This window comes from Chiloscyllium plagiosum, unplaced genomic scaffold (assembly GCF_037043375.1).
Source record: "Chiloscyllium plagiosum isolate Xiang-an unplaced genomic scaffold, Cpla_swu_hap1 HiC_scaffold_10, whole genome shotgun sequence".
Lineage (NCBI taxonomy): Eukaryota > Metazoa > Chordata > Chondrichthyes > Orectolobiformes > Hemiscylliidae > Chiloscyllium > Chiloscyllium plagiosum.
The window spans coordinates 66,558,745-66,847,102 of NW_028270148.1; the positions used below are offsets into that span (position 1 = coordinate 66,558,745).

The following is a 288,358-nucleotide window of genomic DNA, read 5'->3' on the forward strand; positions in this document are numbered from 1 at the left end:
CTTGCACCAGCAAGGCTATGGACCAGACCTGGACCTGCACCAGCAAGGCTATGGACCAGACCTGGACCTGCACCAGCAAGGCTATGGACCAGACCTGGACCTGCACCAGCAAGGCTATGGACCTGGACCTGCACCAGCAAGGCTATGGACCAGACACTGAAAAGTGGATTCAAATGGGCATCTAGACTTTCTCATCTAGCACAGACATAATAAGCTTAATGATGTCTTTCATTGCCATAATTTGTCTATGTTTCCTGTGTTTCTTGTTATGCCCACTTCTGACATAATGCAGTCCAAATGATTAATCCAACTTTTTGCACGGATATGTTTGCTTTCAATATTACCAATGGATTGTTATTGATCTATTCTACCTTACTATCCTAATATGTTATCATTCACTAAGGTATTAACAAGTAGCCAATATGGTGTGTTCAAGATAGTTTCCTATGACTTTCTTCATCTCTGTAAGGGTTCTTACAAACCTAGTTGTAATTAACATAATGCTGTTTTTGGACTCAATGCCAAAATAAGCTTGTAATTTTAAGGGAAAAAGAGACTTTGCATTATATAGATAATATAGCTACCTGTGATTGACCTTAACCACACAACTTGTTGTTCGTTTTTGCTGTTAAAGAAACCTAGAATTCTTGGAAGTGCTGTTTCACAGATCTTTCAAGAAAATAAAAGATGCAAGTTTGAAGTATTTAAATGTAAAGAGAAAATAACATAGTGCCAGGGATCATTGAACTACTAAACATTTGTAAGTCTTCCCTGGTCTAACGATTAGGAATCAAAGTAAGGTGAGAGGTTCTCAGATCCATGCTATTTCACAGAAAAAAATATGCTAAAGAAATTCTTTTAAAGTTCCAAATTTTGGATTAATACCTACTTCTTTGAAGTGTGGCAGCTGATGGATTCCATCACAATAAACCAACACTTAATGTTTTCATTCTATGCTCTTCATAGTTGAATATCACACCATTGATACTTGACTTTGAATGCTTTATTAACTCTTGCCCTTCAGAAATTTCAAACCTGACTATAATGTTTAATAGGAATTGAATGATTCTATCTACAATACTACTTAAGGTGAATATAATGCATACAATCTGAACAGAGTTAAATGTATGATTTCTCCACATCTCTGAAAAATTCATTCTTATATTCTTTCCTATCTTAATTTTAGTGTCAGAGCCCAGTCAGCATCTATGTAAAGTAACAATTTTGACAAAGGAGAAATCCATCTTTCTTTGTGCCCATATCACATTAAGCTGCCTTGATGTAGTTCTAGGTACACCCTTTGAGAATATCCTGGAAGTTTATAATCCACATTGACACAGGTATTGGTTTACAGGTGATTTCACTAGTGAGCAATTGGTTTTGATTTATAATAGTAAGCTGCAAATCTTGACTCATTGTAGAATGTGAGCATTGCTGACAGAGCGAGCATTTATTTTTCATTCTTAATGGCCCTTGGAAAGATAATAATGTGTTACCTTATTGAATGTGTACAGTGCATGTGGTGTAGATACACCCACGGTGCAGTTTTTTTAGATTAGATTACTTACAGTGTGGAAACAGGCCCTTCGGCCCAACAAGTCCACACCAACCTGCCAAAGCGTAACCCACCCAGACCCATTCCCCTCTTCACCTAACACTACGGGCAATTTTAGCATGGCCAATTCACCTAACCTGCACATTTTTGGATTGTGGGAGGAAACCGGAGCACCCAGAGGAAACCCACGCAGACACGGGGAGAATGTGCAAACTCCACACAGAGAGTCACCTGAGATGGGAATTGAACCCGGGTCTCTGGCGCTGTGAGGCAGCAGTGCTAACCACTGTGCCACCGTGCCGCCAACTTTTAAAATGAATATTCCAGGAATTTGACCCAATCATGAAGGAGCAACAATATAATGTGGATACTGAGCAGCTTGGAAGGAAAAGTACAAATGGTAGTTTTCCTGTTTGTCTGCTCCCTTTGTTTTTGAGGAGATAGAGCCAGAGGCTTTGGAAGGTGCTGTTGAAGTAACTTTGGTGAGTCGCAGCATTGAATCTTCAAATACTATACACTATTGTCATGGGTATATCAATAATACAGAGAATGAATGTTGAAGATCTGGATGGTCAGCTTTGTCTTAGATAGTGTTCAACTTCTTGCTTGTTTTTAGAGCTGTACTCATCCATGAAAGTGAAGAGCATTCTATCACACTCCTAACTTGAGCCTTGTAGATGGTGGACAGTCTTCAAAAAGTCATGGGATGAGAAACAACAAAATTCATAGCTTTTGACCTGCTCTGGTAGTCACAATAATTATGATTGGTCCTTGGTTACATTTTCTGTCATTGTGAATACCAGAGGATTGATGTTCATGGAACTCAGACTATTAACTGTTCCTATGAAGTGCAACAAATGGGAAAGATGACACCTCTTTAACTATTTAACCAATGGTAAGCCAATGCTGAAAGTTCATTAAAATGCTTGATTGTGTTTTGTTAAATTCTTTGCTATGTAGAAACTGAAACTTAGTAAAGTGGGTCCAACCAGCACATGTTGCCAGGCTTCAGCTGGGCGAGCTTATCAGCAAAGCCCTACTAATATAGTTTTTACATTTACATTAGTTGACTCTTGATACACAGAAGCAAACTTCTGTTTTCTTTTTAATTAAGAAGGCAGTTCATTGTTATCACAGATGAAAAGGAAACATCAATTCATTCAGCTCAGTCATGTTCTACTATACAAATCTTTTGATAATTATTATTTAATTGAATCCTTTGAACAGAAAGGCCCAGTGCATGTGCCTGCATTCCTTCAATCCCATGTCACTAAAAACACCAGAGGAAATAGGTACTCTTTAATGTACAGTCAGTTCACGCAGTTTAAAAAAAAATAAAAACTAAAGATGAGATTCTTCATTTGAAATACTTAATGAAATTGTGCTACATGATAATAATAACAATCATATGGAATTCCATGGCCCACTGTTTTAATGAAATCAATCGCCCATTTAAAATAAATGGATTAGTAGCTTTGACAAACTAATGGGCAAAGAAATTTCATGCCAGTACATTAATGTGCTTGTTATTCATGTCACACAGTGTAATTTCAGCCCCTATCCTTTAATATACATTGGATGAGTACCAAGAATAAAGTGGTAGTATTCTGTTTACAAGAATATATTGCCCTGTTTCTCTCATCGTACTAACATATTGTTGGGTATAGCTCTAGGAATGGTTAAGCCCTCTGATACCTCATTTTATTTACCTGACCTTGAATAGTGACTTTTGCTAGACTAATCTCTAATGGAATTTGATACAATTCCCCATAGAGACGGATCACTTTTTAAAAGGTTGTTTGAATTTCCAAAGTTAAAAATCACACAACACCAGGTTATAGTCCAACAAGTTTAATTGGAAGCACACTAGCTTTCGAAGTGTCATCAGGTGGTACCACCTGATGAAGGAGCGACGCTCCAAAAGCTAGTGCTTCCAAATAAACCTGTTGGACTATAACCTGGTGTTGTGTGATTTTTAACTTTGTACACCCCAGTCCAACACCGGCATCTCCAAATTTTGAATTTCCAGTAACTGATTGAAAATATCACAGGAAAAAAAACTCAATTTTGAATATTTTACAACAGCAAGCAAACTAAATTCATTTTTGTCTCAATATTGTTCAACAGGCAACTTTTACTCTAAGCTACATAAATGAAAAACTCCATTTAGTTTTCAATGCAACCAAAGCTCTCCTGCTACTTTTAAACTTTCTGTAAGCAGACAGTTTGGTGTAGATTATCATCTTAGAAGCGAATAACTTGAGTCAGAAAATTTCTCAGCTTCACATATCCACCATAGAAAAAAATGCCCCAAATACACAATTCTTATTGTGGGGGGTATAGGATGAAATTGGATGTACTGATCCAGAAACAGGTCAGAGAGAGATACCAGCCTGAATGAGGAGGCAGGTATTTCACTTCTTAGCTGAAAAGGTGTTGCTGGAAAAGCGCAGCAGGTCAGGCAGCATTCAAGGAGCAGGACAATCGATGTTTCGGGCATGAGCCCTTCTTCAGGAATCCTGAAGAAGGTCTCATACCCGAAACGTCGATTCTCCTGCTCCTTGGATGCTGCCTGACCTGCTGCGCTTTTCCAGCAACACATTTTCAGCTCTGATCTCCAGCATCTGCAGTCCTCACTTTCTCCTCGAAGATTTCACTTCTTAGGCCCAATATAAAGGATCACATTAGCCAGCATTTCTCTTGACTCTCTAGAAGATGTAGCATGTAAGACTGTATGGGTGGAGATGCCAGAATGAGTACAAGCTGTGAATGTTAGCCAGCTTGTGGCCAACTGCACACCTGGTCCAAATATCTTGCAGTCTGGACAATTTTTTCTGAGTCGGACATGCCAAAATGAGAAATGTCATGACTTCAGTTCTCCGTTTCTCAATTGATAGTCCAGATCAATTTTCCTTCATGTGAATCCAAGGAAAGCAATGGGACCAGACGGAATACCAGGCCGTGCACTCAGAGCATGTGCAGATCAACTGGCAGAGGTCTTCCCGGACATCTTCAACCTCTCCCTGCAGCAGGCCGCTATCCCTGCCTTTTTTAAGAGGGCCAACACCATCCCTGTGCTTAAGAAGGCTCATGCAGCATGTCTCAATGACTACTGCCCAGTGGCCCTAACTTTGGTGGTCTTGAAGTGCTTTGAAAGGCTGGTCATGGTATTAATCAACTCCAGCCTTCGCACTACTCTTGACCCACTCCAACCTGCCTATCGAACCAACAGATCCACATCAGGTGTCATATCACTTGCCCTTCACTCCTCCCTGGAACATATCAACACCAAGAACAGCTACGTTAAAATCCTACTCATTGACTACAGTTCAGCCTTCAACACTATTGTCCCCTTGAGACTTATTACTAAACTTAGTGATCTCGGACTAAGTCCCACTCTCTGCAACTGAATCTTCAGTTTCCTGACCCACAGACCACAATCAGTGAAGATTGGGGACAATATTTCATCCTCACGAACGCTCAACACTGGAGACCCCAGGGGTGCGTGCTCAGCCCCCTACTGTACTCACTGTATTCCCATGACTGCATTGCCAAATACCAGACTAATGCCATTTACAAGTTCGTTGATGACACCACCATAGTCAATCGAATCTCAGATGGCGACAAAACAGACTACAGATGGGAGGTGGAAGACCTGGAAAAATGGTGCATTGAGAACAACCTAGCTCTCAATGCCGGCAAAACCAAGGAACTTATTATTGACTTTCGGCAGGATGTTACTCATGCCCCCCTACACATTAACAACACAGAGGTGATATGAGTGGAGAGTGTCAAGCTCCTGGGAGTGGTCATCCACAATAAGCTTTCTTGGACTCTTCCTGTGGACGCACTGGTTACAAAGGCCCAACAATATCTCTTCTTCCTCAAGCAGCTGAGGAAATTAAGAATGACAGCAAATACCTTTGCCAACTTTTATAGGTGCGCCATCGAGAGCATTCTGTCTGGATGTATCACTACCTGGTATGGCAACTATACCATTCAAGATCGGAGACGGTTACAGAAAGTGATGAACTCAGCCCAGACAATCACAAAGGCCAACCTCCCATCTATAGAATCCATCTACCAGGCCCACTGTCAAGGAAAAGCCGCCAGCATTTTGAAAGATCCATCCACTCTGACAATGTTTTTCTACAAACTCTACCATCGGGAAGAAGGTACAGAAGCCTGAACACATGCACCAGCCGGTTTCGAAACAGTTTCTACCCTACTGTTGTTAGAACACTGAATGGACTCGCAAACTCTGAACATTCGCCTGTACCTGTGTTTTTGTTTTTGCCGCTGTTTACCTATTATTTACTTATCTGTCTGTATTGCTCACAAGACAAAACTTTTCACTGTGCCTCGGTATACGTGACAATCAATTCAATTCAAGACTATGGTGTCCAGTTAAGGGAAGTAAAGTGTAAACATAGTGTGCAATCTTTGGTGTGTTCAAAGCTAAATGGGGAATGTATTTCCAACAGCTTGTTGTCGAACAGTGCTTAGACAAAATTGTTTTTAGTTTGTTTTCTATTGAAGTTATGGCCTATCATGGACTTTCTATAGAGAAGTATAATTTGTAAAGTATAACTATTGCACATGTGTAAGGAGTGACAAACAGCAATCAGTCAGTGTTGGTAAATGTAAGTCATACTCAGCCACAAGGATGGCTGCATCTTAGCAGTTTCAGCAAGTAATGAATCTCTGCAGCAACTCGTATATGTATTATGCTTTACGGGCTATTCTCAGGACCCTGCTTACAAATCTTTTGTTTTGACAAATAATCTTTCACCTCTCACATTTTCAACTGTGGGTACACAGACGTGATGTGCTTGTAACCCTTTTGACAACTCACTCATTGAAGGCACTTGTTACGATAAGATCGTAAGATGATAAGACATAGGATCAGAATCTGCTATTTGGCTCAGCGAACCTGGATCACCATTGGCTGAGACCATGTCTGATCTGATAATCCTCAACTCTAGTTTCCTGCCTTATCACTATAACCCTTGATTCTATTACTGATTAAAAATCTATCCGCTTCAGTCTTGAGAACAATTAATGAGCCAGCCTCGGTAGCCATGTGAGATCATAGAGTCATAGAGATGTGCAGCATGGAAACAGACCCTTCGGTCCAACCCGTCCATGCCGACCAGATATCCCAACCCAATCTAGTCCTACCTGCCAGCACCCTGCCCATATCCCTCCAAACCCTTCCTATTCATATACACATCCAAATGCCTCTTAAATGTTGCAATTGTACCAGACTCCACCACTTCCTCTGGCAGCTCATTCCATACACATACCACCCTCTGCATGAAAAAGTTGCCCCTTAGGTCTCTTTTATATCTTTCCCCTCTCACCCTAAACCTATGCCCTCTAGTTCTGGACTCCCCCACCCCAGGGAAAAGACTTTGCCTATTTACCCTATCCATCCCCCTCATAATTTTGTAAACATCTAAAAGGTCACCCCTCAGCCTACGACGCTCCAGGGAAAACAGTCCCAGCCTGTTCTGCCTCTCCCGATAGCTCAAATCCTCCAACCCTGGCAACATCCTTGTAAATCTTTTCTGAACCCTTTCAAGTTTCACAACATCTTTCCGATAGGAAGGAGACCAGAATTGCACATAATATTCCAACAGTAGCCGAACCAATGTCCTGTACAGCTGCAACATGTCCTCCCAACTCCTGTACTCAATACTCTGACCAATAAAGGAAAGCATACCAAATGTCTTCTTCACTATCCTATCTACCTGTGACTCCACTTTCAAGGTGCTATGAACCTGCACTCCAAGGTCTCTTTGTTCAGCAACACTCCCTAGGACCTTACCATTAAGTGTTAAGTCCTGCAAAGATTTGCTTTCCCAAAATGCAGCACCTCACATTTATCTGAATTAAACTCCATCTGCCACTTCTCAGCCCATTGGCCCATAAGGTCCAGATCCTGTTGTAATCTGAGGTAATCCTCTTCGCTGTCCAGTACACCTCCAATTTTGGTGTCATCTGCAAACTTACTAACTGTACCTCTTATGCTCGCATCCAAATCATTTATGTAAATGACAAAAAGTAGAGGACCCAGCACCGATCCTTGTGGCACTCCACTGGTCACAGGCCTCCAGTCTGAAAAACCACCCTCCACAACCACTCTCTGTCTTCTACCTTTGAGCCAGTTCTGTACCAAATGGCTAGTTCTCCCTTTATTCCATGAGATTTAACCTTGCTAATCAGTCTCCCATGGGGAACTTTGTCAAACGCGTTACTGAAGTCCATATAGATCACATCTACCACTCTGCCCTCATCAATCCTCTTTGCTACTTCTTCAAAAAACTCAATCAAGTTTGTGACACATAATTTCCCATGCACAAAGACATGTTGACTATCCCTAATCAGTCCTTGCCTTTCCAAATACATGTCCATCCTGTCCCTCAGGACTCCCTCCAACAACTTGCCCACCACCGAGGTCAGGCTCACCGGTCTATAGTTCCCTGGCTTGCCTTTACCACCCTTCTTAAACAGTGGCAACACGTTTGCCAACCTCCAGTCTTCCGGCACCTCACCTGTGACTATCGATGATACAAATATCTCAGCAAAAAGCCCAGCAATCACTTCTCTAGTTTCCCACAGAGTTCTTGGGCACACCTGATCAGGTCCTGGGGATTTATCCACCTTCCTGAAGAAGGGCTTATGCCCGAAATGTCGATTCTCCTGCTCGTCGGATGCTGCCTGGCCTGCTGTGTTTTTCCAGCACCACATTTTTCAACTCTGGTCTCCAGGATCTGCAGTCCTCACTTTCTCCCGATTTATCCACCTTTACCCGTTTCAAGACATCCAGTACTTCCTCCTCTGTAATATGGACATTTGAAGACTTCCATCAATTCACTACCCTCTGGGAGAAGAAATTCCTCTTCATCCCTGTTTTAATTGTGAGACCCGGTATTCTGAGATTGAGCCCTTTGATTCTAGACTCTTCCACAAGTGGAAATGTCCTTCACCATGGTTACCCTGACAAATCTTCTAAAAATCTTGTATGTTTCCAAACTGTCACCTCTTATTCTTCTGTATTCTAATGAGTATGGACCTCATCTACTCAATCTCTCCTCATAAGGCAATCCCTCCATGCCTGGTATCAACCAAGTGAACATTTTCTGTGCTGTCTCTGATGCCAGTTCCTCCAGTTCCTCAGATCAGGCAAACAGGCAAACTTTTAAGCTTGGGAACATTCTTTTGGGGTGCTCACACCTAAGTACCCAACCTACTTCTTGCCCCTCCCCATAACAACATCAGACTGTGCACAACGTGATGTATAGATTCCATCACATGTGATAATGCAGGTTGGTTTAACGCTACACAAAGTGAGGAACCTTCTTTACCCATGTGCTTTATTCATTCTTGTTTTAAAATGTCAAAGCAACAAAGCAATAAGATAGGTAAAGATAGTGCAGGTTAGGCATGTCCCGTTGAAAGCAAAGGATAGGAAAGGCAAGATTCGTGAACCCGTGGATGACAGTCAAGAGGAAAAGGGAAACATACATAAGGTCCAGGCAGCTAAGAACAGAATGGGCCCTGAAGGAATATCAGGAGAGTAGGACCAGTCTTAAACGAGGAAGCAAGCGGGCTAAAACGGGTCAGGAAGTAGCTTTAGCGAGCAGAATTAAGGAGAATCCCAAAGCCTTTTATTCTTATATAAGAAGCAAGCAGGTAACTAGAGTAAGGATTAGTTCACTAAAGGATAAGGAAGGAAGGCTATGTGTCGGACCTGAGAAAATGGGTGAGATTCTGAATGATTACTTTGCATCAGTGTTCACTGAGGAATGGGAGGTGATGAATGTTGAGATTAGACGTAGAAGTTTGATTACTCTGGATCACGTTGACATAAGTAGGGAAGATGTGTTGGGTAGGCTAGAGGTTATTAAGGTAGACAAATCCCCAGGACCAGATGGGATCTATCCAAGGTTGCTGAGGGAGGCAAGAGAGGAAATAACTCCGGCTCTGACAGATATCTTTGTGGCATCCTTACATACAGGTGAGGTGCCGGAGGACTGGAGAGTTGCTCATGTTGCCCCCTGTACAAAAAGGTTAGTAGGGATATTCTGAGTAACTGCAGGCCAGTGAGCCTGATGTCAGTGGTGGGAAAGTTTCTGGAGAAGGTAGTGAGGGATAAAATCTATTTATATTTGGAAAGAGTGGGCTTATCAGTGATAGGCAACATGGTTTTGTGTGGGGGAGACCGTGCCATACCAACTTAACAGAGTTCTTTGAGGAAGTGACCAAGTTGTTAGATGAAGGAAGAGCTGTAGCGGTCATATACATGGACTTTAGTAAGACGTTTGATAAGGTCCCCCATGGTAAACTAATGGAAAAAGTGAAGTCACATGGTATGCAGGGTGTTCTAGCTAGGTGGATAAAGAACTGGTTGAGCAACAGGAGATAGAGAGTAGTAGTTGAAGGGAGTTTCTCGAAATGGAGAAAGATGACCAGTGATGTTCCACAGGGATCAGTGCTGGGACCACTGTTGTTTGTGATATACATAAATAATCTGGAAGAAGGCACTATTGGTATGATGACACGAAGATTTGTGGAGTAGCAGAAAGCATAGGGGACTGTCAAAGAATACAGGAGAATATAGATAGACTGGAGAGTTGGGGGGAGAAGTGGCAGATGGAGGTCAATCCAGGCAAATGTGAGGAGGTGCATCTTGGGAAGTCTAATTCTCAAGTAAATTATACAGTAAATGGAAGAGCCTTGGGAAAAGTTGATGAGCAGAGAGATCTGGGAGTTCAGGTCCATTGTACCCTGAAGGTTACTGCACAGGTGGATAGAGTGATCAAGAAGGCATATGGTATGCTTGCCTTCATCAGATGAAGTATTGAGTATAAGAGCTGGCAGGTCATATTAAAATTATACAAGACATTTGTTCGGCCACATTTAGAATACCGTGTACAGTTTTGGTCACTACATTACCAAAAGGATGTGGACACTTTGGAGAGGGTGCAGAGAGGGTTTATGGGGATGTTGCCTGGTATGGAAGATGTTAGCTATGAATAGAGGTTGAGTAGGTTAGGTTTGTTTTCATTAGAAAAAAGGAGATTGAGGGGGGACCTGGTTGAGGTCTACAAAATCATGAAGAATATAGACAGGGTAGATAGAAATAAGCTTTTTCCCAAGGTGAAGGATCCAATACGAGAGGTCATGCTTTCAAGGTGAGAGATGAAAAGTTTAAGGGAGATACACACGGCAAGTACTTCACACAGAGGGTGGTAGGTGCTTGGAACGCAACAGTAGTGGAGGCAGGCACGGCAGATTCATTTAAGATGCATCTGGACAGATGAATGAGTAGGTGGGGAGCAGAGGGATACAGATGCTTAAGAATTGGGTGACAGGTTTAGACAGTGGATTTGGATCAGCACAGGCTTGGAGGGCGAAGGGCCTGTTCCTGGGCTGTAAATTTTCTCTGTTCTTTGTTCCTTGTGAAAACCTAGGAAGGCACGGTACCCATGGTCTCCTACCAGGACCTGAAGCTCCTATTCAATGGGTTTGAAGACTTAGGCTGCTTCATCCTGTGGATAAAAGGGTCATGGAGATTGCCAGGATGCTCTCCAAGGTTAGTATTGGAGATGGCAAATCATCTATAGCAGGATGCCTCAGGCAGTACTACAGTCGTCCTGGAGTGTGGCTTCATTGGTGGGAGGGAGGACAGTCATGATGCTGTTACTCTAGTTAGGGCCTCAGGTGCTACCTCTGGAACAAAGAATGTGAAGCAGCAAATGAGCAGATAACTGGCAACGATCCCTCAGAGAACCTGAGCTCATGGGCTGTGAGTGGAGGAGCCTGTCATGTTGATGAGCTTGAGCTTGACTTGATGGCACAAAGGCATGAGCTTCATTCATGAGAGAATGGCCAAACTCATGGAGATTATCATGCAGCATCATTCGGAGTGCATGCTCAAACAGTGCAATGGCCTGCTATAGTGCATGCCTCACTCCGCAGCCTGGCTTCTGTAGAAGACATCAGGAGCTACAGAGCATGTAGGTGGCACTAAGATGCGAGAAATAATGTCAGCTGTGTCCCAGCAGTTTATCCAATCCAATCAAGAGTCAACCAGTCCAGGTCTGTGGAGATTAGAGAGAAGCATGAACATTCACATCCACATCTACCACTGCTTCCTCTTCTCCTCCACTGAAGCCTTCATCTGCAGCACCTGTTTCAGTGACTATGGCAGTGACTATACTCTTGCCAGGCCTTGCAGTCCGAGGTTGATGACCAATTAGGCCCTGCATAATGAGGTTATGCACCATGCTCCTCAGTGCCTTAAACAAATGTACACCTCCATCCCCCATCACGAAGGACTCAAAGCACTCCGCTTCTTCCTTTCCCGCCGTACCACCCAGTACCCTTCCACCGACACCCTCCTTCGACTGACCGAAATGGTCCTCACCCTGAACAACTTTTCTTTCCAATCCTCCCACTTTCTCCAAACAAAAGGAGTAGCCATGGGCACCCGCATGGGCCCCAGCTATGCCTGCCTCTTCGTAGGATATGTGGAACAATCCATCTTCCGCAACTACACTGGCCCCACCCCCCATCTTTTCCTTCGCTACATTGATGACTGTATCGGCGCTACCTCGTGCTCCCACGAGGAGGTTAAACAGTTCATCCACTACACTAACACCTTCCACCCCGACCTCAAATTCACCTGGACAGTCTCGGACTCCTCCCTCCCCTTCCTAGACCTTTCTGTTTCTATCTCAGGCGACCGAATCAACACGGACATCTACTACAAACCAACCGACTCCCACAGCTACCTGGACTACACCTCCTCCCATCCTGCCCCCTGTAAAAACGCCATCCCATTCTCCCAATTCCTTCGTCTCCGCCGCATCTGCTCCCAGGAGGACCAGTTCAAAATACGTACAACACAGATGGCCTCCTTCTTCAAGGACCGCAATTTCCCCCCCGACGTGGTCGACGGTGCCCTCCACCGCATCTCCTCCACTTCCTGCTCCTCCGCCCTTGAGCCCCGCCCCTCCAACCGCCACCAGGACAGAACCCCAATGGTCCTCACCTACCACCCCACCAATCTCCATGTACAGCGCATCATCCGCCGTCACTTCCGCCACCTCCAAACAGACCCCAGCACCAAGGATATATTTCCCTCCCCTCCCCTATCAGCTTTCCGTAGAGACCACTCCCTCCGCGACTCCCTTGTCAGATCCACACCCCCCACCGACCCAACCTCCACTCCCGGCACCTTCCCTTGCAACCGCAGGAGGTGCAACACTTGCGCCCACACCTCCCCCCTCACTTCTCTCCAAGGCCCCAAAGGAAACTTCCATATCCGCCACAGATTCACCTGCACCTCCACCCACATCATCTACTGCATCCGCTGCAGCCGGTGTGGCCTCCTCTATATTGGGGAGACAGGCCGCCTACTTGCGGAGCGATTCAGAGAGCACCTCTGGGCCACCCGGACGAACCAACCCAACCACCCTGTAGCACAGCATTTCAACTCCCCCTCCCACTCCACCGAGGATATGCAGGTCATTGGACTCATCCACCGCCAAACCACAACAACGCGACGGTCAGAGGAGGAGCGTCTTATCTTCCGACTGGGAACCCTCCAACCACAGGGGATGAACTTGGACTTCACCAGTTTCTTCATCCCCCCTCCCCCCACCTTGTCTCAGCCGAATCCCTCCAGCCCGGCACCGCCTTCCTGACATGCTTTATTCTTCTTGACCTCTCCTACTCCATCCTACTCCGACCTATCGCCCTCACCTTGACCTCTTTCCACCTATCACATTTCCAACGCCCCTCCTCCAAGTCCCTCCTCCCTACCTTTTATCTTCTCCTGCTGAACACTCTCTGCTCATTCCTGAAGAAGGGCCTGTGCCCGAAACGTCGAATCTCCTGTTCCCTGGATGCTGCCTGACCTGCTGTGCTGTTCCAGCAATAAAGTTTCAACTTTGATCTCCAGCATCTACAGACCTCACTTTCTCCTTAAACAAAGAGGCAAGCAGCCTGCCTCCTCCTCTGAGGCAACATGGGACCGCTCTGAGGACCGGGTGCCATGTCACCTCAATCACTAATGGTTTACCTTGGTATATGTCTCATGTTGTTAGTAAGTACATTTTCATGTCATACTTTAAACAATGCATGCCTTGGTCTATAATTGCTGTGTGGTGCATGCAATTATCATGTACACATATAACTGCATATTATTTCCAGTAGCAATGAAGATGTCACAGACTTCACCAGCAGACCCCTAGAGGCAGTTGTCTGTATAGCATTCACTGCCATGGTGACTTTGAATGTAACTGACAGTGCATGGGCATTAGTTGCCTGAGGTGCAAGGTCTGCCTCCAGCATAGTATAGCTGTTTCTGACCATGTCTCTTGACATTCAGAGCCAACACTTGCATTGCCTTTCCATTATGCCAAAGAAATTTGCCATGTTATAGTACATCCTTGATTCAGCAAAGTATATCACTATCATCTTTCTTCCTGATTTCTCTGGGGCTCAGTCACCTCATGCCCCAATACCCTGACTCTCCAGTCAGGCAGCCGATACTGCCTTCCCTCTGTATGCCACATATGGGAAGGTCCACACTCAGTTCCTTCCTGAACAACACATTCCTCACTCTGTGTTACTGGCAGTCTGTCTCATGACTGACTTGTTTAACCATGCAAGGAAGGATAATGAAATCCCACATAATGTATCCTTCCTCTTTCTCAGCTACTTTTCTCTCCCATCCTTTGAGGAGTCATGGAGACGTGTGTGCTGAAAATGGGGGACTTTCAAATCAGGATCCCAACTTCAATTTCTTAACATCCAAGGAGTTTCTCCAGCTGCGAAAATCTGGTCCTTCCAGCTCCAGGTATCAGTTCCCAAGTTACTCCCCATTCGCAAAGGCTTGCCTTTCACAGAGGAACAACATCTAATCTCAGAACTGACTTTCACTGTGATGGTTACACTGGAGATTCTTTCCCTCTAGCCCAAACTAGGATAATCCTGCAGCCACCATTAAATTCACATGAACTTGGTCTTTTCAATCTGATGGTGAGTTTCCAGCTGTAATCTGCCTGGTAAACAATAGAGAAATAGAGTTTTCTCTGCTTCAAGTGCAAGATTGCTTCAAGGTCAGGTTCTATCTCCTACTCATTGTCTCATATATAACTACAGGCTGACTAACTTACAGTTGTGAGGTTCAGTGATATCTTGGAAACCTTGTAACTCAATACTACAACCGTTTTCTCTGGACTTATCCATTTCCAAAGCCAATTTTCATGACAACATGAATTACATGGGTCATATGTCGAAGTAGAAAGGCTAATTTTCTGTCTTCTGAACTCTAACTCTACCTTAAAATTAAACAGCCAGTTTGAAATAAAATTGATTATGAAACAGGACATGAAGCAATCCAAGTGATGGCAGTGGGAGCAGCAGCATAAACTGCCCATGCAAATGATCTAATTCAATTTTCAGGTCACTACTGCTAATTTGCAAATGGTGGAGTGTGTTCAAATTTACCCCTTTGTCAGATCTTATGAAAGATGTTTTCAAAGTGCACAGTAGTGATCTTTCAGAACAACAAAAATAAAAATGTGATTAAATATATGCAAAAATATAATTCATAACCTTCAACATTTGTTACAGTCTCTACATACTGTGTTCCATTGTTAAACGAGCTGTAAATCTCTGAAAATCTGAACCTATCTGTAAGCTCCATGATCTGCTTCTGACTTCAACAAAGGAAATAACATTTCAAAAAAATATATATTTTCACGCACGTGACGCGGTGTTCATTTTAAAGAGCAGATCAACACGGGAAATGCATTGAATATTCAACATGAGAAAATGCACACCGGTGACAAAAATGGTTTCTCTAAGTAAATTTCTCATCTTAAGTGAAATGTATGAATTGGAGAGGGGCGGTGAATCAAGGAACATATATCAGCAATTTTTAGAAGACCCTAAATTAAATAATCATGGTGTTGATTTGTGCGATATGACTCTGAAATCTTTAAAAGGTTAATTTCATTCCTTGAGTTCTCTTTCTTGTACTTTTAACAGGCTTGTAATCATTGTTTCTCTCCAATATACTAATTTTTCTGTCTTTTGCGCTGTTCCCTTACTATGCTGAAGGTATGTCTGCAGGTAAAAGTGTATCGACTCATTAGTTGTAAGGGTAATAATTACTGGCATTACGGTTGTTATCAAGACGTACTTTCAGAGTTAGAATCTGGACATAATTGAGGAGTTCATTACAAAGATCAGTGGCTGCCAGATCACAATGGCAAGGTGAAAAATATCTCTACACAAAGCAAATGCTAAACCTTGTGAGAACTCTTATACTTCCTTCTTTTTTCATTAGAGGCCCGACAAGCTTGTCAGCAAAATTAAAGGTATGTCATTCGCATCCCGCATACATTGCAAAAGACTATAAACCTGCCAGAACCTTTGATGAAATAAAAGGGTTTTATTCATGATTCATGTACAGATACAAGGTTATTTTTATTCAGTCAGTACAATAATAATCAGATGAGGGCTCGGAAAATGAGAAGCCAGGCTGACAGGAAAGGTTCTGACGAAGGGGACCCCTCTGGGGTATATTGCCCCTTTGTAATCTCCTCTTTTTAGTGAGTAGACAAGATATGTGAGTGCTGTGCATGTTAAGATCCTACATAGCCCTGGTTTTGGTTCATAGCAAAATACAGAGGAATCAATATAGCAGTCAGAGTATTATGCAGGCTCTTGGCTTCCAGATATCAATCACAGCACAAAGAAACATCCATCTCTGTTACTGTAAAAAATGTTAATGATTCACTACTTAAACATTAAGAAAAATGTTACATTAACTATGTTTTTCATGTGGGTTTTGATTAAATGTTCTATTGTTAATCTATATTCTGTATATGAATAAAAAGAGGGGAATTGAGGATTACAGCAAAAAAGGAGCAGGCGAATGCTCTGATTAAATGTATTGCTCACATCACCCATATAGACAATTCTTGTATTAAAAATTAAAGGATATTTCAATTTCAATCTATTGAAGGATCCACCAGCTTCCAGATTTGGTCATCAGTGCTAAAGGGCAGCCAGACCTGTCAGAGATTATGATGATATGTTCCATCATTAAAATGGGCATTAGGTTTTAATTAGCCAAATGCCTAGCTTTCTCCACTCACTCTGAACTGCCAACCTGTGCCCACTAGGGACACCTGCTTTCATTCTACTACCAGTGCAGAAAGAAATACAATCCTTTTCCACATCACCTCAGTCATAACGCTGGCCTCAGATTCTTTTCTTTTTGCTGTTTTTTTCACTTCCCAGTCCTTAGAAAATGTGGCACAAATACTTTTTGAACAATTTTAAAATCCTACCTTCACCCCTGAACACCTAAAGCAACTATATCATTGAGTTTCTATTTTACAGTGAAGTAGGATACATACATTCTCAACAGTCACGGTGACTTCTTGATACAAGTCAAGTGCTCTTCCTTTTAAAGAAACCATTATCTACTGTTCTTTTTTAATTCTCCTGGGTAATAACTTTAATATCCAGCAGTGAATTTTATCCTCCGTGCTTTTTGTTTCATGATCTTTTTTTCTTTTTACTTCCCACAATTCCTGTCATTTTTTAACATATCTTACAGCTCATCACTGCAGTCCTTGCAATGTATGTCCAGATATAAAAGAGTCTGTTTCCTCAAGGGCAAGTACACTTTTTAATATTCATAGCACTGAAGGTTGACAGGATTGGAAGAAATTATTTTTTTCTCTTTTATTCCTCTGACTACACTGTCATGACATTACATCCTGACTTGAGGTGCATCGCTTTTTTCCTCACTGACCCCACTGCCCAGAGTGAATCTACATTATACTATAGTCTATATGTTTGGCCTGCTGAAAGTCACAGGTGCAGTATTTTTATGTTTTTGACTCATTCAGCCTGAGACTTATTTGCACTGTGAACCATTGACTGGACCTTCAGCTCTTTGTTCCAGTTTCTTTAAAATCTGTAATCAAGCTTGGGTGATTTTGTATCAGATTCTGTTCATTAATGCTCTTCAGAAGAATCTGGAATGTTTTACTGCTTTAAACGTCCTTTGTAAATGCAAGTTATAGTTAGTGTGAGTGTAAAACTCATTTTCAGACAAACTTAAGATCACAGTATTTTTTATTACATTACAATGCCTAATGCAATTGGCAATTATCCCAGTGTTAAGTGTGACATTGTTTGTGACAATTTCTGTCAGGTATTTTTAATAGAAAGATTTAAAAGAAATCAAAAAATCCTTTTACAATATGAAATAAAACTAACTTTAAATAACACATAGGACAAAAAAAAATGTTCAATCAATTGACTCAACTCTTTCTAGTGAGCCAATACAAAATGACATGACTCCCTTCAATTATTTAATTTTCTAATGGAAGCAAATAACTAAAGGAAATTCTCTAAGGAGAAAACAATCTGACATTTTTCCCTGACCACAATGACAGTTGATAGAAATGGCAGGATATGAGTGAAATATTATAATAACCTTCACCAGTTACATTTCATAAATGATATTCTGTGCTCTTATTAGGAATTATGTCATAATGCACTACTGAGAATATAGCCTCATAGCCTTCAATTGCGTTCCTGACTAAATATTGATAATGCCATTAACCTGATGATATTTAATCACACACATATTGTGTATGGTAGCCCTAAAAAAAACCTTACAATTTGTAATTTCAAAGTCTTATTTAGTTGTTAATCATATTTAAGATATCATTGTCATCTATCCTTTTTGTTATTTTTAAGGAATTAGATCATATGCTTTCTCATTTTTGTTTTCTACATTGAGAAAAAACCTAATTCCACTGGCCTATTTTGATTGACCTTGTACCTTAGTACCAGAATTTGGTCAAGAAGAAAATTAAAGGGTGTTGGGCTAAGTTCATATGCCTTTTGAGATAGTGTGCCATTTACGAAATTCAACTGATCAGATTTATTGTAGTTCTTCATTGATATGTTGCAGTTTCCATTCAATTATCATTTGCTTTGAGATAGAGGATAAGGTAGTCAAAAATGTAAAAAAAAGAAGAAAATGTCCTGGTACACAAATTATATGAGAATAGATTGTAAATTGCATGGGAGAATTCCATTTTCTGCTTCTCCACTTTATTAATGAAGTGTGTGATCTTCCATCAGTCTTTAAGTTGGGCTGAAGTGATTTTCTAGAAAACTTACTGGACCTTTATTTAAATGCATGCAAATAAGACATAGAATTATCTTCTGCCCTCTAAAGCTGTGTTCTGGGCTACTGACAATGTTGGCAGTTATCCTTTCAAACTTACAATGACAAGAAAAGAACAAACCTTCAAGCAGAGTTGGTAATGAAGGATATAAACCAGGAATGTCCTCGAAGCCTCTTTAGCTCTGTCACAGTAACTTCAGCAGAACGCCCTTTTTCTTTGAATGTAAAATATTTTTGTTCAACAATCCTGAAAGTGGTATGTAGGGAGAAACTTTGAGAAATGTTATTTATATTCCGTAGATATGCATGCGTTTGTGCTGACCTATGGCAAAATGATTGCTGAGGGTTCAAAGCACAAGAACAAGGTGGAGCTAAGCTTGAACCAGAGGAAAGCCTGTCATTTTACTCTCTCATATTCCTTCCTTATCAAGAATGACCTAAATAAGGTGGTCAACATTTATAACTTCTGCACCCATTTCTAATTTCATGGTATTATCCACTCACCTATGTGCAGGGAGAAATATGTTATATTTCTGATTTGGTGTAAGGTGCAAAGGCAAAATTGCTCATCCGTAATTGCCCTGAGAAAGTGGCGAGCCACCTTAGACTCTGAAGTCCAAGACTTGGGGAGCAGAAGTAGGCCATTTAATCCATCTTCTGGATTAGTGGTGCTGGAAGAGCACAGCAGTTCAGGCAGCACGCTGTTCCTTGGATGCTGCCTGAACTGCTGTGGTCTTCCAGCACCACTAATCCCGAATCTGGTTTCCAGCATCTGCAGTCATTGTTTTTACCTCATTTAATCCAGCAAGCCTGCTCTAACATTCAATGAGACCATGGCTGATTAGATAATCCTCAACGCCAGTTTGCTGTCTTTTCCCCAAGACTAATGATTCCCATACAGTCTGTCTATCTCAGCCCTAAATATACTTAGCAACAGCTTGTACAGCCCCTTGTGCTAAAAAAATTCCACAGATCCACTACGCTTTAAGAGAAGAAATTCTTCCTTATTCCCATTTTAAATGTGAATCCTTACTCTGAGATTATACTCTCTGGTCTGGACTTTGCCACAAGGGGAAGCAACCTTTCCATATTTACCCTGTCAAGTCCCTTAAGCATCTTGTATGTTTCAATAAGGTCACTTCACATCCTTCTGAACTCCAATTAATACAAACCAACCTGTTCAACCTCTCAGTAGACAGTCCCTCCATATCTGGATCAATCTAGTCAACATTCTCTGGACTGCCTCCAATGCCAATACATCTTTTCTTAAATAAGGGAAGAAAACTGTTCAGAATATTTCATGACTGGTCAAACTCATTGTGTAGTTTCAGCAAGACTTCCCTTTTTTGTATTCTTTTCTCTTTGAAATAAAAGCTTAACATTAAATTGCTTTCCCTATTACCCACTGAACTTGCATACTAGCTTTTGCGATTAATGCAAGAGGACTCCTGAAGTCAGCTGTTCTGTAGATCTTTACAATCTTCCTTAATTTAAATAATATTTAACTCCTCTATTCTTCCTGCCAAAATGCATAACCATGTATCTTCCCGGATGATATTCTATCCCATACGTTTCTATCCATTTTTTAAACTGTCCATATCCATCTGCAGGCTTTGTATCATTCTCAACACTTGCCTTTGCACCTTATTTTGTGTCATCTGCAAACTTGGTAAAAGTACTTTCACATTCCTCATTCAAGTCATTAATATATAGGAAATAATTGTCACCCCAGTATTGATCCTGTGGCTCTCCATTAGTTACAGGTTGTCATTTTGAAAATGCCCCCTTGAATAGGCTTCTTGGCATTTCTATCTATCTGATGTAGGTACCACCTACAGTGCTGTTAGGGCGACAGTTCTGGGTTATTGCACCTCCACAAGCGAGCATAAGTATGGTTTCAAGTAGTTAAATCAGTTAAGATTATACTCACTGAAACTCAGAAGAGTGATATGTGATCTCACAGAAACGTATAAAATTTGAGCAGGATTAGACAGGGTAGATGTACAAAGGATATTTCTGATGGTGTGGGAGCCCAAGGGTCACAAACTGAGGATATGGAGTAAATCTTTTAGGGCTGAGATGAGGAGAGTTCTTTCACCCAGACAATGGTGAGACTGTGGACTTCACTATCACAGAAAGCAGTCTGCGCCAAAACATTATATGAATTCAAGGAGTTGGATATAGCACTTGGGGCTAATGGGATCAAAGGATATGGAGGAAAAGCAGGAATAGCTATTGAGTTGGATGATCAGCCATGATTGCATAGAATGGCCTACTCCTGCTCCTAATTTCAATAATTCTGTGTATGTCAGGATGGTGAGTGCCTTGTGGGGGAGTTTGCAGGTGATATCCCCATGGTACTTACTGGTCTTGTGCTTTCAGATAATAGAGATCATGAATTTGGAATGTTCTGTCAAAGAAGGCGTGGTGAATTACTGCAGTCCATCTTGTAGACTCTACAGTCACTATGCACTGAGGGTGGAACCAGTTAATGGGGAGATCAAGTGGTTTCCTTTGTTCTCTTCCTCAATATAATATTATGAGATCTTTTATATACACCTGGGAAGTTATCTGGAGCCTTGGTTCAGCATTTCATCCAAAAGGCAGTTCCACCTTAATTCTGCACTGGAATCTCTGCCTTGATTTTTGTACTCGAGCTTTGAGAGGGACTGAACCTGTAACCTTTTGACTTAGTCGGGATGGAGGGTTGGGTGGGGAGGTGGGAATGCTATCCCAATGAACTATGACTGAAAAGGCTGGATCATTAATAAATGCTTATACATCATAACGTATGGAGGTAGAAGGAACAGGAATGTTATCCTCAGCATCTGCTTATTTGATTCCAGTTTCTTATTTGCCAACCACGTGTCTCTTTCTCCCTGATCATCTGCCATAATCTTCATATCCCCTCATCCTTTCAGGTCATAAATGTCTCCCTCCAACACACCCTGAGCACCGTCTTCCCTTCTCCCTGCCTGTTCTCTAGATCCCAGCTTTGGCATGGTTTTGCAGGAACTTCTGCTCATCAAGCAGGCAATCTATCAATTTCACTGGTTATACATGCAGAAAGAAAGGTTTTTAAAAATGAACTCTTGATGTTAACGTCTGAAAAATGTCTACCTCTATCTAGAACTCCTCCTCGCACCACTGCTCCCTTATCACCTCCCCATAAATACCAGTGCCAATATCTCAATAATAGCCAACATCTCAAGAAAAAGGAAGGAGTAAAAATTATAATATAAATTATATAAATATTTTTTCCATTCCCTTTGTCAGTGAACACCTATCCATCGTATCATAAATCACGCACCAATGTGCATTACAGTACATTTGTATGCATTAAGTGCCATCTGCTATTTCTTCACCTCAATTACATTGTTCCAGATCTTTTTGTGCATTACCTGTCACCTCTACCCTGGTCACCATCCCTTGGTGCCTTCTTTAACTACGATAATCGAGCTAATTCCATACTCCTGCACTCCTGGCCGGATAACTTAGCAGCTACAATTCTAATCCCACAGTCCCTTAGAGCCTACAGCTCCCTACTGGGAATGTGGAATTGAAGAATTAGCCTCAGTATTACTAGATAATGTCCATGACTCAGATTTGATGAAAATGGCACTAATTTGTGAACTATCGCTTGTATATTTATCATCAACTAATATTTTCAACACGAGCTGCTGCTTTCTGAAAGTGTGCAATATGTCCCCAGTTCCTTACAAACTGCACTATTAATCTCCCTGCACTTTTTCTGTTTGCAAATAAATCACATTTCCTTCATGGTGTTTCAAAGGAAAGCTTCATATTGACATAATGAAAGTCATACATGAAGTGCCGGTCCAGCAATCACTCGAAAAGATAAGAAAATGCCTTCAAATTGTACCCATTTGCTCTGCACTATCACCCACTCCACAGCACCCACCTTCCACTGCCCACCCAGTCCCAGCTATAATAACCAGAAGACGCAATACAAATCCCCAGGGAAAATGCAGGAATAAATCAAGGACAGATGATGGCTCTTGCAGAGAAGAACAATAATACAACTAAAATAGTTTGAAAGGGAAACCTTATTTATTTTCTCTGAAATTTTCCTTTATGTTATCAATATAGCAAACCAAAAACAAAATTATTAGAACCAAATCATGGCATTAACGAAACGAGTTAAAAAATAGCAGTGCTGATGGACATCACTGTTCAACACTTGAAAACAGGAGGAGAATTGGGACATATTCCACTTACAGCAAGACAACAGATAGAAGGTTGCTGAAGCAAAGAATCTTCACTTTCACACACACACTTTCTTTGGCTGCAGTAAGTCAGGGAAATCTCTGTGTGTGGAGCAGATTTGAATATCTTATATGTCATTCTTTTATTTCTTTCAGCACTCAGCTAGAATATTTTAAACAAAGTTAAGGAGATGACAGGAGTGCTGCAGAAATCAATTGCCATTTTTATTTACGGGCTCACAAAAGGCACTTTGTACCATTCTAATGGAATTTTCTGAGAAAATATGTGGAAATTCTTTGACGAAAGGTGCATTAATTTAAAGAAAATGTATGTGCTAAATCTTTTGGCTTTAAATTGCAGGCTCATTGGCTCTTAAAAGGACTGTCAAATGTGAAGGGAAGTGGGTTGTAAGTGCACTTTAATTTAAGGCATCTATGCAGCTCTCATATATATAAGACAAGTGTTTTTTTTTGCACAGTAAATGGATTAAAGCAAACCTAGTTTGCAACCTGGGAGACAAGTGAGCATTCACTGATCAAACAATATGAAGGAAAATGTGATACTGGGTCAACCTGCCCTTCTTGTACAAGGGAAAGCCCAGCATTGTTGTGGCTGTACATGTGCTTGTTTGTATGGTGGGAGTTAACATTACAGCATGCAAATGACATGATCTAGTTTAGTAGCTTTTTTTGGCATTCCTAATTTAATTTGCTTTATGCAATCTATCAAATGCCTGATTTCTGGTAGCAGGAATTATTTTCATTAGTAGCCACTGTCTTGTGCGTGTGTGAAATTCAACCAACTGCACAAAAAGTCATTAGTGCTGAAGAATGCTTCCCTGGAAGATGAAAGCAATAAAGTACTGTGCTGGGCAACAGGGGCCAGCAGCTAGCATGTCATAAATGTCTTGCTGTTTGATAATTGCCAAGTATTGAGTAAAGATTCAAACGATACTCATAAATGATTGCTGTTAAATTTATTATCGATAATTCATTAAAAAAAACTTACATTTGAAGTATTTGTTGACTATTGATTGCAATGTTGCACAGTTTATAATGTGTCCAGTACTGTATACAGCACAATCTGTACACGTGCTATTGCATGAGTTCAGGCTTTGCACCAATGCAAATTCCACAAAATGGTTGAAATAGGGAGTCGTTTTGAGCTTGCTCCTGATACAAAGAGAATAAATCAAGAGATCTTCCAAGACTCCCCGTGGATGGTGTAAGAACTTTTCAAGTGAAGATTCCAAATTTTTCACGCTAGAAAAAGCTAACAGGGAAATGACATCATTGTAAAAATGGATTTGAACTAACTTTAAGGTGCTTTGTAATGCAGATCCAAACTCGAATTGAGCTTCTGTCTTCTTAAACATGGCAGAACAGATGTGCTGGTATTCAGAATGAACACAAAATATTGCACTACCACCTGATGAAGGAGCGACGCTCCGAAAGCTAGTGTACTTCCAACTAAACCTGTTGGATTATAACCTAGTGTTGTGTGATTTTTAACTTTGTAAACCCCAGTCCAACACCGGCATCTCCAAATCATGACAAAATCATGAGTATCACAAATCAAGCAAGTATGGTATGGGTATCTGCTGAGGGAAAAGGAAAAGGAGTCCGACAAAATTTAGCTTGTTTTCGAGCTATGTCACATATGAAGGTATCATGCTTTCAAATCTGTCAATTTATAAACAGAGTTACAAATGCCATTTTAGTGGAAAGACACAAATAGGCAAACAGTTGTAGTTTCAGGACCTGCTCTTAACCAAGCTTAAAATCATAAGGTCATGAGGAAACACCCTTCGACTTGATATGGCAACTAACTCTTGTTGCGCAACAGATACCACCTGACCTGCTGAGACTTCCAGCATTTTCTATGTTTTTGCTTTCAGGTTTTCAGTATTTTGTGCTATCTATTCAATTGATCTTTGATTGGTTAAATCCATCCCATGTAAATATCTTTTAACCCTTGGACTACTGAAATAACCTTATCTTCCAAAATCCTCAACTTTCAAGCCTGTGACAATGCAAGTTGTCCAATACGTACAGGAATTATTTTCTCTATCTTGCGATCATTCTAATGAACCAGAACTACTGATATGGAGAAGGCAGAATTTTAAAAATACATTGCTTTTGATTTTAGCACTGCTGTGAAACATAGGGGTAAGTTGGACAAGTTGGTGCTTCTGTCTTCACTTCAGGAATGTTAAATGGCAAAGATAACAAGGATTATTGCTCCTATGAACTTTTATTTCATTTCTTCTAAGCTCAAATCTCTGTGCCTTTCAAATACTTCTCACTCTGCAATGATAAAATGCTTTCATGGATTCCCAATTGATTGCCAAATCTCAAAACTATAGAACCTTGACCTTTTTTGGTTTCTCAATACTTCCAATGGATAGAGTGAGTATTTGGGATCATTTCTTATTCCAGTGCTCTTTTATGTTTGAGTTTAATGCTGCATAGGAAAGAAACAGATGGATCACAAATTTGTTGTTGTGCTACCATAGTCTTGCCAGACCATAGGGGCTGCTCTCGTATTAGAGAGAAGCAACTGGTGGTAATTTAACCTGAGGATCACCAGACCTCAGGCGAGAGAAGAGATTAAGAAGGAGAGTCCTTCATGGTAACCTCAAACCGGTGATGGGAATTGAACCCACACTGTTCGTATCACACTGCTCTGTAAACCAGCAATTCAGCTAACTGAGATAAACCAATTCCCCAGATTGCAAATAACCACTTTAGTGCAAAGCAACTTACTTCTCTTGTTGGTTCAGTAAACATAACCAGTGAATAGCCATACACACTAGAACTTCGCAGGTTTAATCCAGTTCAGTGCTGAGTTACTTATCTCAGATGAACTTTGGGTGAAATGTTACAGTTGACTTCAGCATCCCTGCTTAGAAAGGGAAACATAAGTGAACGTTTGCAGTAGATTATTGATGAAACCTCAGTAGTGAAAGTGTCCGAGGTCCAACACCTCCAGCTGTTTCATCAACGACCTTTTCTCAATTATAAAGTCAGAAATGATGATGACATTCACTGATGCTTTAAGATCAGCAACATTATCATCATTGAATTTCTTGCTATTGACATGTTGAGTGGTACCATTGACCAGAAACTTAGCTGGAATAGTCACATAAATGCGAATGTGACAAGGCAGGAGTGAGGCTGAGGATTCTGACTTTGTAAAGCCTATCCACTATTTACAAGCTTCAAATCTGGACGGTGATGAAATACTCACTATTTGCTTGGATGAGTGTTGCTCATCCGACGTCATTGTGGCACTTCCATCATCTACATGTACCATCAACAAAATGCAACTCACCAAGGAACCTTTGATACCAGCTTCCAAAACTGTGACCTCTATTACCTAGAAGGCCAAAGGTACAGATGCATGGGAAAACCACCACCAACAAGTTCTCCTGTAAGCCAGATACAACCCTGACTTAAAACTATTTACTGTTTCTTCAATATCACTGGGTCAAAATATTAAAACTCCCTTCTTAACAGCACTGCAGTGCCAATATCAGATGAGAAGCAACAATTAAAAACTGGTTGTCTATTATTTTCTGAAAGGCAATTAGGGTGAATAATAAATGCTGGTCTTATCAGTGCCAACCACAGCCTATAGAAGTATAAAAGAGCAGTTACAACTTGCTGATCTTTGCCATGTGAGCCTGGCTGGTCTTAATTGTGAGGCCTCCATTGAGAAGTAGCATCTCATATTCATTCTAAGGTTTAGACTCGTCACTTGGATCACGTACTGGAGAGAGTCCATAGCTGTGTTCAACTGCATTTCAGAGAGGCACTAGAGCTATAGAGTTATGTTTTCCCTTTTTGGGGCTCAAAGAGGATGCTATGCATTGGCAACAAGCAATCCTCATGCCCAATTTTTTCAGAGGAAGAATGATACCAGAGCCATTTAAAAATAGTGTTTTACATTTGTTCTGGGACTCATGCCTCAATTCTTTTTGCCTCAGTTTTACCAGTACAGAATAAAGATGTGAATAGTGAGCCTGCACATGTTATTCCTACTCCATTTCACTTCTATCCATATGTGGGTAGCATTAGATGAGCAAGCATCTCCTCACTCCTTCAACTGAGATGGTGTTCAAGCAGCTCCTGGACATTTTTGATAGTTCTTCAGAGATTGGCCAATTCTAAGGGATTTGGACACAATCTTCTCAATTGTTTACAGTCCCAAAGGAAGCATTACTACCCGCCAATGAAAGCAGATCTGGCATCCACCCTCAATGTATATTGGGACTTGGAGGGAAATTGCAGATTGCATTGTTCCCTTTACGTTCTATCCATGCTCTTTGAAATGGAAGTGTTCATGAGTTTGATAGGTAATGTCTAAAGAACCCTGGTGAATTTTTGCATGCATTTCGTGGATGGTACACACAGTTGCTACTGAGCATCAATGGTGAAGGAAAGGAATGTTTATGGATGTTGGTGTCAATCAAGCGGCTGCTTTGTCCTGGATGGTGTCAAGCTTCTTGAGTGTTGCTGGAACTGCACTCACCCAGGCAAGAGAGGAGTATCCCACCACGCTCCTAATTTGTACTTTGTAGCTGGTGGACAGGCTTTGGGGAGTCATAAGGGGAATTAGCCGCTGCAGGATTCCTAGCCTCTTACCTAGCCTCTTGTTTTTTATGGCAAGTCCAATTCAATTTCCAGTCAATACTAAGCCCATGATATTGATAGTGGGGGACTACAGTGGTTAGATTGGCTCTAATTGATAATGATCATAGCCTGGTATTTGTGTGGCATGAATGTTACTTGCCACTTGACAGCTAAAGTTTGGATATTGTCCAGTTCCTATTATATTTGTACATGGACTGCTTCAGTACCTGAGCAGACATGAGTGGGGCTGAACATTGCGCAATCATCTACAAACATCTTCACTTCTGACCTTATGATGGAGGCAAGGTCATTGATGAAGCAGCTAAAGGTGGTTAAGCCGAGGACACTACCCTGAGGAACTCCTGCGGAGTTGGCTTGGAATGGATCTGACTGGTTTTCAATGACCACAAATCATCTTCCTTTGTGCCAAATATGACACCAACTAGTGGACAGTTTTCCTCTTGATTCCCATTGACTCTAGGTTAGTGAGAGTTCCTTGATGCCTACTTGGTTAAATATGTCCTTGATGGCAAAGTCAGTCACTCTCAACTCACCTCTCGAATTCAGCTCTCTTGTCCATGATTGACCAATGTCGTAATGAGGTTAGAGCTGTGTGATCCTGGAGGAACACAAACTGGATGTCAATGAGCTGGTGCCCATTGATTGTACTGTTGATTACGTCTTCATTTACTTTAGATTGATGGATGGAAATCCGGCAGGTTGGATTTGTCCTTTTGTTGTGTACAGGGAATATCTGGACAATTTTCTACATTGTTTGGTGGATACCAGTGTTGTAGCTATACTGGAACAGCTTGGCTTGGGGGCGGCAAGTTCTGTAGCACGAGTCTTCAGAACAATTGTCAGAATTTAGTCAAGTCCCATAGTCTTTGCAACATCCAGTGCCTCCAGCTATTCTTGATATTCTGAGGAGTGAATCAAATTGTCTGAAGACTGGTATTGTGGATCTGGGGACCTCTTAAGGAGACTGAGGTGAATCATCCACAAGGTGCTTCTGGATGAAGATTGGTGCGAAGGCTGTGGCCTTATAGAGTCATAGAAATGTACAGCGCAGAAAGAGACCCTTCGGGTCAATTCGTCTATGTTACCCAGATATCCCAACCTAATCTAGTCCCATTTGCCTGTACTTGGCCCATATCCCTCCAAACCCTTCCTATTCATATACCCATCCAAATGCCTTTCAAATTTTGCAATTGTACCAGCCACCACCACATCCTCTGGCAGCTCATTCCAATACACGTACCACCCATGGCATGAAAACATTGCCCCTAAGGTCCCTTTTATATCTTTCCCCTCTCACCCTAAACTTATGCCCTCTAGTTCTGGACTCTCCCACCCTAAGGAAAAGACTTTGTCTATTTATCCTATCTATACCCCTCATGATTTTATAAACCTCTATGAGGTCACCCCTCAGCCTCCGATTCTCCAGGGAAAACAGCCCCAGCCTATTCAGCCTTTCCCTGTAGCTCAAATCCTCCAGCCCTGGCAACATCCTTGCAAATCTTTACTGAACCCTTTCAAGTTTCACAACATCCTTCCGATAGGAAGGAGGCCAGGATTGCACATAATATTCCAAAAGTGGTCTAATCAATATCCTGTACAGCCACAATGTGACCTCGTAATTCCTGTACTCAATATTCTGACTCAAAAAAGGAAAGCATACCAAACGCCTTCTTCACTATCCTATCTACCTGTGACTCTACTTTCAAGGAGCTACGAGCCTGCACTCCAAGGTCTCTTTGTTTAGCAACACTCCCTAGGACACTACCATTAAGTGTATAAGTCCTGTTTGATTTGCTTTCCCAAAATGCAATACATCACATTTATCTAAATTAAACTCCATCTGCCACTCTTCAGTCCATTGGCCCAACTGATCAAGAACCCGTTGTACCCTGAGGTAACCTTCTTCGCTGTCCACTACAGCTCCAATTTTGGTGTCATCTGCAAACTTACTAACTTGTACCACTTATGTTCACATCCAAATCATTTATATAAATAACAAAAGTGGTGGACCCAGCACAGATCCTCTTTTTTTAAAAGCAATTTTCTGTGAATAATTTTTATAGAGGTAATAAATGCATGCTTATTTCTCTATTGTTGGCTCCAAAATCTTCTTCCAGACAAGTGAGAAACCTTATTCAGCAAATAGCTGAGAAGAGGAGAGGATGCCTCCCAATAACTATTTTGTTGCAGTTTTGTGTTTGCCACTTCATTTAAAGCCGTGACGTGGAGGAGCCGAGGTTGGACTGGGTTAATGTAAAGTTTTATTTAAAAAGACGTGGCATCTCAGCTCAGACAATGCATTAAATGTACAGGGTTAGAGTCTGTACGTATTCCAATTTTGAGTCAGGCTGTTAGTTACATAGTAATGAATAGAAACCTGCAACTCATTCCAAAACATGAAAAACCTAACGCTAATCTCAGTTTTTTCAATATCTCACATCAGTGTATGAAGCTGTGATCTTTTGCTATAAATTCTGCGTCCTATAATCCTACTCCACTAGTTACCTGACGAAGGAGCAGCGCTCCAAAAGCTTGTACTTCCAAATAAACCTGTTGGACTGTTGTGTGATTTTTAATTTAAAGCCATCATTTTCATGTCTTTTAGACAATGTACTTGTTCATTTTAGGTCAAGTCAATCAATTCAAAATACATTATATTGGCCAATGACTTAAGTCTGTCTCATTCTTGATTATAAGGTTGCTTGAGTTAAATATAAAGTTCAAAAAAGATGACTTATTGAAACAAAATTTTGCACATGGAAAAAAATTGAAAGGGGAAGGAGAGGGTTAACATTTGTAAAGCCCTTATTTCTCTGTTGGTTTGTTATGTATATATTTTTTAATGTATCTGGGTTTTAATGATTCAAATGCATATCTTGTGATCTTCCAGTTGCCATAAGTGAAGTTTGAATCAAAAATGTGAATCCATATGAAATCGCATTATGCATTATGAATTCTTAAAGATTTTGAGAATTTCAGTCCAGAGACTAACAAGCATGCTCTCAATTTAAATCATTTCACAAAGCTAGGATGCAGCACGATTTCAAGGAATTTCTGAATCTCTGCTTTAATATGCATTCTGATTTTTGCAACAAAAGCAATCCTTTAACTTCACTGAAAACAGAACAAATTTCAAAAGAACAACTATAAACTATTAATGCTCAAGGACCAAATAGTAACATTAAATCTTTTTCTCTTCACAAAAGCTGACATTTGCATTCTCAAAGACCTATTGCATTTCTTAGTTATGCCTGTCAAAGGTTGAAAGGGCAGGTAATTACAATTTATGAATACATTTTTGACACATTGAGCTCTGTAAATGGGAATTTTATGCACTGAGGCTGTCTATTGTCAGGAAACACAATTAACTCAAGTTTTTGCATGTTTCAATTCTTGTACAGTTTTGTTCTGTTCATAATAGGTCACAGATGTGCTGAAAGTATTTTACTGATGGAACCTCTCATCCTCCCTTACATCTAAGAAAATAAAATCATAACTTTGTATTTTTAACTCCGTAGCTACTAAATAAAATTTGAAGCTGGTAGCAGTTAAATGTTTCCCATTGCATGACATATCTAACAGATGTAGCTGAATAATGTAGTGGTAGAATAAAAATAATGTCAAAGACAGTGATAATTTCTTTATTACAACAGAATCTTATTATCATACTCAGCCTGACAGTCAGAATTAGATTATTAAAAAACTGGTAAAGTTTCATTTAAAATCTATCTTTGTGTCTAGAAGTCATCATTTGAAAAATGGCATTAAAAAATAGCTTTTATCTTTTTTAAGGAATTTTATAGAGCAACATACAGGTGTTCTGTTACGTATAGAGTCTGCTACATTATTGGCCCAGGTTACTTCAAGGTACATTATGGCAAGTCTGCCATTTTTGCCACTGAACTACTTATAGCAACAGACCAAATCTGCCTAGCTACCACATACTGAGGACCCAGGTAACATTTTGGAGACCAGGGTTTGAATCCTGTAATGGCGGATGGTGGAATTTACATTCAGTATAAATCAGGCTTTAAGGGTCTAATGTTGACCATGAAACCGTTGTTGATTGTTCCTACTCCACCCCTTCAGAAATGGAAATTACTGTGATCAGTGACAGGATTTACAATTTTTAGTCACATCTGCCATTTTAAATACAACAGACAGGCTCATTGCTGTGTTGACAATCCAGGTCATAATGTGCTGTTTTGTTTGGGCACTACTCAAGGTACAGTGTGAGCATTTGTGACAAAGAATGAAAGAAAGATTTATTATATTCTGGAACTAGGAATATTTGTTTGAACAAAGATGTTTTTGGTAACATTCTCCCACCCATTTAGGTCCCAACTATTTTTACGCACTGCCTTCCTTTTGACTTCAGTTTGTTTTACTATCGTGAAGGGTGATGTGTATTGGGATCCCTATATACTTACTAACCACTTACCAATCATACTGATGAGTGGAGATACAAACTTTGAGTTTTTCTTATCAAAGCTCATAATACAACACACAAGTTACAGGAGAGTCCTACATGTACAAGAATCAACACAATTCCTACATACTGAATGACATTGCTTTCTGTATTGATGATACAAACTCATTCTTGGCATCTTCAAGTTAAAACAATATCACTAAAATGGTTCATATTGTACGTTGAATTAGAACATGTAATAATTATTATCTTGGATGTTTAGTTAGCAATACATTGGGCTGACGTGGAAATTTGAGGTGTCCATACTAAATTTTGACGATGTTGTGCAGAGGCTGCAATCTGCCAGGACTTGATACTTCCTTATGTGGATGGAGAAAAGGTCCTGAGATAGAACAACTTGAACAGAATTTGCTGAGAAATGGCAGGACTCAGCACTATTTGATTAATATTTTTAAATAAGGCAAATAAAAGGCAACATCTTCAAAATGATCCAAGTTTAATGAAGTATTGGAAAAACAGAAAGAAATGCATTCATCGAGCTCCTCTACTGACCTCAGGATTGCCTGAGGTGTTCTATAACAAATTAAGGAAGTCTGAAGTGCAGGCACTTTGAAACATAAGCAATGCATCAGCCAATTTGCACACAGGAATCCATAGAAACAGTAAAGTGATAATGACCAGATCATCAGTTTGTGATAATGATTGAGGAATAAGTATTGGCTTGGAACTTGCAAATAGCTTAGGTGAATGGGTAGTCAGGTTGAAAGATGGAGTTGTTGATTTAGGATGTAAAGGTTACTTAGGATGAGGATTTTGTATATCCAGGACAAAGGGTAGGGATAGTCAAGGTTGAGGAGGGGATAGTTGGGTCCTGCTGTATTACAGGAGTGCATTGGCTAGTTAGGTCAGAGAGAGGTTGTGAGATTGGTAATCATGTTGAAGTATGAGGATGTGATCTAGAGACTGATTACAAGTGTCAAACACTGAGTTGCACCATGGATTAACCAATGTAATAATTCGAGGGGAAATATCCAGGTAAATTACTGCATGTAAATACCAGTTGTGAAATTGACATCAATGAAAGAGAAACTCAGAGAGGGATCTAAAGAAGCACAAAAAGGCATGGTTTTAACCTCCGTGACAATTTTAATTCATTTGTGTGTCCTGGACATCCACAAAGTCCCAAAATGCCTCAACTTTCAGTGTCCCATCACTGCTCCCAATGCCAGACAAACTAACTCACTATTTCATTGCTGTTGCCTTGTCCTCATTAGTAATGTGCACACCTCCCAAGTAACTGAACATTTGTTAGAACAGTATTATTTTTGGTCAAACCTTTTACAAGTGATCTTTAAACCACACAGATCTCATCCAAATCAAACAGCATTTTTAGTCTGTCATAAAATTGAGAGCAATTCTGTGGGATTTATTTAGTGTGAATTTTGCCAATTAGGTAATCGATTTTAAATGAAAATGTTCAAAATGCCAATGCAAAGTTTTTGAGTTTGCATATGAGATGGTCTTTAATGTCTCATTGGGCAAATGGAGTGTTATAGAGTCAGCGGATGAGATTGTGAGCTCACTTGTCCAACTAGCATTGGCAATGGTTCTTTAACAGTGATGAAGGGAATGGCTTATTGTCATTATGCCTATCATCATGATGGCTGCAGGATATTTTCTAAAGGCTTATCACTGGATAATCTCGGCCAAGCAAAACACAGATTTAAATTCTACTGCAGCTTGATGAGGTGACATAGGAACCATTTGTCATTTTATGACAACATTCGGGCAGAGTAAGCAGAGTATCTCTTATTCAAATCCAATGTCTGCTTGGATTTGAATAAAAGATGGACTTGAGCTTGAAGGGAAATTTTATTGCATTTTTGTGAGGTCACTAAGAGTGCAAATTTTCCTCCAGGGTTCATAAAAGCTGCCTGAATTACTGGCGACTGTCACTGTGATATCCCCTTCATTCCTCCTCGAATACTCATCAAGATTGAGTACCACCACCTTGCACCAAAGTTCTTTACTCAGCTCTAAATGTCAGTTAGATTACTCAATATTGGAATGGTTTGGAGACAGAGTGCAGTCTTGGAGCAGTGTTGGACACATACAGTTCTCCGGTAAATGCTATTTAGGCATGACCTTCAAAATGCACCTGGTTCCCCTCTGGAACTATTGGAGGATCAATAGCTATATGCTGCCCGATTGACTGCCTAAGGGCTGCACCAGAAATAAACATCCCATCCTCAGTCTAAGAAGGGCTTGGTTCTATCTGTGGTGCCTCGTGGTTTAGCTGATCTCAATATGGCCAAATCTGGGTGACCTTGAGGCAAATGAAATGAATTGAGTAATGAACCAACTGCTAAAGTGTGATTTCCTCTATCTGATGAAGTGAGTGATGCTCCCATTACAATTAACACATTAGAGAAATCTTGCATCTTGAAACAGACATGAATAACTATCTGAAGGAGTAAAAGCCTTATGGAACTTTCTGGGCAAGTTTTAGGTTCCATTGGAAGTTGATGCCTAGCAGCCAATATTGACATTGGTAGCTAATGATTCACAGTTCTTTACTATAGTGAGATGCCCAGCTTTATGTTCATTAATAAAAGTCCAAATTAAAAAATAACAAATAACGGCAAGGAGGTATCTACTTTGTGTTGGTATCAATGGTACTAGTCAAAATGAATGAGTTGAAATTAAATTGAATTTCATGTGGGCATGTTGCTATGTAGGGAATGTGACAAGCAAACTCTGGTGTATTTGCTTCCAGGCTCCCACCGTTATGGGGTTGGAGGAGATAGGAGATAGTGGTCACTCTTTCAAACTCACTCAGTGTCTGATTGAATGGTTGAATTTAGAAAGAGGGCAGGAGCCCACAGCGACCTACCCTGTGTCCTTGCTGTCACCATCATTCCCACCTCCACATTCCCCTATCTAAGGTCCCCTTCCCACCATGTGACTAAGCCCACCATCGATCTCAAGCCTTGGTATGAGGTAGTACTGGCAACAGCAAACCCCTCTCCAATGGCACTGTTGGGTATGAAAGAACTACCAGTCTCTGATTGATCAGCAGCTCTAGGTGGGCAAGACTTCCACCCCCCAGGCCCTTGATTCCAGGGAAGGCCTGCTGCTGGCCTGTCAAGTGCCTGAGTGGCAAAGAGGTCATGGATTTTCTTGAAAAGAGCCAACATTGGACTCTCAGGGAGACCTCTGCACAAGATTCTGCCTATTGTGTATATAGGATGATTTTATGGTTGAACCTTGTAAACTGTTTGCCCTGGAAAGCGCAGTTGGTTCTTTAGGAACTGGTGGATCTCAATATTGGGGCCATCAAACTCTATCCTTCATCTGGAAGAATGACTAGAAAAAGTGAAAGAAGTAGTAATAGATAAGGGAGGATGGAAATCTGGGCAGGATCTTACTGTTGTTTGCTCCAGCAATTGAGTTTGTAATTGGTTGGCACCTATTAATATTCTTGAATAGTCAACTTTGCAGAATGAATGGGAGTGTGTTTCTTGAGTAAGAGTGGCCAGATGTCATTGATGCAAAGGCTGCTGTTTGAAGGGAAATCTCCAGTATTAAGTCTAACACAGGAGTGTGCGAAGAATTCTTTAATCATGGTATTGATCATTCATCAACAGTCTTTCATGAGTGTACAGTGGACATTCAGCAAATCAAATCTTTTGAGCATGCGGTAGCTTCATAGAGAATATTGTACTGATATCGCATGGCATTGTCACAGGTGCGAATTGCTGGTATTCGTCATGTTGCTTGTCACGTGCTGTTGTCAAGTGATTTTCAGTATTGGCACCTGTTGCCAAGCTGCAGTGATCATTGATTGTTATGGTAGCCCATGCTCGCCCAGAGGTGATGGTACAATTACCCACAGTCACAAGGTAGTGTCTCTTGAGTGTTGACATTGATGTTTAGTGCCATCATGTCACACTTGCAAGCATCATTGAAATGGAGGTTTGGGGGTCCTATGGGTTCTGTGGCTCAAAAGACCTCTCTATGTAGAGAATCTTCAGGAAAACATCTGCATTCCATCCAGTGAACATGCCAAAGTAATGAGCGCACCTCTACTCGATGCATATCCACGTCGCTGGGAGGCTTGTCTTTGAAAGTTCTTCCAAATTCAAGATTAGTGCTCCCATGAGATACCAAGAATTAACAGCAAATGGAGAAGATAGAAAATTAAATGCATGGGTGATAGGAGTAAGTCACTTGGCCCTACAGGCCTGCACTGCAGTTCAATATGATCATGGCTGTTCAGGTGCTCAGTATGATCATGGCTGCTCAGGTGCTCAGTATGATCATGGTTGCTCAGGTGTTCAGTATGATCACGACTGCTCAGGTGTTCAATATGATCATGGCTGCTCAGGTGTTCAGTATGATCATGGCTGCTCAGGTGCTCAGTATGATCATGGTTGCTCAGGTGTTCAGTATGATCACGACTGCTCAGGTGTTCAATATGATCATGGCTGCTCAGGTGTTCGGTTGTCATGGTTGCTCAGGTGCTCAGTATGATCATGGCTGCTCAGGTGCTCAGTATGATCATGGCTGCTCAGGTGCTCAGTGTAATCATGGTTGCTCAGGTGTTCAGTGTGATCACGACTGCTCAGGTGTTCAGTATGATCATGGTTGCTCAGGTGTTCAGTGTGATCATGGCTGCTCAGGTGCTCAGTATGATCATGGCTGCTCAGGTGTTCAGTTGTCATGGCTGCTCAGGTGTTCAGTATGATCATGGCTGCTCAGGTGTTAAGTTGTCATGGTTGCTCAGGTGTTCAGTGTGATCATGGCTGCTCAGGTGTTCAGTTGTCATGGCTGCTCAGGTATTCAGTATGATCATGGCTGTTCAGGTGTTCAGTATGATCATGGTTGCTCAGGTGTTCAGTTGTCATGGTTGCTCAGGTATTCAGTGTGATCATGGCTGCTCAGGTGTTCAGTTGTCATGGCTGCTCAGATGTTCAATATGATCATGGCTGCTCAGGTTTTCGGTTGTCATGGTTGCTCAGGTGCTCAGTATGATCATGGCTGCTCAGGTGCTCAGTGTAATCATGGTTGCTCAGGTGTTCAGTGTGATCACGACTGCTCAGCTGTTCAGTTGTCATGGCTGCTCAGGTGTTCAGTGTGATCATGGTTGCTCAGGTGTTCAGTGTGATCATGGTTGCTCAGGTGTTCAGTGTGATCACGACTGCTCAGGTGTTCAGTGTGATCATGGTTGCTCAGGTGTTCAGTGTAATCACGGCTGCTCAGGTGCTCAGTATGATCATGGCTGCTCAGGTGTTCAGTTGTCATGGCTGCTCAGGTGTTCAGTATGATCATGGCTGCTCAGGTGTTCAGTTGTCATGGTTGCTCAGGTGTTCAGTGTGATCATGGCTGCTCAGGTGTTCAGTATGATCATGGTTGCTCAGGTGTTCAGTTGTCATGGTTGCTCAGGTGTTCAGTTGTCATGGTTGCTCAGGTGTTCAGGATGATCATGGCTGCTCAGGTGTTCAGTTGTCATGGTTGCTCAGGTATTCAGTGTGATCATGGCTGCTCAGGTGTTCAGTTGTCATGGCTGCTCAGATGTTCAGTATGATCATGGCTGCTCAGGTGTTCAGTTGTCATGGTTGCTCAAGTGTTCAGTATGATCACGACTGCTCAGGTGCTCAGTGTAATCATGGTTGCTCAGGTGTTCAGTATGATCATGACTGCTCAGGTGTTCAGCATGATTATGGCTGCTCAGGTGCTCAGTTGTCATGGTTGCTCAGGTGTTCAGTATGATCATGGCTGCTCAGGTGTTCAGTATGATCATGGCTGCTCAGGTGTTCAGCTGTCATGGTTGCTCAGGTGTTCAGTGTGATCATGGCTGCTCAGGTGTTCAGTTGTCATGGCTGCTCAGGTATTCAGTTGTCATGGCTGAAAATTGGTTTAGCTTTCTTTATCGATAGCTGTACACAAAAAAAATCAATTGTTGGAGGGGCTATCCTCCAGAGAAATGAGATTAGAATGGATAATAGCGGAGTTATCACCAGCATATGTTTGATGGGATGAATGGCCAGAATCCTTCTGAATTGAAATTTCTATGATTCTATGATAATGTTTGGGGATTCTGGAAAAATAAAATTCAGTTGCTAATCATGAGGGCAAGTGATGTGGTACAGTGTGAGTCAAGATCCAGCAACAATTCCTGCAAATTACTATACTTACCACAAGTAGTGCAATTTGATGCCGGAGTACCATAATTTTGCATAAAAATTCTAAGACTAAGTGACAGTGCATGGTTCTGAGTGAGCATGGCTGATAAACAATTCACTTGTTACAATCAATCGCTCACTTGAATCATAATTCCTTTTTTAGATATAACCTAGAATTCAAAAGAAAATACAAAATAGAAATGGTAAAAGAGTTTACTGTCAATCAGATTTAGCATATGGAACTAAACTGGCCCAAAGCTCCCACCGAAAATATGTTAAAGTACAAAAGTTTGAAATACATGCTGTCACAGTGTTGACATCCCAAAATTTGAGGAGGACATTTTCTAAACAGTGTAGTTCATTCAAAGCTAAAGCACAATATATTATTTAATGCTGCATTTGTATAGTGCTTTACATGACTTCACGACATCTCAAAATGTTTTACAACCAATGAAGTACTTTTGAAGTCAGCATTTTAATGTGCAAACAGCCACATGATAGTGACCAGACAAGCTGTCCTTTGTGATTTTGATTGACGAATAAATATCAATCAAGACACCAGAAATAAAAAAACCGCCTCAGCTGACAAAAGATCATTGACTTAAAATATTAACATTTTCTTTTTCCACAGATGTGGGCGGCACGGTGGCCCAGTGGTTAGCACTGCTGCCTCACAGCGCCAGAGACCCGGGTTCAATTCCCGACTCAGGCGACTGACTGTGTGGAGTTTGCACGTTCTCCCCGTGTCTGCGTGGGTTTCCTCCGGGTGCTCCGGTTTCCTCCCACAGTCCAAAGATGTGCAGGTCAGGTGAATTGGCCAGGCTAAATTGCCCGTTGTGTTAGGTAAGGGGTAGATGTAGGGGTATGGGTGGGTTGCGCTTCGGCGGGGCGGTGTGGACTTGTTGGGCCGAAGGGCCTGTTTCCACACTGTATGTAATCTAATCTAATCTAATCTAATCTAATCTAAAGATGCTGCCAGACGTGCTGAATATTTCCAGCCTTTTCTGTTTTTGTTTCAGATTTCCAGCATATGCTATGCTTTATTTTTTGTTTAACTTCCTCCTCTTTTTCTTAATTGTGCTGTGGATTATTTTGCATCCACCCAAGTAGGCAGTTGGGTTGAAAGATTAACTTTAAAGATGGGCAAATTGTTTTCCACTGAGTGGACTAAATCTAAAACATAAGAATGATTATACTCTCCTTCAGTTTTATGGAAGAATGAACATTTGGCTTCATTTCAAGTTTTGCTTTTTATGAGTTGAAAATAGGATATAGTTACAGATCTAGGAAAGCTAAGCATTGGTCTTGAAAAGGTCTGGATTTCAGGGCCAGATTTATGCACATCATTCATGTACAGGTAAACAGCTATAAAATTAAGCTTGTTGCTTGAATGTTCTATTAAAAGTATTTTCCCCAGAAAGCCATCGGGAGAAAGAACAAAATTACCCAATAAGCAGATGCAGCTAATACAGCCTAATATAGAGCTACACAGTCTCACACTCTCGCTTCTTATTTACATCCTTTTAATGCCTAAAGAAGCCCATCTGCAGGCTAGTCAATGCACTCAGCCAGCCATTATGCAGCATAACATAGCAGGTAAATAATACAGAAGCTCGATACTAGAATTGCTCTGTTATAAAAGAGAAGTTCATTATAGTTACTTTATCAGCAGTGGGTTTATTGGTGAATCCATGGGAGATATTCTGGTGAAACAGGAGCAGAAAGAAGCAGTGCATCTTTCCATTAATAAGCTCTCTTCTGGGATCAGGCATTAGAGAGATTCAGCAGATCATAGAGCACCAGGGTATCATTTTTACATGATTACTCTAAATTCTTAGACCAGAGACTTAAGAGAAGGGTTCTTGCAAAGGCAGCTGAGGGAATTGCTAAATGATTGGCCTAGCACTTAATTCAATAATTTCTTTTTTTTCTCTCATTGATCAAGCTGGTTTGAGAAAAGTGATACTTTGCATATCTAGCTAAGTGCTGTTAACAGCCTCAGTCTGCGGTTTGTACAAAAAAAATTGTGAGATCTTGCTGGAGAAGTAATTTGCTTCTCTCTAACCAATGATGGCTTGCACTTTATGCAAATTGGTACCAAGGGAAAACAAATCCCTTTTAATACATATGCATAGTTCATAAAAAAGACAGGGCAGGGAAAAAAAAAAGAGATAAAGCAACGAGTCAGCAAAAGCCTTGGTTCTATGGAATTTTATCTTCCCAAATTAGATGTTTGTAACAGATGATGTGTAAAAGTGTTAACTTTGTTTTCAGCGGCTCCTGGCATACCATCAGTAGACATCACACAGATTATGGTTTAAGGAGCTGAACTGTAATAATAAAAAAAAGTGTCTGTGGGCTTCAGAGTGTTGTGTTCCATATGGTTAGGGAAGTGCAGAGTTATTGCGACAAGCATCTTGTGAAGCTCATTACCCGCCATGGTGTTAGATGCGACTAGCTGCGTATTGCTATAGGGTATGTACATGACATCCCACAGTCTGCAGATAGCAACTGGAAATGAAAGATATGAAGGCAAAGTACAGCTTCGGGGAACATGTTAGACAAAACATCTGCTGGTATCAGAACACTGAATTATCAGATCATTCTGGCCATGAATTTTTTATAATAGCACAATTTAAAGTTCGAAGTTTCAAAGTGACATTTATATAAAAAAAAGTTATCTTCTTAATTGAATGAAGTACATGGGGAGAGTGGCATGTATCAAACAATTGTGTCATAATGAGAGGAAGCTAAATTCAATCGTTTAAAAATCCTTTGTTTAGCAAAATGCTTTTATGTGGTGTTGCTGGATGTTGTGGCCAGTTTTACTGAGATGATGATTTGTTTTACCTAATAAAACAGATCATGGATTTTATATCCTTACATTACTTTTACACCTGAAGAAGGGGCCTCAGTTGTCGTGGTAACAGCCTGATCAATAATTTTAACCTAACCAAAGTCATCACCTTTGTTCTCATTTTTAAAGGGCCCTTCAAGATAGAAATTCTGCTCATAGATTTTAAAAAAAGATGAGTTGTTTTCACTTATTTTCAGGATTTTTTCTTTCTGGTAGGATGTTGATAATAAAAACCCACAAAGCTGATCTCTTGGAGTTGCTATTGTTAGAAAATAGAAAGGTGCTTTACACTTTGTAGGTTAAGGTTCTATTACATTTGCTCATAGATTTTTCCCATCATCGCTTTAGAAAGCTATGATAAAATGCAGTGTTATATCTTTAAAATTGTCAAACAGTATTGGAGAATACCATTGATCTTGTAGCTTCTCATGTTCAAAAATGATAAAACTTTTTCCTGTGCGAATCTCATTTCTACTGCTTGCCTAGAGTTATAATATGATTCATAGTTTATCATTATTATAATAAAGGAAAAGTAGTCCGTGCTGTGGGTTTAGCACGTCATGATATATCATTCTAGAACATTTGAATATCCCTATGGGCTGAATTTTCCAATTTAATGATGCTGGTGCTCTCCTTAGTTTGAATGCAATGTCAAAGCTTTGTACTTTGCATTGTGCACCAAAACAAAAAATGGCAATCTCCAAATCATGCACAGACCACTTGTTTAGATTTATTCTTATAGCATGCCTGTACAAAAACTAAAATGTTGAATGATAGGGAAGGAAACTTGGGTGTTGGTAGTCAGTTAGCAGTTCAACATCTGAGCCATTCTGTAAATTTTTCCAAAGTTTACATTTTTGCCTGTATCTGGACTCCTGTTGAACTGTGTACAGTTGGCCATTTATTATAAAATAGACATTACTTTAAAAATGCAATTTTTTCATGCATTAGTTGGTTAACTGCCCTCAAGGGTGATATCTAAGACAGGTGGAGGAGAGAAATCAGAGACCCAGCAAGGTCTGAATCCCTTTTATCTAGTCCCCTCCCCAAACAATACAAAGGCTAGCTTCCGACTACCAGGTAGCCACATGTACAGTCATAATCGGAACAAACCTTCCACATTCCCTTGTGTTGGGGCTGACAATATGTTAATGCTCACACAGACTGACAAATGTATTGCCCATTTTGATGCTGTGATATTTAAAAATAATGTTTTCCAAGGTAATATATTTGGAGTAAACAACATTTTAATTTTACATAACAGAACATGGTTAGAGATGCTTGTTGTACCTATATGCAGCTTTTATTTATTTAACATGGAAAGGATTAAGATCAAGTTCCATTTATTGTTTGTTATCACTAAATTGAATTTACTTGAATCAAAAATGCTATTGTAAACATGAATTCAAAAATAGTAGTCACATTTTATATTTTGATACGTGCTTTAAAGCTACTAATTTCTCAATTTTTTTTATGACTGGAATATTTAAAAGCATTCTTTTCAAATTAAGGAGTGCTATTGTAACAGAATATATGATGATCACATGTCAACACTAAATCAATATTTTAATGATTTTATGGGTAGCTTTTTAATAATATTTCTTCTGACATCTCCTAAATCTACCAGCAAAGCTGAAATAATATACTGTCAAGAAATGAGTTAATTCCAAATATTTGCACTGCAAAGACTGAAAATTAAATGAATAACTCCATTACTTCAGCATAAGTCCAAACCTTCTTCTGCAGCAAAGAGCTGACAGCTCTGCTTTGCTTTGTCCTCCTTCCTGAAAGTGAGAACATACATTACCTCAGGTGATGGAGAGATCTTCCCTGTTTATTATATACTGCATGGACATTCCATTTAAAACGTTGCTGATAACAAACAATCTTGTAAAGTCTTCGATTAATCACAGCTGGCAACGCTGAGCTGTTTGATGTTAACTGACATGCCTCCAGAAGCTCTCTTCACACCAGCAGTTCCACAAGCAGCCCAGAAAACAGATTGTCTATGTGAATTAATCAGATGTTTCTGCATGTCATTAATGATGTGCAATATTTTTTACAATGTAATACTTACTCTCTTATTATGTGGAATTAAAACAATTAGGTGCCTGTATCACAATATAAATCTTTTATTTTTTTTGAGGGTCGGAGGAAAGGAGAAATAATTACCTAAGCCCCTGGAAAAAGAAACACAGTATTGTTGATGAATCTTAGCCCTCTGCTTGCTTTATTCTGAGTGTACTTGTCCCTTGCGGTTTTACTCTGGGATGATTTACAATGGGAAAGGTGACATTAAACACGTCATTGAGCATGCAAAGATGCTACACTCAAAGCAGCATATGCTTGACTTTGTTAAAAGATGAATGCTGCCAAATCTGCAGGGCCCATCCTGATCCGGCCTCTTTGTAAACTTTGTGATGGCTGCCGAGGCTTGTTTTTGCTCTGAAAAGCACAAGCAAACTTATTCATGATTCATGCCTGTACATCCAATCTAAATTAAAAAGGGTTGCATGTAAACTATATTGTCTCCCATTTTTCCTAATTCACACCCCCACACCCAGCCTCTTGTCACCTGTGCTCATTCTCCCATTTTACAAAAAGCAAACTAAATAGTAACTCCTCAAAACCATTAAGGTTAAAGCTAAAAGTACAACTAAGGACCAAAATATTTCAGATGTTTGACTAAAATATTTATGATTAAATTCCGCCTGTAAATGCAGGTAAGTGGCAGATTTTTATCTTTATTTGCCAGTTGTTGTGCTGATGAATGGCTGCAGAGCTAAGTTTTCTTTTTCATCTTGCTAGAGCTGCTATGACCTAGATTCCTGGGATAGTGCTGACATTGATGTCTGGACAAGACACGGTAGCCTCCAGTTGCATTGGTTTCAGTAGTTATAAAAAATAAGCCACCCCCACCCCCCCCTTTGAATATGAAAATGCTGACAGAACTCAGCTCTGTCATTTATGTGATTGCTACAAATCAGTGCAGTTTGAATTATTGTTTTATTTCTTGGATTGTTATACATTGCTCAGCACACATTTGTTGTCCTTTTTGTTGCTTCTGTTATTTTTATTTTAATTATTCCAAAGGTTGTAATGTTATTCTACGGTATAACTGTCATCATCTTCAAAGATGTATAATAGATGTTGCCCTTCAACTTATCTTTAAAATTCCTTCACAATCATGTCACATGTAATAATATAAAAATGCATCTTTTCTTATGTTCCTATGCTTTGTTTAAATACCAGATTAGCACCACATAGATCCGGAGTAAAATTATTAGTTATTCCGAAAATCTGTCATAGGTTGTAAACTATAAAACAAACCTGCAATGAGACAGTTCAAGTCTAATTATTTTATTTGAGGATCGTGTCAGTCAGTCAAAGTTCAGAAGCATTTAAAATGAACTGTAGCGTTTACAATGTACTTGGACTTCCAAAATTATATTACCTCATTCTTGATATTGTGAACCAGTAATTTCTGTAGCATTCATTTTTGAGAAATAGTCATTTTTCTTTAATATAGTAAAATGAATTATGTTGACAACCGTAGATTATTTATCATAAACAATACATATGGCTATAAATATTTTCTGATGTATATTAACTATATGTGGGATCTGCAATGTAAAGTTATAAATGGCACAGTATGCACATAATTTAGTATAAAATGTTGTGTAGGTATGCAGACAATTAATTTAACATATAGACATTTTTATACAAGTATATAAATTTAGGCATATATAATTTACAAAAATGTGAGTAATTGAGTAGCTGTATTTGTATGTTATTGTTACGTGTCTACATATTTATACATGGATGGTATTCATTTTGTTTTTACTCACTGTGAATATAAGCCAAGGAAGTAAAATCTGCACAAACCCTTTTTCTATGTTATCCAATCGTTCATTCGGGGAAAATAATGTTTAAAAGGGAAAAGCAATTTATATTATTTTGAAATACATGAATTTTAATATACAAAAATGAGCAACAATCAACTATAAAATATAAATGTAAAGGAAAATATAATTCATATTTGTAAATGGAAGGTAATATAACATGCCCCCAAGATAAATTAACCTTCTGAGTACTAAATTACTTTTAGAGTTCAAAATGCATTTTTAGCCATACGATAGTTTCAAAACTGTATTTCTGTACATTCCTCATACAGACCTTTATAAACTTGATTTAGAAAAGTGGAGTGGACCAAATAACCATTAAAAACTGTAAATGACTCACAACATTGCCATGGTACAAAATAGTAGTGTAGTCTTCATAGGGTGACCAAATCAAATGTTTGTTTAACGCGTGAATTAAAGGCTTTTTAAAACCTGTGTGAGCTTGAGAAAAAAAAAGTTGAATCTTTTAGTCTTTAGGTAATGACGGCATGTTTAATTCAGTTTTTATTCTAAGAATACTGTCATTGAAAATGCACTATATATATTCAGCTTAATAACGTCAATGAAATAATCAGTGTGGAAGGGATATAATGGAAACATTGTATTGCAGCCCACAAGGAAATGATCATAAGACCTCCACCAATTGTTTCATAATATAGCATTAGATGGTGGAGCTTATTACAACATTGCTCTTTAACATATTATGGAGCAATTAGACATTTTTGAAGGGAGTCCAGCCTCTGGTTTCAAGTTCTGAAAAGATTAAAATAATTTTGCGCATCCTTGGTCTCACCAGTGATGACATAACATTCTTTGTGCTGCCTTCATCTCAAATTTGTTGAAGTAAGGATCTCAAGCCATTCTGCCAAAGTCTGTTTATTTATAGGTGCTCATGATGTGTCACAAGGTTGTTTGTTTACAGCATTTCACTGAAGAAGGGCTAATGCCCGAAACGTCGATTCACCTGCTCCTTGGATGCTGCCTGACCTGCTGCACTTTTCCAGCAACACATTTTTCAACTTTTAATACAGTGTCAAGTTTGGAGTTGTTTGAATGTATTCAGCTTAAAGAAAAGGTAATACATTGTTTCATTAACCAACAATGTCAGAGGAATACTTATTTGAATTGAATTAAAAACAGTATAAAATGACATAGAACATACAGATGTTTCATTCAGGCTGTTTTATACTCCACACAAGCTTTTTGTCACTCTACTTTATCCAACCCTACCTGCATATCCTTCTCTTCAAACTCAAGTTCTCCTCATATCCATCTGTGATATTCAGCTGAACTACCGCTTGATGAAACAAGCTCCATATCCTTAAAGCCCTCTGGATAAAGCTGCTTCTCCTGAATTTCCACTCTATTTATTATTGACCATTCCTAGTTTCCAGTTATGGATTGCCCCACAGGTATGGAAACATCTGCTCTATGTCAACCCTATCAAACCTCTTCATTATTGTAAAGATAGCTATCTTGCCACCCCGTTTCCTTGCCTCTTCTAGTCAAAAGTGCCCTAGCCTCTTCAGATTTTCTTGATAGATACAGCTTTTCACATCTAATAGTATACTTCTAAATCTTTGTTGCACCTCCTGCAGTGTCTCAATATCAGCAACACTTATTAAAAATTACAGGAAAGGAACAAAGCTAAAATAACAGAAAGATTTTCTTCAGATTATAAATAACTTTATACAGGAACTAAATATGAATGCCAGGAATTTGGCTGAGGCAGGTTTTTCACTTTTACTTCATTCAAAATTGCAATGTTTTGTTAGATGCAGTAATTTAGGCCAGCAACGTACAAATACAGTGCATGATCTTCATTACTGAGTACCATTCACAAAAACACAGACAGCACAATTGTCTACAGCAAACACAATTACTGCCAACATGGTATGAGGGCTGCTTCCTGCCATTGCCTGAGACAACTGGTGAGCTGGTGCCATTGACCCCTGCCTGCCTTGCTGCTGCCAGTGGGGCTGCTCCAAGCACGCTCTCCTCATCCCCATCCCTGGCTGTCATCAATCTTGCTAAAGTGACAGCAGACAGATGTTAGCCTTTGCAAAGATCAAATCCATGGCTTTGGGGCTGTTCACCAAGGAGCAGCTTAGTCTGCACCAAGCAGAGGCAGCAGCAATCACCTCTATTACATCACTCTAGCTTTCTTCGTTTGCACAGGCATGACAGTCAGAACATTTTTACTGCACTGTGCAAAGGCCAACGATTTTTAAAAACAAAATATTCGTTGTGACTGGCTTTAATCAATTATAACCAAATTCATTCCTAGTTGGGATTCCTAACTCACCTTTGTATTCTATTAGCATTCTTGTACATTAACAAAATATGACATGGTAGCAGAAATATCATTAATAGCAAAATATTCCTTCTTGTTGTCTGATTTTTTTTTTGTTTAAAGAGGCATTGTCATCAGTGATTGCGGTTCTAATGTATAAATGTAAGATGTAAGACCCGAGTGTGGGGATCACAACAGTGGTCATCCATTCCCAGTCCACAAACATCTTGCACTGCCCTTTCATCTAGATGATTTCAGCAAAGGACCCAATTCAAAACATGCTTATGAACTCTGCACACTTAACAGGTGGCCCAGTAGGATGCATGACTAACATGATCTGCTACTAGTTTGGACCATTTAAAGACAAAGGGAATCTGCACCCTTAGAAACTGGTGCAACTGTCTCTGGATTTCTTGGATAAAAGAAGAAAGCTAGCAAATAAAGGGTCAGGCTGACCTAAGACTTCAAGTGTTCCATATGCCATGGAAGCCATTAGTAATGGTGGTGGAGAAAAGGAAAGATAAGCCCATTGCCACGGAAGCCTGGACACCAGTATAACTCCTCTATGAGAGAATGGGAACAGGTGGCCTCACACCATTCACAGATGTAGGTTTGCTCACTGAGCTAGAAGGTTTGTTTTCAGATGTTTCATCACCATACCAGGTAACATCATCAGTGAGCCTCCAGATGAAGCACTAGTGGCAATGCCCGCTTTCTATTTATGTGGATAGAAAATGGGCCATGCAACCAGTGTGTCATCCGGAGGCTCACTGATGATGTTACCAAGTATGGTGATGAAACGTCTGAAAATGAACCTTCCAGCTCAGTGAGTAAACCTACCTCCAGAACCTCAACCTGAACTACAAATCTTCTCAAAACTCACTAACCATTCACACAGTCTAACCCTAAGGACTTGCCTGCAGTATGTGGAATATCTTCAATAACCTCACACTGCCAAGGGCAAAGTATAGGATGCACCTTCATATGGTATCTCCTACCCACCAGATCACCAACCTCTCATTCTGCTCAAACCATCAATCACTCACTCATCAGCAATCAGATACTCCGTTCCTTGACATCTCTCTTTCCATTTGTGGGAATACGCTGGTCACTGATATCAACTACAAACCCACTGATTCCTAGTATTACCTCGATTGTACATCATCACACCCTGCTTTCTGCAAGAACTCCATTCCATTCTCCTAGTTTCTCTGTCTCTGTCCCACCAGTTCTGATGATGCCACTTTCTGCAGGAGTGCCTCAGAAATGTCCATCTTTTTCCTCACCGGAGGATTTTCCAGTAACGATAGGGTCCCCATGGTCCTCACCGACCACCCTCCCAGGCAAAAGTCACCATTTCAGTTACATCCAATGCGATTCCATGAGCAAACAGGTATTCCCCTCCACTCCTTAGTTAGCATTCAGCAGGGACCACTTTTCTGACACCCTGATCCACTCCTCCACTCCCAGCACCTTCCCACAAAATAACAGACTCTTCCCATGCAATTGCAGAAAATGTAAAACCTGCCATTTACTTCATCCCTCCCCATTATCCAAGACCCCAGCCATACCTTCCAGGTGAAGCATCAATTGCCTGTACCTCATTCAATCCAGTCTACTGTATTTGCTGTTCACAATGTGGTCTCCTCTACAATGGGGAGACAAAACGCAGACTGGGTGACTGCTCTGCAGAACACATATACTCTATCTGCAAAAATAACCCCAAGCTTCCAGTTGCCTGCCACTTCAACACACCACCATGTTCCCACGGCAACATTTCTGTCACAGACCTGCTGCAGTACTCCAGTTAGCCTCAGCACAAGCTCAAAGAACAACATCTTATTTTCCACTTGGGGACTTTACAGCCTCTAGGATTCAACGTTGAGTTCAATAACTTACAAACCTGATTCCATCCTTTAATGATTTTCACCCAGCCCCACACCCAGTCCAGTTATGACATGGGTTGCTTTTGGCATAGTCACCTATTTTCACCTATCCCTAGTCGTGTTATTACATACTATGTACAGCTCATCCATTGTCTCCTACTCTTTGCTCTTATTATCACTTATTCAGATTTTCTTCTCTCCTGGCCTGCTATTCATAAATTCATTGTTTAACTCTCTCTCTCTGGACTCTGACTTCACTTATCCACTTACTTCCCCGTCCATCCCCCACCCCTTCCCCAACCTCATCTCCAAGCATAAATACCACTTTTTCCGAGTTGTGAACAGTTCTGATGAAGAGTCATCAGACTCAAAATATTAACTCTGCTTTCTTCCCATAGGTGCTGCCAGATCTGCTGAGTTTAATCAGCAATTTCTGGGTTTTTTTCCAGATACTCTTCCTTCACTTGGATGCAAATAGCAACGCTGCCACCTTGGAGACAGGAACGGGAAGAGGAATGAGGAGTTGATCGGAACAGGAATGGGAGCAAGAAGACTTCCAAAAGTGAGAGTGGCAGGGGGTGTGAAATGGGCAGAAAGAGGACATGAGTGAATGGTGAAGGAAGTAAAGAGTAATGATGAGTGATGGTTTGTATCACACTATGTAAGAATAACCTCTGAGTCACCTCAGGCACCTATAACCGAAGTAATTTTATTTATATAAAAACAGAGATTTCTGAAAAAGCTCTGCAGGTCTGGCAGAATCTGTGGAGAGAAATCAGTTTTGGATCAATTTCAGATTTTGTTTCTGATTTACAGCATCTGTAGTTCTTTCAGTTTTTAATTTTACTCAGACCTTCTCTAGAGAAAAGACAACACAGAAAGCAAATTAACCAAGTGCCTAGATCTTGCAACATACTACACTTCCTCCCTACTTAAAAAAAGCATATACAATAAGATATAAAATGGTACATATATTATTTCACAGAGTACAATGTGACTAAACCATCTTTAACAACAGCTGAAGATTTAACAGGCTCTGTTGCAAACCTTTATTTAACATAATCACAATCAAAACTGATGCTGGCCGAATTATTTCCTCGTAACAAAAGATAAGTTTCATTTATAAGTGTACGTAACTATTTGACAAATAATGAAAAAAATGACTTTCTTCTTCCTCCTTCTTACATTCTTTTGATTAACCTGAATGGTTACTGCTCTTTCCCAAAGATTTACCAGACCAATTGCTGAAATGGCAGGACCAACACATGAAGAGAGATTGGATCAGTTAGGTAGGTATTCACTCCAATTTGGAAGATTAAGGAGGGATCTCATAGAAATCAATAAAATTCAAACAGGAATAGATGGAAATACAGAAAAGATGTTCCCAATGACTGGGTGTACCAAACCAGTCTGAAAATATGGGACTGAGATGAGAAGACATTTCTTCACCCAGAGAGTGGTGAGCCTCAGGACTTCTCTGCCCAGAAAATGGTTGAAGCCAAAACATTGATGCTTTCAAGAAGGACTAAGATATAGTTCTTAGGTCTAAAGGAATCAAATGGTAAGGGGACTAAGCAGGAACAGGTGACTGAGTAGGATGATCAGCCATGATCATATTGAATGATGGAGCAGGCTCTAAGAGCTGAATGGCCTACCCCCTCTCCTATTTTCTATGTTTTTGTCTTTGACTTTGGGCTGTAGAAGGAATTTTGACTGTAGGAGGATTATCATGCTCTCCCTTTGTCACATTTCTCTTTTTCAAGCAAATGATCTTCATGACATTGATCGAGTATCTCGTCAATCTTTGATTGATATTTAAATGTACATAATCTCTTTACAATGACTCTAAACATATATTTCTCCTTGTCACGATCGATCTTTTTCTGCCATGAACTACTGATTAACATTGAACTCTCTATGTTTCATTCCTGCTTCTCATGACTCATCATCACATTGTCTTGCTTTTCTCTTACATTGCTAATGACACATGTTTAAACAGATTAAACTTTGTTCTAGGAGTATGTTTAAACACTAACTCATAAGGAGAGCAACCTGTTTTGGACTAGTTCTTTTGTAAGAGAACAGGAAATTGTTTGGCCTATGTTGAAAGAAACAAGAAATAACCACTTAACATGTCTAACTAGCAAATCGTCCAGAAAGACCTCTTCACAATTTCTCTCTGCAACACCATTTACTGCTTAGTAAGATGCAGAAATTAAAATGTGTTTGACTTCATTGTTACTCAGGAATATTTCAAACTCTTCTGATGTAAACTGTGGACTATTACCTGACACCAACACCTTTGGCAGTCCACAATTTCAAACCAACTTCTCAAAACCTCAGTAGTTCTGGAACTTGTTGTGTTTGGAATATAGTCAGCATTTTTCTTCTTTATACAGCTATTGACCAAAACAGCACGTTTCCCCTTCTCCCTCAAAGGAGTCAATATGTACATATCCCCATGGTTTTCTTATGTTTGACTATGGAGTAACAGGAACCATCAATGGCTCATTTCTCATTCTGAGAAATCCTTCACAACCTTTCACCAGCTCTTCAATATCTCCATCTACCTTTAAATACAAAAATAACTTCTCGGTTCTCTGTTCATAGACTATCCCGATGTGTTCTAAATGAAATTCCTCTTAAAACATTTCTCTCTAAACCATGGCAGAATAATGATTTGCAACAAAAAAGGAGGCAACATTGATCTATTTCATTTCTATGTGTGAAACATTCCTGCAATTTCTCAAAATCACATTTTTAAAGCTAGCCATTCATGACATAATTGTTCACTTTATTGAGCACCATGTTGTTGTGAAGGCATTCACTAATTTTTCTGGCAGACACTGGTAGTTTTTCAGTAAAATAATGTACCAAGAACTCCATGGCTAGAAATAAATCAGTCAACATTGGAAGTCCCAAAGAATGTCCAAATTTGCGAGATCTGCAAAATTACAACATTGAGTATTGTATTGTGCAGATGAACCATCAAGATCGATTAGCATTTCTGAAGCCACACTGCCGTGAAGGATCACACTCCCTTTTAAACTGCGTACGTGATTGATAAAGTGAACTTCCCACTATAAAGCATTGTCAAAACTAAGTAACTCCATGTCTGGGTGGTAACTTTTCTTTCTCAACTTGTGAATCTTTTTTTTTCTAATTTTGTGCAAGCTTCTCCAAACCATCTTTGATGATGTGCGTTAACACCATGAGTCACTGTTGTAATAACGTATCAATCATTAAAACCACTTTTCCTTTGGATCATAGTAAGTTTAAGCAACCTACTCATCAGCACTTTCTTCATTTCTTCAAATGTTTTCTGACACTCCATAGAATATCCATGGATTAACATCATTTTCTAAAAGAGAAACTATGTTTGGCCAATCGATTGGAATTCTTTGAGAAAGAAACATGTGCTGTGGATAAAGGGGAACCATGGATGTACTGCACCTAGATTTCCAGAAGGCATTTAATAAGGAGCCACATTAAAGACTATTGCAGAAGATAAACAGTTAAGTTGCAGAGCGTTGAATATTGGCATGGATTGACAATTGGTTGGCTAACAGGAAGCAGAGAGTGGATGTATGTGGGGCGTTTTCAGGTTGGCAATATGTAATGAGTAAATTGGTGCTGAGACCATAATTATGTAAATTACTCAGATGAAGGGGTATGACTTAGAAATATGGTTGACAAATTCACTGATGACACAAAACAGAGATAGGAATGTAAATTATGAAGCGGATATGATGAGGCTGCAAAAAGACATGTGTGGGCATTTGGCAAATGAAGTTTAATGTGGGACAATGTAAAGTTGCTCATCTTTCCAGAAATAAAAAACAAAAAGAAGCATATTATCTAAATGGTGAGGGGTTTCAGAGCTCTGAGATGCAGGGGGATCTGGGCATGAGTCACAAGAGGTTAGTACAGCAAACAATGTTAGCATTTATCAGGAGGGTAATTGGATAGAAAAAGGAGGTTATGCTTCTGTTATAGAGGGCTTTGGTGAGACTGCATCTGCAATGTTGTGCAAAATACTGGTCACTTTATTTAAGGAAGGGCATAAATGCATTGGAAGCAGGAGGGAGAAGGCTTATTAATTAACAGCGGAGATAGCCAAATTGGTTTATGCAGAAAGATTGCAAAGGCCAGGCTTGGATCTATTGAAGTTTATGCTTGACACCATAAAGTAACATTTATGGTTTTTAACTTTGATGTCATTCTGTTGAAGATTTTGTTCAGCTCTACCAAGTGCTCTTCCTCTGTCTCACTGCTAGTTAGAATATTATCTAAGAGGCAGCGCACTCCTTTCAGCCCACTTAGTACCTGATTCATGACACTCTGGAATATTGTGAGAGGTATGGACACCCCAACTAATAGTGTTGGATATTGAAATGGGTGAAATAGTGGTCACAGTAGTAATATCAGTGTGCTTTTAATTTAAAGACTAATACTCTGGAGGTATGGCTTCAAATCCAGCTATGGAATTTTAATTTAATTGACCATGACACCCATTTGGTTTACTGATGTCATTTAGGGAAGGAAGCCTATATGTGACTCTAAACTAACACTTTATGTGATAGACTTACAGCTGCTTTCTGAAAAGCCATTCAGTTCAGGGCTGGCCTTAACATTGATGCCGAAATGCCATGAAAAAGTTTTTAAAAAACCCTGCATGAATGAAAGATAAGTCCTTCCTTTCCTTGTCCTAATTGCAAATGCACATTTGAAAAAACTATCATTACTGAGTGCTCCTTTTGTTGACTAAATTGGAATAAATGTTAACTAATAGGAAGTGAGTAAATATCATTCTGAATCACATAATTTCCCTTTTTATATAGCCTCCATTAATCCAAATTCAATTTTGAACGTCCACAGTGGGTGCTGTCCCTTCACTGCTTTTCTTCTTCACATAGATCCTGTTCTACTAATGCATTCAGCTCTTCAGTTATTGATTTTAGAGAATGCGGGGATGTTGCTGGTATTTTTCTGGTCCTCCTACGTGTCACTGATCTCCTGGTCTCAATGCCTTACCCACATTCTCTGGATTCAATTGAGACCCATTGAACTAACCCTAGTTCCTTCTTGAATCCTGTTCTCCGAGGATTCAAACAAAACTCCAGTGAGACTCATTTACAGTGTATGGGACATTGTGCTGAGATGGCTGAAAAGCATCCCCTCCATTGGGTCTGGTTTTACTCAACTCTAAAGTGTTCAGGATTCCAGGGCAGCTTTCCTTGAACAGTGATACAGAAGGAAAAGAAAAGAAGCAAATTCCACACTCTGAATCCTGCTATGTCATGGGACATCCTGTCTCATGTGCCCAAAGATCCATGAGTGTGAATTAGTCTATTCAGTTACATGAAGTCCCATGGGAGATATTCAGAGGAGACATCATCATCCAACTGAGGGAGAGCCAATGGCAGCAGACTTACGGCTGAAAAATATGTATAAGGCACTGGTCAGCCATGTAAAATCTCCACAGTACACCATCATTTATCTTGACTTTGGCTTTGTGGTGCTGAGTTTGATCATTTTGTTCTCCTTGCTTCAAGGTTGTGATCTCTAACTATTTTATATATAAAAGTAATACTCTTACTGATCCCCATTGTAAATAACTCAATCCAGTTTAACCAGATCTTCAGCCAACTCCTTCCCATCAGGGAGACCCTGTTGCCTCTTGCTGATGTGAATGGGAAGTAATAGGCTGCATCACTGAAATCCACCTCAGCATTAACATCACAACTGTTGTTGAAATAGCTAGCCAATTCCACACCAAAGTTTGCACAAGAGAATGTGACTTCTGAACTTTTGTACTCTCCTGAGATAACAAGCACAACTCCAGCTGTACCAGTGATGAAAGTAAGTTGTGAATCTGTGATTTCTTTTTCTACTGTGAACAGCAGAAGAATACTTTCAGTCCTTGAACTCATCCTCATGTGCTATTTTCTTGCAATGTTGGGAATATCCTGATCAATAATGCTAACTTTGTTTCTACAGGAATCATTAACACATTCAAAGGTTTCCAAAATCCTGAATTAGCTTTAGGTCTATTGGGAGCTACATGCCACCTGAGCACTAACGTCTTGTTAGTTAAATGTACTGGTTGCCAACAAAAATAAAAGGGTTTAGTCAATAGTGACATTTTTTAGTCATTTCCTATGTAAAATCTTAAAAACATGAAACCTTGCTGAATTATTCTTTCCACTATAAACTTGAAGTTTAGATATCTTTTTAAACATAAGAATATTGTGATAGTCAATGTCAGAGGGAAAATAACCTATGGAACATCTGGTGAATGCGGAATTGTGGTTGTTCTTCATCAATAGCTCGAGCACAAAGAGATAGTCTACGTTGCCTCGTCCCTTCCACTTCTTTTTCCACCTGCATCAATTGGCGTTTGCCATGATTTGCTCTACAACTGTACTCATAGAATTAAAAAAAAAGGCATTAATAAGCACAATTTGTCACCACATGGCTTCTCTGAAAAGGGAGGAGTTATTTTCTAATGTCGTTGGAAACAGTGGGAGAATGAATGCTGACTCAGACAGCAAGATGAAAGTGCACCACCAACCTCACTGCTGGAATCAGAAAAGACTGATGTGAATCCTCACCCTACTTCAATCCCACTGGCAGTTCCATCAACAACAAAAACAGTCAAATTGTTTTAAAAGGATCTCACATTTGTATTTCAACTTCGGGAACTTGCTGTTACTTTGAAGTTATTGGGATGGTCACTAAGTGGGCAACGTACATGCCTAAATAAAAACAGTAAGTATAATTGTTGAAAATAAAACCTTTGTACATGTAATTTAAGGAGAGAGTGGGCCATCTGATCAGTTTATTGGTGGTGTGCATAAGATTCAGAAGTGGGCCAGTAAAATACTTGTTCCGTAATGGCCAATTAGTGATCTGTATTTGATTTCCTGATAGTCTTATAGTGAAGATTTGTCCTGTCTGATGGGCTCTTAATTGGGGGAGGGTTAAGTAAAAATCTGTACTCAATCCCAACTGTCTCATGAGGAGCATATCTTTTCATCAGCCAGTTTTCTCCTGGATATTTAGAAGGGCTGGCCTATAAAGTGATGTTGGGGTCGAGAGTGTGGTGCTGGAAAAGCACAGCAGGTCAAGCAGCATCCACGAAGCAAGAGAATCGAAGTTTCAGGCAAAAGCCCTTCATCGGGAATGGCATTCCCGATGAAGGGCTTTTGCCCGAAATGTCGATTCTCCTGCTCCTCGGATCTTTCCTGACCTGCTGTGCTTTTCCAGCACCACACTCTTGACTCTGATGTCCAGCATCTGCAGTCCTCACTTTCTCATTATAAAGTGATGTTGACAGAGGAGAAGTTGCAATTTCCCTCTATGTAATCATAGAATTCTAAAGCACAGAGGTAATTTGTCCCAGCAACCCATCTGCCCTTTCCCCATGTCCTATTATATTTTTATTTTTCAAATCTTTATCCATTTCCCTTTTAAATGTGATAACGGATGTCGTTTCCACCAATGTTTCCAGTGGAGTATTTCATGTCTAAATGATGATCTGTATATTTACTGCATTCTATTTTTACTCTACAAATTAGGCCTTTTTTTTTAATTTAGAAGGTTCGGGGTGGATCTGATCAAAGTCTTCAAGATATTAACAGGAAAAGACAGGATAGATGAAGATAAACTATTTCCAATGGTTTAGGATTCTAGAACTAGAGGGCATAGTCTGAAAATTAGGGCTAGACCATTCAGGAGAGGTGTTAAGAAGCTCTTCTACATACCAAGGGTGTTAGATGTTTGGAACTCTCTTCCACAAATGGCAGTGGATGCAGGATCAGTTGTTAATTTATTGCTGAGTTAGATAATATATTGTTAAGCAAAAGATATTAAGGGCTATGGGCCAAAGGTAGGTATATGGAGTTAGGCCACAGATCAGCCATAATCTAATTGAATGGCAGAACAGGTTTGAGGGACAGAGAACCTACTCCTATTCCTATGCTCCTATGTAAAGGAATTATCCTAAGTTTTGTTTTTGTGTGGTCTTATAAATGACATATACAAAAGTGATGGAAGATAAGTATTTGAAGCTCTTCAAAGTATAAAGACAACAATTTCCAGACATGATTCTTTGATTTACTTTAGATGATTCATCTAATTAATTATTTTCAAAATGTGCTATTTTACGTATCTTTGTGATCATATTAAATTAAGCATGAGTTTAAAAATTACTAGAAAATTGAAATTATTGCAAAATTAGTTTTTTATTAAATGGTTAAAGATTGGGAATTCATAGAAATGCATTGAGTATGTAAAATACCAAAAGCAAACAGTTTGGAAAGTATGAATCATGTAGCATAATTAGAGTTGGCCAACTGCTATAATTGTTATTTAATCATTTACATGCTCTAAGCCTTAGAACTTTTGCTAATAATAAAATCTTGCTAAATTTTGGCTGTGAGCATGAATGCGAGGTAATGTATTCTTCCTCACAAGTGATTAGCAGTCTAAAAGGATTACTAAGATAATTTTGAAAATTCAGTGGACCATTGCTTGTGAATAAACAAATTAAGAGCCATGGAGAAGTGTACGATAATTTCCATCTCAGTACTGATCTAACTCAATAATCACGTATTCATAAATTTCATCGGTCATATGGGGCTAATTCCCCAGTACATTCCACTCTGCTGATTTATTACTTCAAAGAAATATTTACTGTGATCATAACTAAATCACAGTAAGACAAATGATAAAGTGGAGACTTGCAGGTAAATATTAAAATAACAAATAAAATATATACAACTATTATTATTGAGGATTGTGTATTCCATTCCAAATTGATAAGTTTAGGAAAATCAAGTTATACAGTGTCCATCTGTCTGAATTATCAAAAATATAAAGTCACCCTTGTTCCCATTTTGGATTAGATTATGTTATTTAAAGCAGAAGTTTAGCATTCTCTGACCTGTTCTAGCAAAGCTAAAATTTAAAATGATGAGATCCACAGTCTGAGAGGTTTACAAGCCTTCAGCATTTGACTGCAAAACAAAACATATTTCAAGATAAAAGGTACAGGAAAAAGAAAAAGTGCAAGCTTAATTTACACCCATTCAGGGTGGCCATTAGTTTTATGATACCAAAGCTTGAATTCATTTTCTCTCAATCTTAATCTGGATGTTGAATATGTTGGACTAAGTTTTACCTGTCCATAATTCAGATTTAGAAGTCGTACAGACATTTTGCAGCAAGTTCTGGCTCTGAGTGACAGGTTGATTAGAACTAGGATGCCATTTTGTGCACACATCGAAATCCACTATTCTTGCTGTGGGTCATGCTGGGCATTGTATTATCCAGGATGTCAGTGTGGTTGCTTGACATACCCAGAAAACTTGCAGACCCTGATATCAGACAGCCTGCAATGCTGATCTGATGCCACTGCCATATTCAACTCCCAAGCACCAACTAATACCTCTCTAATTTTGCACCTACATGAAGGACCTCCCATTAATGCTACTTAAAGAGACAGTCGGCCCACAAAAACTGGTTGTTAGTTGATTTCTGCTGCTTTGCTGACTTAGGAGAACTGCTTGGTATTTTGCACAGTTAATTCAAGTTTGCAGCTGAAATATGGGTGTGCTGGGCCTTGATAGAGTAACAGTGACACAAGGAAAAGTGCTGTCATGGAGACAAGACAAGAGGTTAATGCTCCACTGTGTCACTGGCACTCTCCTTCCCACAGCGGAATGCTTCAGAAATCCTAGCAATATATTTGGAAGAAGGTTTGTTACACTAAAGCAAAAACCTGGAAACTTTTCTGAGCATTGAGGTCCACTGTCACAAAGACAGCAATCTCAGTCTGCATTGCAAACAAACTGATCTTGGCTGGCTTCAGTCTAACCTTCCACTGTAGGAAATATTGCAGTTGCTGAATTGATTTTAGAGTGGAATCTATGATGTGGATATCTCAGAAGGAAGCCTGGCATTTCTTCAGTTTCAGCTGAAGTGCCTGGAGAAATGATGGTGTATTTGTATAGTCGCATGACTAGGCCTATATGTGACTCCAGACCCACTGCAATATGGTTGTTTCTTAACTGCCCTCTGGGCAATTCGGGACGGTCAATCAATGATGGCCTAACTGGAGATGCCCACACTCCATGAATTATTTTTTAAAAAGTTGAAATGGGATTGGAGGTCTAAGCTGGACTGCATTCAACTGGAGCCTCAACAACAGAGGCAGAGTTCACAGAAAGGTAAGTAGGGTCAGCTGTCACTGTGGGCAGTCAGGGAGACTCCAAGGAAGGGAGAGGGCGGTGGTTTGTGAGCACAGGTTGTTGCTGCAATGGAAGTGGCCTTGCATGAGCCCTGTCATGAACCACAGAGTTCCTGATTTTGAGGATCCCCAAGCCTACAGGGAGAATATCAGTGTTCACTAGAGCATTCACTAGAGGTGTTGAAGAACTATTGAAGGCACTTCACTGCCAGTAAAGTGGCAAAATTGGCATCTGGGTGGAAGGGCAGTTTGTCAACTGTCTTGCCACTGTTAAATGCCACACTATTCCCAACCTCTCAGTTGTGTTTTCAACTCTTCCCACCTCCAAACCCACTCCTGCAGGCCTTGGAAAATCCAGTCCATTGGATCCAGATGCCATATCCATATTACATGCAATGGCAGTATCAGTCCACTGTCTACCTGCGTGGTCAAGTAACAATTTATCAGAAATATCAGCTTCTTTTTCCTATTTATCTCACCTCCTTCAGCACCACCTAGCCAGATTATGCATCCAAAGGAGAAAAGTAGAAGGTAGGGTAGCAGTCATGGGATTGGTGCAGAGGTACTGTCCCTCCCCCTGCAAAGGGAGGCCCAGGTTCAAGTCCCAACTGCTACAAAGGTGTGTAATAACATCTCTGAGCTGGTTGATTAGAAAAATAGTAGTCACAGGAGGAACAAAAAGGCAGATGAGTTTACACCATATGCAGCTTTTAAATCAGAAGAGGTTGTAGAATGAGGGGGAAATAGGAGCCCTGGCTCCCTGTGGAATCACATTTCCTCTTGTCCTGTTGACTTCCTGCATCAAGATATCTTATGCTGCATTGAAGAAATTCAAAATCTGTTTTCCACCATTTTATACCATTCCTATGAGTTTCTCAAAGTAAAGCCACTGTGCAATGAATTTTTGAATGCTTCTGACAAAATATACCTGTATGAAGTACAGGCTTTTTTTTTTAAGATTTATGCAATTTTTGCCCCAAAGTGCCTCACATATGGAAAGTATAGCCTTTCCAATTGTGAGAAAAGTAGTAAGTAGGATGTCTCTGCCTTGATATAGAAAAATGAAATGATTAGAATATCCCAAATCCTTTCACAACAGGATATCCCACAAGGCACCTGGTAATATTTATATTTGGAGTATGGCAGTGCATCTGCAGAAGTCTTGGCAATAAGCCATGCAGCTTGCATGCTGTTGGCATGTGGGGCTATACTTTAACATGATTCCTGCAGAGACCAACATCCAACCTGTCAACCACAAGTGCAATGAGTTTAATCAATTGTCAGTCAGATTTTTTTAACTCTTTTTCTACTAAAGAAGAAGATGTCTCTTTAAACTATTAGTATTTGTGTTTGTTCTATTGACCTCCACAACAAAGATAATAGTGCTGAAGGAAGTACTCTGTGAATTTTCATTCCATCTGGACTGGTGTTGCAGTTCCTAATCATTCTGTGTGTATATAAAATTAATCCAACCGTTTCTTCTGCTTTTATGCAACCATGGACTGAAATGAGAGAGAATGAATAAAATCTACCTTGCAACACTTCTTGACATTTGATAAATGAAAATAAACTTTATGGAAGATAATACATGATTAAACAATGTAGGAAAGGTAAACCTGAGTGTTTATTTAGGGTGTGCCATGAAATTAAGTCAGGTTCAAACAGGTAAAAGGTAAATTTAGGACTGATCAAGATGCAGTCAGTAATTAGATTGGAATTGCAATTAAGTCACTGCAGGCAAAATCTTAGAATTTATTAAAAGACAATCGGATATTATAACAGAGGTCTATAAGTTGTTCTAGATGGGAAACGTTCCTTCTGTACTTCATCCTTAACTTGTAATATTTTAAAGATTAGGGCTGAGCATCTGTTTCATTATTCTTCAGGTTGGTGCTCCACTGTGAAACTTGAGAACAGGGGCCAGACATTTGTGGGGGAGGTGCAGAGGTTGAATTGGGAAACATCCTGACCTGGCTCCCTTAAACCAGCTCCTGCTTGCCAAATTTCGATGTTGGGCTGACAGGGACAGAGTGAACACAAGATCCAAATGCAGGCCTGAGACAGAATATGAGGCATGTAAGGCCTGCAGATTGGAACATCATCTCTCTTTACTGAGACATCAGCCCAATGTTGGCCCTGACCCTTAAACCCTCAAACATCACCCATCTTAACCCCCACCATTTTCTGAGTCAGTACATGAAAGGGTTAGCCAACACTATAAGGTAAACTCCACCCATCAGGACATAGAGTCATAGAGATGTACAGCACAGAAACAGACCCTTTGGTCCAACTCGTCTATGCTGACCAGATATCTCAACCCAATCTGGTCCCACCTGGCCCGTTTCCCCCCAAAGCCTTCCTATTCATATACCTATCCAGATGCCTTTTACATGTTGCAATTGTACTGGCCTCCACCACTTCCTCTGGCAGCTCATTCCATACACGCACCACCTTTTACGTGAAAAAGTTACCCCTTAGGTCTCTTTTATATCTTTCCCTAAACTTATGCCCTCGAGTTCTGGACTCCCCCATCCCAGGGAAAAGACTTTCTCCAGTTACCCTATCCATGCCCCTCATGATTTTATAAACCTCTATAAGGTCACCCCTCAGCCTCCGATGCTCCAGAAAAAACAGCCCCAGCCTGTTCAACCTCTCCCTATAGCTCAAATCCTCCAACCCTGGCAACATCCTTGTAAATCTTTTCTGAGCCCTTTCAACTTTCACAACATCTTTCTGATAGGAAGGAAACCAGAGTTGCACACAATATTCCAAAAGTGACCTAACCAATGTCCTGTACAGCTGCAACATGACCTCCCAACTCCTGTACTCAATACTCTGCCAATAAAGGAAAGCATACCAAACACCTTCTTCACTGCCCTATCTACCTGCGACTCCACTTTCAAGAAGTTATGAAACTGCACTCTTTGTTCAGCAACACTCCTTAGGACCTTACCATTAAGTGTGTAAGTCCTGCTAAGATTTGCTTTCCCAAAATGCAGCACTTCGCATTTATCTGAATTAAACTCCATCTGCCACTTCTAAGTCCATTGGTCCATCTGATCAACTTCCTGTTGTAATCAGAGGTAACCTTCTTTGCTGTCCACTACACCTCCAATTTTGGTGCCATCTGCAAACTTACTAACTATATCTCCTATGGTCACATCCAAATCATTTATATAAATGATGAAAAGTAGTGAACCCAGCACAGGTCCTTGTGGCACTCCACTGGTCACAGGCCTCCAGTCTGAAAAACAACCCTCCATCACAACCATCTGTCTTCTACCTTTGAGCCAGTTCTGTATCCAAATGGCTAGTTCTCCCTGTATTCCATGAGATCTAACCTTGCTAACCAGTCTCCCATGGGGAACCTTGTCGAATGCTTTCCTGAAGTCCATGTAGATCACAGTTTCTGCTCTGCCCTCATCAATCCTCTTTGTTCCTTCTTAAAAAAAACTCAATCAAGTTTGTGAGACATGATTTTACACACACAAAGTCATGGTGACTCTCTCCCTAATCACTCCATGCCTTTCCAAATAGATGTACTTCCTGTCCCTCAGGATTCCCTCCAGCAACTTGCCGACCTCCGACATCAGGCTCACTGATCTATAGTTCTCTGGCTTGTCCTTACCACCCTTCTTAAACAGTGGCACCACATTAGACAACCTCCAGTCTTTCGGCACCTTACTGTGACTATCGATGATGCAAATATCTTAGTAAGAGGCCCAGTAATCACTTCTTTAGCTTCCCACAGAGTTCTAGGGTACACCTGATCAGGTCCTGGGAATTTATTCACTTTTATGTATTTCAAGACATCCAGCACTTCCTCCTCTGTAATCTGGACAGTTTTCAAGATGTCACTATCTATTTCCCTACATTCTATATCTTCCATATCCTTTTCCACTGTAAATATTGATGCAAAACACTCATTTAGTATCTCCCCAATCTCCTGTGGCTCCACGCAAAGGCTGCCTTGCTGATCTTTGAAGAATCCTATTCTCTCCATAATTACGCTTTTGCCCTTACTGTATTTGTAAAAACCCTTTGAATCCTCCTTGAGTCTATTTGCCAAGACTATATCATGTTCTCTTTTGCCATCCCTACTGCCTTTATACTCTGCTAAGGATTCACCCGATCTATCTGGTCTATACCTGACATATGCTTCCTTCTTTTTCTTAATCAAACCCTCAATTTCTTTAGTCATCCAGCATTCCCTATATCTACCAGCATTTCCTTTCACCCGAACAGGAATATACTTTTTCTGGACTCTCGTAATTCATTTCTGAAGGCTTCCCATTTTTCAGCCGTCCCTTTACCTGCAAACATCTGCCCCAAATCAGCTTTTGAAATTTCTTGCCTCATAAAATCAAAATTGGCCATCCTCCAATTTAGGACTTCAACTTTTAGATCTGGTCTATCCTTTTCCATCAGTATTTTAAAGCTAATTGAATTATGGTCGCTGGCCCCAGAGTGCTCCCCCACTGACACCTCAGGCTTCATTCCTGATGAAGGGCTTTTGCTCAAAACATCGATTTCCCTGCTCCTCGGATGCTGCCTGTCTTGCTGTGCTTTTCTAGCACCACTCTAATCTTGACTCTAATCTCCAGCATCTGCAGTACCCACCTCCACCTCAGCCACCTGCCCTTCTTTTGCACCTTCTCTAGTAGGTACATTCACACACTGAATCAGAAACTTTTCTGTACACACTTAACAAATTCCTTTCCATCTAAACCCTTAACACTATGGCAGTCCCAGTCTATGTTTGGAAAGTTAAAATCCCGTACCATAACCACCCTATTATTCTTACAGATAACTGATATCTCCTAACAAATTTGTTTCTCAATTTCCCTCTGACTATTGGGGGGTCTATAATACAATCCCAGTAAGGTGATCATCCCTTTCTCCTTTCTCAGTTCAACCCAAATAAATCCTCCCTCGGTACAGCTGTAATGCTATCCCGTATCAAAAATGCCACTCCCCCTCCTCTCTTGCTTCCCTTTCTGTACTTCCTGCAGCATTTGTATCCTGGAACATTAAGTTGCCAGTCCAGTCCATCCCTGAGCCATGTTTCTGTAATTGCTATGATATCCCTGTCCCATGTTCCTAACCATGCCCCGAGTTCATCTGTCTTCCCTGTTAGGCCTCTTGCATTGAAATAAATGCACTTACCTTATTCTCTGTTTTGTCCCTGCCTGCCCTGACTGTTTGATTTTCCTTTGTTCTCAATTGTACCAGTCTCAGATTGATCTCTTTCTTCACTACCTCCCTGGGTCCCACCCCACCACCTTACTGGTTTAAATCCTCCCGAGCAGCTGTTGCAAATCTCCCTGCCGGTAAATTAGTCCCCTTCCAATTTACGTGCAATCCGTCCTTCTTGCCCAACGAGCTTCCAATGATCCAAAAATGTGAATCCTTCTACAATACTCAGTCATGCATTTATCTGCTCTATCCTCCCATTTCTGCCCTCACTAGCTCGTAGCACCAGGAGTAATCCAGATATTACTACTCTCGAGGACCTCCTTTATAAATTCATGCCTAACTTTCTGTAATCTGCCTTCAGAATCTCAACCTTTGCCCTTCCTATGTCATTGGTTCCATTGTGTACAATGACCACCAACTGGCCCTTCTCCTCCTTGAGAGCATTCTGCACCTTCTCTGAGACATCCTTAATCCTGGCACCAGGGAAGCAACACACCATTCTGCTTTTTTACTGCTGGCCACAAAAACTTCTGTTTGTACCTCAGACTAGAGAGTCCCCTAACACAATCGATCTCTTGGAACCCGATGTACCCCTCATTGTATTAGGATCAGTCTCAATACCAGAAACTTGGCTGTTTGTTCTACATTCCCCTAAGAATCCATCACCCCCTACATTTTCCAAAATAGCATACTTGTGTGAAATGGGGATAGCCACAGAAGACTCCTGCACTACTTGCCTACCTCTTACCTTTCCTGGAGTTAACCCATCTATGTGACTGTAACTGAGACCTTTCCCTCTTCCTATAACTGCCATCCATCAAATGCCCTTGTTCTTGTAAATTCCTCATTGCCTATGTATCTCCAGCTGATCCATTCAATCCGATAGGATTCGCAACCAACATAATTTATTGCAGATATAATCCTCAGTAACCTGTAAACTCTCTAAACTCCCACATCCGACAAAAGGAGCATATCATTCTACTAAAGGCCAATTTTTCTTCTTTTAATCTACAGACCCAGAAAATAGCACTATCTTATTCCTCTATAAAACACTGCTCCAGGTTAAATTAATACTTATGGCTTATATTTTAAGTTTAATCATATGACATATCTCAATAAAACATATAATCAAGAAAGAGCCCACACTACTCACTACTGCAGACTTGCTGTAAGGCCATGTTTAAAATATTCACTTTGGAGAGGTGCTGTGACCTCTCCCAAACAGGTTTTTCCAAGACCAGCTGTGAATTTTACTGCTTGTTAATTTTCCCAGATGCTTTCCGAAGTCCAGCAATACATGAATTCAAACAGCAAAGGTAGCAAATGTGCAGGTTCACTGCTCTGTCAGTTAGCAATGTGGGTTTCCTTTTTTCTCTCTCTCTCTCCCTCCTGCACTGACTTATACCATGTGCTTTCTTTGGCTGTTCCTCTCCTTTTTGAAAGTGCTGTTGTTTTGACTTTTTTTTCTCAAAGTTCCAAAACAATGCAACAACCTTTAAAACAGTAATTGCTACTCCTGGAATTTGAGGAAATCACCTCCAATACCAAAAACACCTCAAAAAAGGAGCAGCTGTTACAGCCAGAAATGTTTCCCATCTTCCATCTTGGATTACCCAGAATCCTTCATCATAATGGACTGTTTCTGGAAAGAGTTTAAGTTGTTTTTAAGTTGTCCCTAAGTTGTACACTGGAATGTTTCAGCAGCATTAATGTGTATTTCCTTTTAAGTATAAAATGAAGTCTTGTAATGGGTTCTCCTGCATCTTAAATGCAATGTAACTAGCTATTAAGTATTATGAAATAAATCTATTCTTTTTTTTTGCTGATGACATTGTTTGGACAGTCTTCTCTACTCGTTATCAATAAGTTAGACGAATACCATAAAGGTGGCAGTGAATCTCTGCTAATTATTCCAGTTAATTCCAGGATATATGATCATGACATATAGCACCACACACTCCATATGTACCTTCATGCCTGTCACACATACTGATAAAAAGCTCATTTACAGAACACAATCAAAATGTAAAATGGTCAATCTTGTAAAAACAAATGTCTATGATACTAACCATATCAAAGGTATATGATCCTTCAAAAAACTCTTAACATTATTAAGTAAAATGTGAACACAGCCACCTGCTGAGATAAAAGGTTCTATACCTGTTGAAAGTTGGCCAAATAATCATTATGGGCTCAGCTTTAATTGCAAACTCTGGGAAATGTAAACAATGACAAATATTGAAGGTGAAAAATTAGGACTTTAATTTAGATAAATGGGAGATGCTGTATTTTGAAAAGGCAAATCAAGGCAAATTAATGGTAAGGTCCTGTGGAGTGTTGATGAACAAAGAGACCTTGGAGTGCAGGTTCATATTCCTTGAAAATGAAGTCCCTGGTAGAAAGGATGGTGAAGAAGGCATTTGGTAAGCTTGCCTTTATTGGTCAGTGCATTGAATAAAGGAATTGGGAGGTCATTGGTTAGGTCACTTTTGGAATACTGCATGCAATTCTGATCCTGCTGCTTTAGGAAGGATGTTGTGAAACTTGAAAAGATTCAGAAAAGATTTAAAAGGATGTTGCAAAAGTTAGAGTGTTTGAGTTGCAGGGAGAGGTTTGACAGACTGGGGCTGTTTTCCCTGGAGCATCGAAGGCTGAGGATTGAACATATAAAGGCTTATAAAATCATGAGGGGCACGGATAGGATAAGTAGACAAGGTCTTTTCCCCAGGGTTGGGAGTCCAAAACTAGAGGGTATAGGTTTAAGATGAGAGGGGAAAGATTTAAAAGGGACATAAGGGGCATCTTTTTCAAACAGAAGGTGGTGTGTGTATGGAATTAGCTGCCAGAGGAAGTGGTGGAGGCGGGTAAAGTTACAACATTTAAAAGGCATCTGGATGGCTATATGAATAGGAAGGGTTTAGAGGGATATGGGCCAAATGCAGGCAAATGGGACCAGATTTATTCAGGGCATCTGGTCGGCATGGATGAGTTGGTCTGAAGTGTTTCCGTGCTGTATATCTCTATGAATCTGTGACTCTAAGTGGCAGTATTTTTATAAACCACACCAGATGTCCTGTCAATCATAACAGTCTGGGAGTAGGCTGGACTTTTTTTTCTCAGTCAGAAAAAGCTCTGAAGATTGTTTTTCACAGTTTAAAGGACTCTGGACTTCTACACAAAGCATTATTACTCTAGCAAGGTTTGTGAAGGCTTGTATCTCAGGTTGAGGTTTAGGGTGTAGGTTTGCTCACTGAGCTGTAGGTTTGATATCCAGACGTTTCATTACCTGTCTAGGTAACATCATCAGTGGCGACCTCCAAGTGAAGTGAAGCTGTTGCCTCCTGCTTTCTATTTATATCTTTCTCCTGGATGGGGTTCCTGGGGTTTGTGGTGATGTCATTTCCTGTTCGTTTTCTGAGGGGTTGATAGATGGCATCTAGATCTATGTGTTTGTTTATGGCGTGGTGGTTGGAGTGCCAGGCCTCTAGGAATTCTCTGGCATGTCTTTGCTTAGCCTGTCCCAGGATAGATGTATTGTCCCAGTCAAAATGGTGGTTATTATTACTCTAGAGATACCAAATACTGCCATAAACCATACCTAGCTTACTGTGCATCACCCAATTATTGAAATTGAAAGAATAATTACTTTGCATTTGATAACTTGTCATTGAAAGAATTCCAGGATCAGGTGACAAGAATGTTTTAGTTGCGAGGGGTCCTCCATAATTCATGCCTTCTCTGAGAAGATTTATCGATATTTATGGGTTGGGCTTAACTTCACTTAAGTTACAGTGGTGGGTTAAAACCCCCATTCCATGGAGTCATGCTGTTTCTGGGGAAACAGCCTGTACCCTTACACAACTCAGTAAAACCCTGGGTCAAGAAGTGAATTGAAGCACCCATTGAAATGAGATAGAAGTCAAACAAAATGCAACAATCAAACCAGTATCGGAAACACAAGGTCCGAGTAGGATGTGTTGGCTGGTGGTGATGGACATGTGCAGAACCAAATTGACAATTTAACATGTGGAAATGTTCAATCTTAACATCTCAGCCTAAAATTTGTGCTCCAGAACTAGCACCTCTAACCAAGCAATTTCAGCAGTTATATCATCAACTGCTAGAGTAAACATTTGTCCACACGTGGCTTGTCCACAAGGTGCAGGACAAATCTAATTCAGCCAACAACTATCTCTTTGGTCTACTGTCAATCACAGCAATGAAATGAAATATGTCATGTGTTCATCCACTCTTTGAGTCTTGATTTGGGTTCCAACAGGCTCATGTGCAGAAGACCTCAATGCCAGACTTGTGGTGAGAATGACTGCCTTTGATATCAAGACAATATTTGACCATGTGGCACATCAGTGGTCCTTGCAAAATGGAGGAATGACTATCTCCAGTATAAGAAAATTTAATTACTATTCCCCACAAATATCAAGTCAGCCATCATCAAAACATTAGAATTCAACATTGACCAGACCCATAACTGAACCAACCATATAAGTACAGTGGCTACAAGTGCTTGTCAGAGCAAGTATTCTGCACAAAGTGACTCACCTCTTGACTCCTCAAAACATGCCAATAAGGGCGAAGTCAAGCATGTGATCGAATACTCACCTCTTGAGTGGGTTAGTGCAGCTCCAAAACACTCAAGAAACTCAACACCATCCAGGTAGAGTAAAGCATTTGCTTCACTCATTCACCACCCAACCATTCATTTACTTCATCACTGACAGACAATGACTACAATGTGTGCTGTCTACAGCAAATCCCCCAAATTACTTTGGCAGTGTCTCCCAAATCCACAACCTCTACTATTTAGAAAAACAAGGGAAACACACAAGAAGAACACCACTATCTGCAAGTTCTCTTCCAAGCCAGACAGGATTCTGATTTGGAATATCATCATTTCTTTACTCTGAATGAATTAAAATCTCTTACTCCCTCTGTAACAGCACTGTGGGTGCCCCTGCACCATATGGACCACTGGGGTTCAAGAAAACTTTTCACCATCACTTCCTTTAGAACTGCTTAGGTAACAGTAAATACTGGCCTTGCCAGTGACACCCACATCCCTTTCATGAATTAAAGAAAGAAACTGATCTTCTGTCTGTAGATTCAACTATGTTGCTCGTGCCTTTTGTGGCCTAGACCTCTCTGTTGTCATTGTCACCGTTCTAATTCTGTTCTCTCTGCTATTCTATATTCTTTTCTCTCTTGTGCACATCTGCCACTCTCATATGAACTTGCAGCTCCCACCACACTTCACCTCAATGTCATGTACGGTGATCAACTTCTTTATCCAATGTCTAATTGGAAACGTTTATGGTACACTCTCACCATCCTGATACTGCCAATTCAAAAGCTTCCAAACGTCTGCAACACATGCGTCTGCATAAAATCTCTCAGCAAAACATTAATCAGCAGAAACTATGAAAGCGACTGAGCCCATATTTGTATTGAGAGAAATCAGAAATTTAAGCAACTGGCATTAAGAATGATGATTGTTTTTTTTCTTCCCATCTGTTTCACCAACAGGTTTCTTGAATCCCAGAAAACCTATTTTGGGAAGCATCAATTTTAAATTTCTGATATAATCACTTCAGATAAATGTATTAACGTAAGATGATAAGGACCTGTCTTCAGGAAGCAGGTTACCTTCATGCACTGACACAATGGTCATGTTTGACAATTTTGAACTTTTTACCTTCTCCCTAACCCCACACCACTCATTCTTGGGCTTCAAAATTCTCCTGGTGCCTTAAGTTTGATTTAACTGAGCTCCAAGCTTGTTGTATAGACCTCTAAACACTGAAGGAGCAATCTTACCAATACTTTACTAGCCATATATAAATGTCTGTCACTGTTTTAAGTTTAAAAATTTATACTTATTTTCTAGCCAAAGGGTACCTTAACCATCTAAGGCTTGCAAATTCTGAGGAGAGTCAATTTTTCACACATCTTCAGGTTGGAAAGAAGGCTGCTTTCTTTCCTAAATAAGAAATAATAGCAAGAGGTTATCAAATCGCATTGTTAGAACAGAAGCAAATGTTCACCTCAGGAAGACTGTAATACAGACTGATGTGTGTGTTTAAGAATTCCTTGGGGATTCCTCTTTGAGTCTCTATCCTTCTGTCGGTTTTTGTTTTGATGTAGTGTTATTCTCGTGGCCTGATCGCCATAGCAAATAGAATTTGGTATATCTGCTGGCAGTTCTTTGAAAAGACTTGGGTCTGAACATTTATATAATGCTTTTTCCAGTAAATATATTTTGTGCTGTTAAACAGTGAATATATAAATATATTAATGCATAAGAATATACCTGATAATAAACACCTAAAATATTATGTATCATCCAATCAGTCAGAACCACTGATTTCTTGCTGCTCAGCAGGGTTCAGTTCCGAATCTGTAAACACAATGTAATAGAGAAATTGTGCAAGTTAGAGAATAAGTGGAATATGTGATTGAAATCCGACATTGAAGCTGGTTTAGTAAAGTATTTCTTTGCCTCTTATTGCGCTACCATTTTCCTATCACTTCACATCAAACATAATGCGAGAGTCAGTTTAGTAATCCAACTCCAAAACACTATAAAACAAATTATGGACGGAATCTTATTGGGCTCTGAATGAGGTGGACTATGGTGCGAGAATTGCGTGCAAAGTCCAGTGAGACCTTTCTCAATGTCAGTTGCATTTTCCAAAAAAGTTGAGGGCATCAGGATTTTCACGAGGCAGCAAGGTCCCTGTTAATAAGGATTATTGCTTGTTCTCACCCTCATTAACTAAGTCTCCCTTTTAAATACACAGTCTCCTTTCCTATTATGCACCACGAGGAATCACGATGCTGAGATTCATCAAGGTGGAAGCCTGAGCAGGTACCTGGTCACTACAGCTCATTGTTTGATCCTCCAGACCTCTATCTTGGACACTTGGCACCATAATTTCAGAGCATGGTCCTGGACATTGACTGCATGCCGTTCACATTCACAGATGTTGGCATCTGACAACTATGAGCCTCTCAGAACCTTTATTGCGTAACTTACAGTACATTCTGCATTTTAAAGCAATACCTTGGGGCCCACTCTCAACTGGCATTGATATGCTGCTGCAAGGATATTTTTTGTGCAAGGACACCCAACCAAAGTGCACACACAGCCAGGCTGCCGGTCAGTAGTGATCAGTCCAGGAAGTGGACATCTTTGCTGTACACCACAGTGAAATGTTAACCTCACACTTAAACCATGTGTTGACTACATGTGTGGCAGATACACTGCAGGTTATTTCAACCAAATGGTCGTCCCTGAAATTCGATTGGGAGTAAACCTTAGCCAAGTTAATGTGAATGCTGCAGTCAGTCAGTCTGGAATCCTAGTATAGTCAGTGAAGGGGACAGAGTGCAAGGGTTTGGCCACAGTCAGTTATGATCAGGGAGTCTATTTTACTCCAGTTTGTGAGTGGGCCATGGTCACAATGTAGGGCCATTGCAAGCAGTCAGTGAATCATATTGGAGAACTGCAAGGAGAGTGGTCAAGGGCCAGGTCACTCATTACTTGAGGCTGTCCATCGAAATCAGTCAGGAAATTGGAGAGCAGTCAGTCCTGGGGATCCATATATCATGAGAGGCAAGATTGGCAATATGGCAGCATTGAAAGGCTGCTTTGTGATGACAGCGGTTGAGGGCTTTCAATGCTGAGGACCAATGGTGGCATGGGTTGAGGAGGGGACAACTACAGCAATGTGGGGAAATTCCAACTAGAAAGGATGGGGCCAGTAGAGGTTTGGAGGTCATGGAAGGACACTGGTGAAGTGCATACATGGAGTCATTGCCAAAATGCCCTCTGTGGGAGAGTGTACAACTTAGTGCCAGGTCTCAGGGGGGCAGGAGGGAAGCTGGAGGTGAGGTTCAAGGGACTGATGTATCAATCATGCACTTGCAGCTTTCAACTTTATATCATTTGCCATCATATCATTGTGCAAGCAGAATTAATGCAGTGCAATTATTTGGGGTGCAAATGCTGGATACATTTGCCCTTGGCCCTTTCAAATTACACATAAGCATCTCAATAAAATAAAAATTATTGGAACTGACTGTAAAAGAGCCAGATATGGTCCACAACCAACACAGTTCTGCAAATGCCAAAGGTGACAGCAATGAGCTGAAACCTTTTCTATCTGCACTGTGTGTATGCTGATCTATGTTATTGCATGCAATAATACCTTGCGTATTGACATGAGGCTAGGATGAGGAAGATTCATGGAGGATTACAAATATGCAGTTGTGTGTTTGTCTCTCAGCCGACAGAGCTCTACTTACTAAGTAAGTGCCTATCTCAAAGAGCCAATCTAACTGGATACTTGGACTTGCCTGTTGGGGCTCTCTGCGCTTATTTTATGGAGAAGTGAGTGCAGTCATTGTCTACAAGGTCTACAATTAAAAACCTGTCTGTTCCTTATGTTCCAAACATTGGTCATTGCCAGCAACAATAGTGACTCCAGCAATGGTGGCTGCTTTGCTAAGGAGGTGAAAGCTGTGACTCCTACATCCTGGAGCACTCTAGTGCACCCTGTACTTGCTATGCTTGAAAGTCCAACTACCTTACAAGGCACAAAAACAGAAATTGCTAGAAAAGCTCAGCAGGTCTGGCAGCATCAGTGGTGAGAAATCAGAGTTAACATTTGGAGTTGAGTAACCTTTCCTCAGAACACTTTCCTTCCAAGGCTGGTTGCCAGGAGACTAGGGCTATCCATTGTGACCACAGCTCATAGCCATGACCTATGCTGAGCACAGATACAAAGCTGCCCACGCATCAATCAGCCTTGGTAATGCAAACAAAAGGGCTACTGATGATGTCATTCCACTCCCTGGACTGCTCTGGGGTCAGGAAGGGAAGGTGTCCTGCATTATCCTAGTGTGCTGTAATCTACACAACTGGAGCAGGCAAAGAGGATATGAAATGGATGGTGAGGACGCTGAGAGACTGGGACCAATGTTCTAAGGATGAGGATATTGAAGAGGAGAATGCTCTCCTTGCCATGTTCAGCTGTGTCAGATGATACAAGCCTGGCACAAGCTGACTGACCCCTGGTTCCAGTAGATGAGATCTGGGTGCAGCAGACAATCACTGACAGTAAAATAGTTATCAATAAACATTCAAGCGATTCGCTTGTATTCTATTAACGAAATGCAGCCTATGTTCATTTTGTTCTGTTTGCATCTCTTAATTGTAAATAAAAGATCATCTTTGACATTGTTTGAGTCTATCCATGTTTGTAATGGTCCCCCAGTGTACAATTATAGGATACTGGTTTGCAGTAGGTCCTTGGGACACCACAGCAGGGACTTATATAGGGCATTAAAATGGGATGTGGCTCAGGACAGGTAAGCTGTGAGGCCTGGTGGATAAACAGTGACTGGGACAAGGAAGGAAAGTTGTACTTGTGAGAAAGTGTTTGCCATGCCAGCTGTGGTCTGTGAGTATTTTAGGTTTGTGGTTACTATGCCAATTCATTGCCAGTGCAGGGCAACTCCAGAGTGCCAATGCTGGGCTGGTGTTCAGCTGGATTGCCAGATTGCACCAGGGATGCTGGTCTCTTCTGAGGTATCCCAAAAGTGGTGAGTGCTTCCGGCTAAACTGAGGAGGAGCATTCAATGTGAGGCATGCCATAGAGGTGAGGTATGTTGTAATTGAAACATGTTTTGGACATTAAAGTAATAAAAATCACTAGGCCTTGTGAAGTGAAGCTTTCTATGAAAATAGACAAAATTAATAGTTAGTCTAAAAGAATGCAAGATTCAGCCAATGAATACCAGCTCCAAGAACAGCCCTCGATGATTGGATTTTGCACCCTATGTAATAATTCATTGAGCACTCTCCACAGGATTTGCAAGGTACTTCTTCAAATTTGCATACAAGGAATGCAACTTGTTTGAATGTTGCCAAAATAGAACTCATTTCAATGCATAACTGGTCAGCCAACTATTCTCCTGCCCAGAAATGTCGAAAGACAGACTCTGGAGTATGTTTAGTATTTCTCATATCTTGGCAGCTACCTCTCTCAAAAAGCCACCATTACTGAGGAGATCCAACACGCAGTTAGCTGCAGTGGTTCAGCTTACTATGAACCACAGAAATGAGTATTTGATAACAGATTCTTCCACAAGTCAACAAAACACTGAGTGTAGGGAGAGTGGTCACCATGGTCCAATAGTATGGCCTATGGTACATGGCATATGGATGGACTGTAATGTTTAAATTCTAAATTTACTTCTTTATTTTCATACTTAAAGCAACTATGGTGATGAACGTATTCCTTTATTTTACTATTTTTGTTCCTAGATATCTTTGTACCTGACATGGTGTCAGGAATGGTGACATTGTACTGTTTTCACGGTACTCTTGTACTTGTCTGGAATCTTACAATCCCTACAGTATGGAAACAGGCCCTTCGGCCCAACAGGTTACCCTCCAAAGGGTAACCCCCCAGACCCATTCCCCTCCCCTATTATCCTACATTTACCCCTGACTAATGCACCTAACCTACACATGCCTGAGCATGGCAACATTTAGCATGGCCAATTCACCTGGACTGTGGGAGGAAACCAGAGTACGCAGAGGAAACCCACACAGACACGGAGAGAATGTGCAAACTCCACACAGACAATTGCCCAAGGTTGGAATCGAACCCAGGTCCCTGGCACTGTGAGGCAGCAGTGCTAACACTGAGCCACCGTGCCGCTGCCTACACATGACAATAAAACCTAAAAGATCTATGACAGTGACACCTGGAATATATATCAGTGACAGATCAGATCATGAGCAAAATCCTACATCTATGACATTCTTCACATTCAATGGAAGGACCCATTTAAGAGTGAAAAGGTGAAATACTCACGATCCCTCAAAGTTTCCATGCTGCCTCCATGCCTCATCATTTCCCCTTCCCCCTTCTGAATCCCCAAGAGCCATTTACCCAGTATTCGCTTTGAGAGATCTCAGGAGCCATGTAAAGATTAAAGAAACTTGTAAGTGAATTTCAACTCAAACTTACTTGATACTGAAAAAATACTCTATTCAAGTCACCCATTCAAAAATGTAAAATTCCTTAAAGATATCAATCTGAAAAAACAAACATCTATTTCACTAACCACATCAAAAACAGCTAATCTTTTAATATCTATTTAAAGCTGCTGATCAAAATGCCTATATAGCCCACTGCTAAGATAAGTGGTTCTAGACCTTTTGCAACTCAACCAAGTATTCACAATGGGCTCAGTCAACGCAATTAATTTGGGGAAATCTAAACAACTGAGTTGTTTAAAACAGAAGGCTAATGGTTGTTTCTAAGCTGCATCAGACCTCCTGTCCGTAAATGTGCCCCAGCTGCCAGTGCCATTTTGTTTACAATAACTGAAAAGTGCACACTGTTTTGTTTTCAATTTTAAATAGCTGGGGAATTAAATCACTTCAAATCATGACACTTAAATAGCCCATAAACCTTAAGATGGATTTATGCCATCCTTATAAAATGATAGTTCTGACACTGTGGAGTAAGGCCATTGAAGCAATGAAAGTCGCATGCCTTTGTACTCAAATCAGATGGCCCTGTTGCATTTGGGATTCCTGCATGTGTGATTCGTACGTCACATTTTTTCCACAGCCTGTATAAATGGCATCTGCTAGGACCTCCACATCTGGGTCCTGCGTCCCATTATTAAAAGTCTCCAGACTCAGCAAAAATCCAGTCCAACATGTTTTTTTAATGGATTGCTTGTTTCAGGGCAAATGTATGTTAAATATTGGACAAATTTGCGCTGCACGAACATCCCAAATGCTTGGTTGAGGAGTGTAATCACGTCATAGAGTCATAGAGATGTCCAGCACAGTTGGAACTTTGGTCCAAGTGGACCTTTGCTCCAACTTGTTCATGCCGGCCAGGTATCCTAAATTAATCTAATCCCATTTGCCAGCACTTAGTCCATATCCCTCTGAACTCTTCCTATTCATGTACCCATCCAGATGCTCTTTAAATATTGTTATTATACCAGCCTCCTCCACTTTCTCCAGCAGCTCATTCCATATAGGCACCACCTTCTCCATGAAAAAGTTGCTGCTTAAGTCTCTTTTAAATCTTTTCCCTCTCACTTTAAAGCTATGCCCTCTAGTTTTGGATTCCCCCATCCTTGGACAAAGACTTTGGTTATTCACTCTATCCATGCCTCTCATGATTTTATAAACCTCTATAAGGTCACTCATCACCCTCTGATGCTCCAGAGAAAATATTGCCAGCCTATTCAGCCTCTCGCTATAGCTGAAACCCTTCAACCCTTCAACCCTGGCAACATCTTTGTAAATCTTTTCTGAACACTTTCAAGTTTAACAACTTCTTTTCCAGGGAGACCAGATTGAAGACAGTGTTCCAAACATAGCTTAACCAACGTCCTGTGTAGCCATAACGTGACATCCCAACTCCTAAACTCAATGCACTGACCAATAAAGGCAAGTGTACCAAATGGCACTGCAATCAAAATGTAAGCTCATATAACGAAGATCTGGAAGGACTGAGGATGCATACCTTTGAAAAATGAAGTGGTAAAAAGCTAATGAGTTTAACCATAGACTGCTTGGCTGGAGGTCCAACTCAATTTTTAAACTGGCTTCAAATTGACCGCCATGCGATCCTTATGGAGACAAAGTCCTGTCCTCACATCAAGGGTATAAGAAATTGTGTTTTGTGGCATAACCCACCATGTTAAATGGAAAAGATTCTGAATGGATATATCAGCTCAAATTTGGGAAGTTTTGAGATGGTAGGAACTGTCAGCTGTATTCCACCACAATCTGATACTGAAGCAGTCCATGTCTAAATCCAACAATATCTGGACAATATTCAGGCTTGGGGTGACAAGTGGCAAGTAACATTCATGGCATGCAACTGTCAGTTAATGACTGTCTCCAATAAGAGATAATATAACCATTGTCCCTCAACATTTAGTGGTGTTATCATTACTGGTAACACTGGTAGTGTTACCCCACTATCCAATATCCTTGGGCTTACTATTGACCAAAAACTCAACTGGATTCACCACATAAACACAGTGGGTACAAGAGCAGGTAAGAGGCTGGGGTACAGCAATGAGTAACTCACCTCCTGATCCCCAAAGACTATCCACAATCTGCAAGACAAAAGACATGAGTGTAATGGAATATTCCTCACTTGCCTGGATGGGCGCAACTCCAACAACACTCAAGAAGCTTGGCACCATCTAGGACAAAGCAGCCTGCTTGATTGGCACTACATCCATAAATGTCCACTCCCTTCACGACCGATGCTCAATAGCCGCAGCATGTACTATCTACAAGATGCAATACAGAAATTCATCAAAGATTCACAGACAGCACCTTCCAAACCGACACCCACTTCCATCTAAGGAAAAGGGCAGCAAATACATGGGAACGCCACCACCTACAAGTTTACCTCCAAGCCACTCACTATCCGGGATTGGAAATATATTGCAATCCCTTCACTGTCGCTGGGTCAAAACCCTGGAATTACCTCCCTAAGGGCATTGTGAGTCAACCTAAAGCAGGTGGGCTGCAGTGATTAAAGAAGGCAGCTCACCATTACCTTTTCAAGGGCAACTAGGGACAAGCAATAAATGCTAGCCCAACCAGTGACACCTACATGCCACGAGTGAATTGTTTAAAAATCCAGAAACGCATGGCCCAGCATATCCTTCACATCAAGTCAAAGGCCAACCCTAGTTCAAAAGAAGTGATGGAGCACATGCCAAGTGCAGCACCAAATATAACGTAAACACTAGGTGCTATCCCAATGAAGCTAAAACACAGGGATACATGCTAAACAGTGGAAAAAGCATGCAGTGGACAGAGTTAAGTAATTGCCTAAAGAGTGAATCAAGTCAAAGCTCTGTGGTCCTGCCACCTCCAGTCATGAATATCAAAATTGCATGCAAGGACTGCCAGAAACACTACGTAGGACAAACAGGAAGAAAGTTAGCCACCAGGATACACGAACACCAGCTAGCCACAAAAAGACACGACCCTCTCTCCCTCGTAGCCCTACACACGGATGAAAAATAACACCCGTTCGACTGGGACAACACATCTATCCTGGGACAGGCTAAGCAAAGACATGCCAGAGAATTATAGATTCTGGTCTTTTATCAATTCAATTTGCACTATATGATATCAAGGAAATGCAATGGGGACAGCAAAACTCATGACCATCACAACATCGTGGTTGAGTACTGAAGATCAGTGCTTCAGATCTCGGTCTGCCCCTAACCGAGTTGTTCCACTACAGCTAGAACACATATCGACCTGGCTATATAGAAAATCCCCTGAGTATATTCTGTCTCAGAAAAAGCAGGTTAAATCCAATCTAGCAACTCACTGGCTGTTCTAAAGAAGGATCTTTGGACCTGAAATGTCATCTCAGCTTTCTCTCTACAGATGCTGCCAGACCTGCTGAGCTTCACCAACCATTTCTATTTTTAGTTCTTGCGGGTTTTTTTCCTGACAAATCACTGCCCCATTAATCTATTCTCAATCATCAGCAAAATGATCGAAGGAATCATAGACAGTGCTATCAAATGGAACTTATTCACCAATAACCTGCTCACAATTTATAGTTTGGGTTCTCCCAGAACAGCTGGACTCCACAGACATCATTATAGCCTAGCTCTAAACATGGACAAAGGAGTTGAATTCCAGAGATGATGTGAGAGTGGCTGCCCTTCACATTAAGACAGCATTTTAGTGAGTATGAAAATAAGCCTCATCACAATTTAGATCAATAGCAATCAAAGAAACCACTGCTGTTTGGAGTCATACAGAGCACAAAGGAAGGGTATGGTTGTAACAGGCCAAACATCCCAGCCCAAAGCATCACTGCAAGAGTTCCTCAGGATAGTCTGCTCGGACCAACTATCTTCAGCTATTTTGTCAATTTCCTCCCTCCTTCACAAGGCCAGAAATGGGATGTTCGCTAATGACTGCACAGGATTAGGCACCATTCACAATTCCTCAAATACTGAAATAGTTTGTGCTTGCATGCAGCAAGATTTGGGTAATATTCAGAGTTATGCTGAAAAGTAACAAGTAACATTTGTGTCACAAAAGTTCCAGTCAATGACAATCTCCAACAAGAGAGAATCTAACTATTGAGGCAAAAGTGAGGACTGCAGATGCTGGAGATTAGAGTCAAGGTTAGAGTGGTGCTGGTCAGGCAGCATCCGAGGAGCAGGAAAATCGATGTTTCGGGCAGGAGCCCTTCATCAGGAATGAGGCTGGAAGCCTCTGGGTTGGAGAGATAAATGGGAGGGGGTGGGGCTCGGGAGAATTTAGTTGAGAGTGCAATAGGTGTATGGAGGAAGTGGTAGATGTGATAGGTCGGAGAGGAGTGTGGACTGGAAGGTGGGAAGGAAGATTGACAGGTGGGACAAGTCATGAGGATGGTGCTGAGCTGGAAGGTTGGAACTGGAGTAAGATGGGGGGAGGAGAAATGAGGAAACTAGTGAAGTCCACATTGATGCCCTGGGGTTGAAAAGTTCTGAGGTGGAAGATGAAGCGTTCTTTCTCCAGGGGTCGGGTCATGAGGGAGTGGTGGTGGAGGAGGCCCAGGACCTGCATGTCCTCAGCAGAATGGAGGGGGGGAGGGCGAAGTTGAAATGTTCGGTTACGGGATGGTGAGGTTGATTGGTACGGGTGTCCCGGAGATATTCCCTGAAGTGTGAGAAGGTGTCCAGTCTCCTCAGTGTAAAGGAGACCACATTGGGAGCAACGGATGCAATAAATTAGTACTGCTGCCTCACAGCACCAGGGTCCCAGGTTCGATTCCAGCCTTGGGCGACTGTCCGTGTGGAGTTTGCACATTCTCCCCGTGTCTGCGGGGGTTTCCTCTGGGTGCTCCGGTTTCCTCCCACAGTACAAAGATGTGCAGGTCAGGTGAACTGGCCAGGTTAAATTGCTCGTAGTGTTAGGTGCATTAATCAGAGGGGGGTGGGTTACTCTTCGGAGGGTCAGTGTGGATTGGTTAGGCTGAAGAGCCTGTTTCTATGCTGTAGGGAATCTAATCTAATCAAATGACATTGGTGTAAGTGCAGGTGAAACTTTGATGGATGTGGAAGATTCCTTTGGGGCCTTGGATGGAGGTGAGGGGGAGGTGTGGGCACAGGTTTTGCAATTCCTGCAGTGGCAGTGGAAGGTGCCAGGAGGGGAGAGTGAGTTGTTGGGGAGGTAGACCTGACCAGGTAGTCATGGAGGAAACGGTCTTTGTGGAAAACGGATAGGGATGGGAGGGAAATATATCCCTGGTGGTGGGGTCCATTTGAGGGTGTCCATTTGTAGAATCTAACTATTGCCTCTTGATGCTTAATGGTATTCTCATCACTGAAAACACTATAATCAATAACTTCGTATTAATCAGACCAACCATGCGGACAGTGTGAGCAGCTCAAATACAAGGAGGACAGATACCTCTTTTCTGGACTCATAAAAGTTGGTCTACCATGTACAAAGCACAAGTCAGGAATGTGGTGAAATACTCTTCACTTGCTATCTACAACCATGAACATTCACTCCTTCTAACACATTCCTGTGTACAATGGCAGCAGCGTGTATCTTCTACAAGATGCATCGCAGCAAGCGACTGAGGTGTTTTCAATAGCACCTTCCAAATCCATGCTTTCTGATAACTACAAGGTCAACGGCAGCAGATCGTTCTGCTAGAACACCATCTTCATGTCCCCCTTTAAGTCACACACCATCCTGACTTGGAAGTCTATCACTGTTTCCTCACTATTACTGAGTTGACATCCTGTACCTTCTTTCAACAACACACCGTAGTTGTATTTAAACCGAAGGGCCTACCCAGTTCAAGAATGGGGCTCACCACCACCACTGAGCAAGCAGTGCTCAGTAAATGCTGGCCTTGCCGCTGGCACACAGCCAATTAACAAATACAAAAGTGATGCCTTGCATTATCTCCTCTAACAGGATCGTGGGCATGGAAACGGTGATCAGGATAGAGTGAGACAATTGGAATGGGGCCAGTGATGGTCTGCTGTTGAACAGGGAGGAGCAATTGTCCACCCCCAGCTCCCCAGAAATGTTTATTAAAATAATATATTCAAAGAATAAGCGTAAAATGGCCCCACAAATTTAGCAATGATTGCAAAGTTTTGGTATCCAGTATCATACTGTTAAATTAACTTGCCTTTTACCTACAACATAGTTCAATGCATATCAATTTCTGGTACAAATTATTTACAATCACGAGCACTTGAATCAGAATGAAATAGCAATTCCATCTCTTTAGTTTGCTTCTTTTGTACTGCAGTGCATATTGCAGTGGCTAGCTGTCTTTGAACATAGAAAAGCTACTGTCATCTGTGACCCATCACATTCCTAGTCATGTTATGCATGACACTATAGCACTGTGTTAATTACCCACTGAAGATAAGCCATCAGTTTGATCTGTCATAGGTTTACTGATTACAGACCTGACCTGTCTGGCTGAGTTAGCATGCAAAGGTTATGGTTCTCCAGACATGAGTTCAAGGGCACAATATGTTACAAGTTCCTGAACAGATTCTGGTCTATTTGGAACAAAAGGACATAGGTTATGATCAGGGCAAATGGAGCAACAATAAATCTGTGTCAGAAATTAATACGTTTTAACATAATAGGCATTGGATGTCCACTGATGGATCATTCACTTAATGAGACTGCCTTGTATTTTGAGGTCATTTAATGACCATAAATTAGTCTTCCATATGCCCAGCTTTACAATGTGAGGTTGATCTACCTATTATCATTTTAATAAACAAAATGATCTACAATAAATTACATTAATTACTGAATTATGAAATAATGTTTAGTTTTCAAACAATTTTAATTTGATATGTCTTTTTCATGTTTTACTTGGTCTTAATTCAATATTCTCAAAAGATATTGTTTGGCAGCGGTTAAAAAAACCTGCAGAATTCAAAAAGATTTGGCATTCAAATAAACTTTGACTGCAAGTGGAGCTTAAATCATGAGGCAATGGGAGGAATGTTCCTCAGAGCTCCATTCTTTCTGCCATTCTATCTCACCAGATGTGCCAGGGAAATCCCATTTATGACATACATCCATCAGCAAGGAAGCAGCTCTGAAGAATTTCCTGACAATATTTCCTTAAATAAACACTCAACCAAGGATGTACGTTGTTTAATTTTATGTTAGTAGCTCTGAGGTTATTTAACCATGTTGTCCTATTTATAGCTTATATTACAGTTCAATCAGTTAGTTCCCTTCTTCAGCCTGATTGAACAACCTTTCTATGATCTTTACAATAACATTGCTTTGAGAGCTTAATAGAAGCCACAATATGATGGTGGGTGTTTCACACAGAATGACTTTTATATACAGTGGTTTTCTGTTAATGAGCAAGCCATAAACAATGTGTTAAGTAAGAAAGACTAACATGTCAAAGAATGTTGTAATACCAGTTAGTGTGATAAAGTTTTTCATGGTTGGTTAACTTAAATGTGCTCAGAAATGTAAATAGTGCTTAAATATCAGATGTTAATATAAATAGAGCACCTGACCCATGAAAAACACAGTTTAATCCATGGTGATTTTCAATGGAGCCTTTGTAAGTCGATAAATTTCCTCATGAGACAATTTATTTTTCTTGCAAGTGTGGGCTCGTACCTTATCTGTCACTACTAACTGCCTCTGATGGCTCAGGATAGCACAATGCATGTGGCCAAAAACAGTTCCACTTCTCAATAACAATCTTTTCTGAACAACAATGAAGCATATCAGTGTCAGCCAAACCCCTGGTCAGTAAGGTTGGGGTAGATGGAAAGGAATTTTGAAAAGAAAATAGAGAAGTTAAAAATATGGAGAAAGTTGCAGGTTGATTCCACTTTTCCAATCCTTCGGCTGCGTTAGAACAACACTGGACCTTATCAGACTGCTGTAAGTTGGCAGCCATGTTTTCACTGCTCAATTGCACTATTGTAAAGTTGACAAAGATTGTAATTGTCACACAGTGCTGATGAACAATATTTTAGTGGCACTCACTGCCATCCCAAGCAGTACTCTCAAGCTCTGAGCTGCAGGAATTGGCGTCATTGAAAACGGAAGAGGGAGGTATATGAATTGATATCACATTACCTTCATTGGTGAGATTCTGCATTCTGGTTGTTTCCATACTGGAAACCCTTTCCTGTTGCAGGACTCCCCTTTCCTATAATAATTTGCATTCGCATATCACCTGTAATTTTTAAAAAAGCCAAAACACTTTGCAGAAATGCTATCATACAAACTATCTGGTAGATTATGTGACACACGTGAAAGCTACCTCAGGTTGATTCAGAGGTGATTTACTATCCTGCATAACAATGTGAAAAACCAAAGCTCAACTTATACAGGAACAAGCTATTTGATAATTATTTAGTTTTTAAAAAAATAAATTTTACTCCTATTGGTTGCTTCAGAGTTATAAATGTGTTTTACCGAACATGGTCATGAAAAAATAAATTAGAAAATGCTATCAGAGAATATAAATGTGTAAATTATAAGCTTGAATCTTCCACTTGAACCTCATCCCAACAGACTTGTACAGGGAGACGATTCTGATTGGTGTAACAAGGTATCCTGGATCCCGCATGATTTTCTAGCCTAGTTATTTTAACGTATTTTAAGTTGTTTCCCCAAGGAGGACAATGACTACAGCAGGCCTTGGAAGGACAATATGGTAAATAGAAGTATTAACAATTTTTGATTGCATTTTAAAATATTTTTCATACCAATGGATTGCTTTATTATATATTGTAAAGTATTCCACAACCTGAAGTTTTTAAATGCACTGTCTAGCATTCACAATAAAATTGTACACAACGAACAGCAATGCATGCCATCAACTCCATCTGGAAATGCTGCAAAGTGAGGCAGGTAGGAGCAGAGCCATTAGCATGACTCAAAGAGGAATTCTGCCACTTTCTAGAATAAGTCCAGTGGAAGATCAAATCCCTAGAGTCTTTCATCCATTTATCCCTTCATCTTTTGAGGGCATCAATCAAGTTAGGACCCAGCTCATAACCTTCAGCGCGCCTTCAGACTTAACTGGATATTTCTTACCCAACATTGTAGATGACTTTGGATGTTGCTTTGGATGTGGTTGTTGCTCAGCTAAGGCTGCTTATTTCCTGTTTTGATATTCATACATATCAATGGTGGAATCTTCCCAGGCCCAGAACAACATGGGCAATAGTGAGAGTTGGGAAAATAGAGTGAGACTGACAGAAATTAGATTCTTGATGTCAAGAATACTAATCTGGTTCCTTAACTTACTGTTGAATGGCCAGACCAGAATCGCACCATGGTCTATTTGCATCCATTAATATCTAATGTGACCTATTTTTTTATTCATTCATGGTATGTGACTATCATAAAATTAAACATTCTTGAAAATATTCAAGATAGGCAGAAGTGGGACCTCATTAATTTCGGACACATTTATAGCCATTGAAGGGAAAGATTTCATTATCAAGAATATCTAAATGTCCAGACAAGCTCTGGTTGGTAGGCATAGAGAATGCTGGATGACTAAAGAAATTGAGGGTTTGGTTAAGAAAAAGAAGGAAGCATATGTAAGATATGGACAGGATAGATCGAGTGAATCCTTAGAAGAGTATAAAGGCAGTAGGAGTGTACTTAAGAGGGAAATCAGGACGGCAAAAAGGGGACATGAAATAGCTTTGACAAATAGAGTTAAGGAGAATCCAAAGGGTTTTTACAAGTACATTAAGGGCAAAAGAATAACTAGGGAGAGGATAGGGCCCCTCAAAAGTCAGCAAGGCAGCCTTTGTGTGAAGCTGCAGAAAATGGGGGAGATACTAAACAAGTATTTTGCATCAGTATTTACTGGGGAAAAGGATATGGAAGATATAGAAAGTAGCGAAATAGATGGTGACATCTTGCAAAATGTCCATATTACAGAGGAGGAACTGCTTGATGTCTTACAACGCATAAAGGTGGATAAATCCCCAGGACCTGATCAGGTGTGCCCTAGAACTCTGTGGGAAGCTAGAGAAGTGATTGTTGGGCCTCTTGCTGAGATACTTGTATCATCGATAGTCACAGGTGAGGTGCCGGAAGACTGGAGGTTGGCTTATGTGGTGCCACTGTTTAAGAAGGGTAGTAAGGACAAGCCAGAGAACAGTGTAGCCTGACGTCGGTAGTGGGCAAGTTGTTGGAGGGAATCCTGAGGGACAGGATGTACATGTATTGGGAAAGGCAAGGACTGAGTAGGGATAGTCAACATGTCTTTGTGCATGGGAAATCATGTCTCACAAACTTGATTGAGTTTTTTGAAGATGTAACAAAGAGGATTGATGAGGGCAGAGTGGTAGATGTGATCTATGTGGACTTCAGTAGCCCGTTTGACAAGGCTCCCCATGGGAGACTGGTTAGCAAGGTTAGATCTCATGGAATACAGGGGGAACTAGCCATTTGGATACAGAACTGGCTCAAAGGTAGAAGACAGAGGGTGGTGGTTGAGGGTTGTTTTTCGGACTGGAGGCCTGTGACCAGTGGAGTGCCACAAGGATCGGTGTTGGGTCCTCTTTTTGTCATTTACATAAATGATTTGGATGCGAGCATAAGAGGTACAGTTAGTAAGTTTGTAGATGACACTAAAATTGGAGGTGAAGTGGACAGCAAAGAGGGGTTACCTCAGATTACAACACGATCTTGACCAGATGGGCCAATGGGCTGAGAAGTGGCAGATGGAGTTTAATTCAGATAAATGAGAGGTGCTGCACTTTGGGAAAGCAAGTCTTAGCAGGACTAATATACTTAATGGTAAGATCCTAGGGAGTATTGCTGAACAAAGAGACCTTGGAGTGCAGGTTCATAGCTCCTTGAAAGTGGAATTGCAGGTAGGTAGGATAGTGAAGAAGGCGTTTGGTATACTTTCCTTTGTTGGTCAGATTATTGAGTACAGGAGTTGGGAGGACATGTTGCAGCTGTACAGGACATTGGTTCGGCTACTGTTGGAATATTATGTGCAATTCTGGTCTCCTTCCTATCGGAAAGATGTTGTGAAACTTGAAAGGGTTCAGAAAAGATTTACAAGGATGTTGCCAGGGTTGGAGAATTTGAGCTATAGGGAGAGGCTGAACAGGCTGGAACTGTTTTCCCTGCAGCGTCAGAGGCTGAGGGGTGACCTTATAAAGGTATACAAAATTATGAGGGGCATGGATAGGATAAATAGACAAAGTCTTTTCCTGGTTTGGGGGTGTCCAGAACTAGAGGGCATAGGTTTAGGGTGAGAGGGGAAAGATATAAAACTTTTCACACAGAGGGTGGTATATATATGGAATGAGCTGCCAGAGGAAGTGGTGCAGGCTGGTACAACTGCAACATTTAAAAGGCATCTGGATAGGTATATGGATAGGAAGCGTGTGGATGGATATGGACCGGGTGCTGGCAGGTGGGACTAGATCGGGTTGGGATATCTGGTCGGCATGGATGGGTTGGACCGAAGGATCTGTTTCCATGCTGTACATCTCTATGACTCTATGACTCTATATTGGGTAGAATTAAGAAATAATAAAGGATCCGTTACCCTATTACAGCCATTTCCATAGTGTAAATCCCTTGACCCTGTACTTACTTTTGACATGCCTGCAGTGATCACGAATCATTCAATGCCCAAATAAAACTGTCAATTTCAACCCCCAATTCAAATTTGCAATCATATTTGATTTAATAAATTGGTGGTTGCCAAGTTCTATCACCCCATTTATTGTATTCAAAGCCAGTTAACGAACATAGAAATGCTTGTCTATGCTGTCATCCACATCTACCTATTTTTCTTATCCTAATCCCTCTCTTCCTGCACTTTTGATGCTATTTCTCAGCACCAAAATTCAACATTTTTAAATGAGGTGCTTTTTTAAAATCTCTCTCTTTGTCCTCTTTCTGCTGTCATCTCTCTTCAAAGTCAATCATATGTCTTTTCTCATCAGTGTTGTGCAGGTATTATCACTCGGTGACTCTGTGTCGGTATTAGCTCTCTTTGACCACCTGTTGCAATAACCCCAATCCTGCCTCTTTAGATCTGCTCAAATTTCTTAGATGTGAACAATTCTCTTCCAGTCACTTTAAAAATGTAAATAATTTTAATTAATGGCTGATTAGCATCCCACTAACATTTCTTTTCGAGACCCCTTCAGTTATTTACATTCAAACACCAAACTTTGAAACAATTTTATGGTAACTCTTTTTCCCTCTCCTTTTTATGGGAAAGATCACAAAGCCTGTATACTATCAAAGTCTAGTTTCCCTGTCAATTAAAACCAGCTTTCCAAATAACATTCTCTTCAGATCATTTTCACATGTACACGAACTTGATGCTGGAAATCAGAAACAAAAGAAAGAGAAATTGTTAGAAAAACGCAGCAGGTTTGGCAGCATCTGTGGAGAGAAAGCAGAGTTAACATTTCAGGTCCAGTGACCTTTCTGAAGATGATTCAATCTGCTGAAATTTACCAGCTATTTTTATTTTTGTTTTGGATTTGATATCAGTTGTTAGATCGTATTTAAGTTCTAAGTAACCTGTAATCTGCGCCCAGCATTTCTTTCATGATTTAGTTTGTGTCAAGCTGTAAATTTGTTTTCATTTCATGGGAATACCTGATACACATGTGAAATAAATTACATTAACATATGCAAATAACTCAGGCTGCATTCCATGCCTCTCTAGTTTGATTGACATTTGTCCCTTTTCGTCCTTCTCAAGGTCTCTTGCATCCGTGGGTAGATAAATGGTTTGCAGCCTTCTCAGGATGTGGAAGAAATTGTAGAGCTGCAACAATGCGAATACACAACACAGCTAAAAGGAATGAGCTAATGCTGGAGATCTGAAATAGAAGTGCCACAAATGTATAATGCGTCCATCATCTGAAAGAAGCGTGTTTATGCTTTAAGTGTGGGACCCTTCCTAATGTAGTACCCATGGAGGCAGCACATCTGAACATTAGCCAGGCTCTTTCATGATACTTATAGACTTGCTGTGAATTTTAGACACTATTTTGTTGTGCTGTTTTTGTTGCAATTATATACTGCGCAGATTCTGGAAAGGTAACACATCTGTTGTGAAAATAAGCAGCCACTTCATCTGTTGTGTATCCCCACTTTGCTTAAATCTGAAAGTGTTTTCTAAACACAATGGAATAAAATCAATTTTAAAACCCATCAAAGTGTAGCATTTTTACTTTCTTTTTCTCCGATGTGGTTCTTGGAAAAGAATGCCATGTAGTGTTAAAGTGATTCTAATCTGTATGATCGCTCATACTAGAATCTCCAGTGAAGTTCCCATCAGGAGTATGTTGTAACTATTGATCCATGTGTCTATATTTCTACAGCAGAAAACGATGGTGTTATAGAAGCAGTGCAGAGGTGTAATAAAATGCCCTCAAGTATACAAAGAAATAAAGATTAAAGCCACCCTTCTAATCTCCTTTAACCCTTGAAATATCCCATGTGCGGCATTCTCCAGACACACAAAAGTATAGTCACATGCTGTTGAAATCAATTGGAACTGAAATGAGAAATTGAACACTTCTGCTAAACTGTTTATTTCTCAATTAAATAAAATGTTTCAAGTTTACTAGAAACTGCAAGATTTTCAGTCGCTATAACTCACTAAAGAAGAGCTTTCCAGAGTCAGTAGGAAAGCTCTACCTATCCTAGTCATTCAGTAGTGCTATTATTTCTAATAGAATTTAGGATAGTGGCAAGAAGCCCACAAACTAAAGGATCTTTTCCACCGCTTTACTGTTACAGGCTTTCAAACTGTGGAACCCACATAGTTGCAGGCACTTGAAAGTATATTGTTACAAAATAGCAGTGGAGATTCGCTTTTCATGCATCTCCAGATCTGTTGCTCAACCCTCTAAAACATTCCTGCACATTGGTGATATTGCAATGTAAAATCGCTCAACAATACTTTGCACCACTGTGTCACTCACTTCTTGGATATAGAAAAGCATTTCAGAGAATTTTGGAGAGCAGAGCGCTACATGGAGATCGAATAGGAAACAACAGGAGGAATAAAGTCATAAAAATAAGAGTGGGCTTATGAAAATACGGGGAAAACATGACAGAACCGTGAAATTAAAGAGAGATCCTGGTTGGGGTAAAATAGCTATTTAAAAAACACAAATTGTAGGGTAAACCAAGTGGGAAAGAGGGTAAATCAATGTCAGAGAAAACATCGTGAGAAGAAGGATATGTAAATTGCAGATAATCACAATTCTACATCTTTGTGCTTCTATTTATTTGTGAACCGTGGAATTTAGGTAAAGGCAGAGATGGATCTAATTTTAGATATTTAGGTCAAACCTGATTTTCGCATCTAAATTTTTGCCTTCAGTGTGTTTTATATGACAAATTGTATTGTTGCCTATTTTTAAGAATTTTCTATTTTGTCTAGCCTCAGAGAAATTTCCAAGTATTGCAACTGGATTCTTGAGTGAGGATACTGACCACTTACCCATTGCAGCTGAACAAAACACTGATTTTTTTTTGTTTGAGTTAGACAGAATCCTAGAATTCCTCCAGTGTGGAAACAGGATGTTTGGCCCAATAAGTCCACACTGACCCTCCAAAGAGTAATCCATCCAAACTCCTTCCCATACCCTATTAGTCTAGATTTCTCAGGTACAGATAGCAGGTTATTTTATTTTTAAATAGCTCAATGGGATGTGAGCATTGTTGGCTGGGTCAGCATTTTCTGCCCATTCCTTGGTGCCCTTGAGAAGGAGGTAATGAGCAGTTTTCTTTAACCGCTTCAGTGCATTTTGTATAGGTGGACACATAACGCCTTTAAAGTGAGAGTTCCAGTAATTTGACACAAAGACAATGAAGGAACAACAATATATTTCCAAGTTCTGAGGGTGAGTGGCTTGGAGGGCAACTTGAATTTGGTATTCCCATGTAGCTATTGCCCTTGTCCTTCTGGATGGTAGTGATTGTGGGTTTGCAAGGTGCTGCCTAAGGAGCTTAGGTAAATTTCTGCAGAGCATCTTGTAGGTTGTACAACTGCAGATACTGTTTGCAGAACTGCTTAATGGATTAATGTGTAATAGATTTTTGATCATCTTAGGTATCAACAGATAGGGGGAGCAGGCAGGAAATTGAAGCTGAAGCCCAAAATCAGCCATATTGAATGATGGAGCAGGCTGAACAAGCTACAGAGTCTTCTTCTGTTCCTATTTCGCATGTTCTTAAGCAACATATGGATGACAGTAGTCGTAGATTTAATTCTAAATATGTGTTACAGTGTTTAGGAATTTGCATAGTGTTGGAGCAATATAACTTCACTCAACCACCTTTCCTGCGGATGGTCTATTGTAGGGAGAGTTTTTGCTTTCAATCTTGTAAAAGTTTGAGTGGGTGTCAACAGAAGACTGCATTGGACTCTGCCTGTAACACATGTAGCCATCTGGGTAAGGGACTGACAGCTGACAGAACATACAGAAATATATTCCAGCATCAGTCTTTGGATTTATAACTAAACTGGGGGAGAAAGATATTGGGCTGAATTTTATTATTTATTCATGTTTCAGCGCCCACACAAATGCATTGTCTATGTTTTGCTATTCAGTGGCAGAGAGCAACATTTCACACATCTAAATAAATATTCATGAGGCCATTACGATCACTTTTTGAATCAGTGTGCAGAAATAACTTCAAAGTGTTATGGTGCAAATAGCCTTTTATGGTATATTTAAAATACTCTGTATAGATGGTGGAGCAGGAAATTAAATCCGAAAGAGAAAAAGGCATTATATCTACTATAACACCCAAGCCATTGGGGTCATGTGTAAGTATGTGAAAAAGAGATAGTTTGATGCCAAATGTACTGTTCCATAGGATACCTTTCCTCACAGTGGTTATACATTATAAAAGTGTATGACCATTATTAATGCATTTCTTCCACTTCAAAAGTTTCCATTGGTTGTAAAGTGCTTCGGGATGTCCTGAGGTCATGAAATGAGCTATATAAATGCAAGTCTTTCTTATTTTCTAGCTGTGCATTAAAAACAAAATTCTGTGGAATGAAATCCAAAAAAAAATCCTGGGTCTACTTCATTGGTAATGCATTAATGTCTTTTGCCCTATTAGTGGTACATCACGAGTGAAATGCGGAGCTTTAAACTCACGGTGATGAAGAAGGAATCGGTACTGTTTTAACTTATATGTAGGAGGACACTTTCTGCCATAATGCAAAATAAATTTAGTCTAACCTGTTAGTGACTTACTAAAGACCGAAGTCAACCTCATAGTGTTCTAATGATTACTAGTTCTGACTTCTTATTGACGTCAGTTTTATTTTTGTTTCAGCTTCCTAGAATATTTCTTAATTATGCTGTTCTTTAGAATATAGGTGCTTTATTCTTATGGGCTTGAGCCTGCAATCATTTTCATATTCCTGATATAGATCAGCCCATAAAGTAATTAATAGCACATCTTGGTGGTCTTTCTTTTTTAATGTCAACTGAGGATTCTTAAGACCCTGACCCATCTATTTTATTCAGCTGGCCTGGGCAACATTTTGCATCACTTAATATTCATGAGCCTATTACAATCACTTTCACCAGAATTACATCAGGATGGCAAGGTGAAGTAGCTTTGTATAGGGCATATATAAGTCAAGATAGTCAAAATTACATGTACAAAGGAGTGCTCTTCAATATCAATGTCATTGTTTATAAATCATCAAAGATCATGTGGGCTTTAGCAAATGCTCTAGCATTATGAGTCACTCTAGAGCAGAATTGCAAATGAATTCACATTGTGAAGCAGAATCCCACTAATCAAATATTAAGTCTAAATTGCTTGTCCCCAAAGAAAAAATCCCTAGGTGAAAGATCTTTACTTTCGGAATTTAGGTTGACAGACAAGAATCAAGGACTAATTTGTAACCAATCACATTGAGTAAATTCTCTTCTCTTTTGTTCACTTCAGATATTCCATGCTTAGGTTTAATTATGTTTCTTAAGAAAATCAGTAAATCCAATTGAAAGAGAAATAAAGCACTTATTTCACAGAAATGTTTCATCACAACATCTATTGATCAATAGGTTTCCTTTCATCGTATCATCATATAGATTCAGCGCAGAAAAAACCCTTTGGCCCATCAAGTCTACACTGACATAACTACCACTAAAATCTCAATTTCCTGCACCTGTCCCATATCCTTGAATGTTATGATATTTGGAATAGTTATCCAAATACTTTTTAAAGGCTTAAGGTTTCCAACTTCCAATACTTTCCCAGGCAGTGCATTCTAGATTTCCACTATCTGCTGGGGAAGAAAAAAATGTTTTTTCCCCAAATTCCTTCTAAATCCCCTGCCCCTTACTCTAAAACTGACTCCTTGTGATTGACACTGTAACCGAGGGGAACAGCTGTTGTCGATTCACCCCATCCACAACCCCCCGATAATCTTACATACATCAATCATGTCCCCTTCAGTCTTTGCTGCTACAAAGAAAACAATCCATGCCTATCTAGTTTCTTCTTATAGCTCAATTTCTCCACCTCAAGCATATGCTGGTGAACCTCCTCTGTACCTCCTGTAGTGTTATCACATAATTCCTGTAGTGAGGTGATCAGAAATACAAACAGTACTCCAGTTGTGGCCTGACCAACACTCTGTAGAACTCCAACATTACCTATATACAATGCTGACCCCGGAATCCGAACGCCCTATTGTTCGATTGGAATCCGAACAATTATTTTGAGAAAATTTTGCCCTAAAATCTGAACAAATTTTCAGAATCCCGAACAACACGTACCGTTCAGGTCGCACATTGCTTGTTCAGTTCGTCCTGGGAAGTAGTCGTGAAAGCATCTCTCATGTGTCCATCACTAGCTTACCTCGTGTTTTCACCTTGATTTGTGCTTTTTTTTAAATTAATTAAGCAGTAAACCCTCTCCCTCCTTCCTCCTCTCCAGATTCCACATGCACCATTAGCACTCCTCACTAAGGTAAATGAAGTTATTTTCATGTTAGTACATTTATTTCTTGTTTTTATTATTATTACTTGATATTTAGGTCATTTACTCATCTTATTTTACCTTAACCATGTGTATTTGCAGTTAAAAGTGTCTTGAAAAATTTTTTGGGGGGGTCCAGAAATGGATTCATTCACTTTCCATTATTTCGTATGGGGAAATATAGTTTCGGAATCCGAACATTTCGCAATCGGAACAATCTCCTGGAGCGAATTAAAGTCAGATTCTGAGGCACCACTGTAGTACAATAGATATGGTACTCAAATGTCAATTTCTATCCTGGTAACGAGGTTAGGGTATTGTTAGGGATGCAACGACAGTGGACCAAATGACCGTTGCATTATGACCTTGATATATAGTTTGTGGATTTATTTTAAAGGATCTTAAAATTCAGGATCACTGAAGTCCAATTCAAAGCCCATTTTCCAAACATTTCGAGCACTCGTAATTCATAATTGTAAATGAGAAACTATCACCATTCTTTGGTTGATAACATTTTCTGACCAGTTTTAGTCATGGAAAGTAGGTGAACTACTGCAAATCTCACACAAACATGAAATTAAAGTGAAAAAGAATGACATGAAGAAGAGTGATTTGTACCTGTTCCAGCTAAACAATTGACTCCTGGAAACTTTCCTATGTAACACACTGTCAAATTAACTAGAAATCTTTGGAATTTTTTCTCAAAATTGCCTTTCTATAGCGATGCTTAATATTTTAATAAATATAAAATAATAGCACTTGACATTCACTCCAAAATATTTGCATTTATAAATAGGGATTCTAGTTTAATGGGAGAAATTGAGGCTAAAGTCTCTCCAACAAACTGTTGAAGTAGAAGCAAGTGAGGACTGCAGATGCTGGAGATCAGAGTCAAAAGGTGTGGTATTGGAAACGCACAGCCGGTCAGGCAGCATCCAAGGAACAGGAGAGTCGATGCTTCGAGCACAAGCTCTTCATTCTTGATGAAGAGCTTATGCTTGGAACGTCAACTCTCCTGCTCCTCGGATGCTGCCTGACCGGCTGTGCTTTTCCAATACCACACCTTTTGAAACTGGTGAAGTAATCTATTAAAATAATTATAAACTAGAACACAATATATTTTACATATGTTAAATACCCAATATATTTATTGATTATAAAAGCCCATTTTAAGTTAAATTTCAAATTATGCAGCATGTTCATGACAAGACTGGAGACAGGTGCTGACTGAAAAAAAAGATAAGATGATTCTGTAACTTACATTACCAACAAATTATGATGGTTTTGCATTGTAGCAGCATTATTTTGATGATTTAAATTCAAGATTGAGGCAATAAATCTGCCTAATATAAGTTTACAATCTACTTCAAAGATAGTGTCATCAACAACACCTTCCAAAAAATATAATTCATTTTAATGTCCTTTGTTATTGTGTATTCCTGTTGATTTTTGAGGCTTTTTGCACTAAAACTGTATGCACTTATGATACCTCTAGAGGTACAGAATTGAAGAAATTATAAAGCTACATAGTTCAAATTAATATTGATAGAAGCAATAATTAACCTAAAGTGCTTCAGTGAACTGGGCATTTGATCTGTGCATGTTAATTCAACCTCTGCTAGGCTGAGTAACTGCTTCAATCTAATTCCCTTATATTGCTTTTATATTATATACAGCCACTTCAGCTAGAAACAGCGCTCTTTGTCTTCACTGCCACTGTCTAAGATTTTGCATTTCAGGATGGATTTCAAAGTAATGCCAGCAATCCAGAAACTACTGCCATTTGGAACAATCGATTGTTTAAAAATCACAATTATGACTTTCATTTTCTGACTGAGGTTCAAGCCTCGACATCTATGGAAAATCAATCGAGAATAAGAATGTGAAAACGGCATTACTAGCCTGTACAGGTAGGCTGATTATCATAATAGATAGTGGTCCCCTGCCTCAAAGCTACGGGTATTGGTTGTTATGTTTACCACCATCAGTATGGTCCTTCCTGTGGTGTGAATGGAGTGGGTGTCTATTTTCTTTTCGTATATTTGGATATCCTAATGCTGCCTCATTCAGTTCACAAAGTCTGAATTGATAATTTCATCAGCACTAACTTAACATCAAACTGTTGGAATTAAGAAGGATGTTCAATTATTTTTATTTAGCACTGATTATTTCTTTTAAATTCCATTTCTGGTAATCTCTTCACTATCAGAGCAACATTCTTTTAATATTATTCAATGATGTTGTAAAAAATCAAAAACAAATGACAGTAAATGAACAATGTGCAGAAGAATGTGTTGTCAAGGATCATAGTGAGTCTACCTCCCAGCTAAGTTCTTCATGTTTCAAGCAAATCTACCTTATAACTGGAAGAAATTGAAAGTTGTTCACATAATTTCAGTTTGTTATTCTTTTTTAAATGGCTTTGTGCTCTTTTAGTATGAAAACCTCATCACCAATATAAATGCATGATATATATTGATCCATGAATGGCCTGTTCAACAATGTGCAAATATTCATGTCCAATCCACAAGGCATTACTGAACCTTCAAGGCAACTGTAGCCAGCCAGCTACTGTGGAGCTTCTAGGAGTTAATGAGTGACCAGGGTCAAGAATAATATACTGTCAAAGTTCATTCTGGTTTACTCCAACGTTATCAGTAGCTTTCATATTGCCCTTCCTCCCACCTTTGGCAAAGAAAACATATCAAGATGGTTGCCATGGAGCTGAAGAGATTTGCATGTATGTTATCTGTCTATTTAAATAAATTCTTATGGCTTATAACTACTACAATGCATCTTCTTCCAGGAGCCTCAGCTCATTGCTAATTTATGGTCAGCTTAGTGTGTCTGGGTTTGATGATACCATCTGAAGCACGTCGTCTAGACAATTTCAAAAGTACACTGAACAGGGAACTTCAGTGAAAATGTATAATGCAAATAAATACCAAAATGCTATTGGAGACAGCATTCTTTACAAACCATTTTCATCTCATTCCAAACTGAAATCACACTTAATAAGTAATTATTTCAAGTGACAAAACAACATTATTAAAAACGGCTGTGAATTAGCATCAAAACCACCTTTGTTTTTCATGCCTTTTGTATTTTAGCATTGCGTTGCAGCCAAAACTACCATTGCCATTATTTAAGCCACTTTAACCAGGAAGTACATTAACCTTTAACCTCTTGGTATTAAGTGTTTAACTCTTTGAGCCCTGACTAAGAATGTCACCAAAAATATAATAGTCATGGAAAGATGGTGTTTTTGTTTATTTTACACATGAAATGTGAGTGAAGCTGTTCTCAATGCTTTGACTTAGTTCTCTATTTTTATAATGTACAGGATGAGATATTAGATTACTTGCACAATTATATCAAAACACAATAGTTTTCTTTATTTATTCTGGACTATCAGTAGGAAACTTAGTGCATGTTTTCAGGAAGACCCTCCAAACCGTGAGCTAATCAAACAGCGACAAGGCTAGCAGCAGGGTTTTCAGCTCAATTAGGATCAGAGGTAGATAATGTTAGAAAAGTTTTGTTGGGTTGGGGTCGCAGCCAAATGTGTAAATAGGAATCGGCAGCAAAGGTGCAGTGTTAGGCTCAGCAGGCACCCCCTTTTCCAATACTATGTCTCTCAATCAGGCACCAACGCTTGGTAGTCAGTACCTGTGGCCCCAGAAGACAGTCACCTGGGCTTGTCTAAGGGTGTAAGCATTGTAACTGCTGCCAGGACTGCTGTTGTTTGTGGTCTCATACAAGCTGGACATTAATCAACTTGTATCCCTTCCTTTGTCATCTTCCATTATCCATGAATTTATGTTGTTCTCTACTTCTATATGCACTCTCTGAGCGCATCTGGTTGCTCAGACCCACTTCCTTGACTATTCCAGCTTCCATTCTGCCATCGTACACAATCCTTATCCTCTCACTGTTCTCGACAGAGTCCAGCAGGGCACCAGCACCAATGTCAAATGTCCCAGCAGTCTTGTTTCACTGACCTTTTTCACTGAGTGCACTGAGATTTAATATTGCCAGTGCCCTTCCTATATTTCTCAATACATCTCACATTTACAATCCCTCCTCTTAAAAACTCTACCCTCTGTCCTTAAAAAATTACATCACATCCCAATCCTTCCTTTCTCCTCAAAATCACATTAAATACCCATAGCAATCTGTTCCTAACTCCATGTTTGAATCCTGCAACATCTTCCTGCCTAACTTAAACATACAAGCAGTGCTACAAATGACATTGATGGTAGTGATCATGTTATGTTTATCTTAATCTCCACTTTATTCATTCATGGGATGAGGACATCACTGGCTAGGGCAGCATTTATTGCCCATCCCTAATTACTATGTTGCTGTGGCTCTACAGTCAGACCAGTAAAGATTAGAGGCAAAAAAACTGCAGATCTGAAGAAACGTTGAATTCTCCAACTCCTGATGCTGCCTGGCTTGCTGCATTACATCAATAAAGATGGCAGTTTCCCTCCCTAAAGAACATGAGTGAACCAAATGATTTTCCATCAATTCATGGTCATCATTAGAATTTTAATTCCAGTGATTTTAAATTCCACTATCTGCTGTGGCAGCACTTGAGCTTATATCCCCCTGCACATTACCTGGGATCACTGGATTAACAGTCCAGTGATAATACCATTAGGCCACCAATTCTTTGTGGCTTTTGTCAGAGTTATTCACATCAGCTTTCTTCAGTCTGCCCTCCATAGTGTCAGTTTAGTGGAATTTAGCGCCACTCTTAGCAATCCAAAAGTAGTCAGAAGATCTCCAACAATAGTTTCGTTCCCCTCCCCAACCTTGTTACCTCTGGAGTCCTATAAAGGCCTATCCTTAGCTTAATTTACATGCTATATATTGGCAATGTCATTTGAAGAGGTGAGATTCAATGTCCACAAACAATCATTGTGAGATTAATAGCAGAGGTCAGACAACCATAGAGATCAATTAAGCAAGGGCTCAGGGGATTCCGTCTTCTAATGGCGACCTTGATTCTTAGCCAAGCCTCATCATATATTCTTGACTGACAGACGGACGAAGCACTCACCCGGTGAAACAGTTGTACAGCTGCTTGATTGACAGCTCTGGCTGATGATCACTGTCAGTTTCGCAATGTTCAAATGCTCCATCGTCCCCCTCCTTTTTAGTGAGTAAAGTGAGTGAGCACCAAAAGAGCAAGTGAACAGCTCTGAAATGTAACCTGGTCCAGTCTGTAAGCTGTATGCAAAGTATCCCTGCAGCAACATTGCAATGAGAGGTACACTCCAAAGTGCAACATGGCAGCCTGGAAGTGTTGTGTAAGTGGCTCAGAGATGGGGTGTGAGGGCATGGAGAGTCTGGCACCTGCCTGATGTGGAGACATGGAATGTGTGCAGCTGCTGTCCTGAGGCCCCTTCCAGGATGGCAGCCTGGAGGAAGAAGCGGCAAGCTGGAATCGCCGGGTTAATATAAACGAAAGTACTACAGATACAGGAGGTCTGAAACAAATACAGAGATTGCTGGTAAAACTCAGCAGATCAGACAGCATCTGTGGGAAGAAAGCAGAGTTAATGTTTCAAGTCTGGTGACTCTTCATCAGAACTGCTAGGTACCTGCTCTGAATTTCAGATTGGGAATGCATGACATTTAGTTTCAATCTGTTCGATGGTACAATGGGAAATTGCATATTAATGAGGCATAGTTTGGCGATAATGAAGGTGCTAATGAGCAATGTTTCCTGTTAATAGGCCTCTCACTGTTCTCTACCAAAAACTCATATTGAAGAATTTGTTGGAAAATGCAATTAGTCGTTCTTGACGGTGAAAAGGCCTGACTATGACTTCTCACATAATTCTTCCAGATTTCTAAGCAGAGCATTCAAGGAGTGGCAAGCTTCTGTAGGTGAGCCAGGAAGGAAAAGAAGGATCTGTAAGTAAATAATCTCAATTACACCCAGTTTCCATGGAGGACTATTTGAATAATTCATTAACAAAGTATTGAAACCTGCTTCAATGTGACCACAAAGGTCAGCACATATTGCCTATGAAATTAGGGCAGCACAGTGGCTCAGTGGTTAGCACTGTTGCCTCACAGTGCCAGGGAACTAGGTTTGATTCCAGTCCCGGGGAACTGTCTGTGTGGAGTTTGCAAATTCTTCTTTGTATGCTTCCTCCTGGTACTCTGGTTTCCTCACACAGTCCTGAAGAAGGACTCATGCCCGAAACGTCGATTCTCCTGCTTCTTGGATGCTGCTTGACCTGCTGCGCTTTTCCAGCAACACATTTTCAGCTCTGATCTCCAGCATCTGCAGTCCTCACTTTCTCCTTCCTCACACAGTCCACAGGTTAGTTAGCAGAGTAGGTGAATTGGCCATGCTAAATTGCCATGTAGTGTCCAGCAATATATAGGCTAGGTGGGTTAACCACAGTAAGTATGCTCTTCAGAAGGTTGGTGCAGACTCAATGAGCCAAGTGGCTTCTATCTGCACTTTATGGGTCTTATGAGATAATGATAGTGAGTTACCATCTTGAATACAAATGAGTGGAGTGATATGCCAATTCAGAGGGCAACTGGCAGTCAACAGTATTGGTTGGGAGTTTAGAAACAGTTAAGCACAGAAGAATGACTTCCCCAAAGATATCGGTAAACCTGATTGGAATTTGTAACAATTTAATAAGTACTTGATACTTATTATTTGTACTAACTTTTAAATCGTGAGGGCAGAATTTTCTACAGCTATGCGAGCAATGGCAAGGATGTTGTAAAAATAATCATGCAAATGAAAACAATTGCGATTTTGTAGAAACAAATAATAGGAGCAGGTATAGGCCATTTGGCCCTTTGGGCCTGATCTGCCATTAAATATGACTATCGTACTCTGTTCCCGGTTTCTCCCCATGTTCATTGATTCCTTTAGCCCTTAGGAACTCCAACATTGAGAAAAAGTATCCTATTTCCCCTTAAGGTTTAAACAATGGCTTCAAAATCTCACTAGTAGGTGGTAACAGTATTTGCATTTTATCATGAAAGCAACTCACTTCATATCCATGTTGCTTCCAATTCCCTTCTCCTTCCCCAAGAGTCTGGTTGGTGCAAATTCTCAATGTGGAAGTCAGAGCAATTACCTGCTGGCATCAGATTGCCACTGGCTTCTCTGGGCTCATCCAATGCTCCTCATCAACATCCCTGTGTGCTACAGGGACGCCGTCCTCCTCCAGCTTTCTTCACTGCAAATTGGTCTCGGCAACCATCGATCTCTGCTGTTGGACTACTCACACACCACTCCACTTCTTCAGTGCTCAGTTACAGCTGTCAGCCTCTATGCTTGCATTGCTTTTCAGTGCAGAAGCAGAGGCAGGCAGGAGCACTGAACAGTCAAGGGGGTGGACTTAACTCGCTGTGGCATGGTGCTCCTGCATGTAAAACTGTATGGTACAGCAACAACACATGGCAGCAGCTTACTGGCAAACATTCTGAATGTGCTTCAACAAAATACCCATGTCTGAAAGTCAAAGGCAAGCAGTTCACAATGGGGTCAAAGTTGTAATCAGGGAGAAAGCAGCAGGCAAGGAGAGGGTGAACTAAAATCACATGGCACTATGGTTAGGTAGCTCTTAACGATGTTGACAGGATATCATAAAGTGTGCAGCAAAGTCTCTCATGATAGGCATCAGGCCAAGAGGAATCGTGAGGCATATGTGACCTTGCACCATCAGTCAGACTTCAATGTTTCAAAGTGCCTATAAACTGTTGAAATGCTTCAACATCTTGTATGACAGCATTTAACTTTATGCAGCTTTACTTGGCAAACCACTGAGCTATGAGGGAGATTGGACGTGTGAATGTCCCAGCCATGAATAGCAATGCATTCCCTTGAAAAACCTAATACACAGAAAGAACCTTGCAATGTATGGAATCATCATTGATCCCATACTCTCACTCAAACATGTGGAAGGTGTGTGCAGGCCAGGCCCTAGCACAAACCCGGTAGATTGCTTTTAGGCCTCAGTGTTGTCCCCATTCAAGTGCAATGTCTTGGCTGCTGTTTTCAATGTCACAGGTCAAGGATCCCTGACATCTGATGCTAACTGCAGTCAAGGAGTCAGTTACTTGTGAGTGATGAGCAATGCCTGGTCATTAAAACTTCCTTCATCTTTGCAATGTCTGAAAGAGGCAGCTCATCCCCCACATGGGTGTTACTTAACCAGATTCAATCATGACAAAGACACTGAAGCTGACATTTTAAGAATGCAATAGCACGATATTAACATCAGTGCAAAACAATGTCTTACCCATGACACCCTTGGCCCTCAGAAAGTGTTTTTTTAAATTCCTTTCCCTCCCACAATGACGAAGTGCAGTCCTGACTCCTGCAGCTATGGTGAAGTGAGCTGCTCTCGAGTTAACTTTCAACTTGGAAGATGCGGGTGATCATTCCTGGGGAAAGTTGGGCCTAGCGGGTCCAGCCCCACTGAGAGTTTCCTGCCCAGATGCAGGCTCATCCTCCTCAGCTGCAATCTCTGCAGGCTTTGGGGTTATAGACCGGGGAGAGATGGAGGGCTAGGCACCTCTGAAGTGACATGTGAAGAAAGCTCTGGGAGTGTGTGTCTCCTTCTCTGCCATAGGTGCCCACTGGCACCACACTATCTCCCTGAGAGGAAGGGGGATCCAGGTTCTTTGTTCTCCCTCTCACCCAGCAGACTCTGACTGTACTGACCAGGGTCTCTATGGCACTAACAAACCTCTTCATGAAGCTAGCCAGTTGCACGCTTAATGAAGCCAGCAAAGCACTGATTACAATGGCAGACTCCAGTATCCTTCAATCCAGTTTATTTACCTGCCTACTCTTCCTGTGTCTACTCGTGTGTCTGGGTTGAGAGCACACTGAGGTGAAAGTCTTGGAGATGGCGATGGGGGTTCAGGTCATAGAGTCATAGAGTCCTACAGCACAAAGACAGGCCCTTTGGCCCAATCAGGTCCATGTTGACCAAAATGTCCATCCATTCTAATCCCATTTCCATGCACTTGGCCCATATCCTTCTAAACCTTTCCTATCCATGTATTTGTCCAAATGCCTTTTAAATTGTGTTAATTTACCTGCCTCAACTACTTCTACCAGCAGCTCATTCCTTATGTGTAAAAACGTTGCCCCTCAGGTCCCCTTTTATTCTTTCCCATCCAACCTTAAACTGATGCCCTTTAGTCCTCGACTCCCCAACCCTGGGAAAAAGATTGAGTGCTTTCATTCTATCCATTTCTGTCATGATCTTATACACCTCTATAAGGTTTCCCCTCAGTCTCCTACACTCTTAAAGAAAAAAAAGTCCTAGTTTGTTCAACCTCTCCCTATAACTTAGACCATTGAGTCCTGGCAACATCCTTGTAAATTTCTTTTGCACTATTTCCAGTTTAATAATATCCATTCTATAGCAAGATGACCAAAACTGAACACAATACTCCAATTGTAACCTCACCAACGTCCTGTACAACTGCAACATAACTTCCCAACTTCTACACTCAATGCCCTGACTGATGAAGGCTAGTATACCAAAAGCCTTCTGCACTTCCCTGTCTACCTGTGACTCCGTTTTCAGAGAACTGTGAGTCTGAACTCCAAGGTCCCCATGTTCCACTACACTCCTTAAGGCCCTACCATTCACCATGAAACTCCTACCTTGATTCGACTTTCTAAAATGCAAGACCTCACATTTGTCTATATTAAACTCCATTTGCCATTTCTCAGTCCACTTCCCCAGCTGACCAAGGTCCTGCTGAAATTTCTGATAACCTTCCTCACTATCCACGATTCTACCTATTTTAATGAAAACATTGTCAATTAATCCTCTGAGGATTGAGTCACTCCTTCTTCAAAAGTGTGGGACTAGATTGGGTTGGGATATCTGATTGGCATGAATGGGTTGGACCGAAGGGTCTGTTTCCATGCTGTACATCTCTATGACTCGAACACTTGCCTCATCAGGCTGAAGATTAGTTGGTGCTGTAAGGCTGGCATAAAAGAAAGAGAGAGGTCATTGTGCAAGAGGAACAGAAGCTGATGCACATTAACAATATGTCAGCATTTGGAAGGAATAGGAGAGGAGCACAGCACAACAAAGTTGACCAAGTTGGTTTCCATGGAATCCACTCCAACTCTCCCCATGAACGATGGTCCTCTTTCCAGCCAAATCCAGGGACTGTTTACATAAAATCATAGAATCCCAACAGTGTGGAAGCAGGCCATTCAGCCCATCAAGTCCACACTGACCTTCTGAACAGCATCCCAACCGGACCCATCGCCCGACTCTATCCCTGTAACCTTGCATTTCCCATGGCTAATCCACCTAATCTACACAGCCCTGGACACTATGGACAATTTAGCATGGCCAATCCACCTTAACTGCACATCTTTGGACTCCCTGGTCATTAGGAACATCTTTCCTGGGTTTACCCTGCCTGACCTGTTAGATTTTTATAGGTTTTACAAGGTAGCCAAGTCGTTGAAGAATAATCACTCCAAATGTAACTCTTCTGCTCTAAATGTAATGTTATTCCCCATGTTCAGATGTAAAAGTGTGGCCAGACAGGCCATCAAAATATTTGATTTATGATGAACTTTGATAAAGTGGTCATAAGTTAAAGCATGCTGGGAAATGGAAGCCAGCCTTGACCAAAGTGACTGTGCTAATTCACATGCTGCAGAATCCAGACAGGCAGCAGCTGACCACAGACGGCTTGCAAACAAGCCTGATAGCTGCAGACCCTGCAATACATACCTGAAGTTGGACTTGAATGGAACAATGGAATGTTGCCTTCGGGACAATCAGGAACATTGAGTCATTCACCAGATATGGAGGCACCCAGCAAACTTATTTGGAGGAGGCTACGTGCACCCAACAACAACAATAAGGGCCACCCTGCCATCATTTTGCCAACACCTGATAGCACCTGATTGACCAGGGTAATCGAACCTGATCAATTCATTGGAAGATCCTCAAGATCCTCCCAAAATGGCAGAAAGACTCAGAAGGATAAGAACCTCCGCAAAACCCTGCTCAAGGCGGTAACTCGAGAATAACCACCGAAAGCGAAGACATCTCCAAGATCATCTGAAGCAGAAGACATCACCATGTGGAGCCCAGCCAAGTTCTAGTGTGGTGATATACGATCACACAGAGGTAAGTATTAGAGTCGTACTGTGTATCATTAGTTCAAAATATTTTGCTGTTCTAATAGTAATTGTGTTCAATAAACAAAATTATTGTCTATATGAGTTGGCTCACAGTTCTTTGCTTGGAGTAAGAGCTTGTGGCAGGCGCAACAGGAGGGCTGGAAAAAGCTGCTCCTTTCCTTTTGCTTTCAGTTCCAGAAATTGATTCTTACTCTGGTACAGGAGAAGTACCTAGTCATTTGGTAAGTGCCTGGTATGTGATTAAGATTTATTCAATCCTAAGGGTTCAAAGTAGTATAGTAACTGATGGTAAGGTTAATAATATGCATAAAAGGTCAGTAATTATATAATTAAATAAAATAATTCTGTAGCTAACTGAGACACATTAAGGATGACTGTGATGGCTGAGGAGTCACTGTTGTAACTGAGGTCCATTGGCTGATCTGCAGTGCAGCATGGGTTCAATTCCCACACCGGCTGAGTTTACCATGAAGGATTCTCTTTCTCAACATATCCCCTCACAGGAGGCATGGTGACCCTCAGATTAAAACCAGTTATCTCTCTCTGTTGAGAGAGCAGCTCATAGTCTAGTAAAAGATACAAATAAGTAATGAGCTCATTGTGAAAGTGCCCCAAGGTAGCAGTAACCATAATACAAATTAATTTTACGTTCAATTTGAGGGAGGCAGGAGTAAGTTTGATATTATGTTTAAAACATTAAATCAAAGCAGTTATGAGGGCATGAAAGCAAAGGAGGCCAACGTTAAAAGATAGTTAAATTAAGGTAAAGGATCAATCAATAGAGATGTCGTGGCAGAAATTTATGGGGCTACTTCAAAATACACAAATTAAATCCATTCTAACATGAAACATTCCAAGAGACAGCTCTACCATCCACGATTAACTAGAATCACTATAGTATCAAACTAAAAGAAAACACATAAAATTATGCAAAAACAGATTGAAAGATTGGGTACATTATTTTAAAAAGCAGCAAAAATGATTAAAAATAAGGCGGAAAATTAGTGTAAAGAGAAGGCTTACCAGAAATATAAAAACAGAGAGAAAGAATTTTCACAAATACTTTCTAAAAATAATTAATGATGTTAGTTTGTTCTATAGAAAATAAGGGCAGAATTTCCCAACCCTAGAGCTGCATGGGCAATGATGACAAATGTGAGAGGGTATGATGAGAATGAAAAAATCTGATTCTCGATATCAAGAAAAGTAATTCTGATTTCTCCTTTATGGTTTCAATGCCTTTGTGGCAATGTCTTTTGTGAGTGGTGAGCATCTTTTCCATGTATTGGCATCTCATTATTAGCTAATTTATAAGCCTAATTTTATATACCTCATTTATATGCAGTTTGCAATTCTCCCACACACTGGTGAGAAACTAGATGTCTAGTGGTTAACTGGCAGATGGAGCTTATCACTTGTCTCTCTGGGCTTATATCTTCAGGTCCATCCATCAACATCTCATCGCAGGCCATAGCATACAAGGCCATGGACCAAGTGCTGAGAAATGGGATTAAAATAACTGGATGTTTGATGAACAGTCTGCAAAGGATGGACTAAATGGCTTCTTTGCATGCTATAAAAATTCTATGACTCTTAATTATTCTATATTAAGTCAAGGGCGTCATCGAATTTCAATCCAGAGTGTTGGCCATGGGCATTCAGGGCACTTGGAACAATCTTGGAAGGATCTGTGCCCTGCCAGACAAGGTATTGGGCCACATTCAGTAGTTCAGTGAGCTGGAGGGACAACAGTCGAGGGCTGGACTATGCTGCATCAGGGCTGTCCTCACAACTCAGTCCAGCGGGTTGGCCATGGTTAGTCCCGGAGGTTTGGGCAGTAAACATCAAAGGAGGAATTATCAGGGGAAAGTCCAATATTTGTTAGGGGAAGTTAGAAATTCAAGTGTAGGGTTGGTATGCACTATGCTGGGTCACAGAGTGGTTAATGATATTAAAAGGGGACAACTCCAGATACTAGGATGGGTTATGATATAGCATGGGAGGGCACAAAATCTGCAGGAAGGTGTTTATTTTTCACACGTCACCATCACCCTGGCTTCAATGAATAGACAGTGGATAGCAATATGGTAAGTCAAAGAGCTGAGGGGGAAAAGTAGGGATATGATCTACGGGATGTGGGCATTGTTGGTTGTGTCAGTATTTATTGCCCATCCCCAGTTCCCTTTGAGAAGGCCATGGTGAGCTGCCTTCTTGAATTGCTGCACTCCAGCTCCATTTTCAGCAGCAGCGTGAGCAGTGACACTAATGTCTCTGACTCCTTCATGTGCCAGAAGTGTGTCCAACTGCAGCTCTTGTTAGATCGCTTGATGGCTCTGGAGCTGCGGATGGACTCACTTTGGAGCATCTGCAATGCTGAGGAGGTCGTGGCTAGCATGTTTAGCGAATTGGTCACACAGCAAATTAGGATTGCTGAGGGAGAAAGGGACTGGGTGACCAAAAGGCAGAGAAAGAGCAGGAAGGCAGTGCAGGTGTCCCCTGCAGTCATCTCCCTCCAAAACAGGTATATCATTTTGGATACTGTTGGGGGAGATGGCTCACCAGGGGAAGGCAGCAGGTGCCAGGTTCATGGCACTGTGGCTGGCTCTGTTGTACAGAAGGGCAAGAAAAAGAGTACAAGGGTTTATAGTAATTGGTGATTCAATTGTAAGGGGAGTAGATAGGTGGTTCTGTGGCTGAAAATAAGACTCCCAAGTGGTATGTTGCCTCCCAGGTGCACAGATCTGGGTTGACTCAGATTGGCTGCAGGACATTCTGAAGGGGAAGGGTGAAGAGCCAGCTGTCGTGGTGCCTATAGGCACCAATGATATCGAAAATAGACAGGATGAGGTCCTACAAGCAGAATTTAGGGAATCAAGAATCATGTTAAAAAGTAGAACCTCAGAGGTAGTAATCTCAGGATTGCTACCAGTGCTATGTGCTAGTCAGAGTAGAAATGAAAGTATAGGCAGGATTAACGCAGGGCTGGAGAGATGGTGCAGGAGGGAGGCATTTCAGATTTTTGGAACATTGGGACCAATTCTGGGGGAGGTGGGATGACTACAAATTTGACAGGATAATTGGAGCTCTCTCTGGGGTAGGTGGGACCTCTACAAGCAGGATGGTCTTCATCTAAACCAGAGGGGTACCAATATCCTGGGTGGGAAATTCGTGAAAGCTATTAAGGTGGATTTAAACTAATACAGAAGGGGGATGGGAACCAAAATTGTAGGACAGGTACAGAAGAGGATGAGAATAGGGAGTTCCCAAATCATGTATCTGACACTGGCAAGTGAGAACTTGGTTGGAAGTGTGTGTACTTCAACGCGAGGAGCATCCGAAATAAAGTGGGTGAACTGGCAGCGTGGGTTGGTACCTGTGGCCATTACGGAGACATGGATAGAGCAGGGACAGGAATAGCTGTTGCAGGTTCCGGGATTCAGGTGTTTCAGTAAGAACAGAGAAGATGGTATAAGAGAGGGAGGTGTGGCATTGTTGTTCAGGGACAATATTACAGTTGTAGAAAGGATGTTTGGGGACTCGTTAACTGAGGTAGTATGGGCTGAGGTTAGGAACAGGAAAGGAGAAGTCACCATGCTGGGAGTTTTCTATAGGCCTCCGAATGGTCCCAGAGATGTAGAGGAAAGGATAGCAAAGATGATTCTCGATAGGAGTGAGAGAGGCAGGATAGTTGTCATGGGAGACTTCAACTATCCAAATATTGACTGGGATCACTACAGTACGAGTACTATAGATGGGTCAGTTTTTGTCCAGTGTGTGCAGGAGGGCATCCTGACACAGTATGTAGACAGGCCAACAAGGGGTGAAGCCACTTTAGATTTAGTACTGGGTAATGAGCCTGGCCAGGTGTTAGATTTGGAAGTAGGTGAGCACTTTGGAGACAGCGATCACAATTCTGTCAGGTTTACTTTAGTGATGGAAAGGGATAGGTGTACTCCACCGAGCAAGAGTTACAGCTGGGGGAAGGGAAATTACGAAGCAATTAGAAAAGATTTAGGAAGCGTAGAATGGGGAAGGAAACTGCAAGGGATGAGCACATCTAAAATGTGGAGCTTAATCAAGGAAAAGCTCCTGTGTGTCCTAGATAAGTATGTGCCTGTCAGGCAGGGAAGAAGATATAGAACGTGTGAGCTGTGGTTTAAGAAGGAAGTGGAATCCCTGGTCAAGAAGAAGAAGGCTTATGTTTGGACAAAATGTGAAAACTCAGTTAGGGCGCTTGAGGGTTACAAGGAAGTCAGGAAAGACCTAAAAAGAGAGCTCAGAAGTGCCAGAAGGAGACATGAGAAGTTGTTGGCGGATAGGATCAGGGTTAATCCTAAGGCTTTTCATAGTTATGTCAGGAATAAAAGAATGACGAGAGTTAAATTAGGGCCAAACAAGGATAATAATAGGAAGTTGTGTGTGGAGTCAGAGGAGATAGGGGAAGCACTTAATTAATATTTTTCGACAGTGTTCACTATAGAAAATGAAAATGTTAGCAAGGAAGATACAGAGATACTTGCATCTAGACTAGAAGAGATTGAGGTTCAAAAGGAAGAGGTATTAGAAATACTGCAGAGTATGAAAATAGACAAGTCTCCTAGGTCGGATGGGATCTATCCTAGGATCCTCTGGGAAGCAAGAGAAGAGATTGCCGAGCCTTTGGCATTGATCTTCAAATCATCATTGTCTACAGGAATAGTGCCTAAGGACTGGAGGATAGCAAATGTGGTTCCCTTGTTCAAAAAGGGCAGTAGAGACAACTCTGGTAATTACAGACCAGTGAGTCTCACTTCAGTTGTTGGTAAAGTGGCGGAAAAGGGTATAAGATCAAAGTTTGTGAGAAGATTTGTAGCTTGGGTACTCGTTGTTGTGGTTCTGTTCGCCGAGCTGGGAATTTGTGTTGCAGACGTTTCGTCCCCTGTCTAGGTGACATCCTCAGTGCTTGGGAGCCTCTTGTGAAGCGCTTCTGTGATGTTTCCTCCGGAGGAGCAAATGCCAGAGGAAACACCACAGAATCGCTTCACAGGAGGCTCCCAAGGATGTCACCTAGACAGGGGACGAAACGTCTGCAACACAAATTCCCAGCTCGGCGAACAGAACCACAACAAGGTTATAAGAGATAGGATTTATAACCATCTAGAAAAGAATAATCTGATCAGGGACAGTCAGCATGATTTTGCGAAGGATAGGTCGTGCCTAACAAATCTTATTGAGTTTTTTGACAAAGTGACCAAACAGGTAGATGAGAGTAAACCGGTTGATGTGGTGTATATGGATTTCAGCAAGGTGTTCGATAAGGTTCCCCATAGTAGGCTATCACACAAAATGCGGAGGAATGGGATTGTGGGAGACATAGCAGTTTGGATCAGTAATTGGCTTGCTGAAAGAAAACAGAGGGTTGTAGTTGATGGAACATGTTCATCTTGGTGTCCAGTTACTAGTGGCGTACCACAAGGGTCGGTGTTGGGTCCACTGCTGTTCGTCATTTTTATAAATGACCTGGATGAGGGCTTAGAAGGGTGGGTTAGTAAATTTGCGGATGACACTAAGGTCGGTGGAGTTGTGGATAGTGACGAAGGATGCAGTAGGTTGCAGAGAGACATAGATAGGATGCAGAGCTGGGCTGAGAGGTGGCAAATGGAGGTTAATGTGGACAAGTGTGAGGTGATACACTTTGGACGGAGTAATCAGAATGCAAAGTACTGGGCTAATGGTAAGATTCTTGGGAGTGCAGATGAGCAGAAAGCTCTCGGTGTCCATGTACACAGATCCCTGAAAGTTGCCACCCAGATTGACAGGGTTGTTAAGAAGGCATACAGTGTTTTGGCCTTTATTAATAGAGGGATTGAGTTCCGGAACCAGGAGGTTTTGCTGCAGCTGGACAAAGCTCTGGTCCGGCCACACTTGGAGTATTGTGTACAGTTCTGGTCACCGCATTATAAGAAGGATGTGGAAGCTTTGGAAAGGGTGCAGAGGAGATTTACTAGGATGGAGGGAATGTCTTACGAGGAAAGGCTGAGGGCCTTGAGACTGTTCTCGTTAGAGAGAAGAAGGTTGAGAGGTGACTTAATAGAGACATACAAAATAATCAGAGGGTTAGATAGAGTGGACGGGAGACTCTTTTTCCAAGAATGGGAACTGCAAACATGAGGGGACACAACTTTAAAGTGAGGGGAGATAGGTATAAGACGTCAGAGGTAGTTTCTTTACTCAGAGAGTAGTAAGGGTATGGTCTGCTTTGTCTGCATCGGTGAGATTTGCCAAGTTTAAGTGCATTTAAGTCATCATTGGACAGGCAAATGGATGTACATGGAATAGTGTCGGTGGGATGGGCTTCAGATTAGGATGACAGGGCGGCACAACATCAAGGGCCGAAGGGCCTGTACTGCACTGTAATGTTCTATGTTCTATGTTCTATGTACGCTGAGCTGGACTGGAACCAATGTCCTTGTGGGTGCTTTTGCTAATGCTGTTGGGGAGGATTTAAACTAATGTGGCAGGGGTGTGGGAATCAAATGAGGAGGTTAGGGGATAGTAAGGAGGTAGTAACTAAAGCCATAATGAAGTCAGCGTGACCAAGGGGAAGAGTAGGCAGGGAGCAGATGATGAGCGCAAAGGGACTGGCAGTCTGAGATGCATTTGTTTTAATGCAAGAAGTGTAATACCTAAGGCATATGAACTTAGGGCTTGGATTAGTATCTGGGAGAATGATGTTATTGCCATTACTGAAACTTCGTTGAGGGAAGGGCGTGATGGCCAATTAAATATCCCAGGATATCGATGTTTCAGGTGGGTTAAAGAGGGAGATAAAAGGGATGGAGGAGTGTAATTACTGGTCAGAGAGGGTATCAGAGCTGTGCTGAAGGAGGGCACCATGGAGGACTAGAGCAGTGAGGCAATATGGGCAGAGCTCAGAAATAGGAAGGGTGTGGTAACAATGTTGGAGCTGTACTACAGGCCTCCCAACAGCAAGCGTGAGATAGAGGTACACGTATGTAAACAGATTATGGAAAGATGTAGGAGCAAGAGTGGTGATAGGAGATTGTAATTTTCCCAACATTGACTGGGGTTCATTTAGTGTTAGAGGTTTAGATGAAGCAGAATTTGTAAGGAGCATCCAGGAGGACTTTCTAGAGCAGTATGTAAATAGTCAAATAGGACCTGGTGTTGGGGAATGATCCCGGCCAGGTGGTTGAAGTTTCAGTCGGGGATTACTTTGGGAAGAGTGATAAAAATTCCGTAAGTTTTAGAATACTCATGGACAAAGGTGAGAGTGGTCCTAAAGGAAGAGTGCTAAACTGGGGGAAGGCCAACTATAGAAAAATTTGGCAGGAGCTGAGGAATGTGGATTGGGAGCTGCTTTTTGAAGGTAAATCCATGTTTGATACGTGGGAGGCTTTTAAAGACAAGTTGATTAGAGTGCAGGACAGACATGACCCTGCAGGATCGTAATGGCAAGATTAGTGAACCATGGACGACGGGTGAAATTGTGAGATTAGCTAGGAGGAAAATAAGGCTTGGGCGACTGCAGACAGATGAAGCTTTGGGAGAATATCGGGAATGTAGGACCAATCTGAAATGAGAAATTAAGAGGGCTAAAAGGGGTCATGAAATATGTTTAGCAAAAACAGGGTTAAGAAAAATCCCAAAGCCTTTTATTCCTATATAAGGAGCAAGAGGGTAATGAGAGAAAGGGTTGGCTCATTCAAGGACAGAGGAGGAAAGTTATGCATGGAATCAGAGAAAATGGGTGAGATTCTTCATGAGTACCTCACATCGGTATTCACTGAGGAGAGGGACATGATGGATGTTGAGGTTAGGGATAGATATTTGATTACTCGAGGTTAAGTCGATATAAGGAGGGAAGAAATGTTAGGTATTCTAAAAGACATTAAGGTGGACAAGTCCCCAGGCCAAGATGGGATCTATCCCAGGTGACTGAGTGAAGCGAGAGAGGAAATAGCTGTGGCCTTACCAGATATCTTTATAGCATCCTTGATAACAAGTGAGGTGCCAGAGGACTGAAGAATTGCTAATGTTGCCCCTTTGTTTAAGAAGAGTAGCAGGGATAATCCAGGTAATTTTAGACTGGTCATCGTGATGTCAGTGGTAGGGAAACTGCTGGAGAAGATACTGAGGGTTAGGATCTATTCCCATTTAGAAGAAAATGGGCTTATCAGTGAGAGGCAGCATGGGTTTGGTGCAGGGAAGGTCATGGCTTACCAACTTAATAAAATTATTTGATGAAGTAACAAAGTTGATTGATGAGGGAAGGACTGTAGATGTCACATACATGGACTTCAGTAAGGCATTTGATAAGTTTCCCATGGTAGGCCAATGGACAAGGTGGAGTCACATGGGGACCAGGGTGTACTATTTAGATGGATAAATAAGTGGCTGGGCAGCAGGAGACAGAGAGTAGTAGAGGAAGGGAGTTACTCAAAATGGAGAACTATGGCCAGTGGTGTTCCACAGGGATCCGTGTTATGACCACTGTCATTTTTTCCTATACATAAGTGATCTGGAGGAAGGTATTGGTGGTCTGATTAACAAGTTCACAGATTACCCTAAAATTGGTAGAGTAGCAGACAGTGAAGTCAGAGAATACAGCAGAATATAGATAGATTGGAGACTTCAGTGGAGAAATGGCAGACAGAGTTCAATCTGGGCAAATGTAAGGTGTTGCATTTTGGAAGATCCAATTCAAGAGTGAACTATACGGTAATGGAAAAGCCCTGGGGAAAATTGAGGTACAAAGAGATCTATAATCCATTGTTCCCTGAAGGTGGTAACGCAGGTTGATAGAGTGGTCAAGAAGGCATCCGGCATGTTTTCCTTCATCAGACGGTGTATTGAGTACAAAAGTTGGCAGGTCATGTTACAGTTGTATAGGACTTTGGTTTGGCCACATTTGGAATACTGCATACGTTTCTGGTCACCACATTACCAAAAGGATGTGGATGCTTTGGAAAGGATGCAGAGGCGGTTCACCAGAATGTTGCCTGGTATGGAGGGTGCTAGCTATGAAGAGAGGTTGAGTGGATTAGGATTATTTTCATTAGAAAGACGGAGGTTGAGGGGGCACCTGATTGAGATCTACAAAATAATGAAAGGTATAGACAGGATGGATAGCAAGAAGCTTTTTCCCAGAGTGGGGGACTCAATTAATAAGGGTCACGAGTTCAAGGTACGAGGGGAAAAGTTTAAGGGAGATATGCGTGGACAGTTTTCCACACAGAGAGTGGAGGGTGCCTGGAATGCGTTACAAATGGAGGTGTAGAGGAGGGCACAATAGCATCATTTAAGATGTATCTAGACGGATACATGAATGGGCAGGGAGCAGAGGAATACAGATCCTTACAACATAGGCGACAGTTTTAGGTACAGGATCTGGATCGGCACAGGCTTGGAGGGCCAAAAGACGTGTTCCTGTATTGTAATTTCTTTGTTCTTTATTCTTTGAGGACTAGGGGCTGCTGGGTATGTACATTTCCCTCTAAAAGGACTGCCTCGAGAATCTATGCTCCATGTTCTATGCCAAACTGACCTATAATGCCATCAGGGAGGGGATTCTATAATATTGACCCAACGTCTCTGAAGTGAAGGGAAACGTGCACTCACCAATGATCACCTAATGACACACGTAAATGTGGAACATGAGTGAAGGCAAAGACCTCTTACAAGGCATTCACATTACCTTTAGACTCATTGATTTCCGTGATAAAGTGCTAATTCTTGGCTACATCCATAAATGTAAGCATCGTTTGATGCCTAAGTCTGCTGCCATCCAGGAATCTTTTCAGAGATGAGAAAGCCTTGCCAATGTAACTTCAGTCCTTGACATATATAACTAGGCTGCCTAACTCTAACATGATAGCCACTTAACCAGGTCCTACAGTGAGAAAAACAGTCTATCATACATGTGATAATTAAAATCCTTATATATAAATATATAGACAGATGTGAATATGTCACCCCTGCTACGTACCTACCTGCAGAATGTTCACTTTAACTTTACCCTCCCACTACATAGAGGTGCATTCCTTCGGTCTGAGGCTGGGGTGAAGGGTGCATCTCTAGAGTGAAAGCCATTGGTCTGAAAGGTTTGACCAGAAGACCCTGTGGAGTATGTGGCTAAAGAGCCCTGGCATGCTGAGGTTGTGCTGCCCAGAAGAAGGGTGCAACCTGGATGCAATTTTAGGCTGGGTGGAGGGGCCAGGCATCTTTGGATACCCCTGACAAGAGACTTGGAGGAGACCTGTGTGTGTGATTTCTCTTCTTGCTGCAAACTACTGCTACCATCCAGTCCCTTTGTGAAGAGTGAGGTCAAGATCACTTGATCATCTCTTCTCTTGCTGTTGGTGCTGAGCACAATGGGGTAAAACAGCGGAGCTGAGGTCTGCAGGCATTTCCAGCAGCACCCATTTTGCCAGACCTAGCTTTCGGTGGTAGCCATCAGCCTGTGCCTGGAGACTACCAAATAGATATATGATGAAGGCAGCACAGCATTGGTGCTCTCCTTCAACATTCAATCCAGTCTCTCTGACAAACCTGCCTACTGCTCCTGTGACTGTCTGTGCACTTGTAGCAATCTATTAATGGCTGAGACCGTGAGGACATCTGTAACTCTGCATGCACCTGGTCTCCAGCAATCTCCTGACTGCTGATAACCTGGGATATTACTTGCTTGATCACCTGTGAAGATATGTAAGTGGTATGCTCACCAGAATATGCTATTGTGTCTAATCTAGAAAGAGAACTCACTGAATTGCAAGTGTCCAAGCAGAGGAAAGCCTTGCTGATGAATTCCTGAGGCATCTGTAGCTTCTTTGTCAGAGGTGGAGGATGAGCTGATGGGGTTGACCTCTTTGACCTAGGTTTCCTCCCACAATCCAAAGATGTGCACGTTAAGCAAATTGGCTATGCTAAATTGTCCATAGTGTTTAGGAATGTGTTGGTTAGTTGCATTAGTCAGGAGTAAATGTAGTGTAATAGAGAAGGGGAATGGGTTTGGGTGGGGTACTCTTTAGAGAGTCAGTGTGGACCGAAAGGCCTTTTTCCACACTGTAGGGATTCTATGATTCACGCTGTAGTTCTGTGGTTCTAAATAACCTCACTGGTGCAGCCACTGTTAGTGCAGCAGGCCCCTGCACTGGGACCAAACCAACCATCGTCATCACCTCCTAAGTCAGGTGCCCAAACATAGCTGTGGGCCTGGAGCCTCAGCTCAGCCTGGGGATGTGGCCTGGGCCCTGTTTCTTTCTCGCTGGGAGACCTTGGGCTAAGGTGGAGCCGCGTGTGCATCGTCCTGGGATTTGCTGCCGTCACCACTGGACACTCAGAGTTGTTGAGTGCATTCTGCAGATCTGCAGAAGGTGAGTTCAATGGCAGAGTTCGAGTGAGGAGATAGAATAAAGCACTTACCCATTCAGAGATTAAAAAAGAACAACAAAATCCCTTGTGGTGCTGCTGTTATTCCTCTTGGTTTGTGAAACAGCACTGATCTGGGCCCTGTCTGGGTCCAGGCTGCCTGGTATGGTACAGCAGCCTTCTTTCTCAGTCCACAGCAAAGAGAGCAGCACTCCTCCCCAATATCCCATCCACCAAATACTCCAGGTTCACTACTCCAAAGCAGGGGCCAGGTTCTCTTTTCCCTGACATCTTATGAACAAAGATGTTGGAGCAGGCAACATGAAAGGCAACTCCTGGCTTCCAATGATTGAACTTGTACTCAGCTGGGGTTTAAATATGAGATCTGTGTCGTGATCAGCACACATTGTTCACACACATTCCTGATGAAGAGCTTATGCTCAAAACGTCAACTCTCCTGCTCCTCGGATGCTGCCTGACCGGCTGTGCTTTTCCAGCACCACACTTTTTGACTCTGATCTCCAGCATCTGGAGTCCTCACTTTCTCCACACATTGCCTCTGAAGCTGCACAGTTATACAAGAAGAGTACCATAGAGCCCAGAAACATAAGCAACAAGGTGAGCAGTGGAAGATTGCATGAGACAAGTCATCTTGGGTCAATGTGGGAAATCATGAAAATAACATTTGGCCAAAAAGTCGGAGAATTCAGCCCTAAGTCTGAAGAACTGACAATGGGAAATAAAAGTACAGTAGAAGAATTTAATATGTATTTTGCATCAGTCTTCACCGTGGAGTATACATTCAAGAAATGGAAGGGATAGAGGAGTTCAGGAAATTTATAATCACTCGAAGAGTATAGTCATTAGGCAGAGTCAGCATGGTTTCTGAAAGGGAAATCATTTTTAGCCAAACTACATTAGATTAGATTACATTACAGTGTGGAAACAGGCCCTTTGGCCCAACAAGTCCACACCGACCCGCCGAAGCGTAACCCACCCATACCCCTACTGGAGTTTATTTTCAGAAGTAACATGTGCTGCAGAGAAAGGGAACCAGTGGATGTACTATACTCCAATTTCTAGAAGACATTTGATATTAAATAATCTCATCAAATATTATTGTAGAAATTAAAAGTTCATGGTGTGTGACAGATTGTCTTATGAGAAAACGTTGGACAGGCTAAACACGTATCCACTGGACTTTAGAAAAGTAAGGGGATTTGACTGTGTGGTTCTGAAGGGACTCAACAGAGTAGATTTGGAAAGATGTTTTGTCTTTTGGGGAATTTAAAATGAGGAGTTAATGTTAAAAATAATGCTTTTATACATATACAAAAAGCCAGAGGATAGCCAGAGAAAGGGTTGGCCCACTCAAGGACAAAGGAGGGAATCTATTTGTGGAGCAGAATAGGTAGTTAAGGTCTTAAACGAATACTGTGTCTCAGTATTCACCAAAGAGAAGGAATTGGTGGAGGATGTTCTCAGGGAAGGGAATGTTGAATTTCTAAGCCAAGTTGCAATTAAAAAGGAAGAGGTGTTATGCGTCTTAAAAAAGTATTAAAATAGATAAGACCCCAAGTCCTGCTGGGATCTATCCCAGAATATTGAGGGAGATAAGAGAACAAATTGTTGGAGCATTGACAGACATCTTTGTGTCCTCTTTGGCCACAGAGGACTGGAGAATAGCAAATGTCATTCCATTGTTTAAGAAGGGTAGCATGGTTAATCAAGGAAATTGCGGGCCTGTGAGCTTTATAGTGATGGGAGGGAAATTATTGGAAAAGATTCTCAGGGACAAGATCTATACGCATCAGAAGCAAATGGATTTATTAACGATAGTATGGTTTTGTGAGGGGGAAGTTATGCCTCACTAATTTGATCGAGTTTTTTGAGGAGGTGATGAAGATGATTGACGAGGGATAGCAGTTGATGCTGTCTATGTGGACTTCAGTAAAGCCTTTGGTAAGGCCCCTTATGGAGCACTGGTACAAAAGATGCAGCCACGTGGTATCGGGGTGAGCTGGCAAGATGGATACAGAACTGGCTTCGTCATATGAGATAGGAGGTAATGGTGGAAGGATGCTTTTCAGAATGGAGAGTTGTGACTAGTGGTGTTCCACAGGCATCAGTGCTGGGAGCTCTGCAGTTTGTGATTGACATAAATGATTTAGAGGAAAACGTAGATGGTCTAATCAGTAAGTTTGCAGATGATACAAAGATTGGGGGATTGCAGAAAGTGAGGAGGATTGTCAGTGGATACAGCAGGATATAAATCAGTTAGAGGCATGGCCAGAAAAATGGCAGGTGGAGTTTAATCCAGACAAATGTGAGGTGCTGCATTTTGGAAGGTCAAGGACAGTTGGAAAATATACAATAAGTGGCAGAGCCCTTAGGAGTACTGATATGCAGAGGGATCTGGGTGTGCAGATCCATAGATCACTGAAGGTGACAGCACAAGCAGATATGGTAGTAAGAAAGGCCAATGGCATGCTTGCCTTCATTGGAAGGGGCACTGAGCATAAGGATAGACAATTTACGCTGACGTTTTATAGAACTTTAGTGAGACCGCACTTGGAATATTGTGTACAGTTCTGGTCACCACACAACCAGAAGGATGTGGATGCTTTGGCAAGGGTACAGAAAAGGTTTACGTGGATGTTACCTGGTATAGGGGATTTTAGCTATGAAGAAAGGTTGCATTTATTTTCACTGGAACGCAGGAGTTTGAAGGGCGACCTAAAGGAAGCTTATAAGATTGTGAATGGCATGGATAGTGTGGCAAGTATGAGGCTTTTTCCTGGGGTGATGGGGTCAATTACTAGGGGACACAGGTTCAAGGTGCAAGGGGGGGATGTTTAAAAGAGATGTGCGAGGCAGCTTTTTCACACAAAGGGTGGTGAGTGCCTGGAACAGACTACCAGAGGGGGATGGTGGAAGCAGACACAATAGCAGCATTCAAGAGGCACCTGGATGAATGGATGAATAGGAAGGGGAATAGAAGGATATGGATCCTGTAAATGAAGACAGTTTTAGTATGGAAGACGCAGACTTGAAGGGCCTGTTCCTGTCCTGTACTTTGTTTTTGTTCTTTGAAAGCTCAACCTTTTTAAAACTGAAGTGAGGTGATATTCTTTCTGTCAAAGTCATGAGTCTGGGTAGCACTGCTGCGTCACAGCACCAGGTACCTAGGTTAGATTCTAGCCTCAGGTGACTTCTGTGTGGAGTTTGCACATTCTCCCCGTATCTGGCTGGGTTTCCTCTGGGTGCTCTGGTTTCTTCCTACAGTCCAAAGATGAGCAGGTTAGGGTGGATTGGCCATGCTAAATTGCCCATTGTGTCCAGGGATGCGCAGGCCAGATGGGTTAGCCACGGGAAATGTAGGGTTACAGGGGTGGGGTGGGTTTGGGTGGGATGTTCTTTGGAGGGTTGGTGTGGGCTGAATGGCCTGCTTCCACACTGCAGGAATTCTGTGATTCTTTGGAACACTTTTCCTAAAAAAAGCAGTCTTTCAATATTTGTAGACAGAGGTGGATAGATTCTTGGTAAGCAAGGGGGTGAAAGATTATCAGTTGTAAGTGGGAATGTGGATTTTAGTTTACAGTCAGATCAGCCATGATCTTATTAAATGGGGCTGAACGGCCTACTTCTGCTCTTTGTTGGCATAGTCAGACGTACGCATATTGTGAAGGAAGACGTGAGACAAAACTAAAATGATGACTAAATAAGACATCTTTGGCTGGGCAGAAAATTGATGGCTCTGCCATTTCACTTTTAAAGCAGTGACAAATGTTGCCATTTCTAATGAAATTGAAAGAAAAATGTTATAGCAGGCTGAGATACTTTGCCTTCTGTCCAGCAAAAAAAAATTTGATGTTTGAAATTTGGTTAATTTTCTGGGTTTGGATGCCTAGGCAATTATATTTTTCTCTCCAGGCATTCTGCATAACCATCTTCAGCCTCCACAGCAACTCCAATGAATTAATCTGCACTGTTACATAAAAAATGAAAGACCTTTTAAATTAAGTTAATTTTAAAAGTGTTTCTAGACATGTATTTCTTACTGCCATGCACACTTTGATTGTCCACTGACATATTAATTCAGTCCGTCAACCTCTCAGCTATTTATTCCATTTCCCATTTTCAACTGATTGTATTTGCTTTGATGTGTCCCCATTATAACCAGGTTTAAAAGCTGTTGCTCGAGGCTTCAAAATCTGGTACCTAAAGATTGAATGTAATTATTCAATTTGAGAATGTAGGATCTTCCTCCACTTAAATTCAAAAAACATTGGCTCAATGCTATAAAGCTGACCAGATATAAGCACAGAAGCGTTTCTTATTTGCATTTTATACTGGTTAAATATATTTTCTAAAAATGAGTAGAATATAATAAGAAAGCTATTTATCAAATACACCCTCATTTTATCATGGAACATAATTGCTTAGCCAAAATTTAGGTTATTGTATTTTGTTTTAAATTTAAAATCTTGTCCATCGAACTAATGATGTTGAATTTTCTGTCCTGCAAAGGTGAACAAAAGACAAACCAAATTAACATTTAATACACTTTCCCAGTGTTTCACCGAAAGAGTAAACAAGTCCTGAAATACTTCCTGAGAAGACCCCATAGTATAAAAGTTCAAAACACTGGTGGCCTTGCTGACAGCGCAGGGCAGATCAGTTGGTACACTGATCTTGCAGGTCTTTCTAGTTCACTTCATTTCTGCATGCTTTCGAGGATTATGCCATTGATGGCAAAATACAACTATTTTGGAGAAGATGATGGTGAGGCACCTTCTGAAACTATTGCAATCCATCTGGTGCAGACGTCTGTTAGGGAGGGAGTTCCAGGATTTTGACTTCATGACATGAAGCAACAACAATATTGTTACTTGTCAGGATGGTGTGTGGCTTGGAGGAGAAGTTGCAGGCAGTGGTTTGCCCATGCAACTGCTACCGTTGCGCTTCTGCATCTGTCCCAACCTCCCTGTAGTTTTACCAATGAGCCAGGGTGACTGATACCATTGCAGTAGATGCTCTACCTGGAGTGATTTGTTTTTAGAACATAAATGTCCTGTGCCTTTGCACTTACAAAATGATCACAATGCAGGTGCCTTGCCCCAGACTGCACTTCTCATTTCCAGAAATCACATAACACCAGGTTAGAGTCCAACAGGTTAATTTGGAAGCACTAGCTTTTGGAGCACTGCTCCTTCATCAGTGGTTGTGGAGAGTAAGATTGTAAGACACAGAATTGTAACTTACTCTCTTGAATCTTGTAACTTGAATTTACTCTCCACAACCACCTGATGAAGGAGCATCGCTCCGAAAGTTAGTGTGCTTCCAAATAAACCTATTGGACTATAACCTGGTGTTGCGTGATTTCTAACTTTGTACATCCCAGTCCAACACCGGCACCTCCAAATCATGACTTTTCATTTCTGTCAATCTTGTAATACTTTGAAATATTGTTGCCAGGCTTAAATGTAGGTTCATAATCAGTCTTTGTATACATTCTCTCATGTGTAATCCACATGACTGACCTTTAACAAGGTCTAAATGAATATACAACTTTTCTTTCTCACCATGTCTTTGTACTTTTATTTCAACCAGTGAAATTTCCCAGGATGGATAAATATTTCTTTGAGATTTTCTAACATGATTTTCCTTTCTTGGTAAAATTAGTAAACAAAAAAAGAGATGTGTCCCTTTGTTGATCAGTTGCTGTGCAGATTATTTTTAAAGAACATGCCAAGGTAGATTTGTTTATTGGTTTCATTTTGAAAATCATAAAAGGCTATTTCAGGAGTTGTGATCCTGCTTTAACTGTCGATAATGCAACAAAACCTTTTGCAGTTTCATGTCAAAAGGTTGAAGCTAACATAAAACTACTTTTCAGCAATTTTTATCTAATCCTGTAACCTTTTATTACCTTCAAATATTTCCATTATTTTGACAAGTTTCCAAAGGCCATAGCATTTTGTTATGTTCTTTTTGTGTGGAAATATAAGCAAAATAATGACTAAGCGTGACTTACAGCTATATCATGTTGGTTTTGAGTATGGATGGGAGGGGAGGTGACGTGATGGTGTTAAGATATAGAGACAATCTGAAACTATTACACTATGATATGATACTTTTGTTAGCTTCCATACATTAAATATGTGTGTCACATGGCACTAAAGAATTCAATGCAAGTTTTTACTTAATATCTACATATGTACACTACACTTACAGGCACTTATGTGTGTGAGATCAAGTTTAGCAATTCAAACATAGTGCAACATGCTTTCCTTAGCATGTCATGCCACACCAGGAGAGAGAGCAGAAAAAGGGGGAATTTCATGTCATGTCTCACAGGATAGGTGCAATCTACCTTTAAGGGACAGACTTAGGTGTTTTCACCATGTCTTAGCATGTGGCTGAATGGCATAAAGTTCAGTCTGCACCATTAGGTCATGCACGACATTACAAATATGTCCTTAAAGGTACATCATACATTTGCTGCAAGACACTGAACAACATCACCCTTTTCTTCAAAGGTAAGAAATACCGATCCCTGTGTATAGGTACATGTTGTCAATTCAACAGGCATGTTGACAATATTAATAATTGAAACTTGGAACCCATCCTGAGCCCCAAGCCCAGCTGGAACAGTACATGCTATTTGCAATTGCTCTTGGCTGACAAAATGGTTATCTTGCCCTGGTTGCTGTCATTCAGTATCATCACACACTCATTATCACCAGAATTTTCTTACTCGCTCCCTGTATGCAAGATTGGCAGGTCATACATTGATCTGAGCTGGCCTCAGTAACTCAATAATGTAGCATCATGATCAGTAATAACTTCATGCAACCTGGGCTAATTATATTTCTTAGAAAACATTCCTTGTATCTAGGTATTTGTGCCTGAATTTCCGACTCACATTCTGGCTGTGGTAATTTTCTACCTGCTCATTGGTGCGGGGTTGGTTTCATTTCCCTCTCTCTTTAGAAGAGAAAGGTTACAGGCTCTTTTATTTTCACCACCCTGGGCGTTGTTTGAATCTTCTGAAGGGTTACAATGCTGAGATCTGGTACTGTTAGTCCTGCCACTGCTGGATCATTACTTTCCACCAGGTAGAAGATTTATAAGGTCTGTATGTTCTACTGCATGAGTCACAAACATTAGTGGGGAGGTACAGCACTTGATTACGAAGACCAAAGTTACCTTTTATTATGAAAGGAATTGAACATTTATATGGGGTATTGGTGAGACCACATCTCCAAACTGTATGCACTTTTGGGGGAAAGTGAGGACTGCAGATGCTGGACATCAGAGCTGAAAATGTGCTGCTGGAAAAGCTCAGCAGGTCAGGCAGCATCCAAGGAGCAGGGCATGAGCCCTTCTTCAGCGTGTATGCACTTTTGGTCATCTTATTTAAGAAAATATCTCTATGACTCTATAAAATATGTGAAAGTATCAGAGGTGGTTCAAAGGAGGTTTACTAGATTGATATCTGGAATGGGTGGGTTGTCTTGCGAGAAAAGATTGGAAAGGTAGTCTTATTTTCCCTCGCGTTTAAAAGAGCAAGAGGGGATTTGATTAGAGATTGCAAGATCGCAAGTGGCCTTGACAAGGCGGATTATCGAGAGGATAGTTATTATTGTGGCTTAATCTAAAATAGGGAATGCTGTTTCCCTGGAGGTTGCCAGTTTAGGACAGAGATGACAGGATTTTATTTCCTCTCTTGGAGGATTATGTGACTTTAGAAATTCCTGCCTCTTAAAGCAATGGAGGTGGTGTTATTGAATAGTTTTAAGCTACAGGTAGATAATCTCTCAGTAGATGAGGGAATGAAAGAGTATTGGGAATAGATGGGAATGCAGAATTTTGGACACAACCAAATCAGTCATGGTTTTATTGAATATGGAGTAGACCATTCAGTCAAGGATTCCTGATTTAAATGTTTGTATGTGAGCGAGAAAACACACTTGGGATGTGAATTCTTGAAGAGTTCCAGCATTTAAACTAGGTGGCTGCCTCTGGGTTATAGATTCCCAGCCCCACTTTCCAAAAGTGGGAATCTCAATAAGGCATTGAGTGCCTTTAAGTGAGTTATCTCCATTTCTCCTTGTGAGCCTGCTAATGAATCCACTTGGGTTAGCTTGTCATCCTCCCTCATGCCAAGTTAATACACACACTTAAAGGCACCAGGAAGACTGTCCATGTAATTGCAATGGCAAGAAAATGGTGGAGTCACCACCTATAGCAATTCCATCTGATTAATTACCCTCTCACCAGCAAATTCACCGTTTGGGATGGCATTGTATTCTGCTGCTGGAGTCCAGTCAGATTCCAAGAAAGAAATAAAGAAATGGAGAGAAAGTTTGGGTGAAGAGAGAGAGTAAAGATGAAGAAAGAGAAATTATAATATTTAAATAAACTCTTGGAACAACTTACTACCTGCAGGAACGGGACTCCACTACTTGAACTGTTTCCCTTTCTCAGCCTCTGAGGTTGCATAACAATGCGTGAACATAAAAGCTAACATTAAAAGTGTCCTTGCATTGCAAAATACTAGACCTACTTTTCTGTAGCACATTCAATTCATATTTAAGGCGAAGATTGAGCATTTCTTTTAAATTTTGGGAGATTGACAGAGATCTATAGTTTTTGCAAAGTTGGTATTAGAGTTAAAAATAACACAACACCAGGTTATAGTCCTACAGGTTTATTTGGAAGCACTAGCTTTCGGAGCAGTGCTCCTTTATCAGGTGGTTATAATACAATACAACACAGGCCTTCAAGCCCACCAAACCTGCACTGATTCCTATCCTTATTCTGATCCCTACTTATTGCCCATACACAGTTTCTATCAATCAGTTTGCCTCCCATTCATCCATCTATCTAGATACACCTTAAACATTGCTAATGTGCCTCTTCCACCCTCTCCACTGACAGTGCATTCCAGACACCTACCACCCTTTGTGTAAAATATTTTTAATGCACTTTTTTCCTGAACTTTCTGCCTCTCACCTTGAATCAATGGCCTTTTGCAGTTGACCTTTCTACCCTAGGAAAAAGTCTTTGACTATCCACCCTATCTATGCCTCATAATTTAGTGGACCTCTTTCAGGTCTCTCATTCAGCCCCTGTCTTTCCATAAAAATTGACCTGCAATTTCTGGCGGTTTGCAACTCAAATATTTCTTCCTAACCACACAGTGTTGGGTTTTCGCATGCCATCGTGACTTGCAAACATTATTGTTCTCACTGTTATTTTAACAGCAAATGTTCAATGTTTCTTTTTTATTTGTACTTTCAGTATTGATCACATAATGGGCTGCACCGTACATGCGGGTGTATTGGTCCAGTGAAATAGTCAATTGCAAACCAACCAATGTTTAACTAGCAACCTGCCCTGTTGCCCTGAGCACGATACTACACTGGAACAGCCTTAACAAGGTGAACACAGGAACCTGCCATTCAAGAAAAAGGTCTGCCCCTGAAAGCAGCTGAGTGATCCTAGCAGTGTATGAAATAAGTAGTGTCTATTGGCAGGAAATAGTCAAGAATCCTCAGAAAGAAATGTCATGTGTGCTGGACTCAGTTAAGTCAGGCAATCATTCGGCAGAGAGGCTTAAGTTACTGCAATAGCTCCCAGTGCAATCAACTTCATGCTTCAATCGGCCTCTGTTTTCCCTGTCTGTACATTCTTCCTTACTGGAAGTCGAAGTCCTAGTGGTATTAACACTGGACTATTAATCCAGAGATCTGGGTAATCTTCTGGAGACCTGGGTTCGAATCCCACCATGGCAGATGGTGCAATTGAAAATCTGCAATCACAAATCTACTGATGACCATGAAATCATTGTTGATTATCGGGAAAACCCATCTGGCTCACTAATGCCTTCAAGGAAGGAAATCTCCAATCCTCACCTGGTCTGGCCTATATGTGACTCCAGACTCACAGTAATGTGGTTGACTCTTAATTGCCATCTGAAATAGCTGAGCAAGCCATTCAGTTGCACTGATTGCTACAAAGTCTCAAGCAAATGAAACCAGCCAGATCACCTGGTATCAACTTAGGCACCAGGAAAGATCACCGCAGAAACAGCCTGTCGACCCTGCAAAGTCCTCCTTTCTAACAGTTGAGGGCTAGTGCCAAAATTAGGAGAGCTATCTCACAGACTAGTCAAGCACAGTCTGACATGCTGACAGAATCATACCTTACAATATTCCGGAAACCACCATCACCATCCCTGGATATGTCCTGTCCCACTGGCAGGACAGACCTGGCAGACGTGGCAGCACAGTGGTATACAGTGGTGGAAGCGTTGCTCTGGGAGTCCTCAACATTTGACTCCAGGCAACATGAAGTCTCATGGCTTCAGGTTAAACATGGGCAGGGAAACTTCCTGCTGATATCACAGGCCATCCTCCCTTAGCTGATGAATCAATACTCCTCCATATTGAACAACGCTTGGAGGAAGCACTGAGGATGGCAAGGGTACAAAATGTACTCTGGGTGGGGGATTTCAATATCCACCAAGTGTGGCTCAGCAGCAGTTCTACTGATCAAGCTATTTGGTCTTAAAGGACGTATCTGCTTGGCTGGGTCTGTGGCAGGTGATGAGGCAACCAAAAAGAGGGAAAAATATGCTTGACCTCACCCGTACCAATCTGCTGATGCAGCTGTCCATGACAGTATGAGTGAGAGTGACCACCACACAGTCCTTTTGGAGACAAAGTCTCACCTTCACATTGAGAATAACCTCCATTGTGTTGTGTGGCATTATCACTGTCCGAAATGGAACAGACTGCGAACCGATTTAGCAACTCAAGACTGGGCATCCGTGAGGTTTTGTGGGCCATCAACAGCAGCAGAACTGTACTTCAGTGCAATCTGTAACCTCATGGCCCTGCATTCCCCCACTCAACCATTACCATCAAGCCAGGAGATCAACCCTGGTTCAATGGAGAATTCAGGAGGGCATGTCAGGAGCAGTACCTAAAGGAGACATACCTGAAGATGAGGTGTCAACCTGGTGAAGTCACCAGACAGGACTACCTCCATGCCAAACAACCATGAGCATCAAGTGATAGAGATCCCACAATCAATGGATTTGATCTAAGCTCTGCAGTCCATCCACATCTAGTTGTGAATAGTGGCAAATGATTAAACAACTCACTGGAGGAGTGAGTACCCAGTGGTCCCCAGCATTATAGACACCAGTCTTCAGTCAATTTGATTCACTCGACATGATATCAAGCATCAATTATAGACACTAGTCACTGTAAAGACTATGGGCCCTAACAACATTCTGGCAATCGTACTGAAGACTTGTGCCCCAGAACTTGCCACTCACCTAGGCAAACTGTTCCAGTACAGTTACAACACTGCATCTGCCTGACAATGTGGAAAAATGCCCAGGTATGTCTTGTACATAAAAAACAGAACAAACCCAACCTGGCCAATTACTGTTCCATCAGTCTACTCTCGATCATCAGGAAAGTGATGGAAGGTGTCATCGATAGTGCTATCAAGCAGCACCTGCTCAGCAATAACCTGCTCAGTGATGCCCAGTTTGGGTTCTGCCAGGGCCATTCAGCTCCTGATATCATTCCAGCCTTGGTTCAAACAGGGACAGAAGAGCAAAGTTCAAGAGGTGAGGTGACATCAAGGCTGCATTCAACCAAGTGTGGCATCAAGGAGCCCTAGCAAGACTGGAATCAGTAGGTATCGGGGGCATTCGCCGGTGGTTGGAATCATACCTGCCATATAGGCAGTGGTTGTTGGAGGTCAGTCATCTCAGCTCCAGGACATCTCTACAGGAGTTCTTCAGTGTCGTGTCCTAGGCCCAACCATCTTCAGCTGCTTCATCAATGACCTTCCCTCCATTATCATATCACAAATGAGGTTGTTAGCTGATGGCTGCACCATGTTCAGCACCATTCGTGACTCCTCAGATACTGAAGCAGTCCATGTCCAAATGCAACAAGATATGGACAATACCCAAGCTTGAGCTGACAAGTGGCAAGTAACATGTATGCCACACAAATGCCAGACTATGATCATCACCAATAAGAGACAATCTAATCACCGCTCCTTGACATTCAATCGTGTTACCATTTCTGAATCCCCCACTATCAACATCCTGGGGGTTATCATTGATCATAAACTCAACTGGACTCACCACGTAAACATGGTGTCTACAAGAGCAGGTCAGAAGTAGGAATACTGTGGTAACTCACTTCCTGACTCCTCAACGTCTGTCCACCACCTACAAGGCACAAGTCAGGAGTGTGAGGGAGTACTCCCCACTCGCCTGGATGAGTGCAGCCCCAACAAAACTCAAGAAGCTTGACACCAAGACAAAGCAGCCCGCTTGATTGGCACCACATTCACAAGCATCTACTCCTTCCACCACCAATGCTCAGTAGCAGCAGTGTATACATTCTACAAGATACACTGCAGAAATTCACCAAAGATCCTCAGGCAGCACCTTCCAAACCCACAACCACTTCCATCTAGAAGTACAAGAGCAGCAGCTTTACAAGAACACTACTACTTTAAATTTCCCCTCCAATTCACTCATCAACCTCACTTGGAAATATATGTCCATTCCTTCACTGACGCTGGATCAAAACCCTGGAATTCCCTCCCTAAGGCCATTGTAGGTCAACCCACAATAGTGGACTGCAGCAGTTCAAGATGTCAGCTCAGCATCACCTGCTCAAGAGCAATTAGGGATGGGCAATAAATGCTGACTCAGCAAGGATGCCCACAAACTATGAAAAATATTTTTTTAAATATTGTACCCCTTTCTTTGACAGTGATAACCCATGAATAGTTCATTTTCATCTCTCAGAACCATTCCAATGACCTCAACATAGCAGAAAGGTTCAATAGCAACTTATGAACTTTCTACAAGGCCTGTAAGTCCTAACTGTCTACAGCACAGAAAAAGGCCCCTTGGCCCCGAGTCTATGTCTTGGAATCACAAATGTATATCTAAGTAAATGTTATGAGTGTTACTTCCCCTACCACCCTTCCATGCAGTGAGTTACAGATTCACACCACCCTCAAGGTGAAAAAAAACACAAATTTCCCACATCTCTTTCAACCTCCTGCCCATCCCTTCAATCTATGTCCCAGGTCACTGGTCCTTCTACCAAGGGGAAAGGATTTTTCCCATCTATGCCACTCATAATTTTATACCTCTCAATCATGTCCCCCTCAGACTCCTCTGCTTCAAGGAAAACAACTCCAATCTGTCCAATCTTTCTTCAAAACTAAAACTCCAATAAAGCAACATTCTGGTAAATCTCCCGTGGACTCTCTTCAGTGCAGTTACATCCATTCTATAATGTGGAGTCCAGAACTGCTCACAATTCTTAGCTGTAGCCTACCAAGCACTTTACATTGTTCTAGCATCACTGCACTTGTCTTAAACTCTATGCTTCGGCAAGCATCCTCTATGCGTTCTTATTTACCTATCTGTCTGTGTACCTTAAAGGACCTGTGCAAGTGCACACCAAGGTCCCTCTGATCTTCAGTGCTTTCCAGCCATGAGAATCCAACAGTTCATCATGGAATCTCATGCCTTGTTTGTCCTGCTCAATTGTGTCACCTCATATTTATGCGGATTGAATTTTATTTGTCACTGAATATCTGATCTGACCAGCCCATCAATATCCTTCTGTAACCTAAGGTTATCTTCCTCACTATTTACCACCCCACCAACTTTTATATCATCTGCGAACTTATAAACCAACCTGCCTACATTCAAATCTAACTTGTTTATACATACCACAAACAGCTAGGGCCATAACACTGATCCCTGTAGAACTCCATTGCGCACAGGTTTCCAAACATATAAACATAACTTTGACCATCATCCCTTACTACCTCTTATTCAGCCAATTCTTACTTCAATTTGCCAAATGTGTTTGGATCCCATGGGATCTTACTTTCACAACCAGTCTCCCATTCAGGACCTCACCGACAGCCTTGCAGAAGTTTTAGGAGACCTCATCCAAAGCATTTCCCTCATCTACACACCTGGTTACCTCAATCAAGTTTGTCAGATAGGACCTCTCCTGAACAAAACCATGTAGACCAGTCTTGATCAATCCCTGCCTTTCGAAGTGCAGATTAATTCTGCCCCTTGGAATTGTATTCAATAATTTCCCCATCACAGAGTTGAGATACTGACCTGTACTTTCTTGGTTAATCTCTTGCTCCCTTCTTGAAAAGTATCACATTGGCTGCCCCCCCCTGTCCTCTGGCACCTCTCCTGTGGCCAGAGAGGAATTGAAAACTATTGTCAGTGACACTGCTAGTTCCTCCTTTGCCTCACTCAATGGGATACATTTCATCTGGCCCTGGAGATTTATCTACTCTTTAAGCCTGCCAGACTACTCTGAACCTCCTCTCTGTTTATGCTAATTTCTTTAAGTATATCACAATCCATTGCCATGATTTCTACGTGCAGGTTCTGATCCTGTTTCTCTATCTGGTCCGTTGAGAGTGAGGGGAGGTTCCTGATTCTAGTCATCTGCCTCTAGTTTCACAAAACAACTGTTACACAGGAGTGACTGCAAAAGTTGCAGTAGCATTCTGGACATTATAATCAGTTTTGAACAGAATAACATTAAACTGCAAGAAGGAAACCTTAACTGTCACTTGGCTTTTGTTTATACAGCTGTGTAACATGAGCAATATGTCTGGACAAAACATCAACATTTGTCTCTAACATGTTTGTAAAAGGTAGCCTATATTGTGATAAATATTTACAGTTGAGGTCATTGGTTCACCCTAAATGCATAGTTCTAATGTGAGCACATAGTAATTTTAGGTCAAGCCTCCATGGGCTCCCTGCCTTTAGCTATGTTAGCTATATAAATGTAACCCAACAATTCTACTCTCTTAACCTTAGCTAAGGGTGAATGTAATTCTAGCTAATAGCAATTGTGAGCCTAGTTTCTCTCTTTATTCAAAAAAAGAAGGCTTTCTCTATGATCTGTTTATTATACTTGAAATGTAGCAGTTGTCATAAAGTTATACCCACTTTCTTTTGACAAAGGTATGCTGCATGTAAAGGTTCAGTTCCTGAGGAAGGTTACTATAGGAGAGTACTTTGCATGAATGTTATATATTAAGATCTGAAGCTTCTTTACAGTCTATGGTTCTTTTGTGAGCATGAAATCAGAATATGTCACTCTTTAAAGGGCACTGGTTGAAACCCAGAATACTCAACATCAGAATTCTCAATATTTTTGACTTGAAGTGCACATATGTTACATATTTAAGATACATTTAAAGCTCTTAGACTTCATGATAGTGTGGGGACAATTTGGATGCTGCATGCTTATGGGGCTACCTAGACACACAACATGAGGGCGAACATTTCCCAGGATGCCTCCAGTCATATTTGTAAGCTCCAGCACACTTGCCTACAATTGATCTTAGTTTTAAAAGCTCCCAGTCAATAGACAGTCATTATAAAGTGGTGCCATCTGCTGCAGAAAAAGACTGGCAGCCAACATGCACCATTGGGTGTTACAATTAGTGATAGAAATAGCAAGCTATGTCCTCCAAACTATTTGCACCATCTTGCAGACATGCTGCCATGTTCACCTATAACCTTGGACTAATAAACAGAGCCACCCTCCATACAACTACATTGTATAGCAGCAAGCAGCTGCTCAGCGCTAGATTAATCCGGCACATGCTTACACATTGAGTTCCTTTACGTTCATTTTTGTTTGCTGTAGTTTAGCTTCACCTCTGGCAAAAAGGGTTCCATGGGTTACTTTTTGTCCCATACACTGTCTCCTTTTAAATGGTTTTCTTCACTTTACACGCACATATAACTTTTTCATTTCCCCCACTCATCAGACCCTTTTTTATCAAAATCTGCCTTTGGCACTGCGAATACTCATGTAGATGAACTGAATCATAAAACAAAAGACTTGTTATTAACATAGTGCACCAGTTCTTAGACCCAGAGGCTGACTTTCCAAAACGAATTTTCCTTGTGGTCCATTACAACTTTAAAAGGAAGATGTACCATGAAATTCTTGGGGAAAAGAGGTTGAATTGTCACTGACCCCATTTTCCTGAACAATTTGTCATAGGTCTTCTTCAGGTGAACAGGGAAATCAAGGAAATTTATTCCATCATATCGAACTAAAACATAATACACAGTCTCTACTGGATAGCTTTATGCTTGTTTCAAACCATTTGGGACTGAACTACAATGAGATCAAATAATCTAGGCTCATATTGTCTATCTTGTCAATATTGCAGTGTACAAATGGATTAAATTTGCTAACTTACAGCTTCTCTCACACGCAGATGTGAATGATGCAGATGGCTGATGCTTGTCATGGACATCCAGGAATTCCAGATGGGCCTTTGCAAAACTGGGTGGAATCAAAGCAATCTCTGACTCCAGAATCTAAAACACAACAGAACAGAGCAAGGAAAGGAGAAGCGGTTAAAATTTAACACGAGAATTTGTGTCCAGAAAAATCCCACATTTCCAGACTCTTTTTACTCAGTCCAAAAAAAAGAAAGGGCGGGCACTGGAAATTAGAAATTGCTGGGAAAATCTCCACAGGTACGGCAGCATCTGTGGAGACAAGGTAGGTAAAAACAACGACTGCAGATGCTGGAAACCAGATTCTGGATTAGTGGTGCTGGAAGAGCACAGCAGTTCAGGCAGCACTGCTCCTCGGATGCTGCCTGAACTGCTGTGTTCTTCCAGCACCACTAATCCAGAATCTGTGGAGAGAAGGCAGACTTAACGTTTCATGCCCAGAGCACTTTCTTCCATGTCCTTACCCCAAACCCCACACACCAGGCCTTGTCATCACATGGCTTCCTATCCCAAACAGCCCATTATCAGCCACTAACCATCCCCATTAGCAGCTATTCATTATCCCAAGGTGGCCTTTACCCACTCAGTTGTCTGCTTAATTGTTTTTCTCTCTCTCTGGACTCCATTTCTACCTATTGTTTACTTATTCCCCCTTTCCCCTTCCCCACTCCCATCTTCAACATACATTTTCCTAGCTACAATCAGTTTGATGGATCACTGGACCCAAAACACTAACTCTGCTTTCTATCTGCAGATGCTGCCTGACCTGCTGAGTTTTACCAGCAATTTCTGATCTTGTTCCTTTTACTCGGTGGGTATAATTTAAGCCTGTTTTCTTGCTGAATTGATGATTTACTGAATGCAGGAAAACAAGAATTCCTCTTGCATCACCAGCTTTCTTTTTCTTTCCAATCAGATTGTACTTAGTCAAGAAAAAGGTTGTATCACTGGAAGGAAGATTGGCATCACTGCTACAGCTCCTTCTTGTAAACCAGTGGCAGTTATAATGCGAGGAGGTCAGTTGTGGTTTATCATTCCATTTATCCATGATCTTGGCAGAGGTTTTGCTTCCATGTACCTAGGCATTCATTATGGCCTGCCCAACTGAGCTGTGATTACTGGTTCTTTTCTTCTTTCTTGAGAAAAAGAAAGTTTGGGAAAACAATTATGTGTGGATTGAAGTGTAATCATACATGAATGTCTGTTCTAGTTTGCCATCATCATGTAACCTCTACCATGAGGCAAATATTGTATGCTGCAGTCAGAAAAGGAAAAGCATGGGGGGAGTCCCTGTGGTTTAAAGCAAAAAGAAATGAATAGACCCCAAGATGGCATATTGCTCAAAGAAAATAGATTGATTATTCCAAAAGAGTTACAAGTAGAGATGCTAACATGCATCCATATAGGCTACTAGGAATTGAGTTGAGTCTAAGGAAGGCAAGAGATTGGCTCTTTGGCCAAATGTGCACTCTTCAGCCATTATAGCATTCCCAAAATTGTCATGAGCAACAATGACCCTCAGGTCAGCAGTGAGGAAATCAGCTGCTTCTGGAAAGATTGGGAGATTCAACACCACACGTCTCCACACTGTTCCCAATCAAATGGAAAGGCTGAGGCAACAGTGAAAATCCCCAAAAGAATTATAACAAAATTGAGCAATGCCCACAAATATCCACAATCGGAAAAACATATCTACTGAAGACATGGAAAGTGACTCAGCAAAAAGATCACTGTCATACTGCACATTAACTACTCTTCCAATAGCAAAAAAGCTCCTGAAGACAAAAGTTGTAACAGATGTGAATGAAAAAGAAACATATGAGTGAAATGGCAGAAAGCCGAATTTAATTTTTGATATGACTGCTAAACAATTGTCAGAGTTGAGTATTGGAGAGTCAGTCAGGGTATAAACATTCAACAATCTCAGCAAAGGTTAGAGTGTGCACTAGTAGAGAGAAGATAGGGCACATACTCATGTGGAACACAGAAGATTATTAACTTTTGTCTTGCACTTTCATGCATTGTGTTTCACCATCCCAGTTCATTATTTCCGTCCAGGTTGGTGTCTGGTGGCAAGGCCTCCTTTGGTTAAAGTACCACACATTAGGCTACTGAATGAAACAAGAGCTCTTGTTGTTGGAGGTAATATATCATAGAATCATAGAATCCCTACAGTGAGGGAACAGGCTATTCAGTCTATCAAATCCACACTGACCCTCTGAAGAGCATTTCATCCAGATCCAACCCTACCCTCTCCCTGTATCCCTGAATTCCCTATGGTCAATCTACCTAGCCCACACATCCCTGGACACTATGGGCAATTTACCATGGCCAATCCAGCTAACATGAACAGAGATTACTGAATAAATAGAAGCCAGAGAATTGGGATAAGAAGGACATTTTCAAGATGGTAAACTCTAACTAGAGTAGTGCCACATGGATCAGTGCTGTGTACAGAATTATTTACAATGTGCATTAACAAATTTATAAGAAAACTGTGCTATGTACAAGCTTGCAGATGACACAAAAATAGTTAGGAAGGCAATGGTGAAGATGACACAAAGAGCCTGCAGAGGGATATAGATATGTTAAGGGAATAGGTAAAATTTTACAGATGGAATATTATATGGGAAAATGTGAGGTTATGCACTTTGGCAGGAAGAATAGAGGAGTTACATATTATTTAAATGGAGAAAGACTGCATAAAGCACAGAGTAATTTGGGAGTCCTTGTGCATTAATCACATACAGCTAGCATCAAAGATTGATAGGTAGACAAATGGAAAGCTGATATTTATTTCAATGAGGCTGGAGTATAAAAATAGGGATGCCTTGCTAAAGCTACACAATCCACTAGTTAGACCACACTTGGAATGCCATGAACAGTTTTAGTCTCCTTATCTATGGAAAGATATACTGACAGTGGAGGCAATTCAGAGGAGGTTCAGTAGGTTGCTCCCAGGCATGGAGGAACAGTCTTATGAGGAAAGGCTGTGTAAATTGTAGATTTTTTTGTGCTCCTGACAGGATAGATGCAAAAAGGTTGTTTCACCTTATGGCATAATCTCAGAGTTAAGTGTTGCCCATTTAAGACAGAGATGAGGAGAAATTTCTTCCCTCAGAGGGTGGTGAATCTGTGAAAGTGTTTACTGTAGAGGTTGTAGATCATTAAGAATTTTCAAGGCTGAGATACATGGACTTTTACTTCAGTAAAGGAATCAAGATTATGAGGAAAAATCAGGAAAGTTGAGTTCAGGATTATTAAGTGAGCTATCATTTCATTGAGTGGTGGAGGAGATTCGATGAGCTGAATGGCCTCCCTCTGCTTCTATGTCTGATAAACCTTTTGAACTTCTGGATCATTTCCTTTTGGGGTAATGGTACAAGACCACAATGAGAAGGGCAGTTCCTGTCTTGTAGTGCTGTGGAGCCGATGTTAATAGCATCAGCCTCGTAAAGTCCCAGCAGCAATGAGTCTCCCCCTTCCCTGCTATGTGGTTCTAAGATATAGTCCCACAGTGGCTGGTGACATATATAATGAGGTGAAGAGTGGAAGACTGGTATGAAAAAAGTAGCTATGTGCCCAGCCAAGCTGGACGCTATGAATCTTATTACAGAAAATATGTAGTGAAAACATGGAAGATTCAGTCTTTTATAAATGATTGGCCCAATATTTTGAATTATTTCCACTAAGGACATTCCTTGACAATTGATAGTCACAGGTGTAAAAGCCCAGCCTTGTATGTGGCAGGATTCCAAACAGTGACCCGAGAGACAAACATGGCTTCAACATTAGCTAGCAAAAAACATTGTTGTCAATAAATATTAAAACCATTTTCAAACACTTGCACTCTGATATCCTGTCAGTTATTTTCATTGAATTTACTCTAAAACCACAATGACCATTTTAAATGCTTATGCAAGCACTGCAACTTATAGTACATTAGAAAAATATATTGCTCATAAACTGAGCAGCAATGTTTGATACATAAGTATAGGATCAGCAGTGATTAAATGAAGAAACACAATGAGATAAATTGCCATGATATCTGCTATCTCTGAAGAGTGTGCTTAATTTCTTTCTTCACAACAGCTACCAATGTCAGTGACATTGTGTGTGCATACTCATGGTGCTGACCTTCATTCCTTGCCTCTGAATTCTGCTTCAAGTGATTGCCAGGAATCCAGAGGCAAAGGTCAGAGTTCAGAATCTGAAGTTCACAGACAGTGTGTTACTGACATTGATCTCAACTACAACAACTGTTAGATCCTGATCTTTCTGAATAGCACAAAAAACATTTTTAACAAGTGCAACCATGTACAGGTACAAGTGATGGCACATCCATAATTTTGGGGTACAGTAATTTTAAGGTAAAATGAGAGAAAATTGTTGCTTTTGATGTCAGCTTTTGGAGGTAGGTCTCTAAGCAGTTGATTTGTGAGTACATTCTTTGGATAAGAGCCACATGGGAATATTGTGAACAGCCTTGGAGTGGTGCACCAGTTGGCAATTTATCGAATTTAAAGCAGTATTGAACAGGAACCATACAACCAGTGACTGGTAAAGCTGACTCTTAAATGATGTCAACATTATGGTCAGAATGCATAGGTTTTGTGTCAAGTATACAAATGACAATGTTGGTGTCATAAAATAAAAAAATGCCACAAGACTAATAGGAATTTACACAAAAGAAACAAGGTTCACATTGTTTTGCCAATTAAAATTACATCTTGATTTGGAGGTGCCAGTGTTGGACTGGGGTGTACAAAGTTAAAAACCACACAACACCAGTCTCTAGTCCAACAGGTTTATTTGGAAGCACTAACTTTCGTAGTGCTGCTCCTTCATCAGGTGGTTGTGGATTATAAGATCATAAGTCACAGAATTTATAGTAAACGTTTGCATCATACTGTAAACCTCTACTATAAATTCTGTGTCTTATACTCCACCTGATGAAGGAGCAGCATTCCGAAAGCTAGTACTTCCAAATAAACCTGTTGGACTATAACCTGGTGTTATGTAAAATTACATCAGTAGTTACAATTGCTACATACTGTGTCACAATAAATTAATGTTTTGTATGGAATATTTAGTTGCATATTGTATGTTAAATTAATGTATATTGTATAATAAGTACAATTGCTTATTGTACATTAAGGTATTGTTATCTTGCAAGTTAGGTCCAGTTATTATAACACAGAGTAATAACATTTCAGTCTCACAGACTAGTGTGTGGTCAAATATGGTGAGTGATACTGTCACATGGAAATCATGTTCAGAGCATTGCTTCACATTATCTGGCGATCCGGCATGGCACCCTCTCCACTTGGTATGGCACTGTCTCAGCCTGGTGTGGTAATCTCTTGAGGAGAAAGTGAGGTCTGCAGATGCTGGAGATCAGAGATGGAAATGTGTTGCTGGAAAAGCGCAGCAGGTCAGGCAGCATCTAGGGAAGAGGAGAATCGACGTTTCGGGCATTAGCCCTTCTTCAGGAATGAGGAAAGTTGGTCCAGCAGGCTAAGATAAAAGATAGGGAGGAGGGACTTGGGGGAGGGGCGTCGGAAATGTGTTAGGTGGAAAGAGGTCAAAGTGAGGGTGATAGGTCAGACTGGGGTGGGGGCGGAGAGGTCGGGAAGAAGATTGCAGGTTAGGAAGGCGGTGCTGAATTTGATGGATTTGACTGAGACAGGCTGGGGGGAGGGGAAATGAGGAAACTGGTGAAATCCGAGTTCATCCCTTGTGGTTGGAGGGTTCCTAGCCGGAAGATGAGGCGTTCTTCCTCCAACCGTCGTTTCGCTGTGGTCTGATGATGAAGGAGTCCAAAGACCTGCATATCCTTGGTGGAGTGGGAGGGGGAATTGAAATGTTGAGCTACAGGGTGGTTGGGTTGGTTGGTCTGGGTGTCCCAGAGGTGTTCTCTGAAACGCTCCGCAAGTAGGCGGCCTGTCTCCCCAATATAGAGGAGGCCACATCGAGTGCAAAGGATGCAATAGATGATATGTGTGGAGGTACAGATTCACCTGTACCTCCACACATATCATCTATTGCATCCTTTGCACCCAATGTGGCCTCCTCTATATTGGGGAGACAGGCCGCCTACTTGCGGAGCGTTTCAGAGAACACCTCTGGGACACCCGGACCAACCAACCCAACCACCCTGTAGCTCAACATTTCAATTCCCCCTCCCACTCCACCAAGGATATGCAGGTCTTTGGACTCCTCCATCGTCAGACCACAACAAAACGACGGTTGGAGGAAGAACGCCTCATCTTCCGGCTAGGAACCCTCCAACCACAAGGGATGAACTCGGATTTCACCAGTTTCCTCATTTCCCCTCCCCCCAGCCTGTCTCAGTCAAATCCATCAAATTCAGCACCGCCTTCCTAACGTGGTAATCTCTTGGCCAGGCATGGTGGTCTTTCAGTGGTACATAGCAGACTTTCAGTCCAGCACAACATCAGCGTCTTCCAGTCTCGAGGTGATTCCTCGAAGTGTGCTCCCACTGTGGCTAAGCGCTTGAGGCTGTAATATTTGAACTTGCCACTTTATTTCTTTATTTTCCACTTAAGACTTAAGAAGGTTTGCAATGTGTAACTTTTAACCATACCGCATATGTTTTATACTATTATTATTGCAATGTTTAACTTTTAACTTTGTTCTTTCTTTCTACATCTTTCTTAAGATGCTGTACCTAGGTACTTGTACCTAAGATGGCACCTTGAGTGGGGACATTATTCACGTTTCACTATACTCCTGTACTTATGTACTTGAGTACACGTGGCAATAAAATCAAAATCAAAATCACCTCATCAGTGAGCTATATGGAGCAAAAATAGTGCTTAGAATCTCACAAGAAGTAGCACTTCAAAACAAATGTGCTTTCTGTGTATATGTGACCAGAGGAATCCTTTACGAGTTTTGGTTGGGGCACCATTGGTTTGTGAAGGATCCAATTTAAGTAATGGAGTGCATGCCTGTCTGGAATGGTGCCTAACTAATCTGAAAGATATGATGAGCAAACTGATGGTGATACTGGATAAATCAGATCCCACAGTGAATTCTAGCTTGATAGATTATAAGGTTTCTTTTAGCAGTTTAGTTACAATTGTGCATAGTCATTGATCACAACCACATGAGGCTGTCAATGTCCTTTTAAACAAAAGAAAATAAACAAATATTTATGTATATGATGTATACGATAGATATATACAACAAAAATTGAACAAATATTCAACCCTTTTCCCAGCAATATCCTTTACAGGTACTCCATTCTAATGAAGTGTCACCTCTATCTTAACTCTTTAATTTCTTACTCAACTGACAAGGTTGCCAACATTTTCTTTTGGATTTCTACCTGTTCACCTGATGTGCTTCTCTTCGTACAGTCACACAGACCCAAAACTATGAACAACTCACTTACTCTTGCCAATGAATCTTAAGAGAAATTTGAAGATTTTTCCAACACATTTTCTTGGTCTGCTAAATAATCTAAAGAGTTCTTTCCAGCCTGAAGGCTTCAAAATCTCAATTTCCCTACTGACGATGTGAAACTGTTCTTCTGTGCTGATGTCAGTTTCTGATATCTGACTGTATTTGTAAAAGTTCTACTTGGCAAATCTATCATTAATTAACCTCCCAGCTACCTTGCTAGTCACTTAAGTCACATATTTTCTTGGAAACGATGTTTGAGCACACTGTGTTTTAAATTTAAACGCAAAGTTACCCACACATAACTGATTACTAAAATCCATCTTGCTCTACTTTTCATTTCAAATTCCCAAAATAATAAAAGTATACTACAAACATGTATAACAATAGCTTGTAACACAGATATAATAAGTCTCTGTACATTTGACAATTTTTTTCGCCAACTTGATTGTGTCTCTTTCTTTCAAAATGTGATTCCTGGAGGAGTGGGGACTTTCCTATTTAGATTTATCAGGAGACATCTTCTTCTCTGTCCTGTTTGTAAATCATCCCTCATGTGTTACACTGATTCTTTTTATATTACAGGGGAAAATAGTACACAAGTATAAGTAATTGGATTAGAAGTTTTTTTCCCTTTTGATCACAGCATCATGAGATTGTTGTATTTTTATAAAAAATAATTATTATGAATATCTGAATGGTCTTGATCTTCCAGTTTCCAGATATGATTTGAGACCGCTATATAGTTTCAATGCACTGATGATGCATCATTATCCAGGATGTTTAACCTTCTCCAACAATTAGCTGACTTTGGGAACCTCCTGAAAACATCACAGCTGAGTTAGCGTCAGAGGTTTTTTTTGGGGGGGGGGTTCAAATTACTTGCACCCCAATCACTGATACCTATCTCTCCACTCCCCTCAAACATCCAACGACCACCAACCCTGCCCCCAAAATACCCAAACAAACACACCTCTTTAACTCCACACAGTTGACCTCCCGTGACACCTGAATCTACCAAGCTTGCCCCCTTGATACTCAACACTTTCCCACTCCTGAAAATCTGTCCCCCACCCTGAACACATAACCAATTTCTACCCTCAACACCATCCCACTATCCCCATTGACATGCAATCCTACCTGGACCACACTGCCACCAATACCTGACTCACCTACCAGTGACATGACACCCACCTGCTACCCCTCAGATTTAACACGTTCCCCATCCTTTCCTCACATCTACTTTGCTGCCACCCTATACTACTGACCTAATTGCCACTCTACCTTCTCACTCCCAATCAACACATTGTCCAATCACCCAACTGGCACCCTATCCCCTCACCTATATAACTGATACATTATCTCCACGCCTAACCTTCACTCTACCCTTTAAGAACCTACTGTACACTATCTTCTTCTCCACATGACATGCTATCTGTTTCCACCCTCCCCGTCACAACCACCTTACACCCTCACCCACCCACCTCGCACCTGACTTAATTAACCACCTATCATTCTACTTCTTCCCCCAACAGCTTTACCCACTTGCCCTCCTAGACCTCAGTTTCCTACCACTCTAAATCCCCTCACCTATGCACCTGACCACACCTCCCCTTGGCAAAGCCATGTTGACTCAATCCGATTTTACCATGCACTTCCAAGTACTCTGGAATCTCATCATCAATGATGGGCTATAAAGCTTATCAACAACTGAGGTCAGGCTAATTGGCTCTTATAATTCTTGTCTTCTGTCTCCTTCCTTTCTTATTCAGGAGTGTTTTCTAGGCCTCTGAGACCCTTCCTAACTTCAGTGATTCCTGAAAGATCACTATCAATACGTACACAATTTCCTCAGTTGTCTTCTTCAGAACTCTGGAGTTAGTCCATATGGTCTGGGTGATTTATCCACCTTCAGACCTTTCAGCCTCACTATCACCTTCTCCTTCATGATGGCCACTACACTCACCTCTGCACCTGACTCTCCCATGGAGTTCTGGTATGCTACTGGTATCTTCCACCATGAAGACTGATGAAAAGTACCAACTCAGTTCCTCCACAATTTCTTTGTTCCCTATGATTACTTCTCCAGCCTTATTGTCTACCAGTCTCATGCTCACTCTTGCCTCTCTTTCTTACCTCTAACATACCTAAAAAAAAACTTTTGCAATGTTCTTATATGTTACCAACAAGCTTACACTCATATTTCATCTTCTATCCCCTTTTTGCTGTATTGTGCTGAATCTTTGGCTAAAATTCAATTTTTCATAGAGGTTTTCTCTGTTGAGGCTGAGCAAGATCTATCAACCGCATTTTATCAAACTTGTCTCAATAATACCCAATCTGCTTCAATGGACCATTCTCGCCTAATTCCATCTACATTCTACTTTTTGCCATACCTGGAACAATTCTCCATGTCTAGGATATCCCAGAATTGATTGGCATCCCTTTACATCAGTACCATATTTAAGAGTCCATTGCACACCAGGACGAACACTGTCAGAACACAGCTGCCCTGCACTTCATCTGACATTTGCTCTGGACTTTGAAACAAAAGGAAATCAATGCTCCACTTTGCAATAGAGACCTGGAGGTTCTGTAAATGTTGTCGTAGACTTAAGATGTCCTTTACCCAAGAATCAGCAGCAGAGGCCCCAAAATCAAGCCATGCCAGCCTTCTCCAAGGTTGTCACTCAAGGCAGTGCAGTCTCAGCCTCCTGGAGAAATGCACAGTGATGAAGGAAGAAGGTTAATGATCTTCTCTACCCTGCTATTGTATGTGCCACTATCTTCCCTCCCATTCTTCACACTCACTGTATCACTGCTACGAAAGCCACCTCCTACCAAGGTTCATGTTTTATTATTCCCCCTATTCCCTACAACAGCTCCCATACCAGGAGGAGAACAGCCTACAGGAGAGCAGAAAGAGTCATCATGCATGGTAGGCTGTCTGATATTGTGGACAGCATCCTGACTCTGACTGCTCTGAGGGACTAACTGATCCTGCCCAAGCTCCTGGACAGGCTTCGGAGTCTGCCTTGATTTACTGTGGCCTTGACCTGAAGGCCATCTCACTTTACTTGACTGAGGTCTACTGACAAACATGACAAGATTCCTGGCCTTGTGTCTCATTGAACGGCATGGCAGTTTAGCAACACTGTACATCTGGTATCTCTTGTGAAGGGTTAAGGGAAAAAAGGCAAGGCAGTGGTGCTTGTAGCATCGAAGCAAGCTCTAGGTGAGTGACTGGTAAGAGAGCAAGTGAACAAGCCAGAGCTGCAGTCTGGTCCAGTCTCTGATGTAAGTGCATGTCCCTTAACACAACATGTCCTTGCAATAGTATTACAATGATAGTTGTTGCCAATGTGCTCTGAGGTGCAGCATTGATGTCCAGAAGGATACTGGAACGGGATCAGTGATGTGTCATGATGGCTCTTGGAAGCTGGCAAACATTGAATGCCAATTACATGGATATGGCAATTGTACAGCTGGTGCCCATATTGGATGCCCTGAGATGTAGATGTCCTGAGATGTAGGTGCTCTGTTTCCAGCAATGATGGTCTTTTGGAGCAAGTGATGAGCTGAAGTAGCAAATACATATTGAGAATTCCCAGCATCTAGCTTAGTCATGGTTGGATAAGAAGCTGCATATTAATGAGGTGAGATGAGCAGTTAATAAGCAATAATCTTATGATTCACTATGTCTTAATAGTCAACTCACTGCTGCCAAGTGAGAATCTCGCCTTGATGTCTAGAACTTAGTTAGAAGTTGCAGCAAACTGCTCTGGCATTGAGTTAAAAATCACACAATGCCAGGTTATAGTCCAACAGGTTTATTTGGAAGCACTAATTTCGGAGTGCGGCTCCTTCATCAGGTGGTGATGAAGGAGCAGCGCTCCGAAAGCTAGTGCTTCCAGACAAACCTATTGGACTATAACCTGGTGTTGTGTGATTTTTAACTGTGTACACCCCAGTCCAACACCCGCATCTCCAAGGCATGTCTGGCATTGAGATAGATCTTATTGGACTTCTCACATAATTCTAGCATGATTCTCACCACAGCCACAAAAAGACATGATCCACTCTCGCTAGTATCCTTACATATAGATAAGGAAGGACACTACTTTGACTGGGACAACACATCCATCCTCGGACAAGCCAAACAGACACACACGAGAATTCCTAGAAGCATGGCATTCCGCCCAGACCTCTACAAACAAACACATTGATTTGGATCCCATCTATCACCCTCTAAGAAAAAGAACTGGAAATGGCATCACCAACAATGGAAATGACACCAACACAGGAAGTAACATCACCAACCCAAGAAAAGCTAAACACATAAATAGGAAGTGGGCCATAACACTAGTGCTTCACTGGAGGCTCACTGATGGTGTTACCTAGTATGGTGACCAAAGTCTGAAAACGAACCTTCCAGATCAGCTAGCTAACTTACATCCAGAACTTCAACCTGAGCCATAATTCTTCTCCAAACTCACATATTGTTCAGGCCACTATAGAATCTCATCCACTGTATCTGAATCTGTGGCAGCTGCGACTCAAATTGGTCATACTCTTGCCTCTGATGTAGAAGGCTTCTAGTTCCAGTCCAAGACTTGAACACAATCATCATATAATTTTGTGTGAAGGAAATTGTGTCTCACAAACCTGATTGAGTTTTTTGAGGAAGTAACAGAAACATTGATGAGAGCAGATGTTGTTTATTTGGATTTTAGTAAAGCATTTGATAAGGTTCCACATGGTAAACCAATTCAAAAGTTTGATTAGATGGGATTCAGGATAAGGGATTGCCCATTGGATACAAAATTGGCTTTATGGGAGGAGATGGAGGGTGATGCTGAAGGTTTGTTTTTTGGATTGGAGACCCATGACCAGCCATGTTCCACAGGGATTGATACTGGTTTCAATTGTTTTTTGTCAATTACGTAAATGAGTTGGATGAGAATATAGGAGGCATGGTTCACAAGTTTACAGATGACACCAAGATTGGGTATTTTGTGGACAGTGATGAAGATTATTTAAGATTACAAAGAGATCTTGATCGAATTGGTCAATGGGCTGAGGAGTGGCAGGTGGAGTTTATTTGGATAAATGTGAGGTACTGCATTTTGGTAAAACAGACAAGGGCAAGACATATACAATCAATGGTAGGGTCCTGGGTACTGCTGTAGAACACAGAGACCTAGGGGTTCAGTTACATAATTCTTTGAAATTTGTCTCACAGGTAGAGAGGCTGGCAAAGAAAGTGTTTAGCAGGCTTGCCTTTATTGCTCAGACCTTGGAGCATAAAAATTGGGATATCATGTTGAGGTTGTACACGATGTGGTGAGGCCTCTTCTAGAGTAGTGTGTGCAGTTCTGGTTGCCCTGATATAGAAAGGATATTATTAAACTTGTTCAGTAAAGATTTAAAAATCACACAACACCAGGTTATAGTCCAACAGGTTTAATTGGAAGCACACTAGCTTTCGGAGCGACGCTCCTTCATCAGGTGATCACCTTCCAATTAAACTTGTTGGACTATAACCTGGTGTTGTGTGATTTTTAACTTTGTACACCCCAGTCCAACACCGGCATCTCCGAATCAGTAAAGATTGACCAGGATGCTTCTGGGATTGGAAGGTTTGAGTTATAAAAAGAGATTGGATAGGTTCTGATTTTTTTCACTAGATCATGGGAGGTTGAGGGGTGACCTATTCAAGTTTATAAGATCATGAGGGGCATAGATAAGGTGACCAGCAAAGATATTTTCCCTAGGGTGAAGAAGTTCAAAACCAGAGGGCATATTTTTAAGGTGAGAGAAGGAAAATTTAAAAAGGGCATGAGGGGCAACTTGTTTTACACAGAGTGCGGTTATTTTGTGAAATGAACTGCAAGAAGAAGTGGTGGATGCAGATATAGTTACAATGTTTAAAAGACATTTGGATAAGTATATCAATGGCAACGGTTTGGAGAGATATAGCCTAAATGCAGACAGTTTGGACTAGTTTGGGAACATGGTCTACATGGATTGGTTGGACCGAAGGATCTGTTTGTATGCTGTATGACTCTATGTTGCCTGCAGGAGAGCCATTAGATTATGTCAAGGTGGTTGCATGCCTTCTATCAAAGCTGGTCATTTTATTTGGGAATGCAGCCGCGTTTGGTGCCAAGCAGATCATTCAAGATCCCGAGAAAATTTGATGCTGTAGAGGCGCAAAGTTCCAGAGTAACTTTATAATTCAGTACTGAGGGAGTGCTACAGTGTGGGAGAACTCATCTTTTGGTGCAATATTTTTTAAAAAATTACATTCTTCTTTAAGGTGAATATAATATATCTCATAACACTGTTTTGAATTTTCACCGGTGTCTTGCCCAATACAGTTATCTCTCAATCAACACTACAGAAACAGATTATGTTATCATTATCACACTGCTGATATAGGAGCTGCAATTCCCCAGAAATACTTGACTAATTTAAAATTGTACTTGCAATGTGACAGTTTGTTAAAACATTAATGTTTGCCTGTCCTAAATTAGCATCCACATGTCCATGAGGATTTGGCCTCACAATAATTCTCCCAATCAAAGAGCTGGAGAATGCAATTTATAAATATTGCAAACGTTGATCAGAATTGTATGCAGAGAAATCTGCAATACCTGACCAACAAGTCACATTGCAATAGCATTTCAATCGTCATCATGGTGAAAACGCAATTTTAAGAATAGGTTCTTGCACTTTTAAAACCTTTCATGGATATGCAAATCTGATTATTGCATTTCAATACTGAGATGCTTTGGATTTATCTCTTATTAAATTCTTCAGTCTGTTCCTGACACTGTTTGAACAGAGATAATCTTGCCTTTGAATCAATCTAGATGCAGCCAATAAGGTACGAAAAATACTCACACGTATTCAAAGGGATTTGAAAATTGTATTTGAAGTTTGCAAAATGTTAAGAAGTGGGGGTGAAGTCTGTACAACAATATTGTTTGCAACTTGTAAATTACACAATTTAAACAATATCTGTTTTGTAGGTTTCACTGCCAACCAGCATCAATGGACCCGATGACGTCCCACATGGTGCAATTTCAATTCAAGTGTTTAACGGGTGGAAGAGTTAATTGACCATGGCACGTAGCTACAGCCAGTGAGGGAAGAAAAATGGAATGTAGTGGTATTAGAGGACAGCACTTTGGTGGGGTTAGACATTGCTCTGTGCAGCCAAGAGCATGAGTCCAGAAAGTTTTGTTGTCCATCCATTGCCAGATTTTGGGACATCGATTCAGGACTGAACAGAAACTTGGACTGAGAGGCAAAGGATCCAGATGTCCTGGTCCAAAGAGATAACAACAACATAGGTAGGACTAGGAAAGAAGTTCTACTTTGACAGAATGAGGAACTATGCAGTATATTGAATAGTAGCTAATAACCTCTGGATTATTTTCTGAACCAGTTTCCACTTCACAGGACACTAGCACCAATACTGGGAAAAATAGGAGCTGCATCATTGGGAGGTCTATACTTGAATCATGCAAGGACCAGTGCCATAGCATATAACCTGGGATGTACAAAGGCTTTAGCCGAAACAAGCCAGGATAAAAATGACAAATCAAAGGATACGGTCAAGGCAGGAGGCGTAATTTATAATGGGAAATGAAGATCAGAGAATGGCAGATAGGAACAGTGAGAAGAAACCCAAGACACCCAACAGTCAAGATTGGATGTTACAAGGATAAAAAAGAAAAAAGTTCTATATCTGAATGTATGCAACATTCATTAGAAAGTAAACTGATAGTGTGCATTGTTACAATTAAGTGTGATCTGATAGTTATTATGGAGACAAGGTGGCAATGATGACAGTAATTGGATCCTGAAATTGAGGGAGATATGACATTCAAGTGGAGTAGGAAGCTAGGTAAAGATGGAGAGGTGGACCCACTAATTTAAGATGGCACTAGTACAATAGTTTAAAAATGACCCTGATACAGGAGATCAGAATTTAAAATCAGTTTGGGTGTAGGTGAGGAATAATAAGGAAAAGAAGCCACAAGTGGAATTGCTCAACAGACTCTTTAACAGTGATCAAAATGTAGAATAAATGTTACAAAAAAAAAATTGGGTGTTTGTGATAAACAGATGGCAACAATCATGGGTGATTTTATTTGATACATAAACTGGAAAAAGTAGATTGGCAATATAGTCTAAATGAAGAGTTCATAGCTTTGTGTTTGAGATAATTTTGTAGAACAGCATGTTCTGGAACCAAGCAGTGAGCAGTGTATATTAAATCTGGTGTGTAATGTGACAGGATTAATTAAAGACCTCAAAATAAAGGTATCCCATGGAGCAGTGACCACAATAAGAGTGAATTTTACAATTAGCTTGATAAGGGAAAGAATGCATTTAAGGTTATAATTTTAAACTTAAGTAAAGACAACAATGTGAGCTAGCTGAAGAGAACCAAGATATATTTCAGAATACTCAGTATATTTTCACTACAAGAATAAATTCTAAGGGGAGGACCTATCATCCATAGTTAACCAAATATGTTAAGAATAGCATCCAAAATGAATATAGTTGTGTGCAATAGGTCAATTGATTAGTGTGGTGCTGGAAAAGCACAGCAGGTCAGGCAGAATCCAAAGAGCAGCCTGCTCCTCAGATGCTGCCTGACCTGCTGTGCTTTTCCAGTGCCACACTCTCGACTCTGATCTCCAGCATCAGCAGTCCTCACTTTTTCCTAGGTCAGATGATTAGGTTGATTATAAAGAATTAAGAGTATTAAGAAAAGACTAATCAGGAGAAATACATTGAAGTAGGATTGTAAAACAGATGTTAAGAGTTTTCACAGTATTTAAAAAGGAAAAGAGTAAGTGAAGTGAGCATTGGTTCTCTGGAAAGTGAGAATGCAAAATTAATATCTATATGAAGGAAACGATGGATGAAATGCACAAATATTTTATTTCTGGCACCATAATAATTTAACAAAAAGTATTCCAGATAAAAACCTAAAGAACTGTAAATCAGAAACAGAAGTTACCAGAAAATCTCAGCAGGTGTGGCAGCATTTGTGAAGAAAAATCAAAGTTAATGCTTCAGGTCTGGTAACCCTTCCTCGGTTGGGGCTGAGGGGTTCTGAGGAAGGGTCACCAGGCACAAGATATTAATTGCTTTGGCAGGAAGAATATAAAGAAACAGTATTGTTTAAATGGTGAGTCACAAAATGTTCGTTTGAAAGCACAGCAAGTAATTACAAAGGCTAATGGAGTTCTATTCTTTGTTAAGAGAAGATGTAATTATTAAAGTAAGGATGTAAGGCTTCAGATACATTGGACATTGTGAGTTCCACAGCTCTGTAAGGAGGTGAATTTTAATATATTAACCAAGCAACACTGAAGAAACAGTTCCATCATTCCAAATCAAGATGCTGTATGATTTTTAGGGAAATGTGGCTGCACCCTCTCATCTACTGTCCTTTTTGGTGGTAAAGTTTGCAAATTTGCTATCGTAGGAGCCTTGACTAAAGTGCATCTTGTTGAAGGTATATACTGCTGCTACAGTACCCGTTGGAGGACAGAGTAAATGTTTCAGACTGTAGATGAGATGGGAATAAAGTGGAACTGCTTTGTCCTGGATGGTGTTGAGTTTCTTGTGTGATATCAGAACTGCACTCATCCAAGCAAATGCAGAGTATTCCATAACACTCCTGACTTATACCTTTTAGATGGTGGAGGGGCTTTGGGAAATCAAGAAGAGAGTTGCTTGCTGCAGAATTCCGAGTCTCTTATCTGCTTTAGTTGCCATAATATTTATACAGCTCTCCAGATATACTTTGGTCAATGAAAATGACTGGAATATTGCAGGTGAGGGTTTAACAATCATAATGCCTTTAAATATTAATAAGAAAGGGTTAGATTTTCCCTTGTTGTTTTTGGTCACTGCCTGGCCCTTGTGCAGTGAATCTCACTTGCCCATTGTCAACCCAATTCTGAAAGTTTTTCAGGCCTTACTGTGTTGGGCAAGGACTTCTTCAGTACCTGGGATAGTACAAATGCACTGAAAGTTGTGCAATTGGCAGTGAAGATGTCATTTCTGAAAATATGTTGAGTGGCAATTGCTGATGAAGCTGCTGAAATGGTTGCTTTGAGCATAATCTCCGTGAGGAATTCCTGCACCAATGTCATGGGACTGAGATCGGTCTCAAACATCTTCTTTTGTGCTTGGTATGACTCCAACCAGTGAAGAATTTTCCCTCTGATTCTTATTGACTTTAATTTTGGCAGGGCTCTTTTATGCCACACTTTGTCAAATGTTGTCTTGATGTCACTCTAACCTCTGCAATTCAGCTGTTTTGTCCATGTTTGGGACAAGGCTGTAATGAGGTTAAATGAGATTAGTAAGATAGGAGAGGTGATAGAAATGGTGCATTGGCTTACATTTTTAAGTGCATATCACTCAACTTCTCAGTTTGGATTTTCAAGCCTAGTACTGCACATCACACCTCACACCAACTTACTTTCCAACTACACCCAATCACTCTCTGTCTGGGCATGTCCTCACATCCCCTTCCATCTATCCACCAATAGCTGAATGACCTATCATGTATCCTGAGGGTGTTCTGGACTCCACAACCAGGAGAAACATCATCCATGCATCCACTCTGTCCAACCCTATCAGAATTTTATGCATTTCAATGAGATGCTCTCACATTCTTCAAAATTCCAGTGAATATAGTTGTCTCAATCTCTCTTCATAGGACATACTTGCCATCCCAGGAATCGGTCTGGTAAACCTTTGCTACAGTCTCTTTATGGCAAGTTTATCTTTTCTTAGGTAGAAGAGTTCAAAGCTGCACACAGTATTCCAGATGTGGTCTCACCAATGTCATGTACAGCAAAGACTTCTTTGCTCTGGCACTCAAACCTTCTTGCAGTGAAGGCCAACACACCATTTGCCTTCCTAAATACTTACTGTTAATCAAGACTGTTTGGCAGCCTATCCAATTACTGCCATTTGTTTTCAGTCAGTGACATCTTATAACTGTGGAAGCCAGTCAGATCCACAAAACAAGCGCCTGCGCATTTTCACTGGTGTCATTGCAGACTGAGTTGACATAATTACCACACTGGTACATATGAGAGAGAGTAAGCCATTTAGTCCTGCAATCCATTTAATGATAGTCTGATCAATTTGTTACCCAACTCCATCAACCTGCCCTTGTCCTGTATCTCTTAAATGTTTTCCTTTACAAAAGCTATCCATCTCTGATTGATTTAGCACTAATTGCCATCTGTGAAATATGTTCCAAATCTTTGTATTTAGTAGCGTATTTCATTTTTTTTCTGGAAGCCTAATTCTAAGTTTTAGAGCATGCTTCCCAATCTTAGATTCTCTAAACAGTTGAAAAAGCTTCTATCTCCCCAATCGATTTCCATTAGTTTCTTAAAGTATGAATTAAACCGAAATTCCAGGAAATACAAACCTCAAATGTGTGATTTTTCCTTATAATTCAACCTTTGGAGCTCGAATATCATAAATCTAAGCTGCATTTACTTTATCTTTCCTAAGCTATAAATGTGAATTGCTCATTGTAGTCCAGGAATGATTGATCCTGAGCTTTCTACAATTTTTGCATAACTTTTACCAATTTTCTTCTAGTCTTCTTGGTATAAAGCTCAGCTTAATCTTTACTCTTTACAATGATCTTCCATACCTGGCTGTGACATTTGAATACCTTATGAACAAGGAGCCAAAGCCTCTATGATCCCCAGTGTTGCTTGCTTTTCACCTTTAGAAATTACTCACTTCTATCCTTTTTGGATCCTTCCAGATCCGTTGTTTACAACGTTGTCCATCTTTGTGTCAATAGCAAATTTGGATATGTGCCTTTCCAGTCCATCATCAAAGTTACAAATAATTTTAAATGATAATCCTGCCAATTAAAGTGATTGCCCATTATCTCTACTCTCTGACTCCTTCTACTCAGTCAGTAATCAACCAATAACTTTTCTTAGGTATTTGTCAGTGATCAATTACAAGCTTCTGCAAATCTTTCCAGCAAACAAAAGTATTGAATGTAGTAGTGACTGTCAGCATTAAAAACTGTAGCCCTTAAGTCTTGTTCTGGCAGACTGCAAATCCCCAAGACAATCTGATGTGATGTGCTGGGTTCAAAGATCAACTTTGATCTTATTAAATGACAGAGCAGACTGAGGGGGTTGAATGGCCTACTCCAGCTCCTAGTTTCTATGTTTCTTTCAACACTTGGGTTGCGATGTCAAGGAAGCTTGTTTTCAGTCTGAATATCCTCTCAGCAAACCACATTGTTTTTCTAGTGCCCTCTCTCCCTCTGAGTATCAGGTTTTTGCACAACTGAGGCCTCAGGTAAGTAGCATTCACTCTGAAGCTGAAATTACCAGTCAAGCTTCCACATCTCCATAGTTTTGAGGACTCCATCACAGTTTGTCAAATAATATCTCAGCACGAGTACTGAGACCAAACACTTTCACACAAGTAAGTAAGAAAGCAGCTTTGACATGTCACTTCTTAGTGACATAGTTCCCTATAACACCTTCAACATCCTCAAATGCCTCTTGCTTCTCAATTTGTTTTCATTAGTAGTTTCCAGGAAGCCTAGGAACCATGGAAGCTTATTGTAACTCCCAAACCCACACTGACATCACTGTAATTGTTTTGTTAATAAAACTAAATTAATACAGCTTCCCAGAGAGGGTTGCTTACAAACCGCTTTACCCAGCTGCAATTCAATGTGGTTTCCGGATGCCCTTGCATGTTTCTAGAATTGCTATCTATATCTAAATTCAAGTGCTGACCAACAGTAAAACCTTGCCTTGAGACTCAGTAGTGGAACATGGGTGAAGTAAATAGTGCAGTCAGTGATGAACCAAGCAGCAGTGCACCATTTGTTTCAGTAGACTGCTGCCTTGTCCTATGAGCTAAACAGGACCATGTGAAAGAGAGATCATACAACCAGATGATCACACTGCTTTCACATGATGGCCACATGAGTGCTAAAGGATGTGTCCAGTGTCCAGGCTGACCTGTCCACCTCATCTGGAACGGGGATAGTCAGACTTGCGTTTCTTTCTGTTCTCAAGTGAATGTAATAAGTTGACTGCAGCTACAGTCCCTGATAGTTCTCTAAATGATCTGCTTTTGAACATTTGCTGTATGAAAGATATATTCGGAACACATGACATAATAGCCAAGTAACAGGGTTTTAGCACAATTTGTTTCTTTCCACTTTCCTCTTTATTTTAGGCACTGAGAGTTAAATTAGTAGCACTTCAGCACAGGCTATTATGCAGTGTTCTATTTTTTATGCATCTGTTTCAGAGTCAAACATAGAAAAGGAGTAAGAAGAGAACATGTAATATTGTAAAGTTGATCTATGAGAAAAATGGCTTGGAAATTTGTGAAAAATGATTTTTTTTTTGCTTTGTGAACTCTTTGCCACACAATGCAACCATAATTGCAATTACTGATGGAGTTCCCATTAGTCTCTTTTGGTGAGACTGGAGACCAAGATTTCATTCCTCCGGTCCCCTGTGGTATAGGGGGAGAAAACTTCTGTCCCTATCCTGATCCACTGTAATCTGCCACAGTCCTTCCCAAGTGATGTCCCACTCTTGAAGATCTTCCTTAAATGTACTTTGCCAGGTCTTCTTTATCCAGCAACATCATCTTTATCTTTCTATCAGCATGTGTTTTCCTGTCACATTGCTTGCACATTCAAGAATAGGTCCACAGTGTGAGATACACACCTCAATGCTTCAGTCTCTCCATATCTCTCCACAGGTGATTCTGGCCAATCGTGTCTAATGCTTCTTGTGACGATGTTGTAGCTGTAAGAAGTTACTTTGTTCTTTTTTTAAAGAAAATTTTAAGATAGACGTGATGAGCTGTCCAGTTGGAAACCAGTAAAGTAAATAGCTTGCCAGGCCTTGGTTCTTTTTCTAAAGGTTGGAACAATAAAAACTGACAGAGTGGGTGTGGTCAAGCTTTCACTGAACAAGGAGTTTTAGTTCACTTTCTGCAATTGTTGTTGGGGTCTCATCAGGGGTAATAGGCAGTGAATCTCATCCACTCTCTCTGAGTTTTCTTTGGATGTTTTTTCACCTGGGCTGCTGGCTTTACATGTGTGACAATTCTGTTTTCTGAATTTGGTTTTGCCAAGGCTGTGTTTACAAGATGTTACTGTATTGGAAGTTACAGTTTAGTAGTAAACTAATCCATATGCTGTTAAGTTTTCCAGTTGAGTTGTTATTCCAAGTTCCTATTTCCTTAGTCATATTTTAACTACAGGGTTTGGATATATAGTATTTTGCTTAACATTGTGAGTAGTTTGACCAATCGAATTGCCCCTGGCACACAGCATCTCACGTTTACCTTTAAAAGAAGAAAACATTAGGGTTAAGGCTACCTTCCTAATATATTGTGAGAGGGTTGGTCTGGTCAATAGCATTCTTCATTTGTGATCTTGCCTCGACAAGTGAGGTCCAGGATCTTGTGTAGGCAGCACTGTGGAAAAGTCATAGAGTCATAGAGATGTACAGCAGGGAAACAGACCCGTTGGTCCAACCCATCCATGCCGACCAGATATCCCAACCTGATCTAGTCCCACCTGCCAGCACCTATCCCATATCCCTCCAAACCCTGCCTATTCATATACCCATCCAAATGCCTCTTAAATGTTGCAATTGAACCAGCCTCCATCACTTCCTCTGGCAGCTCATTCCATACACGTATCACCCCTCTGTGTGAAAAGGTTGCCCCTCAGGTCTCTTTTATATCTTTCCTCTCTCACCTTAAACCTATGCCCTCTAGTTCTGGACTCCCTGACCCCAGGGAAAAAACTTTGTCTATTTACCTTATCCATGCTCCTCATAATTTTTAAAACTCTATAAGATCACTCCTCAGCCTCCGACGCTCCAGGGAAAACAGCTCCAGCCTGTTCAGCCTCTCCCTATAGCTCAAATCCTCAAACCTTGGCAACATTCCTGTAAATCTTTTCTGAACCCTTTCAAGTTTCACAACATCTTTTCAATAGGAAGGAGACCAGACTTGCACGCAATATTCCAACAGTGACCTAACCAATGTCATGTACAGCCGCAACATGACCTCCCAACTCCTGTACTCAAAATTCTGACCAATAAAAGAGTCCTGTTTGTTGAAACCTTGCTGTTCACTTCTATGTCTCGCTGGCATAGATATCAGTTGGTGCTGCAGGAGATGTACAGAGTCGCAGTTTCACTGCCAGGTTGGTGGCGTTAGATGCCCATACCATGAGTCATTGAAAAACTAAAGTACTTTGTTGATTCTTCTATAGATGTCAATCTCTACATTTACCTCCCTAAAGTTACTGCTTCCTAGATAGGAGAAGAGGTCGACATTGCTGATGTTGTTATCTGATGATATTGGGTGGGCCTTGTCACCATCCAGTCATAATTACTTTGGTTGGTTCACAGCTCTTGGGCAGGACAATGTTAGCACTGATACTCTCAAGATTGGTGGTGATTTCTTGGAGCAGGTGTGTTTTTCCATCCAGCGAGACAATGCCTGCAAATTCAGGCTATCAACCAGTGGTGTTGCCACCCGTTGCCAAAGTTTGTCCCCACCATTACCATCCTATGCTGAAATCAATTAGTAAAAGAATGAGGAATGGCGAGAGAATGCAATCATGTGATACTCCTGAGATGTCATTGAAGGAGTCCATGGTGCCCTTGCTGGTCTTGGCACACCCACTGGAGTACCAGTTATAAGGATTACAGACATTCAGAAATTTTGTTTGAAAATGACCTACTTTTGATTGCATGTTACTTTTTACAGATGGAAAGTTTGAAGGGTTATCAAGCTGATCAGATTATACATGGCGGTTTATCTCATTGATCTCACCTGAAAACAACACGGGTACCCTAAATATTGATGACAGTGAAGGTCTATCCTTACGTGTGTTTATTGTTTATTTTAGGCTTTAATAAATTCACTCACTCACTGTTTTCTTTGCTGCTTTAAAGTTCTTACTAAAACACCAAAAAAAAGTAGGCAAATGGTTACTCTTACTATTGGTCTGAAGTGTGCACTATCCTGAAGATCTGGGTACCATGCTAATGCCTGGAAAGGCACCCACTGCTAATTGGTTTCTAAGGAGGTAGCCCTCATCACCTAGGTAACCAAGGCCTACCTTCAGCTGCAAGAAATCATGGCCATTTTTTAAAAAAAATGTAGAAAAAGTAACGTACTGATCTGACTGTATAAGGGGTCAGTTTTGAAGAAATGAGGTTCAAGACAAATATCGAAGATGTATCAGGTCATTTTATTCAGGCAAGAACACTTCCCTTTCCAGACGAGTGCCTTGACATGTTCTGTGTTGAATGTTTTTTTTAACTAGATCACAGGAGTATCAAGACATAGTCATAGTGCCAAATATTTGACATCATTACCACAGTGGAAGGTTAAGGAATACAAAGTTAATCCTCCTCCACCTCCACAAACCATCTGCAAAACACTTACAAAACGACAACATAAAAAAAAAACTTATGTCCTTTAAGAAAGGAAGTCTTCTGTCCATACCTGGTCTGGCCTACTTGTGAATCCAGACCTGCAGCAATATGGTTCACTCTTAATTGCCCTAGGGCAATTAGGGATGGGACTTGAATGCTAGCTCAGCCAGCAAAACCCACATTCTGAGAATGAGTTAAAAAACTATTTCTCTTCGAATATGCATCTCCAAGCTACCAGTTATCACTTACTAAACTGTTAAATGAATATAACTTCCCCTCTTCTCCACTTGCACAGATTGTCAGAGTACACTAATGTAAATTCCACTCTCAGGTAACAACTATGTCTTAATCAAAAACAGAAGTTGCTGGAAAAGCTCAGTAGGTTTGGTAGCAGAGAAATCACAGTTAAGGTTTCCAGTCCAGTGACCTTTCTCAGAACTGATAGTAACGAGGAAAGTGTCAATTTATATGTAGAAGATAGGTTGGGGGACGGGGTAGGGAGTAAACAATAGGTAAGAATAGAGCCCAAAGAGACAGAAGAACAGTTGGACAGACAAAGGAGTTGATAACAATCCAGCTGGGAGGGTGAATAACTGTTAATGGAGATTGTTAGTGGCTAACAATAGATAGTGTGTAATGGCAGACTATGTGATAACAAGACCTGATGTGTATGGTAGGGGGCTAGGACATGGGGGAGTTCAGGCCCTAAAATTATTGAACTCAAAATTGAGTCCGGAGGGCTGCAGGGTCCCCGAACAGAAGTGGTTCTTCCAGTTTGCACTGAGCTTCATTGGAGCACTGTAACAAGCCTTAGACAATGATGTTGGTGAGGGAACAGGGTGGTGTGTTAAAGTGGCAGGCAACTGGAAACGCAGGGTCTTTTATAGCAGGCAGATCGTAGATATTCTGCAAAGTGTTCACCCAGTCTACACTTCATTTCCCCAATGTAGCAGAGACCACATTGTGAGCAGCGAATGCAGTAGACTAGATTGTAGGAAGTGCAGGTAAATTGCTGCTTCACCTGGAAGGTATGTTTGGGCCCTCAGATGTTGAGGAAGGAGGATGTAATTGGGCAGATGTTAAACCTTTGATGCTTGCAGTGCAAGGTGCCATGGGGCTGTGCGGGGGGGAGGTGGGGTTCAGTGTTGGGACTGAAGGAATAGAAGACCACGGTGTCCCGGAGGGAATGGTCCCTGCAGAAAGCAGGCAAGAGAGGATAGATGAATATTATTCCTGGTGGTGGCATCTCACTGGAGGTGGCAGAAATAGCAGCTGGTGGTCTTCTGGAAGTGGACGCTGGTGCAGCACCAATGATATCATCGATATATCAGAGGAAGATTTGCAGGTAGGGTCCAGAATAGGACTGGAACAAGGAATGTTCCATGTCCCCCATGAAGAGACTAACTGGGGCCCATGTGAATACTCATGGCCACCCATCTGACTTGAAGAAAATGAAAGGAAGCTTTTGAGGGTGAGGACATGCTCAGTCAAGTGGAGGAGGGTGGTAGTGGTGGGTGGGGAGAGTTCAGGCCTTCGGTCCAGGAAGAAGCAGAGAACCCTGAGACTATCCTGGTGGTGGATGGGTATGAAAGGGATTGCATGTCCATGGTAAAGAGGAGGTGCTTGGAGCCTCCAAATTGGAAATTCCGAAACTGGTATAAAATGTCAGAGGAGTTATATAGACAGGGACTGGAGCAGGGGAAAAGGGACTGAGTCAAGGTAGGAAGGGATGAGTTCTGTGGGGCAGGAGCAGGCAGAAACAATGCATTTTGCCCAGGCTGTCCTGTTTGTGGCTTTTTGGAAGGAGGTAGAAGCGAGCTGTGTGGGACTGGGGGACCATAGGCTTGGTGGCAGTGGAAGGGGAAATCATCAAAAGAAATGAGATCAGTGACTCTCATTGATACATGTGCCATGGTAGAGTCATGTTCCAGGGGGAGATAGGAGGAGGTAACTGTGGATTCCCCAACACCATTGTCTACAGGGTCCACAACCAGTTCTGACCCATCTCCCACATTTCCATCCTCACCCCCTCACTTCCCTCCCACAACAGCAATGGGGTTCCCCTTGTCCTTACCTACCATCCCACCAGCATCCTCAACCAGAAGATCATCAGTTGTCATTTCCGCCATGTCCAGCAAGATACTATCACAGATACGTATTCCTCTCCCCTCCCTTGTCCGCCTTCCGCAGAGATCATTCCCTCCGGCACACGCTGGTCCACTCTTTTTTCACTCCCAACATTCCTCCACAGCCCCTCAGCATCTTCCACTGCAACTACCCATTTACTTCCTCCCTCCACAATATCCGAGGGCCCAAACATACCTTCCAGGTGAAGCAACGCTTTACCTGCTCTTCACTCAATCTAGAGGAGAAAGGGAAGAACTGTTTGTTGAAGAAGGGCTTATGCCCGAAACGTCGATTCTCCTGTTCCCTGGATGCTGCCTGACCTGCTGCGCTTTTCCAGCAACACATTTTCAGCCCTTCACTCAATCGAGTTGACTGCATTCACTGCTCACAATGTGGTCTCGTCAACATTAGGGAAATGAAGCATAGACTGGGTGACCACTGTTCAGAACATTTACATTCTGCCTGCAAAAAAGACACTGAGCTTCCAGTTGCCTGCCATTTAACACACCGCACTTTTCCTTGGCAAACATCTCTGTCTCAGGCTTGCTGCAGTGTTCCAGTGACGCTCAGCGCAAGCTGGAATAACGACACCTCATTTTCCAATTGGAGACCCTGCAGCCCTCCGGACTCAATATCAAGTTCAATAATTTTAGGGCCTGATCTCCCCCATATCCTAGCCCCCTACCACGCACACCAGGCTTTGTTATCATATCATCCACCGTTACACACTACCTATTGTCAGCCATTAACAGTCTCCATTAAAAGTTATTCACCCTCCCAGCCAGATCATTATTGATTCTTTTGTCTGACCAACTGTTCTTCTCTTTCACTGGGCTCTATCCCTACCTGTCGTTTACTCCCTAACTGCTCCTCCACCCTATCTTCTGCATATAAGCCAACATTTTTCTAGCTAGACCCAAACTTTAGTTTTGATTTCTCTTCACAGATGCTGACAGACTTGCTGGGCTTTTCCATCAACTTTATTTTTGTTTCTGATTTACAACATCCGCAGTTTTTTTGGTTTTTAGTTATGTCTTAATGACTATTTGGGGAAATATATTTTTAATTCCAAAGTTCTGGCTTCAAGCATCAATATTGACTAAATTCTGTGGCATAACTTGTGGTTAGACATTTCCAATACATTGTTTAGCAGCAGAGCCAAATTTTCACTGCTTTTTAAATATTTGTTTACTACTTAGAATTGAAGCTTTGCCAAAGGATCCAACTCAAGGGAGTAGGAATGGTCAGTACTTAGTTTTGAGTATAAAGGCATCAATGGAGAAACAACAGCACCTGAAGACGCCTCGCCGAAAGCACCATTCCTGCTAATTGAGTCAGCAGCTGGCATTCCTTCAAATGATACAGACAGCTTATGAGGTAGGGGAACATGTATACTTGTTAACTTGTATTGACAGTAGCTCTCTGAAGGTAATTTCTGTGGCACTGGGGGTTACGGAGTTAGAATGGACTTGAGGAAAATCAGGATATTGTGGTGTGCAACCCTCCCTGGCTCCATAGTGAACATTTTTAATTTTATTTTAAAATTATAGATTAGATTCCCTACAGTGTGGAAACAGGCCATTTGGCCCAACCAGTCCACACCAACCGTCTGAAGTGTAACCCCCCCCAGACCCATTTCTCTCTGACTAATGCACCTAACACTATGGGCAATTTAGCATGGCCAATTCACCTGACCTGCACAACTTTGGATTGTGGGAGGAAACCAGAGCACCCGGAGGAAACCCACACAGATGGCGGGGGGAGCACGCAAACTCCACACTGACAGTCAACTGAGACTGGAATCGAACCTGGGTCCCTGGCGCTGTGAGGCAGCAGTGCTAGCCACTGAGCCACCATCGGCAGCTCTTTGGTTTGCTGGTGCTGCTTTTGAAACTTAAGTAGTGCAACCCAGCTCCTGGTCTGTTTACAAGAAAGCTAGCAGTATCCCAATTTCATGACATGGTTGGGTGTGGGTGGCCGACAATTCAATCTGTCATACTCACATCTGTATTATGGCCAGAAAATAGGTCTCAAGCATGTCAACATTTATTTAAGGTCTTGTCAAATAATCCAACATGGCTCAAGTTGGATTTCACTGTTCTGATTACTTCAGCTCTCAAGTAGAAGTAGTAATTAACCACAACACAACAAGAACATGGGAACCTGGACTGAAAATGGGATGGTCTGGATTTTGCAGTCTGCTCTGAAACAACAGTACTGACTTTGAAGAAAGCTGACCACAAACATCTAACAGCTTCTGTGATATCGATTTCTCCTTTCGCAATGAAACCCGAAATCTAAAGCCAAGTCCAGGGAATCATTAAGTGTCGAGCAGCACTGGTGTCAGCAAATTGAAGTATTCATGCACAGAAAACAAAGATGTTAAAAGCAACAAATGTTATTCATTATCAATTTACTTCATCAGATTATTAATTATCATAAATGGACTATAAGAGAACCTAAAAGATCAAAAGCAAATGTTCAAAAAATCACTTTTAAAATATAATATTTTAATCTTATTTATTGGAAACAAATTATTTACCACAACTATAATTATGTTTTCAAGGCTAGTGAGAGTGTTAATAAGTTGTAATGAACTTAGCAAACCACTAAAATCTAGTTATACTTCATTCAACTAGTTGTAACTTTTGTAATAGTTTTAGTACAAAAATAGCAAGAGTAAAACTGAATATTTTCATCACTGGTTGGTTGACGATTACAGGATTTCAATAATAAACCGTTTGGAGGAGCATAGGATCACTGACAGCAATATCTGGATTTCCATGTCATTCTAGACATGTCCCTGAGGACAGTACCAATTTCAGTGATGTAATGCGGGCAAATGCTGATAGTCTCATTGTTATTAACATTACAAAGCCTGCATTGTTTTGATTGAAAGTCAATTGCATTGTCAAAATCACACATAAATGCATTGAGAAAATTTGAAGATGCAGGAACAATGTAATCCTTCAGGAACAATAAATTAAAGGTACTTAATATTATTATTACTTCAGCACTTGTTGCACATTCAATGCACTTTAGCATGAATGGACTACTTTTAGTGAAATTAGACACTATAGATAAGGAACTTGTACAATTTTCAGGACTACCCATTCCTTTTCTCACACGTTTAATGCTGCAAAAAATGACAGAACAATAATAACTACCCATTTCACTAATCAATACCAAATATTGGCTAAACTAATTCAAAAACAATGTTTTATTGTGTAAAAATTCCCTTTCATTCTTCACGTGTTTTGACATTTTGATCCCTAAGATCTGTTTTGCACTGCAAACATTTAATATGCTTTGCATGACGCTAAATGTGTGGCATAGAAAAATAACTTGAACCAAAGCAGAATGAGTCTTCTTTCTTCAAAATATCATAATCCATTTCTGTCTAAGATCAGATCAAATCCTGAATTTGTATTCAGACTGAATTTTGAGTGCAGGCATTATTATATGAAGGACCTTGTTGGTGTTGAACCTTACCCACCAGTGCACTTGGAAAATTGTGGGTAAGGGCCTATGATTTTCTGATATCACTGTTACACATACACGCTCAGTCATTAGCTGCAATGTAAATGTATTCTTAGGTGAAGACTCACATTTTATATCAAAACCATGACCTAAAACATTGAGGCTATTCTGATATCTACAGTTTGTATCATAACAATTATAGTTAAGTTTTAAATATAGTACAACTTCAATTTTACAACACCCCTTGACCTTCAACAGCACCAGCATTGATGAGTTTCCCTATTTGAAATGTCTTGAGGAAAGAAGGTATGGCTGGGGGCGATTCACTTGAGTTTAACTGGACCTGCGTGCCAATAACCTGTGCAGGGCTACGGACCCTGCCTGAAGCCTTTCCTCCATACAAAAGGGCCAAATCTGAAATGTGATGCAATTACAGCAACCTTTAATAAAACTAGATACCATCCAGCACTGAGCTCTCAGTTTAATCTGTGCTCTATCCATTCTCAGAGCAGTGAGGCAGGTTTTTTTTTGTTGTTGTTAAGTGCTTCAATTGATACCTTCATATTTTTCTCTGATGCCTCATAATTACCACCCTAACCACCATGTCCCCACTGGCATATAGCATCTAACTGATGCTCTCTGCACTCTGGAGTACACCTATTCTACCCATAGCTAAGAGCAGGGGCTGTGGAAACTGCTCTTCACCGGGAATGTTGTCAAAGGAGTTATGCCTTGACTGCTGAAAGTTGAATAACGGTATTGACATTAGATTGACCCTGCGAAATTCAAAAGCCATCCTGCTTTTCAATCACAGGGTGTGAATCGCACTCTGCCATTATATTGCTCAGGTTTCTAACCAGGTGGAGGGTCCAGCCCTGAACGTTCAAAAACTAATGTTGCAGAAACAGAGAAAAAAAGAGTGACATCTGGAGAACAGCTTTGAGGTGTCACGGGAGGGCAACATCTATATAAGATGTCTGCTCCCAGGTTGCCCCAGAATAACAGTAAGAAAACATAAAACACAAGAACAGGAGAGACTCAAATAGTAGCCATAATGGGGGGGGGGGGGGGGGCTGCTGCCTAACTTTTGGGATTGTACTCAGCAGAACTCAAAGGAATCTGCCTTCCCCTTGAGAGCTCAGTTTTATTTTGCTTCCTTCTTCATACTATTGTGACTAAGGAAAAGCTTTATTAAAAAAAATCAGATGATCCTTTATGAAGCGCAGTTTTTATCAAAATTGACTGATCATATTTTAGCATAACATCTAATGACATTCCACATATGATTACGATGAAGACTCAGATAACTGATGTATTTTTTACGTCACTGAAGGCAGTGGCGTTCTCCACTGTCCTTTGTAATCAGTTCTTGTATAGACTCTGTTTTGTTAAAATTACAAATGGCACTTGCAAAAGAACTCATTTATGAATGATCTTGCTAATTAAAGAATATAATAAGACCTAAAGTTTGTGCAAAGATTTGTAGCTCGGGTGCTCGTTGTTGTGGTTCTGTTTGCCGAGCTGGAAGTTTTTGTTGCAAACGTTTCGTCCCCTGGCTAGGCAACATCATCAGTGCTTGGGAGCCTCCTGCGAAGCGCTTCTTTGATGTTTCCTCCAGTGTTTATAGTGGTCTGTCCCTGCCGCTTCTGGTTGTCAGTTTCAGCTGTCCGCTCTAGTGGTTGGTATATTGGGTCCAGGTCGATGTGTTTGTTGATGGAGTTTGTGGATGAATGCCATGCCTCTAGGAATTCCCTGGCTGTTCTCTGTCTGGCTTGCCCTATGATAGTAGTGTTGTCCCAGTCGAATTCATGTTGCTTGTTGTCTGCGTGTGTGGCTACTAAGGATAGCTGGTCGTGTCGTTTCGTGGCTAGTTGATGTTCATGTATGCGGATTGTTAGCTGTCTTCCTGTTTGTCCTATATAGTGTTTTGTGCAGTCCTTGCATGGTATTTTGTACACTACATTAGTTTTGCTCATGTTGGGTATCGGGTCCTTCGTTCTGGTGAGTTGTTGTCTGAGCGTGGCTGTTGGTTTGTGTGCCGTTATGAGTCCTAGGGGTCGCAGTAGTCTGGCTGTCAGTTCTGAGATGCTCCTGATGTATGGTAGTGTGGCTAGTCTTTTTGGTTGTGGTATGTCCTCATTCCGTGATCTTTCTCTTAGGCATCTGTTGATGAAGTTGCGCGGGTATCCGTTTTTGGCAAATACCTTGTATAGGTGTTCCTCCTCTTCTTTTTGCAGTTCTGGTGTACTGCCGTGTGTTGTGGCCCTTTTGAATAGTGTCCTGATGCAGCTTCGTTTGTGTGTGTTGGGGTGGTTACTTTCATAGTTTAGGACTTGGTCTGTGTGTGTGGCTTTCCTGTATACCCTTGTAGTGAATTCTCCGTTCGGTGTTCTCTGTACCATCACGTCTAGGAATGGGAGTTAGTTGTCCTTTTCTTCTTCTCTCGTGAATCGGATTCCTGAGAGTGTGGCGTTGATGATCCGGTGTGTTTTTTCTATTTCCGTGTTTTTAATGATTACAAACGTGTAATCATTAAAAACATGGAAATAGAAAAAACACACCGGATCATCAACGCCACACTCACAGGAATCTGATTCACGAGAGAAGAAGAAAAGGACAACTAACTCCCATTCCTAGACGTGATGGTACAGAGAACACCGAACGGAGAATTCACTACAAGGGTATACAGGAAAGCCACACACACAGACCAAGTCCTAAACTATGAAAGCAACCACCCCAACACACACAAACGAAGCTGCATCAGGACACTATTCAAAAGGGCCACAACACACGGCAGTACACCAGAACTGCAAAAAGAAGAGGAGGAACACCTATACAAGGTATTTGCCAAAAACGGATACCCGCGCAACTTCATCAACAGATGCCTAAGAGAAAGACCACGGAACGAGGACATACCACAACCAAAAGGACTAGCCACACTACCATACATCAGGAGCATCTCAGAACTGACAGCCAGACTACTGCGACCTCTAGGACTCATAACGGCACACAAACCAACAGCCACGCTCAGACAACAACTCACCAGAACGAAGGACCCGATACCCAACATGAGCAAAACTAATGTAGTGTACAAAATACCATGCAAGGACTGCACAAAACACTATATAGGACAAACAGGAAGACAGCTAACAATCCGCATACATGAACATCAACTAGCCATGAAACAACACGACCAGCTATCCTTAGTAGCCACACACGCAGACAACAAGCAACATGAATTCGACTGGGACAACACTACTATCATAGGGCAAGCCAGACAGAGAACAGCCAGGGAATTCCTAGAGGCATGGCATTCATCCACAAACTCCATCAACAAACACATCGACCTGGACCCAATATACCAACCACTAGAGCGGACAGCTGAAACTGACAACCGGAAGCGGCAGGGACAGACCACTATAAACACCGGAGGAAACATCAAAGAAGCGCTTCGCAGGAGGCTCCCAAGCACTGATGATGTTGCCTAGCTAGGGGATGAAACGTTTGCAACAAAAACTTCCAGCTCGGCGAACAGAACCACAGCATAATAAGACCTAACTTTCTCAAATGTGCTGTCAATGAGCATTGCCATTAGACATCTCTAAAGAAGCAATATGTTGAAAATAACAATGATTGCATGTTTACTGATCTTTTACAGTGCAGATAATTGACTATTTAGCTACAGAATGGGGTTTTAAAAACTTTGTCATATACTTGAATATGTTGGGCAAATAGCATCAGATTTTTCCATTAAAAATTAAAAGGGTGGAACTTTTATTAGTCCCTAAAATCCATGGACTGTCTTTCCAATCATTAAGTGGTCAATGTGAAGGCACCTGCTATACATGGGGTTGAGGCACCCACATAACCAGAATGTTCCTCAATGTTGCCATGTGCCTCATGTTGCTGAGAGAAACTACATCGGGGGATGGGGTATAAATCACCCCACGTATGCCCTACTACGAAGAGACAGAAAAAGAAACATTTTAAAACTTCACCTGGCAGTGCAAGCACACTCACTCATGGAGGGTAACATACTTTGAGTGAATGTATGAGCTTTCAGTCTAATGCCAAGACACTGATAGGGTTTTGTCAAAGTATTTCAATTTTTTTTCACAGAGTGTGATTCGTGTGTAAAATAAACCTCTAGAGGAAGTGGTAGATGTGGGTACAATTATAATTTTTTAAAAATACTTACATTAGTGCATGAATAAGAAATGTTTTGAGGGGAATGGGCCAAGAGCAGGCAGGTGGGACTAGTTTAGTTTGGGATTATGGTTGGCATGGACTGGTTGGACGGAAGGGTCTGTTTTCATGCTGTATGACTCTTATAACCTATGACTCAAAGCTTGACTCTGTTCCCTTGATATCACGGCCTTGTAGGAGGCTGATGAAGAGTGCAGAGATTCCAACCATACTATATGTTGTGGACGCAATTTTTTTCAGTTCTGAGTGATGTTGGCTTTGGCAAGGACAAGTCGTAGAATTGGGCACAATGCTTGTTGAGCACCATCTTGACATTGAGACTATCTTGCCTTATCTTGGACTCATTTCTCAAGATTTTAACTCAGCAGTGATGAATTCCCAGTTGATGCTCATTAATTCTTGTTAAACACTTGTTAACAGATGAACTCACCATCTTATCAAACTTACTATACAAACTAGCCATCAGGAAAATTCACCACAGAGATCAGAGCAGTTTCATGATGGGTTCAACTCCCTACTTGCTCCAAAACACCTCCATGTTGGACACTGGTTACGAACATCTCAGGCACATTCCATGGGTATCGGCCACGTATAAACTGCATCCAAGAACATTAACATGCAACATGTGCCAGCCTCTATGAACTCTCATGGTATTTCTCTCATGATTTACCTACAGTATCCCAGCCTTGCCATGCCATTTTGCACATTGTCCTCTCAGCTCAAGATATCAGCCCCATATTACTTCTATCATGCCATGTCGTTTAGCAAAGACACAAAGCCAAGAAGCTTGCCACAGTTGTCTGCAGGGCTCAGTCCAGTCAAGGGGATTACCCTTAAGTAAGATGTTTCCATTACAATAAGACAAGGGCAGCCTCCAATACCAATCCAGACCCTGCTTGGGGATGTCAGTCTCAGGATCCTCTCCATAAAATGAGTGAGGAGTTGAATGGTTGGCAGTACAAGTTCCATCTTGAGTCTTTCTGCCCTATTATTTTCCTCCTCGAATGGGAGAGAGGCAATTATTTTGCGAGATGAAAGTGGGTGCCACAATTATCACTATCTGTGCAGCTGGGGAGGTTTCTCAAGCAAGTGGGTAGGCTGCAGAGACAATGTGCAAGATTAGTGGTACCTCAGGTTAGAGTGGGTGAGGATGAGTGGGGAAGATGTTGCAGGCAAAGCTGAGAGTGGTGGAGCATGAGCCTTGCTGGAAGATGGGTACTGGAGCAGAGATAGAGATATCAGAGGTATCAGAGAAATGATAGTGACACTTAGGCTGACGTAGTGAAGAAAGATATTGACCTTCTTCTGACATTGATATGCATTCCTCCACATGGCCAAGACTGTGCCATCCTCAGTGGTCATCTTGGACCAGGCTGGCACGGTATGGTGTCATTGCCTCCACTGCTGGCCTTAGGTAAAATGAAGAGAATGTCTCATCTGTGCACCACTCCACTGGCAATAGCTCCAGGACCATTCCTGTCAAGTGGGACATCAATATTCCCTGTTTGCCATGGCCAAGGCTAATGTCAGGAACCAAACAGGGAAGCCCCACACTAACAGTACTTATCCAGTTCACAAGATGGCGTAGTCTCCAGGGATGCTAATTAATTCCAGGATCTCTGGTGAGTGGCTCAAAGCAGGGCCAGATACCAACCATAAGGGTTAAAACATCAGTTAATGTGGTACGTTCAGTAAGAAATGGTGAGAAAACTCCACTCTGCCTCATGGTGAGAAACACTGCAGAAAAACTTGATGCTACCTGCATTTATCCAAAAAAAAACCCTAAGATTCAGTGCATTGTGTCATACCAGCATAGGCTGGCATCTTATGTACACACAGCAGTCACATTCCAAGCCCGTTCAGAAGGTCAATCAATTTTGACCTTTCTAGCAACAATCAACCGGCTGAGTACATAACCAAAGATCGGGCCATATGCTAAAAACAAATGTAAAGTATTGTGCACCCACCGATACAGTCATTTCATTATGTTATATGGAAAAAAATAAAGGTGCCAATTGACATCATATTTGGAAGTTATCCCAGTCCTTCCCAGCCTGTGTCAACATATGTTGAGGATCTGCAAGAGAGATTAGAGAAAACATACTCTGGCAAAAGACAAATTAAATCTGTCACAGCAACAACAACAGGAAATCTATGATAGAGGTGCTAACTTCATCATTTTCTTCCAGGTGGTTGTATATGGCATGATACACCAGTCAAGAAAAAGAGTCCAGTAATATGGGCAAAGATAGTGCAGAAACTTTGATATGTGAAGCATTTAATGAGTTCTGGTACTGGTTAGAAACTCTAATGCAGCAATGTTATAAAATGGAAGAATGCTTCATTCCACCTCAAATTAATTTCAAATCACATCCAGTTAAACAAGGTGATCAGAATTTGATAGACCTAAACAAGCAGCTATCTAGATTTTGTAGCTATGCACTGCTGGTAAACTTGTAATTATTTTGTGCTATATATATATATCAGGTGTTGCACTTTTGACGTGAAGCATCATAGCTCCAAATTGAACAGGAAATCCTTAAGGCGCAAGAGATGTAACCAACAGTAGCACAACTCAACACCCGATGTGTCTCTCAGATGTGGAAAGCTGCTTTTCTTTTTCCGTGATCATTTTTATGCCCTGATAGAGCCAGCAGATTATTGGTCACCTTCCCAAAGTGCTAGTTTCATTTTTTTTTATATCTAAGGTATTTATGTCTGTATTCCTGAAGAAGGGCTTATGCCCGAAACGTCGATTCTCCTGCTCCTCGGATGCTGCCTGGCCTGCTGTATTTTTCCAGCACCACATTTTTCAACTCTGGTCTCCAGCATCTGCAGTCCTCACTTTCTCCTATTTATGTCTGTGTCCATGCTTTACAGATTTTATTATAGTTAAAAAAGAACTATTGGAAATTAATTTAATAAATACACCAAATGATAAAGAGAGTGTACATTATGATAACAGATAATTAACAGTATGGACGTATTGCCCAAAAAATTGCCCCCAAAATGTTGGAGAATAATACTGCAGAGTGTAATGTCTCTTTAAGTGACCAGGCAGCAACGAGGACTTTGTTTAATTGATACAGTTAGGGTCTTTGAACACAGCAATTGGTTATATAAATATTCCAGACAAAATCATTTGCTGTGGAAGTAGATGGGGCCACAACAGTGCATTTTTGTGAACACCTTATCAAATACCATAAGGGAAATGGAAAGCAATATAGAGGCAACTGGAAATCCCATTGTAGCAAAGAGAAGGACGTCATTAAGATGAACACCCTGGAAGAGAGATGGAAATTAATTAAACACTCAAGTAAAAGCAAAATATTGCTCGGCTTTAAATATGATTTTAAAAAAAGCAGGAAGCATTAGAAAAACTCAGCAGATTTTGCAGGGAGTGAACAGAGAGAGATAGAGACAGAGTTATGCATACAATAAGACTGTTCATGGGGATTTGATGTAAAGTTGCCATTGATGATGCTCCAATTTTACTCCATGTAGCTTTCAACTGAAGTTCCATCCTTCATGTTTCCAATCACCCATAACAGCTATCTCTGAGACGTACAAAATTTCTCAGATAGCAGTTTTCACTGCAACCTGAAATCCACACTCAGTGCCATGCACAGCCATACACACACACATGACCTCACATTCAAGCTACAACTTAGTTCATCTTATTGGACTCAAACTGTTAACTCTTTTTGTCACTCCCCAAATATTGCCAGACTTGCTAACGTTAAATGGCATTTCTTACTTTTATTTCAGATTTCCAGCATCCAGAATTTTTTACTTCTGTATCATGCAAATAGCCCTAAGAAAACAACATTTCAATAAAATAAATCTAAAATTCCTGTGTTATATATTGAAAACCAAATGTGGTTAAATTTACATGAATATTTGTTGAGTTTCTCATTGTGAAGGAACCCATGTTTCTAAACCTCATAGCTCCACAGTATCATATTTATTAACAAGCTGGACAACAGCCAAGTCATTGTGGAGCCTGCTGGTAAGCTAATGAAGTCACAGTAGACTATTCCTTGTTGCTAACATTACCATTTGCTATGCTAATGATGTCATATTGGGTCCCTTTTTGAATTTGCTATGAGGTTATACCCTGCCTGAGTTGGTAGGACATTGATGTAAGTAAATGACAACAATTTTAATATGTTATGCTAACTGTTACTAAAATCTGGATTTATTGAAATTGAAACTATTCCGATCACTTAATAATTATTCCATTTCCTCCACCATTAGGTTAGGGCATTGTGACAAAACTGTTAGGCATCAGGGACACATTACTGAGGTGATGGTATTCAAATGCACTGAAGCAATACCGATTTTATTCAACAGCTTTAGTTCCAAAGCTAAGGTGGAAAAACAGCAAGCTAGCCGGCATTGACCTGGCTGCAGCCAGGGGTGAAGACATAACTCAAACTGATTAAAGCAAGCTTTCTTTTGCAGACTGATATTTATAGCATAATATGAACATGGCTGGCATTGCCATCCATTCTTGAGAAGTTAAATATAAATTGTACTGAAGCCAGAAATGTGTAAATTTGAGAATAGTGTCTGGCAAACCTGAAAAATTCCAGGAATATTAATTGCTCATTTTAGTCCTTTAGTGGGAAATAATATGGCTGCAATGATTAATTAGTTAACTCATAACTTTTTAACTGGTTTCAACTGCCCATTGGTCTTAATAAAAACAATAGTTTCTTGTCAACTTCAATAATGAAATACATTCTACACCTATGAAAAACTTAGGAGAACCATCTTTCAAACTCTGAGGTCATTTCAACACACTGGCATCGTTAATTTCTAATTTGAGTATTAAATTCATTGATGGTCATTTTTAACTTGAGAAGACAGTGCAAAATGGATGAAATAGAATGAGTCATCAATTTGCTTTGCCCTGTTTTCACTCATTTTGTTGCATGTTTTGGCATATATATTAATACCCACTACAATCCTACTATTGTGAGATTTTAATTGTGTTCTGGCAGTTCTGGCTCCCAGTTCATGACTCAGAACTAAACGTACTAATGTCCTTGCAGTATTCCAGTGGTTACTACAAAGCATCTCAAATGCTGAAGCAGGATCTGCTTTCATGATATAGCTACATTCATTGGAGTGGAATTACAGTGACTATTTTAAAATATTATTTGTTACATTTCAGAAGTTATAAATTTACAATTCTTTTCTCTGGGTGGGATGCCGCACAGCGGGTCGGTCTGGACTTGATGGGCTGAATGGCCTGCTTCCACACTGTAGGAATTCTATGGTACTTTAATTTTTCCCTCCTTTTTAATCTTTTTAATAATTCTTTGTTTATGTATATATAGGGCAATTATATGCCTTTACTTTAAGTTTGATATTAACTTTGACTTTTCTAGTTAACCATGGCTAGTAAGATCGTCCCTCAGAATTTTTCTTATATTGCCATGTATTTATTCTACATTTTCCAACATGTTGGAAAAGTAGTCAGCTTTCTGGCTGGGAAACCAGGACATCTTGCCTGCCGGTTTGAAGGTGTGCCTCCATTCGCCAATCTGGGGCCAACTGAAGAAAGAATGAGGTGGCAAGTGGGTGGTCACTGAAGGAAACCTCCCTGCCCTTGCCTCCAACTATTCTGATCCCACCTCTCCCCCTAACCCTGTATGTATGAGACTTGAAAATAAAGCACTAGCCTTCTTTCTGTTTCCGTACCAAAAGCCTGGTACTCCAACCATTGTAATGTAGAACCCAGAAGCCTCTCATTAGCTGGCGGCTTCAGGCAGTATCAGGCAGAGCTTGTGATATGCTGAGAAACTTGCTGAGAAGCTTTGTTGCTGGATCTATGGAGATCCAATTCCTCACATTCAATGCATATAAGTCCAATAGTCACTTCCCTATTCCTAAAAATCAAATATTGTAATCACGTTCACTCTCCAGGAACATTCACTGAATAGTAATCTAGAACTATGATGTCTTTACCTTTACGTAATCAAGAGTAAGAACCATGCTTCATTGTTATTTATGTCTCCATGGTTTACTTTGGCACCTCACTGATAACCTAGCTGAGATTATCTCACTCATTGTAAACCATAGACTGGAGGTGTAGTTTTCTTAATTTGTGAGCCTCACTATCATACATTGTGGTAAATTAGCCTGTCTAAAGATAGGTGTAATTAAAAAGCTAGTGCAAGGTTTGCCACAACCGAGTTGGCAAACTCTGGAAGGTCTCTCGTTGCAACTATCAAAAGCATTATCACTTCTATAAGCTATTCCTTTTAATAGTCTGTAAATAGCAGTGCAAATCATATGCATTATATTGATTTTAAAGAAAATTGGGGTTTAGCAAAGACAGGAGCTGATTAAACATGGCACTTGGCTAACAGACTGGGTGGGGCTAGGTTATTGAGCAATTTAGTGCTTTGTCAACGGAACCTGAATCAATGTGGTTTAAAACTGAAAAGTCTAAAGGTTAACAACTACCAGAAGTTTCAACAACCCAGTTATCAGCTTTTATTATAGCAATGCAATGCACTGCATAGCACAAAGATTAAAGGTCACCCTGTGACTTTAATAACAAGGTAAAATGTACAATATAACATTGAAGTTCACCAACGAGAGAAATGGAACAACCTTGATATGCAGGGCTGAGTTTAGTTACATTCTTGTTCTGAATATAAAGGTTCTTCCACTCTTTAGAATATCTGTTAAAGACCTTGAACAGTATTAGGTTAGTTCGCCAGGTGTTCAATTGAAAGGTTATTGAATCCAAAACATTAACTCTTTCTCTCTCCATCGATCCTGCTGAGCTTCTTCAGCACTTTTAGTTTTTATTTCAGATTTCTAGCATTCACAGTACTTTATTTTTATTTCAAACCTGTTGGATGAAATCGAATAAGTTGCTAGCTGGTGAAGTGAAATAAAAGATTTTAAATGTCTCCAGGGAGAGAACTTACTTTGAAAATGTCAGTACACATCGAAGGGAATTGAGTTGGTTTCTACATGTGGTAGGAGAAAGTGAGGACTGCAGATGCTGGAGATCAGAGCTGAAAATGTGTTGCTAGAAAAGCGCAGCAGGTCAGGCAGCATCCAAGGAACAGGAGAATCGACGTTTCGGGCATAAGCTCTTCCTGAAGAAGGGCTTATTCCCGAAACGTCGATTCTCCTGTTCCTTGGATGCTGCCTGACCTGCTGCGCTTTTCCAGCAACACATTTTCAGCTTCTACATGTGGTAGTCTCACAAACTTATTCTTTCAAAATGTAGTCATAACTAAATTCATACATTCATTGCTTATATTAGTAGAATCATCTAAGCTATGTTAAACATATAGAATACTAAAACATGAAACTGCATAGGCTTGAGGACAGTATAAAGCTGCCCTACAGTGCAAATCAAACTCATCTGGGGATTAATATGTTTCTATCTTTTTATGCTTATGTGTGACTTCCTGTCCTGAGAGAATTGGCTGGCTGAGAAACTGCTAGTTGGGCATGTTGAAGAAGCTGACCTTTGACCTACACTTCTGCTTCCTTTGAGATGCAGTGCCCATCCCTTCTGCCCTTGGAACTGCACGAGACCTTTATGAGGGCTGCACCTCAGACTGTACCAAACTTGGTATCTATGCTACATATTGTTCATTTCAGAAAAATCTGAGTTGAAGCTGTTCAATTACCCAGCAGCTTTCAGTTTAACGTGTCCATATCTGTGATTGCCAAATGTGTTTACATTGGCTTGTTTCAGAATCCATCTGTGATGTCCAAGACATGCAATCCAAAATAACAATAATATGCAACATATATAACACCTTAAATATCATAAAACTATCTCAAAGGTACTTCATATCAGTTTAATCAAATAAGGATTTATTCCAAGTTAAATAGATAATATTAGGGTGGATGATTACAAGGCGTAGGTTGTGAGGACGCTGTTCAATGAGAGAGACATCTCATTCACAAGTTTTTTGAAAAATGTATATATTCTTTGAAGAAAAAATTCAGCAAGAGTAATAAATCTTCACAGATACCACTTTATCATATTTGATAGAAGAAACTGGGTATGACCACGGTATGAAGTGGACCAAATTTAATTCAAAATCAAAGCAAGCTAATTTTTTCTCTGTCATACAGGAAGTTGTGACCATGATTCCAAGTACTTTGAAAGTAAGTCTTAAGTTAAAGAATAATCTAATTATCATCTTGTGACTATGGTTTACAAATCATAGTAAATTAAATCTTACAAAACGTCCTATAAGGCTTTCAAGATGCTTCTGATTATCAATCATATGGATATAATTCTCTAAGAATTACTGAAAGAGCAAAATCTTAAGAGCAAGAGAAATATTTAGACCCTGAACACTGAAACAGAGGAAATGCTATTTCTAATGGAAAGAATATTTCCTAACATGATGAATGAGTATGAAAGAGAAACATGGAGTACATTTTTCGTAATAGATTCAGGTTTAGTATGTGTTATTACCATAACAACAGCATCTAACCAATAGCATTTACAGCTCAACCACACGGGGTATGACAAATACACCCTAAAAAAACAGTAATTTTTAAAAATAGCCAAGATCTACATGAAAACTTCCCAATAAAAGTCATTTTAATCAGTTTCACAGGTGAGACATTGCCGAGCATCAAATTATGGGCAATGTACAAAATTATATCATTCAAACAGTGATTTAAATGACACCATTTTGCACATTTTCACATAATTATTTAAAGTATTACTCGGTGAATCATAGGCTGTGTTCTAAGGATTAGAAATGCTTCTGTACCTGACCCAACCGTCAAACATTGTCTCAAATTGAAATTGTATGATATACACTGTGTATAGTGTAAAGTCTACAACACCATTGAATCCAACATAGACCACATTAAAGTCTGCACTTTCAGTAAAATAATTGAATCTTTAGTAAAGAACATTCAAACCTAAGAAGTATTCGTCATCATATTGTTTTGGTGCACTCAATCACTACGAATATATTTTTAAATGAAATTAGTGTGTGTAAAGAACTGTAAATTGTTTGAAAATGTTAATTGCAATATATGAATTCTACAATGTTATTTATTTTAAAATTTAACAAAAGATTGTGCATCATTGACATGATTTGTTTCATAAGTAACTGCAGCAATCTGGTCCAAAGTGAATTAATATGGAGAAATTTAACTTTGCCAAATTTGAGCCATTTTAGCTATAAGTTCAGATTCAGTTTATTATTTCTGGCAAACACTCTTGTTTATTGGCCATAAATAAATGGAAATAGACCTTCTGAGGTCAAATGAGTGTTTAGAGTAGGTCACAAGGGGATCTGGAGAGTTGGCACCTGGGGTCTTATATCATGTTTGGTGATGCAAAGCCTCATGTGACCAAGAACTTCCTGACATTTGGACGGAATCTTGGCTTTGAGACAAATCTAGGTGATGTTAGCTGTCTGCAAAAGTCTACAATACCACAGAATCCATCAGAGACAGTGTTAAAGGCTGCAGTTTCAATAAAGAAATTCAATCTTTATTGGAGTATGTTTGAATCCCAAATTTAATTTTCATTACATTAGTTTTGTACACTAAACAACATATTTGTAAAGGAATTAAGTTGTGTAAAGGATAAACTGAATTTATATGATCCATGCCTTTTCAACTGAAACTGTTATGTTGTTGTTTATCACAAGTGAGGTTAATATTAGACAAAAGAAACTTCTGGAAAATATTAATACATGTTGAATGCTGTTTTAACATGCATAAGATCAATTTTTCAGGGACCACAGTGTTCATGCACTTGCTTAAAAGTCCTTCCTGCACTACTCCTCTCAGGAAGTTTGCATAAATCCATTAACTATTATGCTACCAAATAAAATGAAACCCTGACACATTCCTCACCAAACAGCCTTCTTAAAAAATGGTTGAAGTCATAAGTTAAATGTATCTGTGATTTACAACACCAAATGGCTGCAACTTGCTGATCACTCTTACTGCCACTAAATGTTAACTACTCTCTGTTTCAGACTCCCTTGATTGGGATCATTGTGGGATACATAAGTGTTTGGACCCAAGCGCATATGAACAAAAGCACACATTGTTTGCCCTCCTGTGGTGAGTACTTTGATACTGTAACAAAACTTCAACAGCAAGTGTGACAGTGAGGGAGGGCAGCTGAAGCAGTCAAATGGATGTGCTCTGGGGAAAAAAATTCTTTGGAGGAAGATGGGCACATGGAAAGAAGGAATAGAGAGACAAAGGACTCCTCAGCTCAGTGTCAACCACAGGCTTCATTCCATGTAAATAACCAAAATACTTACTGAGTCATAGAGTCTTGATGGCACAGAAACAGACCCTTCAGTCCAACTAGTTCATGCCGACTGTGTTCTCAAACTAACCTAGCCCTGCCTGCTCATGAACTTATCCAAATGTCTTTGAAATGCTGTAACTGTATCTGCATCCACCACTCCCTCAGGCAGTCTATTCCACACACTAACTACGCTCTATGTGAAAATGTTGCTGTTCATGTGTTTTTTTAAAACTTTCTTCTCACCTTAAAAATATGCCCCCTAGTTTTGAAGTCCCCACCCTAGAGGAAAGGGCCTTGTTACCCACCTTAGCTATAACCCTCATGATTTTATAAGATCACCCCTTAACCCCCTACAATCCAGGTGCAAAAACGTCCTAATCTATCAAGCCTATTTTTATAACTCAAACCCACCATTTCTGGCAACATCCTGATAAATCTTCTCTAAACCCTCTCCAATTTAGTAATATCCTTCCCATAGCAGGGTTACCAAAACTGAAAACAGATCTCAAGAAGAGGTCTCACCAATATGCTGTACAACCTCAACAACTGTCCCTACTCCTACACTCAAAGGTCTGAGCAATGAGGGCAAGCATGTTAAATGCCTTCTTTGTTTAACTTTAATTTCTCTGACCTGATGACCATTGGAATAAAGAATCCCTGCTTAATGATCATTTGTGTGTTCAAATATCAAGTTATGATGCAATTTAAGATCATTCGATATAAAGTCGACTGAAGTAAAAGAATTCTGGAGAAGCCAAAGTGTTTATTCAAAATCTTTGAAGTTGTATTTTTACTCTGTTGTTGGCTGTGGTGGCATGATTTGGAATTCTGAATATGAAAACAGAACTCAGTTTGTAGCCTCACAATAATAGATCACCATAAAACAATTCGTTAACAGAAAGGCCAGTCAAAAGAAATGACTGTTATCGTTCAGGCAAATACTCTGTGTAACCTTTGGTGAGAAGTTCAAAATTGGAATCTCCTGGTATCTACATGAGAAGATTGATTGCTGACCTTGTTTCAAAACATAATGTTTCAATCATCACTTTGAAATGGCAAATTCAGGGCGATAGATTGCCCTTTCAAGGTGATGCTAGAAAAGCCTTCTTTCAAGGAGAGGCTCTTGAGTACACTTGCTATATGAACGTCTTATCTGCTCATTTTCTCTATTTCCTTTCAACTCTCATGAAATGTTAGAATAAATCAGATAAAAGTCACTTAGCCCTGAAGCATATGAATCTTTGGGTAATTCCAGAATTCCAGTGCACAACAGAATTCCTCAGAATATGGGAGATCATCAAGAGTGCCATTTTTCTAAAGGATCTAAAGAAAGGTGCAATGTCTTTAACTGAGAAATGCAAAGAAAATACATTAAAAAAACTTTCACTGACGACATTGAAGTGTAGTAGGAGCAGTCTGAGGCAGGGTAACAGCTACTCATGGACATGTACGGTTGCAATGGATTTGAAAAGGAAAATTGAAAGAAAAGATTTGTATTTATTTTGCAAACATTTATAGTTTCAGGATGCTACAAAGTGCTTTACAGCTGTGAAGTACTCTTTTAAAGCATGGTTTAAAAGCAAAGATTGAATAGGAGCCTGAAACAGACAGGACTAATCAGCAGGTTAGTGGGACTGGGAATGGGCAGGAAGTTCATAGAGACATAGAGATGTACAGCATGGAAACAGACCCTTTGGTCCAACTCTTTCATGCTGACCAGATATACCAAACCAATTTAGTCTCACCCAACAGCACCGGGCCCATATCCCTCCAAACCCTTCCTATTCAGATACCCATTCAGATGTATTTTAAATGTTGCAATTGTACTAGCCTTCACCACTTCTTCTAGCAGCTCATTCCATACACGTGCTACCCTCTGCATGAAAAAGTTGCTCCTTAGGTCTCTTTTATATCTTTCCCCTCTCACCCTAAACCTACGCCCTCTAGTTCTGGACTCCCCAACCCCAGGGAAAAGATCTTATCTATTTACCCTATCCATGCCCCTCATGATTTTATAAACCTTTGTAAGGTCACCCCTCAGCCTCTGACGCTCCAGGGAAAACAGCCTATTCAATGACTCCCTATAGCTCAAATCCTCCAACCCTGGCAATATTCTTGTAAATCTTTTCTGAACCCTTTCAAGTTTCACAACATCCTTCCAATAGGATGGAGACTAGAATTGCATGCAATATTCCAAAAATAGCCTAACCAATATCCTGTACATCCGCAGCATGACCTCCCAACTCCTGTATTCAATACACCGACCAATAAAGGAAAACATATCAAATGCCTTCTTCACTATCCTATCTACCTGAAACTCCAGGAGCTATGAACCTGCACTACAAGGTGTCTTTGTTCAGCAACATTTCCTTGGACCTTGCCATTAAGTGTATAAGTCTTGCTAAGATTTGCTTTCCCAAAATATAGCACCTCGCATTTATCTAAATTAAACTCCATCTGCCACTCCTCAGCCCATTGACCCATCTGATCAAGATCCTGTTGTAATCTGAGGTAACCTTCTTCACTGTCCACCAAACTTCCAATTTTGGTATCATCTGCAAACTTACTAACTATATCTCTTATGCTCACATCCAAATCATTTACATAAATGATGAAAATTAGTGGAACCAGCACCGATCCTTGTGGCACTCCACTGGTCACAGGCCTCCAGTCTGAAAAACAACTCTCCAGCACCACCCTTTGTCTCCTATCTTTGAACCAGTTCTGTGTCCAAATGGCTAGTTCTCCCTATATTCCATGAGATCTAACCTTGCTAACCAGTCTCCCATGGGGAAGTTTATCGAATGCCTTACTGAAGTCCATATAGATCACGTCCACCGCTCTGCCCTCATCAATCCTCTTTGTTACTTCTTCAAAAAACTCAATCAAGTTTGTGAAACATGATTTCCCAAGCACAAAGGCATGTTGACTATCCCTATTCAGTCCTTGCCTTTCCAAATACATGTACACCCTGTCCCTCAGGATTCCCTCCGTCAACTTGCCCACCACTGAGGTCAGGTTTAACCGGTCTATAGTTCCCTGGTTTGTCCTTACCACTTTTTTTAAATAGTGGCACCACGTTAGCCCAACCTCCCGCCTTCCAGCATCTCACCTGTGACTATCGATGAAATAAATATCTTGTAATCACTTCCCTAGCTTTCTACAGAGTTCTTGGGTACACCTGATCAAGTCCTGGAGATATATCCACTTTTACGCATTTCAAGACATCCATCTCTTCCTCCTCTGTAATATGGAAGTACAGAGATGTACCTATGCTTCCTCACACGTCATCAACTGTATCCGTTGCACCCGAGTAGTCTCCTCTACATCTGGTACACAGGACACCAACTTGCGGATCGTTTCAGAGAACATCTCCGGGACACCCGCACCAACCAACCCCACCGCCCCGTGGCTGAACATTTTAATTCCCTGCCCCACTCTAACAAGGAAACACAGGCATGGGCCGCCTCCATCGTCAAATCCTAATCACCCAAAATCTGGATCAAGAAAGCCTCATATTCTGCCTTGGGACCCTGCAACCACACAAGACCAATGTGGATTTCAACAGTTTCCTCATTTCCCCTCCCCCAACCTTATCCCAGTCCCAAGCCTCCAACTCGGCACCGCCCTCTTGATACCTGTCCATTGTCCTTCCTATCCACCGCTCCACCCTCCTCTCCGACCTATCACCTTCCCCTCTCACCTTCACCTACCTAACACATGCCCAGCTACCTTTGCCCCAACCCCACCCCTCTCCCATTTATCTCTCAGCCCCCCCTGTCCACAAGCCTCATTCCTGATGAAGGGCTTATGTCCAAAACATCGACTCTCCTGCTCCTTGGATGCTGCCTGACCTGCTGTGCGTTTCCAGCACCACACTCTCGACTCATGGACAGAGACCCTAAAATTGACACTCAACCCAAAATAACATAAGGTTAGCCAATGCTTTTTTGTAATTGCATCTTAGAGGCTGGGGAAGGTAAGAGAGGTCAATGTTTCGGGTCAATAAAAGAGAAATGTTGATTGTGGGCTGGACTTATCGAGTACCTAAGCACCTAAATGCCACTGCTCTGAGCTGTGTTAAAAAGATAGGTTGACAGACCCCATTGGGGGATGTCAACTTCTAAAGACCAGGGATGGAATGGTTAAAGAGGATGACCTTGAGTATGGTGAGGTCATAGATGCTGAAAGGTCCAGGGCCCTGCAAAAAGGAGCCATAGAATCATAGTGTCCTACAGCATGTAACAGACACTTTGGTCCAATCAGACCATGTCAACTATAATCCCAAACCAAACTGGTCCTACCTGCCTGAGCTTGGCCCTTTTCAATGCAAATATTTCTTATTCATGTACTTAGCCAAATGTCTTTTAAACGTTGTAACTGTACCCACATCCCCCACATCCTCTGGAGGTTCATTCCCACATTAGGTGTAAAAAGGTTGTCCCTCCTGTCTTTTTAAAATTTTTCTCCTCTCACCTTAAAAATATGCCCCTAGTCTTAAATCCCCAACTCCAAGGGAGTTTATCTATACTCCTCAATGTTTCATAAATAAGATCATCCCTCAACCTGCTACTCTCGGGTGAAAAATGTCCAACTTCTACTTACAAATCTAAACAAGGAAGCTTTCACTCTCCCTTGTTTAACATAACTCCGTGCAATTGAAGTTACCAGTTTGCTGACCATTATAGGATTCCCCTTGCTGAACAGATAATACTAAGGATAGACTGAGACCTTTAAGTAGCCATTATAGTCCACAATGTTCCCAATAGATTGACAGTTGGGCTGTCTGACAGCTCCCCAGTTGCATATATAGTTGCTGTGGGGCAGGAGTGGAGAGATATGCTGTCGGCAAGGTGCCTGCTTGATTTTACATACATCCCACTTTCAAACACACCAGTAAAAGAGCATATAAATCGAGCCTTCTATTGTTCTCCAGTATTTTCAACATTTTCTGCTTTAATTTCAGATTTCCAATTTCTGGAGTGTTGATATTTTATTGGATAAGGGAGGACTTTTGTTCAAGCTCTTGTCAGAAAGGCAGGATCACCCCCAGCATAAGACTAACATGGTGCTGCACAGAAGCTTAAGTCTCCATTAAACGTCGGGATCATTTGCTCTCAGGCAAGAATGCTACCACTAAGCCAAGGCAGCAGGTTAAGAACAATAAACATTAAATGTAGAAAAAACATCCCAAGGTACATCACAGAGATGAAAGACAAAAAACAATGACTGTTGAGTCAAAGATAAAAACATTGTAATTGATGCAAACATATGAATTAGAAGCAGCAGCTCTCCATTTAGCTCCTTGACCCAGATTCGCCATTAGATAAAATCATGGCTGATCTGGTTATAGCCATAAATCTATATTCCTGCCCACCCCCTGTATCTATTGACTCTCTTCTTGGTTTACTGACCCTACTTCCACTACTCTCTGGGCAAGAGAATTCCATAGACTAGGAATTATTTAAATAAGAAAAAAAAATCCTCATTTACATTTTTCAAAACATGACCTCTATTGTATCCAAGTCTTGTTCAACGTGACCTTCAAAGAAAAGGAAGAGGTAATTAAGTAGGACAATTTAGGGTCAATGTGGCCAAGATAGCAAACCACATAGAGTCGAGTGATGGAGGTTACACATGTGACCAGAGTCATCTAAGCAAGCAGCTTGCAGCCAGTTTTAAGGCTGGATATAATCATAGATGAAGAAAGTCAAGGCAGTGGAGGAATTTAAACACAAGGTTAGAATTTTTCAGAATTTTGAATCTCAGGGAGAACAGAGGATTGATACAGGTCAGAGGGACTTCGAGAAGGAAAAGAAACGATCACCAGACCTTTTGATGAACTGAAGATTATTGATGAAAAACTACATGGCAGGGGAAGGAAGGGAATTAAGTAGTTGAGTCTGAGTATAAATTTGTGTTACAACAATTGATGAGCTAAGTCATGATGGAGGCAAATGACTTATTAAAGGTAGGAATGTGCAATCTTTCTAGTATAAACACGTGAACTTAGGAATTAGGTGCAGAAGCTGGCAAATAGTTGAAAATTCGAAATAGAATTTGTCTTCAATAGGCCTAAAATGTTGTCTAAATGCTTGTAATAGAAATTTTTTTTTTGTGTGGCCTGTAATGGCCGACACTGTGGACTATAATGGCTACTTAAAGGTCCAATTCTATCCCCACCAGTATTATCTGCTCAGCAAAGGGAGTCTCATACTAGTCTGCAAACCGTTAACTTTAATTGCGTGGGACTTGTGTTAAACAAGGGAGAGTGAAAGCTTCCTTGTTTGATTTGTAAGGAGAAGCTAGATATTACGATGATACATTTTCATGATGTTCACTTTATTGCTATTCCACTACAAATCTTAAAATAAAACCAAGAACTGCAGTTGCAGGAAATCTGAAATAAAAACAGAAATTACTGGAGAAACTCAGGAGGTCTGGCAGCATCTGTGGAGAGAAAACAGAGTCAATGTTTTGAGCTTTACAGAATGTCCTGAGTTTCTCCAACAATATCTGCTTTGTTCCATCAGAAACCTTCCTTGCCTTCTGCCCAAAACACAGTCCGGTCACATTGAGAGCTATTCCTACTTAAACAACACATTTGGGAGTGGGGTCTGGATGGGAGATTATTGCTGGATTATGAAATAAATTGAGGGTTTGGTTAAGAAAAAGAAGGAAGCATATGTCAGGTATAGACAGGATAGATTGAGTGAATCCTTAGAAGAGTATAAAGGCAGTAGGAGTATACTTAATGGGAAATCAGAAGGGCAAAAAGGGGATATGAGATAGCTTTGGCAAATAGAATTAAGGAGAATCCAAAGAGTTTTTACAAATACATTAAGAACAAAAGGGTAACTAGGGAGAGAATTGGGCCCATCAAAGATCAGCAAGGTGACTTTTGAGTGGATCCGCAAAAAATGGGGGAGATACTAAACGAGTATTTTGCATCAGTATTTACTGTGGAAAAGGACATGGAAGATATAGAATGTAAAGAAATAGGTGTGACATCTTGAAAAATGTCCATATTGCAGAGGAGGAAGTGCTGGATGTCTTCAAATGCATAAAGGTGGATAAATCCCCAGGACCGGATCAGGTGTACCCGAGAACTCTGTGGGAAGTTAGGAAAGTGATTGCTGAGCCTCTTGCTAGGATATTTGTATCATCGATAGTCACAGGTGAGGTGCTGGAAGACTGGAGGTTGGCTAATATGGTGCCACTGTTTAAGAAAGGTGGTAAGGACAAGCCAAAACACTATAGACCGGTGAGCCTGGCGTCGGTGGTGGGCAAGTTGATGGGGGGAGTCCTGAGGGACAGGATGTACAAGTATTTGGAAAGGCAAGGACTGATTAGGGCTAGTCTACATGGCTTTGTGCGTGGGAAATCATGTCTCACAAACTTGATTGAGTTTTTTGAAGAAGTAACAAAGAGGATTGATGAGGGTAGAGCAGTAGATGTGATCTATATGGACTTCAGTAGGGCGTTCGACAAGGTTCCCCATGGGAGACTGGTTAGCAAGGTTAGATCTCACGGAATACAGAGAGAACTAGCCATTTGGATACAGAACTGGCACAAAGGTAGAAGACCTTTGATGGTGGTGGTGGAGGATTGTTTTTCAGACTGGAGGCCTGTGACCAGTGGAGTGCCACAAGGATCAGTACTGGGTCCTCTACTTTTCATAATTTATATAAATGATTTGGATGTGAGCATAAGAGGTACAGTTAGTAAGTTTGCAGATGACACCAAAATTGGAGGTGTAGTAGACTGTGAAGAAGGTTACCTCAGATTACAACAGGATCTGGACCAGATGAGCCAATGGTCCGAGAAAGAGCATATGCAATTTAATTCAGATAAATCCGAGGTGCTGCGTTTTGAGAAAGCAAATCTTAGCGTAACTTATACATTTAATGGCAAGGTCATGGGAAGTGTTGTTGAACAAAGAGATTTTGGCGTGCAGGTTCATAGCTCCTTGAAAGTGGAGTCACAGGTAGATAGGATAGTGAAGAAGGCATTTGGTATGCTTTCCTTTATTGATCAGTGTATTGAGTACAGGAGTTGGGACGTCATGTTGTGGCTGTACAGGACATTGGTTAGGCCACTGTTGGAATATTGCATGCAATTCTGGTCTCCTTCATTTCAGAAAGATGTTGTGAAACTTGAAAGGGTTCAGAAAAGATTTACAAGGATGTCACCAGGGTTGGGGGATTTGAGCTATAGGGAGAGGCTGAACAGGCTGGGCTGTTTTCCCTGGTGCGTTGAAGGCTGAGGGGTGACCTTATAGAGGTTTACAAAATTATGACGGGCATGGATAGGGTAAATAGGCAAAGTCTTTTCCCTGGGGTGGGGGAGTCCAGAACTAGAGGGCATAGGTTTAGGGTGAGAGGGCAAAGATAAAAAACAGACCTAATTGGCTACTTTTTCATGTAGAGGATAGTACGTATATGGAATGAGCTGTCAGAGGAAGTGGTGGAGTCTGATACAATTGCAAGATTTAAAAGGCACTTGGATGGGTATATGAATAGGAAGGGTTTGGAGGGATATGGGCCGGTTGCTGGCAGGTGGGACTAGATTGGGTTGGGATATCTGGTCGGCATGGATGGGTTGGACCGAAGGGTCTGTTCCATGCTGTACAGCTCTATGACTCTATGACATTATAATGGAGGCTTCATTCAGGGCAATCCTCCTAACGTGTAAATAAATCCATTAAGTATGCAAGGAAAATAGGAAAATAGCAATGATCATCATTACCAAGAAGAATGATGCCTGGCATGTTCCTATTTCATGTGAATGTTTTCTAAAAAGTAAACTCTAATTCAGATTTCAATGACAGAAGTTTGATATAGCTAATTACAAAGATTTCTGTCTACAAAAGTGAAATATATTCGAGCCTTCCTTTGCATGAGTTTGGTATTCTTCACTGGAAATGTTTCTCACTTCAGCTGTACTATAAATAAATAAATTGGATTTGTCTTTCCTGAATTTCATTGTTCTTCTATTTGTTCTTGTAGTGCTGGAAAGGCAGCAAACTGTATTTTCAAAAACTTATTAAATTGTTACAACAGATACAGAAAATGATTTTCAGCCAAAAAAAAACTTTAATCAATCACTGCCTTTATAGCAATCTAGAAAACAGCAGTTAAATAATAGAGATGGGGGAAATGCTAGAATCTGACATGTTCTTTTAATAAGCATTTATTGTCAATCCAATCACACCTATCTGAATACTGAAAGATACATCATTTGAAGTCAATTGTAGATAGTAAATGCTCAGTTGACCTTCAAGATGTCATTGCATTGATAATGCCACACTAATTTAAAGCACAAGCATTAAAAAAAAAGCTATCAATAAATATTCTACAAATGTGTACAGAGTATAAATTTAAAATAATACATGATGTCTTCATTTGAGTTCAATTTCATGTCGGTGGTTCTACCAGAGATGAATACACAGTTGCATTATTTTTGCTGTAAAAGTTAAGTTTGTGCATGATCAAATGACATATTCGCACATCGGCATCTATTCTTCTTGAGAGTCAATAATAGAAACCAAGGGTTAGATTTTCCAGCCACACCTGAGGAAAGGCAGTAATTCTCCAACAACCATCCGACTGTAATGCATTGATCCTAGCTGCTTTTGCAAGGCCAGCTGCTTTTCCACAATTTGGATGGACAGTTGAGGTTGGCTTTGAATGCTCAACAGAGAAGGTCAGCAATTAAATTAAAGTGCTCATTTTAAGGCAAATGATGCCCTACAGGGATTAAAATGCTGATTTCCTTCATAAAAAGACATACGGCACCAAAACGACCTTTTGTCCAACCAGTCCATGCTGAACATAATCCCAAACTAAGATATTCCCACCTCCCTGCTCCGGGCCCACATCTCTCCAACCCTTTCCTATTCATGTACTTATCTAAATATCTTTTAAATGTTGCAACTTTGCTCCATCTACTACTTCCTCAGGAAGTTCATTCCACATGTGCACCACCCTCTGTGTAAAGAAATTGCCCCTCCTGTCTTTTTTAAAATCTCTCTCCTCTCACCTTAAAAATGTGCCCTCTGGTCTTAAAATCCCCCATCCTATGGAAGAGGCACCTACCATTAACCCTATCTATGCCCCTCATGATTTTATAAACATCTATAAGGTCACCTCTCAACCTCCTGTGCTCCAGTGAAAAAAGGTTCCAGCCCATCCAACCCATTTTTATAACTTAAACCTTGAATAACCAGCAACATCCTGGTTGATGACATGAATCTGACAATTTCTGCCCTCTGACAACTGCAGCTAGATACTGCATGTTAATCTCAGGTGTTCTCACAATAGATAACACTATCGTCTGGGTGTCCACTGACCCTAATCATATGCATGCAGTTCTGCTTGTAAATGTGGCTGAAAGGGTATCAGCAGGAAGCCAAAACCTGCTTTTGTTTGAGCCTGTTCAACTTTCAATGATTCTCCACATCTTCTTTACAAGAACTGTGGTAAAATGCGAGTTCTGCTGAGGAGATCCACCAAAAAATGGCTGTGCATTAACTTTTACCATGAATATAAGCACCAAATGTAAACTCAAAATAAAGCAAGAGGTAAGGTTCAAAAACAAATTAAATACAGAATGAGAGAAAGCCTAAGAGCAAGAAACACACTAAAAAATGTATGTGGACACTGCATGGCATTGCTTTGTCCAATTCAGAGTATTGGTGTTTGTTAAAATCATCAAACCTCTGTCACTTATTATTTGTAAAACGTCAGCTATTTATAATGTTTACATTATGTCGCATGCCAATATTTCTTTATTTTGTTGCAAGTTACATAAAGTAATGGGAGAGGGCTGTAACTGCATTCAAGGTACCTTAAGCATTGATGCTTCAGTTTAAGTTTTGACTGCCATGTGTGATTGACTTCATCACAATTTATTTGGGGATGTAACTGATATTTTTGGTATAAAGTTCAGCTTCAGTAAAGGCAGTCTCTCAAAATTGTATTGTTCATAGTTAGATTTTAAATTTCCTTCCTAACAGTGGTTAGCACTATTGCCTCACAGCACTAGGGACCCAGGTTCAACTCCAGCCTCAGGCAAATGTCTACGTGGAGTTTGCACATTCTCCCTGTGTCTGTGGTACTCTGGTTTCCTCCCACAGTCCAAAGATGTGCAGGATATGTGAATTAGCCATGGGAAATGCAGGGTTACAGGGATAAGATAAAGGGGTGGGTCTAGGAAGTATGCTATTCAGAAGGTTAGTGTGGGCTCGATGGGCTGAAAGGCCTGCATCCACACTGTAAGCATTCTGTGATTCCGATTCTACTGCATTGGATCTTTCAGATAACAATTGAAAAACTGTTTCTGGGGCTGCCCTGACTCAAGCTGTGTAAATTTTGCTGAATGAGAGAATGTTTGGATTGAAAAAACTTTCAGGTTAAAAACAAATGCCAGAAATATCTCCAGCTGCATGCACTTGAACTCAAAGTTACTGAATCTAAGGTAGAGCAGTAGATACCATCACATGGGAGCAAAGACAGGACCTTTGGAAAGCAGGTCCAAGGGTTGATTAATCCACCAGCAGCAAGAGAAAAAGAGAAACAGAAAATAAATATTGTCACCAGGTGACTATCCATCAGGTTGAGAAGAGTAAGAAGAAAATACCAATGTTCTCAAGAGGCATGAGCAAATCCAGTTTCAATCTTGAGCACTTGTTGTAGCAATAATATCAGGGAGACCATGGCACTGTTTAAAAAGTGACCACACAAGAGAACAAGTGGTAAAAGTACTAGAACGTGGCCGCATTACAAATTGAATATTGAGAAGACTAAACTGTGTTATGTACCTACTGAGAGTAAGCGATATATGGTGTCGGCACAGAACTGTTTCAGAGGGAAGGGTTCAGCATGCCATTATGGTTCAAGTTGGAATCAACATGATGAGGAATTGGATTTGGCTCTTGCAGAAAGACATTAAGAGTCAGATTAAAAAGCTAGAGCACAAAGATGGTATTCTGAAGACTGCCAGCAATGGCATGCGTCAGCCGGCTCAGGAACAACTAGAAAAGGGAAGTTAAAATGCAGTTTGGACCAATGATATGGCAATAAATTGTTGTAAACTAATATTTATGGAATGGATCTTCTGCCAAACAGAACCACTTCAACAGGAAATGATGTAGTGGTCCCATGACATAGACAGTCAGCAACAGCAGCGGTAGGGGTAACATGCATATAGGAGGAGAAAGTGAGGTCTGCAGATGCTGGAGATCAGAGATGGAAATGTGTTGCTGGAAAAGCGCAGCAGGTCAGGCAGCATCTAGGGAACAGGAGAATCGACGTTTCGGGCATTAGCCCTTCTTCAGTAACATGCATATAACCTAGTTTCTCAGTGAATACTACATGTCAGATGAGTTGTACATTTATATCAAAGAGAAGAACATAACTGAAATCACTCATCTCCTGTTCGATGAGAACAACTCTGACACTGGAGTGAATCATACCAATGATTAGGCTACATCTGGACAGAACTCAGGCCAATATCTATGCACAGAGGTTAGCTTAGAACTGTGGGGAAGGTTTCAAATCAAGATAGCGGGAAAAAGAGCAAAGCCAGGAAGCAGCTTGAATGGAAAAATAAATGGAGTTTGAAAAATTGAAACCAGTTATGCAGGACACATTTATAAAACACAAGAACACAATATTGGAAAAAGCAAAAGTAGACAAACAGTAAAACCTGAAGAAATTAAAATGTACTGGCATTGATGTGCAGAGTATAGTGTGCAATTTTGAGACTGTTATGTATTGAGAAATGGTCTAAAATAAATTCATTTGGCTTGAGATGCACAATATCATTGGAAGTTAACGATGACTGCTGAACAAAAGAATAAAAGCTAAAAAATAAAATTTGAAAAGATAAACTCAAAGAAAATAATCAAAAAATGTTCTCTGGTCGGGAAGCAAGTTGGGAAGAATTCTAAGAGTGGCCATGAGCAGACCCTGACAAACTTATAGAGTTGTCCATTATGATTATCAAGAAAAACTTGTAAAGTTATCTCTAAAAATCCAGAAAGAAGAAAGTTGAAGGATGATCTGCAGACCCTTCAAAATTATGAAACATTATGCTCAGTGAATGATGATAAAGAAGGTACATACTTTAAGATAACCATAAGAATCAACAGTTCGTAAATTATCTTTTTAAGCTTGTGTTAGAATATAATGTTCTCACCATAGCTTGTTGTTAAAGCAGAGTCCGTATATTATTTTGAAAGGCAATTGGATAGGTGTCCAAACTTCAGGAGAGTGAACAAATAAAATTCAGGAGTTAGGTTACTTGCCAGAGAACACCTGGCCTCTGACCTGCTTTTGGAGCTGCAGTATTTATGTGGCTGGTCTAGATCAGTTTCTGGTCAATGGCAATCAATATAATGGTGTACTAGTTAACCAGCTGAGGGAGGGTGGTAATCAGCTGGATGTTTCCTTGTCCAAATTTGACCTGATGCTATGAGAGTTCATAGTGTCTGGAGTCAATATTGTGGACACCCAAGACCATTCCCTCTCAATTGTTTTTCATTTACGGTCACCTCTGGGGAATCTGCCCAGCCAGAGGGACAGGGCACACTCAGAAATAGTGATCTGTGTCACTGGTTGGAACATATATTGTGGGAGCATGACTATATAAGGCTGTTGTTGAATTAGTATGAGTCAGATCTCCCAATTCTGTCACAAATCTCCAATGTGTTAGTGAAGATAACTATGCAGGGCTGGATGTGATCTTGTGACAAGGTGGAGGACAAGTATTCTCATTGATTTTATTCTTATTTTTTTTTTTGTTAAAGAGTTTAGTGGCTTTAGTCTTTCTCTTAGCATTGAGAGTGTGGTGCTGGAAAAGCACAGCAGGTCAGGCAGCATCCAAGGAGCAGGAAAATCGACGTTTCGGATATAAGCCCTTCACTTAGCGTTTTGATACAAACTGAATGGTTTGCTTGGCCACTTCAGAGGACAGTTAAGAGTCAACCACAATACTGCTGGTCTGAAGACACATGCCAGTCTGACTGGGTAAAAACAATCAAATTCTTTCCATCAGGGACATCAGAGAACTAGATCAGTTTTTATGGTCAGTTTTTATGCTAACCCTAACAGTTACAGCCTGGTGATTGAAAAAGTTGACCTCTTACTGTTGAAACTTTACATGGATGTGGTGTATAGCCTTGAGCAGCTGTAGGGTCATGATTTGACTGTAGGCTGTTGGATTAGGGACTGATACAGACTGGCAACTGGCTATGTGGTACTAGCAATATGGATTCATGCTTGGGATAATGGGTTGAATGTCAGTACTGAAGCAAAGTCACTTAGCATCGCCCATGACGTTTCACAGAGATCGTTCTGGTAAGGATTTCACCTCTATTCACTGTGTCATGATATGGCAAGTGATTGCAGTGGTCTTCATTGGACATTAAAAGCCTAGAACAGCATTGAAGTCTTCTGGCTATTCAAGTAATCAATCCATGAAATAATCTTTTTACCATCACTCTCCCCATTCAGGAAACAACGATAAAATTATTTTGAAAATGTTAACATAAAGCAAATGAAAGATTAGGGCATACACTTGGGTGAAGGGAAAACCTCCTATTCTGAGAAAAACACATTTAGCATTTTAAAAAATCTATTAATCATGTCACAGCATTCTATGATTATAACCTTATTTGTTCTGTGACTGTTTGTTGTTCCTCAAATGTTCTTAATCACATCATTGTTAAAAACTTAGGTCTCAATTGTACAGTTACATGTTTTAACTAAACTCTGAGCTGGACGTGCCATTGTTTTAATATTGCATTAGAAAGTTACATCAGATCCTGAAGATGAGGATAAATCTTCACTAATTTTGCCACTAGAGTTTTCTAATTAACATGCTTCAACTAGTTCCAACATAAGTGTTTCGTTAACTCTCTACCTCAATTGACAAGACTTGCTTCTACTGGACTTGCATTAACCTTCAAAAGAATACATTTTGTAAATGGAACTTTGAAAACTGCATTGCAGGCAATATTTTAGTTTGAGCATTCACACAAGACTTGAAGAGCTAATGGTGTTCTTATTCTTGATCACACAGATTGTAGCATCTTTCATTTTGGCACATGAAAAAAGAATCACTCCAGCCTTTCTAGTAAATCATGATTCTGTCCAGGATTTAGGTGGTGCTTATCTACCTGGTATTTACATTGACCTCCACTTTGCTGACTTGTTCGGCTGTCTGCAATTCCTCAACATCTGACACAGTATACACTCCAGAGAGAGGGAACTGACCAGAGAATACACAAATAATGGCTGATCCAACATTCTTTTGTGTCTGCCTGCTGCTCACTTCTGAGCAGTTGTTGTTTAAACTCCAGCAGGACAGCCCAGTGTTCTTGAAAGAAGTTGAATCTATTTCTGTCATCCCACAAAAGCCGTAATTCAACATTGTCAAAAACAAATCTTGCTGTCGAAATTTTAACATTCTCCAGACTTCAGGCAAGTATTTTAGGTGCTGTCTTTAACCTCTTTCCTACTTATTCTTAAGAAATTTGGCTGAATTTATTACAAACTTTGTTATGAGGTGATTGGTTTCAAATTTATTAACTTTTGTGACTCTTGTTAAGATTTTGTGCCTTAAAGAAAAGCAGATATGACCAAAGGTTGTTGGCCAGTCTAAAATGTGGATATGACTTGGAGAAATTTATTTCAGTGTCTTCAGACTCAGTGTTAGAACTATTGGTCTTATTGGGATCAAACCCTCTCGAATCATTATAAATTAGATTCAGTGCCAATCTTGTTTAATCTCTTCAATCTGTACAGATGTGTTTGCTATTCCATCTCTATGCACGCTAAACCTAGGGAGCAGCATCAAGATAAGAAAGAGGAAAGGGGCAATGTTAGACCATGAGCAAAGTATGAATTTATTGGATTGAGAAATGAGGAAGAGAAAGCATCACTGGGAATTCTCTGATTCAGGTTAAGAGGTAAAATGGAAGCCAAACAAGGACAGAGTGAGAATTGTGTGTTTGAACATGTCAGGTTGAAGAGGATGGTGATTAAAATGAAAATGTCTAAAGTTATAATTGCCATATTTTTGGAATGTAACTTCTAAATTAGGAATTAAGTATTAAATGTAAGATAAATGGGCAAAAAAACCTGAAAGATTGGTAAACTAATTGAGTCTATCTACCATTCAAAAGATAATCTTAGTTAGTAAGATCAGAGAGATTGACAAGGTTCCCCATGAGACATTGGTTAGCGAGGTTACATCTCATGGAACACAAGGATCACTAGCCATTTGGATACAGAACTAGCTTGAAGGTAGAAGACAGAGGGTGGTGGAGGAGGGTTGTTTTTCAGACTGGAGGCCTGTAACCAGTGGAGTGCCACAAGGATCAGTGCTGGGTTCACTACTTTTTGTCATTCATATAAATAATTTGGATATGATCATAAGAGGTATAGTTAGTAAGTTTGCAGATGACACTAAAATTGGAGATGTAGTGGACAGCGAAAAAAGATACCTCAGATTACAACAGGATCTTGATCAGATGGGCTAATGGGCTGATGGAGTTTAACTTAGATAAATGCAAGGTGCTGCATTTTGGGAAATCAAATCTTAGCAGGACTTATATACTTAATGGTAAGGTCCTCGGGAGAGTTGCTGAACAAAAAGACCATGAAGTGCAGGTTCATAGCTCCTTGCAAGTAGATTCACAGATAGATAGGATAGTGAAGGAGGTGTTTGGTATGCTTTCATTAATTGGTCAGAGCATTGAGTATAAGAGTTGGGAGTTCATGTTGCAGCTGTACAGGACATTGGTTAGGCTTCTTTTGGAATATTGCATGCAATTCTGGTCTCCTTCCTATAAGAAGGATGTTGTAAAACTTGACAGGATTCAGAAAGGATTTACAAGGACGTTGCCAGGTATGGAGGATGTGAGCTACAGGGAGAGGCTGACAGACTGGGGCTATTTTTCCTGGAGTGTCAGAGGCTGAGGGATGGCCTTATAGAGGTTTATAAAATAATGAGGGGCATAGATAGGATAAATAGACAAAGCCTTTTCCCTGAGGTGGGGGAGTTCAGAACTAGAGGGCAAAGGTTTAGGGTGAGAGGGGAAAGATATAAAAGGGACCTAAGGGGCAACATTTACAGGCAGAGGGTGGTGCGTATGTGGAATGAGCTGCTGAGGAAGTGGTGGATGCTGGTACAATTGCAACATTTAAAAGGCATTTGGATGAGTATATGAATAGGAAGGGTTTAGAGGAATATAGGCAAAGTGCTGACAAGTGGGACTAGATTAGGTTGTGATATCTGGTCGGCATGGATGGGTTGGACCAATGGGTCTGTTTCCATGCTCTCTATGACTCTTTGATTGTAAGTACGAAAGCAAATCACAATGGATGGCTGTTCTCTAAGTCTAACTGAGATGAGATGTCAACAGTTGTTCTCATAAGATTTAAATAGACCATGTGGGACCCAGATCAAAGAAAGGTCTTGAAGTATCCATATAGTTTTCAGATTGAAGGATATTAAAAAAGTGTGGATAATAGGTTTGAATGTCTGAGAGATTCCAGTGTTGCCATGCACCTGGGAATAGGATATCCTTTTGTGTTATTTTCTATGTTTTCTCATAGTAAAGTAAATGAACGCTACAAAAACAATTTAAGGAAAACATTGGAATGTTAAGACTATTAATTTGGGTTTCTATTTGGGAACAGGCCGTGAATGTCACTGATTGAGAGTGGAGCTTTGATTAGGGAGGTCTTTATTGATTTACCTGTGTTTGCTTGCCAAGAGAATGTGGTTCACTTTAGTTTTGTTAGGGAAAGGCAGCTGGAAATTCTGCTTTAGTTGAGTTCCACCAGTGCCTTATGACAGAAAACCGTTAACAAAGTCAGTTTGGGAAGTTATGGGGAGACAATTGGATACCTGCCAGCAAGAGTAATAATCAGCTCAGACATCCATCCACCATTGTCAGATTGATAAAGGAAAAGGTGGAAGTTCGCACAGGCGAACAGTTAATAAAGGACCTCCACAGTGTATGACCTCAGAGGGATAGGTAGAATATTGAAAAGAATCCAAGTAAATCACGAAAGGCTGTGACATACTTAGCCATGATCTCACTTAATGGCAGAGCAGTCTCTACAGGCTGAATAGTCTACTTCTGCTCCTACATCTTGTGCTCTTACACTTTTTGTGTTGATACTAGAAAAAGTGAATAATCCTTCTAAGTTTCATAAGATAAGGAAACTCATGAGGGAAAGTGAAATACAGGAGTGAGTTTGTAGTGTATTATTTATAACTTGTAGTGTTAAGTTAGTAGTGTTTAACTCATTTAATTATTTTTGATATACAATAAGATGTCACTGCTTTTGTTTAAAACCATGTAATCTGATGGCATTGTTCTTTTGGTTAATTGCGGTGTTTCCTTCTTTAATCTTTGCAATCCCTAATAAAATGGCAACAATATTCACTAACACACTTACCAAAGGAGAGACGTCAATCTATTAAGTAATTAAAAATATTTCTTAATGTAACAACCTCCCTGAATTGGCCTAACAAGAGTTGGCAAAGTAAAACAGAAATCTGACTGATGTTATTAAAACAGGAGGCAGTTTGAAAAATAGCGATAAATTTGCAAGGTAACAATTTATAAAGGACATGAAAGAGCAGAGTTTGGAAATTATCTGGAAATTTGCAAAGACACAAGTATCACAGACATCATTTGCGTATGGTTGATAATGATTGTTTAGAAAGAGATAAGGACAGTACTTGAGAAAAGGTGACCACGTATTGTATGAGTAAAAATGGGGCCAGGTAGAAAAGTTGAATGTTTTAAACCCATCCAGGATCACAGGTATCTCCATGATGTACAGCACTACTCAGACAGCTGTTCTCGCTGCATTCTGAGATTCACATTCAGTGACATATGATGCTACAAACACATCCTCAACCTTTCTCTCAATCAGCACCCCCTCACACTATCTCAAAGCTGCCCTGCGCTTCAAGTTCCATTTCATTCTTTGACTCATTTGACATCATCCACTTGCTTGTTCCTCTTTCATAATCCTCCACATCCACTAGCAGTCCCCATTATCGACATAAATAACATCAAAACCTAGCCACCATACACAAAGCACAAGTCAGGAGTGTGATGAAATACACCCCACTTGCCTGGATGAGTGCAGCTCCAACAACACTCAAGAAGCTTGACACCATTCAGAAAGAAAGCAGCCTGCTTAATTGGACCACATCCTCAATCATTCACTCCCTTTACTCCCGACATTCAGTAACAGCAGTGTGTGCTATCGACAAGATGCAGAAATTAGTCAAAGACAGTACCTTCCAAACCCACAACCACTTCCATCTTGAAGAACAACAATAGCAGATATATGGGAACTTCATCAACTGCAAGTTCCCCTCCAAGCCACTCAACATCCTGAATTGGAAATATGTCACTGTGCCTTCAGTGTCATGGAATTCCCTCCCTGTCGGTCCTGTGGGTCAATCCAAGCAGGTGCAATGGAATGGTTCAAGAAGTCAGCTCACCACCACCTTCTCAAGAACAACTAGGTTCAGGCAATAAATGTTGGCCAACCAGCCATGCCCACGACCCATGGGTTAATATTTTAAAAAAAACTCCTGACTGCTATCAGTTCAGAAGAAAGGTTGCTGGACTCAAAACATTAACATTGTTTTCTCTTCACAGCTGCTGCCAGACCTGCTGAGCTCCAGTAATTTCTGATTTTGTTTCAGATCTCCAGAATTTGCAGTTCTTTGTTCTATGTTAGTGTGTAATTCACTGCCACATCTCTTCCTGAAGAAGTTCTGCTCCTCTCTCTGGCAGGATTTCCGTTTTAATCCTTCTTCTTGTTAACTATCATTACTTTTGTTTTTGCTCCCCATTTTTGACAAGGTATTTGCTGAAACACGCTTCCACAGCCACATCTCATTCCTCAGTGACATCCACTGGTTCAGACACACCCTACACGGATTCCATCTGTAATTTCATCTTTCATGTTTTGAATCTACCATGATCACAGATGTCTCTATGATGCAGAGGTCTCCTTAGACAACTGTTCTCACCATGTCCTGAGATCAGCACACAGTACCATGTGCCACCCAATGTACACTCATGATTTCTCGCTCCATCAGAACTACCTCACACTGTTCTGCACCCCACCCCATTCCATTTCACTATTCAGCTCATTTGATGTTATCAGCTCACTTCTTCCCACCCCATCCCACCAACATTTTGACCCCTCATCATCAGCAGAAATACCATCATTTCCTAGCTGCAATCAGTTTTAAAGATGGTCACTAGACTCAAAACATAAACTCTGTACCTTCTTCACACATGCTACAGTTCAGCTGTTTCTCCAGCAATTCTGTTTTTGCTCATCTCAGATCTCCAACACCCACAGTCGCTTGTTTTGTTTGGCAGTTTATTACAAATGGAGAAAGAGGGCGTCGATATGTTTTTTGAATGGAATGGGCTCAGAGTGGTGTTTGGAAAGAAACTAGAGCTAAATAAGTATTTCGAGCTCTGGGGAAAGGGGGAGTCAGGTGAGGGAGGGGCAAGGCAGGTCAGCAAGCTATAAAGAAGCCGGTAAACTCCATTTGTTTATAGAAGTTGAACTGTTGTCAAAAAATAAGAAAATAAATATCTGAGAGACATCATCTACATTTTTATATATTTAACTTCTATTAAACTTATATATACATAAATATTAAACTAACAAAATAAGCTTTATTTACCTTTTCCTGTTATATATTATAGTCATATCATGAGCATCCCTCCACCTTTGAAAGGTGATGGACATTCTGATGATCCATTTATTGGGTTAAGCCTACACTTTGTTCTTTGCAATGTCCTTTTGAAAACAATTTTAAGGTGAGGAGCACTTCAGAAAAGGATTAATTGGTTCAAAGTGTTTGCTGACACCAACAATCCTCCGATAATATTTGACAGCTCGTATTCACCTTTGAATTTTTTTCATTCTGGACATGTGCATACATTTGCACAATTAAAAATTTTTTTTTAGAATTACAAAACAAATATTTTGCTTACTACTTTTTTACATGCGTCCATCTATACATTCATGGAGTAATAGAGATGTACAGCACAGAAACAGATCCTTTCATCCAAGTCATCCATGCCGACCAGATATCCTAACCTAATCTATGCTCATTTGCCAGCACTTGGCTGATATCCCTCTAAACCCTTCCCATTCATATACCCATCTAGCTGCCTTTTAAATGCTGTAATTGTACCAGCCTCCACCATTTCCTCTGGCAGCTCATTCCATACACGCACCACCCTTTGTGTGAAAAAGTTGCCCCTTATGTCCGTTTTATGATTCATTCAAATCTGTTCATTTGTGTGTGTTTGCTAGCTTTAATCGCTCTGTTTAAAATTTTGGTCGATAATTATCGCTTATACTGCCCATGCTTGCGGGTATCAACAAATACAGTTTAGTTGGTATTAATACGTTATTAAATTCTAAGAAATACCAGTGCGACCATCGGTTTTCATGGAGATGAATAGCTGATACATAAAAGACCAAGAGAGAGCTATTTGCATTGAGGTTGATTTTCATCACATTCTTCCTTTTTCAGCAGTACAGAATAATGACAATTCATGCAAAGAAACAAAGGACAAGATATGTCCATATGGCAGTCTATAGACTGGTTATGTAATTTAAATAGGTCTCTCAGAATAGAGCACAGGCTGTGTTACCATGTGTTGGAAAGGAAAGGACACTGAATTCTGGAAGAGTGAGGTATGTGGTTTGGATAGTACCCACCACCGCTGTGGAAATATTTTTACCTAAGTTGTAAAGTGTGAAGTAATACATTTTGGGAGCACTAATAAGGCAATGGAATACATGTTGAATGTGTTGAATGGTAGAACTCTAGGAATTATTAAAAGTCAGAGGGATCTTTGTATATATTCATAGATCCTTGAAGGCAGAAGGACAGGTAACTAAGGTAATTAAGGCATTTTGGATACTTGCCTTTATTAGTCAAGGCACAGAATACAAGAGTAAAGAGGTTCTGATGGATGTGAAGATGATGTTAGTTAGACTACAGTTGGATTACAATATGTAGTTCTAATTTCCTCAATATTGGAATGACATGATTGCACTAGAGCGGGCGCAGAAGAGATAAACCAGGATGTTGCCTAAATTGAATGATTCAGCTATGAAGAGAAACTAGATAGGCTGGGATTATTTTCCTTAGAGCAAACAATGGTGAGGGGAGACCTGACTGAGGTAAAAAAGAAGCTCTGAGGGGCATAGACATGAAAGATAGTGAGAAACATTTTCCCTTAGTAGAGGGGTCATTAACCAGGGGCACAGTTTTAAGGTCATGAGCAGGAGATTTAAAGGGAATTTGATGATTTTTCTTTCACCCAGAGGGCAACGGATGTCTTGACTTCATACCTAAAAGGCAAGAAGCAAGAACCATCAAGACATTTAAGAAATATTTTGATGAGCACTTGAAATGCCATAGCAGACAAGGCTATGGGCTAAGTGATCGTAAATGGGACTAGAACAGATAGATAGAATATAGAACAATACAGCATAGGAATGATCCTTCAGCCCACAATGTTGTGCAGGACATGACGCAGATTAAACTAATCCCTTCTGTCTGCCCTTGGTCCATATCTCATCATTCCTTGCATATTCATGTGCATATCTACAAGTCCCTTAAATGCCCCTATTGCATCTGGCTCCACCACCATACTGACAGCACATTCAAGACACCTACCACACTGTATAAACAATTTGCCCTTCACATCCTTTGAATTTTCACCTCCTCACCTTCAAAGTATGCCCCCCAGTCTTCGACATTTCAGACACTTGATGATTTTGTAGACACAATGGACTGAAAGACCTTTTTCCATATTGTAATAACTCAATGATTCTAAAGTGTAGAATTAACATGAATTTTTGCTTTATGACTTACCATGCACACAAAAATTACTTCTCTCGACGTAATCATTGTCCACCGTTTGGAGATAAACAGAACACCTACTGCTTCCATCACATGCAGCAGCCAATAACGGCAGCTTTACTGTGGTGAAATCTTTGATTATGGCAGATTTACAGCAGCATTTTGTGCATTCTGAATCGTGGCATTTGCACAGCCTGGGAAAAAAAGCCCGCAGCTGTTGAACAGTGTTATTTTTAAATCAGTGACATCTCCATGAGCTGAGACTGTCTTATAACATTCCTGCACATCCACAGAGTAAATTCAAAATTCCTTGCTCATGAGAAAAAGGAGGTGATGGTTTGCAGCTCTGTAGTGAGGGCTTTGAAGTCAGCAGAAGGGGAGTGCAATAATGGAAATAGAGAGAGCTTTGTCTCAGGATGGTTCTTTTATGCATTCCCACTGGTGGAGAGCTTTTCCAGGGATACACTGGGAAGGGGATTACTTCCCGTTCTATGGAGATAGATAATCGATTATCATTGACATGACACCTTTTGGGATAAGTTATTCAACCTCGCCACAATGTTGCTTTCAGGATGCATCAGAATCGACTGAGATGCAGGGCTGCACTTGCAGTTTTACACACAATAGGCTCCTGATTTTAATGATGCCAATGTGAACAGTTGCCAAGTAGGCACCAGCCACTTGCACAGAGGCAAAGAGAAAGAAAAGACACTGGACAATCTGAAGTTTATTAACTAGTTCTAACTTAATTTAATATCCCAGCAACTGCTTGGAAATTGATAAAACTATGTATCTTAATATTATTCTATTTATTTCTCATGCTACACTGCTGAAAAGTGCATCAATCCCAATTTATTAATCTGCCAGAGTAGGCCATTTCATAAATTCTTGCTCAGGGCACGTGAAGCATGATGACTGCCAAGGATGACAATTGTTAGGGAAAAGGGCCACAATTGACTGAAGAGACAGAGGGAGCTAAGCTCCACCACAAAAAGAGATGCAGGAGATATATAAGTGAACATGCAACAGGCAGTCAAGAAGGCAAATGGGTACACATTATTTATTAATTTGTGATGTGGGCATGATTGTCTGGACAGCATTTATTGCCCATCCCTAGTTGACCTTGAGATGGTGGTGGTCAGTTGCCTTCTTGAACTACCGCAGCTTAACCCACAATACCATTAGTGAGGAAATTCTAGAATTTTGACCCAGCAACACTGAAGGAATGGCAATATACTTCCAAATAAGAGTAATGAACTTGTGGAATTATCTGCCACAGGAAGCGGTTGAGGCCAAAATATTGAATGTTTTTAAGAAGGAGTTAGATATAGGCTACAGAGATCAAAGAGTATGGGGAGAAAGGGTAACAGGGTACTGAGTTGGATGTCAAGAGTGTATGCTGGAAAAGCACAGCTGGTCAGGCAGCATCTGAGGAGCAGATTGGAGGTGTAGTGGACAGCCAAGAGGGTTACCTCAGATTACAACAGGATCTGGACCAAATGGGCCAATGGGCTGGGAAGTGGTAGATGGAGTTTAATTCAGATAAATGCGAGGTGCTGCATTTTGAGAAAGCAAATCTTAGCAGGACTTACACACTTAATGGTAAGGTCCTAGGGAGTGTTGCTGAACAAAGAGACCTTGGAGTGCAGGTTCATAGCTCCTTGAAAGTGGAGTTGCAGGTAGATAGGATAGTGAAGATGATGTTTGGTATGCTTTCCTTTATTGGTCAGAGTATTGACTACAGGAGTTGGGAGGTCATGTTGTGGCTGTACAGGACATTGGTTAGGCCACTGTTGGAATATTGCGTGCAATTCTGGTCTCCTTCCTATCGGAAAGATGTTGTGAAACTTGAAAGGGTTCAGAAAAGATTTACAAGGATGTTGCCAGGGTTGGAGTATTTGAGTTATAGGGAGAGGCTGAACAGGCTGGGGCTGTTTTCCCTGGAACGTCGGTAGCTGAGGGGTGACCTTATAGAGGTTTACAAAATTATGAGGAGCATGGATAGGATAAATAGACAAAGTCTTTTCCCTGGGGTCGGGGAGTCCAGAACTAGAGGGCATAGGTTTAGGGTGAGAGGGCAAAGATATAAAAGAGACCTAAGGGGCAACTTTTTCACACAGAAGGTGGTACATGTATGGTATGAGGTGCCAGAGGATGTGGTGGAGGCTGGTACAATTGCAACATTTAAGAGGCATTTGGATGGGTATATGAATAGGAAGGGTTTGGAGGGATATGGGCTGGGTGCTGGCAGATGGGACTAGATTGGGTTGGGATATCTGGTCGGCATGGATGGATTGGACCAAAGGGTCTGTTTCCACGCTGTACATCTCTATGACTCCAAGATTCTATGACAGAGGAATCAACATTTCAGTCATAAACCCTTCAGCAGGAAGATTTCTGATGGAAGGTTTATGCCCTAAAAGTCAATTTGCCTATTCCTTGGATGCTGCCTGACCTGCTGTCCTTTTCCAGTGTACACTCTCAACTCTGATCTCCAGCATCTGCAGTCTTCACTTTCTTCTACTGAGTTGAATGATCAGCCAAGATCGTATTGAAATTTGGAGCAGGCTCAAAGGACCGAATGGCCTGCTCCTGTATCTATTGTCCATGTATCTATTGTGCTAATACCCAGTGTGATTCCTGATAATTTTCATGATTGCCAGTACTAAATGTATTGTTGAGTCGCTGGATACCTGACTAGGTCTAAGTTTAGGTGAGGCCAGTGCTATTGTGGAGCAGCCTCCACTATTAAAAGACCTCTTGTAATTGTGAAAAGGGAGGTGTACTCTGGCTGGAACAGATGCCAGCATTGTGTCCAGAAGGAAATCTGAGCACAAAGATGACAGCATGCTTGACGGTCATCTGGCAGCCCACTGATCACCTCAGTAGAAAGAGAGAGATTTTCTATCTACAGAGAAACCACAAAGGGAAAGTAGATAATCTTAGAAGTAAAATTCAGCAGACAATCCTGAGCCCTGGATGCACTTTTGTAAGTTCAATGACCTTGTCTGAATGGATGTAGTCAGCAAATTCTTCCTTAAGAGCTCAATCCCATCACTGCACTAGTAATCTCACGCACAGCTCAGTATCCAATACAGTATACACCACAACTCCATAGCTCAATATCCAACAACCTCTATCAATCATGACTCATACTCACATTATCTCACTTCCACACACTGAGCCCTTCTGTATGTCTTATAGCCACATCGCTCAGTTTGCTCACACCACCAGCTATTCATGTGACAACTACATCACTTGTTTATTTAATCATGGGCAGGCCAGCAGTTATTGCCCATTCCCAGTTGCCTGTGAGAAGCTGGTGATAAGCTGTCTTCTTGAACCACTGCAGTATCTTTGCTGTAGAGACATGCACAGGACTGGTGAAAGGGAGTTCCAGGATCTTGACCCAGTGACAGTGAAGGAACAATGATATATTTCCGAGTAATGATGGTGGGAGGCTGATAGTGATATTCTCATGTATCTGCTACCCTTGTCTTTCTAAACATTAGTGATCATGTGATTGAATGTGCTATCTAAGGAGCCATAGTGAATTTCTGTAGTGCACCTTATAGATGGCATACACTGCTGCTACTGAGCGTTAGTGGTGGAGAGAGAGATTGATCCAAATAATATGTTACATATAATGGCATGAAAGTGACATATTGGTTTCAGGTATAGTTAATCTCAGAATGTACATGTTGCTTCTACAGAGTGCCTTGTGTGCAGTCATTGGCTCCTTGCACCATGGAAAAGCCTGAAAATGTGGCAGACATGAATACCTACCCTCTGGAAAAAATATTTAGCTCTCTTGGAATGCCAAGTTTTCTTTCTGAACCAAAAGTTGCCAATAAACTGGGAGATGTCACAAATATCTCTTGCTGTAGCCTGGAAGGAAGTCAATACATAACAGTTCGTAGCATCTTCACCTTCACAACCACTGAAAATGGTGTCTTCACCTGCCCTAAGGCTGCAGTTTAGCTACAGCAGGAGGCAGATTTCAGTGAGGATCTCCTTGGTAAAATAGTGGCTTCTAGAAAGCTGTTCTTCCCTGAAGTTCAAGTATTAGAATTCCTTCCTGAATCTGATGAACAGATATACATTGGCTTACACATACTACAAACATTTGAGTATAAATTTCTTGAGCAGAATCCTTTCAAGTCAGGGCAACGTTCTTCAGTGCATGCCATACCATTCACTGTAGACATTAACAGATTTAAATTCCTCTCCAAGACTTAAACCAAAAAATCAAAACTGTCGTTCTAATGAAGTTCTAAGACAGTGCTGCATTGTTGAGGTTGCTGTATTTTGGATGACGCAGTTAAGCAAGCTGGACATTGTTAATGTACAGTTAAACTGAGACTGTACCTCACCATGGGGTAAAGTTGCTGTCACCAATGTCTTAATGTTTGCAAGGTGGCAGCAGAGTAGGATGCTTTAGCTGGAGCTCCTCTGCTTTGCCAGTTCCTTTTCCGTCTTTTTTTCTTCTCTTTTCTGCAGTTTTTCTACACCCTCACTCCACCCAACTTCTAAACTTCTTAAATTTACCTGGAGGGAATGGAGAATGGAGCTGAGTCAGAGTCCAGCCCGGTGCGGGAGACGAGTCGGAGACCATGCCAGGTGAGTCCCGGAGGAGAGTTGCAGGCCAGAGCCCAGGGTGGGAGGCAGTCTGAGCCCAGGCCAGCCTGGAGGTGAATCCTGGGCCAAAGGCCAGCATGTGGGCATAGGAAGGCCTTATGTTGTGAAGCCCAGCGGGCACAGACCCAGTGAAAAGGACTATAATTTGTGCACTTTTTAAAGTTACTTTTTATTCTTATTCTGGACTTTGACTACTTGCTAAACTATTTTTTTAACTCTTTCAATTATGTAACAAATACTTAAAGTGTCTGTACCTAGGTACCCTTTACCTAAGATGGCGCCAAAACAATGACATTACAAACTTTTCATTGCACTCATTTGAGTTCACATGACAATAAAGGCTATTCTATTCTTTATGAGGTGTGAGTTGGCTGCAATATATTGAGTAACTTCATTAGAAGACACGTTGGTGGATAGGCAAAGCTAATATTTAAGGTATGAATGCATGCATTGCAACAATTGTACATTCCTTTCTGGTGCAAAAATACAACAGGAAAAGTGATGGGCCATGGCTAACAAAACAAGTTAAGGATAGTACTAGATCTAAAAAGGAGTCACATGATGGTATTAGAAAAAGCACCAACCCTGAAAATGGGAACAGTTTATTTATCAGCAATGGAGGACCAAGAGATTGATTAAAAGAGAAGAAATAAAATATGAGAATAAAATTACAAGAAAAATGGCAGCAGATTGTCAGAATTTCTACAGGTATATTAATGAAACAGATTATGAAATCAAATGTAGGTCTGTTACAGTCTAAAATAGGATAACTCACAATGGAGAACATTATAAGAACAGAAGAATAAAACCCTTATTTTGTTCTTTCTGTTCTAGCGCAATTAAAGAAAAACAAAACTCTCATTGGTATAACTATCAGAGGCTGTTATATTGAACAAGTAATAGTTTATTGCATGTGTACAATTAGTTATAGGTCAGACAGATGTGATAAACATTACCACAGAGATTGAGGAGGAACTGGATATTGAATCTTGCTCTTCCAAGAACCTGTTCTGCCCACTAATCCATAGTGCTGAGGCATTCCTCAGTATTAATCCTTTCAGACTTTGACACCCTTATACAACAGATGTTAGGGATCATATATTGGAAGAAGAGCAGCGGAATTTTTTGTGGACAATTTTATCCTTCAATTAATGAAAGAAAAAGGTCATCTGGTCTTAATGATAAAGGTCATTGTTGGGAATTTGCTGTGTGTAAATTGGCTGTAGCATTTTGTACAATGTGAGAGTGACTATACCTCAAAAATATTTCATTGACTGCAAAGGACTTTGAGATATCCAGGGGCCACGAAAGGAATGAAATGTATGCAAGTCTTTAATATAGAATACCTCAACTCCAGCAAGGCTAAAACTGGTGGTGTTTGAAAACCAAATATGACTATCATCCCCGTTAACTGGCTATATTATTTTTAATATCCAAAGATGGCTTCAGTCCTGAGTGCTACATTTGGAGTGCTGTTCGTATTTTGTCCATTTTTTTAAAAGAACATTCAAAATAGCTAAATACTTCCACGATTCCAACAATATCCTTTAGAGAATGCAGGTGGAGTTGGGGGTCCTTAATTTTTGCTACTGTTCAGCTGTGCCTCATGTTTAAGAGACACCAATAGCTAAAGCAGTGAGCTCTAAATGACAGAACTTTGTTTGAAATCATCATAATGTCAAAATAATTGACATTATGACTTGCCCATGTTGCATACCCTTTGTGGATTTTCCTGAGGAAAGCATTAATAACTGCTGGGACTTACCATCCTTGAACTCTTCCCACCAGCTGAAAGTGGGATGCTTCCATAAGTAGCCACTTCATAGAATCTCTAGAGTGGAAAGAGGCTATTTGGCCCATCGAGTCTGCATTGACCCTCCAAAGAGCATCCCGGGAAAACCTAGCATCCCCACCTTATCCTGCATTTCCCATGGTTAATCCACCTAGCCTGTACATCCCTGGACACGATAGGCAATTGACCATGGCCAATCCACTTAACCTGCACATCTTTGGACAGTGGGAGGAAACTGGAGCGCCCAGCAGAAAGATGTACAGACATAAAGAGCATGTGCAAACTCCATACAGACAGCCACCATAACTGGAATTGAACCCAGGTCCCTGGTGTTGTGAGGCAGCAGTGCCAAACCCTGAGCCACTGTGCCATTTACAGAAGGCCTCAATTGGAGTGAGAGTGGATGGACTAGCACAAGCTTTGCCCATCTTCCATAATTATGTCAAGGATTGCCCGAAGAGAAGGCACGAGGAAGGCTACCCAGCAAATTCCAAGGGGGCCCCCTACCTACAAATTTGCCAACGAGGAATGCCAACATTCTGCCCTATGATTACAACTTGTCTATGCCATGCACTTACTGCTGACATGCAACCAGACATGTAAGCCCACATCTGTACAAAAAAATCATAAACTAAAGTATGTGTATAATTCTTTAACGCACACAAACATATTTTGTGACACTTCTACTGTAATTTTCATTGATGTACCTGAGGACTCAATTAATTTTCTATTGAATTATCTGTAAATTGAGAAGTCACAGATAATGTAAGTTAGATTAGTTGATAATACATGTAATAAAAAAGTACAGTTGCTAAATTTACCAGCTAACAATATGTGAAGACTTACCAATTTTACCACATAGCTTTCTCTATTTCAAATCTGTAATAATATGAGCTATAGCATTTTGTTGACTCTGTGCATTAAAGTATTAAGAAACTTAAAAGTTTGCAAAAAGACAGAGCTAAGTAAATTCTGCCTGGTTGTTTAATAAGCATATAGTGTCTCTTTCAGTGTTCAAATTAGATAACAGAACCCACTCCTCATGATAGGCGAACACATTTCACAAATGGTCCTGCACTAGTCACTGGGATTCCACTGTCTCATATTACACAAAGTTCAACAATCTGGTTCAATCATTTTTGCTGATCTTCAAATAAAATTAAACAAAATCAAAAATAATTCCAGTAGACAGGAGATGCTTTGGTGTGTCACATTTCGTTAACAGGATGTGCAGTCGAGATATCATTGAAATTAGCAGCTGCAAGATGACATAACTGCAGATTTAATCATGTCAATGAAAAGAGGAATCACCAACATCCCATTTATCACAAAGAAATGAAGGAAAAAGGATCAGGGAATTGTCAAACTCAATTAGACCAGAAAGAAAAACGTACTTTTTTTGTAAATTGATTTTATATTGAACTATTAAAAATGTGCTAATATTGAGCTTGAACAGTGAGGTTAAGCTTGTATATATTAATTAGTACAACAGCGATTGGGTGGCAAAGGTTGAATCTGTTAAGGTCTGTTTGTAAGGTATGCGTGACTTGCATGCGGCAAGGCATCATTAAATGGGTCATATACATGGTCCCCACGTTAGATGATATCCTTAATGGTTCTCATTCCCTTCAGGTGCTGTTTGTCCTTTAAATCTGCCATTACTTTCCTTTCCCTCAAGAAACCAACCCTTGACCCTACTATCATCGCAAACCATTATCCCATCTCTTACTTCTCTTTCCTCTTCAAAGTCCTGAGTGTGATTACACCTCTAAAGTTTCTGTTTATTTTTCCTAGAATCCCTCCAATCAGGTTTAAATCCCTCTATTTAGTTTCCTGCCCCTGCCACAGCACAAGAACAGTTTGGTAATGTGTAATAGATCATAGAATCCCTAGGAACAGGTCACTTGGTCCATCAAGTCCACACTGACCCTCCTGAAGTGCATCCCACTGCACCCCACCGCCTACCCTATCCCTATAATCTTGCACTTCCTATGGCTAATCCATCTAACCTGCACTGGACTGTGGAAGGAAACTGGACACAGACATGGGGAGAAAACAAATGAATCCTATGTGTCTACAATAAAGGTAAATTCCCTTCCTCCTTTTCAACCGACCCAGGGCCTTGGATACAATGATAGCACCAGCCTCAAGAATGCCACTCCAGTGTCATCTTTGTTTCAATTCTCATTTATTTAATCACAGCTACAGAATCATTGTTCATGGCTTCTCTTCCCAGACGTTGAAATTCCAGGATATGGGCCAAGAATTGAAAGGTGTGACTAGTGTGGGTATAGTGTAGCTTTTGCAGCAGAGGCTTGATGGGCTGAAAGGCCTCTTCTGTACTCTGTGATTCTACAATGCTTCCTCATCACCTTTGGTGTCGTCAAGGATCTTTCCGCACTCTTTTGAATTTTCAACTGTTGAATGTTCTTAACAGCATAATCCAAACAACACACCCTGCAAAGCAAAGGTTTCTGCATGAGGTTTCTGAACTCATCCCCACCTCCCAACACCTCGCCACCTCTCTTGACACCTCTACTGTCTACAAATTGTCAAACATCCAATAATGGATGAGCAGATATTTTCTTCAATTAAGTATTGGGAAGGCTGAAAGCATTGTTTCTGGTGCCGGTTCTACACTTCATTTTCTAGATACAGACTCCATCCTGCTCCTTTGCAACTGTCTGAGAATTAAAGGTTTTGCATCTTTGATATCATATCTGACCGAGATGAACTTCTGACTATATTATGTACACCATCACTAAGACCACTTATTTTCTGTAACATCACCTAACAAATCCAAGCTAATCTTTATTGAAATCCTCATTCATGCTTTTGTTATGTCTCAACTTGACTATTCTAATGCTGATCTCGCACATCCTATCCTGTAGGAACTTGAGGTCATCCAAAATCCTGCTGTTTGTTTCCTTATTTCCAACCTGCTCACTCATTGCCATTGTGTTCACTGACATACATTAACTCTGCAGAAGGAGCATCTTGATTTTAAAACTCTCATCCTTGTTTTAAATCCAATCAATGGCTTTGCCTTCCCTGTCTCTCTCTCTAGCCGAGGCCCTAAGTTGTGAAATTCCATCAAGTAAACCTCTTTCTTCCTTTAAGGTATTCCTTAAAATCTACACTTTTGTCCCAAGTTGTCAACTATCTACCTGTACATGAATATCTCCTATATGAATCAGTGCTTAAGTTTGCTTTGTGATGCTCCTCTGAAGAGCTGTGGGATGTTTTATGATATTAAAGATGCTATATGCATGTAAGTCATTAATATGTTACTGTAAACTTACAGAAGCAAGAAAACAATAAGGAAAAATGATATAGAAGGATGGGCCAATTTGCCAAAGAATTGAATAGGCTGTCACTAATCTGAATTAGTGAACAGTGACTGATTGATGGGATGCTTAAAGCAACTCTGAAGGGGGCAAAAGGGGATAGCTTATCTCTACATAAAAGTCACAACATCATTTTATTGTGACCCATGCAGTTACAAGCTGAATGCTAATTTTGAAATTAAATAAATGTGTTTTCTCTAGTGTTCTGAAAATAATTTCAATGGTTTCTCCAAAGCTGGAATTAAATATTTCTGATTATTGTGAACCTTCAAACTGAATGTTGCCAGGGTTGGAGGATCTGAGCCAAAGGGAGAGGCTGAACAGGCTGGGGCTGTTTTCCCTGGAGCGTCGGAGGCTGAGGGGTGACCTTATAGACATTTACAAAATTATGAGGGACATGGATAGGATAAATAGACAAAGTCTTTTCCCTGGGGTTGGGGAGTCCAGAACCAGAGGGCATAGGTTTCGGGTGAGAGGGGAAAGATATAAGAGACCTAAGGGGCAACTTTTTCACACAGAGGGTGGTACGTGTATGGAATAATCTGCCAGAGGATGTGGTGAAGGCTGGTATGATTGCAACATTTAAGAGTCATTTGGATGGGTATATGAATAGGAAGGGTTTGGAGGGATATGGGCTGGCAGGTGGGACTAGATTGGGTTGGGATGTCTGGTCAGCATGGACAGGTTGGACCGAAAGGTCTGTTTCCATGCTGTACATCTCTATGACTCTATGACTCTATGAAGAAATCAAACGACATATTCAAAAGGCTTAACATTATTCCACATCGATGCATATTTGTGCATTTAGATACACACACAACATACATACGTAACTTTCACAAGCAATAGAACACTGTGCAAGTGCATGCTCACACACAAACTAATAAGCACACGCGCACACAACACAGAAAGTAAAAGAAACCCTTGACTAACTTTTAAAAAGTCAATAGATGGGTAACGAGCCATACAAAGTGTACTTAATTTATCTGAAAACTTACCTAGCGAAAAAAAACAAATCAAAGAACCCAAGCAAGCAGGTTAGCAAGCAACTCCACGCTAAGGGCTTTAACTTAGGATGGTCTATAATGCTAATCAGAAGATTGATATTGAAGAACTGAATAACCTACATGCAGTTGTTTAGTATCTAAGTGTTTTTATTTATATTTCCTACAAGAAAGCCTTATGAAGTTGTTGGTCAGTTTGTAGATGCATAAAATTAGAGATGGCCAGGGTGAAGTAGTTCCTTTAATAGCTAATTAATACATGATCTTCCGATGTTCATCATTTACTATGATAATCATGATGACCTAAATATGATAATCTATTTTACTAAGCAACACACCAAAAAATTGACCATGGTAAACTAAAATTCTAAATTTATGTCTTTTATCAACTGAAATCAATGAGGTTTAAAGTATTACCACTGTCCTTGTCATCAAAATCAAGGGGCAACGCAAGTTGTCTCAAAACTCACAAAATAACAGTAATGCCATACCGTCATCATCATCATCATCACTACCAGGGTTTAGGCACGTTCTATGAGTATTACAGACAGAGTGAGTTACTGTATGAAACCTAAGACAGCTTTATCAAGTTTCCTCCCTGGATCGGATTCATTAGGATGCAGTCTGTCAGTTAAATGACCCTGTTTTCTCCCATATGCTGACTATCTGTAGAAGAAGTCATTTACCCAGTTAACTGTCAAGGTCAAGAGTATATTGTCCTTGTCATCAGTCTCTCTGGCAGAGGTCAAGGATAAACTTTCTTCAAAAGGACAGCATGGTGCAATGAAGACGCTGAAGCAAAGTAAACGAAACCTTCATCCAGTCAATTAACAGTCCACTGGGTAAAGCAGCCACCAAATTAACCCCTTCCTAAATTCAACTGCATGATATCAGTTTATATTGATGATGTCTTCATTTTAGGAAATGGCATGTTTTATCTCATTAGTTTATAAGGTAAAAATTGTAACATACCCTCATCTTGATTTTTACACAAAAGAAATTTGAAATGATAGTTTAACAGACATTGGATCTGTTTACAGTTTAACTTGTACAATGTACCAATTCAAAGTCAAAATGAAACTTTCTTGATCAAGTAAATCTTCTGTGTGTCATCAAATAACAGTGACCATGAAAAATATTCACTTTCAGTCCAAATGAGAGATCAGCAGTTGAATATCCTGATCATCAATTCCTTGATACTGTATTAAATTAAAGATTTTTGTTATCCATATTAAAAAAAAATTAATAACAAGAAATTACTGACTTAGAATATTCACATTCATGTCAAACACTTCAGGAAATGAGTTTGCAGAATATCAAATAGTGCATGCAGCAAGAAGTGGATAAAATCAGAGTTGTGTTGAAAGTAGAATTTGCACTACACAATTGACAGATAATGACTGTGTCCTACAAAAGACATAGTCTTTTTCTGAAGAAGGGCTTATGCCCGAAACGTCGATTCTCCTGTTCCCTGGATGCTGCCTGACCTGCTGCGCTTTTCCAGCAACACATTTTCAGCTCTGATCTCCAGCATCTGCAGACCTCACTTTCTCCTCCTACAAAAGACAGTAAACCTACTTCCTCATAATATACAACAGTGTTGCAATCATAATTCACTTAATACAGCAGAGAGGAAAGCAAAATGAAGAAGCTTACAAAAGGCATGGCCCACAAATAGAGTGTGCAGGCAGAGTCTTTGTCAGAGGTGTGGCACTTGCAAAGACACAAATCGTTGTGCCTACTAATGATAGACATCAGCAGCATCTTCAAAGAAGTCATGCTTCCTGCTAGATCTGGTGGTTGTATGTTAATATGGCTATCAAAGTGACCACCACCTTTAATTTTATCACTTACTCGAGTTCTTTTTCAAGAGATAGAGATTCAGGGCACTCAGTCAGCATTGACAAATGCTCAAGACAGGTAACTGACAACTTGTTTGCCACTAAATGAACTTCAGATGTCAGGATGCCCGTGAAAATGAGCAGAGATTTCAGGGTTGTCTAACTTGCTGGCTTCGCACAAGACACTATGGACTGCTCACACATGACAATTCACACTAGACCAGATCAATAAGGTCTATTTGTGAACCACAAACCTTTCATTTCATAAACATGCAGCTGAAGTGCGAGAAACCATTTATGCGGGTGGGCATGAGTTTCCCTGGGAGCTTCCAGGATGCTTTCATCTTGCTAAACTCTCAGATGTTTTTGGAGCTGCCAGCAGACTGAAGGAGTGGTTACTTTAAAACAAAGGATATTCACTTCAAACATTGCTGATAACACTCGTGAGACACCCAACTAATGATGCCCAAGGGCAATACACTGAAATTCAATACGACCATCTGATGTGCCATTGAGCAACAGATTGGCATGCACAAGGTAAGTTTCATGTGATATTGTCAATGCAAATAAGGATATGGCAGACATTGAATAATTAGAGTATTTATAACAGAGGAAGAGGTCAGCCTGCCAACTATTCCAATAAAATGATCATTGAATGAGGGACAAATTAATGTAAGGAAGATAATGTTATTGGAAAAATTAATAGCACTTATGAATGACAAATCTCCAGGTCCGTATGTTTTCATTGGAAGTAGGAACGTCTCGGGATTTGTTTACGTGGACTTTGAAAAAGCTTTTCGTAAAGTCCAACATAAGAAACTGTTAGCTCAAGTTGAATCTCATGGAATTGAAGACAAATTATTAACCTGCTTTGGGAATTGGCTGAGTGGCAGAAGACAGAACACGAATAATGGGCAGCTGCTCTTGGCAAGCTGTGACTAGTGGCGCCTCACAAGGATCTGCATTGAGACCTCAGTGATTTACTCTACTTATTACTGACTCTGGATGAAATGTTTTCCAATCTGTTGGTGACCATAAGATAGGCGATAATGTTAGCAGTGTAGATTAAAAAAAATGAAAATGAAATACTTAAAAATTAAGTGGATGGAAAAAAAACTGTGGCAAATTAACTTCCCCATGAGCAAATATGAAATTACCAATTTTTGTTAAACTTACCTTATTTTGAGAGTAAAAAAAAAGAACATTGGTTGCCCAAAAAAGACTTGCAGGTTCAAGTACTGGGATTTTAAAAATATCAACATTTACTGATTTAATCAAAAAGCATAATGGAATGCTGGCTTTTACAATTTGAGGATTAGAATAGAATGGGATAGGAGCAATGCTTTGTCTATACAAAGCCCTGGTTAGACCACGCCAGGAGTTCATTGAATGGTTCTGACACTACACCTTGCTGCTGCAATTGGTAGCTATACCTACCTGGAGGCTTGCTGTCACAAAACAGAAATAGCTGGAGAAACTCAGCAGGTCTAGCAGCATCTCTGGGAAGAAAGCAGAGTTAACATTTCACGTCTAGTGACTCATCAGAACTACTGTCATGATCTTGCATCATCCTCACACATCCATCCAGCTTGCTTGTAACCTCTGCAGCATCTATCATCTAACTACACCTATGTCGACTCTCATTTCTGCTGTCCTCCACTTTGCGCTTGAGAAGAGATTCCTGCAGCTTTTCAGCTCTGATCAAATGGATGAAATAGTGGCATTTTATTTCCTGGATGTCATTGCTAGGGTTTCTTTTGCTCTAGCAATTTCAAGTAGATTTTCATGTCCGTATGGACTCTTTTAACATATAATTTCAAAGGACTTTATTTGCTTCCATTGATCTTTACTTCACGTCTGGGTTTTCAAGACAGCAAACTGGATTAAGTTTTCTTGTTCTTACCACAAACTTCGGCTTCGCAAAATTACTTCGTTATCTCTTCTTTCATCTAACTTCATCACACCTTTGAGGAGATATAATGGTCTTGGAGAGAGTGTAGTCTAGATTTTTATAGCTTGATTCCAAAGGTTAAGCTGCAAGGGCAGATTAAACAAATCAGGATTATATTTTTGGAACTTAAAAGGTTTTAAAGCATGAGTAGATTAAAATTTTCAAGATATTCATAGGAACTGATGGCATGGATTGGGAGAAACTAGTTCTGCTAGTTTGAGACTCGATATCTGAAAGTGATTGTCTAAAAACTACAAACAAATCTTCCATAACTAAAACGAGGGGAAAAAAAGGCTTCATCCAAGCTGTAGCAGAGGTTGGAACTCTCTTGTGCAAATAGTGATAGATGATAGGTCAATTGATCTCAGCTAGGACTTGAGGTTCATCAATTTTTGTTATCTGAAATTATTGAGGGATAAAAGGGAAATGTGAGTATGAGAGGTTGGGTTTCAGCTTAGTAACGATCTCAGTGAATGAGGGAATAAGCTCAAGTTATTAAATGTTACTCATGTTCCACTATTTCCATGATCTTACATTCCTGAACAGATACGGTCGCATTCTTAGCTATGAAAGAGCCAGAATATTGTGCTGTGCTGCATGTTGCATAGCCCTGAGGGTTGGAACTGCAATAGGAATATCATCCATTATGTTAAAAACAATGACTGCAGATGCTGGAAACCAGATTCTGGATTAGTGGTGCTGGAAGAGCACAGCAATTCAGGCAGCATCCGAGGACAGGCAAAATCATCCATTATCCAATTTGACAAGGGTGAGAGGGAAATTGATTTGAGAAACATGGCAACAATGTCTAGGAAGTTATGGATGCTTTAGTAATTTAAGATTTGGTTATTTACCGCCAATGGACTCATGAGGTCCTTCCAATATTACTCTTCCAACTCCTGCAATATCATACTTACAAGATAATCTTAGAAATAATTATGCTCTACGGACTCATCCTGATTTCTCTGGCATTGTTAGAAATGATATGGAGTTGAAGGTTACCCTCAATGTAGATGATGTTTTGCTATTTGTCTCAAACTTCTCTCTCTCCATTCCCACTGCACTTTCAGTTTTAGAATCATTCAGTAAGATTTCTGGGTACAAATTGAATTTTAGCAAAAGTGAGATATTTGCTATCAATAAGGCTGCCATGGAATGCCCACTAGATAATTTAGCATTTAAAATTGCCAACTCTGGTTTTATTTATCTTGGTGTACACGTGGCAGATCCACTAGGAAATTTGTACAGGAAAGATTTTGAACCATTACTGGCACAAATTAAATGAGACTTTAAACGATCGTCTCTCATTAACTTGTCTGTTGCTGATCGAATTAATTCCATTAAAATGAATATTTTTCCACAATTTTCTTATTTATTTCAATGCATACCAATTTTTCTCCCTCTTTGCTTTTTCCATAAAATAGAGAGTCATATTCTTGAATTTATTTGGATTACAAAAACAGTTGTTACAGAGTTCTAAGGTACTAGGTAGAATGGTGCTGCTGAGTAATTTGTTTTATTATTAGACAGCAAGCATCAGAAATTTGAACTATTGGCTCTCCCAATTTGATTGGCTATTGAGGCAAATTCCACCCATCCGGTAACATTGAAGGCTTTGTTGCCTTCACCTCTCCTTTCTTCGACCTCAATTTATATGAACAATGTAATTGTTTTCTCCTGTCTTAAAGTTTGGTTTCAATTTAGACGCCACTTTGGTTTCAGTCTTTTTTTTCACTAAGACACCATTGGCGGCAAATCATATTATTCCCTCATCTTTAGTGGGTAGTGCCTTTTCTGGTTGGGCTAAGTTAGAAATAAAAACTATGAAAGATTAATATGTTGATGTCGTTTTTACATCTTTTCAACAATTAGTTTATGTTTGATGTGCTGAAACCAACATGGTCATTCTAAAAGATTTGGTGACGGCAGTGTTGGACTGGGGTGTACAAAGTTAAAAATCACACAACACCAGGTTATAGTTCAACAGGTTTATTTGGAGGCACTAGTTTTCAAAGCACTGCCCCTTCATCAGGTGGTTGTCTTCCAAATAAACCTGTTGGACTATAACCTGGTGTTATGTGATTTTTAACATTCTAAAAGATGAGAGACTTAACAAACAATCCAGGTCTTTTTCAATATATTATTTCAGTTGAATCACACTGTAAACATTTGCTCTAAATTCCATGTCTTATAATCTTATACTCCACAACCACCTGATGAAGGAGCAGCGCTCCGAAAGCTAGTGCTTCCAAATAAATCTGTTGGACTATAAGCTGGTGTTGTGTAAATTTTAACATTGTACATCTCAATCCAATACTGGCTCCTCCAAATCTTGACAAGTTTTCACTTCCTAAAAGCCCCTTCTTTAGATCCCTCCAAGATCGCAGTTTTGTCCATAGTTCATTTCAGATTTTCCCTGCCCTTCCGAATGATTCTGATTTTGACACCTTTCTAGAACCTCTTTACAGAGTCATAGAGATGTACAGCACAGAAACAGACTCTTCGGTCCAACTCGTCCATGCCGACCAGATATCCCAACCCATTCTAGTCTCACCTGCCAGCACCCGGTTCATATCCTGCCAAACTCATCCAACTCATATACCCATCCAAATGCCTTTAAATGTTGCAATTGTACCAGTCTCCACCACTTCCTCTGGCACCTCATACCATACATGTACCACCCTCTGTATGAAAAATTGCTCCTTCGGTCTTTTATATCTTTCGCCTCTCACCCTAAACCTATGCCCTCTAGTTCTGGACTCCCTTCACCCTCGGGAAAAGACTTTGCCTATTTATCCTATCCATGCCCCTCATAATTTTGTAAACCTCCATCAGGTCACGCCTCAGCTTCCAACGCTCCAGGGAAAACAGCCCCAGCCTGTTCAGCCTCTCCCTATAACTCAAATCCTCCAACCCTGGCAACATCCTTGTAAATCTTTTCTGAACCCTTTCAAGTTTCACAACATCTTTCCGATAGGAAGGAGACCAGAATTGCATGCAATACTCCAACAGTGGCCTAACCAATGTCCTGTACAGCCGCAACATGACCTCCCAACTCCTGTACTCAATACTCTGACAAATAAAGGAAAGCATGCCAAATGCCTTCTTCACTATCTTTTCTACCTGCGACTCTACTTTCAAGGAACTATGAACCTGCACTCCAAGGTCTCTTTGTTCAGCAACACTCCCTAGGACCTTACCATTAAGTGTTAAGTCCGGCTAAGATTTGCTTTCCCCAAATGCAACACCTCGCATTTATCTGATTTAAATTCCATCTGCCACTTTTCAGCCCATTGGCCCATCTGATCAAGATCCTGTTGTAATCTTCTTTGCTGTCCACTACACTTCCAATTTCGGTGTCATCTGCAAACCTACTAACTATATCTCTTATGCTCACATCCAAATCATTTATATAAATGACAAAAAGCAGTGGACCTAGCACCGATCCTTGTGGCACTCCAGTGGTCACAGGCCTCCAGTCTGAAAAACAACCCTCCACCACCACCCTCTGTCTTCTACCTTTGAGCCAGCTCTGTATCCAGATGGCTAGTTCTCCCTGTAATCTAACCTTGCTAACCAGTCTCCCATGGGGAACCTTGTCGAATGCCTTTCTGAAGTCCATATAGATCACATCTACCACTCTGCCCTCATCAAACCTCTTTGCTACTTCTTCAAAAAACTCAATCAAGTTTGTGAGATATGATTTCCCTTGCACAAAGCCATGTTAACTATCCCTAATCAGTCCTTGCCTTTCCAAATACATATACATCCTGTCCCTCAGGATTCCCTCCAACAACTTGCCCGCCACTGACATCAGGCTCACTGGTCTACAGTTCCCTGGCTTGTCCTTACCACCTTTCTTAAACAGTGGCACCACATTAGCCAACCTCCAGTCTGCCAGCACCTCATCTGTGACTATCGATGATACAAATATCTCAGTAAGAGGCCCAGAAATCATCTTCATTAAAGGGGGCTATTTCAGCTTTTATTTAAATGTTCATAAAGTATGATGAGATTTTCTTGATTCTATTAAAGCTTTCTGGGAGGCAGATCTGGAAGAGGTAATACTGGGTGATGTGAGGGATGAGATTTTACAAAGGGTGCACAGATCTTCTTTCTGTGCAAAACATTGTTTTATTCAATGCAAGATTCTGCACCATGCTCACTACGCCAAAACTCAACTTTCAAAAATATTTATGGTGTCGTCCCCGTCCTGTGATCGGTGTCAATAAACCCGATATTGGACTGATATCTTTGACATCTCACCTAAGGTATCCGGCGACAATCTTACTTCTCATGCTGTTACTGCTTTGTTTGGGGTATCACCCTCTTTACCTAATCTTTCTTCCTCTAAAAAAATACATGATAGCATTCACTACCCTATTGGCCAGAAGACTGATATTAAAATGGAAATCCCTAATTCCACCTACTCATTCACACTGGGTTAGAGATGTGCTAGACTTTTTTAAATAGACAACTTTAGATTATCCTTATCTGGCTCCTCTAACAAATTTACAAAAATCTGGAACCCTTTTCTTTCATATGTTAGGGGTATTATTGTCTTTTTAACTGGTCCAGAATGAGGTATCTTCTGTTGTGACGATTTATTTTCTTTTGCGAATGCAGTTATCTCACTGCTGGTCTAATTTATCATGGTTTTGTGCTTTGTATATGTTTATATTTATTAGGGTTGTTTGTCACTTTTTTGGTTTGTATTTTGGGAGAGGTATATACCATGGGGAGCATGGTCAGGGTTTGTTTGCAGTTGTTTATTGCTTGTGATTGCACCTTGTTGGAGAAAGAAACAATATTTTTTTTAGAAAGGAATAGCTATGCACCCAATTAACACCCCTTCATTGGTCCCTGTCAATTCATGTCTTCACATTCAAGATGAGGCAACTGAGAAGCTACCTTACTACCTAGCAACTAAGTTGGACAACACTGGAAAATTGTGCAAAGTAACACAATTTATGACAGGCCTTACAGACATCACAATGTAATATTTTCTTCTACACCCATGCACATGTCATTATGTCAGAAAGACTTGTTTCCCTTTTTCCCTGGAGCTCTAAGTGGCTTTAATATATGTAAAATCATGTTGCTCCGATCAAAGAGCTGCTTAGCCGTTGATTACGAGGTTTTGAAATCAGTAAGGACACTGCCAGTGAATGTTCTTCTATTGAGCTAGCCACTACATCTGTGCAACAGTATCCTGTGACATGAGGCTAGTGATTGAGCAGAATTCTACATCTTCTCAGCAATTTTGAGCTGTCTGATTGAACAGCCTGTCAATACGTTCCATATTTTGCTATTGTGTCAATAACCATCTTTCTCAATAATGGCCAGAGGAAAAGATGTGGAGAGCACCGCACTCTCTGACATTGATTCTCCATGTGTCATCTGACAAAAAAATCATAAGCTCAATTAGTTATGGCATGTTGAACTCTTAAACAAGATGTGATTACTTTTTTAAAGAAAATATCTATAATCCAAAACTTACAATATAAATCCTGAGAATGAAATCCACTGAATGATGCAAGCTCCAAGGTGAGCCTATGGAATGTGACACCTGTAGGGTGTCAGGGAAAGCTTGAACAAATAGAAGAAATGCAAGGTAAAGTCTGATTAACCCTCTCAAGCCATCTTCTGCAGACTACTGTCCAAACTGTGAGTGTGAGTAACAAGAGATGTTTGTGTTTTACCTTCTCAGCAATACACAAGAACAGGGGTTAAAAATCTCTGTGGCACTACTTAAGGGGCTGGTGTGAGAGTGTGAAGATTAGATTAGATTAGATTACATTACAGTGTGGAAACAGGCCCTTCGGCCCAACAAGTCCACACCGACCCGCCAAAGCGCAACCCACCCATACCCCTACATTTACCCCTTACTTAACACTACGGGCAATTTAGCATGGCCAATTCACCTGACCTGCACATCTTTAGACTGTGGGAGGAAACCAGAGCACCCGGAGGAAACCCATGCAGACACGGGGAGAACGTGCAAACTCCACACAGTCAGTCGCCTGAGGCGGGAATTGAACCCGGGTCTCCGGCGCTGTGAGGCAGCAGTGCTAGCCACTGTGCCACCGTGCCGCCCATAACTGGTATGCTGTAAAGATCACAGCTAACGGCAGCCATTAGATGCTCATTGACTGCATTTAAAGAGAGCATCTCTCTCATCCTGAGTATTGAAAGCAAGTGAAGTCAACATTAGAAAGGAAACTGGACAAAAGCCTATCAGCTAATTTGCAGAGCCAAAAATCTTGAAATCCACTCCTTCACTGCCAATATCAGCATTATCAGTATCATCCAACTTAAAGGCCTTAACACTCCACCATCTACTCTTCACAGAGCTTGAAAAATTGTTTCATAAATCTTTTCAATAGTTATATTTTATTTAATTCACATATCTAATCTATTTATATGTGTGCCTCACTGTTGATGACATCTTCCATCACTTTACTGATGATCAAGAGGAAACTGAAGGGTCGGTAACTGGCCAGGTTGGATTTGTTTTTCGTTTTGTGTACAGGACCTACCTGAGCAATTTTACACATTCCCAGTGTTGAAGGTATAATGGAAGAGTTTGACTAGGGATGCAGGAGCGTCTGGAGCACATGTCTTAGAAAGTATTACCAGAATGTCTTTTACAATATCCAGTGCTCCAACCATTTCTTAATAGCATGTGGAGTGAATCGAAATGGCTGAAGACTGATATCTGTGATGCTGGGGACCACTGCAGGAAGCTGAGATGAATTACACACTTGGCACCTCTAGCTGAAATTGTTGTAAATGTTTCTGCCTTATCCCTTGCACGGATATGCTGGGCTCCCCATCATTAGGATTTTGTGGAGCCTACTCTTCCAGCAAGTTGTTTAATTGTCCACCACCATTCACAATTCAATGTGGCAGGACTGCAGAACCCAGAGCCAATCTATTCGCTATGGAATCACTTAGCTCTGTCTATCATTTACTACTTATGCTGTATAATACTCCAACAGTCTTGTTTGGTAGCTTCACCAAGTTGATACCTCATTTTTAACTGCGCTTACTACTGTTCCTGGCATGTCCTTGCACACTCTTCATTGAACCAGGGTTGATTCCCTGGCTTGATGATAATGGGATTTACTCTCAGTTTTATAGAACTGAGTGACTTGCTCGTATTTCAGAGAGCAATTAAGAGTCAATCACATTACTGTAGGTCTGGAGGTGCTTTGGTCATCAATATTTCAGGAATTTGAATCCCACCACAGTTAATGGTGAAATCCAAACCTGGGTCCCCAGAACATTAATTGGATCTCTAGATTTCTACCATCACTTCCCCTCATGAGTTAGGAATGCATCTTGGGGGCTCAATCCATGCTTTCTGCATTTGACACTCAACCAGAGTTAAAATTATAATGAGTTGGCTGCATTAAGACATAGATACATTGAAATTATTTCAATTTTTTCTCATGGAACATTGGACCTAACCAACTCTAGTATGTTCCCAATGTCTCATAAAACAAAAAGCTGTACTTTCAATTCTGTCAGTCTGAAGTTTATCAGGCAATATAAACATAAGAGCTCCAGAATAGAGAACAAGAGTATCACAGAATGGTTTCAGATGGATAAATGTTTTCATCAAGTGACTATAATGCAAAAGCTAGGAAATGCCTGATCATTTTGTCTTACTGTGCCAACACACAATGCACTTACCCACCGACTTATCAAGAAACTCAGATAATGATAACAAAAGCATAGAGAAACTCAATCAACAAAGGTATAGCGTGCTTAAAGAACATTTATATTTTGTTGAGATGTAAAGAATTTGTATGTTCTTTCTAACTCTCTTTAATGCCTGTCCAAAACTAATATTATATTTTCAAAAATAATACAATTACACAAACTGTGCAAAGCTGCTTTGGGAACTCTCATCCGTATTTTTGCAAGAAGGCTGTTACAGAAAAACAGCCAAGATGATGCCATCGCTAAATTTTGTTCGTGCCACAATATGTGGTGCTAAATCTATTCAGCATTTTTCTCAACATGCTTTTATTCTAATCCCTGCATTAGCAACTACGAAGTACTTCTGCTCTTTGCAACCTGCACAAAGGGAAGAATCAAAAGTCAAACTGAAATCTGAAAATAAATTGTGATATCATCTTAACAGTGCATGCCAACTTTTCCATTCTGCAGTCCTTAAGTTCCAAAAGCTGTGCCAAGCTTTCAAGCCACTTGCTGTTTGAGTTCCGCCAGTCTGTCTTCCAATCCATCCACAGCACCTGATCAAAAGAACACAAGAACATAAGAAATAGGAGCTGGAACAAACCTTTGGGTTCTTTGTGACTGCTCTACCATTCAATACAATCATAGCTGGCCTTCTACCTCAACATCCACTTCCTGCCTGCTTGCTAAATGCATTGGTGCCTTGAGTGATCAAACATCTGTTAACGCAGAATTAAATACATTAAACAATGGAACCTTTGTCACCTTCTGGGGTAGAGAATTCCAAAGACTCAATCTGTTGAATACAGAAACACCACCTAAAATTCGTTTTAAATGATCGAACACTTATCATGAGGCTGTATACATTCTCCCCCTCCCCAAACCCCTTATTGCAGACTTATAAACAAGGCAAAACAATCCTTCAGCACTGCACTGGTCGACAGAGGAAATAACCTTTCCACATTTACCTTGTCAAGTTCCCTAAGAATCTTATACATTTCAATAAGGTCACCTCTCATTCTTCAATATTCCAACAAGTACATCTAATCTAATCTAATCTAATCTTCATACACAATTTAATCAACCTCTTCTTATAAGACAATCCCTACAAACCTGGTATTAGCCAAGATAACCTTCCCTGGATTGCCTCCAAAGCCAATATATATTTCCATTGACAATGGATCTAAAACTATGTACAATATTCCAGCTGTGGTCTCACTAGTGGCTTGCATAATTTTAGCAACTTCTTACCTACTTCTTACTTTTATACTCTATTTCCTTTGAAATAAAGGCCAAAATTCAATTTGCACTCCCTATTACCCCCATGAACTTGGATACTAGCATTTTGTGATTCTTAGATGAGACTCCCAAGTCCTCTGCTTCATAGCTTTCCACAGTCGTTCTTCAATTAAATAATTTTCAACTCCTCTATTTGTCCTGCCAAAGTGCATAACATCACATTTTCCCCACATTATATTCCATCTACTATGTTTTACCTCACTCACTTAACCTATCTATATCTTTCTGCAAATTGTGCGTCATCCTCACCACTTACCTTCTGATCTATTTTTGTGTCTTCTATAATCTTGGCTATAGTATATACATTTTCCTCATCTATGTTATTAATACTTTATTGCAAGTAATTTTGGCACCAGCACTAATCCCTCAGGTACACAACTAATTCCAGATTGTCATCCTGAAAATGTCCCCCTTATCCCAACTCTATTCTATTAGTTACTCAAACTCTATCCATGTTAATATACAGCTTCCAAGCTCTTATCTTATTAAGTCACCTGATCTGTAGTACCTTAGCAAGCTCCTTCTGAAAATCCAAATATATTATAACCACTGCTTCCCCTTTATTGATTCTGCCTGTTACGTCCTCAAAGAATTTGGGGAGGAGTGTTTCAAAGTGATTATCATGCACATGTTCATATTTCAATCAACATTCATTTTCATGCTAATGAACATTGTCTGATATATATAATTCCATTACTGGGTAGCTGGCAGATACTCATCTCCGACTGTCAGCAGGTCAAGACTCCAGCAGATTGGCATTCAGTGCTTCCTCCTCTGCAAATATCAATTGAAAGATGGTTGCCTGTCATACAAAGCATAGAATTAGCTGGAGAAGGTTCAGAAGAGATTTACCAGGATGTTGCTGGTTATGGAGGGTTTGAGTTATAAGGAGAGGTTGGCTAGGCTGGGAGCTTTTTCCACTGAGGAGTAAGAGGTTGAACCTTATAGAGGTTTACAAAATCATGAGGGGTATGGACATGGTAAATCATAGATGTGTTTTACCGAGGGTGGGGAATTCAAGACTATGGAACATATTTTTAAGGTAAGTGGAGATGATTCACAAAAGACATGAGGGGCAAGTTTTGTTTTTACACAGAGTGGTTTGTGTGTGGAATGAACTTCTAGAGGAACTAATGGATGTGGGTACAGTTACAATATTAAAAGACATTTAGGTAAGTACATGAATAAGAAATGTTTGGAGGGATGTGGGCTTAGCACAGGCAAGCGGGACTAGTTTAGTTTAGGATTGTGATCAGTACAGACTGGTTGGACTGAAGGACCTTGTTCCATGCTGTGTGACTCAGTAATTCTATGACTGTATGACTCTATGGCTAGAAGACCACCTCCAATACCCTGCCTCTCTCCAATGTTCTGCTCTCTATCAATCAGGAAAGAAACTGTGAGTGAGAGTAATGGAGTATTTGTACATAGTCATTGGAGAATATTTATTGGTGGTAACTAGAAGGGAGGCTAGGGCATTGCATAAGGATGAGGCTGTACATTGATGTTGGAAGGATAGGTGGAGATGTGTGCAAGTGAATAAATAGTGAGGCAGGAGTGTAACTGAAAGATAAATTGGTAGAAGCAGTGGCATGTTCAAATAGGCTTAAGAAGGCAGAGGGAAGAATTTGGGGGTCAGCCACATCAAGATACAGGGAAATATGCCCTTGGTCTCAGCTTTCCCATAGGTAATTGAAATGCTTCCTGCATTGCATCCAGTAACCCAAGATCACATTCCTGCTGCACACAGCCTGAGCAAATTCCAACAATTCTTCCTGCATCTCAGCAGCTGACTTCATCATTCCATTGTGACAGAACATGTCTGCCTCCAGGTCCTTACAGCTATCAGCAGCACATTCAGCATTTTGGTAATCCAGGGGCAGACTCTTCCTGTCTCGTCTCCATTCCGACACTTTCCATTTTCCACATCGACTCCAACTGCTTCAACTAGTGTGCAGTGCCCATTTAAAAACAATAACAAATGGCAGAATCTAACAACCTTTTGGCTAAGACGGAGTTGTGTAAAGCTTTTTAGAAGGATTCTGCCATGAAGGCGAGTGCATTTTCTTTCCCCAACTCACCAAATTTGCCACTGACTATTGCCTATTCATCTCCCGATTGTGTTAATCCAGCTAGTGGACTTGCTGCTCTGGAAATAGCAGACCTACTGTGGATTGCTATCTGGATTGCAGAGGCATGGACCCACTAATCTCGACATGCAAACTTTATGACTGACTGCAGCCTGGTATTTGGACTTCTATGGAAAGCTGACGTTAACTTATTGTGGTGAGAACTTCTGCCTGACAGATGCCTCCAAGGACTTCATTGAGGACTACTCCCTAAGAGTCAGTTACTTGTACAAAAATAATAGAAAATATAAGAACACAGGTAAAGCTTCTACAAATATACATAAAAGAAGAGACTGGCTAAAGTAAGAATTGGCCTCTTGGATGGTGAGAGTGAGGAATTCTTATTTTTAAAAAAGGAAATGATAGAGATTTTAAACAAGTATTTTGTAGCTTTCTTCACAGTAAGAGATATATAAACATAAGACATAAGAATATAGGAGCACAAGTAGGCCATTCAGTTTACCAAGTCTGCTTCACCATTCATTATGTTTATGAGTGACCGAATACTTCATTGCCTTTTACACACCCCATCTCCACAACCCTGTATGCCACTGGTAATCAGAAATTGCTACCTTAAACACACACAAGGAATGAGCTTCTATAGCCTTCTGTGGTAGAGAATTCTAAAGGTTCACCACACTCCGAATGAAATAAATTCTCATCTTGGATGTAAGTGGTAACCATGATTATTAAGTAAGAATTACGAAGAAGTTTATTGGCATCAAACACTGCCAAGTCCCCAGCACCAGCTACCAGAGGAAGTGATGGAGGCTGATACAATTACAACATATAAAAGGCATCTGGATGGGTACATGAATAGGAAAGGTTTAGAGACATACAGGCCTAGTGTTGCCAAATGGAACTAGATTAATTTAGGACATTTAGTCAGCATTGTTAAGTTGGACCATAGGGTCTGTTTCCACGCTGTACATCTCTTTGACTCTATGACCTAATCGTCTTTATTCTAGGGTCTTAAAGGGAGTGGCTGCATAGACAGTAGATGAATTGATTGGCAACTTTCCAAAACCAGCTCAGAATTTGTAAAGTCCTAGCACATTAAAAACCCACAAATATAACATAACTACTCAAGGAGTGGGAGAAACAGAAAATGAAAAACTATTGGCTAGTTAGTTTGAGATTTGTCATAGGGGAAATGCTGGATTTCATTATTTAGTGAGTAATAACAAAGCATTTATAAAGTCATACTACAACCAGCCAGGGTAAACGTGGTTTTGTGAAAACTATTCATTGTATTACTTGGGATTATAATGCTTTGTAGGAAAACATGTTATGTGAAGAAATACAAAGAGTCTGCAAAGGGTCATAAATAAGTGAAAGAGTTGACAAAGAATTAGAAGGTGAAGCACAATGTGAAAAAAAAATGTAAGCATGTTCATTTTGGCAGGCAGAACAGAAGAGTATTGCTTTAAAATTAAACTATTGTTTAAGTTAGGAGAGTCTACACAATGCTGCAGGAGACAGGGATCTGGGTAAGCTCACCTATGAATCGTAGAAGCTAGGCATGCAGATACAGCAATTAGGAAGACAAATGACTTTATTGATAGGGGAGAGAGGTAGAACATAGAAGTAGGGAATTATTGGAGCTATATAGGATATTGTTGAGTGTGTTGGACTGCAGTGTACAGATTTGGTCTCTTTACTTAATGAGGGATAACATCGTTGAACAGGTTGATTCGAAAAAGTTATGATGTACCGCTGCACAAGTGGGACTTGAACCTTGGCATCCTGGCTATGAGGTGAGGAATAATTGCAGTGGAAGCATCTCAGATGTTTCCCAAGACTTGATTACTGAAGTTAATCTAATAAGGTAAAGCCGGGCAAGTTGGTCCTAACCTCATTGAAGTTTAGAAAAATGGGAGGTAATTGAAACACAAGATTCAGCGGGATCTTTATAAGGTCAATGCTGGGAGAATGTTTTCTCTCATTGAAGAATCTCGAACAAGGAATATAGTGTCATAAAGCTAGTCCCCTCTTCTTCTAAAAGCTGTTCCTTGGCTCAAGGATACTCTGTTCTTTGATTTTTTTCAGAGGCGTAATAAACCAGGCTGGGCTCCAATCAGTCTGGTTTGGTACAAAGATGAAAAGGATTTTGAGAGGCCTTTTGTTTATATGGAAACAGATGAAACTTCAAGCCAAAGTGGTCAAGTTTTAGAAGTGATCTGTATAAAGAACAGGGAGTGGTCAGCTCTTTAGCTGAGCCGAGCAGTTTTAGTTCAGTCTTGAACTGGTTGGAAGTTGAACAGGGAGCTGTGTGGAAACTCACTCTTTTTGCCCTTCAACTTGAACCTGTAAGCATTTGTTCCATTTATACTGATTTGTAAAGAGAGTTTGCTTATTGGGCCTGTTGTGTATATTTGGAACAACATAATTAAGTCGAGTCGGATAGGTTGAGTTCTGTAGGCATTCTCCCCATTAGGATTCTGGTGAAGAGGATTTTTTTTCTCTCAAAGAGCTATTAGTCTTTGGAATTCTTGTTCAAGACAGTCAAGGTTTATAAGGCAGGCAGAAGATTGTGAAATTAAGGTCACTATCACATCAGTCATATTCTTCGACATACTGCAACACTTGATGGTCCAAATGGCCCACACCAGTTCTTATTTATTATGATCTTTGTCACATATAGAAACACATTATAGTTGCTTGACTGTCATTGCGTCAGAAGTGAACTCCTACTGAACAACATTATGAGCGTTCATACAGCCCAGTGGCTGAAGTTGTCCTAAAAACTAAAAACAATTTAGGATGGTTAATATGTACTGACATGCAATATTTGAATGCACTCAATTTCCATGAACAGATTTAAAAAACAAATTATTGAGTTAGCATCATGTGGGTCAGTATCATGCCCACTTATACTACTCGGACAGGGAGCACAAATAATGTGCTAATGAAGTGGCTCCACTAAAAAGCCACTGATATAAGAGCTGCACATATTTCTGGCTTTTCCATGTGTTGAAGCTGACATCCCACTCCCCAAGGATCTTGTATTAAAATCCAGTCTAAAGTAATTTTTTTCTTAATTTTAATTTATATTTAATAACACACAATCTGGACATCGCTTTAGGACACCTCCTAGTATAAACAACTTGACACATTGAATTCTTCTCACATTCCATGAATATGCTTGCAATATAAAGTTTTGCGCATAGTGACATTTGGCCATTTATGGATAATTAATAATTTAACCTTCAGAGGGCTCTTATAGCACAGTGGTAGAGTCCCTATTTTGGGTTAGAAGTTCTGGGTTCAAAACCTTCCTACTCCAGAGGTTTGTCATAACACATCCGAATAGGTTGATTAAAAACCATTTATAAATATTGGGGTCAAAGATTGAAGGATCATATAGATTATTGTAGTTTATTTTGTGTAATAAAAAATGTTTGAGCTTTACCATGCTGCTTTCAGAGCTGCAATTCCTGAAATATAAGAGTTAAATCTATTTATATATCAAGGTTATTTAAAGAAGCATTATTTCCACCCTGAAGAGGCTAATGTTTTTTCCCCATTGTTTTCTATCGAAAGTAACCCCAATTAACAACCAGGGTGCTGCACCTGGAACATTTAGGCAATGTTTATAAATTGTTTTTTAAAACAATTTTTTACCCTGATTTGGAATAACTTTGTTTTAGACCTGTGAAGTTGAAATAGTTTCCAAGAATAAAATGGGATTGATTTCAACCTTCCCTGATAGAAGTGGGCATTGACATTTAAAATCGTCTAGGTTACTCAGCTATCCAAGAGTGAGAAGACACTAACCTTACCCAATTTTAATTGACTTCACTTAACTGGCTACAAGAACATTAGCCCAAAATCAAGATGGTTATTCTTCCTTTATTGGCAAGTGACTATAATATCATTGCTTCTTAACTGAAATTTGAATTCAACACAGTTTCTCCTCTTGGGTTCACAACAGAAGCTTAACCTATCCTGTTGTGGACTCACTGGTCCCTTCATCGTACAATCATGAGATGCCGGCCATCTATCCCACCATCCATTCGGTATGAGCAATGTTGGTAAAAACAATGACTGCAGATGCTGGAAACCAGATTCTGACAGCAGTTCAGGCAGCATCCGAGGAGCAGTAAAATCGACGTTTCGGGCAAAAGCCCTTCATCAGGAATAAAGGCAGAGAGCCTGAAGCATGGAGGAATAACCTGCTATTCCTGTATGAGCAATGTAGATCAGGCAGCATTTCTGTACAAGAGTGATTAATCATTGGGAATGTTTAGCTGCAGGCCCTGCCCCTCTAGGAAGTGTCCTCCAGGGAAAATATGCCAACTTTTTGGCTGCTCAGTTTTTGAGCAGAATGTTCATCTCACATGCTCGAGTCACTAATGGCCACTTTGCATCCAGGCAACAGATGAAAGTTATAATCAATAAACTCATGCGGAGTAGATTTAGGGTAGAATTGCTGTATTTGAAGAATGGAGCAGAATCCCTTGGTGCCAATACCTTCTGCACATTGGAGAAGCACTTCTCCTTGAGTTTCATGTAATAACAACACCATTGCCGCTTTGCTACTTCCAACTTTGTCATGTATGAAAAGTTAGTCAACCTGTTGAAATACCTTCAATGCACTCACACAGCCTTTTTCTCTTGAGGAGTTAATTTCCCATCCATTGTATCAACTGAAATGGAAATTCTGTCCTTAAGGGGTTTATCTGAAACAAATGTGATAACTCCCACATTTTATTGGTAAGTGCAAACAAAATCCTAATTTGGCATTAGGTGGTGCTAAAAAGTCAGTTAGCTCAGTGGATGGTTGAGTTGGGATGCAGAGAGATGCCAAAAGTGTGGGATTAATTACATGACTGGCTGAGGTTATCACAAAGGATTCTCCTTCACAGCCTCTCCCCTCATGTGAAGTGTAGTGACGCTCAGATTAAAACACCACCAGTTGTCTCTCACTAATAATTTGGTAGGACTCTGGTTTGGTGTTCTATGGCGAGTATTTTTGACATGAACAATCAATTCCAATTTTGGAGAATGAAAATGTCAAAATGATCTGCTTTGCTGGGGGTGGAAGCACTGTTTAGACAAAGTAGAAGTGGTTTAACACTACACTTAACTAATACTTGATCTCAGAATGGTTGAACAAACATTTCAGTATCAAATAACCAAACTATCATACGAGAAGCAAAGTATCTTACAGCTCAAACATCTTACATGCACATTGTTTCCTTGATTTTTCAAATGCCTTAATAGATAACATAGTCCCTTAAATGACCACAAGCATGTTTATAAATATTCACTTGAGATACATGAAGAAATGTTTTTGTCTCATTCTTTAATGCTTAGAATACAACTTTAATTGATCCTAAATAATCAGTGAAAAAAGTACATAATTTATGTTTCAGTATAAGGTGGGGTCTTCAGTTCTTGGAGGTGGTGAGACTGAGGCAGGAATGGAACTTCCTTGGATGGTATACAATCGCCATCTTCATTGGAATTAAGTCCAGGGCAGGACGTCAATGCTAATCCTTTTGTCCTCCTCTCACTTGAAGCTCATAAATGGCTAATTAAGACTAATTGATGACCTGAGCCCATTACCTCAGAGTAGCAGAACTGTCACCATGCAGTCCCCAATCAAAGACAATTGTGACTGATCGGTAGGTTAGGATTGTTCAGGAGAGTATCCACTGAAACCCTCACTATTCTTGGATCGGATTCCCTCACCAAACAAAATTCACTTACTCTAGTCCCTGGTCTTCCATGATCTTGGGACTCTGGAGCTGTTTTTCCCAGCAGCAACCATAGCCTCCTCCAATGTGCTGCTGACCTCTGAATGGCTAGCAATTCTAGCTGCATGGAACTTCTGCCTGTGGGGTCCTAATTCCAGGCTGATTGCAAGCTTTCCACTGCCTGATTGGCATGAGATTCAGTTCTCATTACATATTTCCACAAAAATTGGAACGTACTCTAAGAGGTAACTTGCATTGTATCTTAAACAATGAAAATGAGGAGTGCAACAATTGTATGCATTGGCATAATGTTGAGCATGTCTGTCAGATCTGATAATGAGTACCATATCAAGCAACAAGACTATTCTGCAGTTTCAGAGGAGGAAACCATTTTCCAGTTTACTGTCTATGGCTTATTAGTACTGTTATAAAGACATGGTTATGTCAAACATTAATATTTAACACAGTGGCTAAATTCATACATTATAATTTATGTTTAAAAATGACAATTTTATGGAAGCAAGTGTATTGACTTACATTAAAATGGCTGCCACAAGTTGTATTATAATACAGTCCACATTGCACTTCACTGCAGACAGAGGGTTTGCTAATATCCCAACAGAGTCAATAAATCCCAAAGGAGTGTTCAAGATCTTGTCTTTTGTACCATTCGCAAGGCATCAAGACAAACAGCTAAGACACAGCTATTGGTGAAGAGATATTAAATATAATCACCTGGGACATGGGACAATGCTGAAGTTGACTTTGCAGATGTGAGCCAATCAAGCTCAGATTTGCAATATATGATAAGCAGCCTTAATTCCACACTCCTATTCATAGATGAAAGAAAGTGCCCTGTTTGCTGAGTTTAATTGTGGACATAGAATTCTTAAATTGACATATATTACTTCAGAGGCATTTTCAGAGAAGAAAAATGGACCATCTTGGCTTTTAAACCACTGCAGTTGAGAGTAAGGCCTTCAGATAACCACAGTCAGACTTGACAGCATGTTACAAAGATGAACTTTGTTTTTTAAAAAGAAGTCTTTTTTGTCAACTGTCATGAAGCCACATTTATCCTCCCCTGCTCTGTAATTTGTATTTTAATGTATGGCTCAAGTGCATGTATGGGTTCGCACCATTTGGGTTATATTTTAACATATTAAACTTTTTAAATTTTTTTTAATGAAATAAAGCTAATCCCTTCCTTGTTAAGCTCAAAGAAGCCTGTCTGACTAGCTCTCGAGACTCAGCATATAAACAGTTAAATGCACATTCTGATTTGGCAAGTATAACTGTTTAAATTTAAAAACCCTGTTATGATCCAATTAGTAGTGGGAAAATGGGGAGCCATTTGACCCCTCCTTACCTGGTCATAACATTACTCATTCCATTCCTCCTTAAAATGTTGATTCCCAAAATTGAATTGATGCTATCCAGCAGTCTTCAAAAGCTTTCATTGACTTCTAGGTGTAAAATTAGTTACCTTCACCTAAGCCATGAGCTGGAAGAATTCAGTGCAAACACTGTTCACAATAGTTTTCTATCTAAACAATCAAGGTGGAATTCTGCAGAGTCAGGGCCCAAGTGACACTCTCACATGAGGCAGACTTGCCCGATATAAATTTGTGTCAAAGACGCTAAAAATGGAATCAGTACCTAGTCTGCATTTATACAGTATAGTCATTTTTTTCTGAAGATCCATACAGCTGTGGACTAATTAAAATTCTTAGAGGGATCACTGTGACAGTCAACAAAATATAAAAATAGCAGATAAGCTGAGTTTTGAGAGTGCCAGAAATATATATAATCAGACACAGCAACTTATAAAGCTTAGAGGCACTATTTTTCTTTTATCTTCCTTTGCCTTGGTTAAATGGTAATTGCAAAACTTGTGTAGTTTTAAAGACAGGAATAATTGGCAACTATTTGACATTGAAAGTTGCCTCTATAGGAAATCATCAACTTAGTGTCATTGAGATGTACAGCACAGAAACAGACCCTTCGGTCCAACTCATGCCAACCGGATATCAGAAATCAATCTAGTTCTATTTGCCAACACTTGTTCAGAAAAGATTTCCTCAAAGAATTCTATTAAATTGGTAAGGCATGACCTTGCCTGCACAAAACCATGTTGCCTATCACTGATAAGCCCATTGTCTTCCAAATATAAATAGATCCTATCCCTCAGTATCTTCGCCAGCAGCTTCCTTACCACCGATGTCAGGTTCACTGATCTATAATTACCTGGATTATCCCTGCCACCCTTCTTAATAAAGGGGGCAACATTAGCAATTCTCCAGTCCTCTGTAACCTCACATACGTTCAAGGATGCTGCAAAGATATATGTTAAGGTCACAGCTATTTCCTTTCTTGCTTCCCTCAGTAACCTGGGATAGATCCCATCCAGACATGGGGACTTATCCACCTTAATGTCTATTAGAATACCCAATACTTCCTCCCTCCTTATGTCGACTTGACCTAGAGTAATCAAGCTTCTGTCCCTAATCTCAACATCCATCATGTCCGTCCCCTCGGTGAATACCAATGCAAAGTACTCATTAAGAATTACACATTATATCTTCTGTATTTGCATTGATCTGTAGAGTATTTGGACTCATACAAAAGTAAGGTTAGAAAATTAATCAATGACCTCAGTAATTATCAACACTGTATTGTATTTGTACCCACAAAGAAAATATTAATTTATTTGACATTCCTGTATTTAAATTGGCACAGGCAGCAGGTATAAGTTAGCAATAGAAGTGTTTTCTGAAAATAATTAGCATACACAAAAAAAATTACCCTAAACTCACCTTGCACAGACTGGTAAGGTTACTGCTAAAATATTCCCAATTGATGTAGTCAAAATTTAAACCAAGTAGTTATCACACTTTATACTACATCACAGATCTCAATCATCAGTGTAAAGTTAAAATTGAAACACTTTTCATTGTAACAGCATTTTTAATATTTTGTTTTCCTATTTCCTGCCTTCAACTAGAGATTCCACATTTGTTTTCAAGGAATTCCTTACCTGAGGAATTTCAAGTTTTCCTGGCTCCAAGTTAATCGAGTAGTCCTTTGTTGACAGCTGTTTGCAACTGTCCTCTTTCCTTTGTAGCTTCCCCATCTTTCTCACAGTCTCCTGATCACATGATCCCTTCTGACAGCCGTCTTCTTACTGACCACCATACTGCCTTCTTCTCCAACCCACCCCTTGTGTGACAAAATTGTTAATAGCCACTAATCTGCCCAAATCTGCATGTTATCCAAGGATTGCTGAATGTGGACATTGGACTGCTTCAGTTTCTGAGAGTTGAAAATGTTATATATGTCTTGCCCTGTCCACCCATCAAGCATGTTGCAGTTTGATGTGTTTACTGTATTATAATATAGACTATTTTGAAAGCAATCAGTTGAACTACATTTATAGCACTGTGCACAAATTGAAATAATGTATGACACTGGCAGCAGTTTGAGTGAAGATGTGAGAAATGTACAAGGGATGATCCATCGCATATTGTGATCTAAATGCAAGGTCTTCACTACCTGATTACTAACTGTACTCCATCTTACACATAGCTGGAGTTTACAAGTAAACTGTGGCATGCCATTCAACAAAACTTTAAAATTTAGACTTTGCTCAGATGATTGTAGTGCAAGACAAAACTAGGTGGTAAGGAAAAGCCCAGAGAACTATAGACCAGTGAGCCTGACATCAGTGGTGGGTAGGTTGTTGGATGGAATCCTGAGGGACAGAACTTACATGCATTTGGATAGGCAAGAACTGATTAGGGATAGTCAACATGGTTTTGTACATGGGAAATCATGAGTCACGATTGAGTTTTTTGAAGAGGTCACGAGAAGGATTGATGAAGGCAGAGCGTTAGACATGATCTACATGGACTGCAGTAGGGCCTTCGACAAGGTTCCTCATGGTAGACTGGTTAGCAAGGTTAGGTGTCATGGAATACAGGGAGAACTAGCCATTTGGATACAGAACTGGCTTGAAGGTAAAAGGCAGAGAGTGGTAGTGGAGGATTGCTTTTCAGATTGGAGGCCTGTGATCAGTGGTGTGCCTCAAGGATCGGTGCTGGGTCCACTGCTTTTCATCATTTATATCAACGATTTGGATATGAACATAGGAGGTATAGTTAGTAAGTTTGCAGATGACATCAAAATTGGAGGTGAAGTGGACAGCAAAGGTCACCTCAGAGTACAATGGGATCTTGATCAGATGAGCCAAATGGGATGAGGAGTGGCAGATGGAGTTTAATTTAAATAAATGCAAGGTGTTGTATTTTAGAAAGGCAAATGAGAGCAGGACTTATACAGTTAATGGTAAGGTCCTGGGGAGTTTTGCTGAACAAAGAGACTTTGGAATATAAGTTGATAGTTCCTTGAAAGTGGAGTCACGGGTAGATAGGATAGTGAAGAAGGTGTTTGGTATGCTTTCCATTATTGGACAAAGCTTTCAGTAAAGGAGTTGGGAGGTCATGCTGTGGCTGTAAATAACATTGTTTAGGCCACTGTTGGAATATTGCATGAAATTCTGGTCTCCTTCCTATTAGAAGAATGTTGTGAAACTTGAAAGGGTTCAGAAAAGATTTACAAGGATGTTGCCAGGGTTGGAGGATTTGAGCTACAGGGAGAGGCTGACAGGCTGGGGCAGTTTTCCATGGAGGGTCGGAGGCTGAGGGGTGACCTTTTGGAGGTTTACAAAATTATGAGGGGCATGAATAGGATAAATAGACAAAGTCTTTTCCCTGGGGTGGAGAAATCCAGAACTAGTGGGCATAGGTTTAGGGTGAGAGCGGAAAATATAAAAGGGACCTAAGGGGCAATGTTTTCACGCGGAGGGTGGCACGTGTATGGAATGAACTGCAAGAGGAAGTGGTGGAGGCTGGTACAATTGCAACATTTAAAAGGCATCTGGATGGGTACATGAATAGGAAGGGTTTAGAGGGATATGGGCCAAGTGCTGGCAAATAGGACTTGATTAGATTAGGATGTCTACTCAGCATTGGCAAGTTGGACCGAAGGAACTGTTTCCGTGCTGTACATCTCTATGACTCTAGAGGGCATAGGTTTAAGGTGAGAGGGGAAAGATTTACAAAGGACTTGAGGGCAATCTTTTCATGCAGAGGGTGGTCTGTGTATGGAATGAGCAGCCAGAGGAAGTGCTAGAGGCTGGTACAATTATAACATTTAAAAGATATCTGGATGGGTATATGAATAGGAAGAGTTTAGAAAGATATGGGTCAAATACTAGCAAATAGGACTAGATAAGATTGGGTTGTCTGATCAAGGGTGTATTTCCATGTTATATTACTATATGTCTGTTCATAAAGAATAAGGTGAAGAAAAATGTTTACAATGGTTCTTCGTTCAAGTATAGTGCACACATGAGTCAATATTCCAGGAATATGAAGCAATGCCAACACTGAAGTGCCTTGGGAAGTACCTGTAGTGTGAAGTAATTGGAAATCATCTGAAAATTGGACTGGTAATGCTGAAGTGTATGACTTTAAGAGAAAAAACATTAAATTGAGAAAGCTACAGTAAATGGGTGCTATTCACAACAATTTGATTAATTTCTGCATCAAACCACAGTAAATGGATAAAACACTACCCTTTCAGAAGGGCACAAGTTTGAAACCAGTTAAGGAAGCAGTATGCTAATCCCTGAATTGTTGATAAACAATTAAGAGTCACAGGTTTGGTAAGCCATAAATCAGGACCTTCAAAGCATTGGCCATGAGAAAGAATTTGATATTGGCTTTCCATCAATTCACATTTTGATCTCAGGATAGATAAAATAAGTGGAAGATTTTTTTACAATGCTGTGCTTAATGGGCATTTTCAACAAAGTGGGCAGACAGGAGGAACATAATTGCTGTCTGTCGCATCTGACTTACCATGTTGATCTGAGTTGCATTTAGCATGGTGAAAACAGCTTATTTTCCCCATATTGTCAATCCTCACCTTAATGAATATTTATCTGCATGCTTAAAATGATTAATCTCACACAAAAGGGACTGGAAGAAAGTTGACATTTAATGACAAGAACATCTTCTTTATTGAGAAGTGTAGAAATATGGCCAAGGCCAGAAGTGCAGGACAATTCTGCAGACTGCGAAATGAAAAAGAGAAATGGAAAAGTAACAGAGTAGTGATACCAATTTGCAATTTTAAAGGCACAATAAATGGACTAATACTTCAATTGAAATAGCAGATAGGGTAACATAATTTGAAAGCAGTAGGTGCTTGTCATTATTACTACTGACAGAAGTGTCTATGCTTGTATACTAGACCAGGGTGGTGGAGGCAGTGGGTAAAAATCATGACTGCAGATGCTGGAAACCAGATTCTGGATTAGTGGTGCTGGAAGAGCACAGCAGTTCAGGCAGCATCCGAGGAGCAGTAAAATCGACGTTTCGGGCAAAAGCCCTTCATCTGGAATACAGCGTGGAGGCAGTGGTAAAGTGTTATTGTCACTGCTCTGTTGATCCAGAGACCCAGGCTACTGTACTAGGGAGAGGAGTATGGTCCACCATGGCAAATGGTGAAATTTGAATTCTTCTAATACATTTCTAATTAAAAATAGAAGTCTAATGTTAACATTGGAAACATTTTCAATTGTCTTTAAAAAAAACCCATTTGGTTAACTAATATAATTTAGGAAAAGATAATTTGACATTTTCACCTCAGACAGGAAATCTCCAGCTGATTATTTCCCATCTTCACTGATGAATTAGTTCTTCTCCACATTAAACACAATTTTGAGGTTTTACTGAGGGCAGAGAAGCAGCCTGTGTGAGACATCAATGCCTATCACCAAGAATGGCTCAGGACCGCCACAAACGAGTGACTTGGCCTAGTCCTAAAGAACATTTCTGATAAACTACGGAAGGCCTTCTGCCCGAAATGTCGATTTTCCTGCTCCTCGGATGCTGCCTGAACTGCTGTGCTTTTCCAGCACCACTTTCATCTGAACTCTGGTTTCCAGCATTTGCAGTCATGGTTTTTACTACGCAGATGGTAAGGGAACAGAAGGGGAAAACTTACCTGACCACCTTTTCACCTATCTATCCATTGCAGATGTAACTGTGACAATTTTGAGAGACGTGCTCAACAGTCCTTGTGGAGTTTGTAAGACAACACATATATTTTGAAGATTGATCACAGAAAAATGGAAGTTTCATTCCTGCAGAAAATGTACCAAATGTCTTTTTTATGCAACTCAAAAGGTCAAAAGTAGAACTGTGTAGTGTTCACATATTGGTGATATAAGATCATATAACTCAGAGAAGCTGAATTTGATGCACTTGTGAAACAAATTGGCAACAGGGTTCTTTGGGTTGCTTGGCAACAGCTTTTGGACTATGAAGTGACAGTTTGCCACAGACCTGAGAAGGCAGTTGTACTCACACCTCCAGAAAATCTGCAAGCCAAAATAAGTCTCTTTTCTTATCATCTGCAAATAGAAACAAACCTCAAAGGATCTGAAATGAAGAACTCCTCAGTCAAACAAAGACCTAGGTCCAATTGACCAGTTATTCATTTGAGAATTGACTCTCGCTCCAGGGCCAACAACATGATATCATTGCCAAAAATGAAAATATCTGTATGAAAGTTATTTTATCCCACCTTGTGGTTTGAACTCTTCATCCACAGAATTTGATGCTTTCTGGCTTTAATTTTTCATCCATGATATTTATGCACAGCTGTCTGGCTTGGCTGTCTTCTTTGTAAACAAATGTGCATACGTTTGGGTTTAAAGAGTATGATTTAAATTGTCACAGTAGTAATAGTTGATGATCGGTTTTGTCATTTATAAAAGGAAATTTTTTTTTATAAGAAATAAAACATTATGTTCATTGATGAGACTTAGCATGAGGTGTATTTATCATAGATAGCAATAAAAGTCAAGCAAAATCAACATTTTAATAACTCAATTGTTGATACATTTGTGGTGAACTCATGGTGAAGTGAAACTTGATTATCATTGCATTTCTGCCATCAGGGCCATGACAAGACTAAGTCCCAACTCACAATAAAAAAGACCCTCCACTCTACTGTATGGCACTATTAGTATACCTAGTAGGATAAATTTAAAGCAGAATTACCTGCACCACTGGCTAAGCAGCTGCAGTACGGTTACTACATGCACAACTATCCGGCCATGTAGAAACATTCCCAGTTTGCATCCTGTTCACACAAGCAAGATTTGAGAAGATTTGTAGCTCAGGCTGAGGTTCTGGATGTAGATTTGATCGCTGAACTAGAAGGTTCATTTTCAGACATTTCGTCACTATACTAGGTAACATTTTCAGTGAGCCTCTGGACGAAGCACTGCTGATGATTCCTGTTTTCTATTTATATGTTTGGGTTTTTTTGGGTTAGTGATGTCATTTCCTATGGTGATGTCATTTCCTGTTATTTTCCTCAGGGGTGGTAAATTGGGTCCAAGTCAATGTGTTTGTTGATCAAACATTTTTTTTATGTGTCAATTAGCCACAAAACGGCATGACCCTCTCTTACTAGTATCCTTACATACAGATGAGGAATTCACCACTTCGACTAACACAACACATCCATCCTAGAACAAGCCACACAAAGACATGCACAAGAATTCGTAGAAGCATGGCATTCCAACCAAAACTCTATCAACAAACACATCGACTTAGACCCAAATGACCACCCCTTGAGGAAAATAGCAGGAAATGACATCATCAAAGGAAATGACATCACCACAGGAAATGACATCACCAACACAAAGAAACTCAAACATATAAATAGAAAGCAGAAATTATCAGCAGTGCTTCATCCGGAGGCTCAGTGAAGATGTTACCTTGTATGGTGACAATTAACCTTCCAGCTCAGCGAGCAAACTTACATCCTGTTCACAGAAAGCAAGACAATTCCAACTTGGTTTCTTACCACTGCAAACAGTCTACTGTGAATCATCAGCAAAATGATGGACGGTGTTGTCAAGCAGCACTAACCCAACAAATACGTGCTCACTTATGCTAAATCTGGGCTCCACTAGCCCACTCAACTCATGACCTCATTACAGCCTTGTTCCCAAACAAGAACAAATGAGCTAAGGTCAAGGTGGGTAAGTGAAGTGGACTGCCCTTGACATTCAAGGGTATCAAGGAGCCCTAGCAAAACTAGAGTGAATGGGAATTGGGAAAATGTCTCCACTTGTGGGAATCAGCCTATCCAGTACAGATAGCAAAATTCACAAATGTGACAGAAGAAATATATGACTAGTGATAAACTCTGAATTTAGATGATCTGCCATTGGTAGCTTTGTGCCAAGATCGGTCAGAAATTAGAAAATTAACCCTCTCTCTATGTTCCACCTCCCTTGCACAGTCACTGCTGGTTAACTCTCTGGCTTTCTGCTCAGTGGGAGGCAAACATTAGGGATGTTGATCAAGGACTGACAAAGATGTCATCATGACCCAGTGTCAAGTGTATGCATTGCTCCCAGTGTTTCCAGATAGTGCAGTAGGTCTTCAGCGCAGACCTCCATTCTTAATTGGAGCCTCAACTGGAGCTATGATGTGCTGTTGGATGATCTGAAGGTGCATTTAGCGCCTACACAGACTGACTCACAAATATAGGAGCATAAACATCAGGAACATTCATTGCAGAAATTGAGTGACAAACTTTTTTGCTTGTATCAAAAAGTACCCTCAATAGCCTTCCTTATTACTGTCCCTCCCAGTACACCTTAGAGTACTCTTTGTTCCACCACTGGGGTGGAGATAGCCTGCTGGACAGTGGTAAGGTTACACATGACCACATATGCCAAGGGTCTTCTTACTAGAGGGAAGTTGACCTTCCATGGCCTGAATTTTAAGGATCAGAAGGAAATTGGAGGTGGAGGGCCCAGCCACCTCTGCAGTGCCCTGTGTTCAAAGTGTGGGGGGTTGGGTGCCTCCTGTCATTGTCCTGTTTCTTTGTGAGGAACAAGCACCTGGGTTAGGGTCAATACTCCCAGACACCCTCCCACCATCATATGTTGGCACAGGGGACTGACATGTGGGACACCGGAGAACAGGAGTGTCCACATCTCAACTGGACTGGTGCCAGATGAAGGTGGCAGCATTGCTGATGCTTCCTCTGAGGGTTCTGTCCTCTATTCGTCAGAGGTCAAAGCTGGCAATTCTTCGGCAGCCAGGTATTTCTCTGCAGAGGCTGTAGGTGAGCTAACGGAACTGCAAGAGGAGAGAGAGAGCGAGACAGCGAGTGAGAACGCGAGCGAGTGAGCAAGCAAGAGAGAGAGAGCAAGAGAAAGAGAGACAGAGAGATGGTGTCATGGCAGCGGTTAGATGTGGCATGTAATGATTGAGACATTAGTGCATTAATGAGAGAGTTACTGTAGAATGAAGAGTGGTACTCAATTGGTGGGACATGGATGCTTCTAATTCCCTAGAGGAGTGGTCCCACCCTTCTCCTGCGAGAGCCACCATTCTCTCCTTGTGCGGGTGAGGAAATGGATGACAGACACCTCTCTACCCACAGGGCCTCTCTTTTTGCCCCGTTATAGTCTGTTATCTCCTTTCATGAGCAAAAGGAGGCCACTGAGTAAGTTGCAGTGGGTGGCGTGGCAGTTGCTGCTAGGGATTGAGGAGGAAGTTGAAGTTGTAACAAAAGATTAAGGAGTCAGCACAGAGTACTTGCAGGGTTAGCGTTGTGAGAAGTTGTGAGGGGGAGGGGTTAGGGAATGAAAGTAAATGGGGGAAAGTGTTGCGTGCAACAGTGAAAGTGACAGAACATTAGCATTAATGGGAGTAGGTGTAGTAGCAGAGATAGACTGAACATGACCTGTGACAGAAGTGTGTTGCATTTAGTTTGGCAGGGTGGATATGACCTTCTTTCGTCAATGCTGCCTCTAGTCTTATTCTTTTTAGGTGTAGTTATCAGAAACAGTCCAGAACAGATGTCCTGGAAGTGAAGCCTTGATAAAGTGTCCCAGAAGTCTCACAATGGGTCTCAGAGATTCTCTTCATAATCCCAGTAGCAATGACAAATGGCATAGTGAATAATTCTTTAAGTACCGATTGAACTCAATGTCAAGCCTGTATTTACTCCCAATCAGGGTTGATAGGCTATTTCAAGCAAAAAGAAATTGTTGACAGAACTCAGCAGGTCTGGCAGCACCTGTGGGAGAAAGCAGTTGATGTTTTGAGTCCAGTGACTCTTCATCACAAGCGGTTAACTGGAGTGTGAGCAACCAAAATGCTGTACCTCCTCTTTTCTACATGCTAGCAGGCATCATCAACAACAGATAGTTGGGAGGTTTCTCATAGTTTCGACTTCAGCTTCATTACCAAGTTGGTACCTTATCTAAAGCAGCATTTCAGCTTTGGAACCCATCCAGATCACACTGTGCATCCGAAAATATTCTACTAAATTCAACTTCTCTCTATCTTTTGACCCTCGTGCTGCAATGATGCATTTAGATTTTCCTTAAAGGTACTGCAGAGAATTTGTCCAGCTATTTTTTGGGCATCACTTGGCTCAAGACTTTCAAGACTTTAAATGTGGTTCTCATGAACTCCACCAATAATTTAGGGCAGGAAGACTAAGGGCTGAATGTGATGAGTTGGTTTTGACATTATGCAAGAGTGTAAAATGAGTGATAATGAATCAGCAACCCATACTAGATTTCTGCCTGCTCTAACTGGGGAGTATATAAATTACCAATTCACAATCGCCCATTTTACAATATCTAAATTACCTCCTTTAAATGAGAAGCACGCAAAACTACAAAGTTGATTAGGCTGTTACTCTTCACATTGAAAAGACTGACTTTGACTTTTCTGGACTCAAAGAGGTCTAATGAATGTACCTCTTCCAAACTGAGCTGAACATAAGCATTGAATGAGCAGCAAATGTCCAGTATTCCACATAGAGTCTAAATTCTGCGCAGACCAAAGGCTGGCAATAAAATAACATACTTGAAGAGAACTGAATCAATTAAATGGCATGACACACTAAAATCTTCATTAAGTGCCTTTTTTTATCAAACACACACAAAAAAAATCATTAATGACATTTTTTTTGTTAATTTATTCAATGCCTGTAGTGTCATGTGCCTGATATTAATCCTTGGGCACCGTCAACAGATATAAGAGTACGACCCATTGAATAACCTATAATTACATTTGAATGTCTCATGCTTAATGTTAATCATTTTCCGACTAAGGCTTGAAGTCTTCTCAACTGAATAGCTACATTGAACAAGTGTGCTTTCTGTCACTGTACTCCTGACAACATGCATATATTTATACTGTTAATGCACAGCAGCACCTGCTTCCTTTACTCTCTGACTCAAATGAAATTAAAGACCTGAATCTCTTCTGCTGTGGTACAATGATTGCTGTGATTATTAATGCAAAAAATGCTGCTATTAGGTCCCAAATGAGAATAATAAAGCACACAGATAATTCACCATAAAACATTTGATGAGATTAAATAGTAGATGGGGTTGATCCTTTTACCTCACTTGGCAATAAAGAAATAGATTTATGTTGGATAATTTTTTGAAGCCTCCTTTTACAATGCCTGTAAATTGTTAAGTGAAATTACTGATTAATTAACTGTTAAATTCTACATTAAATTCAGAGTCAGATATATTGGTTTGAGTTTGTTTAGGAATAGAATGGATTATATTTAAATTTAGACCACAGACTCTGGCGACCTCAACAGCCTTTATTTCAGCGAATGTGAAATATAATTATTAAAAATTAATCATTCTAAATATGATGGAATCTAATTGGAGAAATGAATTGCAACAGTTTTTTGATATTGTCCACAAAATAGATATTTTAACAAGAAGGTACTAGTTTTGATAATTTAGGGCTTTGTGTACAGATTTTATTCTTGAAAATAGCTATTTATTTGAATATATGTTTTAAAATCCAAATCTAAACCTCAATTATTGGTTGAACTAATGCACAGAAAGATGGGAGTAGGAGCAGGCCATTTGATCCATCAGGCCTGGCCTGCCATTCAGCTCTGGACATTGAGCTTAACACTCTAATCCTGCCCTCCCCTCATATCCTTTGATCCATTTAGCCATAAGGGCTATATTTGCCTTCTTCTTTAAAATGGATAATATTTTGTCTCAACCACTTTGGCTCAAAAAAGACTCCCAAGATCAAACAGAAACAGAACTCTTGAATATTACCTTTTGTTGGTTAAGTTCAAGTTGTGTCAAGTTTTTGTTTGGATCGATTTTGTCTCAAGGCCTAGTGAGCTTCTTCATCATATCTGACCAAACCCACCTCATCAGCTACTTATTCCATTAATATGGCTTATGTCACATCCCATTCCAGGCCAGTCTCACCATACACTGGTCCCAGAACCACTCACTACTCAGCTGCTATCTGGAATACACGAGCATCACCTCTTCCCTTAGCATCCCGACAAGGGATATCAGTCCTGCGTGGGTCCAGACATTTATCCCAGGCTTAGCAAAAGAGAGAATTGGGCATCTCATTATGCAGGCAAGGACCTAGAATGCTACATCTCCCTAGACTAACTGGTAGAAGCCAGGGCACCAAATCGGGCCAATCTTGTTAAAGGTTGCTACTTTGGTTAGTGCAGCCTAAGTCACCTGGGGCAATGCAAAGCAATGTCAGAAACGGGTACCTTAGCCATTCTTTCAGCATAAGTGCCAGCATCTTCTTTCCAGTACCTCAAACTCATTCTCTCTACTACTATACACCCCCCCAACTAAATCACACAGTCTACTCTCACCGATGCCTGCAACATCTCCCCTCACACTCTTACCAACCTCAATTCCTGAAATCAGTAACCCCACATGCCCTCTGCGCTACCCATTCACTCACTGCAGAAACCTCACCGACACCAAATTTAACAGTTGAGCCACCTACTTTCATTTGTCTCAATATCTGCTTGTGTTTCATTTCTAGTGGAAAACAAAAGGGCAGTAAAAGTCAAGATAGGTGTTGAATTGACCAACAATTGGCTCCTCACCCGTTAAGTGGAAATAATCCTGACTGACCTCTTAAGTAACGATCATTTCCAAGCTCTTGGACTGCTAATAGAAGTTGCCCTTGACTTACTGTTCCAGAACCCCCAAATGAAGGCTATTCCCCTTTGACATTACTGACACCTGCTGACAATTATGACAAGCTTCCTTCTTTTGTATGTGCTGTAGGTGAGAAGGGAAGATAAAAACAATGAGAGCCCTCCAGAGCCTGCTGCCTGGGTTAGTTTATTACCAGCCTGACCAGGCCCAGGAACAGACCCACGAGGAGGTCCTCTTATCTGCTCACAGCCTTCCACACTGGATGCCCAAAGGTTAGGAGTGGAGGGCTGAAACGCAACCAAAGCACAACAAAAGATTTGCAAACAACTAAAAAAGAAGTGCAAATGCCCATATCCAATCTATACATGGTCCATGGACTCCTTAGCACCACAAAATAAACAATTGGTCTGGGAGTCTATGAACCGCCGCAGTCTGCAGTTATAAGGGATTGTTGCATGCAACACCCTCCACCTGAGGTCCCGGATGGAAAGAGGGAGGACTTCGGCATAGAGTGCCCTCCACTGGGGAACCCAACACCCAGCGGCAAATAAGCTCTCCAAGGCCTGTTCTTGCCGTGGACCTAACAATCAAGATAGATGGTATGAAGCAGCAACCTGTACAAAAAATGTCTCTTCACAAGGCAGAAAGACAAACTGCACATACCTAAGAGATGGTTTGGGTTGTGGGATATGGGATCCTGAGAGACATTCAGGATCCTGGGATCGATGTTTAATTCCATTTGAGCAGGGATGCACGCAGATAAGATCCAACCCTACACTTGAGCATCCTGCAATCTTTGCACAACATCTGGATTGAGCACTGCCGTTTTCAGTCAATAGACGCTGCAAGCTGGATGTCCACTGCCACAGCCCAAAGACTTTATCAAAACATGTAAAACATAGAATACTTGCCCTGGAAATGCACCTTCAAGAACTGAATAGCCCCATTTTGTTCTCCCCAAATAGCCTAATAAGAAAGTGCAGCAAATGCTTCTGTACTGAATTCTACAAGTTAAAGGGTTTCAGACCTGATTTCTTTTCATTGTTAATCTCAGGGAGGATAGAACAAGAGTGCTACAATTACATATGAGGGAATGCGGGGATGGGGGTGGGGAGAAACAATCAGTGATACTCTGGATCCTTATTTTCTAACTGGTGGAATATGAACAGTAGTGACAGACAAGACCACAATGCTCCAGTATGATCAATAAATCTGATGACTTTTGCATTTCAAAAATGAAGAATTCTCAAGTATATTGGATAAGGAATCTACTAACACCCATGTAACCATAAAAAATAAGACTTGATGTTATTGATCTTGTAATGATTCCTGTGGATTAGAAGGTAACAAATATCATCACTCCCCATATATAAGAAACAAACCAGAGACAGAACAGGGAACAACAGGCCTGGCAGTCTTATGTCAATACCTAGAACTATAATAAAGGGAATGATAGATAGAAACTTGAATACTAATGATTTGATTGAACATAGCAAAAATTTGAGAGTATATTTGATAAAACTGGAGATTTTGAAGACATTGCTAACAAAATTGACAAAAGAGAGCAGATGGGAATAGTACAGCTAGAGATTCATAAGGGTTTTGATAAAGTCCTTCACAAGAGGCTTATTAGAAAAATGTAAACATATAGCTCAGGAGGTAAGTTACTTGCATGACTAACAAATGGAAAGCGGAGAGTGAGAATAAATGGGTATTTCTTGCATTGGGAGGCAGTGGCTGGTGGGATACTGCAAGGATCAGTACTTGGGTCCAGCTGTTCACAATATAAACAATGATTTGGAGGTGGGGATCAAAGATAATATTTCCAGATTTATACATTATACGAAGCTAAGTGGGAGTGGAGGTCATGAGGAAAATTCAGGAGGATTTGGACAGGCTGAATGATCAGGCAAGAATAGGCAGATGGACTATAATGTGGAAAAATATGAGTTTAGCCATTTTGGTGAGTAGAACAAGGTGCAGTACATTTCTTAACCTGTAAGAGGTTGGAAAGTGTTGATATACAAAGGTACTTAGAGGTCCTTGCTAATATGTCAATGAAGGCAAGTGCAACAAGCTGTTAGGAAGGCCAATTGAAAGTTACCCTTTTTTGCAATAGGATTTGAGCAGAGGAGTACTGAAGTCTTGCCCCAATTGCAAGATTTTCTTCACTGGAGCTTAGGAGGTTGAGGGGTAACCTTATTGAAGTTTACAAAATCATGTGGGTTATAGATAAGGCAAATGACAAGAGTCTTTTCCCTAGAGTGGGCGAGTTCAAAAGGAGGTGGGGCAACTTTTATTTTTTCCTGAAGAAGGGCTCATGCCCGAAGCATCGATTCTCCTGCTCCTTGGATGCTGCCTGACCTGCTGCGCTTTTGCAGCAACACATTTTCAGCAACTTTTATTTTTACTCAGTGTGGTTCATGTGTGAATGAATTGCCAGAAAAAGTGGTGGATGCAGGGACAGTACAATGTTTAGAAGACATTTAGATAAGTCCGTGAGTAGGAAAAGTTTGAAGGGATATGAATCAAGTGAAGGCAGGTGAGAATACTTTAATTTGGGAACATGGTCAACAAGGACGGGTTGGATAGAAGAGTGTGTTTCCATGCTGTATGACTCTATGACGCTATGCACAAACATTTGATTAGACAGCACCTGGAGCCCAGAGTGCACTTTTGGTCTCATTATCTCAGGAAAGATACAGTGAGAATGCAAAAAAGTTCACCAGTTTCCAGGTTGTCAGACTGTCCTGTGAAGAGAGATTGGACAAATGGTGCCAGTATTTTCTAGATTGATGAAAATAATCTAATTGAAATTTAGAAATACTTAAAAGGTTAGACAGGATAGATGCAGGTTAATTATTTCCCCCCTCCTCCCAGCTGGGTGTCAAGAACCAGGGGCATAATTTAATGACATTGTGGAAGCCATATAGATCTAACATTACGAGAGCTTTCTTTACTCAGAGATTATAATCTTTACCACAGAGGGCTGGGTTACATTTGAGTACATTTAAGGTATGGGTGGCACATTTTTCACTATTAGTTTTGATATACAGAGTTGTGGGGATGGGCTGGGTAAAAGTTGTTCAAGTTTTCAATCCGCCATGATTAAATGATGGGATAGCCTCAAATGGGCTGAATGATCTACTCCTGTTCCCTCATTCCTTGGATTGGGTTGGTTACCCTCCTAGAGGGAAAAATCAATAATACTTGGAAATGAATGTATTAGTTGTCCTGGTTGGAGCCCCCGTCTTGTGGCCTCAGTTAAAGTTAAAAATAGATAGGTTGGAAGCAAATTTGAGTCAGAAATAGCTTTCTCAGCTTTTAACCTCATGTTTGACCCTAACCTACTTGAATCATTTGAAATTTCGACTTGGAGTTTGAGCTTTATCTGGGTAAACTGTCCAATGTTCAGTGTGTTGTTAAGACACTTCATAAAGTTAAGTACTTGCAATGTACTTGGTGTAGCAGGGACACATTCTTATGTATTAAAGAAATATAATGAATGAGTGAGTAACACTGTTCCCCACTAAGATTTGAGATTTCTTAAAGCTTCCTTTATTCAAATGAAAATACTGGTGGCCTTATCCTTTTTGAAGAAGTTGGATAAGGGAGGCATATTAAACAATGCTACCTTACTTGCGTCTGCTCAGTTATAATGACTCAGGCTCATGCAAGTCAAATCACATCGTACACCTTAAGCTTCTCATGCACATTGATACTCTATGCTACGGATGAAGCTGGAATGGTCAGACTGTACAGTCAGCTTCAATAGATTATATACACTTAAGAATACTTGACAGTATAATTCTTAAAGCTTATTAGGTCATATTTGGACCAAGTAAGTACATTCATGAGTTAATCTTAATATGACTGTAACACTGAGCGACATGAAGCAGGTTTCAGTATACTGCAAACTAGTTTTGACACTTATTGGAAATAAGGTAAAATGAACACTATAAAATTCACCATTTGATGTAAATCTGTTCTTTAAGTTTCCTTCCCATAAAAAAAGACATGTTTGCCAAGTGACCAATTCAATACCACCATTTTGGTAGAGGTCAGTTAGCTGGGTGGTTGGGTTTCAATGGAGCATTGGTTCAGTTCCTGCACTAGCTCAGGTTACCATGAAGGCCTAAAGAACAAAGAAGAACAGGAAACAACACAGTATGGCACCAGCCCATAGGCACTCCAAGCCTGAGCCAACACATTTTGCCCTTCTATTCTAAAACTGTCTTCACTTATGGTACGGATTGGCACATTTTTGATTATTAGTATCATATGCAGGGATATGGAGATTGGCTGGGTAAACATTGTTCAATCCACGTTTTCAATCCACCATGATTCACTGATGGGATAGCCTGAAAAGGGTTGAATGGCTTACTCCCGTTCCTATGTTCCTTGGATTTGGGTTGGTTACCCTCCTAGAGGGAAATACCAATAATACTTGGGAAATGAATATATCCCTCTGTTCCCTTTCTACTCATATATTCGTCCATATGTTTCTTAAATGCTGTTATCGTGTCTGCTTCCACCACCTCTGGCAGCACGTTCCAGGTACTCTCCACCCTTTGTGTGAAAACCCCCCCGGCTCATCTCTTTTAAACTAGCCCTTTCCCCCAGCTCCCACACCTTGAACCTGTGCCCCCTAGTAATTGACCCCTCCACCCCAAGTATGAAAATTATCCTTCTCATCCTCACTCCTCATCTGAGGTAAGGTGACCCTCAAGTTAAAACACCATCAGTCATCTCTCGCTAGTAACAGAGTGGGACTATGCTGACTTTATCTTTACCACCATTTTATACTTTGCTCAAGTCAAAATGACACCCTACCTGTACTTACTGTTCTATCATTAATTCATCATAAATTACAGTTTTAGTGAGATAATGTATTAATGCTAGATTTATATTGCTAATGGTATTGACTAAACACAACAATTCTAGCATGAGAACATTCTGCTAGTATTTTTATGAGGTAATTTTTTATCATTAATGTCAGCGCAGAATTGATACAGAAGGCCAACCAACCAGTAATTGGGGTACACACAATGGCAATGAAATTGGTCTGTGCCTGTCGCATGAAATGCAGTCAATGGGGAATTGGTTTACAAATGCCCTATTGTCCTTTTCAGGTAAAAGATGGCTTCACTTTTGCTTTTGTACACCTACCATTGCTGTCCAAGTTGAACTTCACTTTGCAATTTCCTAATTTAAAATCGGTGTTGGTGATTCACCCTTACACAATAACTAAATTTTGAAACTACTAACGTTGAAAGTATAGTCCCTCTGTGCCATTTATGAATTTAAATCATAAGCCTATTCTTTACAAACAGCTTCACAAATTTACTACAAATCACAGAGAGAAGTAATCATCCCTCTTAGATACTAAAAACAATGAAATGTTAAGTACTTCACAGAAATCGATTTTTCATGTGTGGTGCATTGTCACTTGGTTGGAATTCTCTAATTATTTCATTTCAGCAACTTTTCTTATTATGGGATAATTCACATTCTCTTGCATTAATCTATTTAATGAAGGTCTGAGTACATAGAGACCACCTGGCTGATTGATTCTGTATATAGAAAGTTGACCTCAAATTGAGATGCAGATCACTAGATATGGGACACAGAAGCTTTAATGGTTGGAAATTAATGCAAGCGTAGGAGCTGGAAAAGTATTTTGTGCTGCTTCAGTGTGACAATAGCAACAGAAATGCATGACCCTAGTTGGCAGTACCTCTGGAAAGCAAACAATTAGAGGTATGAAAGATTTAATAGATGTAATAATCTATATAATAGTCATTTAGCACATTTAATTATTTGTATGGTTTTGTAAGATACATTTAGCTCTGCATTTTCAGTAATGTTGAGGTTGTAAAGTAAGGGTCATGGACTCATAATTGGTTAGAATTGCTAGACATCTGCTGCTGTACAGTTGAAAGATTAATAGGTTTATGCAGTGATAATATTAAACCAAAGAGCTATTGATTGTTGATGTCCAGTTATTGTAGGTTTGCTTATTAAAGCCAAGGATAATTGTTTTTGAATGATCACATGATTCATGGTTAAGTGCTGTACCATATACATGTTACTCTAATTTCTGACTTGAATGCAAGTGATGAAAAGTAATGCTCAATGAGTTGAAATGGAAGCAACCAATTTACGACCTCAGTTATAAGTAACATAACTGAGACAAATTTTTGAGGTAATGTTGCAGAAATGTAAACACAAAAATTAAAATGTAAAAAAAGGAGTAGGCCATTCAACCTTTTCAGTTGAAACTTTATTGCTGGAACAGCACAGCAGGTCAGGCAGCATCCAGGGAACAGGAGATTCGACGTTTCGGGCACAGGCCCTTCTTCAGGAATGGGCCTGAAGAATTCAACCTTTTCAGCCCACTCAACCATTCAATGAGATAATGGTCGATGTTTTACTTCAATACCATTTTCCTGAAGTATTCCTATGTCTTTTGATGTTTTAAAATGTAGAAATCTATCAATCTTCAACATGCTCAACAACTGAGTCTTCACATCCCTGTAGAGCAAGGAATTCCAAAGATTTATTTGTATTTGATTGAAAAACTTTTTCTGAATCTCAGTTATATATGGCCTGCTCCTTATTCTGAGGCTGAGAGCTGTGAGGAAGATAATGTAGAAATCAGGAGGGGAGATACAGGCTGATGGAATGGATGAACAAGGGGCAGATAAAATTTAATGCACATAAATGTGTAGTGATTCATTTTGGTGGAAACATTGAAAAGATACAACATAAAAAGAGGCTATAGTTCTGAAGGGCAAGCTGAGAAAGTGGTAAATAAAGCATACGGGTCTCAGAAATTTATAAGTGGCGATATTAGATGTCAAAATCAATGAAATTATGATGAACATTTGTATAATGCGATTCAACCTCAGCATGACTACTCTGGACAGTACACATTAGGGAAGATGTGAATTAATTTAGCATTAGTACAGAGAAAAATTAGGAGACTGTTTCCAGAGATATGGAATACTTGTTATATAGATAGATTGGAAAAGTTGGGGCTCTTCTCCTTATAGAAGATGATTAAGGGAAGATGTGGCAGGGCTGTTCAAAATTATAAGAGGTCTGGATCTGGTCATTCCTTGTGGCTGCTTCAGGTGTGGCTGATGATGAGGTTGAATTCCAATGGCCCATGTTTCCTTGGGGCCTCTTCAGCACCTTTGCGGCAGCATGGTGGGTCTGACCTGGCTTGGGACTTTCTTCGGCAGCTTTAGTGGCATCCGAGGACACCTTTTGGTGGCTTTGGCACAGCCTTGAACTCCTCCTGGCAGTTATAGTGGCTGTTTTCGTCAGCATTGGCCTGGGTCTCCCTGGAGTGGTTTCAGCCATCTGTGACTCCATGTGACATTTTCTTTGGTATCGTGATGGGTCCGGCCTGGGATTCCAATAGGGAGTCAGGTTCTTGAGCCCAGAGCTGTGAAATGGACTTGGTGTACTTAGTCTTAGATTATTTTCTTTTGTTGCCCTTCTTTGTTATGTTATCGTGGAAGGATGGTTATTTGAACTTTTTATTTCATTATTTTTCTATTTATTTTTATCCTAAGAATTTGTAATCAAGAGTCCATATCTAGCTACTTTTGGTCCTAAGATGATGCCAAAAGTGACAACCTGTTAACTGTACTCATTTGAGTACATGACAATAAATCTAATTCAATTCAATTCAACTCCTGTTCAGACATGTTACAAGATTTAATTTGCAAACTGTAACTATCATTGCCCTAATCCATATTACAATCTGCATTTTCAATGTCAATTTTCCCACTGTAATTTCATAAGTTCAGATTTATGTTTGAAATTGCCTATGTAAACTAGTCATGCTGTAATAACACCCTTGTTTCAGTGGTGGCACCATAGTCCTTTCATTGTGCATCAAAATATTACATGAAATTGAGAACAAAACATATGATTTTAAATTAAGATCAAATCAGTTTTTGCACAAAATACCCTAATTGACTCCTTTCCTCTAATTCCCATCACCTCAAGATTATGCATGACCTTCACTCCTCACACACGATGGTGCAGGAGATTGACAAACATGAACTGCATGGAGAGAATAGCAAAAGGTGCTCAGATTAATAATAAAGGTGGCAGACATTTTCATTTTTGAGAAATGAAACATTGACATCGCCATTGTGATCAGTTGATGCTGAGCTCCCTGGGCATGTTGAATTTCCTATACATTAAGGCAAGTCAATCAGGAGACAATTATTTGGCAAATCAAAAAAAGGCAACTTCTGCAGCATTGAGCTCCTTCTGTCCATGGATAGCAGCTTAGCAAATTGCTCAGGAGAGTGATTGTTGGTGAGTTCTGAGAAGCTGTTCAGCCAAATTCTTTGCAATGAGGCCATCTACACAGAAAGTGCACTGAGTAAAGTTGAACAAGCCTCTGCAGGCCAGGCATGACAAATCAGCGAGAAGAACGAACTCTTATTTAATGCACACTAAAACATGCTAATAGAAAATTAGCTGCCCCAGGCTTTGAAATTATGCAACATGAATATTAGCATTTGAATTTAATACATCTGAATATAATTCAAATTACCAGTTATCTTAATGGAATTGCTAATGCATTTATAAGATTATAAGAAATAGGAGCAGGAGTAGGCCATTTAGGCCATCAAGCCTGCACTATCACAGTAGATCTGATTGTGGCTTTAATCCCACTTCCGTACGCGACATAACCATCAATTTGCCTGTCAATCAAAAACATGTCCACTTCACCCTCGATTAAATTCACTGAGTCAGCCTCCATTGCTTAATATCAGTGCTTCCTGAAACATTTCCCATTTTGAGGCTTGAAAGTTGTTGTGACCCCTCGGTGAGAACTGTTGGTGCAGGATGACAGCTATCCAAATACTATAATAAGGTCAGAGCTCTGCAGTGACTGCTGATGGTGCCTCAGGGGTCACAACATCAAACTATGAGCTTACAACACCACTTGGAGTCTTGATCTCCATTTTGGGGAGCTTGACATGGAAGAAAACTGAAAAGGCTAACACAAGCTTCTGAGAGAAGAAATCCTTCCTCATCTCCATCTTAAATATAAATTCCCATAATGTTAAGGTTCATTTTCTAGTCTTCGATTCCTCAATAAGTGGAACTATGCTGTCAACATTCACCTTGTCAGACCCTGTCAGAATCTATGTTTCAGTAAGATTACATATTATCCTTCTAAACTCTAATAACTAAAAGCTCAGCCTGTTCATACTCATAAGATAACCTCTTCAATTCAGAGATCACTCCAGTAAACTTTACCTGAACTGCTTTTTTAAACCATAATTTTGATAGGGGAAAGGAAACAATGGTCTGCAAAATTGGGGTAAGGCAGATTGTATTAAAACAAGGCAGGATCTGGCAAAAGTAGACTGGGTACAGCTATTTGAGGGTGAATCGATAGGAGAACCGTAGGAAGTGGTCAAAAGGAAATTGGTTAGAGAACAGGCGCAGCATGTTCCCTTTAGGGTGAAACACGGGAGCAACAAGCCCAGAGAACCCTGGACATCTAGGAACATTCAGAACTGGATAAAAAGGAAAAGAGAGGCGTATAAAGGTACAAAGGGGGCAAATCAATGGAAACCCCAGTAAAGTATAGAAAGTGCAAGAGGAATATTAAGAAAGGTATCAGAAATGCAAAGAAGGGGCATGAAGAAACAGTGGTGGGCTAGATTAAAGAAAATCCCAAGGAATTTGCCAAGTACTTCTAGGAGAAGAAAACAACCAGGCAAAGAGTCGGGGCTATTAGGGACCAAGGGGGATATCTCTGTGTGTGGAGCCAGAGGGCATTGATAGAGTGTTAGCTGAAACTGACAACGGGAAGCGGCAGGGACAGACCACTATAAACACCGGAGGAAACATCAAAGAAGCGCTTCGCAGGAGGCTCCCAAGCACTGATGATGTCGCCTAGCCAGGGGACGAAACGTTTGCAACAAAAACTTCCAGCTCGGCGAACAGAACCACAACAGGTAACACCTAACAAATCTGGTTGAATATTTGAGAAGACAGCCAGGAGTGTAGTGGAGGGAAGTGCAGTTGATGTAGTTTGTACAAATTTCAGTAAGGTATTTGACAAGGTCCTATTTCACATGGGAGATTGATAAAGAAGGTAAAAGCACATGGAATCAAGGGTAACTTGGCAAGTTGGATCCTAAACTGACTTAATGACAGGAAACAGAGTGTAGAAGGCTGTTTGTGTGACTGGCGGCCGGTGTGCAGTGGTACACCACAGGGATTAGTGTTGGTCGTATATTGTTCATAATACATATAAACAATATAGATGAGAATATGGATGATAAGTAAGTTTGCAGATGACTTAAAGATGAGCCAGGTGGTTCACAATGAGGAAGAAGGCCTTAGTTTCAGGAAGATATAAATGGATTGGTCAGATGGTAGATAGAACTTAACTCTGATAAGTATGTGGTGATGCACTTTGGAAGTGAAAGTAAAGGGAGTACTCAATCAATGGTAAGATACATGGAAGTTCAGAAAAACAGAGGGATCTTAGGGTGCTTGTCCACTAATCCCTGAAGGTCAAAAGGCAAGTTAATAGGGTAGTTAAGAATGCATATGAGGCACTTGCCTTTATAAGCTGAGTCAAAGATTCTAAGAACAGGAAGGTAATACTGGAACTGTACAGAACTATGGTTAGGCCACAGCTAGAGTACTGTGTACAGTTCTGGTCACCACACTACAGGAAGTATGTCATGCAGTCGTTGAGCCAAAGAGACAGCACAGGAAAAGGTCCATCAAATTTGCCTTGGTCTAAACAAGCCACCTAACTATTCAATTCTTATTTTCCAGCACTTGGCCTGTAGTTTTGTCTTGGCGTTGCAAGTGCAAATTTATATACTTCTTACATGTTATGAGGATTTCTACCTCTACCATTCTAACAGGCAGTGAGTTCCAGATTCCCACCACATTCAAGGTGAAAACAGTTTTCCTCACATCCTCTCTAAATCTCTTGTCTCTTACTTTAAATCTATGCCTTCTACTCATTGATCCCTCCACCAAAGTGAAATGTTTCTTCCTGTCTAATCTATCTATGCCCCTCATAATTTGGTACATCATAATCATGTCCCCCTTTGGTCTTGAATGTTGCAAGGAAAACAATTCCAGTCCATTCAACCCCTCTTCTTAGTCAAAACTCTCCAGCCCAGGCAATATGTTGGTAAATATCCAATGCACCCTCTCCAGTACAATCACATCACTCCTATAATCTGTATTTTAGAACTGCATACAACACTGTAGTTGTGACCTGACCAAGTTTTTATACATTTCCAGCATAACCTCATGCTCTTAAACTCTTTGCCTTGGCTAATAAAGGTGAGTACCCCATCTGACTTCTTAACCATGTTATCTACCTGTCCTGCAACTTTAAGGAGTGGATGTGATTGCACTGGAGGGAATTCACCACGATATTGTCTGGGATGGAATGGTTTAACTATGAAGAGATGCTGGATATGCTTGAATTGTTTTCTCTAGAACAGAGAAGGTTGAGGGGGATCTGATAGAGGTGTATAAGGTAATGAGGGAATGGACATGGTGGATAGAAAGATGATGGATTCTGGGTAGTCCAAGATGGAGGATGGGAAAAAATTGTAGCTATAAGAGCTGACCCTTTTTTGAGGTATTTTCAGTGTTGTAGCTGATTGCCTTAAGTTCTAAGAACAGAAATTACTGTTTTATAAGCTGTTGTATTGTTTTGGAATTTTGGAGAAAAAACATCAAAACAACGGCACTTTAAAGAGGAGGAAGAGAGACAAAGACTGAGATCACATGATCTATGAGAGCGCGAGAGAGAGAGAAACTTATGCTGCTGTCTGACACAGCAGTGAATCTGCTATCAGAGTTCAAGCATCCATCAACATCGGAAGTGCATCTAAGAAAAATTAACAAAAAGTGAAATTCACAGCTGACCTTGGAAATAACTTTTTGGGAGAGTTCACAGCAGAGGAGCAGATAAGTGTATGGTTTTTAAGTGTAGCCTTGCTGTCTTTTTTTAATAGTAAGTAGAGTGAGTTATTTTTGGTTATATGTTTTTTGAGATCTGTCTCTTGATTTAAATTTAAAAATACAAAACATAGGTATTAAGTTAGCCTGGAGCAGTGTTTTTTAGAGCAGTAAGACTACATTATTTTCTCGGTACGTTGATTGTTAAAGTGCAAAGTTGGCCTTCAGTAGAGTGATGTGCTCTTCCTGTCATATGCGAGAGATTAAGGACAGTTTCTACATTACTGATGATTATGTCTGCAGTAAATGTCTTTGGATGTGAATCCTATCAAATTACATGGATGGGTTTGAGCTGCAGTTAGAGGCAATGAGGAATTTGCAGGAGCCAGGGGGTGTGATGGATGGCAGTTATAGGAAGAGATAAAAAATGCAGATATGGTCAGGTAGATGGATTCCCTCCAGGGAAGGTAGGGGAGGGAGGCAGGTAGTGCAGGAGTGCTGCAAGTGCTACAAGTATGCTGTTTTGGAAAATTTAAGGGGTGATGGACTCTCAGGGGAGTGTAGCATGAACAGCCAAGTTTATGGTACCAAGACTAGCTCAAATATAATGAGAGGTATGTCAGGTTCCAAACTGGATATGCTCAAATTGTCTCTTGTCAGAGTCTCAGATGGACACTTCTGCAGCAGACATGAAGAAATCAGAATGGTGTGTTGGTTCCCTGATGCAAGGATCAAGGATATCTCAGAGAGAGTGCAGAATATTCTCAAAGGGGAGTGGGACCAGCAGGAGGTCATTGAACACATTGCAACTAATGACATATGAAGGGAAAAGGATGAGATTCTGAAGGGAGAATGCAAGAAGTTAGGCGGAAATTTAGAAAGGTGGCCCTCGAGGGTAGTAATATCTGGATTACTCCTGGTGCTACGAACTGCTGAGGGTAGTAATAGAAGGATAGAGCAAATGAATGAGTGACTGAGGAGCTGGTGCAGGAGAGAAGGGTTCACATTTTCGGCTCTTTGGAATTTCTTCTGGGTAGAAATGACCTGTATAAGAAGGATGGATTGCACCTGAATTGGAAGGGAACTAATATACTGGCAACAACTGCTTGGGAGGATTTAAACTAGAAAGGTGGGGATATGGGACCCAGGGAGATTGTAAAGAAAGAGATCAATCTGAGACTGGTACAGTTGGGAAAAGGAGCGAGTCAAACAGTCAGGACAGACAGGAACAAAGCAAAGAACAAGATTGGACTAATAAATTAAACTGCATGTATTTCAATGCAAGAGGCCTAACAGGGAAGGCAGATGAGCTCAGGGCATGGTTAGGAACGTGGGACTGGGATATCATAGCAATTACAGAAACATGGCTCAGGGATGGACAGGACTGGCAGTTTAATGTTCCAGTGTATAGATGCTACATCAAGAATAGAAAGGGGGAAGGGGAGGGGGAGGGGCAGGCAAGAGAGGAGGAGAAATGACATTTTTAAAAAGGGATAACGTTACGGCTAAACTCAGGCGGGATATTCCTGGGAATTTGTCCAGGCAAGTTAGTTGGGTGGAACCGAGAAATAAGAAAGGGATTATCGCCATATTGGGATTGTACTATAGGCCTCAAAATAGTCAGCAGGAAATTGAGAAACAAATTTGAAGGAGATCTCAGTTACCTGTAAGAATAATAGGGTGATTATGGTCGTAGACTTTTAAGTTCCAGGCATAGACTGGGACTGCCATAATGTTAAGAGTTTATTCAGAGAGGAATTTGTTTCGTGTGTACAAGAAAAATTTTCTGATTCAGTATGTGGATGTACCTACTAGAGAACATGCAAAGCTTGACCTACGAAGAACAAAGAAAATAACATCACGGGAACAGGCCCTTCGGCCCTCCAGGTCTGTGCTGATCCAGATCCTCCATCTAAGGATCTGGATCCAGCTGCTCCCTCCCCATTCATGTATCTGTCTAGATACATCTTAACTGATAACATCATGCCCACCTCTACCACCTCCACTTGCAACATGTTCCAGGCACCCACCACCCTCTGCATAGCGAAATTTCCACACATATCTCCCTTAAGTTTTTCCCCTCTCACCTTGAACTCATGACGTCTAGTAATTGAGTCCACAACTCTATGAAAAAGTTTCTTGTTATCCACCCTTGTGGATCCAAACTAACATCTATCCCTACTCTTGGGAAATAAGGCAGGGCAGGTAACTGAGCTGTCAGTGGGGGAGCACTTTGGGGCCAGCGACCATAATTCTATTAATTTAGAATAGTGATGGAAAAGATAGACAGGTTCTAAAAGTTAAAATTCTAAATTGAAGGAAGGCCAATTTTGATGGCATTAGGCAAGAACTTTCAAATGTTGATTGGGGGCAAATATTCACAGGTAAAGGATTGGCTGGAAAATGGGAAGCCTTCTGAAATGAGATAAGTCCAGACAGTCCAGAGACAACATATTCCCTTTAGGATGACAGGAAAGGCAGATAGGTGGTGAGAATGCTGGATGGCTAAAGAAGTTGAGGGCTTGGTTAAGAAAAAAAAGGTAGCAAAAGTCAAGTATAGACAGCAGAGAGCGTGCAAATCCTTAGAAGAGTATAAAGGTAGTAGGAACATACTTAAGAGGGAGATCAGGAGGGCAAAAAGGGAACATGAGATAGCTTTGGCAAATAGGGTTCAGGAGAATCCAAAGGGATTTTATAAATACATTAAGGACAAAAGGGTAACTAGGGAGAGAATATGACCCCTCAAACATCAACATAACAGCCTATGTGTGGAATCACAGGAGATGGGGATGATATTAACAAGCATTATGCATTAGTGTTTACTGTGGAGAATCTCATGGAAGATACTCAATGTGGGGAAAATGATGGTGACATTTTGAAAAATGTCCAGATTAGAAAAGAGGTGGTGCTGGATGTCTAAAAATGTATGAAAGTGGATAAATCCTCAGGAAGTAGAAGACAGAGGGTGGTGGTGGAGGGTTGTTCTTCAGACTGGAGGCCTGTGACCAGTGGAATGCCACAAGGATCAGTGCTGGGTCCACTACTTTTTGTCATTTATATAAATGATTTGGATGCGAGCATAAGAGATATAGTTGGTAAGTTTGCAGATGACACCAAAATTGGAGTTGTAATGGATAGCAAAGGAGGTTACCTCAGATTACAACAAGATCTGGACCAGATGGGCCAATGGGCTGAGAAGTGGCAGATGGAGTTTAATTTAGATAAATGTGAGGTACTGCATTTTAGGAAAGCAAATCTTAGCAAGATTTATCCACTTAATGGTAAAGTTCAGGCAGTGTTGCTGAACAAAGAGACCTTGGAGTGCAGGTTCCTATAGGGAGCTATAGGGAGAGGCTGAATAGGCTGGGGCTGTTTTCCCTGGAGCATCGGAGGCTGAGGGGTGACCTTGCAGAGGTTTATAAAATCAAGAGGGGCATGGATAGGATAAATAAAGTGATTTCCCTGGGGTAGGGGAGTGTAGAACTTGAGGGCATAGGTTTAGGGTGAGAGGGGAAAGATATAAAAGTGACCTAAGGTGCAACGTTTTCACACGGAGGGTGGTAAAGGCTGGTACAATTGCAACATTTAAAATGCTTCTGGATGGGTATATGAATAGGAAGGGTTTGGAGGAATATGGGCTGGATGCTGGCAGATGGGACTAGATTGGGTTGGGATATCTGATTGGCATGGACAAGTTGGACTGAAGGGTCTGTTTCCATGCTGTACATTTCTTTGACTCTATGACTCAAATATTGAAATGCAATAAGGCAGAGTGGGCAAAGTTTTGGGAAATAGCAGTAATGTTTGTTTAACTAAATAGAGTTATTTGAAGATATTACAAGCAGGATGGATAAAGGAACAAGTACACATAGTATATATGGGTTTCTAAAAGGCATTATCTAAGGTGCTACAAAAAGTTGTTGCATCTAATAAGGGCGCATTGTGTTGGGACTGATATATGATTGTCTATCTAATAGAAAACAGAATATATATAAGTGGGGCATTTTTAGGTTCACAAGCTCTAACCAGTGGAGTGCCACAGCTTTGGATTGGAGGTTTTATCTGTGATCGATATTAGTATCTTGGATGAGGGAACTGACTGTGTTTTAGTAAAATTTGCAACTGATATAAAGGTAGATAAAAAGGCAAGTTGTAAGGATGATGCAAAGAATTTGCAAATAGATATAGAGGCTAGGTTAAATTATTGGGAAAAGGTTTGGAAGATGGAGTATGATTTGGAAAAAATATGTGCTTATACACTTTGGAAGGAAGAATTAAAATTTTTAAATGAAGGGAGTCTGCAAAGTGCTGGAGTAGTGAGGATCGGAATGTCCTCATGCATGAATTACAAACAAAAACTAACAGGCAAATTCAGCAAGTAATTAGGTCTTTAGCGCAAGGGAACAAAGTATAAAATTAGGGAAATCTTGCTACAACTGTACAGGACATTACACAACCTCACCTAGATTACTATGTAACATTTAGATTCCTATAGTACAGAAAGAGGCCCTTTGGTCCATCATATCAGTACTGCCAAAACTATACTAAATCTAAGTTGTCCAGCTCTAAGTTCTTGGCCTTCAAAGTCATGACATTTCAATTGCTCATCCAACTACTTATTTTAAAGTTAAGAGGTTTTCTGCCTCAACATATTCCCAGGCAGTGCATTCCAGACCACATTACCTTCTGGGTGAAGAGGGTTTTGCTAAAAATCCCTCTAAATGTCCCACCTTCCTTGTTAAAAATGTGCCCCTTTGTTAATGAGACTTCAACAAAGGGGAAGTTAGAGTCATAGAGATGTACAGCACAGAAACAGACCCTTCGGTCCAAATTGTCCATTCTGACCAGATATTCTAAATTGATCTAGTCCCATTTGCCAGCATTTTGCAATATCCTTCTAAATCCTTCGTATTCATGTACCCATCCAGATGCCTTTTTATTGTAATTGCACCAGCCTCCACCACTTCCTCTGGCAGCTCATTCCATACATGCACCACCCTCTGTGAGAAAAACTTCCCCCTTAGGTCCTTTTAAATCTTTCCCCTTTCACCTTAAAACTATGCCCTTCAACTCTGAGCTCCCCCACCCCAGGGAAAAGAACTTGTCTTTTTACCCTATCCATGCCCCTCATGAATTTATAAACCTCTATAAGATCACCGTTCAGTGTCCAACACTACAGGGAAAACAACCCCAGCCTATTCAGCCTCTCCCTATAGCTCAAATCCTCCAACTATGGCAACATCCTTGTAAATCTTTTCTGAATCCTTTCATGTTTCACAACATCCTTCTGATAAGATGGAGATCAGAATTACAAACAATATTCCAAAAGTGGCCTAACCAATGCCCTGTACAGCTGCAACATGACCTCCCAACTCCTGTACTCAATACTCTGGCCTATAAAGGGAAGCATACCAAATGCTGCCTTCACTATCCTATCCAACTGCAACCCCACTGTCAAGGAACTATGAACCTGCACTCCAACATCTCTTTGTTCAGCAACACTCCCCAGGACCTTACCATTAAGTGGATAAGTCCTGCCCTGATTTGCTTTTCCAAAATGTAGCACCTCCCATTTATCTAAATTAAGCTCCATCTTCCATTCTTCGGTCCATTGGACCATCCAATCAAGATCCTGCTCTACTCTGAGGTAATCATCTTCACTGTCTAATTTTGGTGTCATCTGCAAACTTATTAACTATACCCCCTCAGTTCACACCCAAATTATTTATCTAAATAACGAAAAGCAGTGGACCCAGCACTGGTCCTTGTGGCACATCACTGGTCATAGGCGTCCAGCCTGAAAAGGAACCCTCCACCACCACCACCTCTGTCTTCTACTTTTGAAGGCAGTTCTGTATCCAAATGGCTAGTTATGTACTCCAAGTGATCTAACCTTGCTAACCAGTCTACCACGAGGAAGCTTGTTAAACCGCTTACTGAAGTCCATATAGATCACATCCACCACTCTGCCCTCATCAATCCTCTTTGTTACTACTTCAAAAAAACTCAATCAAGTTCATGACTCGTGATTTCCCACACACAAAGCCACGTTGATGATTTCTAATCAGTCCTTACCTTTCTAAATACATGTAAATCCTGTCCTTCGGGATTCCCTCCAATAACTTGCCCACCACCGACGTCAGGTTCACTGGTCTATAGTTTCCTAGCTTGTCCTTACCACCTTTCTAAAATAATGGCACCATATTAGCCAACTTCCAGTCTTCCATCACCCCACCCTTGATTATCGATGATATAAATGTCTCAGCAAGGGGCCCAGCAATCAATTATCTAGCTTCCCACAGATTTCTATGATACACCTGATCAGGTCATAGCATCATAGACATGTGCAGTACAATGTTGCAATTGTACTCAGCTCCACCACTTCCTCTGGCAGCTCATTCCACACACGTACCACCTTCTGCGTGCAAAAAGTTGTCCCTTAGGTCTCTTTTATATCTATCCCCTCTCACACTAAACGTATGCCCTCTGGTTCTGGACTCCCTCACCTCAGGAAAGAGACTTTGTCTATTTATCCTATTCATGCCTCTCATGATTTTATTAACTTCCATAAAGCCACCCCTCAGCCTCCGATGCTCCAGGGAGAACAGCCCCAGCCTATTCAATCTCTCCCTGTAGCTCAAATCCTCCAACCCTGGCAACATCCTTGTAAATCTTTTCTGAACCCTTTCAGGTTTCACAACATTGCACGCAGTATTCCAAAATTTGCCTAACCAATGTCCTGTATAGCCGCAAAATGACCTCCCAACTCCTGTACACAGTACTCTGACCAATAAAGCATACCAAATGCCTTCTTCACTAGCCTATCTACCTGTGTCTCTACTTTCATGTCCTGCAACCACCTCCCAATAATGGCTTCTAACATTTTCCCTTATGCCAGATGTTATGCTAATTGGCCTGTAGTTGTGTGTTGCCTATCTCCCTCATGGCTAATGTTTCATTAGAGTACAGACTGACGAATTTTATCACTGGAATAGAACTTTGAGCTAGCAGAATTTGTGTCAGCATTATTTGTCGTCTTTATCCCATTTTTCTATTTTATTATTTTAAGTCATCGTATTCTGTATGTTTATGGTAAAATTTTAAGTTACCTGTCTTTATGAAGAATATGAAGGCAATAATATGGAATGTTCAATATTTGCATTGTAACACATTATTTTTATTTTGAGGAACATGTACATTTTCAAGAAATGATTTTGTTTTGATCTTGTACAAATTTGTTATTGTAGATCCTTATGCCAGTTGTTTGTAAGAAACCCACACTGCTATTTAAAGCAGACCAAATGGCATTGCAAATCAAAGCAGCTTTTGAGAAAATGTTTTGACACTCTGCTGCTTTTTGACACTATGCATATCAGAATTCCAGTGCTTCCTTTGGCATGACTCTTCCAAATGATGGGTAAAGGTGCCCAAAATCAGTAAGATGGCATCCCCTTTTGCCATATCAGAACCAGAGCCAACTCAGTGGGTTTGTGCTGAATACTTTGACATCTATCTTTTCAGGGAGGAAAACGTGAGGACTGCAGATGCTGGAGATCAGAGCTTCAAAATGTGTTGCTGGAAAAGCGCAGCAGGTCAGGCAGCATCAAAGGAACAGGAGAATCAACGGTTTGGACATAAGCCCTTCTTCAGGAATGAGGAGGGTGTGCCAAGCAGGCTAAGATAAAAGGTAGGGAGGATGGACTTGGGGGAAGGGTGTTGGGAATACGATAGGTGGAAGAAGGTTAAGGTGAGGGTGATAGACCAGAGAGGGGGTGGGGTCGTAGAGGTCGGGAAGAAGATAGCAGGTCAAGAAGGCGGTGCTGAGTCTGAGGGTTGGGACTGGGAAAAGGTGGGGGTAGGGGAAATGAGAAAGCTGGAGAAATCTGCATTCATCCCTTGTGGTTGGAGGGTTCCTAGGCGGAAGATGAGGTGCTCTTCCTTCAGGCGTCGTGTTGCCATGGTCTGGCGATGGAGGAAGCCAAGGACCTGCATGTCCTTGGCGGAGTGGGAGGGGGAGTTAAAGTGTTCAGCCACAGGGCGGTTGGGTCGGTTGGTGCGGGTGTCCCAGAGGAAGCTGGAATGAAGAACATTCTAAACATCCTAATCATGCTGTGGGAGTCCTTACTGATGGTCCCCCCAGGACTTGTAAACAGGTAAACGCAGGCTATTTGTCTAATATGTACCCTGAGCATTACACAGATGGTGATGTAACAGTAACATCACTGAACCAGTCATCCAGAAACCCTGGTTAATACCCTGGGGTCAAGGTCCAAATCCTGTCTTGGTAGCAGTTATTGAATTTTAATTCAATAAAATCTGGAATTGAACGGAAGCCTCAGTAATGATGACCATTAAACTACCATTTATTATGTAGCCCAACTGGCTAATCAGTGGCCAAGATATCCACTGACATTAGCTACTAGCCTCCATGTGACTCAATGTAGTTAATAATTAACTGTCCGCTAAAATGACCAAGCAAAAAATTCAGTTCAAGGGCAATTAGGGCAAAAAATGCTGGTCTTGCCAATGAAGCCCATATCCCATGAAGGAATTAAATATAAATTATTTAAAGCTGATTCTATCAGGCACTAAACCTGCTCAGGAGCACAACTGTAAGGAAATAAAATGGAGCATTGAAACACCCCACAAATACAGCAGCCCCAACATTGTTCACCACCATGCCATCCAACGTAGGGCAACTCCCAAAGGAATTGCCACGTACCCTCCTCACTATTTCATCAGAGTTGTGGGAAAACGGCATTCCCACTTTTTTGCGCGTTCCCCCCGTAACTGCAATATGGCATGGGCAACATAATCTTCAGGTCAAGTGGCTTGTTAACAAGCACAAGTCAATAAGTTTTTTTAAATGGCAGATCGGCCACCAATTTCAACGACTGCATGAAAACGACATTATGGGAAACTATGCTATTGATGTTGGGTCTGTGACATGGAAATCATGTTTAACTAACTTACGGGAGTCCTTTGAGGAGATGACAGAAAGACTAAATGGAGTTTACAAGGACTTTCAGAAGGCTCTTGATACAATGCCACACAATAGACTTATGAAGAAAGTTTAGGCCATGGTAATAAAAGGGATAGTATCAGCTGTGGCTTTAAGAGGTGTATTTTGTCCTGGTTTCTTTTAAGAGAGAGATTGAACAAGAAATGACAATCAGTCTGTAGTAATATAAACAACTTGAGAGGCCATGGGTTTTTTTAAATGTTGGAACAATAGAAGCAACCCACATGGCTGTCACCAGCTCTCAGAGACCAAGATTTCTAGTTTTCTTCTGTAGATTTTAGGTTTAGGTTTAAGCAGTTACTGTTGGAGTCTCAAGGGGGTTGGAAGCTGCAGTAAACATCCTCCTGGCTGCTACAGAGTTTTCACTTGAAATATTTTGTCTCTCTCTGCTGCTGAATTGCATCAGACACAATCTATTTCTGACTTTGTCTTTTTGCCCTTAGGTGTGTTTATGAGATATTACCATACTGGAATACTTAATTAGAAATAGTTACTGTATCTATTATTCTGTTAAGTTTTCTAATGGAGTTAAGTTATTCTAAGTTCTTCTTTCTTTTGTTGTATTTTCACAAAAGTATTTGAATAAATTGTATTTTGCTTAATTTCGAGCAGTTTGACCAGTTGAATTACACCTGGAATACAGCCCTTTACATTTGCCTTTGAAATAAGAAAACATTGGCATCTCTGCTACCTTCTTAAAATATTTTGAGGGAGTCTGGTTTGGTCCGCAACAGTGTATATGCGTACAAATCATTGGAAGTGGCAGGTAAGGAAGAGAGAATAGTGAGTAAAGCACACAGAATCTTCAGCTTCATTTACAGAGGCAGAAAGTACAAAAGCAAGGAGGTGATGGTAAAATTGTGTCAGGATCTTGTTCGACCTCAACTGGAGTATTGTGTACAGTTGTGGAAAGCATATTATAGGAAGGATGTGAGGGAGTAAAGAACTGATTTATAAGAATGATTCCAGGGATGAGGAGCTTTAATGAGAAGGATAAACTGAAGCAGCTGGCACTGTTCCCCTTGGAAAGAGAAGGCAGAAGAAGAGACTTGACAGAAGTTTTCAAAATTGTGAGCAGGCTACCTAGAGTAGATAAGGACAAACTATTCCTACTCATAAAAGGAACAACAAGAAGAGGGATTCAATTTAAAGTGATGTGTAAAAGAAACAAGGGCGTGAGGAAAATCTTTTTTGCCGAATAAGTAGTTAGGGTATGAAATGCACTGCTCGGAAGTATGGTGGAAGCAGGTTTAATTGAGGCATTCAAAAGGACAATGGATGACTATCTGGATAAAAATAATATGCAAGTTTTGAGGGAAAAAGCAGGAGATTGACACGAGGTAATGATGGCTCGTTTAATGAGTCAGTGCAAGCATGATGGGCCGAATGATCTCCTTCTGCACATTTATGATTCTGGGTTAGCAGCCCAGTATCATCACAATGGATTTACTCTAATGCAGGAAAACAGTCCTGACTTCCATATGTTAAGTCTTGGGATTTGTCTTGTTACATTGTGAGTTGAATTGCAGCAATTTATCCTCGCCAATGGTCTTAGATAAATTGTGAAGACATTAGCCAGTCACTAAACAACATGGGCAATGGTGATGCCTAAAAATGAGGCTCCCTACATAAAGAAAAGCATGTAGAATTCTGCAATGAAGATAGAACTTCGATGTGATAATTCCCAACATGAAAGTCTAAGTGATTATCTGGTGACTCCAGCTCGCTGCTTGCACCTCCAGTGCTCTGTCTGGGACCGAAGTGCCCAACATCTCAGAGCATGTTCCATGCACAGCGACTGCCTGCACAGACACTGGCATTGGACATGCATTACATCCTCATTGCACATTTCTGATCCCTAACAATAAAGTCATCCACATCAAGGCTGCATTTTGGAGCATAGCAGCACCTCTGATTGTGATGCTACTGCCAGGACACTTCATATGTAGGGACAAGCCCCCATCACATGAATTGGAGTAGGGTGCTCTTCAGAGCTTCTTACTTGTTCTCATTGTACGCATTCACTTCATGCCCATTTGCATGGTCACAGAATTTCTGCCTTGCCCTTTTCCACTCTGCCAACTCATTCAGAACTTAAAGGCTCACCTATGCCTACATTGTCTTGTCATTTAGCACAGACACAAAGCCTGGTAGCTTGGCATGATTATCAGCAGTGACCAGTCAAGGAAGCGGTCATGTTGCTGTACAGTATGGTGCTATGTCATTATCACAGTACTGCTGTTACTCAGAGTCTCACCACAGTCAGGCTAGGGCAGTATCCTAGCTCAGTTCAGGAGCTTGGACACAGTCAGTGAGCTGCTTGGGACTGTCAAGATCCCTATTATTACAGTCCAGGGAGTAGGCCATGATCATTCCTGGAGATCTGCTCAATGTAAGTCAAGGTGGGTTAGCAGGCACCACTGCAGTGGTAGGAAGCTGGCCAGTCAATTTTAGGGATTGGAGGCAGGATGCTGGTATGCCAAAGGGACAATAATTGTGACAAGAGAAACTCTACCTGTATGTATGGAAATGGCAATGCATTGCAGGTCATGGGATACTGTGGGCAAGTGGGGGGGTAAGGGAAGATTCATCAATGCTCCCAACCACCTGTATTCAACATGGGGACAGAGTTGCACTGATGGCAGGGAGTGCCAACAAGAATGTTCAGTTGCTGATCCCTTGATGATCAGGCTGAGCCAACAAGTCACTGGTCCAAAAACAGCCTGTGTTGTCTCCCATCCTTCAGTGAATTATATATGTGTACTGGAAATGGAATTAAGTGCAATCACACCCAGAATGGGTCAAGTAAACCTCTCTCTTTCTGTCTGAGCAGACTGGTTCTACTTGTGAGCAATGTCACCTGTCAAGTGGCAATGGCATTAGTCAGGCACTTTCACAATGCAGTATGAAGTCATCTGTAATCATAGCACCCTCTGTGTGAAACATATGCAATGTCCAGCTGCTTGGGATACTAATCCTGGTTACAAGCAACTTTGACCACTTTGTTGATCATCACTGATTGTCCATAGCCATCTCTGAGAAACAGAAATAATCACAAGTGACTCTAAACGTGGTGTCAGTAGGCTACAATTCACAAAGACAATCTAGGGTCTCGTAGGCAGCACAACAGCACAGATTTGACTTCCTCTTGAATTGCAAGCATTTGCCAGTGCACTCTTAAATGCTATGCTGCCTTTCTTGGTTCATGAGTGGGTGGACAAAATATCACTAATTTTACCACACTGTCAATTTCACTTTGAATTTGTGTGGTATAGATATTTGGTTTGAATTCATTCACAGGATGTGGGTGCTACTGGCCAAGCCGGCATTTATTATCCATCCCTAATTGCCCAGAGGGCAGTTAACAGTCAACTACATTGCTATGGGACTGGAGTCACGTGTAGGCCTGAACAAGTGAGGGAGACAGTTTCCTTCCTAAAGATCATTAGTGAACCAGATGGGCTTTTCCAACAATTGACAATGGTTTCATGGTCATCATTAGATTACAAATTCCAGATATTTATTGATTTCAAATTCCACCATCTGCCATGGTAGGCTTTGAACCCAGTTCACTAGAACATTGCCAGTGTCTCTGGGTTAATAGTCCAGCTCCATTCCTGATAAAGGGCTTTTGCCCAAAACGTCGATTTTCCTGCTCCTCAGATGCTGCCTGACCTGCTGTGCTTTTCCAGCACCACTCTAATCTAAACTCTGGTTTCCAGCATCTGCAGTCCTCACTTTTGTCCAGTGATAATACCACTAGGCTATCACTTCTTGCGTATACATATGCATACATTGGAATAAAATCTCCAATGTCAAAGGTCTATTTGGACTGTCACAGACCATCATGTTCCATCCTATGGGGGACTATGCTAAACTGTACTTCATGTGTTATGTGAGTGCTGACTGCTCATATTCTTAAGGATCTACTCTTTTTTCTACCTAGACTGATTGGAACAGTGGCCAATTGATCTAGCCACAGCAGGGGTTATCGTTTGGTCAACAGCAAATTGTTTCTGTATGCTCCCAGAAGCAAATCCAATTTTCTTTTTTGCATTTTTTTTCCTTTTGCTTTTGCTATTGTTGAATAGAAAGGAATGCTTTTAACCACTTGCTGGCTTTGCCTCACATGAGGCTCCCACACTGAACCTAAGCAGATGCTATCCTATTCTGGACATTAGGGAAACAGTAACACTCCTTTTGAACAATTTCCACAATGGCATGACATCAAGGACAGCTAACCTGTGTGGTTTTATTCTTGTCACTGCAGTTACAGTAACGGTCAGACAGGTGATGTAAAATAATAATACATTTACAAATATGAACTTGTAATTGGAATGGAGTGCCACCTGTGCCACCTATGTACCCTCAGAAGCATTTTTTTCTGTTCCTTTCCCAGCACGTGCACTGTGAGGGGCATTTCCTGGCAGATAGAGCTTGACTTGGCACATAGCGGAGCTTTAAAAGTAGCTCAGGGAAGCCTTTGAGGTGCTGGCAGTGGTGAGTACCTTCACTAGTGCCAAACAGGGTTCCATTGAGGCATGGGGCATATGTAATGAGGTAGGTTGAAGAGAATTGTGTGAGAAAACTCACAGAGTTCACAGAGAGAAATCCAGTATAAAACTCCCTGAAATTGACCCTTGACGATTTGGTAAAAGTAAGCCCATTGTTTCAACAACTATGCAATTTATTTGGATTAGGTTAAAGGTGGTCTTCATGAAGCAATGGCAGCATGATGTACAACGCTCAGAGGCTATTTGGCTCTTTCATCAACTCTTCTTCCCCCCCACCCTCCTCAGTCAAAACCAATTTACTATCTTGGTTTACAAAGAAACATAATAATTTGATAGCTGGAATAGACCATTCAGCCCTTTAAGGTTTCTCTGCCATTCCATAAAATCATGACAGATCTCATTGTAGTATCAACTCAATGTTTCGTCTGCTCCCTGTTAGCCTTAACTCCCTTGTCTTGTCAAAAATTTATCCAGCTTAGTTTTGATTAAATTCAATGATCTAGCCTTCATTGTTTTCTGGAGAACAGAACTCTACACACTATCAAACTTTTGAGAGAGAAAGAAAATGTTCCTTACGTCCCTCTTAAAAAGGAAACCTCTTAACCTTACACAACATCCCCTGGTTCTAAAATCACTAAATAAGAACCACAGACTGCCTATCGTGCAAAAGTAGGTCATTCAGCCATTTGAGTCCGCACTGACCCTCCAAAGAGTATCTCACTCAGACCGACTCCCCCACCCTATATCCACAACTCTGCACTTCCCATGGCTAAATCAAGATTAGAGTGGTGCTGGAAAAGCACAGCAGGTCAGGCAGCATCCAAGGAGCATGAAAATCGACATTTCAGGCAAAAGCCCTTCATCAGGAATGAGACAGGGAGCCTCCGGGGTGAAGAGATAAATAGGAGGGGGCTCTCTCTCCACACTGGAGGCTCCCTGCCTCATTTTTGATGAAGGGCTTTTGCCCAAAACATTGATTTTCCTGCTCCTTGGATGCTGCCTGACCTGCTGTGCTTTTCCAGCACCACTCTAATCTTGACTCTGATCTCCAGCATCTGCAGTCCTCACTTTCACCCAGTTGACTTCCCATGATTAATCCACCTCACCTACAGGAAATTTAGCATGGCCGATCCACCTGCACTTCTTTGGACTGCAGGAGGAAACCAGAGCACCCTAAGGAAACCCATGAAGATACAGAGAGAATGTGCAAACCTCACACAGGCAGCTACCCAAGGTTGGAATTGAACCTGGGTCCCTGACGGTATGCTAACCACTGAGACACTGTACCAATCTGAGGGAACATCCTCCTGGTATCCACCCTATCAAGTCCCTTCTGGATCATCTATGTTTCAATAAGACCATCTTTAATTCTTTTAAACTCCAATGGGTATAGGTCAAAGAAAGGCCTTTTATTACAGGAAAGAGCCAAGTGAACATTCTCTGAACTGCTTCTAACACCAAAGCCCTGTTCAACTGCAATAAACCTCCTTATTTTTTATATTACAATGAACACAAACATTCCACTTGTCTTCCAAATCACTTGTTGTACCTCTGTGCTATTTTTTATTTAACTCAGGTACCATGATACCTAAATCCCTTGCACCAAATTCTACAATCTGATTCTGTTTCCCTAATGTACTGATTCAGGATTCTTCCAGCCAAATTGGACAAGTCCACATTTCCCATATTCATGTAGCAAATTTCTGACCACTCAAACTATCTCTATCCCACGTAGATCCTTTATCTTATCTTGACAACTTACTTTGCTGCCTATGTTGGTGTCATCAGAAAAGTTACCCACCATTTTTTCTCTCCCTTCATTCAAGTCATTAATATAGCTTGCAAATAGTAGAGATCCCACAAATCACTCCTGGAGCACTCCCTAAGTTATAGTTTTCCAAGCTTAAAGGCTCCCTTTAATCCCTGCTTCCTGGAAACTCAAATCTATTGTTCATGCTAATATGTTATTCTCTACATCATGTGTCCATATCTTGTGTACTAACTTTTGTTATGGCACCTTAACAAGTGAGTTTTGGAAATCCAAGGATACCATATACACAAGTTACCCTTTATCTGTGTTCTTTGTTACTCCCTCAACATCTTGAATAAATTGGTTAATCACAATTTCCCCTGCACAATGTCATGTTGACTCTGCCTAAATCCATTGAGATTTTCTAAATGTCCTGCTCTATCCTCCTTAATAAAAGGATTGCAGCAATTTCCCTACAACAAACATTAAATTAGCTGGTCTGTAGTTCCTTGTTTTCTGTCTCCATTCTTGAATAAATATTTTACAATATGCATTTTCCAATCTGCTAGAGCCTTTCCAGAATCTTGGGAAAATTGGAAGATTGCAGCTATGTTTAAGACCCTATGATAACGGCCATTAACCCCTAAGGACTTGTCAACCTGTCTAAGAACTTCCTTGGAGATGAAATGCTTTAAGTTACTTTGTCTCTTTCTGAAGTATCTTTGGGAAGTTTTCTAAATCTTCTATGGTGCAGATAAAAGGTAAATACCTATCCAAAGCCTCCATCATTTTCATGATTTCAGACATTCTCTTTACTGGCCCAACACCAGAGTTAGTTACTCTTGCCTTTTTGAATAATTGTATTACTCATTACTATCTATTTCTATACTAGCACCTAGCTTTCTTTCATATTCAACTTTCCCTTTCTATTAATTTTTAATCACTCCATGCTAATCCTTAAAATCTGATCAATCATCTGATCTACCACTAATCTTGTTAATTTTATGGTGTTTTCTCAATTTGATACTGTCCTTAATCTTCTTATTTAACTGGGGATGATACATCATACTTGAAGAGTCTTTCTTTCTCACTGGAAAAAATCTTTGCAGAGGTATTAATTCTCTCCTCAACATCTCCTATTATGCCTCTACTCTTTTACCTGTTAACTAGTTTCTCAAATCAATTTATCTAATTATACCTTCATATTCTTATAGTTGCCTTTGTTTAGTTTTAAAACACTAGTCTGAGACCCACACTTACCCCTCTTTAAATTTGACATAAATTGTAATCATGTTTTGATCGCTGTCATCTAGAAGCTTCTATTCCATGAGTTTATTGATTATCCTGTCTCATTGATCATTACCAAGCCTTGAATAGTTTGGTTCCTAGTTGGCTGCAAAATATACAGCTCAAAGAAACTATCCTGAATGTACCATGAACACTTTTCCAGACCTTTCACCTAATCCATATACAATGTACAGAAAGGGTGTTATTAACCCTGGAAGCATTTCCTGGTAAGTTCTACCTCTTCAGGGAGAACAGAAAAAAAGGAGAGGAAAAAAAACAGAAATTAAGTTTTAGCAGAGACTTTCACATGCACGGACATAATAATTAAGTTGACAATCACTGCACAAACTTGTGTGTCAAAACATTATAATGTATTTTGTAGGGCTCATTTTACTGTGACATCGCCTTTTAAAAGGAAAAATGTATATTTTCCTGGACAGTGAATATGCTGCACTTACCACAAAGCATCCTGTCTGAAAACCAATTTCATGAACCTAACATGGCACGTTTGCATTTCTGCTAGAGACTAGCAGAGTGATTTCTTTTTTTCTTCCCTCAATGAAGAGGCAAGTACCTCATTCCTGCTTAGCTTTTCCTCATAACAACACAATTGAAGAACTTACTGCATAGCGAATTATAAATGCAATTCATGTCCTCGCAATTTGTGACACAGTGATATTTTCGGACACTCCAAGAAGTATTTATGAAATATTATTTAAGTAGTCAGAATATGCCTTCCTTATTATGCAAATAATTTTAAAATATTTTAAAGTCCAATTTCATAGGATAAGTCGAGAGATTCCATATGGTGTTTCATAGAAAATGCTTTATAAGGCTATGTTCAAGACTACATTAACACTGAAGAATCATCCAGTTCAGTTACATATAATGTGTTACAGAGTAATTCACAATCAAAATTAAAGGTGACAAAACAAAATTATGCCCCCATCAAGGTTTGGTCTGAACATTAAATTAAAATTGGCTTTCACATTTGACCTCTAACCTAACATTGTCACACCATTGAAACATTTTTCAGGTTTTGCAATAAAAAAAATTGCATCATTTAATTCAACTTAAAGCACAAAATATTATTGCTACAGGCATGCCATGGATTCCACTTTGAATAGCTGTTATATCAGAGAATTTGCTATTGTTGAGAAAGTAATAACTAAAACAGTTTAAACTGTTACCAATGGCAATGCATTCATGAAATACAATCCGAGGCTCTGATAGATAGATAGATAGATAGAATGGTGTTTTTCAAGTGTTTAAGTTATGAAGACTTCATGTAGGAGTTTCTGTGACCTATACCCTTCCTAACCACTTCTAAAATATAAATGTTGCAAAGGCCATAGCAAATCAATCAACAACCATCTTGGGTCTTTGCTATCAAACCAGCAATCGTAATGATATAGCGGCTAATGAAATAATGTTATTGTGACAATGGAATGAATAATCAAATGTCACCATCATCTTTACCTTTGAACTCTCTGGAAGTACAGTGGAATCCAGGTTGAACAAAAGTACTATTCAAATCTATATAGCAGTCTCCCGTACCCGGGAGGACATGTTCCAAGACCTACTGCAGATGCCTGAAACCGCAGATAGGTGCAAAACTACTCATTTAAATGGGAAATTTACCTTCCCAGCAGCCCCAGTCCCTGGTTCTGGAACATTCCCTGTAATATGTTTGGACCACGGTAAACCGCGAGTAACTGAAACCACGGAAACCGACTCTGCGAATACGGCGGTCATCCTGTATTGTTCGTGTATAATAGGAATAACTGGACAAGTGACTACTCAGTCAAGAATAAATTGTAATTTGGCAGAAATGTTCTTTTATCAAGATTGAGACTGGAACATACTGACATTCAGTTGCCCACTTATAGAAAAGGCAAAAGTCTGGATGATTTTGACATCACCACAATTGTCAACCAGAATTCAATTATCAATAAATATGAGCTGTTTAATTGTCTACTCTATTTACACATGTCTACGTCAATGTTGATTTTTTTTAACCATTTTGTGTCATAAGTGTTAACTAGTCCCAAAATATCTCATCGTCCAAGAATTACAATGTGATTCAGTGTATTTTTTTCCAATGCATTTTTAAAAACGTCTCAGCACCAGGTCCAGATCCAAAACAAGCAGCAATTATACAATCGACCCTGAGGGCACAAATGACATGAGCAGATGATTCCATGTGTACCCAGCCTTTACAAATATCCAATTCAGAGATCTTTGCTCTCTAACAACCATGAAGTCCAGGCCGATTATTCAGGGTCATTCCTCACAGATATTAAGGACTTCAAACACCATGACGAACGACAAAGGAAAATGCTAATGCCTGAAGTGAAATACACAACAACTGACTCCAATTCGCAATTATAGTTCAGTAATTATGAAACCCTGTTTATATAAAGATATGTTTTCTGATGCTGCTTGTTGCCCAACTGAGGCATGAAGTTACCTTATGTTTCCTGATTTTAGCAAAGTATGAAGTAAGAATCATGGTTTTGCAATCATAACACAATATGTCTTGAATTAGAATTTAGCACAGGAAAGAGATAAACTAAACACATTAAGGTCGGCACTGCCATCCAAAAACATGTTATACAGATTTTAACACTTACTTTGGCACATTCTGATAAAACTCCAAAGCAATGTACTGTGTCTTTAAGAACAGTAAATCACAAAGATCAAAGGGATGCTGCACACAGACACTACACTGTATTATGCACAATCACATACTTATCTTCAAAATACACGTACTCTCCTTAATAAAATATGCATTCAGCCCTTTTTGCTGTAAGCACTCAATAAGCACCACAAAAATACCACTTATAAATTACTATTCTGACATTCTTTTCAATCACAAAGATTTTTTTTTGTATCAACACCATGAACAAAACCTCCATCCTTTTCTAAACATGGCCGGTACTTGCTTGTGTCTGGTATCTGCATAAGTCTTTTGTGTATTGGTAATGGACTGCAGGAACTCTGGCAGCTCTGAACTCAGAGCAGGGAATACATCTGAGGAACAATATGCTGACAGACCCCTCAGTGGAAATCTAATCAGTTCCAGCCCACATCCCTTCGCATGCACTGCACAGAAACTATTTAACTTTCATTAAACAGTGTTTGATATCAGCTAAATAGAATGCATACGGCTCCAATATCGCTCATATGGTCTCGTTTGTCATTGGCCAGCAGTGCTCGTTCGCATTTTTTTTCTTCCGTTGCCTGTGTCATTACCATATAGCTGTCTTTTAAAAAGAAAGACCTTTGAAGGTGTACTTAATGCATATATTCCTCTCCCTTTTGTTGTATGGCCACAGTGTTAAAGTAGTGATTCATGTATGTCATGAATGTCATGTATGTCCCATGCAGCTTCCATTAATTACTTGTAATGTAGCTTTATCTCAGTAGCTGGGACGACTATCTCCATTTCTGTCTCTCAGAGGCATCTGACTCACAACCTTTTTGCATTTTTTTCATTTCTCTTAGCCGCTCATTTGCAGTCACTCAGTTTTACTGATGCTTGCATTACAAGCATCAGGACATGCATTAACAGATTTTCAACAAAAAAAAATCATATCTCTCAAACTAAATTGGATTTTGCCACCGTATATGCATAAAGTGGCTACCAATTGAGGGTTTGAAATGTAATTTTTCCCCTCATCTGAATGCAGCTGATTGGTGATGTTCACTGGCACACACTGAAACGCTTCTTCAGTAACTGCCTCTACTATTCTCAATTTTTGTCTAGAATTATGCTCCAGAGGAATTCTCCAGGGTAATTGAATGCATTGCACAGTAAAGCTGTTTTCACAGCAGCAACACATGTAAAGGGTCCTGAGCTGCAGAAAGTTGTGGCATGCAAGGGCTCACAATCAGACCTTTTTACTCCCTTGCCATCAAGGGTTAATTCCATAATGGATGTGTCACCTGATTGCCTGGCTGGTAAGCCGGCCAAGTCTTGTAGCGCCTGCAGAGAACCTCAAGCTGTGATATGGAGCCAGCAAATACCATTAATCCTCTCAATAAGAAGGATCACATATGTAAAATGTCTGGAACTATAACTAGTTGGGCAGGTAGCGGAGAAAGGCAGATCAGGGCAAAATAAGCATCTGCAAAAAATAGCTGGAGTTTCTTTTTCTTCTTTGTATTTGTCTCTACTTAATATTAACAGGATAGAATTTCTGTGTGAACACTAAAATGTCGGGAAGATGATTTACTGAACTTTTATTGAATACCACATTTATTTTTAAGGAGGAAGTATTTTAGATTAAAGCATGTAACTAATACAGACCTTGTACAGTTAAGGCAATAGCCAGATAGAAGTTATTGTGAAAGGTAGAAAAATAGGAAATGATTGTCATCAAACTTTGCTGATAATTGACATATTCTAACATGATAAATTATCCCCAGCAATTTGAAAATAAAGATGACTTTTTTCTGAGAAATATAAAAAAGGTGTAATGTTTATTCACCTTGAAACAAAATCTCATTAAAGTAATTCAACTAACAAATAGCTTAGAGAGAAATTAGAACATATGTATTGTGTGCCAAGAGATAAAGCCAAATTTGGGTTCATAAGGCGTGTCAAGAAAATTTAATGTGTGTTAAAGCTTCAGATTTTAAAGGTGCAGATTTCTTAAATTCAATTTCTACTTGACAATAAAGAAACATTACTGAGCAGGATTTAAATCTCAATCTATCTCCTAAAGCTTTGATTTGGTAATAAAAATCATTATATGCATAAGGGTTTGATGCTTAGCAATCAAAGAACAAATCTCCTGTTCTTCCTTCCAATAAAGAGTTACATTATTGTTGCAATTTGCACTGGTGGCAATTCACAAGAGACCATAGCTACACCGTTGACAACATGCTGTGGATATTTCTCTGATGTTTGCAAGGCCGGTTAACTATAAAAGTAAAAAATGGAGAATACTGATGAAAAAGTTCAAGGGATCAGTCTTTGTAGCATTAACTCTCCAAACAGCCAGTGCATATGAGCAGCTGGTGCTGATGAGGAGACACTGTGCTTTCTTAGTGAAAGACAAAAGATAATTCTGATTAAATGATCCTGGTTAAAAAAAAACTGTATTGCTATAGCGCCTTTAATGTTCTCAGGATGTTCCAAAATGTTTCACAACCAACAACGTCCTTTTGAATTGCACTCGCTATCGTAAAATAAGAATCATTGGCAGTTAATTTGCAGAGAGCAGGCTCCTATAAATAGCAATGTAATAATGACCAGGCAGCCTTTATTCATTAGTGAAGTTGACTGAGGGATAAATAACGTCTGGGGGGCCAGGAATGACTTCTTCTTTGGAATAGTGCTGTAGAGTCCTGCTCATATTAACACCTCATCCAAACAATTGTATCTCTAATAGTGCAGCACTCCTCAGATCTGCACTGAAGTTTCAAATGAGATTTCTGTGTTCAAGCCATTGGACTGGAACTCAAGCCCACAACTCTCTGACTCAGGGACACGAGTTCTATGAACTGAGTCATGTGTAAGACACTTCTAATTATGGCCAAAGGCTATATCTTGAAGGCCTACAGTCCTCTGACAGAATAAATTCCTCAAGAATTTCCCGTCATTCTGCTCCTCATTGTGCAACTGTGCCATATGATGGGAAATTGTGGGAAACGTAGAAAATAGCAAAAGTAAGCTTTTTGGCTCTTCGAGCCTGCTGCACCGTTCAATCTGATTGTGACTAATCAACCAACTCAGTACCTGTTCTGACATTTTCTGATACTCTTTGATCCTTTCAGCCCTAACAATGATATCTATCTCTTTCTTGTATTGGCCTCAGCAGCTTTCTATGGCAGACAATTCCACAGGCTGATCACTCTCTGAGTAAAGAAATTTCTCCTAATCTCAGTCCTAAGTGGCCTACCCCATATCCTTAAACTGTTACGTCTGGCTCTGGACTCCCTGGGCAGCAAATGTCAGAGGGCTCTAAAATTAGAGAATTCATCCAAATGCAATGAGGAATATGTGCTATTTTTCAAAACTGATACAAATTATTTGTAAATGTTTGTTCAACTATTTATTAAAGAGGCTTGGTTGTACATCCCCACTCTGTGAAATTGCATTCCTCTAACTAGTAGAAATTTTCACAGGCCCCTCGTAACTCTGCAGAACTGTAAACAAATTCCCACAAAATATTGTGGATCCAATTTGCAAACCAATTATGATGTACTGCCAAAGTTTAACCACTTCTGCCAGCCAACATCAGCAAACTTACACCAAGTCAGCTTGTTCTAAATTGACTACAGGTGCTGAGAATTGAATTACAGCTAAATGTCTCAATCACAGAATGATTTGATTAAAACAGAAATGCTTAGATTTGAAGGTGATATATCAGTTTTCAACTTCCATCACCTGATTTTAAAACCTGAGGCCTTCATGGACTAAAATGGTCTTTTAAAAAATGGATCAAACAGAGCTGCAGCAATCACCTGACTACAGATTATGGTAAAGTTAGGAAATTGATATGGAATAAGTAAAATCATCTCGACCGAAATTACACTTTATCGAAAGATGTTGAAATAAGTTGACCAAGTCAGGTGACGAGATGCTAACTTCTTTTGAAATTTACACTTATATGATAAATTGTAACTATTGGATATGGAAGGTAGCCTGCAAGTTTCCAGTTTGAAATGACAATGAAGCCAGATTTGGGAGTACAAAAATGAAGCATTTTTCAGTAGCTACTTGGCAGAGCAGGAAACAAAGAAAATGGATTGGTTATAAAGAGGAATGGAATACTCTCTCTTTATCTTGTCCAATTTCCTTTACTTCTTTTCAAAAGACAACACCAGTGACAAAACAAATCACAGAAACATTCAATCACAGAGGTCAAAGACTCTATAAATTTCACTTCTGTTGAGGATATATGCCATTAGCTCAACAGACATTAAACAGCCATAATTTCAGATTCAACTTATAGACTCTAAGGACCTTTTTAAACTTCTTATTCATTATCTTCCTACACAACCATATGTTCTCCTCTTTTAAACTTTATGGGCTGAATCATACTTATTTTGGTTGAGTGTCTGTTCATTAAGTTTCATGGTCCCTCTCTGCAAAGCCTAGTGAGTGGCTCCCCACTAATCTGATTCTACTTCTTGCTGTCCAGGAACAACTCACCACTATTGGGACATCATGGAATGGACTAAAAGGTCTTTATACTTGAGCAAGCACTTTAGGCTGCAGCTGCACTGCATGGTTCCTGACATTTGCCCTGAATTTTGCAGACAGGGAAAATTGGAGATCCGCTTTGCAGGCAGGGACCTGGAAGGTCCTCTTGGATGTGACAGTACACAGGTAGGAGGTCCTAGAGTCATAGAGCACAGAAAGCAGCCCTACAGCTCAACTAATCCATGCTGATGAGGTTTCCTAAACTGAATTAGTCCCATTTGCCTGCATTTGGCCCACAATTGTCAAAATTGGTCTTATTCATGTACCTGTACAAATATCCTGAGATCTTGGTGCCCAGTGTCGAATATATGCATCCGAAGAGAAAGCCACTGTTACTGTTGTCACTTCTGCTGTTTGCAGTGGTGTAGCTTCTTCTCTTCCTCTTCAGAGTGGCATGGTGGAGCTTTAAAAGCTGCTCCCATACCGAGTTGAAGGCTGGCAGCTGGGAAGTGCAGCAAAAGGTAAGCAAAGTGCTAGCCTTTGAGTGCAGGGTTGATGAAGTGGCTCCCAAAACATTCTGAGAGAAGGATTGTGCTTTGAGCATCCATCTTCTACCTAGCCATGGCTGGAGATCTCCAGTTTCACGGGTCATATGCCTTCCCACAAGTCAGTTCAATTGAAAAAGCTCTTTGCGTTGTACAACTGCTTCTGTGACTCTAGAATGTTGATGACGGGACAGTTGATGAACCAAGTACCTTTGCCGGGAAAGTCAAAATCCACAGTTGAAGACTTTTTTAATTGCTGAATTGATTTCCCATTGGATGCAGGCGGGTTTTCTGCTGACCTACAAAAACCAGAGAAGTAACTTGGATTGGGGTAAATTATGACAGTATCCTGGCCCAGCATTCATTTCTGGGAATTTGACTCCCTGCACACATAAAAACTTGCATCCTCTTGACTGAGAAAGACCACCAATCCATCCATGTCACCCAGTACAGAGCAACAATTATCAAATACATTGGGATATTGAACTGCAGAACCAAAACAGCAGAACCTAAGCTAAAGGACATAATGATCAAAACTTTATTGTGCTCAAGTAAGACAGATCCTTGAATATTGTATTTACTTCCACTCACCAAGAAAAACTTTCAAATGCTGGAAATAGCACAGAGAGCATCAGGAAGGTGATTTCCAATCTTAGAGGTTTGAATTATGAGAATAATTAGAAAATCTGGAATTTTCATCCAAGAAAGGGAATGTCAGACCTACAGAGGCATTAAGAATATTAAGGTAAAAGAACATGTTAAACTACAATATTAAATTGAACTGAACATAAAGTGTGAAATGAGAGGACATGGGATCAACTGAAGAAGGGGACTCTAGGACAGACATCAAACATGCTTGGTCACAAAAAGGGGAACCTTTTTTTAAGAGTGAAGAAAGCAAAAGGTCTATTTAAGAAACAGTTGAAAGTTACAATAAAGGAGTGGTGTGGGCGAAGATTGGGATTATATCTTTCCAGCTGTAGTATTATGTTGTATTCTCATGAATACATACACTATAGAGGATCACTGCATTTACATTGGGCAAAAGAACAATAAGTGAAAGTCACAACTACAGAAAACAGGATGCCTTCCAAAACTCAAGCACTGCTTATATCTGTTTGTGTAATTGTGAATTTCAAACAGGATAGTGAAAGAAATTATGATTGATACAAGTATCAAGTCAGTTCATCCCACCTTTCTCTACTAAGTATTTGAAAGTATTTGAAAGTATTCTCTACTAAGTATTTGACCCTGGAGTATAAAGAAAGTGAATTTACAAACACAAAGCACAGTGAATCATCCCTGTGTTCTAATTGTTTCTCTGCCAAAGATGACTCTAGAAATTGAGATGATTCAGTATCAACCATATGTACAAACTCAGCTCTTAGATAGCTGGGCTCAGTAATCCCTCCAACACATAGCTCCAGTGACAGCATCTGCTATAATCCTTCAATAATAAAACTTCAAAAGGGAAAAAAAAACTGAGATGCACACAAAATAAAAATGCAATATTAATTTTTTTTGTAACTTTAACTTTCAAATGGGTGTCCTTATCATGGCAGTGACTTTAAGGCAGGATTTCATCTCACAAAATGTGTACGTTAACGAGTAAAAATTGAAGCAAGCATGTTGTTTTTGAAATGATGTAATCTGGATTTCACTAACTTCAGTAGGAGACTAGGACCGAAGGGCACAGCCACATAATGAAGGCATGATCATTTTGAGGAGAAATTTCTTCAGCCATTGGCTGGTGAATCTGTTGAACACATTCACGGAAGGCCATGGTGGCCAAATTATTGAGTGTATTTAAGACAGTGGTGGATAGGTTATTGACTAATAAAGGGATCTAAGATTAAAGGGAGAAGACAAGAGAATGGGGTTGAGAAACATATCCACCATGATTGAATTACAGAGTGGACACAATGGGCCAAATTCTGATTCTATATCTCATAACCTTCCAAAGATTTTATGACAACAGAATAACCTTATAGTAGCATACAGATTCGCAACAGCAAATAGCTTTTTTAAAATTCATTTCTGAGATGTTGGCATCACTGGCTGGGCAGCATTTATCGCCCATCTCTAGTTACCCTTGAGAAGGTGGTGGTGAGCTGCCTTCTTGAACCGCTGCAATCCACCTGTTGTAGGTTGATCCACAATGCCATTAGGGAGGGAATTTCAGAATTTTGACCCAGTGACAGTGAAGGAACGGCAATACATTTCCAAGTGAGGATATGAGTAACTTTATGGGGAAATTGAAGGTGGTTGTGTTCCCATATATCTGCTACTCTTGTCCTTCCAGACAGAAACGATTGTGTTTGGAAGGTGCTGTCTGAGGATCTTTGGCAAATTTCTGCAGTTCATCTTGTAAATACTGCACACTGTTGTTACTGAGCGTCAGAGTAGGTGTTTATGGATGCCAGTCAAGTGGGCTGCTTTGTCCTTGATGGTGTCAAACTTCTTGAGTGTTGTTGGGGTTGCACTTATCCAGGTAAGTGGAGAGTACTCCATCACACTCCTGACTTGTGACTTGTAGGTGGTGGATAGGCTGTGTGAAGTCAGGAGGTTTGTTAGTCATCGCCGTATTCCCAGCCTCTGACCTGCTGTCTTGGCTGCTGTTTTTATATGGTGAGTCCAGTTGAGTTTCTGGTCAATGATAGCCCCAGTGACGTTCTTAGCGGGGAATTCAGTGATGTTAACACCATTGAGTGCCAAGGCGTGGTGGTTAGATGGTCTCTTATCGGTGATGGTTTTCGCCTGGCATTTGTGTGGTGCAAATATTACTAGCCATTTGTCACCCAAAACCTGGATATTGTCCAGATCTTGTTGCATTTGAATGGGCCTAGTTCAGTATCTGAGGATTCGCGAATGGTGTTGAATATTGCGCAGTCATTGACAAACATCTCCATTCCTGACTATGACAGAAAGAATGCCATTGATGAAGCAGCTGAAGATGGTTCGGGGAAAGACATTACCCTGAGGAACTCCTGTAGAGATAGAACATAGAACAACATAGCACAGTACAGGCCCTTCTGCCCTTGATGCTGTACTGAACTTTTATGCTAATCTAAGATCAAACTAACTACATACCTTTTATTTTACTATAACCCATGTGCCTATCCAAGAGTCACTCAAACGTCCCTAATGTATCTGACTCTACTACCACTGCTGGCAGTGCATTCCAAGCATCCACCACTCTCTGTGTAAAGAACCTATCTCTGACATCTCCCCTAAACCGTCCTCCAATTACTTTAAAATTATGCCCCCTTGCGATAGCCATTTCTGCTCTGGGAAAAGGTCTCTGCCTGTTCACTCTATCTAAACCTGTCATCATTTTGTACACCTCTATCAAGTCGTCTCTCACCCTTCTTCACTCCAATGAGAAAAGCCTTAGCTCCCACAAACTTTCTTCAAAGGATATGCCCTCAAATCCAGGCAGCATCCTGATAAATCTCCTCTGCACCCTCTCTAAAAGTTTCACTTACTCCCAATAATGAGACAACCAAAACTGAATGCAATATTCCAAGTGTGGTCTAAGCAGGGCTCTATAGAACTGCAGCATAATCTCACAGTTCTTAAACTCAATCTCCCTGCAAATGGAAGCCAACACACCATAATGCCACCTTAATAACCCTATCAACTTGGGTGGCAACTTTGAGGATCAATGACATGGACCTCAAAATCCCTCTGTTCCTCCACACTGCCAAGAGTCCTGCCTTTAACTCTGTATTCTGCATTCAAATTCAACCTTCCAAAATGAATCACTTCATTTGGACTCCATCTGCCACTTATCAGCCCAGTTCTGCATCCTGTCAATGACCTGTTGCAACCTACAACAGATACCCTGGAGCTGAGATAACCCGACCTCCAACAACCACAACCATTCTGCTAATTGTGAGGTATGATTCTAATCATTGGAGAGTGCCCCCGATACCTACTGATTCCAGTCTTGCTAGGAATCCCTGATGCCACGTTCAGTCAAATGCAGCCTTGATGTCAAGGGCTGTCGCTGTCACCTCACATCTGGAATTCAGCTCTATTATCCATGTTTGACCCAAGGCTAAAATGAGATCAGGAGCTGAGTGACCCTGGCAGAACCTAAACTGAGTATCACTGAGCAGGTTATTTCTGAGCGGGTGCTGCTTGATGGTACTGTTGATGTCACCTTCCATCACTTTGCTGATGATCAAGAGTAGACTGATGGGGTGATAATTGGCTGGGTTGGATTTGTCCTGTTTTTTTTATGTACAAGATATACTTGGGCAATTTTCCAGTGTTTACTGTACTGGAATAGGTTCTGGAGCAGTACTTCAGTACTTTTGCTGGAATGTTGTCAGGGCCTTTGTATCCAGTGTCTCCAACCATTTCTTGATATCATATGGAGTGAATGAAATTGGCTGAAGTCTGGTATCTGCAATGCTGGGGAGCACTGGAGGTGGCAGAACTTGGCAATTCTGGCTGAAGATTGCTGCAAAAGCTACAGCCTTATCTTTTGCACTGATGTGCCGGGTTCTTCCATCATTGAGGATAAGGGTATTTATGGAGCCTCTTTCTCCACAGAGTTGTTTAATCATCTACCACCATGCACAATTGGATGTAGCATTACTGCAGAGCTTACATCTGATCCATTGGTTGAGGGATCTCTATCACTTGCTGCTCGTGCCATTTGGCATGCAAGTAATCTGATTTAGTGGCTTCACCAGGTTGACACTTCATCTTCAGGTGGTGCTCCAGGCATATCCTACTGCACTCTCCACTGAACCAGTGTTGATCTTCTGGCTTAATTGTAATAGTTGAGTGGGGGATATGCTGAACCATGAGAATACAGATTGTCCTGGAGTACAGTTCTGCTGCTATATATGTCCCACAACACCTCATGCATGCCCAGTCTTGAGTTGATAGGTCTGTTTGATTTCTGTCCCATTTAGGACAGTGATAGTGCCACACAATATGATGGAGATTATTTCCAATGTGAAGGCAGGATTTTGTCTCCACAAGGACCGTGCGGCAGTCACTCTTAATGATACTGTCATGGACAGCTGCATCTGCTGCTGGCAGATTGCGAAGAGTGAGGTAAAGTATGTCTTTCCCGCTTGTGGATCCCGCACCACCTGCCACTGATCCAGTCAAGCAGCTAGGTCCTTTAGGACCTGACCAGCTCATTCAGTAGTACTGCTGCTGAGCCACATTTGGTGGTGGGCATTGAAATCCCTCACCCAAAGTACTTTCTGTGCCCTTGTCATCCTCAGTGCTTCCTACAAGTGTTGTTCAATATGGAGGAACATCGATTCATCAGCTGAGGGAGGATGGAACATGATAATTAGCAAGCGGTTTCCTTGCCTATGTTTAACCTGAAGCCATGAGACTTCGTGGGGTCCAGACTCAATGTTGAGGACTCGCATGGAAACTTCCTCCTGACTGTGCTGGCACTTCTGCAGGGTCTGTCTTGCCGGTGGGATGGGATATATCCTTGGATGGTGATGGTGGTGCCTGGGACATTGGCTGCAAGGTATGATTGCATGAGTGTGATAATGTCAGGCTGTTGCTTGCTTGACTAGTCAGTGAGACAGCTCTCTAAAGTTTGGCACAAATCACCAGATGTTAGTAAGAAGGACTTTGCAGGGTCGACAGAGCTTTTTCTGTCATTGTCTTTTCCAGTGCCTCGGTAGATGCCAGGTGATCTCTCCGGTTTCATTTCTTTGAGACTTTGTCATGATTGGTGCAACTGAATGTCTTGCAAGGTCATTTCAGGGGCAACTGAGAGCCAACCACATTGCTGTGGGTCAGGAGTCACATGTAGGCCAGATCAAGTGAGGATGGCAGATCTCCTTCCCTGGAAGGACATTAATGAACCTTGTAATAATCTCTCTCATATAAATAAAAATTTACTCACTGATGCTCAGTTTGGTAATTGTGCTCTGTCTTTATTATATACTTGTCTCAAGTATGGACAAAAGAGCTGAATTGCAGAAGAGAGGAGAGGATGACTGCCCTTGTCAATAAGGTAGCTTTTACAGACTGTGATATGAAGGAGTCCTAGCAAACAATGATCTACAGAAATCAGATGGAAAACTCTCTGCTGGTTGGAGTCATACCTGGCACATAGGAAGCTGGCTGTGGCTGTTGGCAGTCAGTCATCTCCACTCTGAAACATCCCTCCAGGAATTGCTCATCACAGTGTCTTTGGCCTGGCCCTTTTCAGCTGGTTCATAAATGATCGTCTACCATCAGAAGGTCAGTAGTGGCGATGTTCGCTGACATTTGCACAATGTTCAGCACTGTTCATGACTCGTCCGAGTCTGAAACAGTCCATGATCAAATGCCGCAAGACCCCGACAATATGGGCTGAGAAGTGGCAAGTAACAGTTGTGCCACCCAAATGCCGGATAATGACCATCACCAACAAAAAGAAAATCTTGTCATCGCCCCTTGAAAGTCAATGGTATTGCCACTGCTAACTCCCCACCATCAACATCTTAGACATTACCATTGACCAGAAAGTGAATCAGACCAGCCATATAAACACTGTCGCTTTCAGACTCTAGGAATATTGTGGCAGCAACTCACTTCCTAATTCCCCAAAGCCTGTGCACATCAACAGAGCACAAGTGAGGAGTATAGTGGGGTATTTCCCATTTGCCTGGGTGGGTGCAGTACCCACAACACTAAATCAACCTGACACGATCCAGGAAAAAGCAGACTATTTGATTGGGACTACATCCACAAACATCCACTGCCTCCACCTGGTAGCAGCCATGTATATGATCTACAGATGGACTGCAAGAATATACCAAAGCTCCTTAATTGGTATATTCTATACCTGTGACCACCACCAGCTGGAAAGACAAGAGCAGCAGTTACATGGGAACATCGCCTCCTGAAAGTTCCTATCCAAGCCACTTACTG

At 40.6% G+C, this 288,358-nt stretch overlaps 1 long non-coding RNA gene across 1 annotated transcript; it reads right to left on the reverse strand.

Moving 5' to 3' along the window:
- Nucleotides 1-44,515: 44,515 nt before the first annotated feature.
- Nucleotides 44,516-199,834, reverse strand: LOC148148974 (uncharacterized). Its single transcript, XR_015758461.1, has 5 exons — nt 199,716-199,834; nt 132,662-132,782; nt 71,005-71,091; nt 70,593-70,674; nt 44,516-46,115 (listed from the first exon to the last, which is right to left on the reverse strand). It is a non-coding gene; the product is annotated as an uncharacterized LOC148148974 (long non-coding RNA).
- Between the last annotated feature and the right edge of the window lie 88,524 nt (nt 199,835-288,358).